At 45.6% G+C, this 227299-nt stretch overlaps 5 protein-coding genes and 1 pseudogene across 8 annotated transcripts; 3 read left to right on the forward strand and 3 right to left on the reverse strand.

Annotated features, from left to right (window-relative positions):
* Positions 1-780: 780 nt before the first annotated feature.
* On the reverse strand, positions 781-9958 carry Polr1D (RNA polymerases I and III subunit AC2 l(2)37Cg). 2 transcript variants are annotated; one of them, XM_065454342.1, is made up of 5 exons: positions 9865-9958; positions 3367-3464; positions 3224-3300; positions 960-1039; positions 781-873 (listed from the first exon to the last, which is right to left on the reverse strand). In XM_065454342.1, exons 1-5 carry the CDS (start codon positions 9883-9885, stop codon positions 817-819), a joined length of 333 nt encoding a protein of 110 aa, XP_065310414.1. In that variant the 5' UTR covers positions 9886-9958; the 3' UTR covers positions 781-816. The 2 variants fall into 2 exon arrangements, with proteins under 2 accessions (XP_065310414.1, XP_065310415.1); XM_065454343.1 differs by having other exon boundaries at positions 781-853; positions 9865-9955.
* A 72-nt stretch (positions 9959-10030) lies between these two features.
* Positions 10031-92255, forward strand: ArgRS (arginine--tRNA ligase-like protein). The gene is made up of 14 exons (XM_065454341.1): positions 10031-10192; positions 10472-10612; positions 23796-23984; positions 26854-27125; positions 40969-41152; positions 42190-42319; positions 45963-46067; positions 56598-56776; positions 62453-62562; positions 68507-68612; positions 76872-76985; positions 78260-78318; positions 91335-91576; positions 92082-92255. Exons 1-14 carry the CDS (start codon positions 10145-10147, stop codon positions 92189-92191), a joined length of 1989 nt encoding a protein of 662 aa, XP_065310413.1. The 5' UTR covers positions 10031-10144; the 3' UTR covers positions 92192-92255.
* A 5836-nt stretch (positions 92256-98091) lies between these two features.
* On the reverse strand, positions 98092-131803 carry LOC135920180 (vacuolar protein sorting-associated protein 37A-like). 2 transcript variants are annotated; one of them, XM_065454328.1, is made up of 11 exons: positions 131555-131803; positions 131114-131188; positions 130912-131026; positions 128595-128683; positions 127518-127599; positions 117071-117138; positions 112816-112943; positions 108992-109050; positions 104664-104826; positions 102804-102853; positions 98092-98533 (listed from the first exon to the last, which is right to left on the reverse strand). In XM_065454328.1, exons 1-11 carry the CDS (start codon positions 131659-131661, stop codon positions 98459-98461), a joined length of 1011 nt encoding a protein of 336 aa, XP_065310400.1. In that variant the 5' UTR covers positions 131662-131803; the 3' UTR covers positions 98092-98458. The 2 variants fall into 2 exon arrangements, with proteins under 2 accessions (XP_065310400.1, XP_065310401.1); XM_065454329.1 differs by lacking the exon at positions 131114-131188.
* Positions 131804-131845: 42 nt separating this feature from the next.
* On the forward strand, positions 131846-196832 carry LOC135920181 (CCR4-NOT transcription complex subunit 7-like). 2 transcript variants are annotated; one of them, XM_065454330.1, is made up of 7 exons: positions 131846-131995; positions 136937-137166; positions 149630-149823; positions 159805-159966; positions 160044-160221; positions 166213-166290; positions 194542-196832. In XM_065454330.1, exons 2-7 carry the CDS (start codon positions 136990-136992, stop codon positions 194725-194727), a joined length of 975 nt encoding a protein of 324 aa, XP_065310402.1. In that variant the 5' UTR covers positions 131846-131995; positions 136937-136989; the 3' UTR covers positions 194728-196832. The 2 variants fall into 2 exon arrangements, with proteins under 2 accessions (XP_065310402.1, XP_065310403.1); XM_065454331.1 differs by lacking the exon at positions 131846-131995 and adding an exon at positions 132091-132218.
* On the forward strand, positions 156407-159101 carry LOC139057067 (uncharacterized; annotated as a pseudogene).
* Positions 196833-203714: 6882 nt separating the features above from the next.
* On the reverse strand, positions 203715-219777 carry LOC135920170 (coiled-coil domain-containing protein 134-like). The gene is made up of 6 exons (XM_065454317.2): positions 219436-219777; positions 219153-219274; positions 218937-219021; positions 217854-218032; positions 216741-216812; positions 203715-203962 (listed from the first exon to the last, which is right to left on the reverse strand). Exons 1-6 carry the CDS (start codon positions 219539-219541, stop codon positions 203864-203866), a joined length of 663 nt encoding a protein of 220 aa, XP_065310389.1. The 5' UTR covers positions 219542-219777; the 3' UTR covers positions 203715-203863.
* Between the last annotated feature and the right edge of the window lie 7522 nt (positions 219778-227299).

Raw genomic sequence — 227299 nt, forward strand, 5'->3', positions numbered from 1 at the left:
CGATATTATTCATTACTGATACGGAAGAAACTGTTTCAATGCACGTAATGTACTCACGAGAAGAAAAATAATCGCGTTTGACTTGCTCCGCCGGCTGCCATTTTTGTTTTGGTGTCCCGCACTGACAGTGGCAGCCGCCTGCTTGTCATCCCGCAGCAAATGCTGGATGAAAAAAGAAAATGTTTCTTTTTGTGGGAAATTTAACCCACGTATGATCGTACCCACGAATTTGTGCCAATTTTTTTTGACAAGAAGTGCAATCGTTATGTGAGTAAATACAGTACATATCTAACTTGAGTCACTACACTTATGTCCTCGGGGATATGATGCCTACCTTTGTGGTCATTCCATCGTCTTCACACAGACATGGTAATACCATTGTAATCATGTTCTCATAACGCTGTCTACCATCCTCATTTCAAGAACATCACCAAATTGTCGTATCGCCTTCGCAGTTTTGGCGACGTCATTCCATCATAATGTTTTCATCACTCAATCGTGATTTTGCCGCCATTGTCATGCCATCGTCGTCACTGTGTCGTCAACACACGGTGGTTATCTTGCATTTGTTGTCATACTGTTGTCATAATGGCGACGTGGTCATTCCATTGTTATCATCCAATTCTCGTCATACAGTCGTCGTCCCGCCATTTTGATCATTTAATGACGAAATTAGCGACAAGTTCTTAAAGAGGTTCCTTGGCACGAGGTGAACGTTGTTGGGGTTACCTGAGGCCACAATGACTGGAAACCTCTCGAAATGAAATGGCCACACAGAAAGAACAGGCTTAACAAATAAAGTATATCATTCAACATTCATTGTGTTCTTTGCTTTGTGCTTCTCCACCATTTTCTGTAACAGAAAATTAACACCTTTAGAAAAACAATGAAAACTACTGAACTATACTAGCAACAACACACTATGTTAGAGTAGCTAACAGCAAGCTTTGAATACACACCTCAAACTCCTTCAGGATGTGCTCACTCATCTCATGCAGGTCTTGCAAGCCCTTTTTCAGTGCCTCAACTGCAGTTGTGCCTAATATATCAAGGAACAACACAAATCCACTATAAATGACAACCAAGACATTGCATACATTACTGAGCTTTGCAAAAGGGATTTACAGCGAATCAGCCAGCCTTGTAACTTGTGAAGCAGCGTGTGAGGTGTGTTACAGCTAAGCTATACAAACTTTTCTGTGACACAATGAATAGTTGGCAGCTTGCAGCTGGGGCTTAAATAACTGGATGTGAATTGCCAGTTCCTTTCCAATAACATACACACAAAATTTATAAATTTGTTTACAAACCAATCAAGGCGTACTTCTATAGAAATTGCCGTGTATGGTTCTTCCAAGTTAGTTCACAACTTTATCTGTATAGTGTGCACTCAATATTGTCTGGTTTGCACTTAAGTGCTACAAGTCTTACAAAGAGAGTGCCAGAAAAGACAAAACTTCACAAGAAGATGGAAACTTGAAATGATGAGCAACAGTCGAACAAGGAATGTCACTGAAGCCAATGTTTTGACAAGGGCACTTGTCGAAGTCCAACCTAACAAAGACAAGTCCCTCTGTCAAAACGTTAGCTTCAGCTACATTCCTTGTTCGACTACTGCTCATCATCTGAAGTGAATACCAGACACAAGGCAGCCCACTATGTGCTCCAAGGGCATCAAGATCCAGTGGCACAGTCACTCCATTATTATTTCCGAGTACCTAGATGTGCTCTCCTGCCCCCCCCCCCCCAAGAATTAGTGAAGTGAAGCAACTTATCCTCCATCGCGCAGCTCGATGGGTTGGCACAAGTTGGCGCAGCACTTCTGTCCCTGACATACAGTGTTTCAGCTAACTAATGCCAATCTATAAAACATCTACGTGTGCATTATGAGAATGCAATCAACTTAGTATTGTTCGAAGTCTTCCTGAGCAACCTGGTGTGTTTTTTCACGAAGAGCTTAGGTCATTATTTACCAATAACTAATTAACTAGCTTTTAATGTATAACTTTAAGCACAAAAAATCTTCAATGGTGTAGAGGTAGAGCCCATGAACAAATATCAAAATTTTTTTTGTAATGATACCCTGTTGTCATTTTCATTTTTGTGAAATGCAATGAAAATGCTAATATTAAAAAAAGTACCACAAGACTAGGCACCTGCACGTGGCGACATTATTGCTCTTAAATATGCTACGAATGAATGATCGATACTACACACAGGCCGAAGGCATGAACAGGCCTTCAGCAACGAAGGTGCATTGAAAACAATAGTCCTGGCTTCCACTTTTGCCAAGATATTTTGAATGTTGAAGCAAATGGAGCCATGGAATATGTGATAAATAACGCATAGCAATTCTGGAAGCCCTGTCAGTGTTTTTGCTCTTGATAGACAGGGTAAAAAGGTCAAGGGGGTTTTGGCGAGGAATGACGATGGGTCGGAGACAATGGGTGTGGCTATCCCTTATTTTTGCTTGAGGCATATTCATGCGTTCAGTCTGCTTGCAGCATCGATCATTCAGTGGTAGCGAGTTTGAGGGCACTGACGTTATTGTGTGCAAGAGCTTAGTCACATGGTCATTTTTTAAACCTCGCACACTGCCGTTGGAGCCCTGAAAAATTAAAACCACAGCAGCTATTACCACGGAAAGAAATTATTTTGACACGTGCCAGTAGGCTCTACAACTTCCCTGAACATAATGTGTTTAAAGCAATACATTAAAAGTTGGTTAAATGTTATTTTTAATTATGTACCTAAGCTCGCAGTAAAAAAAGAAGGAATGCTCATGAAGACAGACACCAACACTAAGTTACTAATTTGGTTGCATACTTTTAATGCACATGTGGATTTTGCGAGGCTCAGCACAAGTTAGCTGAAACACCCTGTACACATAAAAACAATGCTACCAATTATGACTGTTATGAGAACGACATAAAACAATTTATATAGCTAAAACATGACAGCTTGGATCTGACAAAGTCACTAAATCAGGGTTTAATTTTACCACAATAACCGCTGCCACCTGAAACTGAAGTAACAAGGTGGGCTGGCATGAATGATGAGGGAATTCGTAGGGAGAAATAAAGGACTCAAGTGACCTAAGCCAAAAAAGAAAAGAAATGGCAGTAAAAAAAAATGTGACACAGAAAAAAATACACGAGCACACGCACACACAACGGTGACTTCTGCTGGTCCGTTAGGAGCTATAACCAGAAATACGACTTACCATAGGTTTCTATTCGAAGATGCACCTTCCTTTCAGAGGGGTGCGGTATTGCATAGCCACAGAACTTCACTTGTGGGCTGAAAAGGTAAATGTTAAGTTGGGGCCACTATAATGGAGAAACACTACTGGAGAAATAAACTTACTTCTTCATTATCATATACCGAAGAGCGTTTCCTAGCGTATGATCCTGGTCATCCAAAAGGAATGTCCGGCATTTTTCATTTTCTTCTGGCGACTTGATCTGGTAAAGAGAATCACAGGTTTGTTTATTCAATGGTCACATGTGTACATTGATATCTTTTCCTGTATACAGGGCATAAAAACTACCTTTTGCGAGAATGCAAAATACAACACCATCAAGCTGGACACACATTGTGAGCACCATGTGCTTAGCAGAAAAATAAACTACCTGTTATGGCATGCCTTCGGCTGCTTTATGGCTAGGACAACTGTGCGGAAAAAGCTACCTGCTCTAATGGCAGCTACATCGTGTATGGGGCCAAGCATGCAGGAATCCAGATAGACAATATTTCCACCCCTTTTAAGATGGGCCGAGAGTGCTGATATTCAGCTAGCATTGTTTGCATAACCATATTTAAAATGAAAAGCCCACCTGTGGTGTGCACCATGAATGGACGAATGAAGTACTGGAGTACATACAGCAGTACACAATGCCATGTGCTCACAGTACCATACGGAGTTCCATTCATTAAAATGGGACTAGGACACAGTCACCTCTGGTTGACTATAGAAATGACTATGTCGAAGCAATAAAACACACTCAAGCGCACTCTGGATTACATGTATAGCTGAGCAGATGCTGGCAGAAAGACTCGTTGTTCAAGTGACAAAGTACAGGCGTAGAGATTGCTCCGACCTCCTTACTTCTAATATTCACAAGGCCCAGAGGCATTATAGAGAGGAGCGGCCTGATAATACTCAGATGCTAGAAGGTGCTCTGGCTTTCATAAACGGTTACTCACCACAAATGCCAGGAGTGCACCTTGTATAATGATAATGTGTGAACAGGATGGCCACACTGTCTTCCTGTCAGATGGTTTACAGCACACTCAATTAGTACTTTCAATATCAAAGGCCAATTGCAAGAAAATTCTACTCAGGCTAAATGGGCTATGAACGCATAGCATATGCTATGAAAGTAGTATTGTCAGAGAATGCCGACGCGTTGCATTGTCGTCAGGTGCTTGAATACATGCTTGAACATGAGCGAGGGTTTTCCAGTACACAACATGGCACAAAGGAAGACGGAACACATCTTTCTTGTCCCAGCTTTCAGGGTGTAAGCGTGCACCGTGCCACAGCAGGCAAGTGTGATGCGGACTAGCCAATGCACACAATGGATGTAAACTGCAGATGAAGCCGCACAGGCTACATTTCGCGAGCACAGTCACCTGTGCACAGTCTGCTGGACAAGCGATGCCAGAATGCAATGCCACGAAAGCTAAACGGGCGAAACTTTAGATGCACTTTGTGCCAAGCCCCAGCTGCTTCCCATCCTTTACTACATATGGCGGTAGTTGTCCGCTCGCTCTAAGGTAACTAAGGTCCCTTAGCTTGGTCACCTCAATGCACTCCTCATCTCTGCTCGATGAACACAGAGAGCCGACAAGCCGGAAGAAAAGCAGACAACACGGGCGCTGGTTCTCTACAGTTGAGTCATACTTCACTTCCAGCACAGTGGTAATGGAGTTCTTGTCAGTTTCAGTATGAAAAACAGCTTTTTGCGAGCGTAAAATTTTACACAAAGGCCAGAGTTGGCATCTTTTCAAATCAGCTTAACTGGTCTTTTGCTCTCCATCAGAATTTCTGGCAATTATTCTGGCCATCAAAAAATTGGGTCCAGAGAAATCTAAAGTAATAATTGTTTACAGATGTGCTTTCGGTCAGTACGCATTGAACTTCTTATAAGCCGTCACACCTGTCAAGTATATTTTCGACTCTTTCCCCAGAAAATATGTCTGAAGACCGCTTTTTTTCGCTCCCTAGACATAGTGGAATCTTTTTAAATGAATCAGCTGACTCATCCCCATCGTTGTCACAAAATGGTCAGGTTTTAAATGTTCTTCCTCATTTCTCTTTTACAAGAGGAGCTAGATTTAAATGCCTTTTATTTGTAAATTATACTGAATCATCCCTACTTTCTGCTGATGATTTTTGACATCTAAAGCTTCTGGGGAACACAAGCAAATGCCTTTCACGATAGTGTGAGGTGACATTTTTAAGCTTTCGTTGCAGTGTCCCACACCTAAATTTTTACCTTCATAGATCTGGTTTATCCATGACTAACCTCTGCTCTTTCTGTGATGAACCAGGAATTATTGACCATTTATTTACTTCTTGCCACCGCTTCTCATCCCTCCCCAGAATGTTCCTCATATTTCTGACTGGTAACCTGGGCTTAGCACTTGCAACACCAAACATGTCCTTTGGTGCCTGTCAATTAGGCACAAGCCATGGGTTGATGAATACTGCTCTGCAAAAGTTCACTGAAGCGTCTGCAAGGTTACGCTGCTAGGTTACTGACTGTGGAGCAGTTTATTTTATTTATTCTCCAAAGATTATGTATAGGCACTCTTAAAGGGACCTTGAAATGATTTTGACGATTTTGTGCAAACGTACAGAGTCGTTAGAGTAGGTCCTTCCGATCATTAATAGACGCATCTAAGTGCTCCGCGTAAAGCGTGTAATTTATTATAAGGTTTTAAATATGTACATCGCTGCCGATCACAGAACATCACTCGGTTGAATTTTAAGCCGCCCCTGCCCATTTGATGTCATTTACCCCAATGACGTTAGTAGGGCAAGCTATACAATTGGCTGCCTAGGGCGCATCATCAATAATTTTTTCTACTTTATAGTGAACAAATGTTGTCCATAACAGTTGGACTGCTAGTTAATTTGTTTCTATAAAAAGAAAATAAGAGAAAGAGAATGCACAAGAACAATTTCTCACTACACTTAAGCACTTCCGGCACACAGCAACTGTCGTCTGCTTGTGTTACGATGTGCTCCATTTTGACGAGAGCTCCGCAGTCGGTGTCAGTTTGTCTTTTCGCGAGCACCATGATTCGACTTTGATGTGTGGTGCGTGGCAAACATAGCGACTGGCAATATACGTCAAGCTGCGACATCATGCCCCTCCGCAAGGCAGCAGACGAGCAGACTGGCTGCAGCGCATCGGAGTGCCGCTGTCCGATCGGCGAGAAGATTTGTGCCCCTGTGGCCATCACTTTACACCGGAGGATTACTACTGCAATAGCGTCTCACGAGTCTAGTGTTCCGGTAAATGCAAACACAAGGGGTCAGGGGCTGGGCGTTCGATCATGTTGTTTCACCGTATGAGCAGAAGCGCAAATGTGAATGGTCTGCACGGTGCAGCCACCTGGTGGCATACAGCCCAACCACACACGGTAGCAGTAATGAAATGTATTCTTCTTTGCTGTTGGTGCAAATTTTTCGCAGGGGTGTAATCATCAACACATTGTTTTTCTAAATGTTTAAAATGTTTTACATTTGGTCAGAGCAATATTAGTGCTTTGTTTGGCTGGTTAAGCTCTGCACCAACAGGCCGATCAGGCCACTCACGTACGTCTACGCTAAACTTCCTTCATCAGCTTGAGTTTCTGCATCCAGCCATCCGTCGAAACGCCCAGCTCGCCTGTGGTTACTGGAATATCAGGCACGTTCGGTGCTGCGACAGAATGCTCGCAATGCACGCTGCTTTGATAGCTCTCACTTGGAGTCGACTGGGAGCTGGCGGAGAGTTCAAAGAAGCTTCGTGTGCTCACTCCTAGAGAACCAGAAGTCGATGACATGACGTGCCATCATGACGCAGAGCCAGTGATGGTGGAGCATAGCCCTGATCATGCGGCGAACGAGTTGAAGAGAAAATGCAGGACTATGGAAGAGGGTAACTTGTAATCATCCGTAGCTCTCTTAATATGAGACGCTTCACACAAATTGTGGTGCGAATGATTAACTTTAGCTGTACCCTAAGTGTCTACAAAATCTGAGCCGTTTCAGGGGCCCTTTAAATTTGTGTTATCATTTAGTTACCTAATGCTTAGTTTAGAATGGTTTCCTTTACCCCTTTCAGTAATATCTCGATTGTACTTTTTAATTATTCCAGTGTGGCCAGTCCCCCTCATGGTTATGAGCCATGCTTTGAGGCAACAACAACAACAAAGCTTCGCTTATCAGATTCACATATTTTTGTGTGATCTGCCTATCTTAAAGTGGAAGCCTTAAGTGGCTTGTTGCAATGTCTCATACCCGAAAAAGACGGTGTCTAGTCGAGTGGTTCAAAAAATATCAAGTGGTTTAAAAAAAGTTGATGAGTGGTACAAAAAATATCTATCATCTGGAATGGCTCATACCCCCGTAAGCAAGAAAAGATGCGATGGCTCAATATGAAAGAAGAAACGAAAGAAAGAACGAAATACCCTTTAGTACATTAGGAAATCGTATGTGTCGTTGAGGAAACTGACCTACAGTGCAATATGTTTACTTCACACTGCCGCTCATTATGTCTTGCAGGCAGTCTGACACCTCGCATCAGACAACTTAATGCATTACCACGTGTGCAGCAGGCTTTTGCCTTCACATCTTACAGGAGTGTAACATGCTGCCTATTGTATAAACCCCATGCAAGCGATCTTGCACGCGACAGCGACAAGCGACGCGATGGAGATGGCTGTCGCGTTCGCTCGTCGCCTACAAGTTGCACCCCATGCGAGCGACGACTTCGAGCGACGTCTCCCCAGCGTTGCCGGTATGAGGGCAGCAATATAGGCGCCGAAACTAGCGTGACGCGTGCTTTATTAACTTAAGTTGATGTATTTTACTGTAAAAAGCAGCATAAAATATTTCTGAAAGTCTTGCAGTAGGTTCTTATCCTTGCACGTATAAAAATTCAATCGTTTGCTCGTTCCGTGCGACAATCAGAAGTACTGAAGTTATGTACATCCAGTTCCGGCTTTGCGCTATTGGCTAGTCGCTCATAGCACTTCCGGGCGACGAGCGACGAATTCTAGATTTGCAAAACCGAGCGATCGCGCGACAAGACCGAGCGATCTGTTCAAGCGACGGCCCGATCCGTCGCGCGAACCCGTCGCTCGTCGCTGTCGCGCACAAAATCGCGTCAATGGGGTTTAGCCTTAAAGCTAAAACGGACATACACTAATCACAGAAGCTAAATATACGTCGGAGCTTTCATTTCCCTAGCTCCGTGGCTCCTGCCTACTGATCATGTTTTTGCAGAAGGACGTTTTAACTCAAAGGGGATTGCTAAAGAATTGCTTATGAAAAGTTATGGAGAGCAGCATACGAAAAGCATGGCACGAGCGAAGCTACTGCTCCCTTGAGAAGATCAGTAATGTTATTTTGAAAGTACAGTGCCGTAAGGCGCGAGAAAGCCTGCATTCTTGACATCAGACGTACCTTTCAACACAGCGATTGGGCAAAGTTCCGGCTGGTGTTGCAGAAATTGTGGGGCGCGGTAGTGCTGAACTTAGCGTCACAAGTTGGCGGCTGGACGTAATTATACTTATTCAATCGTGTTATTTACTAGTTGTAACATGTCATTATTTCGCGTTATTGGCGGTGCCTCCAGGACACCAAAGCCGCAACAGGGACATCAAAGCTAGAACCTGGACTGGTCCGTGGGTTGGGGCTCGTCGAGGCCTGAGCTTGCCAGGGGCGAGTTAGATTGGCTGTCCGTGACAGCCAACTGTCGTGGACAACCAACACAAAGGCCGCCCTACTTCCACCTTTGATTCCCCCGTTACCCCATGGGTGCCACGAAGATCCTGCGCCGCCTCCTCAGGAGCTCTCCTGAGGCCTCCGTTTGCCAGTAACACGTGTCCTCCTGGAGCAGTACCAGTAAAAAATCCAATCTATCGTCGCAACGAAAAAAGCGGCCCGCGACTTTTACGACACCAGTCAGAACCTTGCCCAGCGATTGTTAACTTTATTGAAAGGCCCCGAACGAGGCGACACAGGTACCTAGCTGCCCACCGCAAATTGCCTGGAATTAGGCAAAAGATGCCTGAAGCAAGGTTTGGGTGCCGGCTAGTTGGTATTCCATTGTTTCAAACATAACTTACAGCGCGAACATACACAGGGACCAAAAGAACGACGATGACCACGCTTGTCTTGGTCGTTCTTTTGGTCCCTGTTTAGGTACGCGCTATAAGTGGTGTTCAAAAAGATGCCTAACATTAATAAAGCAATAGACGAAAACTCAGTTCACCATTGAGCTTTATGAAGTTTTAAAATGTGGCACAGTCGACGGATAACTTGAGGCTAAGGTAAAAAAAAGCATAATATGCTAAAACCCCGCAGCCGTATCTTGTAAAAATCTACCCTCATTTACTTTTTCCTTTATTATTACTTTTTTCAACATTACTCGTGTTACTTCAGACCACTGCGTCATTCTGTGCGATAGACAGCGAGTAATGAACGGATAGTGAAAGGCTACGATTTCTGCAGCCTTTTGCTATGCCGTACCACTTGGTGTAACGGCTAAAAAGCAATTTAGGACACATGCACCCAGATTGCCGGGCCACTATAGGATATAGCATAATTATCAGACACTTGAAATCTACGGCAGAAATACTCACCACCTTCAAACATCCAACCATGTTTGTTTAAGTTGGTTTATGAGCGCGGCCATGCCATGCAACACGGAGTCGGCTAGAACCAGGCTAGAACCTAACAATTAGCCAAGTTACACTCTAGCCAAAAGTTTCTTAGCCGACTAACTTTTACCAATATTAATAGTGTAAAAAATATCAGTATAATTTATTACTACTGTTTTATCTAAACCGATTTAAACTAGTTTGAGCGCTGTTCTCTTTAGAAGTCATACATAGCCGATTATGCGCTTCTTTTCTATCCAACATGGAGCCTGCCGAGTTAGAGAAATACATGAAGCATGTTGAAAAAGCCGTACGTTTCTGTTGACTCGAATTATTTTCCGCAGAAATTGCATTTTATACGTGCTCCTTAGTCTAAAAGTGCTTACGCTTATTTGGAGTGCTTATTTCTCTCGTTTACTGTTAAATTACGTTTATGTGCGCTTACCGGTGATCGCACGCTGTGATCCACTTCTTTATTAATCTCTCTTTCGACCGGTATTGCAACGATACTTTTTGGACGTTGATAATAATTCTACCATAAAGAAAGTCGACAACGTATTTTCTCATAGCCAATCTTTTTTGCCTGCAGGAAGTTGAGGCAGAGGCAATTGCCCTCGAAATAAAGGCGCTTGATAATGGCATCTGCGATGGCATCTCTGCGTCGCCCGAATTGGCTGCTCTTCGTGCTGAAAATGCCAAGCTCAAGTACAGGCTCCAGATACTCAAGAGGGTAAGTCTACGGTGTGTCGTGATACGGTGTTTGAAAGTCAGCGTCATGCAGGGATAAGCTCGTTGCCGTTAGAGTACCATTTTTTTCAGAATGTTCTGACACATGACGTGTGCGACCATCCGACATCGAAGGTGATCATGAATAAAGCGAACATTATGAAGCAAAAACAAAAATTAAAAATAAGACGCATAATTTTATGCGTTGCTGTCAGTTGCTACCTTGTTTAACATTGTGCGGTCATCGAGGTAGAAGGTGTGTTGACTTCGCCACCCTCAAAGTGAACAATATGTAACTGACGTAACAGTTATGCGTAAACCACCAAGGTGGAGATACGTAATTAAGAGAAAATTAGACATCCACCCAATCGTAGGAATTGCTACAGCCTGGTTAGCTCAGATGGTAGAGCGGTGGTCCCGGGTTCGAGTCCCGGACCAGGACGAATTTTTCTTCAACTGCGAGGCTTTTCTTTGGAGAAACCCGTATGGGTTTCCTTCGCAGCAATTGCTACGATTGGGTGGATGTCTCATTTTCCCTTAATACCGGCATGTAACTAGAGTGAGTATGTCACACTGCAAGATGTTCGAGGTGCGTGACGCAAGGTAAAAACACGAGAAAAAAAAAAAGAAACAAGCTGTTCCCGTTTTGCTTTTTAGTGGCACGAGCATCTAGTGACACTTTTTGTTTCTTGCGCAGTACTTCCGGTTCACCCCCAGAGAGACTGGGGAGGAAATTCAAAATAAATTGGAAAGAAAAAAAAATTGTACAGTACAAAATTCATAGGTTTCATTATAGATATTGTTACGCAAAGGACGAGTCAGTAAGACAAGCAACTATTTACAGGTTATACTTACAATAGCAGTTGCAGTGCTGACCGGTTAGATTCACAGCGTGAGCCCAGTTCGTTCTTCCTCCTTTTTTCTAGAGTCATGGGGCCCACGCGCCTCGTTCGAACAATCCAATACCACACACGTGTAGCATAATCCCCCGGCGGCAAAAGCAACATCCCGGAGCATCTAAATGTCACCATTGAAAGGGTGATACTGCTTCAGTCGTGTAACGTGCATGATATCACTGGACTAGGAAGCAGATGAGGCATCGGGCAATTTCGTAGGTGATGGGAGTCACGGCACAAAGCACTCCGTATGGGCCTGTGTAACGAGACAGCAGTTTTTCTGACAGGCCGACTTGACGTGACGGAGACCATAGAAGCACCAAAGAACCAGGCGAGAAGTGCACATCTCGGTGTCGCCAGTCGTACAAAGGCCTTTGACTCCTTGGGATTTCAGAAGGCGGTCACGGGCAATTTTCCTTGCGTGGGCACAGTGAGTGATGGCGTCAAGCGCATATTCACTGGTCGGTGCCGCATGAACAGGGAGGGTTGTGTTGAGGGGCAGTGCTAGTTCACGGCCGAACAGAAGGAAAAATGGGTAATAACCAGCTGTGTCGTAGAGCGAGGTTATGGTGGCTAGAGGGGGAGGTGTCAGCATCGGCTGGGCTGCGCCGCGTACGGCGGTGCGGCATTTTTTCATGACAGCGACAGGTGGCGCTCGCGTCGTCTCCGAGATGCCTAGCGCGAGGTTGTGTTTGAGCGGAGGCATTGGTTTGAGCAATCTTTCCGGAGTGCGCCTCGTGTAGTTAACTTTGTGTGCCCCGCTTTTGTTTGCTAGTGCATGACGGATCCTGACGGCTCACCTGCGAGTTTGTTGTTTCCTTGTGCCGACTCAATGTGATGGCAAAACAACAGAGACATTGCTTTGCTCCTGGATGTACCACTGGATACGTCTCAGCCAGAAAAAAAGGAAAGAAGGCCTCTCTCTTCGCCATCCCCGCCGATGATGAACGCCGCCAGGCTTGGGAACGTTCCATTCCGCGAGCTGACAAGCCACTGGACAAGAACTGCGTTGTGTGTGAAGTTCACTTCGACGAGAGGTTTGTAGTTCGCAGCTACACACATGTAATCAACGGTGAAACAGTGGAAATTCCCCGTGATCGCCCTTCTCTAACACCCGATGCGGTTCCAACTTTGTTCCCCAACGTCCCTGCGTACCTTTCCAAGAAGCTACCATCGAAAAGAAAGACAGCTACTTCGACTGGATGTGTGCCGCACAAGCGAAAGAAGGTCGACCATTCAGATGAGCGTGATGACAGTGTAGTCAGCGACGTCCCATCAACTTCGCATTCTGACAGCAGCAACGGAGGCTTGGATAGTGTTATAGAAGTGAGCCTCCCAAGTGAGTTCTGGGCAAGGCACCTGATTTCAAGCGCTCCAAAAGTTGTGGCATTTTCTGTGTGTGCGTCGAGCGGCGAAACATTGTGTTTTCAGAAGTTACTTTTGTGCACTAGTACTGATGTAGATTTCCACTGCACTGCATATGTGCAGGGATCATTGGTGAAAAGCGTCAATGTTAGCAATGTTATTGATGTGAAGGAGTTGCTGTTTCAGATAGATGCTATGAGTCCTTGTGAAGGGTTAGAGATTCTCAGAATTGATAATACAAAAACAAAACACAAAGTTTATGGAGGGAAGCATTACAGCCTCAGATGTTGCGGAATATCCCAAAATGAGACGAGGTGCTTGCAGTGCAAGTACCTTCGGAAGTTGCTGCTGAATCAAGCCTCCTACAAACGCACACGAGGAAGACAGGCTAACTTGTCACGCAAGCTAGTAAGAAAAAATGAGCAACTTCGTTGACAGAGGCTGAGCATTGGCAAACTGAGTGACACGGTCAAAAAAATGAAACGGGACAACGAAGCTACGTCTACTGCTCATTTTGAAACAAAGTTGGCAAGCCTGTCAAGAAAGCAGCAAATCCAAGTCAGAACATGCTTCGAAGCTTCAACTAGGAAAGGCACAAATGGTATGAAGTATGAGCAAGAGTGGATCTTGGAATGCATTGTTATGCATATGAAGAGCCCAAGACTTTATGACCACATACGGAAGCACAAAGTAATGGTTGTCCCGAGTCCTTCATGCCTGCAGTCTTACATCCGCAGGTACAAAAGCGGGTTTGGAATAAATGAAAAGGTGCTCGCGGCAGTAGCCGAGAAGGCAAAGGGCATTGACGTTAGACACAGACATGGAGGCATCCTTATTGACGAGATAAAGCTCTCAGAAAACTTGAGGGTCAACAGAAATGGACTGATCGACGGATTCGTTGACCTCGGCAGCTACACCTCTGGAGAACAAGCAGGGGTCCATTGTGACCATGGGCTGGTGATTTTGTTTCAGCCATTCACCGGCAAATGGCAACAAATTCTCGGGGTTTTCGGCTCGCGAGGTAATGTGAAAGCAGATCTACTGTCCAGAATAATTGTTGATACTGTGATCTGCTCTGAGAAATCTGGACTCTTTGTTGATTTCGTCACATGCGATGGCGCTTCATGGAATAGAAGCATGTGGAAAATTTTTGGCATTAGCGGAAATCTAAAAAATACGGTGTCTAAAGTACAGCACCCAGTGGATACAAGTAGATACCTACATTTCATTTCGGACTTCCCTCACCTTGTTAAATGTGTGCGTAATTCCATAGCATCGAAAGGGCTCTTGACACCTAATGGAAGAGTGGGCAACGAGTACGTGAAGGAAGCTTGGAAGTTTGACACGGCGAGTACAGTACGGCTGAGAGCAATGCCACATGTATCCATGGCTGTTTGCCAGCCAAATGGATTTGAAAAGATGCGAGTGAACCTGGCGTTTAGGTTCTTCAGCGACGAGGTATTGAGGGGCCTTTATATATACAAGAGTGAAGTGGAGACCCGCTATGGTCCTGGCAGTACAACGGCAACCTCGGTGTTTGTATCTACGATGAGGGACCTAATTGATGCGATGACATCTAGGTACAGCCGGAAGGGTTTGAGACGAGGCAGTGAACAAGCCAAACACATAAAAAAGTTCTTGGATTTTCTTGATGTGTGGGAGCAAGCAGTCGGAAAGCAGGGTGGGTTCCTGAGCCAAGGAACAGCTGAAGGCCTCCGTGTAACCCTCTCCAGCACACTCTCCCTGTTGACTTACGTCACAGAGACATTAGGCTTCAATTATTTGATGACCTCACGTTTGTGCCAGGACGCCCTTGAAAACCTGTTTGGTATATTAAGGCAAATGTCAGGTTCCAATGACCATCCCACCCCAGCGCAATTCTTGATTTCTCTTAACTGCCTGAGTTTCTATAGCTTGGCCCGGTCACCTACCAGCGGCAATACGTCGCAAGGAGTTCTCAGTAGCCTGCTTGACCCACGCCACTGCAAAAATTTGGTCGACATGCAAAGTAAGCTCGATGATCTCCTGGATGTGGGCCACCTAAATGAAGTTCACGAGATGGTAAAGGCATGTGATGCGATGCCAGATCATCGTGAAATGGTAGGCTCAAATAGCGACTCTCGCATAACCTACTACGTTAGTGGGTATGTGGCCAGAAAAATGCTAATGAGAACAAAGTGTGAAGAGTGTTCTCAGCTGTTGCTTCAAGCAAAAGACTCTCACTTGCTTCCGGAAGAGTCGTGCCTAACCAACCACATGGATAGAGGTGGCCTACTCTACCCATCTCACGCACTAAAAGACTTGGTTGCTGCGATGGAAGATACCTTCACGTATTGTTTCAGCTTCAACAAGTTGAAGGCTGACAGCATTATGGACCTGATTTCCTGCCTTTCCATAAATAAGCTGCATATGGTTGGCTGTGCACGACATCGCGTAGAATTCACCAACCAAGTGATACGGTTTTTTGTTATCACGAGATTGCACTTCCTTGTCGCAGGAGAGAACGCTTCAAAGCAAGGGAAACGAGAAAAAATGAAGTACCTCAAGCTGAGGCGCACAACATAACCACAAAGTTTACATCAGTTAGACCAAGACAAAGCATCTGTATCTGTTTTGTGTATTTTGTTTTGACTTTACCCATCGCCAATTCCACGTCTTCATAAAAGCTTTCGACTTCCTGGTCATCATGACTGCATGTAGGGGCATAGACTTGTACCACCTTCAATTTGTACCTCTTATTAGGTTTCACAACAAGACCTCTACCTCCATTATATATTGAATTTGCGCTCCATTTCGTGTCATATTGTTTGTTTGAGTACTAGCAACCATGTATATACAGTCGATCGTGTGCATTATTTTATTAACAATAAATATTCTTTTTCTTTTCTAAGACATTCTTGGCATTTTCCTAGTGGTGCCACATACATGGACTTAGTTCTTTGCAGGTTTCAAATATTCGAAACCAAATTTCCCTTTGCGCTCTCATTATGCTCAGTTTTGACCATCTACAGTTCTACCTTTCATTGGAAAATGAAATAAACTTGAAATAATCCTGGTTCACTCGAGCGGCCCGGCCCATTTCAAGTGCCGAGGCGCGCACCATCCAGTAGACGATTAGGACAAGCGCCTACAGCTCATGGCACTAATAAAGTCACGCCAGGCAGAACAGCATACGGCACCCTATAATAGTCCCTTAAAATGAAAATGCTGCACTGGCAAACCGCAAACGACCGCCTACTGCGGAAGCTTTCTCTGTTCGGTGGAATTATGAGTTTCACAAGTGTTGCACAGAGCGCGAAGCTAAAGCACGGCGATAAAACGACCAAAATTTAATAGTACGTCAGGCCAGCTGCAGTGATAAAGTCGCCTAGCCTTTAAAATGATTTTCCGATACGCGTATTGCACCCCAACAAGCCGCGGAGTGAGAAAACACTTCACAGTGGAACCAAACAACCGCAGCGGACGACGTTAGCCAGCGTACGGGACGCATCTCGGAGCCGACAGCAGCGCCGCCGCATCGTCCTGAAAAAATGCTGCCTCTCGGGCGCTCCGATGCTGACACCTCCCCCTCTAGCCACCATAGCGAGGTCCCAGTCGGCGTGGTCTGAAGAAACATATTTCGCGAGCATGTCTGTGAGAGTGCGATTGAGACGCTCCGTGAGGCCATTTCTTCGCAGATGGTATGACGTGGATAGCTTGTGCCTCGTGGCACAGGACTGCAGGATGTCCACAATAACTTTTGATAGGAATGTCTGGCCACGGTCTGTGAGAAGTTGTTGCGAAGCTCCATGTAATAAAATCACGTTGCATAGAAAAAACTCGGCGACATTTGTGGTGCAGCTTGTAGGAAGCACTCGGGTGATGGTGTGGCACGTGGCGTAATCCGGGGCCACAGTGATCCACCTGTCCCCAAAGGTAGAAAGAGGAAAAGGGCCAAGTAAGTCCAAACCAACCCGAAAGAATGGTTCCGCGGGAATGTCGAGGGGTTGAAGGTACCCAGCAGGGAGCGTTGATGGTGTCTTGGGTCGCTGGCATTTCTCACACACAGCTACGTATCTTTGAACGGAGCGAGCAAGCTCTGGCCAAAAGAAGCATCGGCGGATTCGGTCGTAGGTACGTGATACGTGATACACCCAGGGGACCGGCAGTGGGGAGATCGTGAAATTCGTGGAGAACAGTCGAGTGAAGGTGTTTATGGATCACAAAGATTAATGCAGGGCCGTCGGGGTGAACGTTGTGGTGGTAGAGTACGCCATCTTAACCCTTTACTGCACAATTTTTTGTTTCCTCAAAATATTATTCATGGCGTTGTAGGGAAGCATAATAGTACCTGTACTCCCATGAAAACTTACTTTAGCGCATGTCTGTGGTTTCAATTAGCAGAAAAAGGGTATGTTGCATATTTGCAACAATGTGCCAATAAAGAAGAAGTTGAAAGTAAAAGATAGATTTAGTGCGATTCATACTCAGATGCTCATTTGCACAAGACAATCATTGGTGCACCTATGATTTAGTGTGGAACAAAAAGAAGCACTTGTATATGTTTGTGCAGCACAGGTGGTTCCCACACTTCGTGCAGTACGTCATGCAGATTCCCGTCCAGCCAGGAAACAATGCAGTGTTTTCGGGTTATTGACAAAATGTAGAACATCGAAGCACAGACGTAAAGCTGTGCCCGTGACGACGTGACACGGCAACGTGCGGAGGCACAGCGTACTTTTGAAAAGAAAAAAGGAAATTCGATCAGAGAACATCTTGTCCACATATTGAATCGAAACGGACTTACACTCGTGGCTGTCGCGACTAATTGAATAGTTGGTGCCTTCACTATCAGGAGGAATTTCTAGGCCATACCAGCGTTTCGAAGCCATTTCATTATTCCGAAGAAAATAAACCATGTACACGTTGTTGCATTTGTGCAACATAGCAACGTTCTGTCGCCAGGAACAAACTATTCCGAAATTACAATATTTTTTTGAACCTACAGAGCCAGAAGGATGTGGAGCATAGCATAACAATTTTTTTGCGCTTTGTCTTATGGAGAAATACATTTACAATTGGTAAAACTTACCTATATCACTGCTCCTGGGTGCGCGCAGCCTCCGCCACGTTTGTTTTGGTAGAAGATGCAAAGAATTAGCACAGATTGCAGCACAAGGTGCCGCGTTTTACAGACCAATGTTGCAGATATGCAACAACATGTACAGGAAGCTCGAAACTGACTTTGCTTTGGTTTTTAACGCCGTTCGTCAGAATGTTGCATAAATGCAACATTCTGATGAACGAATTCTGATGATGTGAATAAGCGAAGGGAACTGTCGGCAAGTGACGATTCCATGTGGTCAATGATGATACACGAGGAGGGGTCATGGCACTGCTCGTCGGTGACATGGAGTGGTGGAAAAACAGAGAGAACACAGGCGTCCGTGTCAGTATGAGACGTAGAGGTCGCGTCTTCGACTGGGTAGCGAGAGGCAATCTGCGTCCTGGTGTTGGCGTCCGAACTTGTAAGTCGCTGTGTAGGAATATTCTTGTAGTTGGAGGGCCCAACAACCGAGCCAGCCATTAGGATCCTTGAGCAACGAAAGCCAACAGAGCGCATGATGGTCTGTGATTACTGAGAAGGGCTTGCCATATAAGTTGTGGGGGTTCCACTCTGCGTGTGGGGAGGGTTGAAGGCGAGCTCCGGATCTAGCCCTACGCAGTCGCTTCGTGGTACTCCCAACCCGTAGCGCGGGAATCGCAGCTACACCGGGTTCGGACGAATAAGGCAACCAGCGGTGTCAACGATAGCAACGTTTATTGCTATAAGCAATATCGAACACTCGCAGAGGGACGTCCTCTCAGTAAAAGTAGTAAAAGGCTTGCCTCGTTGTCTGAGCAGGTCAGACAAACGAGGTCACTCACGGGATGCGGCAGGTACTGTCCAGGCGGTCCAAGGTGTCGGCGTCCCAAGAGAGCGAGTCTCCCCCGGTAGCGCGCTTTTATGCCTTTTTACCGTTTTGCGAGGGGAAGTCCTCCTCGCCCGCCGGATACGTTTCCCTTTCCCGTGAGCCGCGTAGGAGAAGAGGAGTACGCGCCTCATCAAAGCGACGAAGAAAGGGAGGGCGCGTAGTGCCTCTCTCCCCTGTCTACGCCGGCATGACCCGTCGCCACGTGCGACGTAGTGCATCTCTGCCCTGTCTACGCCGGCACGACCCGTCGCCACGTGCGAACGGGTCGCCACGGGTACGCGGGAGGGAATGGAGGCGGGTGCTCCCCACAAAATATAGGCGGAACTTTGAAACAGCCCAGACAAGAGCAAGACATTAGCGTTCGGTAATCGAATAGTTGCACTCTGCAGTTGTCAGGAGCCGGCTAGCGTAGGCTATAACGCGGTCGTGTCCGTGTTGGCGTTGCGATAAGGCGGCGCCGATCCCATAACCACTGGCATCGGTTTGGACCTCTGTAGGTGCGGACAGGTCAAAGTGAACCAAGACCGGTGGATTAGTGAGAATCGTGATAAGGCGTGACAGTGCAGCAGCCTGAGGGGAACCCCCACGTAAAAGGCACGTCTTTCATCAGAAGCTCAGTGAGTGCTTGAGCGATTGCTGCGAAATCTTTCATGAACCGTCTGAAATAAGAACAGCCCCACAAAACTCCGGATGAATTTGACAGACTGAGGTACAGGAAAAGCCGTTACTGCTCGAACCTTCTCCGGGTTGGGTTGTACTCCGGAAGCATCGACGAGATGGCCTAGCACTGTAATCTGTTGGCACCCGAAGTGGCACTTCGATAAGTGCAATTGAAGCCCAGCCTTGCAGAAGACGCGCTCAAGGTGCATCTCAAATGTAGGAGAAAACACAAGGACGTCGTCGAGGTAACAAAGGCACGTTGACCATTTGAAACCTTGAAGCAGAGAGTCGATCATCCGTTTGAACGTGGCGAGTGCATTGCATAAACCGAACAGCATAACCTTTAATTGGTAGAGGCCATCTGGAGTGACGAAAGCGGCCTTTACTAGTCTTGCTCATCGACGAAAATCTGCCAATAACCAGATCGAAGGTCGATGGACGGAAAGTATTTCGCACTGTGAAGACAATCAAGAGCGTCGTCGATTCATGGTAAAGGTTAATGTCCTTTTTAGTAATTCGCTTTAGGTGGCGGTAATCAACGCAGAAAAGCCACGTGCCATCTTTCTTTTTGACGAGCATGACCAGCGACGCCCGAGAACTCAACGATGGCTCAACAGTGCCTCTGGCGAGCATCTTGTTTACTTCCTGCTGAATAACTTGCCACTCTGCCGTGGACCCGCAATACGGTCGGCGGTGAATGGGAACAGCATCACCAGTGTTTATCTGATGCTTAACAAGAGACATCTGACCAAGTGGCCGATTGTCAGTGTCAAATATGTCGCGGTAAGAAAGCAAAAGGCGATATAGGGTGGCTGCTTGGTCAAGTGCGAGGTCCAGAGCGACCATGGGACATTATGGGCAGTTGAGGTTCAAGGCATCCTGCGGGTAATCGGGAGCATCTGGAGACTCGTCGGCTTCAAAAGCAATGACGTGGTCGTCTGTCACTGGCCGGAGTGGGACCACCGCTATGACATCAAGTAACACTTGCTTCGTTAAGCCAAAATTAATAAGATTTTTCATTTCATTTATTCAACCTTAAGGGCACAAAGGAATTACATAAGGGGGGGGGGGGGTTGTGCATCAACGGGGAAACGCATCCGATTAGCGGCAAGGGTTACAACGGAGCATGGCACAGAGATGTCACGCGCCAGGAGGACATCACGAATAGGTGCGACAACATAGTCGCCATGAGGCACGGTTGCCATTGAGGCCATTTCGACGAAGGTTAGAGATTTTGGAGGTAAGCGAACAAACGCTATTAGCGGCGAGAATACGTAGTGGCGCCCTCTCGCAAGTGACGTCACGGCCAGGACGCTGCTCGCTCCGGCTCGCTCGGCTGCCGTGCGTGCTCGTTTTTTTGGTGCATGCTTTCGGCTTGAGGCATACTTACAGAAGGTTATTTCGGATTATTTCTGTTGCCATGCGTGGACTGCAGTTTCTTCTTTCAAACCGCGTGAGTGATGAAAATTTGCGACTTGGATATCACAAGCTATGTAGTGCTGAAGGGCTCTACTGGTCGTGCAATGCATATATGCACCCTGTCTGTTCATAAATTTTGCTTAAAAATAATGTCTGCAAGCTCAACATGCGAAGTTATTTGTACGTTCCTTTCCGTGTGCTGCAAACAGCGGTAAACCTCAATCAGCTTTGCTTCAAGTTACTGCCACTTAAATTTAACTGGTGTTGATCGGCTTGATTTTGAGAACTAGTTAAAAACACAAGTGGTTCTGGCCGAATCTAAACTGCAGTGGTAGTTAAGTCCTCGTGTTACTGCCGAGGGTTTCTGTGAAGAAATAGAAAAATTCGATATCATACTGTTGACTATTCGTCGTGAGCAAACATGCTTTAGCGGGCTAAAATCAAGATAAATGTTGTAGAAGTCATATATAGTCAACGTTTAATTGTGATGCGCATATTGCACCATGGTGGGTATGGAATCTTAACTAGATTCTTATGTGCTGTGCTTTTGCGTCTATGCTTTTATTATTCACGTGAGCTACCACTGGAAAGTGTAGATCCGCGCATGAAAAACCCGTAATGGGCTGGTCTGAGCTCCCTCGAGTGGCACTATAGCGTTGCCTTCCAGAAATGTATTGTCGTCTAGGAAATAAGCTCCTTGATTACATTTTCGCGAACGAAGACATCGTAAAATACATATTTGAGAGGCCCGTCATAGGTATACAAGCATTGGGAACAAGTGCGAACAAGTGGAAACACTGCAGAAGGTGTCCGGACACCACCCGAACTGCAGCAGACAACAGGCACAAATCCGTGCCCTGACGTCATGCGAGCGGCGCTCGCAGCGCCCCTCTAGGTCGTTCTCGGGGCTAACAGTGCAGAGGGTGTTCGGTTGCTTGGGGCGAATGTCTGAAAGAAGAGAAAGCTCGAGGCACAGCGTACCGGTGGAACAGTCGATGAGGGCAGAATGCGTCATCAGAAAGTCGAGCCCGAAGATTAGGTCATGAGGGCAACTGGTCAGCACGGTGAACATGACTGGAACTTGGTGGCCAGCAATTCCTATGCGAGCAGTGCACATACCTCTGACAGCAACAGTGGCGCCATTGGCGACGCGTACAGCTCGCGTGATGGCAGGCGTAAGAACTTTTTTGAGGCGACAACATAAGTTAGCGCTCATTATGGATACTTGGGCTCCGGTATCAATTAATGCCATCAATGGAACACCATCGATGTCTACTTCAATTAGGTCCGCGTTGGTGAAGAGCGTCAACAGAGGATTTGGACAGGACGAACGTGATGCAGCACTACCTCCAAGAGCAGCATGGCCTAGTTTCCCATCCGTTGTTGGCGAGGAAAAGCGGTGAGGTTGGAGTGACGGGGAGCGACGGCAATCGCACGGAGGAGCGGCTGTCAGGGGCATCAGAAGTAGGGTACAGACAGCGAGGTGAATAACGGCGAGCCTCGGTGTATGGGCGAGGAGCAAGGAATGAGCTCCAGCACGGCGGCATCCAGGTGGTGTGGCAGTGGCGGGATACATGACCAACGTGGTGGCAGCGGAAGCAGATCGGTTTGTCGTCTGGGGTTCGCCATTCAGCTGGATTGCGTTGTCTGGGAGCGAAATGCTGGTCGTTACAGGTTGTGGACATGGGAATCGGTGCCGAATCAGGTCGGGAGACAGAGCAGGCAGTAGGGATGCCGAGGTTTGCATTTCCTTGCAGCACAACTGCTTGAATAATAGAAATAGGGGGGGTCGCTTGGTCAAACGTACCGTCAGGGGGTCGTGGATGAAGCAAATTGAAGGCGTCATCCACGATGCCTTTTAGGATATGGCCCACCTTGTCAACCTCGGTCATGTGCTCGTCGACTTTCCGGCAAAGCACGACCACTTCCTGTATGTAGGAGACATACGATTCGGTCGACGACAGTACACAAGTGGCAAGCTCTTTTCGCACAGCCTGTTGGCGACCTGACGGGTGGCCAAATAGGTCGTGAAGCCGCTCTTTGAAAATGTCCCAGCTGGAGAGCTCGATCTCATGGGTGCGAAACCAGACACGTGGTGTTATGTCCAGATAAAAGATCACATTGGCAAGCTACATAGTAGGGTCCCAGTGGTGGCTTTGGCTAACACACTCATACATGCTGAGCCAGTCGTTGACGTCAACGTCATTTTGGGCCGAGAATATCCCAGGATCATGGAGACTAGGAACCGTAACGTATGTTGTGGTTGGCGCCGCAGTGTAGGTGGCGACGGGGTGGTTCCATTGGAAGTCATGGCTGAGAAGACAACAGTGCAGCCGCTTTGGAGCTCCGTGGCGAGGACGGGGAACATTCCACCTCCACCACAATGTTAGTGAAGGACAAATCAGTAAGACGAGCAACTATAGAGCATAAGTTTAGCTACAAGTTGAGTTACTGAAGTGTATGGAATAATTAAAATTAATTAGAAATCACTGATTACCCCCCACCAAATCACAGGATCAGACTTTAGAGACCCGCCACGTGAGCACGACTTTGTTGAAATTCCTGGAAACCTGGAAGTAGAGAGTGAAAGTAATGACATCACTAATGACGTCACACACAAGAAAGTGGCGTGATATTTAATTAGCTAATTAATGGAAAACAGTTGCCTCCAAGTTTGTGTGTTGGGTTCGCCTAAAGTTAACCTAAAGAACACCAACGTCGAGGTGCAAGGGCCACTAAGAGACACCTAAGTCAAAGATTATGGTCGCTTAGCATTTTTTTTGTGTGTATTTTTACCTTGGACCTCCTGCCTTTTGTAGATATGCACCAACTACCCTAACATAGTACGCTTGCAAACCACTGTAAGATGCCTAACCCTGGTTTTCCTCTGCAGAGTGTTGAAGAGGAGGAGGCCAAAGGACGAAATTTCATGGAATGCCCCCGTGATTCCCTGCTGAAACTGTTTGTTCATGCTGTCCAAACTGCCTTTCCGGATGTCCAAGAACCGCTGGTGCCGGTGCTGCCAAGCACCAATGAAAAATTTGGTGACTACCAGTGCAATGCTGCAATGCCATTGTCACAGGTGAATATTTGGCTGTCTTCTAGACGAATGAGCATCATACTTGTAATAGAAAATAAGTGTGGTTGTGGCATAATGTGCAAAAAGTATATGGTGCACTTCATGTAAGTTCTATTCATTTCATTGCATATTTATCCTTCATGTTTGCTTGTGAAGTCTTGACATTAATATTTGTGAAACCTCATACACAACCACTTACTTGCTTACAAAGGTGACGTCTTTTGCATTACCATCTGTATGAGCCTCTGTTAAAATACTGTGTCAGTGTGGCCTTGTAGACAGCTGTGCAGGTGCTGCATAACGGTGTGTCGGAAGCTGAGGCACTGTCCACTAGTGCTCACAGAATAACCTTTTGAGTCGCAGCATTTAGGTGCTAACTAGTTGGTAAGTACAGGAGCGTTTGTGCATTTTGGCATCACAGAGGCAGGGGCAAAATGAAAAAAACGCTTGTGTACTCGTAGCAGGCATTCTGCAGCTGGCGCGTGCAGTGGGCAAAGAGTACTAAGTCACACAGTGACTTGAATTTAGGCCAAGTTTCCTTGTAAAGGTACAAGTTTGACAGTCATAATTTTATACGACTTGTTCTGGGGCTGACATTAAGGAAACAGACACTGCGACCAAACATCTGACTGTCACTAATTCATTAGCATTCGCTCAAGCAGTGTGTGTCACTGATTGTCAGCACTGGTGGACAGCAATCAATTGACGGTGCTGCATAACGCTCTAACGACGCTGCTAGGTTCTCGGTTGTTTTATAACACTGCTGACAACAATCGTTCGTGCTGAGCTGGCAGCAATGAATCTTTGCGCTGAAGGTTGCTTTGACAAATATTTTCTGTTGAGACACTCGTAATATTGTCTCAGCTGCATGAGCATTTCTTATTTCTCCTGAGAATGGTTTTGCTCCATCACTTGACCTCGTCCGACAAAAAACACAGCGACTAAGTACACGAACACACCCAACGCTAACAGTGGGCATCAGACTTTGGCAAACTTTCCTTGTCATAATTTTGGAGCAAAACAAAATGGCATGGAAAAAGCACGCAAGATGTTTGTTTGTAGCGCTGTGTCGCTGCAGGATCCTGTTTTCAGAAGAAGCATAGCACACCGTCAGCAATGCTCGTGGCAATGTTTTGTCGCTGGATCATGGCTCGGAATAAACGCACGTGGGACAAATGGTGCATCGCAATTTTCTTTGTTCTCACTAAAGTTGCTTGAGGAACCCTTCTGAGCTCTTCTTTGTTGTCCTTTCAGTCATGGAACTTGAAGTGTGAAATTTTTACTGTTAAATTTGTGGGGTCTCTAGCATGGTTTTGGGATATAGGAATGACAACACAGTGGTAGTAACGAGCAAAAGGGCATTTATTGCACCACTATAAAGTAAGCTAGTGAGCCGAATTACAAAGAATGGAACGTGCCGATGGGTGCTGGTGAATCAAGGAGGTCTTACTTGCCGCGCGAGGATAGTCAATATGTTTGCCCCTTCCAAAATACCAATGGCAAAATTGTTCGTGGGTGCAATCACATGAACAGAATTGCGTTTGAACAGTCACTCTCGCCCATCCCCATGTCCCACTCTGAAGCCTTTCGCAGGGTGGTCCAGTGGCGACATTCACCCTAATTTAGAAAAAGTGGGAACCTTGTTCCTCATGAGTTGAGTATCCATACCATCAGGTGGTGTTAGCAGCAGAACACTCGCACCATCTCTCACACTACAGCGCAAATACGCCAACTTCTGCTGCAACATGTGCTATGCAGAGAAGTTAAATTCCAGGAGATGCAAGAGGCATGCAGAGAAAACAACATCAAGGAAAACGAGAGAGCCAGGTGTCCCCAAATGTTTTGGGCAGTGTTATCAAGAACAAAAGATTGCTGCTTATAATCAGCATTCTGTGTGAAGACAAGTGAATGCTTTTTCTCGTGAGGGTGCAGCACTATATGCAAAAGCAACTGTGCTTTAAAGTGACTACATTCAGTCTGTGTTCTTAGATGGGCTTTTCTGCATCATCACTGCAAATTGATGTTTCTTCCATTATTGAATTGTCTGTGGCTGTTCACTTAACAAGACACCACACTTAGATAGAGGCTACTGTATTTTCCAGTGTATAAGACGCAGATTTTTTCCCAATTTTTTTCATCAGTGCACCTTATACAATGGTGTGACATATATATAGAATTTACTGAAGGTGGCAGGTTTTACATGGCAGCACTCTGAGCACATGTGCTTGCTGACGGTGCGAAAGAGGTCATACGTGTCAAAACACGGCACGATTTTGGCCCTACCTCCATTATTCTGGCGATAGTGCGAGATCACGTGAGCATCTTGCTTTCCAGATGTTTGTGCTTGGCTCCCACGTCACTGAGTAGGCGATGTTCAATTGGCGCTTCTGCCTTGCTCCTGCCCACCACAAGAAGTAACGATCGGTGCAAGTGAATGTTTGGAGAGCGAGATGCTCGCACAATATCACTTCTAGCTTACCTTGGATATTGGCTGCCTAATGTCCTGGGTAGCCAAAATCTCCGGTACCTCAGCGATGTGTAGTAGCTGAGCACGTCAGAATAGGGTAAGCATGGCATTTTGCGACAAGCATACGTGCGTGCGAACCCACAATATGTGAAGGAGAATTAAAGCTTAGGTGGGGGCTTTGCTCATAAAGATGCACCAAAACTATCATAATATTATTTTTTGAAGTTGACTTTCTTTTATAAGGATCATGCGTTTTTGTGAAGAAATCTCAAAGCATGGCATTTTTGAAAACAGCAAAGTGTATTTTGTAATAAAGAACTTATCCAAACTGAAACAACTACTTGCACATTTGTTCAAGTTGGTATAAGTGCCAAGCCAAACAGCACCACCGTGTTCTGCTTGCAGGCACTGAAAAAGGCTGGGAAGCCAATGCCTCCTATGGAAGTGGCCAAGCGTATCCTCGCAGAACTTCCCATGAGTGACATGATTGGCGAGACATCATTGGCTCCACCTGGCTTCATCAATGTAAAACTGAACCCAGTTTACATTGCATCATGTGTGCGTTGCATCCTGACTGCAGGAGTGCTGCCACCGCGCCGAACGGAGCCCAAGAAGCGGGTGATCATCGACTTCTCATCCCCGAACATTGCAAAACAAATGCATGTCGGGCACCTCAGGTAGCTTTCCCATATTAGGCAGCAGAAATGAACATTTAGCATGTTTCATTTGTGCTGCTTCCTTACTTTGGAAGTGCATCAAGTTATTTTTTTTTTCTGCTGTAAAGGAGTGCTGACAGTTACTTTTGACTTAATTTTTTTTTTAGTGAAGGTTCTAGAGCTCGAAACCCTAGAAAAGATAGTGACAAGCCTCTGAGCACCGTAGATAATTTAATCAGCAGCCAGCTTTGTTCTTGTTTTTCAGGAGGCTACTACCGTGTACCCTCGGTGCATGTGCGGTCGCCTCATCTTCTGCTATTCCTTGTGAGGGCCGATGTAGCAGCATAGTAGACAACCAAGCGAGCCAAAGCAGGTGTCACAATGCAGTACAAACGAAACTGAAACTGGCTGTAGAAAAGCCATTGTATTGAATTATCTATGGCAGTGAGGCTTGGCAGTATATTTCCTGGGGCACTGGACCTTCATCTAAAGAAAAGGAAATGAGACTTGGTAGTATAGTGTCTGTATTCCTTTGAAAACAGAAGCGTATTTAGTTATTCTGTAGACTCTATTTTACAAACAGTTCAATCTTGATATAACAAACAGATGTATAATGAAGAAAATGTCAAATGTTTGTGGCCGTAACTGGAATGTAATGGATATATGATTATAACAAATATAAAATATTTTTGTGGGAAGGGGTGACTGTTATATTGAGGTTTGACTATATAATAAAGAATACTGGGCTCTGATATTCGCGACATCATTGCTCATTATTTTATTGCAGCAATAAGGACTGCTGGTTTAGGTTTGTCTGGAATGTGTCGATTTTTGCTTGAACTTTAACCTTAGCCAACTGGCAACCGACCCAACACACGTCAGTAATGAAGCTTCAAACATTTTAGACCTGGTACTTAAATATAACCCTGGAAGCTTAAAATATATCAGATACATAAAATCAGTGATCACAAAGTAATTCATATTACATTTAATTTTCTCCCCAAAACATGCCAAATCTTCAGCAAAACAATTCATTTGTACAATAAGGCCAATTGCGATGCAATTAATAACTAACTACAACACTTCCTGCTTGCGTTTGAATCCAGTCTCGATTCCCGAAGTCTTAATGACAACTGGCCAATCCTTAAGGGCAAAATAATTGAGCTTACTAATAAATTCATCCCCAAGATTAACTTCCTTGCCAATAAAAACAAACCATACCCGCCGTGGTTGCTCAGTGGCTATGGTGTTAGGCTGCTGAGCACGAGGTCGCGGGATCGAATCCCGGCCACGGCGGCCGCATTTCGATGGGGGCGAAATGCGAAAACACCCGTGTACTTAGATTTAGGTGCACGTTAAAGAACCCCAGGTGGTCAAAATTTCCGGAGTCCCCCACTACGGCGTGCCTCATAATCAGAAAGTGGTTTTGGCACGTAAAACCCCATATATTATTATTATTAAAAACAAACCATGGTTCTCAGAAAGCTTAAAAACGCAAGAAAATAAGAAAAGTCCCTTTCGTACTGCAAAACTTAATGGAAGTATGTGCTCATGGGATAGGTACTGTGCTGCAGAAGACTCGTATCATACTGCAATTTGAAATGCTAAAGAGACATTTATCACAGTGAGAGAGAGAGAGAGAAACATAAAATGGAATTCTCGCGGATCGAGGTCATCTCTTCGTCACGCTGTCTTCTCTTCGAAGGGAAGCCTCTTCAGCACGGGTGGTCCCTCAGTCCAGGGCTCCACTGAGTTTGGCCGCGTCCCTAGCGTGCTCCACCATCCTTCTTTGGACGGCGAGCTCGCAGCTGACGAGCCGGCTCTCCCAATGCTCCGCACTCAGGGGTTTATGATCGCGGAATGCGTCGTTTCGTTCACACTCCCAAGTTATGTGATGGAGTGTGGGCGTAGTCCCGCACCAGGGGCAGGTGTCCCTATACTGCGTTGGGAACATCTTGTTTAATATGAAAAGGTTGGGGAAGGTGTTTGTCTGGAGCCTACGCCAGCCCGTTGCTTCCTCCTTCGTCAGTGCTTTATGGGGCGGTGGGTACTTGAATCTAGTCCCCCTGTAGTGTTGCAGTAATTCCGAATAACTGTCACTGAGGATCCCGGCGTAACTAGCGCGGTACTCCTGCTGCTGCCCAGCTCGGAATCTATTAGCTCGAGCTAGACCGTCCGCCGCCTCGTTACCCCTTATGCCCTCGTGCCCAGGTATCCAGATCAGATTGTGTTTGATTTCCGCCTCCTCCGAGGGGTTACTCCCTCTGAGGATCCTAAGGGCAGTTTTGCATATTCTGCCCCTCATATAGTTGCGACAGGTCTCTTTCGAGTCTGTGAGAATATTTAGAGATTTATTCCCCCTATAGCCTTGCATTGCCGCCAGCGCCACGGCGATTTCCTCGGCTTCAGCTACGCTCCATATCTCGGCCGAGACGCACGAGACAAGCTTTTCCTCCTTGTTCATTACTACCGCGATGGCCTTTGCCTCGCTTCCTATTACAGTTATGCTCGCGTCCGTGAAGAGAGTGTTCTCTTCTCTAGCCACTGTCTTTTCTATGTATTCGGCCCTAGCTTTCCTTCTGCCTTCGTGGAGCCTGGGATCCATGTTCTTGAACTTTAACTATATGCAAAAGCAACTGTGCTTTAAAGTGACTACATTCAGTCTGTGTTACCTAAAATTTTAACAGGTAACCCTAGAAAATTCTGGGAAGTCGTAAACTCGCAACTGACACACGACGTTGCACTTCTAAACGATAATGGTGAAGAGTTGAGTGACGCCTATTGTGCTGAAATGTTTAACATCATGTTCTCATCGGTGTTTACTAAAGAAGCTGATTTACAATTTCCTACAATACCTACTACTACATTACCAATGATGGCTCCAGTGACATTCTCTGTTGCTGGTATTTTGTCCCTCATCGGCAAAATTAAACTTTCATCATCAGCCGGCATAAACGAAATTAACTCCAAACTGTTAAAAAATACTAAAATTATTGTAGTGTATTTCTCAATGCTGTACTCACTGTCACTTGAAACAAGAATCTTGCCAGACAACTGGAAAGTGGGAAAGGTCATTCCGATCCACAAATCAGGGAACAAACAATCCCCTTTAAACTACCGCCCCATTTCACTATAGTCGGATACAACTTAAGAAAAAAGGGGAGGCCCCGCCCAGACGACCGAAGCGCGACAGCCGATTGCCTCCGCGACTAAAATAGTCCCGCTAAAGAAATCGTGCTTCTGAAACGCGCAATGCTCGGTATAAACAAAGACTTTAGTATTTTGATGACTGGTTTAGTAGAGCTCTCATGTGCTACAGCACATGCCGGATCACGACAAAAAAATAACCCCGTGCCTTCCACAATGCTTCCTGTCGTCTGCTCTTTCGCTTCATTGCAAGTGACAAAAGTAGAAAGAACAGCTCTGCATGGATTTTGCGTTTGTTTACATGTACACGGCACATTTACTACTCTTTTTCCTAGCTTAAAGTGAATCAGTTGCTATTGGACAAGTACTTATATAAAACAATGCATTTATCGCAACCATTACAAACCTGGGGCGTGAATACTCGAGGCAGGAAAGGTACGAAAATGCTTCATTTATCGTAATAAATAAACACTAATGGTGTTAAATAGCATAAAATTTATATTTTTTTGTTTTTGTGTTTCACAAATTTTTTACCTTGTTTTTTTTTTCTCTTTTTTTTTGCGAGCCTGAAATCTCGCCAGTTCGCGCAAGGCATTCCGTGCGAACTTTCCGACATGGAGCCCAACGAGGTGACATCGGAATGCGATTCTTTGTTGCCAAACGAGCCTTGTGTAGCCTCGATGTCCACACCACCAAAGAACCTCGACAAGAACAAGAGTGGCCACATTCTGAACAGCGATTCACGCAATATGATCCTCCATTGCTACACGTATTGGCGTAACAGGGAGCCTGAAGACAGCGTGGAGGCCACGACCAAGTTTGTCGCCGAGATGCTCGGTGTCAGCGAAAGCACCGTGTACAAGGTGAGGAGGGAGGACAAAGCATCGCATATTTCGGGTGGCAAACTGTCGACGCCCTCGCGAAAGCGCCCACGAAATGCGGAGCAAAGAAGACGCAGCACGAAGTACGACAGCTTCACGTTGTGCGCGCTGAGGTCATGTGTGCACGATTTCTTTCGCCGCAACGAGATACCGACAGTCGAGAAGATAAAGAACGAGTTCGCGAAGCGTATGAATCTCTCATCACTGAAGTGGTGTACTGTGCGTCGTCTGCTTGTCGAGATCGGATTCAAGCACGAGAAGAGGAGCCGCAATTCGCTGCTTATCGACCGCGATGACATAGCTGAATGGCGGAATCGCTACCTTCGTGACGTGGAACGCTACCGGGCGGAAGGCCGAAAGATCTTTTTCCTGGACGAGACATGGGTGACGGCGGGACACACTCGGTCGATCGTGTGGACAGACACCGTGGTGCAGAAGCGCGGACGCCTATATGCGCGAGCAAATGGTCTGTCGACGGGTTTGAAACAACCTTCTGGGAAAGGCCAGCGCCTGATTGTGACGCACATCGGCAGCGAGGATGGCTTTGTCGACGGGTGCTTAAATATATTCCGAGGCCAAAAAACGGGCGACTACCACGAAGAAATGGACGGCAATCGCTTCGAGGGATGGTTCAACAACGTTCTGCAGAAGTTGCCTGCTGGTAGCGTCATTGTTTTGGACAATGCACCTTATCATTCCCGGCGAGAAGAGAAATTACCGACGACAGCTTGGAAGAAGGAAAAAATACAGGAGTGGCTCAAAAGCAAAAACATCACCTACAGCGAAAGGATGGTTAAAAAGCAGCTGCTTGAGTTGGTAGCATCTGTAAAGCCACGCTTTCTGAGCTACATCGTAGACAATGCAGCTGCAAAGGCCGGTTGCATTGTACTCAGGCTCCCACCATACCACTGCGAATTTAATCCCATTGAGCTTGTGTGGGCAAAGGTGAAAAATGGCATCGCTGCGGACAACAGAGATTTCAAGCTGTCTACGGTCGAAGACGTCTTGAGGGAAAAAATAAAGCGTGTAACGGCGGAAGACTGGAAGAAGAACATTCACCACGTGATGGATCTGGAGGCAAAGTTCAGGCTTGATACATCTGGGAGTGACCATATTCAACCCATCATCATCCAGCTGGGTGAAGATGACAGTGAAGAAAGCGACTCCGACTGCGAGCTGTCCGGCATTGAGCCACTCAGTGAAGAATAACAGCTTCTTATTAATGAAAGAACAGCCCTTATTAGGGCTACCCAAATTTCGCCGGTGGGTTCGCAGCAGCCAAGCGTTCTCCCGTAACCTCTCAAATAAATAAGCAGTTCATTTGGTGACACATTCCTTTTAACAGAAGCTCAATTCTGAAAAAGCAATGTGCTGCACAGATCGTGCTGAAATGCTGGAAAATCTGAATGCAAATACAATTATTAACCCTGAATAAATATGTGGGGCCCAAAATGCTCGTTCGGGCAGCCATTATCCAGCTTCACAGGAAAAAGCAGTAGTCATCGTGAAATTGACAGCCACTCTTAGCAGCCTGCACTCGAAAGCACATTCATGTGTTTGCATTGTTTATTTTAGTTATCTGGCCCAGGCAAGTAATGCGAAGACAACAATTATCAAGCATCATTAGCTTAGTGCGGCCCCAAATACTCATTCAGGTAGACATTCATAGTAGTACACTCTAAGAAAAGTTTACACCCTTCGGAGTGCCCCTTCTGCCACACAATGATAATTGTTATCTGCCTTGATGCGTTTCCTTTCTTGAAAATGCCGCGCCCGCTACTTTCCTGTCAGGAATGCTATCATGCTGATAACGCGCATGCCGTTCGTTACTGGAAAGTACCGGGCTCGCAGCGTTAAAGAAAGGAAACGCATTAAAGCAGATGACGATTATTGTTGTGTGGCAGAAGGGGCACTCCAAAGGGTGTAAGCTTTTCTTAGAGTGTAGTCGAGGGCACACTTGAAACGCACCATTAGCAGTCTGCACGTCAAAGCGCAGTCATGCTGTCACCACTGTTGGTGAAGCGGCAGCAATCAACGCGAAAATGACAGCCACTGTTGGCAGCTTGCATGAAAAAGCACGTTCATGTGGTGGCATTGTTTAACCTGGTTATCTGACCCAGGCAAGTAATGCGAATAAGACAACAATTACCAAGCATCATTAGCTTAGTGAGGCCCAACATGCTCATTCGGGTAACTATTAATAGCAGTAGTCGAGGGCACACTTGGAAGGCACCATTAGCAGTCTGCACGTCAAAGCGCAGTCATGTCGTCGCCACTGTTGGTGAAGTGGCAGCAATCGATACGAAAATGACAGCCACTGTTGGTAGCTTGCATGAAAAAGCACGTTCATGTGGTGGCATTGTTTAACCTGGTTATCTGACCCAGGCAAGTAATGCGAATAAGACAACAATTACCAAGCATCATTAGCTTAGTGAGGCCCAACATACTCATTCGGGTAACTATTAATAGCAGTAGTCGAGGGCACACTTGGAAGGCACCATTAGCAGTCTGCACGTCAAAGCGCAGTCATGTCGTCGCCACTGTTGGTGAAGTGGCAGCAATCGATACGAAAATGACAGCCACTGTTGGTAGCTTGCATGAAAAAGCACGTTCATGTGGTGGCATTGTTTAACCTGGTTATCTGACCCAGGCAAGTAATGCGAATAAGACAACAATTACCAAGCATCATTAGCTTAGTGAGGCCCAACATACTCATTCGGGTAACTATTAATAGCAGTAGTCGAGGGCACACTTGGAAGGCACCATTAGCAGTCTGCACGTCAAAGCGCAGTCATGTCGTCGCCACTGTTGGTGAAGTGGCAGCAATCGATACGAAAATGACAGCCACTGTTGGTAGCTTGCATGAAAAAGCACGTTCATGTGGTGGCATTGTTTAACCTGGTTATCTGACCCAGGCAAGTAATGCGAATAAGACAACAATTACCAAGCATCATTAGCTTAGTGAGGCCCAACATACTCATTCGGGTAACTATTAATAGCAGTAGTCGAGGGCACACTTGGAAGGCACCATTAGCAGTCTGCACGTCAAAGCGCAGTCATGTCGTCGCCACTGTTGGTGAAGTGGCAGCAATCGATACGAAAATGACAGCCACTGTTGGTAGCTTGCATGAAAAAGCACGTTCATGTGGTGGCATTGTTTAACCTGGTTATCTGACCCAGGCAAGTAATGCGAATAAGACAACAATTACCAAGCATCATTAGCTTAGTGAGGCCCAACATACTCATTCGGGTAACTATTAATAGCAGTAGTCGAGGGCACACTTGGAAGGCACCATTAGCAGTCTGCACGTCAAAGCGCAGTCATGTCGTCGCCACTGTTGGTGAAGTGGCAGCAATCAATACGAAAATGACAGCCACTGTTGGCAGCTTGCATGAAAAAGCCCGTTCATGTGGTGGCATTGTTTAACCTGGTTATCTGACCCAGGCAAGTAATGCGAATAAGACAACAATTACCAAGCATCATTAGCTTAGTGAGGCCCAACATACTCATTCGGGTAACTATTAATAGCAGTAGTCGAGGGCACACTTGAATGGCACTGTTTGCAGTCTGCACATCAAATCACAGTCATGCCACAGCCATTGTTGTATTTGTTTATCTGACCGGGCAAGTAACACCAATGTAAGCACAATTATTCACCCTGAATAGCTCTGCTAGCATTGTTAGTACTGAAATATGCTGAGTGAAGTTGAATGTGTTTTATTGAGGCAATTATTTAATTCACAAGCCATCGGCATACTGATGGACAGCCAGGTTCAGACAATGACATTTGTGAAGTAATGAATGGTGATAGTTGCAAAAGCTCTCAGTGCACTGCTTCGCTGGGCTCCATTCACAGAAAAATGCCTTTGCAACGACGAAAGCGTCACACAGGAAATGATTCCCCACTGCACAATGTTATTCGTGGTGAAAACTTTTACCATCATATGTGATGGGCAGCGAAACCGTCTGTTTACTAAGACTGAATGCATGAAAATGCAACAGCATAGAACGATGTTGCTTTGCAATATGCAGCCTTTCATGTGCACTTCTGGCGAGCTGCCACATGTACTGATGCATAAACATGAACAAAGGTAAGAGGCAAAGTTGCTGTGCAACCCACATGACGCTTTTACGAAAATGTATCTCTAAAGCTTTCTGTTTTCATAGGCGATCAAAATTTGTTTTGAGCAAGTTGGTTAATTACATTGAAGCAACAACACAAGAAGGAAGGACAGAAAACACAGCAAGTAGGCTGATTGAGAAGACGAGGTAGACCAGTGAGAAAGGTTTTAATGAGATGGAAGAGGCCAGCCCTGCAGTGTACAGGAGTTAGTGCTTTGAATGAGATTCGTTAATGAAAATGTGTAAAGACGTTGCTGAAAGAAAACTAGCAAAAACAAATGCTAATATAAAATAAAAGGACAGAAATAAGAGTATGCGCAAACATGCATGGAATCAGGCACACAAACGCGAAAACTAAGAAAAACTCAAATATAAAGAAATGTGCGAAATAAAAAAAAATCACAAACGCAAGAAAACATACACACATTTACAAACAGACCTGGGTAGAGGTATTATAGGAGCGGGTTCACAAGCTGCTGTGCCTACCTTCTCGTATGTTTTTTTTTTTTTCAACCGTTCTCTTAACACTGTCTTGGGAATTTTTAATTGCAACATAACACAATAATTGAAAAACAGCGCGAAGCTATGTTGTGGGAAACCATGTCGAGCGCTGGCAACACAACTTATGCATGACTGTGCCACACCACGCATTCTGCAGCTTGCGCGCACGGTGAGCACTGGTGGAAAGCAATCAATCGACGGTGCCACACAACGCACGAGCACGGCCATTAGATGCTCGGCCATCTCACTACTGAAAACGATCGTTCACGCTAAGTTGACGGCGACAAATATTTGCGTTGGAGGCTTCTTTTGCAAATATTTTCTGTTGAGACGCTCGTAGGTTTGTTTCATGCGCGCACGCTTTTCTCATTTCTCCTGAGCATGGTTTTGCTCCATCACTTCACCCCGTCCGACGAGAAACGCAGCGGCACAGTACAGGAACACACCCACCGCTGACAGTAGGCACCAGACTTTGGCAAACTTTTCTCGTCGTAACTTCTCTCGGGAGCGGAAAAAAAAAAACAGACATGGAACAAACAAGCAGGATATGTGTTTGCAGCGGTCGCCGTGGGATCCTGTTTTCAGGCAAGGCGTAGTGCAGCGTCAGCGATGCTCGCTTCAATGTTTCTTCGCCGGATCATGGCTTGGAATAAACGCACGCGGCACAAATGAGGCGTCGTAAACTCGCAGTAATATTTCCGGCATGATAGACAATCACAAACAGTTTGGGAATTCACTGTGACGAGGCGTCGACGCGCACAGCTGACGCGACTTCGCCCAGTTCGAAGCCCGGGCGGCCATCTTCTCCGACGGCGGGGTCACCGGCCGTCTGGCGCATGACGTCAGTCCAGAGTGCGCGCCCATTGGTGGCTGTTCGTGTACATCCGCGTCGGAGGAGTAAACGCCCCCTTTTTTCTAAAGTTGTATCCGACTATAACAAGCGTCCCATGCAAAATCATGGAACATGCCAACTTCCTGGACATGAACAATTTCTTTCATTGTTTTCAGCATGGCTTTTGTAAATCATTATCCTGTAAAATATTTGTTCATGACTTACATTCCAATCTTGTCTGTAACCTTCAGACTGATGTAATATTTCTAGACTTCGCTAAAGCATTCAACAAAGTTCCACACAAACGCCTGTTACTAAAGCTTTCCCAGTTTAACCTGAACCCTCACATTCTCGAATGGATTTCAGAATTTCTTACTAACCATTCTCAGTTCGTCTCCATTAGAAATAACCGTTCTAGCTCCCTTTGAGTAACATTAGGTGTCCCCGAAGGGTCTGTCCTCCCACCCCTTCTGTTCCTAATATATATTAACGACCGACCCAACCATATCCATATGTTTGCTGACAATTGCGTCATCTATCACTCAGTTACTAACCTTTCTGATCAAAATGCGCTCCAAAATGACCTTAACCATTTACAGGAGTGGTGCGATCTTTGGCTAATGAAGCTTAATCTCACTAAATGCAAACTCGTCGCATTTCAACGCCAGTTTAATCCCTTGCTTTTTTCGTATGCTATCTCTAACTCCACTGTTGAACAAGTCCAATCCTATAAGCACCTTGGCATCACCTTATCCTGCAATCTTTCCTGGTGTGCACATATCACCAAGGTCATATCATCAGCAAACAGATCTCTTGGTTTTTTAAAGTGTCATTTGCGTCACGCTCCACAGGACATAAAACTTCTCACGTATACTCTATTTACTCAATTCTGACACTCCCTCGATCGTAACGCGCATCCGTTTTCCGTGACCAAAAAAAAAAAGAGAGTACAATATCGCGTACCTTGTGCTTTCATATAGAAGTACTATTTTCTCTCGTTTGGAAAAAACAGATATATTCCCAATACACTAAAGTTGCAATGAATAAAAATACAAATGGAAGTGGCGTACCTTGCCGCCAAGATTTTCACTGCACCGGTACGAGTCGCGTGGGGCAGTAGATATCACTCGTCGTCGCTATCAACAGACCAAAGCATTTCATCCTCGGTGCCATCCATGGCATTAGAAATCTTGCCCTTCTTAAAGGCCTTCTTGTCCATGGCAGACGGGGTCCTGCATCATGCATCTTTCACCCATCCAGCAAAGTCCTGCAGTGAGGCACACTTCATTTTATTGGCGGGCGGGAATTCGTGGCAGTCACTGACAAGCCATTCGGTGCAGAGTGCCCGAATTTTATCCTTCACTGGCTTTTTCAAACAAACATTGAGCGGCTGGAGCTGCGATGTCATGCTGCCGGGTATCACAAGGTCGGTGTTGCATGTAGCCAGTCCTTATATATGTCAAGGTGACATATATGGACAGATGTCAAGGTGGAACCTGAACGCGTTGAGCACAAGCACCCCGCGCACACCTAGACTGCCGCCGGGTCTCTTCCGCCAAACGTTATCAATCCAGTCAGCGACCAAGTCCGTGGTCATCCAACCTTTCTCATTTGCACGCACAATCACGTCACTTGGAAACACGATTCCTTTCGGGGGCGTCTTCCGTTTGAAGATAAGATACAAGGGCAGCTTGTGCCCATCCGCAGTGCAGCGAAGCATTGTGGTGACTCTAGTTTTTTCGTGGCCAGAAGGCAAAATGCGCGCTTGCTACACCCCCTTCTTTTCAATGGTTGTGGTGGCAGGCGTGTCAAAGTAGAGTGGCGTCTTAACGCTTCTCTTCATATTTTTCGGGCAATTTTTGGCGTATCTCTGTCCGCCTTTGAAGAGAAAAGTCTTTTCTTTTCATAAAATTTGATAGCCAGCACCTGCTCGCTTTGAAGTCACTCCGCATTAGCTCTTTCTGTAGGGCTAACTGCATTGCCCATACTTTGAGCAGATCGGTCGTCACAGGCCGCTGTGCCGCTCGCTGCTCTTGCATGTATTCCGCGAGCAGCTCTTCTATTTTGGTGAAGTGGCCCTGCTTCGGTCCTCTGAAACCCTTCCTTGTTGCTTTGCTGGCAAAAATATTCTCCTTCTGTTTGCGCCAGTCCCACACGCAAGTTTCGGGAACTCCGAACACCCGTGATGCGGCTCGGATTTCTGTCCGTCTCCGCATACGATAACTTTCCTTTTAAATGCGGCATCACGGTGGACTCGATGTGTCTTCGCAGTCGGCGCTTCCATGTTGATTGAATAAACGCAGAAAACTGGAAGACAGAAGGTAGACTAGGTTACACCAGCGCCTGGTTACATGTACAACATGGAGGTATGCACATGGAGGAAGCTACGGCAGCTAGGCTAGAAGTGCGTACGAGGTGGCCATGTTTCGAATGCCGCTGGTGATATGGTAATGCGAATTTACGGTCGTACTTGATTCTAACGCACATGCAATTTTTGGACCCGTTTTATCGGAAAAAAGGTGCATGTTAGATTCGAGTAAATATGGTAAATCTCTAATCAGATCTAAACTAGAATATCCGGTGCCCATCTGGGGTCCGCACCAGGTGTACTTAATCAACAAATTAGAATCCGGGCAAAATTGTGCCACTAGGTTCGTTCATGCTCATATGACATAAGCATATCATCCCTCAAATGAGAAACTGGTCTACGAAATCTTTCTGTGCGTCACCACATCGCCAGCCTCTGTCTGCTTCACAATTTTTTCCACAGCTTCCTCAATCATGTGCCCTACATTATCCCACCGCACTATCCATCTGTATCAAATTGCACGCTCATGTGCTCGCACTACCACCTTTGCTGCATCATTTTTTTCTTCGTACAGCAGTGGACTGGAATGGCGTTTCTCGAGACATTGCAGCCATCACGTGTCTATCAACTTTTGCAGAAATCGGGACAGGACACTGTTCTGCACAAAGGCTGTTATTTATAACCTTCATTTGTTAGCCTACCCCTCATGTAATACCCCAGAAATGGTGGTCTTTAAGGTAATAAGGGGATCGTGGTAAGGCTGTACTGCCTAGCTGCTGAGAAGGCTAATTTTCTTTATTGAATAAAGAAAGAAAAATGGCACACAGTTTCCTCTAATGGTGCAAAGCTGCACACTTTATTTTTCTTGTTCGCGTGAGCTGCGTTACAGTGAGTTTCCTTTCGTGTGGTCTCCTTATTTTTCTATCCATGTTCCTAAGGATGTTTGGCATGGCATGACAGCATTCTGACTACTTCTGGCATTAGTGTGGACTTGAATGAAATAAGTTTTTAGACAGACCAGCATTCTGGGCTTTACAGAATGGTGTTGTTCCTCAGCAATATTTTGATCTTCGGCTCAAAGTTTGATTACCCACCATGGTTGCTCAGTGGCGTAGGCATTGTGCTGCAAAGCACGAGGTCGTGGGAACAGATCCTGTTCACGGCAGCCGCTATACAATGGGGGCATGTCCCTGTATTGGGTGCACATTAAGGAAACCCAGGTGGTCATAATTAATCCGCAGTCCCCGACTACGGTGTGCCTCATAATCAGATGGGGGTTTTGACACGTAGAACTCCATAATTTAATTTTCGAAGATTAATAATCCATCTTGAAATACCACAAGGTGGGAAATTTAGATGGCATCCATATTCAAAAAACAAGTGCAAAAAACTTGTTCTTCAAAAGCACTTTCATTCCCATTCTCTGCACTGCACAATCCATGCCAACAAGCAGGTTGTGCCGCTCGAACAAACAGAATGATTCGTTGTAGCCAGGTGCCAGTGAGCTTGTTATCTAGCTTGAGACAGAGTGAGCGATTGACCACAGGTGAATGAGAATAACTCAACTTGCCATTAAACATACAAGCACTACGTAAAACAACTCATGTCTTGCAAGTTCCCAAGTGGCCAACTACGTGATGCCAAGTGCCTGCATAAACTTTGGAAGCAGTGGATCCATCCTTTGTGTCAGTGTACCTCTACTAATATTATACACAAGTGTCTGCATAAAAGTTGTGAGCTTGCCTTGTTGGGCTTTCCTTGTAGCTTCAGCAGTTTGCGGAGCTGCTTACAGCGTGACCATCCTCCTTGGCATTCCCCAAGAGTCCAGACAAGGCTCCTATAAGTTCCTTGAATGTCAAGACATTTCTGTCTATACTTGTGCTTTCCTATGATTTTACTTGCCTACAGACAGACTAGCATCCATAGATGTGTAGCTTATTTTTGGACTCCAGAAGCTGTCTGTTCAAGTAAGAATACTCTCTCCTCTGCAATTTCACCTTGTAATACTGGTTCCTGTGTGTGAAACCTGCGCCTTCAGTTTGTGTGACACCTTCGGGAAATGGTCTCCACAGGTCAACCATAATTGGGGAGAGCCTAAGCCGGTTGCTGGAATTCGCGGGTCATGATGTGTTGCGGCTGAACCATGTGGGAGACTGGGGCACCCAGTTTGGCATGCTCATTGCACATCTGCAGGACCGCTTCCCTGACTACCTGGTGCACTCACCACCCATTGGAGACCTGCAGGCTTTCTACAAGGTTTGTGGCTCTCTCCCGGTTGGGTGTCGAGCCCAACTGGTCAAAACGAGTCCTTTGCTTTGGTGTCCATATGTGGCGTACGTATGCAATATGTATTATACGTGTGCCCAGGGGGAAAGCGTGACAAAAGAAACTGCGGGGCACTGGGTACGAATTACATGGTGACGCTGATGCTTAGTCAATGAGTTTACCTCTAACAGTCATTGGGGGTGCCAAGAGGCCTTCATGCACCGTGTCTGTACCACACTGTTCAAGAGGAGAAGCCTCCCTCAGAGGCATGCTCAGTCGTCGCACCACCCATGAGGCTGTGTGATGAAAAAGAAGCATTTACTGGTATTGCACAAAATGTGAATGCTGCAGTCAATAACATGTGCATGCTTTCTGGGCAGCACAGGAGCAAGGAAAGCTTAGTGCACAGAAAGTGCAGAAAGCTCTGGTGAAGGGTATGTGTGATGCTTATGTGCTCAGCATGGCATGCAGAGTCTACAGAAAGTGGTGCAGGTGAAAAGCACAATGAGACACACTGCGAGGCATCAGGAAACAAGTTCTGTGATTGCACTAACACTTAAAGTTCGCAAGCTTCCCACCAGCAGACTATCAACTGTGGCGACAACTGAAGAGGATGTGTTCGTATGCACTGCATTAATACCATGTCGAGGTAGCACAGTGCACGTTGCTTTGCAGCTGCTGCTGATGAGTAACATGCTTGGGGAAGGCGAGCGCGACATGGATAATTCCTAAATATTTTTTTCTGAAATATTTAGGGCCATCTTTTGGCTATTTCACTGCAGTGAAACTTTGATGTAACAAAGCAAGGTGTCAGTTTTATGACTTGGTCATATCGAGGTTTGACTGTGCTCTAGAGTTACTGCCAAAATTTGCCACTTCTTCATGTTCCATGCTCTAAAAACATTTATGGTTGCTGTACATTTGGTCCCATTTAAAAGCTGATAATGCTTTACTCTAACTGTGTTGCAAGGTGATGCCAAGTCAGTTATCCTCTGCTGTTCTCAGCACTTTTGTCTCGGCACTTGCAGGAGTCGAAGGTGCGTTTTGACTCGGATGAAGAATTCAAGAAGCGGGCTTATGCATGTGTTGTTAAGCTGCAATCGCATGACAAGGACATGATGTCTGCGTGGAAGCTGATCTGTGATGTCTCAAGGCAAGGTATATATAGGCTGAGCAATAGCCGTTATTCCTGCTTCTTGTACCTAGAGGTACGTTATTGTATCTAGAGGTCTCTGTTGTGCAATCCTTATTCCCTACAAATTCGTGTCCATAAAGTGAAAGCATGTGTGCGTACCTGTCAACTGTCCCATGATTTTCTTTAAGTTTGCGGATTCATGCTCGTTCTAGGATATTACGAATGCTTTGTCAAGTTTTGTAAAAAATTGCATCACGGAAAACTTTGGTCTTTGGTCTTATACTTTTGGAAGTCTTCTGATTATGAAATGATGCCATAGGGTATCTGCTTTGAGCAGGTTTATTCAGGCAAGTCTCGACTGAAAAAGTTGCTGTGATCTAAAAGCACTCTATTGCTTGTCTGTGCTGTTTCGAGTTTGCTTGCATTCTGTGTCTAAAAGTAAAATGAGAATACTGAGTATCTTACGGAATAGGTGTTTCTCATTGCATGCTGTCACCCCACCTTCCCCTTTTCAGTGTTGTGTATGCAGGATTATTATGAATTTTAAAGTTGGCAGATTGCAGGTACGTGTGTAGCCAAAACATGTGCTGTGAGGCTTGAAAATGACACCAGTGAGTGTGTAGGATGGCAGCACAGTAGGACAAATGCAATGCAACTTGGTAGTTGATCTGTTTTTCCTGCTGTCATCTCTATCTGCTGGTGCCATTCACAAGCTACACCAGATAAACTAGCCCAAAAACAGTGTGTGTTGACATGCAGGCTTTGTAAGTTTTAGCATTAAAAGCACGGCCACCTTAACGTGTCCCTGAAACGGTTTGGACAAATTTTGTAGATGCATAGGGTACAGCTTCAGTAAAACGCTAGCGCCCTAATTTAAGTGAAGCTTCTCATATTAATAGAGCTATGGACGATTACAAGTTACCCTCCTCCTTAGTGATGCTTTTTCTCCTCGACTCATTCGCCGAGTGCTCGAGGCTAAGCTCTGCCTTCACTGGCTCTGCGTCATGATGTGATATCATGACGTGCACTTGCCTTGGAGCCAGTTCGCAAAGCCTCTCCAACCTCTCTGCTAGCCGCCTTTCCTTCGATCCCCAGCGAGATCCAAGCAGCAGTCATTGTGAGCGTTCTGTAGTAGCACTGAGCGTGTTCTGTATTCCGGTAACTGCAGGCGCTGGAGTTTTGATGTAAAGGCGGAGGCGTGAACTAATGTCCTTCATACAGTGGAATCTCGATGATACGAATCTCACGGGGTCACGAAAAATATTCGTATCAGCCGAAATTCGTATCATCGAAACAATTAAAACTAGCTAAATCAAAGAGTCAGTGGTGAACTCACTCAGACACACGTACGTAAAAAGGATTTATTTCTTGTAGAAAATTCTCTAATGTCCTCTGCCTCTTATTCTTTGTCAGGTCAATTAGCAGGCTTTGTTCAAATCCATAAAAACGCGCGCACGTGTCGTCGCTGATTTCGTTCGCGCACGCCTCAGAACTTAGCGCGCATGCAGCGTTTCAGCCGCCGGTGCTGGGTCCTTCGCCGTCGCCCACGTCTAACACAAAGAACGCGGCCCGAAGCACAGCAGCCACTCCGTCCAATGGCACGCGGAAAATGAAGAAAAGGACAAAAGCAACACAAGTGCCACCGCTTCAAACTCTTCGCGCCCAGTCGCGGCCTCCGCGCTGTCCGGCGCCGCATCCGCGCCTCCGCACCAAAAGAGAGAGGGACAAATCGCGTAACTGCGCGCTGTTCTTTTTCACTGCCATCGGTGGGGCTCATGCTCGCGGTCGCGTCCATCCGTGTGCTGGAATCGTGCCAACTGTGGTCTCTCCTCCGCGCAGCGGCGCAACCTCCTCCCCTCTTTAGCAACCGGCGCGCCGGTCAGGGGCGCAGCTGCGCATAGCAACCGTGACGTCACACAGTAGCGGTAGAACAGGCGCGCGTGCGTCGGCGGTGGCACCGCCGCTCCTTCGCCAGCCGTTTCGTTGCAGTCGAGTGAGAGGCCCGTGTCGCGCGCCATGCGGTTCGGGGAAGCGCCAGCGGACGCCGGATTCCCCCAACACCAAACGCCAGAAGAACAAGGAGCGAATGCGCATGCCACGAATGAACATGTCACCAGATGCGAAAGCAAGGGAGGCAGAAAAGAAACGCCAACAGCGACTGATTAGATCGCTGGGTACCAAAGGCAGGGAAGCAGAACGAAAGCGGCAGCAGTGACAGGCGATATCACCGAACACCAAAGCGAATGAATTGGAGCGCAGACGGCAGCAGCGTCTGGCTTTCGCCAAGCACACTTTCAAATTTCCAATGTCTTCGGTAATTTTCGTATCAACCGACGCGGGTCGAAAATTGATTCGTAACAACCATTCTCTAACACGTTGCGAAGTAATGGGGCTCGGCCGGGACCACAGAAAAATTCGTATCATCCAGAAATTCGTATCAGCCGTGATCGTATCATCGAGATTCCACTGTACTATTACTGCTGTAATGAAGGGGGTTTAGCGTAAACGTGAGCGACCCGCACGATGCAGCCACCTGGTGGCGCAGAGCTTAACCAGACTAACACGGAGCTATTATTGCTGTAACCAAGTGTAAAACATTTGAAACATTTAAAAAGGACTGTGTTCACGATTACGCTCCTGCAGAAAACTTACACCTGCAGCAAAGCACTCGGTTACTGCTATATTAGCTCTTTGTTTGTCTGGTTGAGCTCTGTGTCACTAGGTGGTTGGCACCATGCAGGCTGTTCACATTTGCACCTCCAATTACCTGGTACAACACCTAGTCCGCTTGCACTTACCAGAATACCGGACGAGCTAAAGCTCCCTATTGTGGTAGTAATTCTCCAACGGGAAGGATTACGATGGCTGCAAATGTGCAGATGTGTTGCTACTACATGCAGCAGTTTTTCACAACAAATTGATAGGCTCGAGAAGGCTAGTAATCCTGTCCATTTATTATCACTAACCTGCGAAAAGCTTTTAAAATGGGTAAAAAGCCCTGCTGAGAAACAAGAAAAACAGAAAAAGGAAAAAAGGTTTACTGAGGTGCCCTATGTACATAGATTATCCCATGGTTTATGGAACATGGCCGATAGATATGACGTCAGTACAGTTTTCTCGGCTCCTCCATCAAGTTGTCTGTCATGTGCCCTATGATAAATAGGTAACTTGAACAGGGTGGCAAAAAAAGAAAAGATGATTGCGGTGTTAGACATGTGTCCCCTTTTGTGCCTTGTAACACTGGTATATTTTATCAGATTTCACTCAAGTGCGAGAAAACTTACATTGGACAGAGCAACAGGAGCATTAAAATTAGACTAAATGAACACAAACATTCACTTAACAACCCTAATGCTTCACATCTAGCGTCACATTGTTTCAATTGCGGTTGCAAACCTTTGTTTGAAGGCACAAAAATTCTTTCAAGACGCAAATGCCAAACCACACGGGAAATAATTGAGGCATTCCAAATCAAGATTAGGAAATACTTGCGTTTAGCCATGCATCTTTGTCTCTGTTAGAATGCGAATTTCAGTATCTTCACAACACGTGTGCTAATCAGAAGTAGTGTCGTTTGTTGTTTCCTTTTTTTTGACTTCCCTACCTCCTGATATGTTTAACTGATGTCTTTATAAATAAACAAAGGCTTTCTGTCTCTTTATTTAGAGTTCCAAACCATTTACGAACGTTTGGATGCAACACTAATAGAGAGAGGGGAGTCCTTCTACCAAGACATGATGGGAGAAGTTGTCAAGGACCTTGAAGAGCGAGGTAAGGACCACTAGAAGCTTCCTTGCCAAAAGCAAATTTTATGTTCATCTGCTATATTCACCCTTTTTGATGGTTGCTACCTACAGGCAATTCGCCATACAAATGTTCTTTTTCTTGAGTTTTTGTATTGACTGCAAAGTTTCTTACTAAATGTCTACAGCCAACACTGAATGACAGGCAGCAAGTGTCATTTGTTGTTTAGAGCAAGCACACAGGATGACGAAGAAGTTTGGCAAGCAACTCCCTTTCTTGTGAAAGCATGGTCAGAGGAGATGGACCAATGCTAGATCTCCGGCTGCAGTGATGTCGCACACGTCATGTAAAGCAAACGAAATGTACTATCGCACTCAGTATGAACTACAATGCACAACTGCTTTGCCAGATGCTTTTGCATTGCAGCTCATACTGAGCGCGATAGTGCTCCAGTGGTTCACCAGTGGTGATATTGGAATATGATGCCACCAGAGTGAAACATGACGCTGACTTTGCGCCGCCTGCAGCAGTGAACGGTGGCGCATTCGGGTTATGGTCTATTAAATGTGTGCAGTATACTACTTCCAACGGCACTATTACACATGCACTGTGAAACAGATAGCTAAAGATGCTTATCACAAAGAGTTACTAGTGGTATATGTGAATGCGATGTTCGACAACCTGCAAGGAGATTTGGTTGTACTAGAAGGGGAAACTGAGTGCATACCAACATTTTAAGATAACATGGGTAGGCGAATAGTATGGGGAAGGTGCCGTGACGGGTGCCTACTGCTCTCAATCAATTTCTTTAATGCAAAGCTTTCTTTACAAACCACCAAGTGCCTCTCGCTGACCGTTTCTGCCAGCTGCTGCTACAGTCTCTCCGAACTGCTCACACTCATCTGCAGGATGATGCCCCATAACCTGCAGCAGTGGAAGCTAGAGGGGAGAAGCCAGCCTGCACGTACAAGTTGTTGGCTGCTAGTGGAGAGGGTGAGGGGGTCGTGACATGGAGAGCCGTGATAAGACAGGGAAGAGGGCACCAGAGGATATGGCCTCATGTAGCACATGCATTGCACTGTCTAGTAACCGCATCGACAGTCGCATCTGTGCCTACAGGGAGAGGTCGGGTACCCCATACAAATGGCACAGAAAGTCAGCTTGCCTTTTTCAACCTCTGTAATGCTGGGTGCATTCAAAGGTGCATTGCAATGCAGAGCTCCTTGTACGGGGCATCCTTGAGCCAGATGAGAAGGCGTGCATGACCACTGCCTCGTCAGCTTCTCTGCATAAAGATTCCAACAGGGCATGTTGGATCTTCTTCATTTTTTAAACCGAAGCTTTCCTTGCCTCTTCCTTTGACTTTTCCATTACTACTGCTGTTGCTGTCTTGCACGCCGTGTCAGGAGGTAATTCAAAACATACGTGTGCATGGCAGGGGCATGGCACAGAAGACAGGCAACGTAAGAAACTCGTTTCAACCTTTCCATCGCGTCACATGTGCACAATGCCCTCTGGAGCTCCCTGGGCATTTACATTGAAGCGGTATGAGCCTTCGAATAGAAGATGAAGAAGCGCGGGAACCGGGGGGACAGAAGAAGAGAAGAGAGAAGTGAGAAATAAATGTAGACGAGATGGACGCCAGTTCCACAGCAATGCTTTAAGTCTACTGTGTCCTTTAACTAGGAACGCTACAATATTTTGGCGCAGCCGACAACTGACTCCAACATGTGGGTGACATTTTTCCTCGAGGAGACCTCCGCAGAGAAGATCATCTTTTCGAGATACCAAGCTCAAGACGAACCAGCGGTGGAACTACCTCGCGAACTCAACTCGGCAGACCTCGTGAACCTGGTTTTAGAGAAGGCTTCCATAGACATTGCTGAACTACGTCGGAAGGGTGCGGTGAAAGTGAACTTGCGTCTGGCGATCTTCGACGAATTAGTTCTTGAACCCATGCGTCGAAAGGACACTGCATCACGGTCTTCGACAGAAGAGGTGAGCCTCGTTTTGAAAGCTCTTCAGCTACAACAAGAAAAGATGGCGCAACAAAACCAACTGGTGACGTCACTTATAAGCTCTCTAAACGCTGAGAAGCCGGCGACTAAATTTGTCGAACCCGATACTTTCGACGGCAAGTCTTCAAGCCCAGAAAGTTGGCTTGAATTCTATGAATATGCCGCTGGGAAGAACAAATGGCACTCTAATGAGGACAAAATTACCAACATGCGTAGTTATTTAAGAGGTGTTGCACGTAAGTGGTACGATCTGCACATTATTGAAGATGTTGGCAACTCTTGGCACCAGTGGAAGGAAAAATTCTTGAAGACATTCCGAAGCAACCCAGTGCAAAGATGGGTCGCCGCACTCAATTTCAAATTCACGCAGGGCTCCCCCGTCGAGTATTTCTTTGAAAAACGCCGCCTTTTAAAGCTGGCCGAGCCTATGCTTCCTCCTTCTGCCATAGTAGCTCTAATAATGCACGGATTGCCCGCGGAAGTCCTGAAGATAGCGCAAGCACGATCACCTAAAACTATAGACGGGCTCTTGGAGTGCCTTCACGACATACCATCTACTTCAGACGAAAATATAACCGCTGGCTCAAGCAGTCGCTTCAGACGGACCGGCGCGGATTGGTCAAGCCGTAATCCGCGAGAACCGAGCCGCCTTGCAGGCAGTACAGAGAGCTTGGGTTGGCGTGCTCCCAGAGGTCGAGTGAATAACGTCGACAACGACCCTGTCCCCATACTTTCAGACGCTCAAGAGTCTCCGACAACAAAAAAACTAATAAACAAGGGTGATCAGTCCGACCCGATGACCACAACTGAGACTGTTTATTTAACTTGCTCTAGCTTACTTCACATTCCTGTCAAAGTGGGAAATAGACATATGATGGCTTTGGTTGACAGCGGTGCTTCTGTGTCTATAATAAATGCCAAGCTGGTAGATTCAAGTCACCTGCATAGTGGAAGAGTACTACGGGTGCAAGGGTACGATGGAAAAGTGACAATGCATAATCAGTGGGCCTCAGTAAACATCGAGTTCCAAGGTCATGAAATAGAGAGTGACGTACTGGTGATAACGGGGGTGACGTACGACTTTCTGCTATCCAGACCAGACATAAAGAAACTAAAAATCAACGTATATTGGGACGATGCAGTTTTAGTGGAAGGACTATCAAGGGAAGAGACACAGCAAGATAGAAAAGATAACCTGCGAATTGTCAAGTGCGCGGAAGATATTGCAACGACCTACCCTGAACTGGTATGCGTAGGAAGCTATCCACAAGAGATGAAGTCGCACAAGGTGCCTTTCGAACTAACTGACAAGACCGTCATCCGAAAATCACCTTATAACATGTCACGAGAACGTAAGATATGGTTGAAGAAAGAATTGCAGGAGATGCTAGACGCCGATATAATCCGGCCTTCGGTGTCACCCTTCGCTTCTCCCATAACTATTGCGCCGAAGGAAGATGGAACTTTCCGACTGTGCACAGATTACAGGGTTCTCAATTGCCAAACAGACCTTATACCATTTCCCATGCCGAAGATAGACACGATTATAGATGAGACAGGTGGTTGCAGGATTTTTTCACGCATTGACTTGTGCAAAGGTTTCTGGCAGATCCCGCTAACCGAAGAAACAAAAATGTACACTGCTTTTATCACGCCCTTTGATCTGTACGAGTATAACCGGCTTCCTTTCGGCTGGAAAAACTCGCCAGCATGGTTCCAGAAGATTATGAACGAAGTCCTGAAGCCTTTTCTGGGTGTCTTTTGTAACGTGTACATAGACGATATTATCGTCTTCTCCAAAACAGAGGCTGAACATCAGGAACACCTTTCTCAGGTATTAAATGCCTTGAGCTTGGCACAACTCAAGGTTAATTTTAAGAAAAGTGCATTCTTTCAAAGAAAAGTTGTGTTTCTTGGAAGAGTATTTGATGGGACTACCAAAAGCACGGAACAAGAGTCCGTCGAGAGAATATCCCAACTGGTTAAACCGTATGACGTCCACTCATTGCGTGTATTTTTGGGATTAGCAGGACATTTCAGACCTTTCATAAAAGACTTTGCTATAAAAACAAGATGCCTCACGCGCCTAACGCAGAAAGAAGTTCCATTTGAGTGGGATGAGGAATGTGAGAGAGTCTACCGTGATCTGGTGCACAGAATCTCTGCTGACCCTATTCTACGCATACCAGATTTCACTTTACCCTTTGAACTGAATACCGACGCCTCACATTATGGAACAGGTGCAGTCTTGTACCAGAAATGTCCAGAAGCATCCGGCCGAGAAAAGCGACATGTAGTAGGCTACTACAGCTACACCCTCAAGCCACCTGAAGTCAACTACACCACTACTGAAAAGGAAGCTCTTGCTGTCCTTAAAGCAATTCAGTACTTCCGTACGTACCTAGAAGGTGCGAAGTTTACTTTGTTCACGGATCACCAGGCACTCACTCATCTCTTGAATATGACCCAACCTAAGGGACGTATCGCCAGATGGGTGAACTACTTGCAGCAGTTTGATTTCACCATCTCCCACAGACCTGGACCCCTTTTGACTGATGCAGATGCATTGTCTCGACTGATGATACAGGCCAATAAAGAACAATCGGAAGAAATCAATGAAGTAAAATTGTGGGAAGGCACTGAACAATTAATTTTTATGGCAGGTCGCTATCAAGTCCCGCCAACGCTGGTTCCCAAGGTGCTTTATTTATACCACGATAGCCCAGAATCTGGAGGACACGACGGATTTTGGCGCACATACAACAAGCTAGTCAAGAGATTTGACGTGGCCTCACATGAAAGAAGACGTCAATCAATACGTTCGTTCATGCCACATTTGTCAAGTCAACAAAGTGAAATACAAGCAGCCTACAGACGCCATGATAATACCTTGCCACTCGAACGTGCCTTTTGAAGTTATACACCTGGATTTTGCTGAGCTAAATAAGAAACGAGAAGGAGTCCGAAAAACGCAAGCTTTTCTTCTGGCCATAGATGAGTGCACCAGGATGGTCGCGGCACGGGCAGGACAAGAAGATGCGAATAGTGTCATCGCCCTCCTCAAACGGGATATGTTTAGGACAACCAGAAAGATCGTATGTGACAACGGACCAGCGTTCAAGAGTGAAAAATTAGCAAGATGGGCTCGAGACCACAATATATCAATCAAATTCTGTGCACCATACCATCCAGCGGCGAATGGGCTTGCAGAGCGTGCTATACGAGATGTGAAGCAATACATCAGGATGTACGATAGTTTCCCTGGTGGATGGAAATGCTCTTTAGAAGCAGCTGTAAGACATCACAATCGCTCCTACACCAGTGGCTTGGGATGCAGCCCGCAGTTCGCTTCTTCAGGAGAGACCCCTATTCTTCAAGCAGACCTTGAACTGGGGCTGTTAGACAATCTCAAGATCGTCGAGGAAAGGAAACAAAAATCACAGGAGGAGAGGTACCGTAAACGAATGAAAAAAAATTTTGACAAGAGACATTGCTCAGCTATCCCAGACATTCAAGTCACCGACCTCATCCTAGTTAGGAAAGGAGTAAGAGAATGCAGTGCCAAATTTTATGGTCCTTACTCTGTGACAAAGACAGCCACTCAGAAAGGAATATTGAAGACTGTGTGGTACATTGGTGAACGGGGCTCAGTTGAATGTGCTTCGATTGGAAACGTTTTCAAGTATTACCCCAGGAGGGGTTAGCAAAAGAAACCTGGAAGGGTGAAGCGGTATGAGCCTTCGAATAGAAGATGAAGAAGCGCGGGAACCGGGGGGACAGAAGAAGAGAAGAGAGAAGTGAGAAATAAATGTAGACGAGATGGACGCCAGTTCCACAGCAATGCTTTAAGTCTACTGTGTCCTTTAACTAGGAACGCTACATACATAATACCCTCTTGACAGCTGTAATTATCCGTGACTCCCTGCAAGAGCATTGCAGAAACTGTAGTGCTTACCTGCAGTGAATAGAGGCAGAGAATGGGTAGAGTCTATGCAGTCAGGAAACGAGTAAATGACAGCCTTGCCACCCATCGTTTGCAGTTTCCATACATAGGCGAAGTGTGGGAGAGCGAAGAGATGGCGTGAGAAAGTGAGGAAATGCTACTACTAGACATGGTACTGTATGTTTCTGCTATTTCTGAAAAATAAACACCATGCAAAGTTGCATTAAAGGACCTTAGCATCTAGGCAATACTGTGGAAGCAGTCACACTTCAAATAAACACTTCTGTGCCCACCATGGTTGCGGGTTTGATGCCAATTGTGGCAGCCTCATTCCGGTGGGCATGAAATACAAAAACACTTGTGTACTTAGATTTAGGTGCATGTCAAAGAACCCCAGAGGGCCCAAATTAATACTTAGTACGCCACTGCAGCATGCCTAATGATACGATTGTGGTTTTGGCACTTAGAGCCCCATAACTAAAGTTAAGTTAAGCACTTCTGCCACGATGCAATGTGCTAAGTGAGGCAATACCAATGCTAACCTTCTCGAAGGTTATGAACAGGGGGGCACAGCAGCACCTCAAACGAACATATCTCGCTGTGTGTTCTGTGTACTACGCAGACAAACAGCAGTGGTGCACACAAAGTAACATTTAAAATCAACTAAGGACTCTCGTTTTGGATCGAACGCTGAATAATTTAAACATTTGGCATCAACATCACCATTAAGTGTCGTCAATCAAAGTGAAAAGCACAGAAAGCTCTGCTTACATCGATTCTCACAGCGCGTGGGATCTACATAATCTTTTTGACACAAGATCTAGTGGCCAGAAAACATACCATACGGTTGCAGTTTAGCTATCTACTGAACAAGAAAGATTGCTTTTTCTGGGAGTGCATTAACCGTTAAGAAAGAAGCATAACTGTATTGTCATTTTTTGTGTTCTCAATTGCGAAGTTGACACCGGGGAGTCGTATGAAATGGAATCGTATCAACGAGGCTCTAGTGTTGGGGCTGGGCAGTATTGAAGGTACATGTATCTCAGATACTGCCTTTCTCCTGTAGTCGCCACGTGTGTCAGCAGACTGTGACGAATCCTGGGGCCCCCGCACCACAAAGCACCCTATTGGGAGGGGGGAGGGGGGAGGGGGGGGGAACTCTTGCTGCCGTAGTCCACAGTTCTCTGAAGTAAGTTCATGGTTCGTTAGCGCTGTCCTCGCTGGTCCTCTGAAGGGTGCTCCCACCGTAGGTAGATCGAAAAACGTGCAGCGGGCTGAAATAGCTTTGCAGAGCAGTACCCCTGCAGGCCAATCCTAACAGTACCTTCTATCTGTACCTCAAATACTTATTGCCTCAGTATCATGTATCTGTATCATAATGTAATTTAAAGAACCTTTGCCCAGCCATGTGTAGTGTATAGTCTAAGTATTTACTGTGCATTACTTCAGTGAGAAAATTATTGCTAGCAGAAAAGGGGAAGAACAGAGGGTTTTTCTTTTTGATGTTATTCTCATGAGGACGATTTTGTCACAGCTAATTGAGCATTTGCCATTGTTCACACCAAGCAACCATTTTTGTGAAGTCTTCATTTGGTATAGTCTGATCGTTAGTGGAATTTTTGTTTTTGTATATAACACAGTCATCAGCACAATGTGTGATTTTTGTGGAGAGATTTCTATGTGTTATGATTTAGAAGCAACAGAAACAAGAGAGGACCAAGGACAGATCCCTGGGTACTACCGGAATCAACAGGAACATTGTGGAGAGGCTTGTTAATCAAAACAAATTGGCATCGATTATGGTTATAAAGATAGGCCTTCATCTATTTTATTAGCTGGCGAATCAACAGGGACAATGTGGAAAGAAGCTTTCTAATCAAAATGAATTGACATCGGTTATAAAGATAAGTGTAGCGTAATGGTGTCGGTACGATGCCAGCCGAGGGAAGGCCGACGAAGCGGCATAACGGCCAGGGCACGGAGTGCCACAGAAGAAAGGACAACTGCCCTTAACAAGGACCAAGCAAAGACTGATGTTATTTTCAGTAGAGGGGAAGAGACCATGGTGCAGCACACAATGTTTGCTGTTCTGTGGCGCTAGTGGTCAACACGTTTCAAAAACAAAATGCAAGATGCAACAATAGGCTTTCATCTATTTTAATAACTGGTCATTGTTAATTAAATAAAAATACTAATCTATGATTAGCTTGTTATGGGAAACCTTGTCGAAAGCTTTGCTGAAATTCGTAAACGTAGTACCGGTTTGTTTTTTCTTATGATTGTTTTGGCAAAGTTGTGTACTGTTTGAACCAACTGAGTAGTGGTTGAAAAGCCAGGCCCGAATGCAGGCTGAGCTTTTGTCAACACCTTATGTTCATCAAGAAAACTAAGTATATGTTGATTAATTATGTGTTTTAATAATTTACATGCTGTTGAAATAAGGGAACTAGAGCAGTAATAGACAGTTTTAGTTACATGTACGCTGAGGCTTCACACACGCAAACATGAAAGCTCTACGTACCATACGCGCATTGCACCTGAAACGCTTTTAGCTACACGTATGCGACGCACGCTAAAAGCGACCATGTATCGCCATCTATCGCCAGGTATAAACACTGCTGTAGCCATTGACATCCAAGACAAATCAAAGCCAAGCCAGTCAAGTTGGATTGGCATGCAAAACACGTAAAAGTGTGCTCTTGTGCCTATCGAAGCTTCGCAATGCCTAGAAGTGCTATACCACATGTTGTCCTCGAATGCGTTGCACTCCCTTACGTCTCGCAACAAATCCAAGTCGTTTTTAGAAAAACGAAGGCAAGGCTGCCTTTTCTCACGTACGTCCCTGAGACTCATGCAAACCTTTTGCTTTCTGCACAGGCGCACTGCTCACACGTGAGAGCTCTACGTACGCAAAACCTTTACATGCGTGGAACTAAAACTGTCTAATATTGAATACGTGTCTTATTTCCTGATTTATGAAAGGTTTTATTCTGGCCGTTCTTCACTCTGCTAGCACGCCATTCTCAAGCACTTTTCTAAATAAGACACACATGTACTTTGAAATCCATTGTCCATCACATTTTCAAGAGGCATTTAGAATATCATCAAGACTTGGCGACTTCCTATCACCAATTTTTAGCAACAAGTTCAACATACTGTGTTTGGAAACAACATTGGGACTTGAAGGCAAGTCCAGTTAAAAGTGAGGCAAGCAATCATTTTTTTCCTTTGAGTACACCTTTGAAGTGATCATTGAAGGCAAATGAAATTGTGTATTCATCTTGTATACAGTTATCACCAGTAATAAACGTGTCAGGGAAAGAAGATGGAGTCATCACCCTAAATAATCTCTTGGGAGACATTTTAAGAAAAATAGGAAGGCTTGAAATTTTGCAGGAAGATTGACTGTTTGCAATTTTTGTAGCACCGTCTATGAACTTAAACACAACTAGATTCATGAACGTGCTGAGCTGGTTTTTGGTATCAGAAATTGACGAGCTGAGCTTGTCTTCAGTAATCGAAATGAGTACTGAGTGGACGAGCTCTGTTTGTCTATGATAAGTGAAGGGTTAATGCTCTGCCTATGAGAGTTGTACACTTGATATATTCATAAACACAGTTTAAAGATCTGACGACTTGTGTTAGCCTGGCAAGTGCTATCATTTTTGGTGTTGCAGTGTGCTTTGTCTTCTTAGCAGATACTATGTACATGTTTAACTATAGTGCAGATTGTATGTAAAATGCTATAGAAGCCATGAATAACATGTGGTCTTACACTGCTAAGAAATCTCAACCATGTTTACCATGTTTTGCAGCGTCTAACATTTGAGTAAAAAATTTAAAAATAACTTGGTTTAGCAAGCACGCAGTAGCAACGGCACAAGAAAATGTATGGATTGCATAGTGCCAATGTCAGGATGGTAAAGGTACAGTGTTATGGTTCACTCTGTGTGGTGATAAAGGAATCGGATGCCAAGCTCCTGAGACACAATGTGCCTAATCGTCATGCTCGTCAGCATGAAAAGACTTGCCTGTTGAGTGTGCACGACGGAATTATGCACCAGTGCAAATTCTACTATCCACTGTCCTCCGTTCAACCCCTCTACACCAGTGAGTGGCTTTTCTCCGAATTCCTCTGTGTGCGCTGAACATTGTGTGGACATGACCCTTTACCAAGGAGCAAGAGAGAATACGGTTGCCCGGATGGTGTAGCATATAAGAAGGCCGGTGAGGTGCCACAGACAGGTCTTCTCTGCCCTTGCGTGCAGGAGTGCACACGCCGAACGTTTCTGTACCTTTTGTCTTGGAACATGGCTCACCCGTAACGAAGTATTAAACTTCTGTTATTTGTTTTTACATCATCTCATGCTCCCTGCCAGACCCTCTCCGTTGGTCAATCTGGTTTGAGCTCCAAGCAGACGCCGTTGAAGGTCGCTGAAACCCCGTCCCCGTAACAATTGGTGGCACGTTATGAGTTCAAACTAAGGGTAAAACGTACACATGCAGATGCGAGTTATTGCATAAATACGTCATTGCACTGAACCTTCCTCCAAGTGAAGAAAGTGTTTTCTTTACTGTACTATGTTTCTTGTACAGGGTTTCTGGAAGAAGACGATGGCCGCAAGGTGATGTTTGCAGAAAACATGCCAGTTCCATTGACAATCGTAAAAAGTGATGGTGGCTACACATATGACACATCTGACATGGCTGCGCTCAGGCATCGGGTCCAGCAGGAGAAAGCTGACTGGATCATCTACGTTGTGGATGCTGGCCAAGTGAGTCCTTTGACAGGCAGCTATGGTGAATCATTTTAAAATAGTGTGTTCTTGATTGGTAGTCATCGTGTTGAAGTCCAACACCTCCCTCATCATGGAACAACAATGCATTTTTTTCAAAACCCAGTTAGGAAGCGAGTATGCCTCATTGCGTTATGCCGCATTAAAGTAATCTGTGAAACCTCAGAAAATTTTGATCGCAGATGTGCACAGGAGAACTCACGAGCAGTGCTTCAGTGCTTTTCTACTCTTCCATTCACGATAAGCACTCCTTTGGTACTATCCACCTCAGGCATGAGTGTCAATGGCAGGAGTGTCAATGGGAATGTAAGAAAAAACAGGGGTTGTTTTGACAAAAGAAGTGGACTATGAGAGCTTTTGCCTGACCTTCTGACATGCTCTGAGAGACATGATGAGAAGACAAGACAAACATAATTTTTGTAATGACTCTTGGGACCCAGCCACACAGTCGAGTCCTTACGTGCTGGGGCAAATTGCACTTCAGTACCACGTAGGACATGCCAACTGCCTAAAGAGCGACAGCTGTGCAGTGAAGTGGTCGTATATGAATTATGCCGAGCACATGACAGAGGTCAACATCAAAGATTCATATCCCACTTAAACCAAAAATCAAAACAAAATAATGACAGTTCACCACCAAAAAACCGGTCTATCTAATGCACTTTGTGTCACATTTTTACTTTAGCTCCTTCCCTACCGTGGGGAAAATAGGTGTTTTTTGTTGGTTATGCCAGATTTTTTTTCTTAAGGAACTACTGCATTCAATATTTTTGGTAATACGTAAACAAAAAGCAGAATAAATGCATTTTTCACACATAAAAGTTTTATTAACGAGATATATATAATAAAAAAAAGATAAATTGCCTGAATCAAGATTGTGGGATAAAATTGAACAAAGTTTCTAAACACACGTCTGTATGAGGGGAAGTCAATAAGCAAAGGGACTTTTGCAATTTCTCGCGTTAGGGTTTGGTAACAATGCTAGTATCCAGCGCTGAATTACTGCCATCTGCAGCACTTCTTAGTGTCGTCTGCAACACTTCTATGAAACGTGTAACTCTTATTCCTGCATTAGCCGGTAGAGTGTAGCAAATCATTAAACATGGCAGCTTCATTGTCGATCTGCACCAAGGAGGAAATGAAGACAGTGATTCGCTTTTTGTTTGCAGAAAGTGTTAAACCTGCGGAAATTATTCGTTGAATGCAAGTGCAGTACGGTGACAGTTGTTTATCGCGAAGCAAGATCTACGAATGGATAGAGCACTCCAAACACGCAAGAACTTCTTTATGTGATGAGGAAAGATTGGGCAAGCCATTGACGTCAACGACTAAGGACAATTTGAATGTCGCTGACGGTATGGTGATGGAAAACAAACGAATCACAGTGAACGAAATCACTGATACTTCACCTATCAGTCATGGTTCAGCTAAATTTTCGGAGAGTGTGTGCAAGGTGGGTCCTGAAAGAATTGTCAGCGGAGCATAAGGCACAAAGGTTGGACGTCTCTTTTTAACATTTGGCCTGTTATCGTCACGAGGGAGATGAATTTTTACAGCAAATTTTTACTGCTGATGAAACTTGGGTACATCATCACAAACCGTAAAGTAAGGCTGCGAGCATGGTTTGGAAACACTCATCATCACCAGAAGTTAAGAAATTGAAATGTCGGCCGTCAGCTGGTAAAATGATGCTAGCACTGTTCTGGGACATGGAAAATGTGGTAGCCGTTCATTTCACCCCAAGAGGCAAACCTGTGAACAGTGAGAACTATTGTGATGGGTTGCTAACTAAACTGAAACATGCAATGAAATCCAAACATCGTGGAAAACTGTGAAAAGGTGTCATCGTGCAGCAAGGTAATGCTCGGCCACATTCTGCCAAACGGACGGTTGAAACAATAAAGGAGTTGGGATTTGAATTGCTGGAACACCCGCCATACAGTCCAGACCTGGCTCCAAGTGATTTTCATATGTTTGGACCATTGCAGGAAGTGCTCAGGGAAAGAAGATTTGCGACCGATGCAGAAGTCATTGATGCGGTGCAAAATTGGTTACAGGTGCAATTCAAAAACTTTTTTTCTGACGGAATAAAAAAACTTGTGAAACATTGGGCAAAGTGCGTTGAAATGCAGAGAGGTTATGAAAAAAAAAATTTATGTTTCAGTTTTCTATTATTAGAAGAAATGTACCTTTTCTGAAACGTCCCTTTACTTTTTGGCTTCCCTTCATATCTACTAAGAAAAAAAAATGTAACAAAACTGATGAGATATGCAAAAGATATTGCCGTCTAATAGGCACTATCTCCGAAAAAACTGAATTTTTTATTAAACGGGTCTTCCACGACAAAAATTGAACTGCAAGCACTACGTTTAGCCGTGCCATGCAAAAAGCAGTTCCTCAATGTAAAACATAGCAGCTCTTGCTTTCTGCTCGGTTTTTCTGTCGTAGCATTTCTTGCAGTTTCTAGAAGTCTTCATCTTGCCAGGCTCTCAAGAACTCCAAACGACAATGAAGACGGCCGAAAGCAAAACTAACCGCTCTGCGGCCACCATTGTTCCAGGCTGGTTTGCATAGTTGTTGCTCTCAGAGTCAAAGTCAGACAAAGAGGCAGCATCGTCAGGCTCACTGCTGCTAGATTCACCAATAAAATCAGCCACAGACTCTGTGGAATCACGCAATCTTTCAAAGCGCGTGCTTCTTCCGGAGGCTCCCATTTTTACTTTCTACTTTGACGATCGTGAGACATTGGAGCGTGTTCAAAAATCAGCGCCAAGTGGGAAAAAAAGCTAATTGCATAGGAAACAAAAATATAGTTCCCCTTCGTCACCTCCGATGATGCAATGCGTTCGTAAGCGGTGCAGAAGGTCTCAAAAGCGGCATTTCAAACCATCAATAACGGGCTAATGATGCCCAATGGGCATGGCAGGGAAAAGGTTAAACACTTCTGTGTACAAATTAGGGCTGAAAGTGGACTAAAACCAATATTTTGACATGTTTGCCATGCTTTCGTGATTTACAGTTCAAGAAGACCGAGACGAGGAAGAAAGTATGGACGACACAAGTCCTGTCTTTCATCTGAACGTTTATGGAAAACATATGCCAATATTAAACATTCAGTCGAAAGACGCTGCTCGTGTCATCCATACTTTTTCCTTGTCTCATGTCTTGCACTGTATCAGGAATTTGTTCCAGCTCTCCCACTACTTCATTCTCTTGTGGTGTTTTGGCAGATAATACCTACAGTGTATTGGGGCAAGAAAATTTTTATTGTTGACCACAGCTGTAGGACAGCCAAGTGAAATCATTCTACAGTCAAACCCACCTATAACAATATGCAAGTGCTAAGAAAACCTCATTGTTATAACCGATAATTGTCATAACCTGGTTGCACACAAAAAGCAGAGGGACAAACATTCAAACATTTTATTTAGACAAAAAGAAGCACAGTTGAACCCACTTATAGCAATATCGCTTTGAACGATGCAGTCGAACCTCCATTATGTTGCCCCTTCAACCAAGTTGAAGGGGAAACCAAAATTACTTTGTTATATCCATTATAACCGTTCATTGCAGTATATGCCCAATGGGTGCACATTTGTAAGCATGGAATAAGAAGACTGCTTTGTAGCCCATGGTATTGCTACATGGCCACGCATGTGATGAAATTTGAATGAAAGAACAAAAGAATCTACGGCGTGTGCAACACACGACTTAGCACGTGATGCAACAGCCTTTAGATAGCTGCCTTCTGTTTCCTTGCGATGGTCTTTCGCACTCGCTTTCCACTTAGCTCGTCATGGTCAAGCAGCACGTGGCACGTGCTGCTTGCCACCTCAATCACTGTTCGCTTGCCACCTCAATCACTGGTGTGATTGAGGTGGCAAGCGAACTTTGCCACGCCAGCTTGGCTTGGCCGGCTCGTGGGGTTCGAGATGCACTGATGCCAGTACGAACTCTAAGGCTGTGCCCAGCTGATAGACCACACAGCGCATCACAGGGAGAGGGAGAAAAGAATAGGGCTATTTTCTTTTACCTACGCTTCATGCAAGCTCGTGTAGATGAGTGTAGTGCCAGGCAGAGACTGTGACACCGCGTTCTACACTTGGCTCGCTGGGCTGTAGCCAATCAGACCAGACGACGCGTTGTCTTCTGCATCTGACATCCAGGCTGGCAGTATGTAATAAATAAAATAATAAATGTGCAGCGCGTGAAGACAGCTTCTCAATGCGTATAATGCAGTGTGTAGTCTGAAACAGCCTGCACCATCTGAGAGTATAATAATTTTATCTTCTTGGAAGATTCGCTCACCTTCCTCTGTGACACATAGTCGTACCAGCACTTTGTTACCGTCCTTGCAGTGAATATTCACTATCGTCGCTATATTAGTGCCAGTAGTCACAGGCAAAATGGTGCCACTCCTTTGCAATGCCAGTCTGGTCGTTGGGCGTCTGCTGCCTACAGTCAACAAAACCACAGTGTAGAAAGTGTAGTTTTCATGCTAAACTACAGCTATAAAAAATCGTTTTGTGTAGGTAGGTGGAGCTACACTTTTGTACACCAAGTAAACAAAAAATGTCGACTTCCTACGCTAGCTACACTCGTGTAGCCTGTGTAGGTAAAAAAATTACCCTAATGCATGACCTGAGCGTGACCCCCAGATTGCACCCGGAGGTCTCTGAGGCCAGGTCTAGCATGCATGGCGCTCTGTAGAGAAAGAGAGAAGTGAATGCACTTTTTCGCACTGCTGCACAATACTGGGCAGCATGGTGCATCTTGCACGTAACCCTCGAGATTGCGATGGGGAGATCTTGGAAGCCATACCCCGCTGCACCTGCCTGCGCGGCGTCCAGAAGCGCATGCACTAATCTTTCGCACCGCCACGCATAGCTGCGCAGCATGGCACGGTTTACGCAGCAAGGCATGTGCAAGGGAGAGAGGTCAGTGGAAAAGTGTGATAGTGAAGAGAGGCTTATGCGCAGATGTGCTGCTATGCGCGGCGGTGAAAAAGACTTATGTTGCTCGACGACATATTCGACGTGGAGAAGAGGTAGTTCTAAACTGCCGCGGCCAACGAGACGAGCGATCGGAGACGAATCTAGATCGTTTCAGATTGGCAGGACGACAAGTTCATTTTGTTAAAATGTGGCTTTAAATACACGGATTCTGTGAGGATTTCAAGGGGAATTTTATTAGTTTCGTTATTTTCATTATTTCGTTATATCCCATTTTATTATAATGAGGTTCGAGTGTACTCAAACGTAACAATGAGCAGCTGCCCTACCCTGAACTTTTGTGTGTTCTGTGTTAAAATAAACCACTTACTACAATGTTCCCATGCTCCATTATTGGCTTTAACAATTAAATCTGGCTACCCAGTGTCTGCACGAATAAAAAAATGAATAAGAATATGATTATTAGGTCCATAATAAATCATACAAACACCTTTCAGCCCATAATCACTTGCAAGTGTGAGCCAGCTATAAAATATGCACTGGCATCAGAACTTGGCATCCAAATTTGAGTCGCACTGTTGCATGCACTTGAATATGTGTATACATAAGGCAAAAGGCACATCCCAGTTTTTGTCTCATCAATCTTTTCATTTCTGTTGCTGTTGCATGCCTCACTCAAGAGCTCACCACTGTATTTTTTCAGGCACAGCACTTCAACACTGTGTTTGCCTGTGGACAAAGGGCCGGTTATGTAGACACTTCTAAGGTGCGACTGGACCATTGCTGCTTTGGCGTTGTACTGGGCGAGGACAAGTGAGTTGACTGCTAGAGCTGTGTGCTTGGCTTACAGAAAATGAGCTTTTTTAAAATGTTGCATTCGCATGCATGCAGAGCCCACAGGCTTTGCACGCATGTGGTGCACACATGTGTGCACTGAGTGAACACACTCAGTTTCTAATTTGGTACCAGGAGATCTTCTCTGGGGTCATTGCACGCAACATTCACAGCTATCACTGCCAATCCTATTGTGATAAGCATCTTTGCCTATCTGTTTCATAACGCACGGTGCTGTCAGAAGTGTAGCACATGCTTTTAATAGGCGATAATTGAAACGCGTTGCCGCTCCCTGCTGCAGACTGCGGTCGTACATGTTTTCCGGCCGTTAGATCCCATGTGAAGAAGAAAAGGCGTGAGGCGCGTGCGATCAAGAACATTATACTGCCACCCGTCTCACATGAAAACGACAGCGTGCACAGTTCCTTATTCCGATACCAGCAAATCTCCACCCAGGCCATCGCACGCCGCATTCACAGCTATCACTGTGTGGTGCATAGTGCCATTGGTAGCACGCTTTTAGTAGGTGTAGGTGATAATCCAAACGTGCTATTGACCAGGATGAGGGCAGACTCCACCAGATTTAGAGAAATTCTATATTACTATAAAGATAGTCATCGCCGATATCCTATGCCTGCTAAGGGGCTCGGCAGGGCGAATGAACACATGCTCCTGAGACTTTTCACTAACACTGTGTTATGTCCAGCTATCTGAAACAATTTGACCCTATGGTCACCGGAAGGTGCCAGCACTGTGGCAAGGTAGCAGACACCTACCACATGGTATTGGCCTGCCAGCGAAATTCAGCCTTAACCCCCAACCCCAACCCTACATGAGAGGACTGGGAGGCAGCCCTGCTATACTCAGGCCTTCAGGCCCAAAGGGCCTTCGTCCAGAGAGCTAGGACGGTGGCTTTGACCAATGGGGTCCCGGACTAGGGACACCAACCAGTATGTGGGTTCCCCCTAGGGGGTCCACACCTCCTTTTATTATGCAATAAAAGCTTTTCACCACGACCATCACCACCATCACTGTTCCCTGCTGCAGGTGGCACGAATTGGCCATCACGTTTCGCTTCGGCAGTATCCGGCGCTGCCCTCTTAAAATACCACGCAATAGGAAAACAACAAAATGCGTCTTGAGCTACCGGAGCATTAGCAGTTAACGATTGTTGGCGTCTCATACCACAACGATCTGCACGACGCTTCGCATTACGGAGATGTCAACTATGGTTGAGTGCATCAGATTTTTTAGTTATTTCAGATCATACATTTTCCCGGTTAGTATGTTTTTTCTTGCGTTTTTTTCCAACATGTATGAACGAGATTCTGCTGTACATGCCTCTGAAAGCTCACACTTGGCATTCTTTCCTACTTCTGTTTAAAATTTTTATTCCCTGAAACTATCTTACTAGAGTTGTGGAGTGGCAACTCGGGAGTTGGAATGATTCTGTGGATTGATTCCAGTATCATTTCACATTTTTAAACAACTGGAATGGAATGTGAATGGAATGGTGGCGCCAGTCCAGCAGATGGATTGGAAATGGAAAGGGAGCCAGAGATTCTGGAATGGAGTTAGAATGTATTGGGCACATAGCCAGGAGCGCTATATCGATGTTAAGCAAGACTACAAAACCGGTAAATAAACTAATTGGAGTAATCTCTTTGTCAAATCATTATGTTTCTCAATGTTTACTCAAAACAGCTTTTTCAGTATCTACCTACAGGCGACTACCTCTGCTACAGTAACCGTAAATAACCCAATTTTTCTACACATTCTACACTTCTGATGATCCAGAAAGCTTTCATCATGACAATGTCGGAGTGTATTTAAGGACAGCGACTTATAGGTAGAGTTGACTCCTTAGTTTTAGTGAACTCCTTAACATTTATTTATGGAGTTAAGTTGCCAAGAATTATTAAGTTTAGCAAGAGCATGCTTGACCTATGACTAAGAGATGCAAACAAAGAACAGCCATGCCACAAACTGTTGCACTCTACACGAGTCCACGATTAATTGTAAAGTGCAACATGTTTACTCACAAACTGTCGAGCATCCAGATGTCGCAATAGCAGGTGGTCATAAAGGTGTGCTGTAAAAAATGGTGCTCATTAATATGTAGTAAATCTGAAAAAAAAAAAGGCAGCAGACTTCAGTGATTCTTTAGGCTTGAAACCCATTGGTTGCAACAGCAACATTCTCCAACCGTGAAGACTGCAATCTTAATCTTGCTTGCCTGGTTTTTGCTCGTGTAATTGGGCTTACATACTACGGCATGCAAGCTGTAGAGCCGTAGGCTCCGCTGCTCAGCTTTGTATATGACAATCTCACGTGAGGAAGAGAGTTGGCAGGTTTGATTCTTGATGGTTTTCTGAAGACAAATTATGCGCCAGCTTGTTTGTCCCACGTTAGACCTTCCACAGGAAAGTGGGGTTGACAAAGTGATTGTAATCTTTTACTACAAGCAAGTTGTTTTTGTTCTCCTCATCTGCCTTTGTTCATCTTACCTTTTATGTTTTGTAGCGCTATCTCAACAGCAACGATAACAGTGTAGAAAAACAGAACAAAGCCGTAAAATTTCATAACGTCGATTGCCTATTCTGTGCGGGCACATATGTTTTTTGTGAGCAATAAATGATATAGGGCATAGGTTTTCAGCTGCACTTCTCACTATTTTCAGGTGCGCTTAGCCCAGTGGCAATAAATTCTCTGCTTGAAGGCAGAATCAACCTAACACACATGATCAGGGAATTTATGAACCTGATATTTAGGAGCTTGTGGTACGAGTTTTAAGAATGAATTCTTCCCCTGTCTGTTATAAACGTCTAAAACGTAATTTATCATGATCTGGTATGTTCTCATAATAGCTATAACTTCAGTTTTAAAAAGTGAACCATGAACTTGCATGCAGTTTTTTTTTCTGTGTCTCTCTTTCTGTGTGTATGTGTGGGGATCTCATGTGCAGATTACATTCACACTTAGAAGTGCAGAATTGCTAAAAGATGAAAAAATAAATAAATAAAAGAAGGCAGACGTGTGCAATTTCGCCAAATCACTACACAGTGAAGATAGCCTGAGACACAGAAGCTGCTGCACTCAGTGTCCACTTTGTTATAGCCTCAGATCACTGTTCTTTGGCAAAGAGCTGCATCCAGTTCCTGGATGCTGACATTGTTTGTAGAAACAGAATGGAGCTGCATCCAGGAACTGGATGCAGCTCCATCCTGTTTTCCATTCTCCAATGGTGCCAGTGTAAGAGTTATGGCTTGACATTGTAACTAGCCATAACTGTTATACTGGCAGCATTGAATGTGTGACTGCTTGCAACTAACAATTGTAAAATAACTAGGCTTATGTGAATATAAATCTGGGTTTTAAATGAATAGCGATAAGTATGTAACAGTTTCAAAGTGAATGTAGTTTGAATGGCAGGATTTACATAAAACCTTGACACAAGTGCCACATGTTGGCAAACTCAAAGAAAAATGTTGATTTACTTCCAAAGAATGCAGCAATTTCATCCCTAGAATAAGTGTGCTTACCAAGTACTGTTATTCAAATATTTTCATGCAAAAATGCAAGTTCAACACTTTTTTAACAACTCAACAGCACAGAAAACTTCACAGGCTTTTGCTTAATGTCTACTACTTGAAGCTTCACGATAGTTGAAGCCGCAGGAGCATTTCATGTTTGCTTGTTGCAATGTAGGTGCTAACGCGAAGTGCGACCTTGACTGCATGACGCCCGCAGTTCAGGCTGTGCTGAGAAAACTGCCAGGCTTACAAAGCAACACAGAGAAAGTACAGTGGAATGCAAAGAGCCTACAATGGAAATTGGGGAGATAGGGTTTTTGTGTATGCAAAGCCGCTTAGGCTTAAGTACTCTATTTCTAAAACTTCCTATTAGGGCCTTTCTCGAGATTTCGTTTGAGTTGGTACAAGATGCATTGAAGTAATTGTCGGCACCATTCCTGGCACTTTGTGTTGATAGCCAGCTTGGCAAAGCAGCAGAGACGCTGTTGGCTGTATACGCTGACGTATCCAGTGCCTAGTCGCGCGGAATCCTGTGGAGGTGTTAGTATCTCCAAAAATGATCACCCGAGAATACTGCTACAGCTCGCTGTGCTCTCTGCCTATCTGTGAGATCAACAGTGACAGTAGAACCTCATTCCATTTTTCGAGCTATGGTCTAAAGTGCCAGTCACGTTCTAGTTTTGATCGAGTAATGTGCATTAGCTTCTCGTGTGTTATGTCTCCCATTCCAGGATGCTAAGTTCGTAAACTTCGACGAAGCATTGCGAATGCTGTGGCATCCAATGTTGACCGCTGCATGTCTGCACTGAAGACATGCCAAGCAAATGCAAGATATCAACAAAGTCGATGTATCTGCCAAAGAAGTGCAGGAAGAGTGAACATTTAGTTTGAGAAAAGCACGGCCAGAGATGCTTGGTCTCTCTGGCCTGCTACTCTACATAACGGAAAAAGAGGAGGAAAGAGAGAATGCAGATGATAGTGTACAGTGAACTATGTAGGTGTGCAATATGCAGACATGTTCTGCATACAGCGAGTAGCATGGCCTGCACGACAGAGGCACCTGTCGTGCAGGCCTACTGGTGAAGCCATACACTGTTAAAAATGGCAAGAGTGCTTTTGTTGTAGCAGTGCGCTTTGAGCAAAATTAATCTGGAGTCCCCCACTATGACGTGCCTTATAATCAAATCGTGGTTTTGGCATGTAAAACCCGAGAATTCAATTCAGTGCACTTTGAGTGTTGTTCTGTGGACCCAGAATGTTCCACTCCAAAAGAGGTCTGTCGTTTAAACAGGCAATGGGGGTATAAAGTGATGGATGTTTTTTGCAGTAATCACAGCAATTGCAGAAGGCCTCTGGAGTATCACATGCCTGACAGGTGGTTTTAAGGATGCTGTGGCACGAATGGGCACTAATTTCAGCTATCATAAATATGTGCACTGCGATGATGGCATTAGTACATTAAAAGCACTGATTGTCTGAAGTATTGTTGCCAATTTCAACATGGCCCGTAACATTGTAAGCAAGGAAGAGGTACATGAAAGTATAAGTGGTCATTTCACACGTCTGTTTGTAGACACTGTCGTGACCTTTGATGCTGTGCCTGTTACACGGCTGCATGGCGACTTAAAAAGGGCTGAGAGTGCTCAAAAGAATGCTGCTACTATAATTGAACATTCGACTCAAGTGCCAGATTGAAATTGAAAGCTTCGTTTCGTGTGATTGACGGCTATGACCGCTACAGAGAGGAGTGTTTAACTTTCATTATAATCATCAGGTAGTCAGCATTATTAAGGGGGTTTTAAAAAGCTTGTTAGCTTTTCATTTATCTTCAAATGAAGCTTTATGTGGAAGTAATTTTTTGTCTGATCTGTAGTGCTGCTGCCTGCATTATCAGAAGTTATAATTTGCCAGACCATGTATTTTCTTTTCTGTGATCCTCTAAAAACACATCAGTAATATCCTACTGTATTTAGTTGTCTCGTAGTCTGAATAGCCTTGATGAGCCTTCTGATCTCGGTGCTCAATGTGCTGGTTATTCTATAGCGTCATTTCCTTGTAACCGTTGGATTGAGAATCATTTTGAATCATTGAGAATCATTGCTCAAAACATTTTGAGCTATGATCCCCATTGCAGCCATTTATAAAATATGGTAATCTTGGTATATACATAATCAGCATGCGACACACAGGGTAGTGGCTGACCATTTTTCTTTTAATTTTTGCATTCTTCAGAAAGACTGCTGATAGCAGAGCTACCAACAGCAGTGTAGATCTATGAGCAATACTACTTTTAAAGTGAGACTTGCCTTTAAAGTTAAATATTTGCTTCATAGGAGGACACGCCTTGTGTTTTAATGTGCACCGCTATTTAACATTGTGGTTGTGTGCAGGAAGAAGTTCAAGACACGCTCTGGTGACACAGTCAAACTGGCAGACCTTCTTGATGAGGGACTGCAACGTTCAATGCAAAAGCTGCTTGAAAAAGAGAGAGAAAAGGTAAGCAAGCTTTCTGTCAGAGGATTCTGCATGGGTGTTGTTGAGATGAATGGCAACATGGGGATTGCATTTTTAAAAACAGGGAGTTCTCATTTCGTTTTTCTTCCTGTGGTTTGCTTTTTAATGCCCAATTTGACATGACAAAAAACAAGTCGAGCCACGTTAAAGGGCCCCTTATTAGGAAAAACAAATCAATCCGAATTGGTGAATTGCACTTTTGCAGCACTTCGCAAGCCAGAAAGGCACAAAAACAAAATATGAGACTTGTATGTTCCCACACTATCTCCCCGTGACATCACAGATTTTGATATCTGCTCAGGAGTACAGTCCCCTGAACCATCTCTGACATTTTTTAATCCATTTTATGTAAACACGCGCTGTAGGGACGCCACAGATAAAAACAACAATCCAATGCTTGCCTTGCAAGTGCCCCCTTCATGCATATTGATGTCAACAGGGTGCTCCAGGTGATGTCACCTGGGTAAACGCTGTCTATTAGTCGATCTCTGAGAACCTACGACTTCTGGTTCGCCCATGCAGTTGACGTAGCCACACGTCTGCTCTTCTTCATGTCGCTTGCTTGTCGTGTGCACATAAGTTGCGTGTTCTGGTTTATTATTCGCAGCGACAAATCGCTTGCATTTCAAGTACACATTTACAAAAGTCAAAATGCAACAGAATAAACAAAATCCAAGTCTTTCTCTGCACCGACGCGATGCTTCAGCTTTTGTTTATCTTGGAGGCGCTAGTGATCGATAATCTGCAAGTGCCAATTGCACGTCTCTCCAAAACATGGTGATATGGTATCATGCTGCAGGCCTGGCGGAGCGGCGGCAGGCAGCAGAGCTTCCTTCATTCGTTCGCTTGCTCTTTCTCTTTGTGTGGTGGTTCTTGGATCTCTAATAGCATATTGTAAACAGAATGGGCAGTGGTCGCATATCATTCATAACACAGGGTCCATCACGGAACAGCTTTGCAGGAGCAACAGTGGGTAGCCAAAAGCCATGGAGTTGTAACTGGAAGGGGACAGTGTCTTGAATCAAGAAGAAAGCACGGATTTGACATCAGTAATGACATACTATAGTAGGATATAACTTAAAAAAAGAGCAGTTGGCAACTAAGGCACACAAACTGCACGGGGTTGTTACTCCACCAGCCAACCACAGAAGCAAACAAAATTGTCGCCATGCGACCATTTCAAAATGGCGTCGTACTTGATACCTCTGGAGCGTCTGCTGTTCTTGAAGAGCCTTTCCATCGGCTGAAGCAATGAGGCATGCAACAGACCAGCAAAGTGTATGGAGTCTGAGCATTTCGCTCTTCAAAAGTCCTCAGTACAGTTAATTTCACTGCTGACCCCGTTTAACTCATGAAACTTCACTGCCAACTGAAGTGAAACTTGACTATAAATAGTTGCAGCGTAGCAAGCGTTTTATTTCAGTTCAATAAAGAATTGGGCTTTTACCGTTACACTAAATAGACGAGTGAAAAAATACATAATTATGCACTTATAATTTTATTTTTGTGGTTACCGCCTTATTTAGGTAACAGGGAAAATTTGAATTACAAACTATTTGCAGCCTCGCGGAGGAACAGTGGCTGGCAGTTATAAGGGCATGGGCAGGGCTTTACTGCAGACTTGAGTTGTATCCGACTATAGTGTCCATGTACCATTTATTTATTTATTTATTTATTTATTTACTTACTTACTTATTTATTTATCTATTTCCAATACCTTCAAGGCCCAAAGACATTGCAGAAGGGCACATGGAACAATACAGACAGTGAACAGAACAAAACAGCAAAATCATGAGCCATTCCACTCAATGAAGGTGGATGACCAGTGAAGCTGTACAGCACACAACAAAGAGGTGACACAGAATTTTGGACAGTATGAACACATGTACAGTCGAAGCCACTTATAACAATATTCAAGTGCCCCAAAAATTACATTGTTATAACCGATAATTGTTATAACCGGGTTGCATGAAAAAATCAAATAGGGGCATGGCAGAGCTGATGTGAGAAAACTATAATGGCGAGGAGGCCAGTGCCCCTCCCCACCACCTTCCTCCATCCGGCTGCCGATTGTGTTCACTCGTTTAACTGCTTCCTAGGCACTCCTATCGCATGTAACAAGCCTTAGCTGTCGGCATTAAAGAATGGCACTGCTGCAAAAAGGGGTCACGGATGGCAAGCAATATGCGAGCACCGCCAAGGCATTATTTGGTGGCCCCAAAAGGGGCCTTTTAAAAATTGCGAGAAGGCTGCCACGGCAGTCATGTCAGCTTGAGAAATCCAGAACAAACACTGAGGCGAGATCGCCACAAGCATCTTGCCTCATACTTCTCGCTGGCTTGCCTACGTCCTTCAGCCTTGCATACTTTGCACAAAGCTTGTCGACATCCTTCTCCAAGGCATCCAGGTACTCCATGTAGTGCAGCGGAAGGTTGCTCGTGAAAATGAAGCCCCGCTATCTAATGCAAGCATGTTCGTGACAATTGCCTCATTGGCTAGAAGCACTTAATTTCCAAATCTATAGCCCTGTGCTTTCTTTTCACTGGCAACGTCATGCATTGCCGATGATCAGCGGGCACATCAGCCATCTTCTGTGCAGCAGCGAGTCAAACGAACTGTTGGCCAAACAAGGCTGAGAAACCGCGTGGCCGGGAACGATTTCGACGCAGCTAACAAAGACGAACGGGAGTGATTAAGTTGTTTGCAGATTTGGGCTAAATGAGGAGCCAGCCAGCAACATGCAAGCAATCTGCAAGTAGTGCAGTTGACGCGGTCGATTCATGTTTTGAAGGGTGGGGCGTCTTATAGCTATGGGCGCAGCCCGTTCGTGCTCGGAGGGGTGGAAGGGCGATTGTAGAGAGGCACGCGGAGATAGCTGGCAAATCAGTGAGTGGCGGCTGTTGAAGCAGTGGTCCATCATGCAGTGGCTTGAATTTCTCATTTTCTTTTTTTCTTTTCAAGGGTTTCGCATTTCGTTACCTTTCGGCTCGGGCACCCAGCAGCCAGGCTTCGTCGTTATAACCGATAATGTGGCATTGGGGCATTGTAGTAAGCAGGATATTTCTCCATGGAAAACATACAGAAGATGATGGTGCAGCAGCTTCTCATTATTATAACTGATACATTGTTCAAACCGGTATCGTTATAAGTGGGTGCGATAGTATTTATTAACGCAAGAGCGTTAAGGAGCCCGTGTTGCAAAAAATCTGGTATTGGCGTTCCGCGTCTGCATCGTTTCAGCAAAAAAAGATTTTCAAACCACGCACATCCAGGCCTTCCTCGTGATGCAAAGCATTGACTGAACTAATTGAATTTGTAAAGCTAAAATATGTAGAAAAATAGTGAACTACGACTTACACACAACCTACAGACATGATAGCTCTCATATTGTAATTTGAATATACGAAAAAACATAATTCTGTCATGCGAAAACTCAAATAAACACCTTTTCCAGCATTTCTACAATGCATAGACTGGAGACGGCATCTGCCGTTTGCGCATGCCGGCGTGTAAATATCTCTGAGTTCATGAAGTGGCATGCCCACTTCCTTGAAACACTTCCAGATGGCGCTCGCCTCCGCCGTATCGCGGCCCATGCAAGAGGCTGCAATTCTATGAGAAAGCCCGCCTTCGTGCATAGCGTTCACTGCGAGCGTTTCCTGGTAAACATTACTGCTACATACGCTGCAGTTGCCAGAAAGCATGAGAAGCAGCCAGGGATCTTTGAATACTGTCGCGTTACACTCTTAAAGACGAAGCTGAAGCATCCTCCAAATTTTTTTTGTACATCTGCATTCATTCGTGTTATACATTCATTATACAGTTTACGCTCGTTACAATGTAGCCGCGTACAGCAGACTTTCGGATATAGCTAACCACATTTCAACCTTAGTTTACTCTATTTTATTAATGCGACGAAGTTTGCTTTTAATGGACCGCGCTACAGCAGTCTATTGGCTAAAGCAGACGAAAATAGCGGCATTTTTTGTCAAAATTGGTCATATAAGACGGACTTTTACCGTGTTGACACAGGCTTGGGAGGGTAAGCCAACGATCGTGGCTCAATATCGTGCACGTGAGGGAGGAAGGTGGGGCGCCAGCGCACTGTCTTTTTTCGTACGCGAGGCACGAGGGGGGGGGGGGGTTGTAGAGGCGAAGGGGGTTCTACTCTGGCGGCTGCTGCTTGTGGCATTGCTGCCGTGTCTTGAAAGCGATCTGCGATGTGGACAAAGTGCATGTGCCTAGTGCTGGTACCTTCGTATGCACTGTGATTTCGACATTGCCACAAAAAGTACTTCAATGCATTCAGCAGAAGTGGAATTATTTGCAATCAAACACGGCCTTTGCTGTGCTCCCGTTCCTTCTTCAATGCCTTGCACTGCGAAGGCAATGGCGTAGTGGGGCATGCCCACAGTGCTTCGCCTTCTAAGTGTCACCGGAGTGCGGGGTTCAAATTTCATTTTGGATGTTAACTTAAACGCCACGACTTCTGCCTTTGGTGGCTACGATGTGCTAAACATAAGCCAAATGCGGTTATCCTCAGAGAGCCGCAGTGCGCTTAGCCAGTGTACCCGTGGTGGCACCTCGCGGCGTTTACATGGGGATGCCATGTAGCCGACTGCAGCTTGATGTCAGCTATCGGCCAATAGTAGCCGTCTGAGGGAATGACGAAATAAAGCATCCAATGATGAAATAAAGCGTCCAGGAGAGAGTGAGAACAGGGTCTTCTGTTGAAAAGAGAGCATCTGAGAGAAAGGTGACTTCGCAATCCACTTGCAAGCCCCACGCACTGCGTACAACAGCAAAACTTGTCTGAGCAGCATATTGTTGCGTAGGAGTGACAGTGAATAACACAGCAGCAAATCTGTGAATTGTGGAACTAACTTTTATTGGGCGAGCTTGTGCCCACAAAAGTAAGTTGCACTCAAAGCACAGTGATAGTGACGAACATGGTTGGCAATCATCGAAAATTTGATCAGCGGGTCAAGCGCAACAGCTTTTATACATGAGTCATCAATGGTCCCAGAGAAATCGCTGGTGCCCGCGTGTTTTCCAGAAAGCACTACACAATTTGCAACGCGCGTACATGCGATCAGATTAGACAAAGTTCGCTGACAACAGACAGCGGATAGACCCATCGCTAATATTCGAGAAACTTCTGATACGTGTCAGAATGCTACCTGTGGGCTATGTTATTTCACCAAGCCTGAGGGGTGGTTCGGGCCCCTTTAATACATTACGCAATAGAAAAACGACAAAGTGTGTATCGGCTCATTTGGCCTTCACACGCATTGGCATCTCATGCTCCAATGCGATTCTCACCACATGGGCACGTAAAAACTTCCCACCTAAATGCTCCGCCCGAAGAAACTGCTGACCCAGACTGAATTTAAGGAGTGCAAATGTAAGCTTGCCGAGGCAGCAGAATGGTCGGGGCGCTTGAGCATGCATCTGTGCATCTGTGTTTGCAACGATTCACAGAAGGCTTTGCATTACGTCGATGTAAACTACAATTTAGTCTGCCAAAATTTTTAGTGACTTTGGGTCATACGTTTTCCTGATTAGTATGTTTTTCTCAGAACGTATGAATGAGGTTCTACTATATTTCAGTGCTATTGCAAGTTGGTGACACGCATCATGCACTGACTAAAACAATTGAAAAAATATGAATGGAATTACCTCATCCCAAGTTGCAAATCATAGTAAATCGCCCCTGTTAGGCAGATACCATCACTCAGGGGGAACTGCACTTCCCAGGCACATGTTTTCCCTGGATGAGCAAGTAACAGGAGCTTGCTGTGGCTACCAGCACGAGAGGAAAGCGGTAATGAAGCATTGGCGGGAGGATCAAGCGAGGCATCAGATCGCCCTGAGCAAAGACCTAGAGAAGATATGCTGTATTTTAAAATAAACTCAGTTTTGAAACAGTCCTCTCACCCTAACATGGCGAAGAGGACATCTTAAACAAACCTGTGCAGACAGGCCACGAAATCACAGAAACATCCAGTGATTCCGTAATGAAATCAACGTACGAGCAATGAAAATGCAGTCATCAGTGAATTCAGGATTACCGACTGAATAAGGCCTATGATTGGGAAACAAGAGTGAGCGTTGACTCATATATATAAAAAAATTAATTCTGTTATTGCTCATGGCAATACCATGCTGCATACAGATACTATACCATCTTCCAGAGACCTAAATCATCTGGACTGGGACACGAGTGCGTGGCAGGGAACAAAGTGGCCAACGCGACAGCCCAAGAACATCTTTCAATCTGGGCTCTCCTGCCAGAGGGGACCTGAAAGGTGACGAGACAGGAAGCCATCTCGAAGAAATAAACCAGTATTCTACAGCACCATAGACTCAGATGAAGAATGTACCCACTACCTCACCTGAATCTCAACAGAGAAGACACAGTTATTTAGAGGACTGCAAACTAACTTCTATGTTAACGGTATCCCATTGCATAGGATATCTACAATGCAATTTGTGTGCCTCTGCAAGTTTTGCGGAATCCTAGGTACCCCGTGCTACTTGGTAATAGGGTGCTTGGGGCCCACAGGACCTCTGCAAAAACCAAATGGGGCAGATAAAAAAGAAGTAAAGCCAGTTCCACGCTGTGAAAGCTGTCAAAACAGCGAAACTGGTGGTCATTTTCTCAAGTGTGAACTCATGTTTCGAAGGATTTTCATGAAAGTCTTTTGTCTCGTCATCGTTTCGCTAGATTCTATCTTTGATTCCAGATTGCACACTCTTCAGTTGCGTGGGGTTGTGGTCAAACCACAGTCTATGACCCATCTTGCAGCTGTGGCCGCACTCGCGGCCAAGACATTCACTCTACCGTCCATCGGCATCCTCCGTGGAAGGAATCTCTCTGTGTCGACGTCTCTGCTCAGCCTCCTACTCTCGATGTTGTGGATTAGCTTGCCTCTGCTGGCGCTTGGCTTGGGTTGTCTTCTCTTGAAAGTGGGGGTTGGCTTGCCTCCACAGGCGCTTGGCTTGTGCTTCTCATTCTCAATCCTCGGCGGTAGCGGCTTCCCTCTGCTGGTACTGTCGCTCTCATGCGAGCTTCTGCTGCTGCTCGCACCGAGCGGAATCCATGGGGCGGAAGGGCGTGCACCGGCAAAACGCCTGTTCCTATACCCGTCTCCTCCCCCTCCCCTTGCATTTGCTCTTATTGGTCCGCTCCTCCCTTTCCACCCCCACCCCCGCGGCATGCCCTCTGGCGGTGAGTTTTGGAACCTACCCCCTTGCATGACACCGCATGCTGGACGGCGAATGCTCGACTCCACTGTTAAAAAACCCCCGAATGAGAGAAAACAGAAGAGGGCAAGGAAGAACTGTGAGAGGTCATGCTGTCTTGCAGAGGGCTGGATGACCAGTGAAAGTTGGTGGACTGGGCCAGGGTGGCAGCGAGAGCCCATGGATTCCTGGAATGAGAAAATCACCCACCCGAGGGAAAGAGAAATCTTTCTCTATCGCTAGTTCAGAATTAAACATTTATTTTTTTCTCTCTCTTGCCGAGTTTTGGAATTCAGTACGAAGTTTCTGGCGAAATGTCCAGCCAATAGGCAGCAAGCATCACTTGTTAATTTAGCATTCTATAGGTCGAACAAGTTAGCACATGACTTGCTTTCTTTTGAAAGCATGGTAAGAGGAGACAGATGGATGCAAGATTTCTGGTTGCAGTGGTGTCACACATGTGATACAAAGCAAATAAAATGTACACCTATGGTTCACATATGACAAGAGCTGTCTGTACAAATTCCAAATGAAGCCCTAGGTGGTTTGGAGTGAAGCACACTTCTAGTTTTGTGCCTGGGGTTTTCCCTTTACAGCTGAAAAAGTTTCTGCAGTATATTCTTTTTCTTTTCATTGATTATGCTTATTCTTGAGGTGTTTTGCACATTTAGATTAAAAATAATCAATTTTTGGGGGGTATTTATATGTGCCGTCAAAAGTTTAACAGAGGTTTTGTTGTGCTTGCTTTCAATGCATGTTTTAAATTTGTAGGTGCAGCAGGCCTTTTGTTTGTGTGTCTTTCCTGGCTTACCAAGATTCTTTTCACAGTAAGAGTGGTGTTTTTCGTATTGTATAAGAGTAATTTACTAACACAGGTGTAATCGATTTTCTCTTTAGGGTCCCTTTAAGGTATTTTCCTGTTATACCCCATGAGTGAGCCTGATGTCTGGTGCTGGCGCAAAGTGCAATGCAGCATGGCATGTGCCCTTTTCGCAGGTGCTGACACCACAAGAACTGAAATGTGCACAAGAGGCTGTAGCCTATGGGTGCATCAAGTATGCAGATCTCTGCCATAATCGTGTCCATGAGTATGTGTTCTCGTTTGACCGGGTGAGCCAAGCCTTTGATTATTTAATAGATAAGACTGCGGTGGAGAATTAAGAAATTATGTGTGTCAGTTCTAAATATAATGCCCTTAAAAAGCCTTTCACCAGGCCCAGCCAGAAATTTTGATTAGGCATTATAAGTTTTAAAAAGATGGTTTATTACTAGTGGCTCAAATAGAAGCAGTGAAATATTGTAAATTAACGGTGTGAGGAGGCCAACTGCTGATCCCACAGCAGCAGAGGCTGTCACCAGTCGGGTGTCCATCATCAACATTCTCCCACACCGAGGGCTGCCTTACTTCTCTTCTTGCTGCTACTGGCCATTTGTGCACGGCACTGTGTGAAGACACCTTGCTGGCAGACTGAGTAGCTCTTTTGAAGAGAAGCATGCCCAGGCTTTTGTTTGAATATTGAGCTGTTTTCGTAACATACACCAGTGTGATACTCCGCAGACAGATGCATTACAGTGATCTACACACCGTGCTTTGTTTGGTATACACAGACCTGGTGATGGGCCCTTAAGGAACAAAACCGAACTTTTATGAAAGGTCACTTTACCTCTTTTTTAGAACGCAGCTCTTAGGTGCCCATTTCTGCATCGAGCGTCGGTGTGCCTTATCTTCGCTCAGCGTAACCGAGCGACTGTGGAGTGCAGTGGGGAATGAAAGAAGGTGATGGCAAAGAGAGCGTGAGGAGGAAAGTGGAGGTGCAGAGTATGGCAAAAGTGTAAAGAGGAAAGCAGACGCTTGCAATAACAAAGAGAGCGCAAGGTGGGAAGTGGAGGAAGCCACCTTGAAGCACCACCAGGTGGCACTCACGTCTGCACATCAGCGGCAGCGTTGGCTGTCCAAGGGAAAGAAAAAGAAATCGAAAAGCTCACCTTCACACACAGCGTTTGCCGCAAGCATTTCCCCGTAAAGATTATGGTTTCATAAGCTGCACTGGCCGGTGAAGTGGCAACTGTGTGGCCAGTCTATATGTAGCGCCGCGGCTGTGCCAGTCGGTACGATGATAGGTGTGATGCCTCAATATACCGTGAAATGAAAACAGGTATAGAGCTGCGCTCAAATTTCGCATTGGGAGTATTGTAACCATCAGTTAATTTTTATTTATCTCTGAAATCATCAGACTATTGCTTTGATCTTGCAGTAAGCATCGGTGACACTGGCTCTGCTAAAATTTTGGAACCTGGCTTGTAAGTGAGTGTAGGTATGATAACATTACAATGAGCATTTATTTGACCTTGCCTGTACATTTTTTTTTATTTCTTTCTAATAGATGCTTGACGACCGAGGCAACACTGCTGCCTATCTCCTTTATGCTCTCACACGGATCAGGTATACAGTATTCACATTGCTCAACATTTGACAATACCACCATTGATATAGTGCGTATTGAATCTCTGCTGGATACTCACTCACTTGTTTGTTCATGAAATGTACAGATTGCTGTGACAAGAGAGTTGGTTGCACAGTTATGCTAATCAATAACTGAACAAAGCTGTTGTCCTGTAAAGAGCTGTTACACCACACACGTTTGATCTAGGATATATTGATCTAGGGGATCGCGAAATAGTTCAATATGTCAATAATATTAAATATAAAATATGTTTATCCGAAGCTTGTCTGAGATTGCTACAGGTCTCGGACAGTTTCCTGGAATCATGAAAAGTGTGAACTTGACAATTTGATTATCCAAGGTTGTGCAGAATGCACAAAAGTTAGTTTATTTTTTGCTCACAAACGTTGCAAGTCTCTTTCCTTGCGGAATGGTCTTTAGTATAGTTCTCGCTACACCAACCTTAAATGCCCGCGCGCATGGAAACGATTTTAGTGCGTTTTTATTCAAGATAAGATAGAAATGGGCACACTGGGCAAGCAAACTAGCCTGTATGGGTATGCGCCATGCCGCCATCAGTGTACTTGTACTGCGAACATGCCTGGCCGTGTGACCGTTACAATACAAACAATAAGTACACCGTATCATAATATGTCGACAACAAGCCAGACAGGCTGTTGTGTCGGGTTTCGGAAGCAGCTTCCTGTTGGAACAAGTCGTCCTTGCTTCTTGATTGCGCTAAAAAAGTCAGCACAACTCTTGGTGCTCGGACGCCTCGCGGCTAGTACGATGTCCCTTCGTACTCCGCCCTTCCCCTCCAGCAACTGCCCTCACTATGCACATGCTGTTTGTTTCGAAAGTGGCTTCCAGCTTGCAGAACATCCGGGTCCATTCTTTTTAAACAGCACCAAAAAACGCACTGACAAGAAAGACAAGCCAGTGTTAGTCCTGTTCTCTTCCTTGTCCGTGTTTTTTGGGCGCTGTTTAAAATAAATGACCCATACCAACTAGTAGCTCGCACCCCAACCCTTCCGAGTCCATTCCCATTCATGTGTAACTGTGCGAACATGAACGAAAAACGAAACGCGTTCAGCGATTCGCGGGTTTTGCGCGCCGCTGCCACAATGAGAGTCTTTCCGCGAAGTGCGGATGCGGCGGATTTGTTAAATACAAACTGCAATGTAAAGGTCCGTGCAATAAGTAGAAGTTGGGGTTGGATTCATTTTGGCCGATCGCGGTATCCTAGAATGCCATTCACAGAAAGCCTTTGTCTACAAGAAGACAAACACTGTGCTCGCGCAGCATTTTCCAGTTCCGCATCCTATGCTGGTGCCACTCAGTGAAGAGATGGAGCCCATTCCAAGCTTTCTTGTAGAATGTGTGTCGGACCAGGAGGCCTTTCACGTTCTTGAAGCAGACCAGTGCTCTTGCCAATATCTGGCGGTAAGTGGGGTACCGTACAGGCTGAACACTGCGCATGCGCGCACTTTACTGTACGGAAAGACTTTCCGTACAGCATACTAGATGTATGGTCCCTAGAATAGGCCCTAGGGGACTTACTGGACGGTAAGGTCCGTGTTTTGTGAGCCCAGCTGCACCAAGCCAAAACATAGCGAGAAACTGGCGTTGGCCACAATGTTCACGCCCTGCATGTCCGCGTCTCGTGTGTGTTTTTTATCATGGTAGGGCCAAGGCACGAGTTAACTTTAAAGCGAGAGACACCCGGTCCGATTCGGTATCCGATCCGGCCGATGCGTCGGAACGGCAGCCGGAATCAAAATGTTTTGCCATGCTGAAGTGCCGGATCAGATGCCCAGTGTGTGACAAACCAGGCAGGTTTTCATCGTCTGACGCTTCTGACAACCACACCGTTGTTTGGCCGCAGCCAATGACAGCGTGGCTGGCATATGATGTTCTCTGACGTTCCCACCACAGAGGCAGTGCCGGTGGGCCGGTTCCTCACCATCCTTTTGTTTTTTTTCTTGCCGTCTGCACTTTGTTTCCGACACGAAATAGTTACCAGTTAAGTAAAATTATCTTGAACATGTGCCTGTTCTGCAAAGCAGTGCCTAGTACACTAGTACTAAGCTACTGGTGAGATCGGGAGCCACGATGCGAGGGCATTTCACAAGAAACAGCCGATCTCAATAAGCACAAGATAAACAGCCAATCTCAATAAGTACAACAAAACATACCTAACGATTTGACCTCAGCTTGACATGAGACTTAGCGATGATGGATTTTGCCACTTGTTTCTTGCTGACAGGGTGGAGACACAGTAAGAAACGCAAATTCGGATCGAAGCGGGTGGTCGGTGCTGTATGGCTGCTGCCGTGTTGTCACTGTTAGGGTGGCTTCTCAGCAGCAGTTCGGAGTTCCACGTTATTGCGCTTGGCGAATGGTGACGCAGCAGAACGCGGAAAACAGAAGCTCAAATCTGACTCCCTGTGGGAGCCATACACAGGAACTCTAGCATGCCGGAGCATGCAGCGCCGCATGTTGGATCACACACCGAATCGTACCATGTGTCTCCTGCCATTGCCTGCTTTACTAGATGCCTGTGGAATGGCTCGCGCTTCCAGCGGAACAGGCGTGCCCTCAGTTGTGAACATGCGTCGTGAGGTGGTGCTCATGACCGACTCTATCGAGAAAGGAAAAGTGGGCAGAGATTGAGGAGCAGTTAAATAGAGAACAAATAGGGCATATGGGATTACAGAAATGCACCTTAAAGATTCAAAAGAGCCGCCAGTGATTCATTATGTTTGGTAAGGGTGTGGCAGAACTAAGTCGGAAAGAAAGGGAGGGGTAGTCGGAATGCGCATCCATCAGGGAGCCAAATGGAAAAGAGTAAATTCAAGATGTCAAGAGCACCTTTGGTTATCAGGTACAATGAGTGGGAAAAAACTTGCTTGGGTGTTACGTATTTGTGGACCGGAAATAATTGCACAGAGAAGAATAAAGGGTTAGTGGAATGCATAAGTGCTGATATTAAGGGTTTCGGGAATGATGCTGAATTTATCCGATTAGGTGACATGAATGCCCACATACAGGATTTAGATGGCTATACCGACAACAATGAGAAATCAATGCTAGGTCTTTGTGTTCAACATAACCTAGTTATCGTGAATACAGAGCCTAAGTGTGAAGGACAGATCACATGGGAAGTGGGAAACCGGCAACCGACCATTGATTACTGTCTGATGACTGAGGGAATTCATGATAAGTTGAGAGAAATGGTCATTGACGAGGAAGGGCACAGCAGCATAGGGAGTGACCATAAAAGCATCATTTTGAAAATGGGATATGTAGTTGGGAAAGAGAGCAAGGAATGCAAAATGGCCAGTCCAAACTTGAACGCTGAACAAATAACAAATATTGTCACAAGAGTTGAGGAAGAACTTGGAAAATGGCCAAGAGTGGGAATATAGCTAGCTTTTAAGTGTAATAATGACAGAAATACGGAAAGAGAAACAACATGTTCATTTGAAAAGAAAAAAGAAACCGAAAAGCTGATGGAACAGGGAGATAAGAGAAGTGATCGCCGAACGACAGAAAGCATCCTGAGAGCACAGGCAGGCAAAGAAGGCACAGGATGAAGTAGCCAGAAAATGGGAAATATACTGGGAGAAAAAATCTATGGTTCAAATACTGGTTGTAGCAAAGATAAACGTTGAAAGTGAACGTTGGTTGTCTGAAATACATGAGAAAAAGAAGGCCGCACTTATATATTTTGGAACCACATAAAATTATTAGGCAGGAAGTCAACAACAATACAACAACATATCCTAGACGAAGATGGAAACCAACAAAGGGGAAGCAGCATTAAATTACATCCGAAAAAAAAACAGCTGAATCTTTCCGAGGCAATGACGAGGCTGTATTTGAAGAAAAAAGAGAGCATGAAAGAGAACCAGATGGAAAAGGAGCCCCATCCCATACCCCTGTACACCCTGAGGCATTTACCCTCACATTAAAAAAGAAAACTGGTGCTGACAAATTTCATCTGAAAGAAAGCCGAAGAGAAAATTCCTAAGTGCATAGCCACAGGGCTAGACGAGGTTCCTGTTAGGCTGATTAATGAACTAGTACCAAAAAGTAAGGAAACCCTGGTTAAAGCAGTGGAAAAAACTTTAAAACTGTGGGGATGCGCGACCTTCGCGCCTCCCCTGATGTTTTTCCCGCATAGCGCGTCTCCTGTGGTCCCGCTTCGCCGCGCGGCCTGCGTGACGTCAGCGCGGTCGATGTGGTTGAAGCGCACTCCGAGAGATGGCGCGGGTGTTGCGTTGCTAACGCCGCGAGGTTACTTGGGCGCCGAAAGGAAGGCGCTTGCTCTCTTTGGGTTCGGGAAGCGAGCGGGACGGACATGCCGTGCCGCGCACCGACCGATGCTTCGGCGAGACCGTCTCGCGTGGCTTCCTTCGAACGCGCCGCGATTCGCGTGACTATACACGCGAACGACCAGGCGTTGGGATCCAGCATGGAGCGAACATATTCGCTCGCGAGGACGCGGTGAGTCGGGCTTCTAGATTTGTCGCGCGCCCATCGGCATGTTTTGTGGATAGCAACTCGGCTAGCAGGCATTGATGTATGAAAGGTGCAATAAATGCCCTTGTGATTGTTTGCACTACTGTGTGTTGTCGTTCCTTTGTCCCAAGAGAACGGTGTGAGAATCCCACATCAGACCCCACAAAACATAGACGAATACCAGGCAGTTGGGGACAAAGTAGTATGAATTTAATTTTCAAAGGTAAGGAGGAGAAAGATAGAATTCACTCGTATAGGCCATTGACCATTACATTGGTAATATACAGGTTAGCAATGCAGGCAATCAAATTAAAGCTGCAAGCATGGGCAGAGAATAATGCCATTTTGAGAGAACTTCAGCATGGCTTCAGAATAGGTAGGCATTTGGATGACAACTTATTTGTTCTTACTCAGCGTATTGAAATATCAAGAGTAGAAAGCAGACTGTTATATGTGGCCTTTTCAGACATTACAGGAGCATATGACAATGTAGACTGTAACAATTTGTGGGATATTCTGGAAGGGGAAGGCTTAGGTAACGATAGTCTACAGCTTTTGAGAGAGATTTACCTAGAAAATATCATTTGCGTTGAATGGGAAGGGATGAGGAGCGAGGAGAAAGTCGATATCAACAAGGGACTGAAGCAGGGATGCCCTTTATCCCCGCTGCTGTTTATGATGTATATGGTGAGGATAAAGAGGGTGCTAGAAGGAAGTAATATCGGGTTTAATCTCTCATACAGACAGGCGGGTACAGTAGTAGAGCAGCAGCTTCCAGGTTTATTTTATGCAGACGACATTGTGTTGCTAGCTAAAAAGAAAAGTGATTTGCAACGTCTGGCTAATATCTGTGGACAGGAAGATGAGAATTTAAGTTTGAAATTTATAGTTGAAAAATCAGGTGTTGGGGTATTCAATGAAAACAGTGAACAGACAGTGGCAATACAAGGCCAGGAAATACCTCGGGTAAAAGAATATAAGTACCTTGGTAAACGAAGGCAATAGATCTATGGAAACACAGCAAAAAACAATAGCAGTAAAGGGGAAGAGAAATGCAGCCATAATGCACAGAGCGCTATGGGCATACAATAGGTACGAGGTGCTCTGGGGTATGTGGAAAGGTGTAATGGTTCCAGGACTTACTTTTGGAAATGCAGTTGTTTGCTTGAAATCAGGGGTACAATCAGGACTCAATGGCAACCAAAAGCGAGTGGGATGCCTCGCATTGGGTGCCCACGGGAAGACTACAAATGAAGCTGTGCAGAGTGATATGGGCTGGACAAGTTTTCAAGTGAGGGGAGCTCATGGTAAAATTTATTATGAAGAATGACTGAGGAATATAGGAGAAAGTAAAGGAGCTGGGAGAGTGTTCAGGTATCTGTACAGGAAAAACATTGATTCACAGTGAAAGAAAAGAACTAGGAAGCTTACCAGCAAGTATGCGGCCTCTAGGGTGAGCAACACAGCAACAAAGAAGGTCAAGCGGAAAGTCAGAGAGGCTGAAATAATCTCATGGGTGGCGGCAATGGAAAAGAAACCTGCCATGAGTAACTACTTAAGAGGAAATAACGAAATCAGGAAAGATGCCATTTGTGATAACTCAAAGGGAAGCTCATTACTTTTCAAAGCGAGATCGGGATGCCTTAGAACACGCACCTATAAAGCGAGATACAAGACGGAAGAAGAAGCATGTGCTTGCTGCGGTAAAGCTAGGGAAACTATGGAGCATGTTTTATTAGAACGTGAAGACGTCTACCCAACGGTCGATTTAGGCACCACTGGCCTCCTTGAAGCCCTTGGGTTCAGCGAGAGCAGTGGAAAAGTAAACATGTCGGCAATAGGCATTAGTAAGAGGCGATTGGAGGATTGGTGGCTAGTGGAGAGGAGAAATGGGAGAGGGTCTGGCAACAGGTTTTATGCTCATGCGGCAGGCATCTAGTAAAGGAGCCAATGCTCCTGCTTAATTCACCTTCTAGAAGAGCTGTCACTGTTAGAAGAGCTGTCATACTTGCTGCCACAGCAAAGTGGCAGCAAGTATGACAGCTCTTCTAACTGGAATGTAACTTGAGCTGAACTAACTTGTGGCCATGCCCTTCGTAACAGACGAGTGATATACTCAAGCCAAATCAGAAAAAAAAAATATAAAGAAAGGCTAAAATCACCAAAAAGAAGAATGCGAAACATGGCAAGAAAAGAAGAATATTTCGGGTTGGCGTAGCCATCTAGTTACTCAGAGATTTTATTGCAATAGCTGACTATATTCTACTTATCTGCTAGTATAAAGTGTCAGAAGTGGTGCAATTTACAAGTGGTCCTTCCTTTATATATTGATTAGACAAAGACCAATGTAACAAAAAAACAAAAAAAAAGGGTTTCACGTGTTGTAGGACAAAGTGTCACAAGATGTTGCTACTGACCGTGTGACTGGCATCTACGTTTGCCGGAATCCGACATTTCTGTAAAGAATAATGTGTGTATGGACAATCTAAAGCTTTCTAGTGTTTGCCAAAGTGAGTATTTCAGGCTCAGCACATTCTTAAGCATAGGATACGTTCAATTTGCTTGCACCACTTGAACCAGTTCACAAGGTGTTGCATCCTCCCATTTGTTTCAGCAGTGCAGCAGTGGTGCCCGCTGAACCACGTCGTTCATTTCAAAAGGTGCAGGGCTGGTCCTTGATTTTTCTGCGTCCACTACAATTTCAGTGCTGACTTGGTGCAGGCGCACAGGTGTGAAGCAGCGGCGCAGCGGACACAGCACACGGGAGCAAGCACCATTCAAATTTCGCTCACGCACGTCTGATGTAGCTACACAACTGTGCTGTGTATTTATGCCTCAGAAGCCGATCATACTTGCAGTTCAGGACCTCACAAACTTACACATTCTGTGCACATTAATCTGACAACATACCACCTGCACTGTGTCTGCACCTTTGCATTCGTTTCGAGTGTCTCGCTGGGCCTGCAGCTCGGGAATCTAGCTGCACAATTTCTTAATTTCTCGTGAAACGCCGTGAGTTGGTTCACAACGGTACAGGTGAATCGAACAGACCCACAGTATTCCGTAAGGCCTGAATGTGACAATGTTGGACGTCCTTTTGCACCAGCCTGGACCCAAGGAAACTCTTATCCACGACATGGCATGTTGTACGAGCCCTACCATCTACTCCACAACTATGTCCCTTCCGAGCTTTGGCCATTATCCACACGAGCAGTGAGAAGGAAATCGCAGAAGATTTCTGCATGTACCTCTCCAGATCTACAACAGCGGTAGCTTCACTACTCAGGTGCGCTCCTACAACAGTGGACGATTGTCTTCCCATTCACGCTGCAAGAGCTACGTGCAGTGATTGCCTCTTCAAGACACTCAAGTGTGCCTGGGCCAGATGGCATTACCTATTCTACCTTGTGTCATCTAGGCCCTCAAGCGACTGAAGAGCTTCTGGCTTTATACAATCTCTTTTGATCCTCAGGAACTGTGCCTGCACTTGGAAGACAAGCAAGATCGTGGCATTATTGAAACCAGGCAAGACACCCCATGCTATGCTTTCCTACATACCTGCGGCTCTTGCCAGTTGCATAGGAAAAGCCATGGAACGCATGGTCTTGACGCACCTGGAGTGGTTTTTGGAGAAGCATAATATATATCCAGACGCAATGGCAGGTTTCCGAAAGGGTAGGTCGTCAATCGACAGCTTTATTGACTTAGTAACAACTACTGAACATCAAAAACATAGCCGTCGATTGATGGCTGCTGTCTTGATATCAAGGGTGCTTTTGACAATGTTCTACATGATGCAATTTTAAATACCCTTGAAGAACATGGCATCGGTGGTCGTATGCATCAGTGGATAGCCAGCTATCTTCAAGAGAGAACAATATTCATGATAACTCTAGACGCCGAAACAAGGAAGCATGGCGTCTATCGTGGGGTGCCTCAAGGAGGTGTACTGAGCCCAACTTTATTTAATAGAGAGTTTTAGTTTAGGGGACGCAAGCGGCTTGCATACGCAAGAAGTAGGGGCAATGATACTGCAGATGCGCAGACCGCTACGTCTACTTGCGTCCTTGGGTTGTTGGGGTTTGGGTGGCCGAAAACATCGCTGCCCCTAAGAGGTCGTGTTGCCCACGTGACTCTCGTGGTGTACGAGAACTTACGAGAAGTGAGACCAGCTGATACAAGCCGCCCGTCCCACCACACAGATGGAGAACATGGCTGCACCAGCGAGGACGTGTACGGTGTGCATTTCACGGCCGATGTGTTAAAAAAGCTGGTCGCAGAGCACACAGGCACACTGTTGACGCAATGGCGGCATGTCAAAATTTGCAGGAGGCTCTAAACAAACAGAACACAGGCTACAACAGATTATGCTGTACAAGACGCCTAACTGCAGTTTACCAAACGTATGTTTGGATTGCTTCGGCTCGGCCTCAATCATAACGTAGGTGTGTTGATAATCTTATAAATCTTTTGCCTAGTGTCGACAGACATTGTTTTTATATATATTAACTCCTTTTAATAAAAATAGTTTATTGTACTTTACTTCATGTGCTTGATTTCATACTTTAAAAAAATGATAATGCAGCAATGGTCAGACGCTGATGGCACTGCGAGCACATGCAACCTCAGTGCGGCTTGCGTTTGGGGCCGCTAACATATAATGTGTTTCTGCTTGTGTACTCAAACACAAATGCACCCAAGTGCTAGGGGCGCCAACACCTTGCGTCCCCTAATCTAAAACTCTTTAATGTTGTTCTCGTTGGACTCGTCAAAGAACTCGCAGGCACAGTCTCGGTCTCTGTGTACGCAGATGACATCTGTATATGGACCATGAGCTTAATGCGCTTGCAAGTGCAAATGAAGCTGCAGAGTGCGGTGTCAATAACGTCGACATACCTAAACAATCAAGGACTGCAGCTCTCACCGAGAAAAAGTGTAACCATGGCATTTACACGGAAGTCAATGGCCTGCTACCCCGTTATGATTGATGGGAAGATTATACCTTCGGTAACTCACTATAAGTTTCTCGTAATAGTCATCAACCGTGACATATCTTGGTCGAAGCACATCTCTGCATTAAGAAAAAAAGCTGGACAGCTTTACTCAAATCATTCGACACATGTTGGAAAATCGTGGGGGCCATCCAAATCATCTCTTCTGCAGCTCTACCAGGCACTTTTTGTTGGCTACCTCCGCTACAGTGTGCCTGTACTTTCTCGGGTTAGTACAACTGCTGTAAGCACACATGAAAGTGCTCAGGCTCGCGCACTGAGAATTCGCTTAGGGCTACCACGATGTGCGTCTACTTGGGGCACTATTGCAGAGGCATGCACGTGCCCAGCTCGAGTTTATCTGCAACATGAGCTATTGCGAATGCATCTAAGGCTACTGACTAGACACAGGAATCATCCACTCACAAACGTCACAAGCATACGGCCTGTGTCCGCCTACGCAGAAGCCGTCTTGTCGCAGCAAGACTTATTGCCGTCGGACTTCGAAACACATGACATACCAGAAGTTCCACTCTGGACGATGGCACATCCAACTGTGAGACCCTCAATCCCTGGAATAACGAAGAAGTTGAGAATGCCTTCTGCAGGGCTCAAGCATTTTACGTTATCCTACACTGCTTACATGCATGGATATACTGAACATGTTTTTGCAGATGGTTTTGTGACACAGACCTCTTCCACTGTGGCTTACATGGTACCTGGAATAGGCATCGCACAACGGTTCAAGATAGTACACAGAACGTTGTCTACAGCAGCTGAGTTGACCGGAGTTCGAGAAGCAATTCGCTGCATACTGCAACAAAGCCTCGAGAAGTGGACAGTGTTCTGTGACTCAAAACCAACACTGCAACTCGTCAGCAATTATATGAATCACAGAACCGCATGTAGTCCTCTGGTTTATGATATCTGCTTGCTGAGGCGTCTCAATCCGGGCATACCATCGTGCTGCAGTGGATTCCTAGCCATTGTGGAATAGCTGAAAATGAACAGGCTGATGCGGAAGCAAGAAAGGTGCACACTGACGGAAACATTATAGAAATTCATTTTTCCCGGTATGACATCAATGCTTTGCTCCATAACGCCATCAAAACCTCTATGGTGCGACAATTGGACAACCCCAAACATCAGCAAGAGGACCTCTATAGACTTGACGCTAGTTTACGATTCCGACTTCCATTTTGGTTGTGGAGAGGCCAGGAAACACTCATCCATCGATTATGGCTGGGTGTAGCGTACACTAACTGATACTTTCACAAGATTGGACAAGCACGAGACTCTGACTGTAGCCTCTGTCACACTCCCGAATCAATAGCTCATGTACTTTGCATGTGCCCTCAATATGCAGCTGAATGAAGAACACTTAAGTTTAGTGTTGACTGCTTGGACTCCTGCCCCTTTTCAGAAGAAAAGATTTTAGGCACGTGGAGAAGAGTTGACCACGCCAAACGTGCCATGAAGTCACTCTTGTACTTTCTATGTGAGACTGGTTTAGACAATCGCCTCTAGAACCTGTGAGACGTGCAGACAGTGCGAAATGTCTTTATGCAGTACCTTTTTTTGCCTGTATTGTGTCTACAGTGTGTATCGGCGTATTGGACAATGTTTATATAGTAGCTCATCGTACCATAATATAATCACCTGCCACCTATCTTTCCCTATATTCCTACATCCCCTTTCCCCAGTGAGGAGTAGCAGGCTAGAGACTTGCTCTCCAGACCTACCTCTCCTCCTTTCTCTTCATAAAAATCTCCTCCTTCTCCTGAATGTTAGCCACTAACATCATTATCACGTTACCGTACACATCGAGCCGCAGGCGTAACGAAAACATCTTAGGTCATCATGGTAGGTTAATACAGAATGATAATAGTGTACCATATATCACACTTAGCATACAATGATATGACACTGCTAAAACTCTCTAATAAACATTTCCGACGACACGATCGAAGTGATTGCACAGTCGGTAGGAGAAGCGCACTTTCAGGGATGCGGTGCATTCTATATAGTGAATTTGGTGGTAAACAAGAGTTCAATGTGTGCGTAGTACACCACTTTTGCATGGGATTTTCATAGGGATCTTGAACTGTTCAATATAGACAATAATACAGTATATCGAATTTAGTACATCCAGGATCGATTATGTCATCCAATGCCTGTTGTTTTAGTACAGTGGTTCCCTGTGGAAAGATTGCAGAGTAAAATAGTGCAATGTTGTGGTAGTCTTAATACTCTGTAGAATGCATCATCATATGGTCCACAAATAGGATCCTCAGTTTTTAGTGTACTAATATGCTACAATATCCAAGGTAGGGAGGGGATATGCTTGCCATTCCAAGACTATGTGCTACTGCAGGTAAATGTCTATTTCGTTCATAGTTTTAGTGTAGGTCAACAGAATTATGATGTGGGTTCACTCACATCTCCTTCTCTCCATGATGGCTGTCATACCCCCGAAGTGACGCTGTTCACTACATCAGAACTGATAAACTGAGCTGCTTGCACTTACCATGTGGCTTTGTGCTTTTGCTCATTAGTAGCACTGGCCACTATTATGCTCATCTTTTATGGGAGAGACCTACTGCTGTGAGATGAATTAACTCTACCCCTTCCCAACCCATGCCACACATGAACAGCACCATTTCTTTTTCTCTTGTTCATGTGAGATTATACTACTCGGTAATTTGAAATCTCGTAGGCAAGCCTGGTTACAATGAACACCTTCATTGCACAGAATCTGTTTGCTGTAGACTTCCTATCAGAGGTTTGTTATATAATTGAACATTCCTTCAAAACCACTATAAAGAACTGAACAAGGTGCACACAAGACACTTTATTTCCAAAAATGATGCGCACTGCACTTACTGGCAGAAATCAGTGACTTAAGTATGTGCAAGATGTGTAAACCAGATTAATCGGATACTCAAACTTGAAGCTGTTGGCATGGTTGTAGGTGAAGCCCTTAGCCATTGGTGGACAGGGTTGTGGGTTTGCTCGTTACTTTGTCAGCCTTGCCACTGGAGGCCTATTCTCCTGAAGTTGTTGCACCTCTACAACAATACTTTGCTTCATCAGTAGTGTTCTCCAAGACATCTACACCATTGTCAGGCATCCCATGTTTTGCATCAAGTCAACAAGGCCTGTACCAATGGCTTATGTCCACAAGGCTGAGCCAATGTCTCACTGTTTCATTTTCATAATTTGCTTCAGTGACGCAGCGCTAATATTAACGTATCTTGCATTGCTGAAACATGGAAGCTGCTGCCATCATGGTAGAGGCTGATCAGCCAGATTTGGCTTATTTTCTCCAACCCTTCACGGCACCAGCTACATTGTGTGCAACACAGTAACATCCTTGTGATTTATTTTTTATTCCTCCCTACTACTGAAATACTTGTAACACAACTGTACTTTTTGAGTGTAAAATTAATGTAAGCACAAAAGGTTCCAAATTGCCTCATGCATGTCGCATCACTCTGCAGGTCAATAGCACGCAATGTTGGTTTGTCCTTGGATGCGCTGAGGAATGAAGATGTGACTGTGCCTGTTGAACACCCCAAAGAGCGCAAACTGGCAAAGGCACTGCTACGCTTTCCCGAAGTGTTGGCCACGATGCTTGAAGAGCTGTACCTGCACCCACTGTGCGACTACCTGTTTGATCTGTCACAGACATTCTCGGAGTTCTATGACAACTGCTACTGCATTGAGAAGGATCGTGTGACAGGCAAGTGTCAGTGTACAGTGCCGTGGATTTCTTTCACTGAAGCATAAAAGTTGCACCTGACTGCTTATTCTGGCTATTAGTGACTATTGTGCAGGTGCGACAGAAAAAATGAAAAAGTTCTGTATGCGGTGGGTTGTCATCACACTGTTCCAGTCTCCCAGCAGCTTGCCACATTGAATTGTGCAACTCTGTGGTAGTTCATTAATGTGGTACAACAGACAGTTGAAAACATGAGCATGCTGTGAAATGTTGCCCTAGCACAAGGCTTTCCTTTGTCTATTGAAAGGTGTGCTGGTGTCACGTGTAGTGTTGAACACCACCCAAGATGCCAGGATATGATGCCATTCTGTGTTCTGTTCTACTGCATGCTGGAAACTAGTTCAAATAGTGCTAGTGAACTTGTGAACCAAGAAAATGGCGACTATGTATTTTGTTCTGTGCAGCGAGTCCTGACATGACGCTGAAGCATTTCCTTTTCTTATATTTGAGTACATTCTCTATGCAGGGAAGGTTGTCAACATTAACAAGGGACGCCTGCTACTCTGCGAGGCAACAGCAGCCATTATGACCAAGGGTTTCTTTATCCTTGGTATCAGGACTGTGGAGAAGATGTGAGGACAAGTGCGTTTTGTTATTTTTTTTTATGAAGTTCAATAAAGGCGATACACTGGCATTGAAATCTGGACTTCTGGCAGCTCGTAGCAAGCTGCATCCTTTCCCAACTGGCACTTTCATGTGGCTTATACTTGTTGCTGTTGAACTACATCAAAATAAGCAAGTATACAGCAAAAAATTGATAAACATAATTTTTCAACCAATCAGTTCGTGTAAATAGTAACACTAATGCCCATTTCTGAGCTACTGATGACATTTGTGGCTCCTTCTTGGTGCTTAAAATGGTAAGGCATACATAAGGTTAATGTAGGGACCACAATGGCCACACTGCAAGCACATAGTTTGAGGTATGATGAGCAGCATGGATAAAGTTGAAACCCTCATGCAGGTTAGGGGTTGCGAAGCAAGCAATATTGTAAAGAGATGTGTGACATTCGTGTGTGTGTTGTGTTCGCTGCAATATTTGTTGCTATTGGGTGTTGACACGCTAGGTGATAGTGGCTGCTGTGGATGTGCACGTTAGGAAGGCCAAGGAATGCATGTAGAACTTTTTCTTGTATACGTTGGGGTGTGCAAAGGTTCATTCTATTGGTGTTGCACAACACAGGCAGGCTGTACCTTCAGAAGTCCATGAATAGTGCCAGATTTGCTACCACTTTTTTGCCTATACTCCATTTCAGTAGTTCCTCACAGCACTCCGGAAGCTACAAATTTCTTTGTTAAATCAGGAGAGCAAGCGCATTCTTAAATGCATCCCCCTGCCCCTTGTCTGCTCACTTGGGAAGCCCACGAGTTTTCAGGAAGGCAATAAACACTTGTGTCTGCTGGCGCTAAGAAAAATGCCATAGCAAAAGTCATGCATTTTCAGAACGAAGCTTTATTTGCCTCTTCCTTCGACTTTTACACTGTTGCTGTCTGGCACGGCACATCGGGCTGTGGCTTACAGCATTGTAAGAATTCGGGTCGGGCATGTCAAAAGGGGTAACTGGCCCATGCCGTCATCCGACTTGTCCACGCTAAGGATGTTGTAGCGAGAAACGTGTCGTGTTCTCATCGAGAACGAGGAGTACTGGGTTTGTTTACAATATCTACATGAAGAGTAAGAACGTTACATCTCATCAGTCTAGCATGACTGAAGTGAAGCACACCGAGGAGGCAAAAAAGTTTGCTTAAACCCCCTCTGTTGTCCCTAGATCCCTAGACCAGGGAAAACTGCTGCCCCCCTTCATCCAATCGGAGCGTCCAAAATTGTCGAAGGACTCGCGTTGAGGGGGAGGGTTCACACAATCACTCCCGCACCTTTTTTCACTGAACACTCGGAAAGGAGAGGAGCTTTGTAGACTGGGATTGCCATGCTTGACTCAAGCTGGCACGTATGTCGAATGACCATGGCGGTTGCCGGAGTCTGTGAGGGAATGCCTTGATACCCTTTTCCAGGAGTTTTCTTTCTCCCATTGGTCCATGAAGGCGGCAGTGAACGAACGAACAATACTTGGTCCGTCAAACGTGTCTCGCCTTGCTGGTGCCGCAGGCCTGTCCGAGGCGGATGCATTGCCAGGTTCCCAAAGCAATTCGTCAGTGGGGCGAGAGAGTCTAGAAGGTCACTACCCCCACTGGCCTATTGTAACAGCATGCATATATACATGGCAGAAGTGCGGTAGAGAGTGAAGGCGACGCAAGAAACTCATTTAAGCCTTTTCATTACGTCACCACAATGCCATCTGGAGCTACCCCCCCCCCCCCCCCGAGTGTTGCCACAATACTCTCTCAACTGCTATGGTTGTGTCAGCACCCCAAAAAAAGCATTGCAGAAGCTGCAGTGCTTATCTTTGTACCAACATGCTATAGTCCAGAGAGGAGGTAAAGAGAGAAAATCTGATGCAAGAAAGCAAGGAAATGCTACTAGACAGAGCAGCAGTTGCAGGCAAATTGGATTAATTCAAATTCAAGGTACGATACGTTTCTGATATTTCAAAAAGATAAGCCATTCAAGTTTGTAAAGCTGACATTGACGCAGGGTGTGTAGATGCAAGGCCGCGTAAAGCACCACAGCGTCTGGATGACACTACGGAAGCTGGCCGCCCATGAAATGAATACTTCTGTACCTGCCGCAGTAGCTTTGTGGCTATGGCATTACTTGAGGTCGTGGGTTCAATCATGATCCGGCAGCTGCATTTCAATGGGCGAAGTGCAAAACCACTTGTGTACTTAGATTTATATACACGTTGAATAGTCCCGCGTGGCCAAAATTAATATGGCCACGTGGGACTACCCTTTATTATGTCTCTCATAATCAGATTTTCGATTTGGCATGTAAGGGATCATCGTGGAAGAAGTTTAGCACTTCTGCCAAGATGCAAGGCGCCATGTGAGGCAGTTACAGTGCTAACCTTCTTGCAGGCTATGAAAAATGGTGCACTACAATGCCTCAAGCAAACAGGTCTCGCTGCGTGTTCTGTGTACTACGTAGACAAACGCAAGTGGTGCACGCAAGGTAATGTTTAGCATCAATTCGCGGTTCTTGTATTGCACTGAACGCTGAAGAACTTAAATGTTAGCCATCCACCTCACTGCCAATTATTGTCAATGCAAATAGCACAGAAAGCTTCGCTTATATAGATTTCCACGGTGCGTGGGATATCTGCATAATTTTTTCTTCCTATTTTCTCATGTCCATTGCGTCTACGAACATTGGGCAACTGTGCCATGAGATCAGATGCAGCGATAGGAGTGGTGTAAATTTCACTTTCCGAACCAGCAGTTTGTGATGGCAACATATTTGTGCGGTAACATATGTACTCATGGTACACACCAGAAGCATGCACTTCACAGTGGTGGACAAATGGACAGTCCAATGATAGCTTTCTACATAAGCATTGCTGACAGTCATCGGCCTAGCACTACGTGAAAACCGAACGCTGGGCATCTCTGTTTACACATTCCAGTGGTGGAACAGCCATTTGACCTTTTGCAGGTCCTGGCGCAGGCAAAAAGCCGATTTAGTGCAGCAGCAAGCACTTAATTTTGATGCAGGGTCCAACGCACGTGTCCTTACCATATACCATGCAAATATTAACTAATATAGTCGATATCTTGTGGAGACTGGTTTGTGCGAGGCTTACCCTGCAAGTGCGGTCAGAAAAGGAGGTAACGCTCCTCCACACCACGACGCACAAAGGGCGCAACGGCCAGGTTCGTCGACACGGCACAGATAAAGCACCACAGAGAGATAGTCAACAAACGCATGTTTATTAACCCAGGATGCAACACAGTGTGACAGTAATGGCTTGTGGGCAAAGGCTCACCGCAACACCTATTGATTGCACACGCCTGCAAAGAACACGACATCATGCAATGTACTCATGTCATGCCATGCACACCTGCGGCCACAAAATATTACGGACCATGAAGCCTAAGAAAAGGCTGAATATCTCCACAATCTTGCAACGTAGCCTGGTAATAACATTTTGGTCCTCGACTAGAATATGCTATCAACATTGCCGAATACAATTTTACTGGCTACTACTACAGGTGCTGCTCGGGAATTGAACGTTTCCCGATATCTCGTTGTTCATAAACTTTTGTGGCCGGGTGTACATTAGGAAATTTTCAAATAGGGGCCACAGAGGTTTTGTGGCCGCAAATAGCGTCAGCGCCACTGCACATGCACGACCCGCAAATATGGTTTTGCGTTTGTGTCGGCGACTGCAGCGACACAAACTCAATGTAGCGGCTCTTCTACAAAGCCTCACTATCACCCATAGACATCAAAATAGTTTACCTTTAATCCTAGAATGCGACGCCCTCCTTTGGCAAACTCCGCACTACCACGCGGGTTCAGTGAACATCAAAAGAATGTGCCAGCAAGACGGTACAGTGGCACTACATTATATGTCCGTCAAAGAAAAATGCTCGAATGACGAACCGGACAACTCGGATGGGCCCATAGAGTTCCAGAGTCCTACGAACGGGCCTTTGCTTCTTTCTATGATGATGATGATGATAGCGTGCTGTCTGTTTTGATTACAGCATTTTTTAGCAGGGTAAAGTTGTAGGCCAGTTGGCGAGACATTGTGAATAAGACCGCCTCAGACAGGACGTAGGGAGATGACACAGTTGCAATTTTGCTTGCTGCGTAGCATCGACAGAAGATGGGTTTGGCGTCTATGCATGCTTTGGCACAGGCTCGGCCCAATTTTCTGCTAAAATGCAGTTTTGGCATAGGATGGTGCAAAGGGTCGCTCTCGGCGCAGTTTGGCACAATTGGCGCAGCTATTCCCCCACTGACTTTCCTTGTGAACGTGTGTAGCTGTGCATGCACGAAGTGTAAATGCCAAACTTTACGTGATGAGGGACCGCTGGACGACTCTGTTTGCACTTCGCTTGTGAACGTGCGCAGCTGCTGCAGGGGATCTGGGCTTGCTCCTCACTAGTGAACCTAAGCACTTGCCGTCACCGAGAAGGATGGTTATGGAGACAAAGGAAGCAAAGGATTCGGAAGGAGTGCTCGGCCAGCGTGTAACACATGGCATGGTGGCACCATCCCCCGATCCCTCTCGTAACATCCACTTGTACAGGTGTGCGGTCACTGGCATTCGTAAGTGCAGCTGCTCTTTAATTACAGAGTTTGTGCTTCTACCCTTACCGTACTCCTTCCACATTGTTCAAAGCAAGTTCTTACCAACTGCTTTGTTCCTTTCGTGTAAAAGAGCAGCTTGGAACAATACAGCATAGGAGAGTCTCTGGGTGCCATTTTCGCAAAAGATGAAGCACTACCCGGGAGGGAGCCCTCCGCGATGCTGTGGCTGTGTTGACTACACATTAATTGATCCAGTGGCAAAGCAATTAACTGTTTGTACTTTTAAATGCACATTAATGTTTACACAGCAGTGTTGCACAGATTTTTTTTTGTTCTTTGTACATTATCACTTGAACAAGTGGAGCACTGCATTTCCAGTATCATAGAACCTCAATAAATATTTTATTAAAAAAGGTACCAAAATCATGCAAAAAGCTGCAGCTGCGACTCGTAAATAAGATTCTAAGTACATAAACACCTGTTGATGGGACCGCTTGTCAAGGCAATTTAGTGAAGTAAAGAGTTCCGAACTACAGCACATCTTGCTGTGCAAGAATCTGTGCTCACAGGGCCTTGCTGCTTTGGTTCTGCTGCAAGGGATTACTGAACTGGAGTATAGATGTCAGCACCACCATCTACAGTACAACTTGCCGAGACCTACAGCAAACAAAGCATCCACAGCTGCCAGGCAGTTTTTACTGTTTGTGGCCAAGTATAAATTGGCAATGAAAAATAGCTGTTCCAATAAACTGCCTCCCTCACGAGCATTTATAACAGCACACTAACAGTCACATGCACGCAAGTAAAGCAGACAACCAAATAGCACAGTGTGCTCCAATGTGTGTGATATGTGCACCCCTGTTGCACCAATCAGCCTTTTCCATGACTTAAGAGTGCTTACCTGAAGTGACCAGCATGGAAAACTATTCCACTGAAATGTGATGCATGCGCTTGGGGCAACGAAAGATGTGACCCAGGGTGGTGTCCTCGCACACCATCATTACATTTTCCACAATTCTTAGAGCCATGAAACTAGGACATCCATTACCGAATACTTGTAGTGTGGGAAACGTTAGATTTCATGCTATACTTCAACTTTACAAATTATTAGAAATGGAGCAATGGTAAAAACAAAAAAGTTCCATAAGTTGGAATGGAATTCCTGCCTCTACAGAACCAGAAAGTCTCAATATTTACTGACATGTCCCTATAGCTCATAACGCTGGAAACACAGTACGTATTAGGCATTGTGACTTACCTGTTAGCATACAATAAGTAGAACAACAAATTCCCTTATCACTAATGGTACTTCCAACCAAACTGCAAAACAGCATTTGTTTTATTGTTTGCCAGAGAGTTGTAAAAAAAAAAAGAAGAAAGAGCTGTATGGTTCACTTCTCTAGGTAAAACACCTGGGGCACTTCCTCTTCATATTTCACAGCATCGTCTTCTGTCATTAGCCGCTGCTTTGCATTTATAAATAAGTATTATTTGTCTAAGTATATGTACACGAGTTAATTTGCTTGATATAAAAAAAGGCCGCTCTTCTCGTCCACTGAGTGCAAAAAGGGACAGGCTCCCAGGAGCCTACATATATGTACACTGATGAGTGTCACATGTGCAGCATGATAACAGTGCACATCCAGGTCAGCTGACGAGGCATGTGGACATCTTTGTTCGCATCTTCATCAGAAACCGTGCCTATGCAGCTCTTGGAGCTGGGCGTGCAGCTTCTCTTCCTTCACTCGCCGAACGTGACCCAACTGGAAAGAAAAATGCAGGCGCATACACTTCACACATAGTCTCACTCTAATAAGCATCTCATATACCACGGCAAAATACAGTAAACCCTCGTTGCAACATAATCATGTTACGCAAATTAATGCTTCACTATGTATAAAGTTTCACTCTCGGTCCCTGACTAAATATGCATGCATTTGGTCTGGAATCACAACCCACTGCAAAACAAAGGCCCAAAGATCTCCATTTACCCATGTCTTGTGTGTTGTCAGAACCCTACCTAGGTCATTGGTTCGGCTCACACTGGTGCCAAATTGTTTTATGCGAAGCATATTACGAGGGCTCAACCCAGCTCCTCAGGCGCGGCGGTGACCATGAAATCACGTGACACCGTGACGTCACGACAGAGGAGAAGTGGCTTTGGCTCAACTCTTGCAAGACGGGCTGGGTGGGAATCGAACCAGGGTCTCCGGAGTGTGGGACGGAGACGCTACCACTGAGCCACGAGTACAACACTTCAAAGCGGTACAAAAGCGCCTCTAGTGAATGCGGTGTTGCCTTAGAAACGCGCTGTTTCTAAGGCGTGCGTCTCTTGCTCAGGCGCACATTTCGTTGCCGCGCCGAACGCTGCTTTGCTCGACGCTCACCGCGTCCAATGCAGGGCGCGTAGTCGCTGCCCTGTAGCCCATTGTCTTACACCCCTTGGCGGGTCGACGGGAACGCTGTCGCGTTCCACTCTTGAAGGCGAAGAAGTAATGCATGAGTTGTTTCTTCGTCTAGCCGAACCAAATATAGCCAAGCAACAGCAGTTCACCAGGCTAAACAGTGGTTCAACAACTAAAATAAAGGCTAGTATGCTTCGCATCCTGGGCTTAACCTTACCTAAGCCACAGCCATTTTTTAGTCTTTTCATCCACTTTCATTTCCCTTTATCAGTTATAAATTTAAATTAAGAGCAGCAAGTAATTTTTCCTATGCTTTCCTTGGCGCTTTGTTATCTCTTAGGTTCATAGTGTTGAGACTAACAAAAATCGAGCCTCAGTTCCCCCCCTTCTCGTTCCTGTCTATAATGGTAATGCGACCTGATCCTGTGCCATTTTGACTGAGTTTCCCTCTCGGCACTCATTCTGTTGCCCTGGCATAAACTAGTACAGTCTGCTCTATGCATTACATAACCTGCTCAACTCCACTTCTGCCTCATAATGTTCAATAAGAATATACGCTACACCAGCTTGCTCTCTAATCCATGCTGCCATATTGCTTACCTTACACCCGCCATTTTCTAATTCATTGCTCGTTCTTAGTTTTTCCTCAAATTTCCTTGTAAGCACTAAACAGCAAAGCACTAAAAAATTTCCTGTAAGCACTAAACAAGGATACAACACGTTTTACCCTAACAATGACAGACAGCAACAATACTCCATTGCAGTGAAATCCACTTTTTGTCTGGTTTCTCTGTAGATGGCATCCCTTCCGATTTATTCTAGATTAAACAAGTAATGCAACCAAACATGGTAATAAAATGCATGCACTGTGACGTGTCACCTTTCTTAGTGCAAAAAAAGGCAAAAGAATCATGTACAGTCAAACCTCAGCATAAATAACTAGTAAATATTACAACATATAACTTGTAATTACTCTACACATTCACATGTATTTAAAACCTCATTTTAACAGACCAGATGGTTCCTGTATATGAATATAAAGAAAATTTTTAGTTCATGATAATTTAGTGACAATTTTGTGCTAATTAGGTTGAAATCTAGTGCTGCGTGCTGCTGCTAGCAACTGGTCTTTCAGCAGTTCAAAACTCCTGCGAGCTGTTGCCTACTAGGCAACATGCCAAACTAGCATGCACTCTCCTGGACATAATGCACACAGCACACCATGCTTTAGTCAACAGTCATGTACTATTGGTTACACCAAAATGAAATACATGCAGCAGAGCGTATAACTTGCTTGCGTTAGCTTCAATACATGCTATGCCATCTACTAACCGCAGTTACAATAAACTGATATGGTGTTGGGCTGCTGAGCACGAGGTCGCAGGATCGAATCCCGGCCACGGCGGCCGCATTTCGACGACGGCGAAATGCAAAAACACCCGTGTACTTAGATTTAGGTGCACGTTAAAGAACCCCAGGTAGTCGAAATTTGCGGAGTCCTCCACTACGGCGTGCCTCATAATCAGAAAGTGGTTTTGGCACGTGAAATCCCATAATTTAATTTTTTTTTTTTCAACAAACTGCTTGCTCTACATGTGCAGTCAAGCATTTTTCTGCCATTCTGGGACCATATTTTATAACGATTCATATCTGCTTTCATTCTTTTTCTCCCTTCGCCACTGGCTCAAGCAAAGCTGTGGCGATTAATGACGAAAATAAAAGAAAATGGAATGAATTGTTACATAATAAGAACTCAGTGGTCGATCAACTTATCAGCATCTCAGATTTCGTACAATGGTCGTTCTGTGCAATGGCCGCTGCTGGATGCCAGGATACAAAAAAGGTATTTCTTCTAGTTTCTTTGTTGCTGTTGTTTAAAAGCACCTGCTTTTGTACAGTGATAATCTTTTTATGAAATCAAAGGCTTGCAGCGCTTCACCGGCACAATCACAAAATGCTGTGAGGCCTGCTATGCTACTATACATCTGTGTGCGCAATGATGGTGAAGATGGATTAGTGTAGACATTGGATTAGTGTAGTGTGAAGATGGATTAGCGTAGATAGTGGTCTGCATTAAAGCAAGTATAGTTACTTATGATGTGATAGAAGACACTCTTTCGTATTCTGCACACAGACTGAAAAGCCAAAGAGTGACAATGCACAGACGTTCTATGAAGACCACGCGTAGCTGACAAGCGGCTGGAGCAAAGGGCTTCTCCATCACATAGGCAACACCTGCGCGCCTGCCGAGCCAGTATGCTGCTGCCACATTTAAAAAAATTTTTTCCTCCATTTCTTGTTTGTTTGATCGCTCCACGTTTCCTCCTCCGCATCGCCCTCATCACTCTCCCCTCCAATGCACCTCATCGAGAAGTGTGCTCGCTGCCTTGCCTGTCTGCGAGATTTTCCAACAGTATTGTAACCGGTACTTCATCTCGCGCGGCTGCACTATAAGCGGTATGCATATAAATTGAGTTCTATGGTAAGATCGCTGGGGCAATGGAGTGCACATATACACAGTTTATTGTTGTTCCCATGGCATGAATTGGCACAGCAAGCTGTCAAGGGTCATCAAAGTTGGAGGCATCCTGCTTGCATTACTTTCGAATTGACCTGATCGCAATTTTTCTCTTACCAGCATCTGCGGTATGCTCATAAAAAACGGAGCATATAGAAATGGTATTTTTGTCCAATGTGACTTAATTATAACGAGGTTCAACAGTAAATATATAAATGGCCTGCATATTTCAGTGTTCGGACTTTTTGTTTAAAGAAATCTGTAACAAGCATGTGACACCCCCTCGGACATAATCTTTGTTGGCCTGCCAGGCTCGGTGGCCTTCCATGCTTGGTAGGCACCCTTGGACACCACACCCAATAAACACCGACGAGCACAGCAGCTCGGCGTACAGTCATTGTTCATCACCACCACGCTGCGAAGCATCTGTCTAACAGAGGGTGCCTCGAGTCCTCCCTCGTTCACGAACCCGGGTGGATCGTGACAAAATCGAGAGCTAAATGGCCATGCAGACAGAGATTCAAAACATGCCACACTGGATAATTTTTTTGGTAAAGAATATTGTTGTAAAATGAGGTAATAAGGATGCATTACAACCTAATATTTCTTAATAATGAAAAAAAAAAGAATCATTATGTTGCATTGCGAATAGTTAGATAAACCATGCTCAGTGTCAAGGTACACTGTAATTTGATAATACAGCTCTTGACAGCTGTGAGGATGTTACCTCTTCTCCTGGATTCCGCCCCCCCCCCCCTTCAGAGTGCTAAGTCCAAAATTTCATTTGAAAGTTCAAAACCTGTAGCACATCCTATTTTATTTAGTGAAATTGAAGGCATTGATCATTGCTGCTTATCAACTGTATCCGAAGATGACCGCCAGATAGTTTAGATTATAATTCTTTAGCATGGCAAACTGGGTTGAGTACGTAACATTCTAACATTAGCAATGCACAAGAAACCAGACTCTACAGGAACCCTTCTCAAGCAGCCATAGTGTGGGGTATGCGGGTTTAAAGAAACAAACCTTGCTGGTTACTTTTCTTTACCAGTGTAGGCTAAAGTTAGCTCAAGAAAATGAATGGCTGTCATAAGACACAAAGCTACTCACCATTCTTACTTCCATGAACTTCGAAAGGAACAGATCTGTGCTTAGTTTTCCTGGAAAAGAATAGACAAGTGTGTTCTACAAGTCTGTATACACACACATGACAGTCAAAGCATTGCTGGCACTCTAATGGATGAATAAAGCAGCAGCAGACACTTGCAGTTAAATGACAGTTGCTGTGAACAGCTTTCCAGCTACATACTGCCAATGTGAAGATATCATCAACACAGCATGAAACAGTATTTTTCATCGCTGACTGTCAAATTCAACAACTTAGATTTTTTTTTCTCATTCAAATTTGCATTCAAATTTGCGATAATGCAGAATAGAGTAGAACCTCGTTGATACGTTGCCGTTACGTATGTTTTCTCAGCACAATTGAGAAAAAAAAAAAAATTACCCAATAGAGTTAGGCTAATTTTTTACTGATTCATATGTTCTCGGAAAACAGAGTTTTTCGGCACCAACATTCAGTACGTCGCCAAATTGTGATCATATGTTACGTTTTCACGCCGCTAGATCCCATGTAAACAAGAAAATGCGTGACGCATACATGATTGAGAACGGTGTATAGCTGCCCACCACAGCAGCTACACCACAATACTCGCACACCCATCTCATGTGAAAACGCGGCGTGCACTCAGTTTCTCATTTCGGTACCAGCAAATCTTCTTCGAGGTCGTCGCATGCGGCATTCACAGCTACCACCACCAATCCTATTGCGATAAGCACCTTCGCCTATTTGTTTCATAGCGCATGGTGCCGTTGGAAGCGAAGCGCACGCCTTTAATAGGGGATGACCAAAATGCGCCATGGTTCCCTGCTGCAGACTGCGTTCGAATACGTTTTCCGGCCGCAGATCCCATGCGAACAAGAATAGGCGCGAGGTGTACGCAATCGAGAACAGTATATAGCTGCCCGTCTCATGTGAAAACGATGGCGGGCACAATTTCTTATTCCGGTACCAGCATATCCCTGCCCGGGTACGTCGCACACCGCATTCACAGCTATCGCCGCCCAACCTACTGCAATAAGCACCGTCACTGATCTATTTTACAGCGCGTCGTGCATAGTACCATTGATATCATACTGCACACATTTAGCAGGCAATAACCCAAATGCGCCGCTGTTCCCTGCTGCAGGCAGCACGATGTGGCCATCACGTTTCACTTCGGCGGTATCCGGCAACGCCCACCAGCTAGTTTCACTTCGGTTTCCCGCCGCTCTCTTAAAATACCACGCAGGAAAACAACAAAAGGCATCTCGGGCTGTCGGAGCACCACCAGCTTGACGCGCGTCGGCGTCTTGTGCCGCAGTGATCCCCGCGACACTTCGTATTATGTAGATGTCACAATAGTTGAGTCTGTCGATTCTTTTTTTTAGCTACTTCGGATCATACGTTTTCTCGATTAGTTCTTTCCAAAACGTATGAACAAGTTTCTACTGTGTTTTGCAGCCCCTTTCTTGTAAGCAAAATTCATCAGTTGCTGTACTTATTTGCATAAAAGATCGCATTTCAATATAATGAAGTTTCGCTATAACAAAGCAAAGTGCTGATTTTATTGACTTCATTATACGTATCAAGGTTTAACTGCACTTACTGTATCTTCTGATAACATACCTGTATGTATTAACATAGCAAAACACTATATTACATGCTGATCTAGCATAACTAGAACCGTATGCAAGTGCCAGATGCATCTTCAAGGTGTCTTGGCTTTCCTAAAAAATATGCCAACACAGGGCCCCATGCCTACCATGCCGCCACTTAAGTTAAATGCAAGAATGGCTACCAAGCTACTGACATCTCGTGCAATTGACAGGAGGCAGAGAAGCACTACAGCAACAATGCAAGTGGCTAACCGTCGAGAAACTGCTGGGCGATGGTGTCGGCCTCCTCCTCTGCAGCCTGTGTGGCCATACGCAGGTTGTCCTGCAGTGTGGACGGGTGGAAGGCCTGCATCTGGGCCTCCAGGACCTGGCTGTTCTGCTCAAACTCTTCCTTCAGCACATTCACCTCATCTACCTGCACACATTTTGAGGGGTGTCACAACCAGTACACCAGCACCTCTTCACAACTCCATGTGCACACTCGTTTCTCCTTGAATTTAGTGCATGTTCTACATGGCAAACAGAGCAGACAGGGCAAGATATATTATACGAATTGGACAGATATGCTATCAAAAAAATTTTATTTGGTGCCATATAACATATGGCACCAAATGGCATGTAGTAGACACAGTATGATAAGAACACAATGGTAACTGTAACTTACTTGGCCAGCTTGCAAGAAAATGTAGGAAAAACTAACATAATGAAAGGAAAGGCAGCATATGACACGGAAATTAAGAGGCAACCTGTTTAAAGCTCAAGAAAGTAGCGAAGAAAATTATGAAGAAAGGTTTGCAAATGCATGACAATAACCCAGGACACAGCCACAAAACAGCATAAGAAGTAAAGTTCGATAAAACTTGCCAGCCAGGTGTGCCATGTGAAAACTAACAGTAAAGTCTTGTGTAATGCAGCTTCTGCGAGTGTCGGGCCCGAATCACCCGTGCTGTCGCTTTCTGTGTCGTCCTCATCACTGTCGCTAGTCGACACTTCGGCAACAGCAGAGCCAAAGAAGGTGAAAAGTTGAACCTCGTAGCCGACATCTCTTCAGTGTCGCAGCAGCACTGCCAAGCAACTTCTTCGCATTCCAAATGCCACACACCGTAGTCAATAGCAGATCCCTGTCGCATGCCAGCGCCAACTTCTTCGTGTCACGTTCATAGCACGAACAATGTCTCATTTTTCTTCTATGCTGAGCACCCGGCGTCTTTTTTATCCGAGCTTCGACACGACGCAAGTCCTGGATTGCACGATGCCACAAAACTCTCTGGCACGGCGCCGAAAGGATGTTGATGTTGATGTGGCTTCACACGCAAATGCACACAGCGCTTGGAGGCTGTTGTTTCGGTCTCTGGGGCTTGTTGTTATGCCGGGCCACCTGATGGGGATGACGCACCGCCGTGTTTGCGCGACGAAAAGTGGAAACACTACATTTTAACCGATATGTGCGCAATAAGCTGGTACAATTTATGCGGATACAAAACACATTATGTTCAATGGCCGCTGAGTCAGGGATTTCACTTTACTACTTTTAAAATGAAACTACTGTTTAAGTGGGCACGGTTTAATGAGGTTTTACTGTACTGTGACAGGACACGGCGGGTGCACGCGTGCATCATTAAGCCATACATACTGTGTCCCGTGACAATCCACTTTTTTTGTTCCTGCGCTACCCTCTGACGCACGCCGCTGGAAAAATTCTTGAAGGGTGCCGGGGATATTGCCGGTTGATTTGTGTACCTGTGTCCATGTTGAGTATGCATTGATTGTGCGTTTTGTGGATCGAGATGAATTATTAATGGTTTCTTCGCGGCAGCATGTCGTTCACTCATTGACTACTGAGTAAACAGGTCTGAGTGTGCTGTTGTACTAACAGTGCGGCCGATAAAGGCATGCCGAGTTCCATCTGCCAACGCGGCTATCTTGGAATTTGTTGTCGCTGATGTCTGCGCTTGTAGATTGCTTTTTGTATTCCTTTTACACATTCAATAAACATTTCGATATTCAAGAAGCCTTCGAGCGCAGCCTTCCACGTTAGATTTGTCAAAGCGGTGCATTTGTTTAACATGTACAGCTTCAGATCGCTGTTAGATTTGGATACTGTGGAAACGGCACACTGCTGATATGAAATAATCTCAAAATGTAGCAACACATACATATCTGTGCATATGAGCTGCGTTGTTCCACCCTGAGATGAGTCAATTTGAGTGGCCAAGCCACTTAAACAACTGCAACTGTGATCCAGACATATATATTGCGGGCCGTTAATTCTGTTTGTAACTTTTGTTTAACTTTGTCACACTTACAGTTTGTGCATGCCATAAAGTATTATTAAAGAAAACTGTGCTTGGCATAAGCGCTCGCTTATAGGCCATGTAGTTCTCTAGTGAAAACGCAGATGCCATCGCTGACACCATTAGTAACTGAGTGAGCTTATGCTGCTGTACCAAATGCACTGTCTCTTCTTTCCCATTTGACACAGAGGTAAACAGTGCTTTTCGGGAATTAAGAAGTGTGTCAGCATAACAACACGTACAGACCTACTATCTACGTAGTGAATGCGACTGGCAGTGTTTGTGAACGGTGATCAAAGAACAAGATGTTGGCACAGCACTGTGTCATCACTTGCTGCTTATTGTGTACGTGCCATGCAAAGTGAAGAGTAGTTGATATCAAATCGCTATAGGATCACAACTCAACTATAAAAGCAGTTTCCTTCATCCTGACTGCTTATTTTTTAAGTTCAGGTCCATCGGTAGTGCGTGCACGAGCTCGACTGGGTGAGGCCTAGCCCAACCTTCACTAAACAGGATCAACATTGGCTCAAACTTCATGTGCATGGCTTGAGAAGACTGAAGCTTGTGCATCTCAACTTTGAAGCTATGTTGGTGCATTTTGAGTGTGAATAATTATATGTACAAGTTAATGAGCTGCAGCTATTGCCCTGTCGGTTCAACGGCCGATCGCGAGGGGTTCGGTCGATCGATCATGGTTGGCACACTGGTTTTGTTGGTGGTGTCGACAAGAAAGCCCGTCGCGCTATGAGAACTCATGCCCGTTGGTTGCGTCGTTGTTGGTCTATTATGATCAAATGGTCTCAGCGACACAGTGCTGAATACTCAGTCAATCATTAGTGTCAGCACCTCTTCGGTCTCGTATCGACCCAGTGTTACTGCACCTTAAGCGAATATGTGACGTCAGGCACGAGCTGCCACTAGCAGCAAGAGAGGGTCGACGCTGCAAGAAGACTGCGTCAGCAACATGATGTTTTTGAAGTGTCGCCCAAGTGTAATGCAAGGGCTAATCGATAAATTTGATAGCCGTCAATGCAAGGTGGCAACTACATGGTTCACGGTGCAGTCCGGACGAAGCCCTGGCCCCTTTCTGTTTTAAAGTGGAGTTGTAGTCTTACGCTACGCACGTTTTCGACACCGCACTGATGTAGCGCTATAGACCAGTGGGGTACTAACGTGGTACATGGCACAAGTGTTCGCTGCAGTGAGCGTCCGAGTGCTTTTTTTTTTTTCTTTTCGGGGTGCTCTTCCCCAACATCTGGCCACGCGGTCGCGCGCGCATTCTTTCCAAAACGTTTCGCGACTAATCCGATTGGGCAGGGCGCATGCGCCGCCGCGCCGTGAAAAAGACGAAATGCACCTTCCCACACTTTGTTAAGCTTCACTGCGTAGCATTTCTGTATTGAGGTGAAGCTGGCTTTCGGGACCCAGCATTATGCAATGCACCGTGCTTTCCAAGCTTCAAGGCCAATCACAAAGATTACAAAGGCGCAGTCAGTGCCATTGCTCACAGCGTCGAATTCTTTCAATTAAAAACACTGCACCGAACGGCAAGAAGCTTAATAGCAAACGTCGAAGCAGCTAGGCCTAGCGTTGCCGCGATGGTAGCTATCGTAGATTAACAAACAGAGATGGACTTGTAGTTGGTTGCTGGAACATGGTTATAACGGCGCGTTTTGAGGACAGGACACAGAAAGAATGTGCACAGGAAAGATGCCGAATGCACACAGGATCAATGTCTGTCCTGTGTGCATTCTTTCTGTGTCCTGTCCTCAAAAACGCGCTGTTATAACCATGTTCCACCATGTTACCATGGAGTTTCATACAATATTTACTAGAGGGAACCCTGACGCTAGTGTCTACGAGAGCTGCAATGGGAGTACTTGACCCAGCATGGGAATTATGGGAAGTACATGGATTTGCCTAAGCTTCGTCCTTCTGGCTTCAAAGAGCTTTGTGACTTTGTAAACTTGTCATTTTCAACAGTGTACTGCGTAATAAATAATAGACATTATTAAAATTGCCCAATGGCAGAATTCGAACACAGGACCTCTAGTAGAGAAGCCTGATGTTGAAGCCATTAGGCCACAAACGCATGTATTGACAAGTCCTTTGGATGTAACCTTTGATGGCGACTGCAGAGTTGGTCCACCTCTCGGCACTGCTTGGATACACTCATAACGAATCGGTGCCATAAAGGTGCATTATTCTCACAGTGACCATATTCAAGAAAGCACACATGAATTCACTTGCTTGAGAGGCATTAATGTGACTTTCTTAGCTCACCTTTTGTAAGAGAAGATGTTTGCGTTGCTCCATGGCAGGCTTGAGTTCCAGCGTCTGTCCTGAGTAGGGAAAAGGTAAAAAACATGTCGCATGAAAACCTGTCTACAAATACAGTAGCATGTGGCGCACTTTAGAAATATCCCAGCTGTAAAAAAAGGCATCACATTTTCATGTTCAAGCTTATTAGGGGCCACTAGGTGGTTTTATGGACTGGCTTGGAGTTGAAGTACTGTAGTGAATCCAAAGCATTTCTGAAAATTTTAACAATGACCTATATTCTCTAGAGAGCCAATTCCACTGCATTTTTTGGGTCAGGGCATCAGTAATAAACGTGGCAAAAAAAACTATTAAACTTGTTGTACGAGTAGTTTTGAAGTAGACAATGTTTAGTATAAAAATATATATATGCAAAATGCCTCATGCCCAGGCAAAAATGTTTTATTGGTATGTTCCAAATAAATATGCAGAACTGAGCATGTTTTGTAGGTAGTACAAATTAGGAAGGTTCAGTATTCCAGAAATGTTAATCAGAGTACTTTTTATTTTAGAGAAGAAAAACATTTTCATAAGAGCATCCCCCGTGACTCAAGGTGTCAGACTGCAAGTCTGCTTCACTGCACGGTCTGCTCCTCTAGGAATGCTGCCGCCTTCTGTTGTAGCCACATGTGCAGCTATGTAGGGCAAAGAGTATACAGTGTTGAGTTCCCATGCTTTATGCAGCCTCAAAACAGCGTGGTGGTCAAACACGAGAGTTCAGAAAGGCTGCTGACCACAGCCGCCAAAGCTACCTTGCAGCCTCTCTAATTTGCAGGATGCTGCCTTCAGCATAGCCACAACTTGTTGCTGCTGTCAAGCTACTCGAGGAAACTAAAATCAGCAGTGGTAGATTAAAACTGATGGGTGCACGTACACATAAACCATAACTGTGCATGGAAACGAATTGGTGGAGGATGCTGCTTCAACAAAAACCTCCACAGGCTGAGACAAAACAATTGTTCTAGCGTAAAAAGACAAGGATCAACAAAAAGAGGGCAACAGAACACATGCTCTCTTCACCTGTATTTGTTATTTCCACAAGAACAATGTTTCATCTCAACCAGAACCTAGTAGAACCAGAACTCTTCTTACTTCATGGGCAGCTAGCGATTGGGTGGCTCTAGAGGGACGCTGAAGGCAAATATTCAGTCAATATAAGGCGATATAGATTAACGCTCAAGAATCTCTAAGGCATCAATATTATTGTGAACAGAGCCTTAGTAATTGAGAAATTGAGGTAAATGTAGAACATGATTAGAGACTCCCCCGGGACTTTCAAGTACTTGCCTGATGACGAAGGCATTCCTCATTTAAATTCTGTCACTAGTACTCAACCACTTGTTATAAATAACATCACTGTATTGATTACAACACGAAAGAAAATGCTGCTTGTCCAGTTCTATTTCATTTTTAGAAAAAAAGAACTGCCCTTGACAATAATGCGGGAGGTCGAAAGGTTTCATTGTCGCTTGACTCTGCACCGCCTGCACTTTTGCATTTCAGTAGTTTCGTTGTCGTGTAGTGCAAAGGCGAAAAGCTTTAATTTTTTTTTTTTTTGGGGGGGGGGTGCACCGCTTTCTGAACCCCATATATATAGTGCACTTGAACAAACTTTGTGCGACCTTGAAGAATTGTTCGCTGAAGTGGCTGCCTTCTAAGAGAATTTACAAGACCTCATAGTAGGAGACAGTTCAATTTCACAGCTTGAGTCCTCAGCAGATTAACACACGGGCATTGTCAGTCATACAAGAAATATCTGGGCAGTCACTCCCATTGTGAGCGCAGGTTGAAGCGAGGTGATAAGCCTCCTCATTTCCAGCAATACCCACATGTAAAGGTATCCACAGGCAGTGAGGCACACTTCATGAGAAGTAATTTTGTTGGCGGACTCTATTATGCTGCGGAGATTTGGTCTATTGGCATCCTTTCTCAACAGCCTGCTAAGGGCAGCACAGGAGTCTGTAAGGATGACGACCTTTCATGTGCTCATTTCTTCCTGTACGTACTTCAGAGCAATATCAATAGCTGCCAGCTCTGCAGTTGTTGATGAGAACGGATGAGGTATTCAAAACACCCTCCTTATGTCAGTTGAAGGGCAGGAGAAAGCTGCTGCAGCACTCTGAGCAATGCTGCTTACCGATGCGTCCATAAATACGTTAAGATGGTCTCCATATTTTCCAAATAAGTGCAGTTGGGCCAACTGGAATAGTGCCAAAACAGGCTAGTCAGACTTTTTGTGTATCTCAGGAATCGAAAGATGAATAGGGAAAGGGCATTTGTTGTATTCCTTTGGATTCATCGGTGACGTAGTATCATCTGAACTGCCAGCAATGGCAACGAACAATGCTTCCATTTTCCCCATGCAAGAGAACAGTCGCTGAATCAGCCAGTTAATAAGTGCTTGTCCATCTGATGCTTGATGCAGATGCTCGACGTGATCTAACGCTCTCTGGTCTGCTTGCAGCCTCAGGGTCAAAAAAAGGACGCAAAGCATTTTGAAGCGAGGGGAACATACAGCAATATATTTATTCTCTAGGCATAAGCTATCCATACTTTTAGAAATAATTATTAATTGGCTATCTCCTTCACGTTAAAAATATAATAAACTTTGTCGTGTGTATATATTTAAATATATTGTATATGTGCATGCTATTTACAGTGGAAATTTAAAACAAAGTTGAAGTGAAAGAATACGGATGAGGCAGCGGCCGCTGGTACTTCTAATGCACTTGTCCTTCTATTGTCAGGATTCGCAGAAATAAAGCAAAATATGAATTAAAATCCATGCAGGTCAGCGCCAACAATGATGCAGTAAGCTATTAGCCACAATAAAATTTTAAGTGAGAAGGTTGAGGCAAGTCAAAAGAAACGTCAAATGATGTGGGTGACAAAACTCTGGCAATGACACGCTAGGTGGCAAGGGGGGGGGGGGGTTGCGTAGGTTTCGGAATGGCTGGAAGGGGGGCACAGCTCCCCACCCCCGCCCCCGGAAAATTCCGGAGGCGCCTCGGGCCCCGGAGCCCCCCTATAGTTGGTGACTATGGCGTAGAGCTACGTTGGTTTTGTTGGCTCACAAAACTTGCACAAACTGCAAGTAGCAGAGAATTCCATTTTCATGTGGTGCCGCAGGATGCTCGTATGATCCACGCCACTTAACCAAAAGCAGCTGCAATGGTGAATCCACCTTGGCTCAGTTTTGCCATGGCCACACAATTGCGTTTTGTACGAAAAACCGCACCACCATCTATCGGGTGCTGTTTTACTCACCGACGACAGCAAAGGGCTGTGATGGCATATGCAACGTCACGAATCCCCGTTTTGGTGGCGGGAGACTTGAAGTGCAGTAAAGGTATTTGGACCCTTCAGATGCAATTTTTTTGTAACCTAAGTCTATTTTTTGTTTCTTTTTTGCACGAAACAAGCGTCGCAAGGTTTCTGGAATTGCATTTAAACAGTCCACATCGACTGAGTATTTGCCTTTAGTGTCCCTTTAAAAGTAAGACTGTTACAGTGATTTCAACCAAACAAACAGCAGCACCTTTAGAGCATCGGAAAATGCTGCCTTTCACCTTGTGGAATTCACTGCTAGTAGTAGCTTTCCTGCACTTTAATTATGAATATATATTGCGAGCTGCACTGCACACAGCAAGAATCCACATGAAAAATATTGAACAAGAGCACTCAAGACTACTGCCACCAAGCCTAGTTATTGCTTAGCACCCAATGTTGTGAACACTGTCCAGATGGAAGCCAAAATAAAATAAAATAAATAAGAATAAATAACTTACGTGCCAACTGTTCATTTTGCGTCACCATGAGCTGTCTGATTTCCTCGGAGCGCAACACCTCAGGTAGCTGCTCAACAAACTCTTGTAGCTTGCTGCCTTCTTTTAGAAGCTCTTCTAGTTGGGAGTTGCTGCAGAGGAAGAGATCGAATTACTTTTTCATATCGCACGTTCCATGCAGGACAGTCCGGTGGTAGCAAAAACCCAGACAGTCATGGTGATGACTGAACTGTATTAGTAGCATATCCCTATGAGGTAGCTGCGGCACTACTACAGTGTACCAGAAGGCTTTGTACTGGGCTCACTGGTCTATCCTTCCAATGCTCTCCACTGACGTGGCCACTGTCACCTGCCAGTGTGCCAGCTAGAGGCACTGCAGTAGCTTCCTCCTGAACTCGCCAGTCCGCTCGCCAGTTTGACTCGCGTGCGTATAGTTCTTTGTGCTATGCTGCAGTGGCGGTCAGATGTCTGCGACTTAGTTGCTTGCTGTCGGCTTCTTTTCCGTGTAGTGCCTGTCTCTGCGTGTTCCCACGTTACAGACGTGTCCCAGGTAGACGAAAATGCCTAAGCGTCATTGCAACTATTGTTCCATGCCCAGGTGCCGTACAGGGTACAGCCGCGTGAAAGGCGCCCTGAAACTGTCCTTGTTCAATGTACCGCGAGATGAAGACCGAAGAAAGCAGTGGGTCGTTTGGGATGCTGCTTGGCTTCTGCAAGCTATTCTGCTATGTTCTTGCAAGATGCACCTGACCAATGTGTTGCACTTATTACTGTAAATAAAGTGTTTATACATGCTCCGAAAAATGCTCCTTTCTTTCGGCAAAATTTGCATATCTATAATTACTGAATAAATTGGTCTCCAAGCCTATACGCATGCATGGCAAGCTTACTTTCCTGCAGCCGCGTAATGTACCATGGCAGTTTAACAATAAAACCCGATGCGTTATATCAAATGGCATGACCTTTGACCCTTTGCGTATGATGACACAGGCAAATTAAACTTCCCACAAAAGCGTAATGATTGCAAGAACGAACGGCGCAGACATTTAACATCATCGTGGGAACGACGTGCAATCTTTTTCATCTGCAGTGGTCCGGAGAATTGCACATTCTTATTCCTAACAAAGTGTCAGGGTACCCTACAAATAATTGCACACTCGGCAGCGCAGAAACCGGCAGTCTACTTTGAAGTGAAATAACGCCGCCCGCTAGGCAGCCGCCATGTCCCGGAGCTACTGAAGCGAAGCTTCAGAAGGAACCTCTTGCAGCGCCCCCTCTCGGCGGCAACATGCAACACATTAGGCCACTCCCTCCTCTGAGCACACTACAAAGCCTTCTAGTACACTGTAACACTACAGTGAACGCCCTTCGGTCTGGGACAGGATGATCTAGTGAGGCACCTCCTGCCTCCAAGTATAGTACCAGCATGAGTGAGCACTTGCTCATATTCCTAGACAATGGGTTGGCCACCTTTTATTCCCAACCAGCAAAGCTGCACTTGTTCCCTACTGGCTGTACATATACACCCCTTTCTCTGGGATTTGTGGTGCCGTGGCAACAATGGAATAAAGACAGAATCACAACAACGGAGGCACCTCAGACAGATTTAAAACTTATACCTCCACCACTGAAGTTTGATGCACCTAACTATACCACCAGCACACCAGTGAAGTACCAAGAACAGCAGTTCCTCATGATCCAGCTGAGACAAAGCAACAAGGCTGCTTAACCAAAGGCTGCGCCGCATCAAACACCACCTTCCTTGTGACACTGCTGTGTCAGTGTCTCCCAGCATGCATCGGCCTGAACTGGTGTTTGCATTTCGGCTGTGGGGAGAACACGCGCCCATCTTCTTCTGCGTCGTTGCGGTCGCGTCAAGAGCTGGAGAGGCGTGTTGGAGAGGCGCACTACGCCCTCTCTCGCTTCTCCCTCACTCTCGCTACGCGGGCACACTCTTCCTCTCCCACTTCCGGGAAGGCTGCTGACGGGCGAGGAGGTCATTCCGCTCGCCAAGGTAAAAATGTACAAAACAGCACCACCGGGGGAGATTCTCTCTCTCTCTGACGCCGGACCCCTAACCCCTCATTTGCCTGACTATCCCGGGCAATGAGGACAGCCTATTATTACTTATTACAGAGAGGACACCCCTTTGCCAATGTTCTTTATTGCTGGTAGATATAAATGTTGTTATAGTTGATGCCGCTGATTGCCTTATTCGTTTGAACCGGACGTAACCGCGATTCCCGTGCTATGGGTTGGGGAGTACCACAGAGCGACTGTGTGGGGCTGGATCCGGAGCTCGCCTTCAGCCCTAGCCGCACGCAGAGTGGAACCCCCACACGACATAGCTTGTGAATGGCATTGCCTATAAATGTTTTACTAGCTTAAAGTTGCGACCTATGCAGTGTCAAAACAAACATTCGAGAGTTCAACAGAATACCATCTGGTCACATAAATCACTGTTAGGAAATAAGCCCATCTTTTTTAAATGTTTCTACTTTTGTGGTCCCAAAGCACCCAAGAGGCTATTAGAGATGCTGTGGTGGATAGCTCTGGATTAATTTTGGCCAGTTGGCGTTCTTTCCTTACCCTGACCACTGAACATTGGTCATGGGTGAGCCATCAGCACTATGCCCAATTTTAAGGCTCAGTGCCCTTAGGGATTTGCTGCAGCCTGCACAACAAAGCCTAAGGAGCAGACTTTCCTTTTCTTGGTAATCTATTATTATGTCATGCAGAGGCAATTTTTAACGAGATCGCAGAAGTGCACACCGATAATAGCGAAGACCACAGGCACTATGATAGCTGAGCACTCAGTTCTCATGAAAACTATGTTGGTCTTGGAGTTCTGCTGCATCCTCAGACGATTGTACAAATGCTACTGTAGTAGCAGTGTGTCTAAGGATGATGTCAGATCATGAGATTTTTAACTTGAATGATGCAGACCTGCAAAACCAGCCAAGACAGTCAGCTGTTCAGCAGCGAGTTTTGTTTTCTTTCTTTTGATGGCTGACTGCCGTATTTACACAAATCTAATGCGCACCTAATTAAAAAAAAAATCGAGTTCATGAATTGCCTGCATATTACAATTGTAGATGAAACTAAATCGACATCCAGACGTTGACAACAGCCTACCAACCGTCTGAGCCATGAGACACAGTTTCGCCTCACTTGACCATAGGATTCTCTGGCAGTGGCAATATAACTGGCATTTTGTCTTGTACGGCTGCATTATAAGTGGTAAACACATACATGGAGCTCTATGGGAGGGTAAACGGGAGCTAGAAAAGACCGCATTATAGCCAGTCCTGCACTATAAGCGGTTACATTATAAGTTTCCAGAGCTGTACTGCTGAGGATGGGCAAAAGGTTAGCTTGTTTAGTTTGAACGCAAAAGTACAATGCTTTGGCTAATTTGACCACCACCAACGCCCCCTCATTGACGAAGTGGGTAGTAAAAACTTGGAACTACAAGAAATTCAGCAGACAGTGCTGCTGCTTCACTAGGCGATGGTGATGATGGCAGCAACCTGTCCTGCAGTTATCACGACGACTTGCACTGTGCCCTAAATGACGAGTCCTTGAGAGCATTTTGTCAGCGTTGATGACACTGTTGGGGTTTTTGTGCCACTGGCTAACAAGGTCACTGCAGCACCTGAGTATGTCCTTTTTCATGTGTGCGTGATCCTGTCTACTTCAAGTGCGCTGCTTCATCAATATCATGGCTCACCAACTAGCCCTTTATTAATTTAGTTGTTTCATTTTGCCGCCATTTGTTATTTGATCATTCGGATAATTCGACTAAATGTTGCGGTCCAGCAAGGTTCAAATTATTACTGGCAGGAGTCGGCTGTAGAGAGCGCTTTTAGAGCCACATGAGAGAGAGCAATCTTATTATGCAAGATTGTGGGCATCCCGGTGCATGCAGTGGAGTAATGTTTGGCTTGCATATTCATGGCAGCATTGTCAACAGATTGTGAACATGTTTTTTTACCATGTTCAAGAAGTGTCGCAGTACCCTTTTAAAAGAAAAGTGAAGGTGTATCCAATAATTTTTCCTAAGAATTGTTAACTAGAAATTACTACTTGAAAAGCTGTTTAACAAAGTGAAGCACATTGCAGCTCTCACATTTCTTTTTTTTTTATAGCTACATATGCAAAACACGTTTACGAAATATTTTTCTACTATACTTTTTTTTTGTCACTCTGCCTTTAGCATGCAAATCTGTGGTCTTTGTGTCACTCCCAATGGTCTTACCTTAGCTTGTGGAGCTGCGGAAACTGACAAGGTGACATAGAACTCTTGAAAGGACTTGAGCAGGAACCCTGTCCCAAAAAGCAAAACACTTATGAGCATATGTGAGGCCAGCTACAAACACAGTTCATAAAGGTCTAGCAGTGTGAATAGTGCATGGTAAAATGACTCCCTCAAAATGTAATGCAAACAAAACGAGAGACAGTTTAATGATAGAAAGATAGAAATTTCAGCCTGAAGGACTCAGTACCTTACACCGTCGGAAGGGTAAAATGGGAAAGAAAGAAGAGATGGGTGACAGTTCAGATGATAACAAAACAAATGCATGATGTCACACACATGCAATAACAATGCTTTGGACTAATGAAGAGTAGGTAGCCAGCATCGTCTACACAACCTGCATTACTTGTAATGCTGTTTTAAGTGCAGTTGCATTCAAACCAGCGTGATTAACATCCAATGACGCACAAGGTAAGTTGCACCCTGTGTCCGCGCTTGTGTCCTGTCCCTTACTTTGTGGTTGCATGTGTTTGCGCTGTAAACGTTTTTATGTCAAGTAAGTTGCACTGTCTTCAGTCAAACCTCATAACTAGGTAAACACCTTCACTATATATCTGATATTCATTATAAGCATACACACCATCAATGGGGGAAAAAAACATCACACAATGTGCAAATCCCCATGTTTTGATGAGCTGACAAGAGAAAACAGTGCACCACAATAAAAACTTTTGCAGCGGATTTTGCCGATGAACGTATCCCATAACCTGTACATAATGGTCATCAGTAGCAGTGACGTACTTCGCTGAGAAAAAGTAAGTTTTGTTCAGGGATGATATCCTAAAAAACAAATAACCAAATTCTGGCGTTTTACGTGCAAAAACCACAATATGATTATGAGGCATGCTGCAGTGTGAGATTCCGGACTAATTTTGACCACCTGGGGTTCTTTAACGTGCACCCACAGCATGGTACACAAGCATTTTTGCATTTCGCCCCCATTGAAATGCAGCCGCCGTGGCTGGGATTTGATCCGGTGCCTTCTGGCTTAGAACCACAATGCCAAAGCCACTATGCCACTGTGGCAGGTGGCGACGTTCTCGAACTATCCCTCCCAGTGACACTATCATGTTTGTGAGATTTTATCTCTGCACCAAACGTCCGTTAAGTAGATGGCCGAAAACGTTCCTAGCACTGTGTAAAGATAGTGAGCTTGGCACAGCACTAGAAACTCTGCCAGCTGTAACCGTGTGGCGCATTCATCGCGACCGAAAACTCGACACAGTGGAAAATGCCTGTGCCCCTACCAAAGCGAGAGCATCTGCATGACAGGCAAGGCATGTCCATTCCATGGCAACACTTCCATGGCAACACAATCGGTGGGTTCCACGATGCGCAGAGGAAAAAAAAAATTAAGGGGTTTTACGTGACGAAACTAAAGTCTGATTATGAGGTACGCTGCAGTGGGGGACTCCAAGAATTTGAACCATCTTGGGTTCTTTAACATGCATCTAAATTTAAGTGCACGGGTGTTTTTGCATTTCACTCCGATCAATAAGCAGCCGCTGTGCCCAGGATTTGATCCCGCAATCTCGTGCTTAGCAGCCCAACATCACAGTCACTAACCAACCACGGCAGGTAGCGCAGAGGGCAATGCTAGCTGTCAGTGCTGCAGCGAATTGAGCTCTGCATCACATGACTGAACTCTACTTTTATTAGTGAAAGCACACGTGGCAGTGCGACCCCGAAGTGCTTTTGTGGCTAGAGTGGCTACGGCTTCTACTCGCAGAGATAACCTACGACGACCACAACCACCATGAGAAAGACAACATGTCAAATCGCAGAGTGGTTCGCAAAGAAAGCTTTGCTTTAAACATTACACATGCAGATCATGTCCAGAAACTCGAGCAGTGCACCACGCGGCATCTGAAATTTCAGTTGTTATAATAAATTAGCTTGAAGGGGTAAGTGGCAGTGCCATGGGAATGTATGAATAACCAAGCAGGTCTGAAAAATTAGCCGACGACTGTATTTTGCATTTCTACTATCAGAACAGCACCTACAGACAGCCACAAGCAAACAAATTTTGCATCACCATAGCCACTGCCGTCCTGGATCACACATTTTCGGATTTGCTGTACAGCTGAACCCCACAATAACAAAATAAGCAGGGAAACCAAAGAAATTTACTTTCGCAATAATTTTCTTGTTGCACAATGAGACAGGACAGACAAGAAATGAGCTAAAAAGTTAAAGTTTACTGTCAAAATTACATTTGCCTACTTTGGCAAGCCTTGCTCGAGGCTATTCACAACTACATTGCCGAATTGCTGACAGCACGAAGTGTGCTGAATGTGTTGGTCAACAATGGCGGTGTTGGCACGAAACGGTATTCTTGGCAACTTTCACGAAAGTTTGCGAGACTCAGCACCGGATGTGTAGGCATCTGCGAGCAACAGTATTCTTGTACTAGTTGTGGCACAGCAGTTCTGCGGAAGCCCTCAAAATGGGAGAACATTTCATGAAGGGGAAAAAAATTATCATCCACCCGTCTTGTAGCACAAAGCTACAAAGGAAAGCCATAGTGGTTCCTCAAAAATAAAGCTTCACAGTTTTAAAGCTTCAGAGTGGGCATGTTGGAGCAGCAGGGATGCAGACGGCCGTAAACCTGTTCCTTTTCTTCGTGCAGTTCGCTGCACTTGCATCGGGATGGCCCAGCTGCCCAACGGTGACCAGCCGACTTGCTGTGACGCTTTCAGCTTTGTACTGCGCAACTGCGTCGCCGGACCAACTTCACGAAACCAGAATGGCATTATCCATATCTGATGCATTGTCAGACACCCAATGTCCTGCTTTGACGTCTAATACTCGATGTGCGATACCGGAAATGTTAATCTACGCACGAGTTCTGCTTCGTCATATTGCTGCTTGACTATCGTCAGTGCCATCACACCTACCCGACTATTTAAAACGCCAGCTGCTAGCTGAACCTTCCAGTGGGCATGTTGGAGCAGCAGGGATGCAACCGGCCATAAACCTGTTCTTTTTCTTGGAGCAGGTTGGAGAAGCTTTTTCTTGTTATTTTAAAAAATCAAACAATGTGTTTCTGCTGCTCCTACCATGCCCCAGTGTTTTTTACACCATTACTTCTGATTGTTTCAATGTTATCAAACTGCTAATACTGTGTGGGGACATAGAAGAAAACCCTGGACCTGATGACCTGAATTTACCACCGAAGCTAGCAGTTGTTGTTAAAACTATTGTTGCACATGTTGACTCACGTCATGATGAACTAAGGATAATGCTTGACGACGTCAAAAAAAGTCAAATCGCCCTACAACAAACTGTGTCTGGCATTAACGCTAGACTTGCCATCGTAGAGGACCGTGTAAACAATTTAAATGAGTGCCAAACTAATGGCCTGCAACAAGTAGTTGAGGACACAGTTCGCGAAGAAGGTACCAAACTTCGGAGCAAGCTAGATGATCTTGAAGACCGCGCATGTAGGGGGAACCTAATTTTTTACGGTCTTGCTGACTTGTCAAGTGAATCCTAGGCTGAATCGGAAGAAAAAGTTAACGCTCTTGTATGCAGTACCTTAGGTATGCAGTTATCATCTGACAGTATATCTCGAGCCCATATATTAGGAGCACATGTAGCTGCTAAATGTAGACCAATAATTGTAAAATTTACAAGCTTTAAAACAAAAGATGCCATATTTTCTAATAAGGGCAAACTTAACGGATCAGGTGCAAGCATTTCTGCACACTTCTGCAAGGCAACCCGTAATTGCCGAAAGAAACTTACCGAGTATGGCAAGGCAAGCGGACAGCCCTTTTTCTTGCGACATAATAGGACGTTCATCAACAAAAGATGCCTTCATGTACTCCACGCAAACCAATACTGTGTACGAAATTCCCCAGATTGCAGATCGTTCTCTGCTTTTGTCAATCGCTTCTACGTCATGGCAGGATAACCCACCAAAGTGATAGCACAAGTATTCTAAGAGGGGCGTGCCTACTTTGAGAAACATTTTTGTCTTTACAAACATTAGAAGTGTCATTCACAAACGAGATGATTTGTCTTCTATCATTGATGACTGTGCTGCAGATGTGGTTGTACTGACAGAAACTTGGCTTTCAAGTAAAATCGCTGACAATAAAATTTTACACTGTCAAAATGATTATAAATTCTTTAGATCTGATCGAAGTGAAAGAAAAGGCGGTGGTGTGCTTATTGCAGTATCAAAGCATAATTTCTGTCAAGATATTCCAGTCGTATCTCCACTAGAAATTGTGGGCACATGCGTTCGTTTTGGATGTCACAAAGTAATTATTTGTGCCTGTTACCATGCACCTCAATCTTTTTCGACGTTCTGTGATTCTTTACATGACGCTTTGAATAACATTCATGTACGAAACCCAAATTCTCCCCTTCTAGTTTTAGGTGATTTTAATTTTCCAGATATTTCGTGGGATAGCAGCCATGGCTTTATTTGGACGCATACTAATGAAAGCTCAGATTTTGTTAATTTCTGTCATGATTTCAATTTAACCCAATTAGTAAAAAAACTGACACAAGTTACTACTACCTCATCAAACGTGCTAGATTTAGTCCTTACTTCAATTCCAGATGTGTTTTCAGCATTTACATATTTGCCTGGGCTAAGCGACCATTGTATCCTTCACTTTCTTTGCAACTTTCCTTTCGAGCGAGCGCCACAGCACAGCAAAATCATAAGAAATTATGCTAGAGTGAATAGCGTCGCTATTGACGTCGAAATGCAATCTTTTTGCGAAATGTTCCTGCGCTTCTACACGTATAATAGTGTAGAAGAGAACTGGGCAATATATAAAACAAGAATGCTTTCCCTTATCGAGATATATGTGCCTTGGTGTAAAATTCATTCCAAATTTGGCTCTCCTTGGTTCACTCTACTGCTCAGCCGTCTACAAAACAAGAAAAAAAGAATTTACAGAAAAGCAGTACCAAGTGATAAAGCTGAGCACTGGGCAGCTTATCAAAATTGCGTCTCCGATGACAAGCACGAACTTGAAGTGGCCAAGCGCAATTTCTTTTCAAGCACACTTCCTTCTCTGCTTCGAAATAAACCGCATAAATTTTGGAAAGTGGTTAGCGGTAAACCGAAACAAGATATCTAACTATCTGATGAAATGGGGAACGTCATACCATCTGATATGTGCTGCATTGCTCTGCACAACATATTTAAAGGGGCCCTGAACCACGTTTTATAAAAGTGGAGAAATACATTTGAAGTGAAGATAGGCTATTTTAGAACCACTTTGCTGCAGAAATACTTCAATGCGTTCAGCAGAAGCGGAGTTATCAGCAATCACACACGGCCTCAGCTGTGCTCCCCTTCCTTCTCCAATGCCTTGCACTGCGAAGGCTACGGCGGAGAAGTCGCCGTGGCGTGCAGTTCAAATCTCCGATTTTGTGCCTATGCCGCAATAAACGTAAGCCAAACGCGGCTGTCATCAAAGAGCTGCGGTGCGCTTAGCCACTGGACTCGTGGCGGCACCTCGCGGCGGCCGCGGTGTAGCCGAGAACAGTGACCAATAGCAGCCGCGTATTGGAGTGCGTTTTATTACGAAATAAAGTACACAGAAGAGAGCGAGGATCATGGGGTTTTTGAAACGAGAGCGTTTGGGAGAAAGGTGACTTCGCACTCCGCTTGCGAGCTCCACGGACCGCCTACGACAGCGAAACTTGGCTGAGATGTTCACAACGGCGTATGCTGCTTGCAGACTATGTTATTTCACCAAGCCCGAGGGGTGGTTCAGGGCCCCTTTAAATGTTCATTTTCCGATGATCAGTCTTTTTCATCACCCGTATTTAATAGCCCCTTGTTTCCCATGATGGATCCCATAATCATTGACTGGGTTGGAATAACAAAACCCATAAAGAATCTAAAGGTATCTGCACCTGGCCCTGATAAAATAACTGCTCAGTTTTTGAAATGCACTGTAACCCACTCATCTATTATTTTATCTAAACTTTTCAAGCAGTCTTTAGAATGCAGTGTGCTGCCAAACGACTGGAAGGCAGGGAAAGCGGTGCCTATTCCAAAACAAGGTAATCCTTCATGTGCTATCAACTACAGACCCATCTCGCTAACCAGCATTCCCGGGAAACTTCTGGAACACATCATTTTCTCTAATCTCGTGCTTTTCCTTGAATCTAAACTTTTTTTAGTACATATCAGCATGGTTTCTGAAAGAATTTTTCATGTGAGACACAACTAGTCATGTTTACTAATGACCCGTTCTCATCTCTAGACCGAGGTTCTTCCATTTATTGTATCTTTTTAGACTTTGAAAAAGCTTTTGACAGAGTATGCCATCGCCTCCTTCTTTGTAAATTAAGCAGACTTAACATTGACCCTTATTTACTTAAGTGGATTGAACGCTTTCTTGACAAACGAACCTCAGCTCGTATCCGCTAACAATTCCGTTTCACCAACCTGTTTCGTAACTTCCGGTGTAACACAAGGCTCAGTCCTTGGGCCTCTCTTATTTCTTATTTACATTAACGATCTGCCGGAGAAATTGACGTCTAACATCCGTCTTTATGCTGATGACTGTGTTATTTATCATGAAATAACTAACCCAGATGATTCCTTTTTACTTCAATCTGACCTTAACACCGTTTCTTCGTGGTGTAACCAGTGGTTAATGAAATTGAATGTTAACAAATGTAAATAATTAAATGTCAACAAATGTAGAATGATCAAATTTTCTTGCGGTAGTGCTGTTTCTACATCCTCATACAACATTAACAACTGTACTCTGTCCTCTGTCACTTCCTATAAATATTTAGGTGTTCACGTAACTAACAATCTGTCATGGCAATTCTTTTAATGAAAAACACGACACACAATGGGAAGAATCTTAATAGCGAACATCAAAGCAGCTAGTCCTAGCATTCTGGCGTTAGTGACTATGGCTGCCAGCGGATCTATGTGAGAGAGCGCCGGTTCGAGGCGGCAAGGTAATCAAAATGGCGGCGGCAGTGGCTTTGGGTAATGCCAGTCACAACAAAATGTTCTGAAAAATGGATGGCAAAGGGTTCTTGCATCCGAAATTTTCAGAGTTTTCTATACGTTGGATCTAGGGGGTACGTGGTGGTGCCGCGAAACTATCTGAAATATCGGGCATACTGAAAGTCGGTCGTTGACTGTACACTGGCAACTCCTCCAGCCGACGACACGGCATCAAAGACGATTCATTACTATTTTTCTGTGCGACTCAAGCCAGCATTACTGTGACCTTCATTCTCTTTCAATGAAATTACAGCTAATTTTACCTGATAGAAGCACAAAAGTTTTACTGTACATGGGAGTTATCGAAGTGCCGCGACTGCACTTATACTGGCGAATAACAGGATTGTTCAGTGACCTTCTCCTGCGAAGTATTATGCCAAGGGACCATTTTCTCGCGTTGCTGTCGTTACTAAGTGTAGAGGATCCAGAAGACTGCGGCTGCAGCATCTGTTGGCAAGACCTGGAGGGTATCCTGGCTTCTGAATCACATTAATCAAGAATCTGCAAATTTGTTTCAACCATAGCGTGGTAAACGCATGGTAAAATCTAAGGCTCGATCAGGTGTAAGACAATACATCCGAGACAAGGTGACGAAAGTCAGATATAAACTCTGGGTGCTGGCAGATTCAAGAACTGGATACACACTTCAACTTTCTGTGTACATTGGCAAGCATGAGGCACCAGGACCACATGGCTTGGCCTTTGACGTCATGAACAAGCTTTGCACAAAGTACCTTGATCAAGGCCACAAAGTTTGCATCAATAACATCTACACTTCAAAAACCTTTTTGAGCACCACATTAAGCACAAGACTCTTGCATGTGGAACAACTTTCAAAGACTGTTGCTGCTTTCCACCTGAGTTGAAAGACTCATCATAGGAGAAAAGGGCGCACGCAGCATGGAGATGTTTGATGGATTCACGATGGTAACATCCTTTACGTGCAATGGAAAGACCGGTATGCTGTAAACTTGATGAGTGTGATGCATAGAGCAAATGAGCATGTTCCTGCCAAGAGAAAAGGGGGTGCCAATGGGCTCTGAGAGTTATCCAAAAGCCACCCCTTGTCCATAAGTACAATGCTGGAACGTTAGGCGCAAACAAATCAGACCAAATAATTGCCACATACAACGTCCTTTGAAAGTGCTTACGTTGGTGAAAGACTGCTTTTTCATTGTGTGGACATCGCGTGCGTGAACAGTTTCATACTAGGGTAGCAATATGGGCTTGTTGGTCGGTCATCATTGAAAGGTGATAGCGCAACAAAACAAGGACACAAGAAGAAACAAAGCGCTTTTCTTTGTTTCTTCTTGAGTTTCATACTGTTCCAGCAGCACCAAAAAGACCACCCAACAGTTCCAGAACTTTCTCGAAGCACCTAATTTGACCAGCTTGCATTGAGGGAAGAACTGATCGAGTAGATACTTGACTATGATGAGGTCGCACAAGCTCGTGCTCCCTTCTCACCCTTCGACCCCTTTCGACACCAAACGAAAAATAAGGGGAAGAGGAGAAATGGCAAAATCTGCTATGAAAAAACAAAAGCACAGCATAGAACAAAAGTCTTCTGCTCCCCTTGCAAAGTATACCTTTGCTTCCTGCCATCACGGGACTGCTTTGCCGAGCACAGCCATAAAGGCTGCTGGAATGATGGGCCCCGAAAAATGCAATATGTGGTATACAGGATTGATATATATTGGAAGCATAGCTAAGGGGCCTAGTAACAGTTTATATATTTCAGAATTCCGAAAATAATTTTCTGGCTAAGCACAGTCACTGATTTCTCTTTGTTTATACATTCATGTGTACTTATTTTTGTTTATTTGACAAATAAAATGTGAATAATTCTAACTCTCACAGCACAGCCCTTTTTTATATGAGAAGCCACACCAATAAGCTACGATTTCATGAATATCAATGTTAAATGTGTTTCATTGTTCAAGAGAAAAAAAAAGATGTTTTCTGGAAGCACTGTAAGTTAGCCACTTTTCTGCTGTAATGAAAGAGTTAAAATAAAGTAGGCCCAAACAAATTTTAATTTTATACTTCATTACATCTGTGTCTGCTATATTGAGGTTCGACTGAGCACTACAGTACTTTCCCAAATACATAATGGCTATGTTTTCTCCCAGACAACAAATATAAGACTGGCAGAGACAAATGTTCTAGAATTCCATAAGAAACTGAAAACTTGCAACCAATGTGCAATGCACTCTAACTGGTATATTTGGAGTAAAACTTGAAGCAGCGTGAAGAAGACTAACACAACAATCGAAAACGCACACAACAGGATGAGCGCTGTACTGCCAACTGGAAAATTTATTGAACGATCACTTAGCTTTTATCACGTCAAGAAAACACCAACAATATCTAAAAGGCTGAAACACCTGTGTACTGCCTACAAGTAGATGTGCTTATCTAAAAATTTTATTTCATGTTTTGTTAGGCTGAGCGATGCTGTACTAATGCATTTATCTTCTGCTCTGGTAATGTAGTGAGCTTCTACAATTTCTCTTTTTTTGTTGCTCTCTGCATGCTTAAGAAACCTGGTGTCATGGAACATTGGGGTACATGAGCATTTGTTGCAATGCGCAGCTAAATGACTACCGTACCTTTTTTTACATTGTGTGTGTTTTCTATTGTTGTCTTCATCTTCTTCGCGCTGCTTCAAGTTTTACTCAAGATGAACGAACTCGCCTAAATCAAGTTATTGGTGTATTTAGTTAGACAATTCAAAGGAATTTGTTTACCAGTGGACTGTCAGTACTTATATCTTGTAAAGAGATGACATTTTGCAATCAATTTGGTGTACTAATACATTCAGCAATAATACTTATCTGTGTTATCTAGCAGAAACTAAAAACTACTGCTCTCTGTAAACCAACTAATTGAAGTTGTCAATACGAGTCAAGTAGAAACTAGTAGCACCACCATCTTTCAAGAAGAGCAGCTTATGGTTCCCTAGCAGGCTGAAATGGCTCTTGCAAGCAGCTGGTCGGCAGTTACCCGCCATGGTTGCTCAGTGGCTATGGTGTTAGGCTGCTCAGCCCGAGGGAGCGGGATTGAATCCCGGCCACGGCGGCTGCATTTCGATGGGGGCGAAATGCAAAAACACCCGTGTACTTATATTTAGGTGCACGTTAAAGAACCCCAGGTGGTCGACATTTCCGGAGTCCTCCACTACGGCATGCCTCGTAATCAGAAAGCGGTTTTAGCACGTAAAACCCCATAATTCTAGAACAGTAGTTTTTATTTCTAGTGCTTGAACCACTGCGAAATTCATCACGAAATGATCCAAGCTGCAAAATGTAGTGTTTATGAGCGCTCCAAGTGTGAGCAAGCCAGCAGCAAATGCACAGGACCCGATAGGGGAACATCCCATCTCACCAAAGTTGCAGAAGGGATCTTTGGCTCTCCAAAACCTGAGGGTCCGGTTAGCAGTGGTGGCAATGAAAATGTGGCATTGGTCCTGAAAACACAAGAACTTGGGCTCAGGTTTCAGCCACTGCTGTCACATCAGGATGAAAATCTTAGGACAATGGATTGGCAATGGAAAGCAGGATCCTAATGGTTGGCTCTACTTTAGATGGCCAAAAGCCCCAGTATTTGAAACTTTTAGATTCCAATTTCAGCACCATTAGATACTCAAAATGAAACCTGGACTACTTTAATCACATTCTTCTGCGCTCTGCTGAATGGCCAATTATGGAGGGAATGCACAGACAGCACCACTCATATTATCAATGAAGCATAAAATGAATCTGGAATATATAAACATAATCACAGTGTCGTTCCAGTCCATATTTTAGGATTATGATCTGCTAGAAATGTTTCCAGGACGTAACATCCACACAATTTTTTTCAAAATTGAGGAATTTCACTAAAGCTTAACTAGTGATAGATTTCTCCGTTTTTATTTTAATGCTTTAAGTAAACACTTGTCATGCTGCCAGTCATTAGAGTGTGCCACTACACCAATGACCCAATTTTTTTTGAGCAAGGCATTCTTACAGCGCCAGGTGCCCCACAACAAACATTTTTTTAGTCACGTCGTCTACTGCACATGGGGCACGAGGGCATACAGCAAACCTGACTACTAGCTTAAAGCAATTGATTCCGACAGTGATTGATGGGTATCAATGTCACAAAGCAACATCTGCACTATGAGATAAGCCTTAGGAGAGGGCTCCATATCAGTTCTGAGCACCTGGGTTTACTGTGCACTACATAAAGTGCCAAAGCACCTCCACATTCCATCCCCAACTACCGCTTCCAAGGTTGTGCAGTACAATAAAGTCTAGCAAAGTGAAACTGACAACACGATAATGTATTAATATAACAATGTTATAGTGCACAAAGCGAAAAGCGTTGTGTTGACCTTGAAAGTCACAGGGGCAAAGAGGAATTCTCAGCATAATATAAGCAACAGATGGACACAGTAAATCCCCGAGGAAAGGCAATCACCTAGCAGTAGTACTGAGTTTAGGTGGGTGGTTCTGGAACTCCATCAGAATCCCTTGTATTATTCTTCCAAGGTCTGTATGCATGGAAAACTGCAAAAGAGAAAATGCCAGCATATTGGCAGATTTTCTACCATGAGTTATGGCTTGTTTAGCGACAAAAATGTGTTTTTAGGAGACAGCAAATTGCACATGAATGTTTTTTTTTATAGAAATACACTTGGCCGATTCCCGAGAATAATCAACAATTTCTAGCAATGTGTTTTAGCAGAATTGTCCACTTAGCAGAACATTATCGGAGTTGGAGCATGTGGCCTACATAATATGGAAAGCCCAGCTGCAATAAAACAACAGCTCACATGGAAAACTGCCAAACACATAAAGTAAAGGCAGTAAGACCCACAGAAACTGCATTTCAGCCTGTATAAAAGACAAAGCTTGCAATACTTTTCTGTTGCAGCACGAACAAGAAAGCCTAATGTGCTGTCACAGAATTTGAACTTCTATTATTTTACAGGGCCCCTCACCAGGCCTCATTGCAATTTTAAGTGATACATTAGAAGTTCTAAAATGCTGTCTCGGGATCATTTTACCGAAATAATTTTTCAGATCAATCTCTTGTTGGAGAACATAGAAGAAATTGAATGCTTTAATACCATAAATGCTAAGAGGTGAGCACGGCTGCCACAAGAGATACTCTCTCTCTTCGCTTCAAGTAGCATCTGCAAGTGACATTCCTTCCCCACCTTCTCGCATACTGGAACCAAGGGACCGTGTCAGGTTCACGTGATGAGCCCTGCCTCCCTTTTTTCTTCTCTTCAATTTTTTCTGCACTGCAAATTTCCAATACCAACACTGCACACTCCACACTGGCTGATTTACTAATGTGCCATGGTGAGCGATGTAACTAGGACTGCATTTTATGTTGCAGCATTTGTACGCGCTATCTCGACACCTTTGGCTGGGATCAAAGCTTCCTCAAGGAGGAGGACTTTTGGTGCGTGGTTTTAAATTTCAGCTGTTTCCGCGGCATGTGGCACTCAACACTTTGCAAACACCATCATCAGCACATTAAGCATGCACTGTGCTCGACTGTTTAAAATGGCCAAGCCTGGGGAGGGGCCTCTTAAAGGGGTGATGCAGGTCACAAGATTGCATTTTTCTCCTACAAATTTTTGTTGCTAAGTTTTTAGCCCATATCACTAAATAACTCAGTAAAAGACTTATCTATTGTAGTCCCAGTAGCTAAAACAAGTGCCACAGTGGTGCACACATTGGGCACATTGGGACACCTGCATTGATCAGTGCAAGCGCCCTTAATCACTCCTTTGTTTTGGGGAGGCAGACAAGCTTTACTATCGCAATAGTGCCATTGAGTAGTGTATTTAACAGAAGAGTAAGAAGTAAAATAACACAAGGCACTCTTTTCAAGCATTCCTGCTGAATCATTCAGTTGTCTCTTTTTTCTCTGCGGTTTCAGACTATTGTATATTCAAGGCCAAAAATGTGCTGCACTTAACATAATAAATGTCAACTTATTTTTGCATGCACATGCATCGGGATGCATTTGGTGTAACTATCCAAAGTTTGTTGTAATTGGTAGGCTCTATAAATGTGGGAGCTTCTTTATAAAGCATTCAGCACTAAAATTTTCGTTTCCAAGTATCAAGGTATGATATAACTATGTTTAATCACAATGTGAGACCTCCAAAAAAATTTTGAAAAATTTTTGAAGTTGATGCATGTTGCTATTGCTGTGCAATCAATAGTCATATATTATTTTTTTAATTATCCGACAGTTCAAAATGGACACAAAGTGCAGCGCAGCTTCATGAGCAACATAGCAGCAACCCCTGCGCATGCCAGTCGACCATCTCGTACAGCGGCAAATTGTTCTTTCCAATTTGCACTCCTTGACACTTCATTGCTTTCAGCATCGAATTCCATGTGATCAGCTACATGAATGAAATTACAATGAGCTTCAGCATTGTCTTTGAAATATTTAGCGGGCATTTTTCACTGTTCCGCACAGGAGTGTTCACTCTATCTAACAGTACAAATCCTTTAGCTGCTATGATCGAGCCACACATTTCTTTGGCTTCAGTGCTGCACTCAAATCTTGAAAAACAGAAAGCTCACTGTGCAGTTCCAACTGTGGAAAGGCGCTGAAATGAGAACGCGCACTTTGAGCACATAATTTGCTGCACCTTCAGCACAGAAAACTGATGACGAAACCGCAGAGGACGGAAACAATATCTCATATTATACAGGGCCCTAGCCATCTCTTCCTCCAAGGGCAGCTAGAGAGAGACGACGCGTACCGCAGTGAGCGCTGGCACGCCCGTAACGTGGTACTGATCATCCAGCATTGGATGAATAGCTGCCGGCGTCACTTTCAGAACTGGGCATTCGTGAGGAAAGGAACTCGGCAGGTGTCTGAAACAGAACCACAGTGATCACGACCGGCACAAGCACGTATAGTAGCCCCACAATGAAATATTATATGGTGACATTTTTACTCACATTTCCAAATTGAAGGAATTTCCTTCAGCAACAAACGGAATCCTAAACTCCTTGTCCGCTTCAACAACCACAATACTGCATAAAACAATGACAGGTGCGTTTACAAAAGTGCCTGTTTGGCAAGAAGAAAAGCTCTTTCGAACTCTTCTAATTACCGGGTCAACAAAAGATTTATATGCCCTAACGGGAATGACGAAAAGAGAGTAAATGAGCATCATTTTAAATAAAACCAAAAAAGTTGCATTCTGTCCATCGTTATTCTACAATGCATACTCGATGACAGTCGCTTGGGAACCAGTGGGTACACACACTGTGCAGGGTCGCCAGGCAAGCAATGCACACTCCTCGCCAATGAAATCGTAGATCATGCGTTTCAGTGCATCACAAAGAAAACAGTGACCCGCTATTATTGAGCAAAATGGCAATAAAGCTACAGCTCACTTGGGACAACAGGACCTGATGGAGGCGATCTGACGCTGCCTTTGTAGTTGTATTGGTGATGGCTGGCTCACATCATTAGTCCGGCGACCGAAGATCGCTTGAAACATTACTACTGCAACACGCAGATTCAACACAACTACGGCAATTTTTTTTCTAGCTTCCGCAGAACAAACGGCACTGGCAAGTCGGCAAGTGATCCTAGCTGATTGTGCCGTGGTGACATCATCACATGTCGTACCCGTGACGTAGCTCTTTCTTGCGCATAATAACCGGTGACGCCCTTTTTTTCTTCTTTTTTACCTTTTTTACCCAGCATGCACACATGAAAGCCTCGAGCGGCACCGAGAACAAGCAGAAGCGCTGGGTACTCGAAAGTGTTGTGAATACATCAGCGTGGCTTTACTCATCAAGTGATGCACTGCAGTGGATATTGTACTTGAAGTAAGGATTATTACTATTACTAAAGACTGCATAGGCGCATCCTTCTTTATTTTGTTTGCGTTAAGACCGAAAAGTGCTGGAAATGCTATGCGCCCGCATTTCAAGTTAGGCCTAGTATAGCTGGCAGAAGTGCTTAGAATTCGAACCTCGTTTTTTGCCCCTAGTGTATGTTGTCCAGTGTGTTTGCGCAAGAGAGCATCATCTTCCGGGCTCAACTGTTCAGGTAAAAATTACCTGTTCGTGGCCCTGGCGATCGCTCCGGATATTAGCCGGGCACAGTTGAAACGTCACGGTGCTCGCGCGACGAGCCTTGTGCTGGGATTTGGTGTTTCGTTTGGTCGCGTCTGCTCGATTCTACCGGGGCTTTTGTGGCGTCCTACGTGCGTCGGTGACGTCCCGTTGTAGATGCATGGGATACCTCGGAAGGCTTGCGAGATCGGCTCAAGTCAGTGTTCTTTGTTCTCGGGAGGCCTCCTCTCCTGGGTGGTATCTGCGCGTTTGTGCCGTTCCTTCCTTGTTAGCAGTTGTAACTTGTGTTTTAGTGAGCAAAGTACTGGATTTGTGTGTGCTAAGCTTCTCTCTGACTGTATACTATCGATTTTTTTTTAGTGAGACTCATTACTTGACACCTTTCTGCGAACATCGTATCCGCAGCTGTCATGTGGTGTAAATTACTACCGAAACAGAGAAACAAAAGCACTGGTTCATTTTACGCTACAGCTAACTAGTGTCTTCGTCATAACATTCCGTACTAGCCTTTCGCGTTCATCAACTCGGAGCTCAATTTTGTTTGAAATGCTCATTTAGTAACTTTCAGCTCATGGACCCTACCTGTGCACGTTGGATAACTGACAGCTTGGCTTGCATGCTGGATATTTAATGTTAAAATAAAATGCATTCGTAGAGCATATAAGATATTCATTTTAGAATTTTGCCTGTTGATGCTGTTTGCTACTGCATCACCAGCTGTAAGTCGTTCCGAAAGAGTTCGCGTTTCTCTCTGTGTGTGCACCTCTAACACGTCTCGCGAGAATTTGAGCGTTGCTTCATGACATCTTTCTTCACGTTGACTTGCTGCTACTTGTCCAAAGTTTTCGCTGTTCTGCTATCGTACCTACGCATGAAATTTTGTTTTAGCCAAACAAGCATTGTCATAAAAAATTACTTGCTTTCATCACTGGAGTAATGAATGCGAGTCATCATATTTTTAACGTTTTGTTGCATTTTTTCCTTGAGTGTTGCTGATGATAAAGCTCAAAGCAAGCTGAACTTTCTCTTGAAAATTTGGCGTTTATTAAAAAGCAGCAAGAAACTACAAAAAGAAACCAAAACGGTCTCCCAAGAGAGACTATTGTTATGACACTTTTGTGCAGATCACATCCTTTCGAGGTACTTCCACATTGCACATTTGCACACCATTCATTTGGCGAACTTTGGTTTTTGCAAGTGGGTGCTGCAAATTGTAACAAATATATCTGCGCAGTTGTGAGAAGTTTGAAACGTAAGCTCACCCTTCTCCAATCTTTTATATTGTATTTGCATGAAAATTTCCAGCCACAGAACATGCCTCGTGTTGTATTCTGATTTGTGACTCGCATCCTCGTGTATATTTTTATTTTGTAGTTGTGGAAGGCCTCCCTTGCATGTTTGTGGTCACACTACATGCAAGTGCAGTAATTGGAGAATGGTACAGAATATAAGCTCACTGAAACACTAGTAGCATTCTTTTAGTTTGCAAGTTCCGATCAAAGGTTCAGCAAGGTGCAATCCCTCTACTGTGCAAGTGTACTGTGTTGAAATCCAAGTTAATGTAGTTTGTTGCAATGTCCTGAAATAGTTAGTGCTTTTAGATTTACGAAAATGACTGTGTAATCCTGTTCTTGAAGCCAAAGACTGACAAGTAACATCTGACTTCTTTTCTTTATGGCTAATATCTGCCGCAAGTAGTCTACCGTACTTTATGTGAAAGTAGGGGTGCTGGCTTCAAGGGCACTAGTAGCCCTAAAGATCAGTGGTAAATGCAGTGTAATATTCTTATGCTAGTAAATGTAATATGTCCTGTTTAGTACCATTTCAGCACAAGTTTACACAAAAGGAACTAGTGACTGCGTTGTGTGACCATCAAAGCAGACTAGAAGCAAAGAGCAAGGGACGAGCCTCTGTTACCACCAACTTTTTGACAAAAAGGCCTAAACCAAGGCATATCCTCTATTTAAACCGTTGGTGCCTGACTTCTGTTGTTCTGTACACATATCATAGCAACCCTGTGCAGGGTAATTAAGCCAATTAAGAGATCTGCCTGCATGTTCCCAAGAAGGGAGGACTTGCCAATTGCCGCCAAATCCATTGAGACAGTGGCGCATAGGGAAATTGCAATCGCTTCTGGTCTGTGGTCAGTTGACGCCGCCGTTGCTTTTTCTGAAAATACACAATTAATGGATATAGGGCACTGCACCTGCCATTGTTCATTCTGTCCATTTAATCCGCCTGCCCCATTGTGAACCAGTTCACAGTGGTTCATGAGAAGTTAAATTGTGCAGCTTGATTCTGTGGGGCAGGCACAGCACGACACTTGAAAATGAATGCCAAGGTACAGGCACGGTGCAGGTATTATGTGTTGTCCGACTAATATGCACATACTAATGTAAGCTTGAGACGTCCTGAACTGCTGAAGGGGGGGGGGGTATTCTGTAAGAGCCCACCTAGTAGATTGTCCATATCGGCCGCTGCTGATTGGCTAGGGCCACTCGTCTCCTCACTCGTACAGCTGCATCCAATCAGCAGCAGCCAAAATAGACAGTCCACTAGGCAGACTCTTAAAGAATCACCCCCCCCCTCCCCTTGTGTGATGAAATTCTGAGGCATAAATACACCCCGCACTCGCTTAGATACCGCAGACGTGTGTAAGGGGTGTTTTAACGGTGCTTGCACCCATGTGCTGCACAGTCTGCAGCACTGCTGTTCTGCATCTGTAAGCCTGAACCAAGTTGGCACCGACAGTAGAGAGGGTGCAGCAAAATCGTGAACCAGCCCTGCACCTTTTGAAACGAATGGCATGGTTCAGAGGGCACCATTGCCGCACTGCTGAAGCAACTGGCGAGATTTGTTTGTTGCTTGAAGGGAACCATTGCTGGGGCATGGATGTGGACACCACCTACTGTGACTGTCCAAAGGCACATAAAATGTGGGAGCTGATGCTTGCAGCTAGGAAATAGGGCGTAAGGCTTCCAGTAAAGCTGACATATTTGTACTGAGCGAGTTAGTTAGAATAAATTAACTTCAAATTGTATTGGTTATGCAGCTGTTCTGGAACAGCTATATTTTGTCCATTTGACTCATTTTGCCTTGTCAAAACTGTCCCTATGAGTTGCGTGCATTACATGTCATTCTGCTCTGTGACATGGGGGTGTGTGCAGTGTACTCTCTAATGACATCATTAAAGGGACAGACAACCATCCAAACATGAATTGAGATAGCCCCACTGATGAAAAGACTGTCTCGTATTGACTGAAATGAGAGCCGTCTTCCTCATTGAGAATTAAAATTTGTTGCTTGTTCGCAACAAATCGCAACAAAAGTTCGGCAAAGTGTTACATGCTTGTAACACAAGAAGACGAAAGCCTGCTGCACATTTGGAAATACATGAAGTTATTCATCAGGGTTGTCGTCACTCGGCTTCTCCCACTCGTCGTACCCGTCATCGTTTCGCTTCTCTGGTTTTGCAGTACGGGATCCCCCCCGTCTTTGGCATTGTGCTCGTGCAGACGCAGTGGCGTGCCTGCGCGGCCGTCCTCTCGAGTTGCAAGATTGCGCACTCCTCCATCGCTCGCCACCGACAACCACCGCCTCTCCGACTGATGTTAATGCGCAGAGTGCGCATGCCCTCTCTTCTGCACAATAACACCTGGGGCGGCAGCAATTATGAAACATTAAAATTGGGCACACTTACCCGTGGGAATGCGAAAGCATTATATCGTTTGTAGACCTCAGAACGTCATGCACAGCCATTTTATACTCGTGACACAGCGCCACCTCCTCCGCACCGTCACATGCGCTGCCTAGTGACGCATGCACTAGGCACACCTTTAGTAAGCCAGAACTGTGGAAACGAAAATCTGGTCCCACTTGGAGCAAAATGTACCAAATTTTCTTCTCGAAGGCACTAATTTGCTTTGTTTACAGTAACCTCCCAGAGAAATACGACATCAATTTGAGCGCATTATGTTTTTTTTTACTCTTTGCGGCGTAGGCCATTTTTCAACACGGCGCAGTTTCACTGAGGTCAATTGCCAACATAAACACCTAATGCTTTCGCCTTAAACATGTCTTTTGGTGCACTCACGTGGGAAAGCATGGAAAGATAGGATGCCCCATCACGTGACCTTTGATTCATGTATGTGGCTTCTCAATCTTTTTTAAGTATTAAAGTGCATTTTTCTTTTCTAGGATAAGCTGTTTTTGGAACTTGCAATGCACAGCTAAATGATGGAATTTTATGAGTAAAAGAATAGTGCCATGGCCATAGTGGCACTGCAAAAACTTGCACCCACAGCCGTAAGAGGGCACCACCACCACAGCACTAGAATTTTCAGTTGCTGCAGATGCAGCAACTCATGAGCAGCATTTTGTTTTCTATTAAAAAGTCAAAGTGCGTATGGTTAATGAAAATTTGCCAACTCCTGTGTAAGCCACCCTTGCGAGGTGAACCACAGGCATCGCACTCACTTCTCACTGTTGCTGGCGTCGGGACTCCTATTTCTTTAGATTGCTCCTGTTGAAATTCTGCTTGTGAAATGTTCATGCACTTTTGTAAATAATCAATGCAGGCATAAAAACATTTGAGGATGAGTGCTTCGTTGCGGCATAGAAAACTTGGTCCTTGAAACTCTGTTGTCAGTCCCTTTGAATCGCCTTTTATTCTTTCTTGTTGCAAAATTGCAGGGTGGCATCCCCATGAGAGCATGTAATGGTGAGGCCCCGCATGTTTGGTGAGCATGCCTGCCCCCAGCACCGCGGGCAGCAGCCCCAGCGCCAACAGCGCTGGCGGCAACACCAATGGCCTGGTGGTTTGCAACGAGGCCTGTGGAATCCGCGATGTCTGGGCCTCCAACCTCGAGGACGAGTTTCGCGCCATCATACGTGTGGTCCAGAAGTACAACTACGTCGCCATGGTCAGTTGCACCAATTTGCTGCTAGAAAATGTGTTCTGTTTGAGTAAGTGCTTCCATAATTGAGAATTGCAGTCCTACTTGAACTGTGAAGCAGTGACAGCTAGAGTTGGCACAGTATCAGTTGGAAAAGACTCAGCAGGGGAGACACTATCCAGTGAGTGATGCAGTGTGGCTTACACTTTGCTAAAGGGCCAGACTGGGTTCGTGTTTTTACATCAGCCTACATGTGGGCTCAGACTAGCCGCAAAAGTTCTGTTACGCTAGTTTTAGCAGAAAATAAATGCATTAGCAGCCTGCAGTTTTGCCATCATCATTCATGCATCATATGTTGCCAATCCAAAAATTGGAGGACGCTTAAGCTTCGCCTTCAAGAGTGGAACGCAACAGCGTTATCGCACCCCGTTCGCACCGCCTACTCAAACGCGCTACGCCAGCCAAACGGCGCGATCAGCACAGGTAGCCGGGCCCCGACGCGCCATGAAGGCGGACGCGATCATGGGGCGAGTGGCGCGCCACGTGTCGGGGCAGCGTCGTACATTGCGAGGAGGGGGTCTTCTGTGTTTGCCGCAAGATGGCTCTGCGTGTGCGCAGAACAAATGTAGCGGAAACGTACTTCGCTACTCGTGAAACTGCGACTTCTGTAAGTTATATGGTCATAATTACTGATATACACCGCAGTATAACTTTCTACGGCACCTTTCTAAGGCAACACCGTATTCAGTAGATGCCATTTTGTCCCGTTTTGAAGGAACAAAGTCGTGGCCAAGTGGTAACGTCTCCGTCTCACACTCCGGAGACCCTGGTTCGATTCCCACCAGCCCATCTTGCAAGATGTTTTTTGTTTATGAAGTGCCTTCTGGGATTTATCGCTCACGGCCAACGCCGCTGACGCCGACGACACCGGCTTTTCTGCGACACGAGCTCCTTAACGCTGTCGCGTTAATACAGTTGCGGAGATGCAGCAATGGAAAGGTGTGTGTGTGCTTGGTAGTGGAAAGCAACAGACAGGCATGGGCTGCCTAAGCACAGCCCTTCTTGAAGCAGAAAAGAGAGCTTTAGAGACCAAAGTGCAACCAGCAAGGCATTGCTCACTAGTGCTGAGGAGATTATCAACTTGCGGGGCAAAGAAAAAGGCATGAACGAGGTAAAAATTGGCCATGTGCCCTTAACGAAAGGAAATCCAAGCCTTGAGCAGACACTTAAAGAACTTTGGGAACTCGAAAAGGATAGGTTGAAAAATGTGAAGCATTATGTCATGTTAATGACTTCTGCATTAGTCTAGTGTAAGCTGATATTTAGGTTACCGTATTTACACGATTGTAAGTCGACCTATTTTTTTTATTTATTTGAAAATCTGAAGTGGGTCGAAACCATGTTTTGGTTTCGACTTACAGTTGAAACCAAAACATGGCATCGGCAAAAATAAGCGAGACCAATGAGATATCGGGGGAGCTACAACGTAGTTAATATTTTATGTTTGCTCTATAGCCCTACCCGTAGTTTTTGCTATCCTGTGAATTTGTGTTGTTTGCTTTTGGAAGGGTTTTTCAGCATCTTTTAGGGTTTTACAGCACACGCGACACTCATGGGGGTGTAGATAGTCAATGTAAGTGCCGCTGTTCCATTTGGGCGGCACCCCAGAATGGCAGTGCTTGCAGGGACTATCAATTGTTCATGGAAGAGCAGATGCCGCTCACGTGTTTCTATTTCCCTGTAGCTTATATAAGTGTTCTATGGTAGCTTTTAGTTTGACGCGTTAAACTCGACTGCCGGCTACGTGCTACTTTCATGCTTCCTCAGTCGTCATGAGTGCTCCAGGCCCACTAAACATGCGGCCCTCGTTCACAGCAGCGTTCAAGAGGGCTGCCATCCTTTGCGCCGAAGAAACAAATTGCTGCGCAGCGGGCCGCAAGTTCGATGTTTCCGAACGGTTGGTGCGACAATGGCCACTGCAGCGAAGCAAAATTGTCACCTGCGACTGCAAGCGAAGAATTTCCTACGGGCCAAAGTCGGGATGCTTTCCGGAGCTATAGGTGAAGCTTGCGAGGTACGTCGATGTAGGCAAAGCTTGTAGGGTTAGTCGCTGAAGTGCGTGATCAGTCCCTACCAGTGAAGTGCAACATGGTCATGAAACAAGCCCGGATCTCTGCCTTTGAGGACCTGCTCTGCCTTGAGTACGAGTGGCTGGCGGCAGAAGACCGCTAACTTACGCCAACCTGACCTGTCAAAAGAGCCTCCCTGAGGGCTGCGTGTGGTTGGGTGCATTCGGCGTGGGCTGCTGTTCCACAAGATGTAGTGCGGTCGTTTGCCAAATGTGGAATTTCGCTGGACAACGATGCGCTGTGGGACCGTAGCAGCGATGACAATGGCAGCACCAGTGAAGACGAGTAGTCCAGTGACCATGCCAGCTGCTAATAAATTTTTGTTATGGAATGCGCCCTCGGGTATGCTCTCATTCTTTTTTTTTTTTTCCTGTCTAGAGAGAGGGGGGTCGACTAACAATCGTGTAAATACGGTAGTCATGTGTAAGAGCAGTTTAGTCTTGCCTTATACAGCAAGACCCTGCTAATCCTGACTTTGAGGGAAGGGAAAACATGTAAGAATTAACCGATTGTCGAATTATTGAGTGTTCCATGAGAGCAAAAAACAAATGCTTAATACTTCAACATATTTTATTTACTGATTGACTGGGAAAATCCCATTTCTTTTTTGCGCAAGAGCAGTGCAAAATCTGCAGCTCTTGTCATCTTGTTAATGATATAGCACTTGTAGTGGCTGTGGCCTCGCAACTTCCTTTCCAGTGCAGCCACGATGCAGGACTCACATCTTCTTCCGAGACATGTGCTTACCCTCGTCATGCACGTATTCCGATAACTTTTTCTTCACTGAGCTGGTCAGCAACAGGTCATCCGTCTCAACATTGAGATCTTTCTTTCAGTTTTCAAACTTCCTCGGTGGCGGTCGTCGATACGTGGCCTCTTTTTGTTTTTGCTCACCGGGTGCTGTGGTGGTCATGGTTAGCCTTGTTCTGTGAACCACTAGTGGTTTGTAAGGTTTGCCTAGCAAATGGCATTCTTTGACTTGAAATTTCTGCAAAATACAATGCTCATCACCAATTTATGTGCAGCTTATTACAGACCTATGCCGAAGTTGAAAGGCTATGACTGAGCGAACGGAACAGCGAAAAGCACTAGCAATGAAGCTGTGCCTAACTATCTTTCACCGCCGGTGAGTGCGTGTATTAGGAACTGAAAAAGAATTATCATCGTCAGCCTGTTTTATGTCCACTGCAGAATGAAGGCCTCTTCCTGCGATCTCCAGTTACCCCTGTCTTAGCACCTTCTGCTGCATTACAGGTCTGGCCGCTGCCTTGGTCAGGTGCTCCACAGCTGCTGGAGACTGAGGGCCATGGGTTAATTGTAGGAATCATTTGGGAGGTAGTGGGCGAATACTGCACCAGGAAGAAGGGAATTGCGCTAAAAAAAAACACGGACGAGTAAGGACATGGACGGGCGCAAAGAGTCGCGAGTTTGCGCCCGTCCATGTCCTTACTCGTCCGTGTCTTTTTTAGCGCAATTCCCTTCTTTAAGTATGTACGACCGACTCTCCCAACAACGTGCTCTCCTGCACCAGGAAGGCCAATTCCTGTTCTAGTGAGGGAGTGTCTTCGTTGAAGCTTAGTGAGCCTTCCCAATTCGGTTTTACCTGGATTAGTATAGCCCCACTTGCTCTCGGCATCATTTGCTGGTGTCAGGTGCCGCTCCAAGCCTGCAGATGTAGTGCTGAAAAAGAATAAGCAAAGAAAAAAAAATATCCTCTCTCAATGAGGTAAACAACCTTTTATAGTACGGCACAAGAGCCGCACGCATCATGTTCTCATGTCGAAAGCGTCTTCACTAAAGATGAGCTTTTCTGTTGTCGATTGCGACTTTCCCGCGGGTTTCTAGGTGGCGGTTTACATCCCTCGCATAGAAATGCATCTGTGTGACAATGAAAGTTCAATATTTGGCACATGAGCGTGGACTCGTGCTCATCACAACTCAGCTGCGCAAGATTGCACTTATCCAGCTCATCCAGGACCTTCCAAAACGGTATCCCAAAGGGACCTCCCTCATCAAGGGAAAGAGGCATTAGCAACTCTTATGAACTGTAGCATCTTGGTGAGATGCTTCAGGCTCCCCTCCTTGAAGCTCCTATATGTGGTAAGGTACAGTGGAATCTCGATGATACGAATCTCACGGGGTCACGAAAAATATTCGTATTAGCCGAAATTCGTATCATCGCAACAATTAAAACTAGCTAAATTAAAGAGTCAGAGGTGAACTCACTCCGGCATGAGTACGTAAAAAGCATTTATTTCTTGAAAAAAAGTCTCGAATGTCCTTCTGCTTCTTTTTCTTTGTCAGGTCACTTAACAGACTTTGTCCAAATCCATAAAAACGCGTGCACGTGTTGTCGCTGATTTCATCCGCGGCCATAGCACGTCTCATAACCTAGAGCGCGTGCAGCGTGTCAGCCGTCGGTGATGGTCCTTCGCTGTCGCCCAGGTCTAACAAAGAACGCGGCCCAAAGCACAGCAACTACTCTGTCTGATGGCACGCCGAAAAGGAGGAAAAGCAACAAAAGCACCACCGCTTCAAACTCTTCGCGCCCATTCGTGGCCTCCGCGCCTCCGCACTAAAAGAGAAAGGGAGAAATCGCGTGACTGCGCGCTGTTCTTTTGCGGCCGTCAGTGGTGCTCATGCTCGCGATCGCGTCTGTCCGTGGGCTGGAATCGTGCCAACTGTGGCCTCTCCTCCGCGCAGCAGCGCAACCTCCTCCCTTCCTTAGCAACCGGCGCGCCGGTGGGGGGTGCAGCTGTGCATAGCAACTGTGACGTCGCACAGTAGCGGTAGAACTAAAGCCCCTCAATCTCCCAAAGTAGCGCCATTCGCTTCCCTCCTCCTCCGCTCGGCGAGGCCTCGACCGTGGCGCCGCCGGTGGTGGGCCTGCCGTAGCAGACGACGGCTAACACGCTACGGGAGGAAATCCGCAGAAAAGTTTGTTCGAGCCCTGCGGAGCAGTTTTTTCAATCGAGATCTTTTTTCGTCAGTCGGTAACTGGCCTTTAGATTTTCGTGTTGGAATTGCGGAAGAAAAAAAGAAAATGACCATTATTCAAGGCATATTTAAGGCGTAAAGCACGCGACGTTGAGAGTTCGTGTTGCTGAAACACGACGCAAGCACGCGGTGTACTCAAAAACGCGCGTAATTACCAAAGTTTCAGGTGTTGACAGCGTGAAAATATGTGTACGTGGTTTCGTAGGTTCATTCGCGTACCTGCAGGACACTTTTGTTCGGTCGGCGCGTGAGAGAATCTGGCTGTGTGTGGTGAGCAACGCCTGGCAACAGGGCCGTTTCTTTTTTTCATTGCGGGGTGCTTTGGCGATCTATTGGTGTTGTTCTTGTTTTTTTTTTTTTTTACAAGTATTGCTTCAGGAGGGCACATGTAATGGCTAACGGAGGCCTCTGAAGAGCACGTAACATTACACTAATGCAGGCGTCGCAGGGAGTGTTCGTATACAAAATTGGCTGTCCGCGATCTTATACCCCCTTGGCATGCACAGGCTTCGGCGAGCCCCATCCCGCCCTGGTTCTAGCTTTGGTGTTCCCGTTGTCGCTTTGGTGCGCTGGAGGCGCCATCAATAATATGAAATAATGACAAGTTGTTACAACTAGTAAATAAAATTGAATACAATCGCGCCGAGGCGCCAACTTCTGAAGCAGCGCTAGCATGCGAGTATTATGAAATGCCAACGAGGAATTTACCGGCCCACGTACGACTCTACGATCAAAGTGCACGTTAAACATCCCCAGGGGAGCTAGATAAAGTTATCCGGAGCCATCCACTATGACCTCCATCCTAGCTTTAGTCGCTTCGGAACGTTAAAAACGTTAATCACCACAAACTAAATCAATACATGCGGACGTACATTCGAAGCTAAAAGACTGCATCGTAAGTCATAGTGAGCCTTGCAAAAACGTCGAGAATGTGCTAACTTCTGGTGGAGCTCAAAACACACACTGAATAAAGTCGCTTTTATGTCACAGGCCAGCTGCAGATGCGTGCATTTCACCGCAAGACGAAACTACTTGAAACCAAGAGAGCACGTTCGAAAAAAAAAAAAAAGTCAGACAACGCGCTAAGAACCATGCAGAGCATGAACACACACTTTTTCGAAGCGGAAGGCGTGAACCAGGCTCAAAATAAGAGGTTGTGAGTGGCAGTGGCCCTTACTTCACTAAGCCGTGCGTTCTTTGCCACTTCCTCGAAGTCAGCCCGCCCGATCCTGCGAATCCACACTTCTTTTTTAGTTGCGCCCGCCGGACCGCAAAGCAAAAAGCTTTTTGCCCTCGCTGTGTCTGTTGCGGCAACCAAAGGCGCAGCAGCATGGCATCGCAATTAAGTTCTCGGCCTTGCACATTCTATTACGCTAACGCACTCCGTCAATCCGCCTGCCGTACTTTCGTCGCGCAGGCCCAACAATAGAGGTCGGCGCCCGCTGGAAAGAAAAAATATATACAAAAGTGCGGCGCCTGCTTCCACGTGACACACATTGGCCAATGGGGGAGCGGAGGAGGCTGGGGCAACAGGAGGCGTGGAGGAGGACGCGCCAGGGTGGCGAAAGATCGAAGAATGGCGCTACTTTTGAAAGATTGAGGGGCTTTAGGTAGAACGAGCGCGCGTCGGCGGTGACAGCTGCACCGCTGCACTGCCACTCCTTCGCCAGACGTCTCGTTGCAGTCGAGTGGGTGTGACGCATGGCTCCGAAGCGGCCCAGTGATTGCGCGCCAAGCGGTTCGGGGGAGCGGTAGCGGACGCCGGATTCAACAAAGAGCGAATGCGCATGCGACGACTGAACATGTCACCAGATGCGAAAGCAAGGGAGGCAGAACGGAAACGCCAACAGCGACTGATTAGATCTCCGGGTATGAAAAGCAGAGACGCAGAACGAAAGCGGCAGCAGTGACAGGCGATATCGCTGAACACCAAAGCGAGGGAAGCGGAGCGCAGACGGCAGCAGCGTCTGGCTTTCGCCAAGCACACTTTAGAATTTCCAAAGTGTCTTCGGTAATTTTCGTATCAACCGACGCGGGTCGAAAATTGATTCGTAACAACCGTTCTCTAGCATGTTGCAAAGTAATGGGGCTCGGCCGGGACCACGGAAAAATTCGTATCATCCAGAAATTGGTATTAGCCGTGATCGTATCATCGAGATTCCACTGTATGCGTCGACAACTGGAAATGCCGTGCTAATAGCCTGCAGGCACAACTGACATTCTGTATGCTTGCTGATTTTGTGTACAACACACTCGGATAAGAAGTACACCACACTGTCGTCTATATCATCTCTGAAGTAGCTGTGCTCATTGTTAATTTGCTCAGGAAAATTAGAAGAACCCAATTTTCCATGAGCCTAGCCTTCATCTCATTTCGCAGTCTGGCTCTGTTTGAGCAATAGACCTTTCAAGCAGTCTTTAATGCATCTTCCACACTGAGAGGGTAGAAATTTGACAGTAGGGTGTGACTCGTCTGCAGATGATTGTGCAAGACCAAGGTGCCACTGAAAGAGAAATTGCACGCATTAGAGCAGAATTACAAAATCTCCTTATATTATAAATTAGAGGGAAGCAAGGCTCTGAGGGTTCCTTGTTGAGCTTGGCGGTCAACACGTAAAATGCTCCTTTATCGAACAGATCATTGATAATGTTTAGCGCCGACAACAACATTGTGAGGCAAGTAGTTTTGTACCTTTCTCGAGAGCATTTTGCTCAGTCATATTCAGGACTTCGAGGGACTTCTTGATAATCTGGAAAGAAATGTTTTTGAAGGATTAATGGTACTACTACAAGGCCAGGTGCCAGTGTAAGTAATAGCAAGATCAGGCTCCAACAATAGAAATTTACCATATTACTAGGTTCTCGCACCCCCTTGGTTGTAACGTGCACTTGTTTGCCATGACCTAAAGAAAGTAGAGTCCTTTCATGCACCTCATTATTTCATATAGAAATACAACTTTATCTAATTTGGAAAAACAAAGATCTACTCCCATTGCACTAAAGTTGCGATAAATAAAAAAAGTCGCAGTTTTGCCCGAAAGGTGACGCATCAATTGCGATAGCAAATTAGTAGACAGCTACAGTCGCCGACCGATTTTCCAGACTCCAAAAATTCAAACATGCCCAATTATTCGGTCAGCTTCGCGGCACCGCCATTCTCCCCATAGACCATAATGTATAACAAATGCCGAAAGTTCGGACACCTTGCAACCTCTCGTCTCATTTTTCGGACACTCCTTGAGCCAACTCGGTCGAGAGCACCATGCACCGACTCTAACCGGTGCATGGTTCGACTTGCTGAACGCCATTTTTGTTTTGAACGGAGCTTCCTTGCTGCCCCACGAAGTGGCGCTACTGGAAATCCCTGCTCATCATCATATCATCATCGTTTCTGCCTAGTTCGATGGAGTGGCTCTGCAGTAGTTCCCGTTTCAGCTCAGTAAGCCATGTCAAGACAATCCAGCAGCTGATTTGTTTCTTCATGCACGACGCTGCGAGCCGGCCGCGTTTTTTCGTTTGTGTGACTGGTGTTGGCATGGTGGTGTTTGCTTTGTGTGCTGTGTCGAGGTTTCGGTGATCCAACGCGGCATACGGAAACATCGCGTCAAGTCTCTAATGGCGCTGACAGTGCCCGCGCAGACTGCGCTGCGGAATGCCGGCAAGCGTGTGCCGGGAGGCCTAAGATTTGTCGCCTTGCGATGTACTCCCTACCGACGCGGAAAATGTTCTGCCGAGACTTGCGCAGTGGCTGCATTGCGATTCCGGACACCGTCTCATTGACAGTTTCAAAGGTGCTGACACCGCTGTACTGACATGCGCAGAACTCGACGACGGCGAGATCATTCGTCGGGTTTCTGCTGCACCGCCGGACGATGACAGAGTCCGAAGTTGACGCACCATGTGCTACGCTGCCGTCGCAGGCGCCTATAGTGACCGTACGACCCTCTCCGAGATTCAGGCTTATCTGATTGCGCGTAAACTGAACAGCATGCAACGGCGCATTCACGATTTCTTCAAGCCTACTGCCGAGCCCGAATAAGTGCGTGGAAATAAAGGATTTCATTTTTTTTTTTCTTAATCTGCTTTTTCGGACACCTGTTTATTCGGACATTTCCGCAGTCCCCGTGAGGTCCGAATAAACGGTCGGCGACTGTATTTGCGGCTGAGGCCCATGCACTATTGTCGGCTTTGAAACATATCAGAAAATCAAATATTCAAAAAACAATTTTATTTACACTCCTTAAGCATCGTAAAAGCCTTGAAGTCGCACTGTAAACACAGAAACCCCGTAATTACTGAGCTCTATTCCATTCTCTGTAGAGCGTATATGTCTAACCAGCATGTCATTATATGCTGGGTGCCTGGACATAGGGGCATCGAGGGTAACGTTCTAGCAGACCAGATGGCCACATCAATTCCATTGCATACAGTTAATCCTACTGCTTCGGTCCCTGTCACAGACCTGAAGCCTTTTTTAAGAAGGAAACTGCGAAACCACTGGCAACGTAAGTGGGACGCAGAAGTAAATAACAAACTGCACGTGATAAAGCCACAGTTAGGTTCTTGGCCCTCCATAACAAAATCACGGCGAACAGATGTCCTATTCTGTCGCTTCAGAATAGGACACACATTTGGCACACATAACTTCTTACTCACTGAAAATGATCCTCCACGTCCTCCTGGAGTGTCGGGCAACCGAATCTGAGAGAAAGAAACATTTTCCTCTAGCATACCGGCAGCAGATCCCCCTTCATCCGGCAAAGTTACTCGGCCCAGAACCGCTATTTGACGCCAACGCAGTCCTAAGTTTTCTGAAAGATGTTGTGTTGCATGTTGTTAGCCCCACATGTCCGTAGCGTCTCCTCTCTTCAGAGGATGCCACTGTGATAGCTCTTTCGTACAGCACATGCCTCTAGGCCCTTGTGTTTCAAGGGCTCTGGCGAGGCAGCAGTGCTCCAAGTAATTTTACCATCTTATATATTTTCTATTTTGCATCATTCTTCTACGATGGATTTTAATGTCCATAGTATTCGTCATTAGTCATCGCCATAATTTCATAGCACGTAGATTTTAAGCACTTTACAGCGACTATTTTTAGGCCACTTTACAGCCAAGTCGCATCTTCCATGATACGTCGTCAACATTACCACTCGCTCTTTGGCCAAACCTGGCCCTTGCGCCATAAAACACCACACATCATCATCATCCACATAAATCTGTTGTTGCCAGCCCTATCACTGATCAGTCATCACTGATGCATTGTTCTTGTGCAGTTCTAGGATAGCACTAATTACCAATTCTGCAAGACATTTTCCAGGAGCTGCTCCTTTTGTCGCAAAACTTCCAACTGCCTGCACCAAGTGTTCAGTGGTACTGTGAAACCTCGTTAAACAATAGTTGGCCGGAGCTAGGAAAAAAGTACATAATAAACGGTAGTACTATTTAAGCGAAATAGCATGAGATCGCCCACTTACCTGTCGAAAACGGAACTCGGAAAGAGTGCGATGAAAGGGGGAAAAAACATGCAGTATTTATTCCCTTTGACCGGACGACAGCGACGACAAACTTACTGAAGCTGCATGCCAGCTTTTCAGCCAGCCCCCTCTTCTCGGCAAACACTCGCATGGCAGATTCCTCGTTGGCGTTACGTATTCTCCGTGCACGCGCACAGTAGTGCTGCAGAAGTCCCGGGGCGCCTTTTTCATTGCCGGGTGCCGGAGTTTAGAATACTTTTCGTTTGGAATATATTTACGTTATCGTGCTCCTGTTCTCGTCGCGACGATTGCATTCATGAGGCTGACGTATCGCGCAGCTTCTGCCACTGTCGGGGCTGAATCGCCCAAGCTGTCGCTTTCCGTGTCGTCCTCATCACTGTCGCTAGTCAACACTTTGGCAAAAACAGAGGCAACGATGGCGAAAAGTCGAACCTCGTAGCCGACATCTCTTCGTAGTCACCGCAGCGCTGCCGAGCAACTTTTTCGCATTCCAAATGCCACACACCGTAGTCAACAGCAGATCCCTGTTGCGTGCCAGCGCCGACTTCGTGTCACGTTCGATAGCACGGACAATGTCTTTAATTTTTCTTCTATGCTGAGCACCCGGCGTCTTTTTTTTCTCCGAGCTTCGGCATGACGCGAGTCCTCGCTAGCACGACATCACAACGCTCTCTAGTACGGCGACGAAATGACGTTGATATTGATGTGGCTTCACGCGCAAACGCACAGGGCGCTTGGAGGCCGTTCTTTCGATCTCTGAGGCTTGTTGTTCTGCCGGGCCGCCCGATGGAGACGACGCACCGCCAAATTTGCGCGATGAAAAGGGGAAATGCTACGTTTTAACCGATGCGTACGCAGTAAACTGGTATTGTTTATGCGGATACAAAACACATTATGTTCAATGGCTGCTGAGTCGGGGATTTGACTTTACTACTTTTAAAATGAAACTACTGTTTAAGCAGGTATTATTTAATGAGGTTTTACTGTACGAGCATTAGTATGAACGTGTGGTCAGCAAGCTGATATGCATTTGCTGCCATCATTACGCCATAGGTCACAAGTGCCCATCATTTTACATGAGGCTTTATGGAACCCTGCTTTAACTTTACCTCATTGAGGAGCAATACACCTAGGCATTTGAGGTCGCTTTTGTCGCATAAATGACTAGATGCTGTTGAGTGCAACTTGGTTGAAGGGCCTCTGACCAGGCCACATAGAAAATTTTGAGGCCATGCCGATACCAATGGGTGGCACAGTAACACGCGAAAGATTGTGGGCATGAGTAGACATGAGCATGGTGCACTACTACTACTACTACAAATGGCAAGAGAGGTGAATGTTGTCATGGCTCTTGTAGCATTTGATTGTTGGATATTTCTCTTCATGCAAGGCACATTTTAAGAACTTGCTGTTCGAAAAGGTTTGTGAGGGAGATGGCCTATACCAAACACCGTTCATACATTTTGTAGGAACACGTGTCGCCCCTACATTTATTAGGGAAGGCAAAGTGGCAAGCAGAGCAACGGCTGTGGCAACTTGCCCAACCGAGAGAGAGTGCATTCTTTTGGCTTGTCTGCTTCGTCCTCCAGAGGCACTGTTGTTGGAGGCGGCACCGCTTCACCTATCAAGGGAGTTGTTGCAGGGTTGTTTTGCATTGGCCTCATTTTGCAAACCACTTGAGAATGTGGTGATTACTTCTTTCATTTTCAGCGCACTAACCTCTCTGCAGATTACTTCATTCTTGTATAATATATCTAAGTCATGCGAGAGACTGGGGAGTGAAAAGATGGCAGTTCTTTTGTGCAGTGTGAGGCTGTTCTCACTTTCTCAGTCATTAGCAGCATTGCCTATAGCACTTGCACATTGCAGGACACCGAGTTTCCGGGAGTGGTGGCACGGCCCATTGGGGAGTTTCGCAGCACAGCAGACTATCAGTACCAGCTGCTACGCTGCAATGTGGACCTTCTCAAGATCATCCAGTTGGGCCTCACCTTTCTCGACGAACATGGCAACACCCCCCCAAATTACTCCACCTGGCAGTTCAACTTCAAGTTCAGTCTCACGTGAGTGGACATCACAAGTGACCGAAGTCTCATTGACTGCTCGTACTACTGCTGCTATATGCAATCAATGGTACACAGTGCCAAGGCTTGAAGTCTCTGCCATCTTGCACAAAAATATAGCGTTTTAGTGGGAGAAAGAATTACAATAAATACCTTTTAGTTTAACTGAGGTTTGACCAGAATTGTTTGTGCGCTATTGCTGCTGTCAACATTGCTGTGATTTGCATAAGTTATGGGTGCCTTGGGGCAGCGGAGTTTGAAAGGTTTCCTGCCCTACAAGGCTTGTTCTGTGCACAAATATTGCGTGTCCCTTCTAAATACTTTAAATTGCAACTGGAGTCATAAAATACTAATACAGAAAGTAGAGCACTGCACAGGCTGAATTTTACGGGTTGGGCCTGCCATACGAAGCCCGTGACTTGGACCCTTTTCATGGTGCAGTTTGCTCTGAAGGAACGAGATGTTGCTTTTGGTGGCGTATCACACATTGGCTCAGCAAAAGCACTAATACAGTGAGGCCTCTTTAAACCGTAGTTGGCCGGAGTTTGGAAACAGTATGTACTGTATAATGCGGAATATAGGTCGACCCCCTAACATTGAAGCAAAGAAGTCAACATAAAAATTATAAGGCACAAAACTTCGTTTTATTTAGTGGTGCCGCCAGACTCTTCACCTGCTCATTCATTTGAGCTGTCTGAACTCTCGTCGGAAGACGACTGCTTTTCACTGGCTGCGTCCCACAACATGTCATCCTTGGTGCCGTCCAAGGAGTTGCTAATGCAACACTTCTTGAATGCCCGCACCACCATATCGTCGGGCAGCGAGCGCCAAGCTTGCGACACCCATGTGGCCACAGTGGCGAGAGGCGGTCTGCGCAGCCGGCCGGTTGGGGTCGTCGGGTTGTCGCCGGCCATCCACTGATTATATTGTTCCTGGACACGGTCATTAAAGGGCTTGTTGAGCACGACGTCCAGTGGCTGAAGTGTTGACGTCATGCCTCCCGGAATGACGGCGAGTTCCGCCCTCCCGTCGCGGAGTGCCTGCTTCACACCTGCAGTCAAGTGCCCGCGAAAGGCATCCAAGACGAGCATGCTCGAACACCGCAGGAGTGCGCTGGGTCGCCGATTCCAGACTGTCCTAATACAATTGAGCATGAGGGCCTCATCCATAGAGCCCTTTTCATTCACGCTAACAACATCCCGCGGGAAAGCCTCTTTCGGCAGCGTCTTCCTCTTGAATATTATGTATGGGGGCAGCTTTCTGCCGTCTGCAGTACACGCGAGCATCACCGTGAAGTGCGAATGCTCGTTCCCCGTAGAAAGAAGCTTGACTTCTTTTGCGCCACATTCGCACACTGGTGGGCGACGGCATGTCGAACCACACCGGCGTTTCATCCGCGTTACCGATCTGTCCCAACGTGTAACCATGCGGCTGCTGGATACGGGTAACAAAGTGCTGGAATTCGACCAGCTTGTCCTCGTATGCCTCTGGCAGCTTCTGGCAGATTGATGTGCGCCGTCAAAGTGCGAATCTCTTGCGTCGCATGAAGCGACGAACCCAATAAATGGAGCCCTTGAATTGTTCCTTGGGCAGTCCGGATTCTCTGGCGATCTCAATAGCTTTGATGCGGATGGGTTCTGCTGTCACTGGCAAAGATCTGGCATGATGCTTGCGGACGAAATCCGTCACCCTGTCTTTGAGCTCCAGGTGCACTGCGCCATAGAATAAAGAACTACGCGGCGCCCGCGAGTTGGGCTGCGTCGGTCACGGAGGGGGCGATAACGATGCGGATGCCGAAAGGTCTGCGCCCCTACATGTGGCCAGACGACTATTCATGTTGTGCCAAGGGCCGGTATATAAGTCGAGGGGTGAACTTTTAGTAATATGTTTTGGAAAAACCTCGACCTATATTCCGCACTATACAGTACCGTATTCACTCACATAATGATTGCACCCCTGAATTTTGTCAAAATTTGATTTTTAAAGATTTCCCGTGTAATGATCGCACCCCAAACTTGACACAGCGATATGTCGTGTGCCAAGTCTAGCTAATATTAATCGCGCTTACCATCTGTCGAATGCTACGTGAACGACTTGACAAACCACGCACCAAACATTCTTAAGTAGATGCCTCATTTCATTACTTTCCGCACTTCCATGACTAAAAAAAAGCTGCAACCAAACTTGTCTTTATTATATGTAAGCTTTATAATGGTTGTGGTCAACAACAACAAAAAAAGCGCCTTTCGGTTCTTCTCATCTGCACTCGTGGGCACGCAACAAATCGCGAGTGGCAACGATAGTAGCCACTTTTACACTGATACATTAGAAGTGCACCCTATTCTTACGCCGACGCTTGTAACACAACTAAGATATTCGCCCACCCTTAGCGGAAGCGTGCCATATTAGGATAGTAGTGAAGACAGATGCCGCAGTTTCCGCAGCATGCCGACCATGTGTTTCTATGTCACTGGCAGCTAAGCGCGCCCATCTGCTTCTGTCCCCTCAAAGTGGACATGGCTACGTTATTGCCGCAAACTTTCCGATATTGACGCTTTTGACGATTTTCTACAAACGTACTGAGTCGTTAGAGTAGGTCCTTCTGATAATTAATTGACACATCTAAGTGCTCTGCGTAAAGTGTGTAATTTATTATAAGGTTTTAAAAATGCACATCGCTGCCGATCGCAGCGCACTGCTCGGCGGAATTTTAAGCCGCCCCTACCCATATGACGGAAATCACCCATATGACATCAGTGGGGCGAGCTATCCGATTGGCTGACCAGGGCACGTGATCGATAATTTTTCCAACTTTATGGTAAACAAATGATCTTCGTAATAGTTGGAATGTTAGTTAATTTGTTTTTATAAAAAGAAAGTAGCATAAAGAGAATGCACAAGAACAATTTTTCAGTACACTTAAGCACTTCCGGCACACAGCAAGTGTCGTCTGCTTGTGCTACAACGTACTCCATTTGAACGAGAGCTCCGCGGCCAGAGTTGGTCTCAGTCTTTTCGCGAGCACTATGATTCGACTTTGTTGCCTTGTGGACTGCAAACGTAGCGACTGGCAATATGTCAAGCTGCGACATCATGTCCCTCTGCAAGGCAGCGTACGAGCGAACTGGCTGCTGCGCATCGGGCTGCCGCTATCCGATCGGCGCCAGGATTTGCGCGTTTGTGGCCGTCACTTTACACCGGAAGATTACTAACGCAATAGCGTCTCGCGAGTCCCGTATTAAGGCAAACGTAAGCGCAAGGGGACAGGGTCTGGCCGCTTGACTGTGCCGTAACAGGACGAGCCGAGATGAGCAGAAGGGCAAATGTGAATGGTCTGCACGGTGCAGCCACCTGGGGGCATAGAGCTCAACCATACACAGTAGCAGCAACGAAGCGTATTCTTCTTTGCTGCTGGTGCGTATTTTTCGCAGGAGTGTAATCATCAACATGTTGTTTTTATAAATGTTTAAAATGTTTTACACTTGGTTAGAGCAATATTAGCGCTTTGTTTGGCTGGTTAAGCGCTGCGCCAACAAGTGTCTGGACCGTGCAGACCGATCAGGCCGCTCACGTACGTCTACGTCAAAGTTCCTTCATCAGCTTGAGTTTATGCCTCCAGTCATTTGCCAAAATGACCAGATTGCCTGTGGTTAACGGAATACCAGACATGTTCGGCGCTACGACAGAATGCTCGCAACGCACGCTGCTTCGATAGCTCTCGCTTGGGGTCGACAGCCAAGCGGCTAGCGGAGAGATTTCGCGCGGGCAGGGGCGGGCTCCAAAACCACCGGAAGTGGACGATGTGACGTCGCATCGTGACGCAGGACCAGTGAAGGCGGAGCTTAGCCCCGCTCGCTCGGCGAACGAGTTGAGGAGCAAAAGCATGGCTGGGGAGGAGGGTAACTTCTAATCGCTTGTAGCTCCGTTAATACGTAACGCTTCACTTAAATTGTGGTGCGAATGTTCTACTTAAGGGGGGACGCGGCCCTTGAAAACCGAAAAATCGCGAAAAAGTCGTTTTTTGAAAAACCATATTTTTGGGTTGTATGTCTCACAAACAACCCGTTCCGTAATTATCAGCACCTAATTCAACCGTAAAGTACCAAAAATAACGCTACTTTTGAGGCCACCGCGGCCCAAAAAACGCGCAAATGCCGAAATGAAGTCAAACTTCGCGCGCGCGCCATTCTCGGCCCATGCGGCCATCCCGCGCCATCTTGGTGTCGTTTTGACCGTGGATTCTTTCTCTATTTCTCAAATATTTTTGAAAAAAAATATTTTTGGGTTGTATGTCTCAAATTACCTCTTCTGTAATTATCAGCACCTAATTAAACCGCACAAGTAAAAAAAAAGCTACCTTTAAGGCCACCGCGGCCCACAAGACGCGCAAATGCCGAAATGAAATCAAACTTTGCGCACACGCCATTCCCGGCCTATGCGGCCTGCCAGCACCATCTTGGTGTCATTTTGACCGTGAATTGTCTGTTTTGCTGCCTTGCAAAATGGCATCGTCGGCGCGGTTGAGGCGCTATTGGCGTTTTCCCGCGATGTGATGCGGAGCGCTGATTGGCCGGAGCAGCGCGTTCAAATCTCGCGGGCTAAAGCGCGCCTTCCATTGGTTGCTGCGCGGGCGGCGGCGGCTGCTCAAATCCCGCGGGCTAAAGCGCGCCTGCCATTGGCTGCTGCGCGGGCGGCGGCGGCTGCACCCTTTGATGCCGCGCTCGCGTCGTTGCTGCCCCTTGCTCCGTCCGCCTCAACATGAGCTTGCGCGCTGCTCAGCGCTTTGCGCTATCTTTTAGATTATTTGCTCAGCTTTTTTTTTTTTTTTTCGCTAGTTCTTCGCTGCACGCGATGCCGGCAAAGCCCAAGACAGTGCAGATGTTGGGTGCACGGGAGCGTGATATGCGTGTTGTACGAGCATCGAACTTCCGATCTCCCGCAGCGAGTGCCGACTGCGTAGACGCTTTTCAGCGGCGGAACTGTTTTCGGCTATCGCCTGTCGAAAATCCGACACACTGAGTGTGCCTGGAGCCGCAAGAGCTAATTAGAAGCTCCGCAGGAGCTTTCTAATAAAAAAACACGTGTGTTCAACTTTAAGGCCTATTTTCTCGGAATGGATTTTTTCGCTAGTAGGGGTGCTGGGGAAGGCGATATCTCAAGAACCGCTCATCAGATTTGTATGCCGTTTTTTTTATTCTGTTCCTGAATGACTCTGCCAGGGGGTAACAGGCTTCTTTTTTTGAAAGCTGGTGCAGTTAATTTATAATAAGCAATTAAGTTTTGATGAATGTGGTCATTACTGGCTACATCAAATTCAAAGTTGTCTTAAAATTTTTTGGAGAGGAAATTAAAAAAAAAAGGGCTCTTCAGCCCCCTGGGATATCTATCAAGGGATCATCACAGTGAATTTCAGTTTCCTACGATGTCCTGGCATTTCTCCAGGCTCTTCCTCAGGCATATACGTGAATCACCTAGTTAGACCTCAATAACTCTGTAACTAATAAACATATCTTCATGAAACTTTGCAGTTCCTCATAGTTCGGTGGTGTGAACTTACCCTGAAAGTTTCATCTGGATATCCTAAAAAATAAGAAAGTTCGGTCTCCAGGGTAGCCTCCCCCCTTAAGCTGTACCCTACGCGTCTACAAAATTTGTCCGAACCGTTTCAGGGGCCCTTTAAAGATATTATTCATTACTGATACAGGAGAAACTGTTTCAACGCACGCAATGTACTTGCGAGAAGAAAAAATCCAGTTCGGCGCGTTCGGCTTGCTTCGCCGGCCGCCATTTAGGCAATTGCATATTTCCTTCGTTGCTTCTGTGATGCAGCTCATTCACATGCATTGTTGTACTGCACTGAGTCACCCTTGGAGGCTATGTAGCTAAAGGAATATTGCCCTGGTAGCACAGTCGTTGGGAGCCATCCTCCCATATAGTGGTGTGTTACATCATTTTCTATAGAAGAATAAACATTTGGGTGAGTTCAGGGTTCGCACAGCCCCTTGAAACCCTTGAATATCCTTGATATTGACAGTATAAGTTCAAGGGCCCTTGAAACTACTTGAATACCCGTGAGCTCCTTGTAATCCTTGAAAATCCCGTGGGATTTGTTCCGATAGAGAAAATTAACGACGTACCTCCGCAAGTCAAGCTCATTTTAAAGGCCCTTTCGCTTACGAATGCCCATGAAAACAAGCTGTGTTGACTAAAGGGCAACATCAAGAAGTCTCGGTTTTAAATCCCGCAGCCCCTGCGTCGTCTGGCAACTAATATGGATCGGAAATCAAATCCAATGCAATGCGAGGCATTTCGCTCGGTCGGTTATAGTGCCTAGAATATACTCTAGTGTACCGTTCACCGAGCATCTGCAACGGGCGACGTTGGCACGGGCAGTGATGCCTGCCGCCGTGGGCCACCGGACGGCGATGCCTGTCGGCACCATGCTAAACCGTGGGGAGTTCGGCTCGCGTTCGTTTGCGATGCGTTGATTGCAATGCGTAGTTCAGTTCGCGCCTTGCTGCCGCTTTCGTTGCAGTCTTTTCTTCTTGTGAGTGGGTGTGTTGCGTCTATGTGTGCGCTCGTCTGTCTAAAGAAACCTTAAACAGGCCGCGAAACTGCGATTTCCCAGACAGAGACGTGGAATGAAACGGCTCCTCTCATTACCCAGCGCGTCCGCAGACCCCGAATGTATCGCGGATGGAGACAAGAACATAACAGAGGCAGATCGCCGGGCAAATGGGGAGGCTCGCGTCGTGTCTCGCCTGAAGTCCGCCCATGCCTCAGCATGTCCGGCACAGTCTCGTAGTGCAGCGCACCAAGCGGCTGGCGGCGGAAGGCATCACTCTCGGTGCTACCGCGACACCCGCGCTCGCTGCACTAGTGAGTGCTCTTTTATGCACTATAGTTAGACCGTCTCTCGGCCTCGTGCGCGCCATTTCAGTGAAGTTTGCGTTGGCGTTGTGTGTTTGCTTTGACAAGATGCCAGGCGGGAAGTGCAAGTTTCAGCCTGCGTAGCTGCAACATACGGACTACGGTCACTGGGTGAGACCGGAACCAAGCGATCCTTATCGAGCAAAGTGCGCAATATGTCAGAAGACGGTCGACATTGCAACGATGGGGAAATCTGCCTTGAAGAGCCACCAGAAAGGCGCGAAGCACCGATCCAAAACTACAGCAGGTGAGGGCTGCTCATCCGTCGCAAGTTTCGTGCAAGCGGGAAATCTGACGTCCGCGGCTCCATGTAAGCGTGAAACCACGGCAACTTCATCTCGGGCTGCGACGAATACTGCAGAAAGCATGATTCCGTGATCGAAGCCGAGATTTTGTGGACGATAAAAGTTGTGTCGTCACACTACTTCTACAGCTCCAGTGGATCCATTTCCCAGATATTCCAAAAGATGTTTCCGGATAGCGAGGTCGCGAGAAGCTTCACTTGCTCTGAGAAAAAATGCGCGTACGTCGCGTGCCACGGTCTGCGCCCATTTTTCACTTCGCAGGTACAACAAATGATGGAGAAGTCTGACAATTTTGTTGTGCTTTTTGACGAAACCTTGAATGAATACCTGCAAAGAAAACAACTTGATGTTCACGTCAGATTGTGGAACAACTGTGAGGTGACAACCAGATACCTTACTTCGACATTCATGGGTCACAGCACAGTGGACGACCTTATGCAGAAGTTGGCGGAAACACTCGCGTCCTTGCCCCTGAGCAGGATTGTGCAGCTCTCGATGGACGGTCCGAATGTCAACTGGAGTCTTTTCAACAAGTTACAGCAGCACATGAAGAATGACTTTCAAGTTCAGTGCTTGGATATTGGCTCATGTCGCTTGCACACAGTGCATAATGCTTACAAAGCAGGAATGCATGTGACGAGCTGGCCAGTTCACACCTTTCTGTCGAGCTTATTCTCACTTTTCCATGATGCACCGGCTGTTGAAGAAACAAGGAGCAAGCTCTTTCCACTTCCTTTCGTACCCCACCGTTGGTTCGAGAACGTGCCAGTACTGGAGAGAGCCCTGGCTATATGGGAGCATTTGAGGCACTACACCGAAGCAGTGAGCGACCATAGGCTACCCTTGCCGAAATGTAGAGCGTATGAGAACGTCAGTGATTTTCTAAAGGACCAGCTTGCACTTGCGAAACTGAACGTTTCCCTAAACGTTGCAATGGTTGTGCAGCCTTTCTTGACTGTTTTTCAGAGTGATTCTCCAAAGACATTTTTTTTTTTTTGGCGAAAGAGCTTGAAACTCTCTTGAGGAGCCTCCTTGCAAGGTTCATGAAGCGCTCGGTGTTGACAGAGGCCACGAGCATCACGAAACTGCTGCGAATTGATGTTCATGATACTGCCAATTACACGTCACTTGAGAAGGTGGACGTTGGACGAGTGGCTGAGAAGACCTTAAAAACCGGAAAAGCGAGTACCAAGTGTGTTCTTGAATTTAGGGGTGAGTGTCGGAAGTTCATTGTGTGACATGATCCTGAAAATCATAGAGAGAAGTCCTATTAGGTACCCTCTGGTTCGAGGGTTGTCATGTTTTGACCCCAGAGCGATGTCAAAGACAGAAATGTGCCTTGGAAAGCTGAAAGTTGTTCTTAACTGTTTAATTGACAGCAAGCTTCTTTCTGAGCACAAGAGCGATATTGTGTGTGCGCAGTACATTCAGTTCTGCCAAGAAAAATGGCATGAACTGCAAAACTATGAAAGAGACCAGGAACGCCTTGACGTTCTCTTCGTGCGCCTTTTGAAGCATGACCCGGCGTTCTCGATGTTATGGGAAGTACTGAAGGTCCTTCTCTTGCTTAGCCATGGGCAGGCGTCAGCAGAAAGAGGTTTCAGTGTAAACAAGCAGATCGCGGTCGAAAATATGGCAGAGCTCTCGTATATCTCACAACGAGTCATCTGCGAGGCCGTGAAAACCCACGGTGGGCTGCTTAACGTTCCGCTGTCGAAAGAACTGAAGTCATCAGTGCGCCAAGCCAGGCATAGGTATGCGTTATACATGGACGAACAGAAGAAGCAAGCTGTAGCACAGCAGGTAACCTTGAAGAGAAAAGAACTCGAGCTAGAGCTGCAGAGCATGCAAGAGAAGAAGACAAAGCTCAAAAAAACTCTTTAAGTGCTTGCAGGAGTCAGCGGATCGCTTTTCGGAAGACGCCGAAGCAAAATATGACCTGACTTGTCTTGTCAAGGCCAACAGTTTCCGCCGAACAGCCAAGAAGCGGAGATAACAGCTCTTGAAAGAGAAATTAATGCGAAAATAGGGCTCCTTTCCTAAGTCATGTGAGGAAATAAAATTACGCTAACACTCCTTGAATTCTGCCTTTTTGCATCCTTGAAATCCTTGAAATGTCCTTGAATTTTCAGCCAAATATTGTGTACGAACCCTGGGTGAGTTAGTACTGGTTGAACATGTTGCGCTGCCCCTTCAAGATGTTCGGTGTTTACTAATACTGTTGTCACCTCTGAATTAAGGTAGCTTCGGCTTGCGCGCACCGTGCGGATAGGGCGTAACAGTTCGTCAATGCCAGCATAGCCATCTATTAAACCCCTGCCTTCTACTCTGGGCCTTCTTGCAGCGCTCAGTCTTGCTCCCAGTGTAGACCGAACGAGTGTCTGCTTTAGACACATGAAACGCACCAGGCTGAGCTGGTTGACCGTTGTCAACTCAGATCCTTAGACTTGAGGGCCGGTCTATACAACCTCCAGGGGAACACCATGTAATAGAGTGCGAAGACATGTAGTGCACTGGCTGCAGATCATCTGAAACATTAATTCTGGTTTGTTAGAAACTGAACATAAAAAAGTTTGTCCAAGGCTGGTGCCTTTGTTTGCTCAGCAAGCGCCATTTGAAGTTTTGCTTCATGTCACAGGTATTTTCAAGTTAGGCATGTGTCCCCAGAACAAATCTTGCTGCAAGAGAGTGAATGTGCGGCTCATTGTCATTCTATGAAAGCTTTTGTTCACTCCCTTTGCTGCAGGGAGGACATGTATGCCCAGGATTCCATCGACCTGCTTACCAACTCTGGCATTCAGTTCAAGAAACACGACGAAGAGGGCATCGATCCATACGAGTTTGCTCAGCTGCTCATGACATCGGGAGTGGTCCTCTCCGACAACGTGAAGTGGCTCTCCTTTCATAGGTGAGAGTGGCGCTGCCATGGTGCAGCACTGTCCTCGGGGGTGGGCAACGCTGATGCACACTTCACCTTGTGCGCAGCGGATACGACTTTGGCTACATGCTGAAGTTGCTGACGGACCAGAACCTGCCTTCAGAGGAGTCTGAGTTCTTCGAGTTGCTGCGAATCTACTTTCCGGCCATCTACGATGTTAAGTACCTCATGAAAAGTTGTAAAAATCTGAAAGGAGGTCTGCAGGAGGTGGCTGAGCAGCTGGAGGTGAGTACCTTTCCTTAATTTGCTTGGTTTACTTAGAGGGGAGGGGGCTTTCGCATTGCAAAAAATGGTTAAGGGGGCACGGGTCTTGAAAAAAAAAAATAGAGATTTTGGAAGTGTTATTTTCGAAATCTACTGCTAGTTTTCTACCTACCTGCCAAGCTTCTCGTTTCTTGAATCAATATTTTTGGCGAAATAATAATTTGCACAATGTGTTCCAACTGAATTCAAGCCAAAATGAACCCCAAAACTGCCCTTTCTTCCCATCGTGCAGCTGCCGTTTCACGCTGCCTATCGCGCTGCCATCTCAGTCTTGTTTGAAAGAGCTGCAATTCCTGCTTAAGTTTCCCGCCACCGGCACTCAGTTTCGCCCATTTGATGGTGCAAAATAGATCAGTAAAGAAAAGCACATTATTTGTTCTCTATTGGCTGAATGAACCCACGTGAGAAGACCGCGCCCACTCGATTGGCGGAGCTGGCTGGTGTCTGCTAAGCGAGCTGGCCCGCGCGCCGCCGTCGCCTCTGAGATGCCATTTTGAAAAACTGCGTGCAGCGACTGAAAAACGCAACAATGCCCAGGTCAGCGAGAAAGTTCCATACACTGAACAAATTCGGCAAAAAGCGAAAGAAATCAATGGTTGCTAACTTTAAAGGTTGTCACACTTCCCCAAGATGCGGCGAAAGGCGATGTAGAGGTTACATCGAGTGGACAAGGCATCGAAGTTGGCAACAACGGCGTGGGTCCACCGTGTGCGCCAGCTTGCGAAGCTGACAGCGGCCGTGTCCGCCAGGACACGGTGATGCTGCAGCCTTCCGATGTCGAGCAGAACAGGATTCGAACTGAGGAAAAACTCTAGGAACTCGCGTCAATGGCAGCGACGAATGTGAAATCGGATTGTTTTAACCGAGACAGCGGCGTGGTCGACAGTGCGCTTGATGAGACGGCATTCACGATCATCAATTTGGATCTGCAAAGCCAGCTTTTGAGGTTTGCAAAGTGCACAGCGTGGGATAGCGGCAACATTGCGTTTAAGAAAGGTGAGCGAGAATACGGTTTCGCTGTGAAACTTATGCTCTCATGTTCCAACTGCGGAGACATCGCGTCCGCGTGGAGCTCGCCGCGCGTAAGTGGTAAGTGGCGATCAGACGGTGAACCCATTCATTGTAAATATGTTGACAGCGCATGCTATACAGTGCACTGGGAACGAGCAGACAGTACTTCATGATACTTTTTCGGTGATGAACATTTTCAACCATAGTCTCCACAACAAGATGTGGCAGAACTACGTGAAAAAAAATTGACCCCTGCAGCAATTCGTGCAGCTGAAGAAGTGATGACTGGAAGTGCACAGTCGGTTCAGCAAACTGTACAGTACTGAACTTGGGGGAATGCTAACATCGCCATATCTTTTGATGGTTCGTGGATGACACGTGGACACTCATCCCATATAGGGGTAGGTGCAGTTGTCGAAATTTTCTCTGGGCTCGTGCTGGACTATGTTGTTTTAAGCAATTTTTGTGCTGGCTGTGAGCGAGGACCAAAGAAGAATGACCCAATGTAGGCAGCTTGTAGGGCTAGCCATTTATGCCAAAAGAACACAGACAAGAAGGCTGGAGAAATGGGGGTGCAAGCTGTCCTTCTACTTTTCGAGAAATCCCTCATGAAAAATGGCCTTCGCTACACGACAGTGTTACTTGATGGCGACAGCCGCACTTTTCTTGCTTTACAAGAGGCTCTTTACGGTTACATTAAAATTGAAAAAGAAGGTTATGCTAGCCACGTGCAAAAGCGACAGGAGGACATCGACAGGAATCCTGAACGACCTCAGCCTGAATCCCAGCCCAATGAGCAACAGACGGATGGCTGAGAAGGACAAACGCAGAGAAAAAGAATGTGCTCGGAGTCATTCCTTGGCCGACAGTGTTCAAGGGGCACTGAAAAGACATTTAAACAGCAGCAGGCAATTAGACTGCATTCCTGGTGGTTATTAGTAATGTACGTGTGTAAATATGTAAAGCACACCAGACCAGAGGCCACATGTACAAGCCCCACATCACAAAACACCCCAAATACTACAAATTTTGTGCCTTTTAGAGAACTGAAGAGGAGGTGAAACTTTGAGAGCCGTTTATCTCAAAACTGTTTTTGTCTTTCTGCTCAGTTTCTGGACCTGACTTCTTTGTTACTGTTTAACATATTTTGACTCCGTTTTCTTTTTTGTCACGTTCCTTGGACTACAGTGCAGGTCGTGACATTCTCGCTTTCTTATGTTGACCCTTCGTAAGTTTACGATATGGCTGTTTGTTTAGCCCAAAAGTGTGCTTGATGCGAACGTAACATAAAAGATGGCATTCCAAAAAATCTGTGTTGTAAAAAAAAAAAAGCAAGAATGTCACGACCTTCAGCACACATTTAGCTATGCAGTCAGTCCTTAACAAGCCTTCTGTCACGTTTTTTAAGTTCCCCAGGCTCTCCAGAAAGTATGAGGGAAAACAATTCTGCTCAATTAAGTTCAATAAAATGTTCTCAAGATATCGCTCTGAAACTTTTATGGAAGCATCAGGGAGATATTCTAAATATTTCTGCCAATTTTCATCAAATTCCATGAACAAATAAGGAAGTTGATTTTCAAAGCCACGTCCCCCCTTAATGAAGCAGCACAAAAATTATTTTTTCATAGCCGGACTAGTCTGTGGCACTTGTGTGGGCATTATGCACTGATCTACATTGCAAATTCTATAACATTTCTTATTTATACTTGCACCTGAAGATTACCATCTCTGGCACAACTTGGCTCTTCATTAAAAATTTCACCGAATTAAAAAAGGAGGGAGTGCATGCACCTGGCCACTGATTGGTTAGGAAAGCAGACATTGCCAGCACCTCAGTGCTTGGTTGAAAAGCATGTGCAACTTGCTGCTCTTGGCCCCCTTGGTATGGCGTTGAACAGTCGAACCCACATATAACGATACCGGTATTAACAATGTATCGATTATAACAATGAAAAGCTGCTGCACTGTCAATGTTTGTATGCTTTCTATGGGGAAATAACCTTCTTACTAAAATGTCTCCATGCCGCATTATCGGTTGTAATGATGAAGTCTGATTGGTGTGTGTCCGTGCTGAAAGGTAATGGAAAGTGAAATGTGAGCTGCTGCACGATCGCCCAACACCCTAACTGCTGCCGCATGCTTCTCTCCATGAGAAGTGCAAGCCAGCCTCATGTGCATGTCCCCCGTTGCCCTTCCACCCCCCAAACACGAATGGGCTGAGCCCACAGCTCTGCACCACACCAGCCTGCGAAACATGAACAGACCGCGCCAACTGCACTGACAACGCTGCCGGCACTGCTCTCTGATTGCTCGCACTTCCCTCACAGTTGGTTCTTTATTCTATGGCCCTCATTCTGCGCTACAGTCGAACCCACTTATAACAATATTCAAGTGCCACGAAAAATTACTTGTTATAACGGATAATTGTTATAACTTAGTTGTATGAAAAAATGACAATGGGGTATGGCAAAGCTGATGTGAGAAAACTGTAATGGTGGTCATACAACTTCGAATTAAAACCATGATGCAGTTTTTTACCGCCAATTGCAATGCCTAAAGTATACTCGAGGCACTACAGGGCAGCTTGGGCTGCCATGAAAAGGAAAAGTCAAACGCCTTTTGCCTCACCATGTCTTGATCCTGCATTGTTTAACAATACAAATTAAGAACTATTCGGTTCGTGAGTGCATGAAAGAAAACCTTGTATACCCGCGTCATAAAGAAGACAGAACAAGCTTCACATGAATTCACTTGACCTCCTTGGTTGACCTCCACTGGGGAATAATACATCTTCAATATGTCTCATACTACAAAGGAATGAGGATTCGGTTTCTTGCTGGCTGCAGTCATATGGTCCAAAAGGCACCTTTCACTCAAAAACTTTGCCAGAACAGCCGGTGTCAGTTCGCCATGCAGATTAAAAGCAACAAGCACCAGTATATTTCTCAAGTGAGCTGCACGTGCAGCGTGGAAAAGGGAATATATATTGATACATTCCTTTCCCTGTACTGCAAACTGCTGCAAGACTCAATCAGCTTTACTTCAATTTACTGGCATTAAAATTAACCGGTGAAGAATGGGGTAAATATATATTGATAAGCAGTTAAAGAAGCAAGTTGTGCTGGCAGAATCTGAACTGCAGTGTTAAATCCTTATGTTAGTGCTGAGCATATCCGTTACTAAATGCAAAAATTGGATATTATACCATGGACTACTCGTCATGAGCAAACATGTTTGAGTAGGTTAAAATCACGGTAGATGTTATAGAAGTAATACATAGCCAGCGTGTTTGTGACATGCTTCTTACACCGCATCAGGTATGATATCCTAACTATGTGCTATGTTTTTGCTTTTGTGATTTTATTCACGTGACCTACTGCTGCAAAGGGTACATTTGCACATGAAAAACCCACAATGAGCTGGTCTGCGTTCCTTGGTCTGGCACTGTAGCGTTGCCTATGAGAATCGTATTGTGGTCTAAGAAATGAGCTCTTTAAATAAATTTTCGCAAACGAAGACGTTGCAAAAATATATTTGAGACGACCGCCATAAGTATACAAGCACGAGGAACGAGAGCGAACAAACGGAAACACTGCAAAAGGTGCCCGAGCATTGCCCGAACTGCAGCAGATGACAGGCGGGAGTCCTTCTCCTAATGTCTCGGGGCTAATAGGTGGGATCCAAACATGTTTCGTAGCAATGCTTTCCTTTGAGTAACAGTCATGAATCTCAAAGGCTATGGTTTTTGTCACTGCGAGCGCCAATGACATCACGGCCGCCATGTTTTAGACATTACCTGGTGCTGCTGCTTGGCAGAACACCTCGTAGAGAAAGAGCATAACCTCTAAGATGCAACTTGGGGGAAAAGAAAGGGGAAAAAAATGCAGCGCCGTGTCCGCGTTCTTATCTTGAATATCTTGAGAGAACAGACCTGCAAAAGAGGCGGGCGCCATGCCTGGCTAGGCGCAAACTCGTATCTCTCCAGTCAGGCCTAAACAAAGGACCGTGGGCATCGCCAATGTGCTCCCGCACACTGGCACTCTTCCCATCCATGATGGTGTGGAGTTCAAATTTCAATGTGAATTAGTGGGGTGCATTACATATTGCTTTCAATACATTGTTGGAAGGACTCTGGTGGCTACCTTGAATTCTCTGAAATTTCTAATTAACAAGTTTTTACTGTGTAAGCACACTTCGTTATATTGAGGTTTAAATATGTAGTGCTTTATGGACAAGTGAAAAAAAAAGATTACTTCGTTATATTGAGAATTTCGTTATTAGTAAAACAAAGCAGTTTCCTTTGGAGGAAGGTTACAGTCTAGCTTAGTTTGTAATACTGAGGTGTTGTTTAACATCGCAGGGAAACTGAATAACAATCATTATTCTCAAATGTTTGGTATTCTGAGGTTCATAGTACTGAAATATTTTTACGTTGAAACAATAAGCAGTTAGCAGGGGATTTCTGAAAAGTTCGTTAATGTGGTGTTCTTAGCGATATTTCACTACATCTGCCACATGTGCAAAGATTGGGTGTGCCGAGTCGGCGTGGCATCATGTGAGCTGTCTTCCCGCACGTTTAGTATTGAAGGTTGCATAATCTCAAGTTTCAGTGACCCATTGGAGCGAGAAGCAGGCAAAGCATTCACTCCCTGCTGCCAGCACTTTCCATGATAGCAGCATCCCATTGCGGGCGACGCGATCAGCCACGGGGGGCAGAGTGCACGCAAAAGTGTGGCTGGCTTCTCGTATTTTGTACCGCCTATGTGAAGATATTGTCGACGTGGCATGAAGCCATATCATTCGTCACAGACTCAAATTCATCTAAATGATGTTCAAATACAGGCCCCATTAGTATACATGTTTGTTTCATGGGGTTGTGGATTGCAAGTGCAATTGTAAACGTGTTTCGTCATACTGAACTGCATTTGTTTTTCATTGCAGCTTGAACGGATTGGGCCACAACACCAGGCGGGTAGTGACAGCTTGCTCACCGGTGCAGCCTTCTTCAAGATGCGAGAAGTAAGTGCTCCATGGATCCAGACTAGAATTCGCGATCACCTTTGCTTCTTGCGTCATTGGCTGGGTCGAGATCAGTAGTTTTGACAGGGCTGAGGTGCTGCACCCCCTGGCAAACACCCAACTGTGATGTAGTCTGCTGCGACCACTTTCTTATGGCTTTTATTATTTAGTGCAGATGAGAAAATGTACTGACGCAGTGCGTCATGAACTTGTTTTTCTGGAAGCTCTCCAAAGGTGAGAGTATTATTTTGCAATAAAACGCCGAGTGCAAAAAAAAGGTTGATTTTCTGATTCTGTCTGGATGCTTTGAGTGTATGCTTAACAGATGTTTAGATTACGCTGCATTCTCCCTAGAAGCATTTTATTGGCATAAGTTTAAAATAAACACTAATATTTACATCTGCATTAGAAACTGTATTACTGTTGTGCATGTCTTAATTTTTATTGGGTTTGATGTTCTAAATAGAGAGTGATGTCTGGATGCTTTGACTATAATGGCTTGCTTGTGATCTTCCAATGTTGGTGTAAATTGCAGTTTAACGAAATAGGTAGCACAGCCTTAGTTTGACCAGCCTGGTGCAGAAAAGTTTTGCTTTCTGGATTGATCCACAAGCTGCCTGATGCTGCATGTCAATTTGCATAGTGCCAGGATGTGTAGGGTAGAATTCAATTTGTATAGTACAATCGTGACAGAGGGTTAACAACCAGTGGAATTTGTCTTACAGCAGTGTAAGAAATTGACATGCCAAGTGTGCGGGTATCAAGGTCTACCTATAACAGAAAAACAAAGACAGTTCATTCGACTATTGAATTACAAGCAGCAGAATGAAACAGTGAAACATCTCCAATTGTGTAAAATGTAGGAAGGATGGTTGTTCTGACCACAAGATGCAGGTGGAGTGGATGAAATAGGGAATTGATTTTACAAGTCATAATGCAGTACAAGCTCATTAATTAGAATTCTGCGGGGATGCTACAAAATTTGAACTAATGAAAGGCAGGGAAAAAATAGCTAGGTTAAGGCGTGTATATAGTCCAACATAGCGTGAGCGCACTCTACATCACGTTGGCGAGAACAACTGGCACAGCCAATGTAACTGGATGCAGCCGACACGGTCCGACGTCGAGGTGGTTCTTGCTCCATCCGCACGTTAGTCACGCCGACTGTGCCTACCCACAATGCATGGCACAAAGAAAAATGGTCCCCGCGCCACTTCGCCGACGGTCGCAGACAGCTGTTCAAAGTGCTACTTCCCAATCCACGGTACGTGGATTGGGGATCGTTCTCCTCATGATCCGAAGAGAGCAGCCGACGACGCTCGCTACAGGAACAAGATCTGCGCACTAAAATGCACTTGCGAAACACACCACAACCTGCTGCGATGTTGGTCTCCATTGTACTTTCATAGCTGCACCGGCTGCATGCTGCCGAGTTCCACTGTATGTATAGGTGGCATCCAAACACGTATCCCAGCGACGCTTTCTTCCAAGTAATAGCTGCGAATCCCAAAGGCTATGCTTTTTGCTTAAGCAAGCGCTGATAAACGTCACGACCACCATGTATCAAATATTACCTGGTGCCACTTCTTGGCAGAACACCTTGTAGAGAAAGAGCATAGCCTGAAAAAAAGAGAGAGAGAGAAAGACATGCAGAGCTGCGTCTGCATTCCTATCTTAAAGGAGGGAGAGAACCAACCTGCAGTAAAAGCGTTTGCCATGCCCTTCTCCTTGTGGGCACCACGCTCCAAGCTGGGGGATGACGTACACGTGTTAGTGCACTTACGTACACGTGTTTGCACTGTGATGTCGCTTATAGTGACATGCGACTTCGAAAATTATTCAAGGCAACGTCTGTTATCTGTGTGATCTGTTGCTTTATTACTGTTATCTGTTACTTTGCACCGCAGCAAGAGAGATGTACTTCCGTTTCATCTGCTTGTTCCACGTCACGCAGTCGCAAGTTCTGACACCGAAACTATGCCATTTTCTACCGTGTTCCAGCACGGACGGGGTCATGCTCTGTGATCCGCTTGTTTTCCTCAGTATTGGTGCAGCACGGACTTATGCCTCTAGTCAGGTGTCCTTGTGCACAGCGGGCAAAACGAGACAATTTCAACCACCGACGCGCAGCGCCATCAACGGAAGCGTGTCGCGCCACAAAAAAGCAAGAACAACAAAATGAAGGTGGGGCCAGTGACCATACCAGCCTCAAGGTCTGGTATGGGAGAATGCGGGGAAGGAATTTTGCTTGCAGAGGCTAGATGAGGCAAGTGGTGTTTTGCTTGGCAGTGGAGCTTGCCTCCTGAAATCATCAGTTTGCGGCACTGAAATATTTCTATCTCGGCTGTTAATGAGCCAAGTTGAAAAATGTTTGCGGCAGAGCAGTCCCTAGAGGATACTACAACATTCAGCATATAACCGAAGTTTGCTGTGTGGCCTGGTGAGGGGCCCTTTAAGAGGGGGGAGGCTACCCTGAAGACCAAACTTTTTTATTTTTCAAGATATCCGGATGAAACTTTCAGGGTACGTTCACACCACCGAACAATCTGGAACTGTAAAGTTTTACGCATATGTGTTTATTAGTTAGTTATTGAGGCCTAACCAGGTGGTTGATGCACCGTATTTACACGATTGTAAGTCGACCACTTTTTTAAAATTTGGAAGTCTAAATTTGGGGGGTCGACTTACGAAACCAAAATATGGCCCCGCCAAAAAAGCGAGGCCAACGGGAGCTACAACAGTTACAATTTTATGTTTGCTCTATGGCCCTACCTGTATCTTTTCGCTATCCCGCGTGTTTGTTCGCTTTTCGGAAGGGTTTTTCCAACATTTTTGCAAATTTTACAGTGCATGCAACACTCATTGGGGGGGAGGTGTCGATAGTTGATGGAAGCGCCGCTGTTCCCATTTGTGGCGGCACCCTCAGAACAGCGGCGCTTGCGGGGAGTATCGGTAGTTCATAGAAGAGCAAACACCACTCGCGGGTTTCTCTTTCTCTGTTGAAAGGCATTGGCATTGGTTTGACGCGTTCCACTTGACTGCCGACTACGTGCTACTTCTATGCTTCGCCAGTCGTCATGAGTGCTCTAGGCCCACTAATCGTTTGGCACTCGTTCACAGCGCAGCGTTCAAGAGGGCTGCCATCCTTTACGCCGTAGAAACAAATCACTGCGCAGCAGGCCATAATTTCGATGTTTCTGAACGGGTGGTGCGAGAGTGGCGAATGTAGTGAAGTGAAATTTTCACCCGTGACGGCAAGTGAGAAATTTCCCACATGCCGAAGTCTGGACGCTTTCCGGAGGTGTAGGCTAAGCTTGCAGCGTACGTCGTTGAAATGCGTGATCGGTCCCTGCCAGTGAAGTGCGACATGGTCATGAAACAAGCCCGGACCTTCGCCTTAATTTTAAGGCCCTGCTCCGCCTTGAGTACAACGAGTGGCTGGCAGCAGAAGACCGCGAAATTACACCAACTGGACCTGTCAAAAGAGCCTCCCTGACGGCTGCGTGTGGTTGGGCGCATTCGGCGTGGGCTGCCGTTCCACAAGATGTCGTGGTGCGGTCGTTTGCCTAATGTGAAATTTCGCTGGACCACGACGTGCTGTGGGACCGCAGCAACGATGACGATGGCAGCACTTGTGAAGACCAGTAGTCCAGTGACCATGTCAGCTACTAATAAATTTTCGTTATCGAATGCGCCCTCGTGCATGCTCTCTCTCTTTTTTCCCTGTCACGCGATATGGAGGGGTCGACTTGCAATCATGTAAATACGGTATATGCCAGAGGAAGAGCCTGGAGAAATGCCAGAACATCGTAGGAAGCTGAATTTCACTGTGGTGACCCCTTGATAGATATCCCAGGGGGCTACAAAGCCCTTTTCTTTAATTTCCCCTCCAAAAAATTTTAACACAACTTTGAATTTGATGTAGCCAGCAATGACCACATTCATCACAAATTAATTACTTATTGTAAATTAACTGCACCAGATTTCAAAAAAAGAAGCTTGTTACCCCCTGGTAAAATCATTCAGGAACAGAATAAAAAAAGCTGCACACAAATCTGAAGAGCGGTTCTTGAGATATCTTCCCCAGCACCACTACTAGCGAAAAAATTCATTCTGTGAAAACGGGCCTTCAAGTTGAATACATCTGTTTTACATTGGAATGCTCTTGTGGAGCTTTTAATTAGCTCTTGCGGCTCCAGGCACACTCAATGTCCAATTTTCGACTGGCGACAGCCAACAGCACAGTTCCGCCGCTGAAAGCATCTACGCAGTCGGCACTCGCTGCAAAAAATGGGAAGTTCGATGCTCATACAAGTTTGATATCGGCTTCCGCAAACCGAACATCTGCACTGTCTTGGGCTTCATTGCAGGCATTGCGTGCAGCAAAGAACTAGGGGGGAAAAAAAAAAGCTGAGACAATAATCTAAAAGTTAGCGCAAGGCGATGAGCAGCTTGCAAGCAGGCGTTTGTTGACGTGGACGGAGCAAGGGGCAACTATGACACGAGCGCGGCGGGCGCGGCATCAGTGCACCTGCCCGCGCTACAGCCAAGGGCAGGCGCACTTTAGCCCACGGGATATGAACGTGCTGCTCCGGCCAATCAGCGCTCCGCATCACATTGCATAAAGATGCCAATAGCGCCTCAATCGTGCCGACAATGCCATTTTGCAAGGCAGCAAAACAGACAATTCACGGTCAAAACGACACCAAGATGGTGCTGGCAGGCCGCATAGGCCGGGAATGGCGTGTGTGCAAAGTTTGATTTCATTTCGGCATTTGCGCGTTTTGTGGGCCGCGGTGGCCTTAAAGGTAGCTTTTTTTTTACTTGTGCGGTTTAATTAGGTGCTGATAATTACAGAAGAGGTAGTTTGAGACATACAACCCAAAAATATTTTTTTTTCAAAAATCAACTTTTTCGCGAGCTCTCGGTTTTCAAGGGCTGCGTCCACCCTTGAGGAACACATATCTATAGCTGCTGCATTTACATGGATACGGTAGAAGTGTATCGTATTATTTACCATAAAAGAGAAGGAAGGGGGTTAACCGATGGGCCCGATTTTTAATGAGTCGTATCATATGAAGCGAGTATTATTTACCGTATCACATTTAAGCATACGTCACTGTTTACATGAATTTCATTTTACTGTACAGCAGGCTCGCGCCACCTTGTCTCACATTTGAAGGTTGGCGCTTCCACTTCCAAAGGCCTGCTTTCACTTCGCATAGTGAAATGCACCGAAAGTGTCTGCAGAGTGTCGGTCACATTCCGTCTACTTTTTCTTCACCCTGAAATAATTTTGACGATTTTCTACAAACGTACCGAGTCGTTAGAGTAGGTCCTTCTCATCATTAATTGACACATCTAAGTGCTCCACGTAAAGCATATAATTAATTATAAGGTTTTAAAAATGTACATCGCTGCTGATCGCAGTACACTGCTCGGCTGAATTTTCAGCCGCCCCTACCCATTTGACGTCATCTACCCAATTGTAGGGCAAGCTATCAGTAGGGCGAGCTATCCGATTGGCTGCCCAGGGGATGTCATCGATAATTTTTCAAACTTTATGGTGAACAAATGTTGTTTGTAATAGTTTGAATGCGAGTTAATTTGTTTCTATAAAAAGAAAGTAATAGAAAGAGAATGCACAAGAATTTCTTAGTACACTTAAGCACTTCCGGCACACAGCAAGTGTCATTTGGTTGCGTTACAATGTGCTTTGTTTTGACGAGAGCTCCACGGTCAGTGTCCATCTGTCTCAACACAACATTCGCCTTTGTTGCGTTGTGGGTTGCAAACATAGCAACTGGCAATATGTCAAGCTGCGACATCATGTCCCTCTGCAAGGCAGCAGACGAGTGGAGTGGCTCCAGCACATTGGACTGTTGCTATCTGATTGGCGCCTGAATTTGCGTGTTTGCGGTCGTCACTTTAACTGGAGAATTACTCCCACAATAGCGTTTCGCGAGTCCAGTATTCTGGTAAATGCAAGCACAAGGGACATTTGACCGTGCTGTTTCACGGGATGAGCAGAAGCGCAAATGTGAATGGTCTGCACTGTGCAGCCATCTGGTGGCACAGTGCTCAACCAAGCACAGTAGCAGCAACGAAGTGTATTCTTTGCTGCTGGTGTAAATATTTTGCAGGATCTCAATCGATAACACATTGTTTTTGAAAATGTTTAAAATGTTTCACACTTGGTTAGAGCAATATTAGCTCTTTGTTTGGCTGGTTAAGCTCTGCGCCACCAGGTGGCTGGACCATGTTGATCGACCAGGCCACTCACATACGTCTGCACGAGAGTTCCTTCATCAGTTTGAGTTCGTCTCCACTGTTCCGAAATGCCTAGCTCGCCTGTGGTTACCGGAATACCGGACACGTGCAGCGCTGCGACGAAATGCTCACAACACACGCTGCTTTGATAGCTCTAGCTTGGGGTCAACTGCCAAGCAGCTGGCCGAGAGGTTGGAGAAGCTTTGCTCGCTTGCTCCTAGAGAACCGGAAGTAGACAACACGACGTGCTGTCATGACGCAGAGCCAGTGAAAATGGAGCTTAGCCTCTATCATTCGGCAAATGAGTTGAGGAAAGAATGCCTGGCTGTGGAGGAGGGTAACTTGTAATCGTCCATTACTCTCTTTATATGAGATGCTTTACACAAATTGTGGTGCGAATGATTAACTTTAGCTGTACCCTACGCGTCTACAAAATTTGACCGAACCGTTTCAGGGGCCCTTTCATTTGTCTGCGTTGACAAATTTATGCTACAATAATTTTAAAGTAACTAAATTCTGGGATTTTACGTGCCAAAACCACGATATGATCACGAGGCAAGCCATGGTGGGGGACGATGGGGACTCGCCCCCATCAAAATGCAGCCGCTGTGGCTAGGATGTTATCTTGTGACCTCGAGATGTTTATTTTGCAGAAATGCGCGCTATTGAATCAGGATATTAGAATTTTCTAGCATGTCTGCAGCATTGTCTTGCCCTGTGGTAGCTAAGTACTTCCATCTCGGCTTCTGTCTCCTCAAAGTGGACCCGGCTACATTAACCCCACCAAACAAGTAGTTTACTGATGTTAATTCCACTCATTTACAAGAAAGGTTGTTTGCATTCGTGTTCTGTACTCGTCGAGTGAAATATGACAGGTATTATAGAGACACTAAAGAGGATTACTGAGTTCCGTTGTATTACACAGTTACACCTCTGGAATGGCTGGCCACTCGTACTATGACGAAAACCAGAAAGACACAAAATTAAAAACGGGTCGTGGTGACATCCCACAGTTCATGTAGTAGTGCCATTGACTTTGACGGTACCTACTCTGGTCTAGTTCATTGGTTGTCAATAAGCATTTAGAATAAACCAAGGACTTCACGTGGCAGGTTTTCAGAACTTTTCTTCCACCAGAACGACCTGAATACAGTAAAGTCGACTTTCTTTACAATGAGTCCTGATAATCCTATAAAAAACGTCCGTTTTATCTGAAGTCCGTAATATCCTAAACGCCTCACTTCCGAAACATTCGTGACGATGTCTAACAACTGTATTGCAAAGAGTGAGTGACGAACGTCCAAAGTAAAAAAAAAAAAGCAAAAAGTTGTTTCGCCCGAAATGCGAAGCATCAATTGCGATAGTAAATTATGCAAGTTAAGCGCGGCATGTTAGAGTTGTAGGACGATCTCACCGCTGGGATCCAGTTGTAAGGGTTGTAATCGGGCATAAACTATGTGGTAGCTGGCCCATGCCGTCGTCCAACTCGCCCATGCTTGGGATGCGGTTGTAGGGACGAACTTGCTCTCATCGAGAACTAGGAGTACAGGGTTTATTTACATATTTACTTTAAAACAGCAGATACATTTTAACAGCCTCGCGTGACTGCAAAAAGGAGCATTATGCTCCCATCGCGAAGCGCACAGCACACGTGCACAAAGCTCCAAGCACACTCCTAGCAGCCGACAAACTGCTGCTTAAAAAGCCTCTGGCCTCCCTAGATCCCTAAGGGAGGGAAAACTGCTGTCCGACCTTCATCCAATCGGACCGTCCACAGTCGTTGGGGCGTAGTCAACCAACCCGCCTTTGAGGGGGAGGGCTCACACACTCGCACACGCACCTTGGATTCCCAAAACCCGAGTTCAGCGGGTCCTTGTAGCCAGGCTGTCACGCTTGACCCCAGCCGGCGCCTCTTAATTCCAGAGCTGACTTCTCCGGTAGCCGCCACGAGTGTCATCAGACTGTGACGCATCCTGAGGCCTGAGGAAACTCACCGCAAAACACCCTTTTCAGAGAAGCTCTCTTGCTGCAAATAGACCATGAAGGCGACGGCGAATCAACCAACAATACTCGGTCCGCCAAACGGCTAGCCCGGCCGACGCCGCTGGGCTGTACGAGGAGGCGCATGGTTAATTAACTTTGCCGTGGTCTCCAGTTCTCCGAAGGAAGTGCATGGTCGGTTAGCGTTGTCGGCGTCGCCGGTTCTCTGAAGGACACCACCCCCACAGGTCGATTGAAATGACTGCAGCTGGCTAACATAGGTTTCCAGAGCAGTACCCTTGCAGGCCGTTCGTAACAGGCAGCAGCAGCGAGCGAATTGACCTTCAGTGCAACTAAACGTCGAAACCACAGCACATATGAAGTTGCCAGCACTGGACGCACTTTATCCACATTGCAGATCGCTTTGAAGTGAAGAGGCCCAAGCGGGTGCGCACTTTGTGCACATCGCAGATCGGTTTCAAGATAAAACACCCGTTAACAGCAGCCTCGCAGTAGAACTTACCCTTCTTTCCCTCGCCTCCTCCCATGCCTTGCGCATGGAAGACTTGTGTGCTTCCGCCCCGCTTTCCTTCCTCCCTCGTGCAAAAGATATTGAGCCGCGATCGTCGACTGACCCTTGCAAGTCGGTTGCCAGCCTGTGTCGACACGGCAAAAGTCTTTTATTCGCCTAGTGTACAGTGCAGTCCACTTATAACGATATTGAGAAAGACGAAAAATATGATCGTTATAACCGATGATCGCTATATCTGGACTGCAGTTATTAAAAAAAAAATTTTTATGAAAAACGCGGAACACACCTTTGCAGCTCTGAACTCGAATTCACTACTTGCTCTAAAGAATAGATGATGTAGAAAGTAGGCTGTGAAAAACAAACTTTGTTTCTAGCGCCAATGACCGTGTCACGGGTTAGGCACGCTGAAATAGTCCGAAATCTGCACTTGCTTTTGCGGCAGCTTCAGCTTCACAACCGCAGTGTGCATGATTCCAGCGGCTGCGCGAACACTGGCGGCAATCCTTTAGCATGCACAAAATCAATTAAGGAGTCGATCAATGACAGTGCACTTTGCGTGGACATCGAGGTCGGGGTCAAGGAGCCACTGTCAATCTCGTTGTCACTGTAGCACAACTTTGCCGTCTCTCGAAACAGCAGATCTTCGGCGATCGCCTCGTCGGTGACCTCACCGCAGAACGAGGCAGCACTGTCTGCAGTCAAAAACTCCTCCTTCGACGCACCACCTGTGTCACCAGTAGGAACGAGCTCCCAGAGCTCGGTTATGTCAGTGGCTTCCTCCGTGTTGGTCTCAGTGGGTTGGGGAAGTTCGTCCTTACGCACAAAGCCCGCCTTTTTAAAGCAATTAGTGATGACCCACTGGTAAAGCGCCTCTTCAACATCGGCGTACAAGGGGTCTCTAACCCTTTTCTGCTGATCGGCACGGCCGCTGATAGCTCCTGCCTTCACAATCGCGGTTTTCCCGGTTTTCAAGATGGTTGATATCGTTACCTGGGCGAGCTCATACTTCTTCACAAGGGCACTCGCCTTGAAGCCGCATCGAGAGTCCTGCAAAATATCCATCTTCGTGTCAAGCTACACAGCTTTGCGCTTTGTCGGCGCCATCTTCGAACTGGGTTGAACCGCTGGTTGCACGCTGCTTCGGTGGCGTCAGCCTGCTATCGCAAGAAAAAGAAGCGGGGGGCGGGCGCCACCACGCTGCTTTGCTTGTCACTTTTTTTTTTTTCTCTCACTTTCGGAGCAACTGTGGCCGACACGCATGAAGCAGCTAGCGCCATCTTGTGGCGCGCTGCGCCTACTCAGGTACTCTCCGGTGCACGGTTGGGGCGGGACGTGCTGCTCGGTAATGGCGGCAGATACGAACTTATGGAGATAAACATCGCCTCGTCTCGACATCGTTTGTTTCAGGGAACTAAGCAATGTAAATGTTACACTTATTTGGCACGGAAAACGCCGTCCTGATGGCAAAATTTTGATCGTTATATCCTATGCGCGGTGAATAACCTATTGCTATAAATGTTTTTTTCCCCATAGACCTAATGCATAAAATGACACTCTCATGTCGACCCATCGTTATAACTGATATATCGTTATAAGTGGACTGCACTGTACTGCCTATAGAGGCGCCACTGATAGCCACCTAGCGGCCTCCTGCAACAGTACGCACAGGAGCAATAGCAGCCATCATGTGCAGCAAGGATGGCTGTAGTTCGTGGCTGCGATTTCTCCTTCGTTCGTGTGCCAGATTGCTGCTATGAACACGATGTTACGGGTGTGTGGGACAACCTGGTCCACATCCGTGCCAGGTGCGTCCCGCAGACAAATGCAATGAACCGCATTTACATGAAGTGGAGCTCATGTTAACTAGCTGCTAAATTTTGTTGGGTAATGAGATGTCTCGATTTTTTTATTTATTTATTTTTACTCTTGCCGTAATGTTGCTTCTGTACCTCAATAATAAGCACCCGTCGTTAGTGCAAACTTGCATCAAACTAATCCGTATGTCTGCACATGCCGTTCTGATCTTTCTGCCGGTGAATACATGTGACATCGCCGAATAGGTGCAAAGTCTCCTCAAGAAGAGTAATTGCGAATTTATCGATGGAAACGCGTACACTAGTAAATGAAGTCATCAAACACACGGTTTAATAAAAGTGCATGTTAGCGCTGTACCTCCGATGCAATTCTTCTGCATATGCCAATGAACTCCTGTACCCGCTGCAGTTTTTGCAATTTTATATTCCTTAGGTGAGCTGCTTGTAAACATACAAAGCTAAAATTTGACCAACTTTTTAGTAGTTTTCTTTAAGTTTATGACAGAAAGAGGCCACATGATATACAGTGGAACCCCGTTCATACGTTTTTCACCGGACCAGGGGAAAAAAACGTAACAACCGGGAAAACGCAACCGTGAGGAAAGCTCTGCAAATCAATGAAAAAAGTGCAGCCTCAACTATAGACAATTTATTTCCACAGAGTGCGCTTAGAACTAAAAAAAAGTCTAGAATGGTGGCCTGCTGTTTCTTTCGCTCGCTAGAAATCGCCACACGTTTCTCAATAGCCTGGAAGGCCGCATTGCTGTCAGCGTCGCTGTGAGGTGCGACGTACCTGCGGAGGAGGCCCAGAGCCGCGGCGGCTTCTCCAAACTAGGATTTGGCAACTCCCCGGCATCATGCGGCTCATGCTCCTCGTCGTCACCACGCCACGGCAATAGCAACGGACGAAGGAATATCCGCGGAAAATTTTGCCCTCTTTGGCGTAATCATGCTAATGTGCTAACGATTGTTTAGTATTGCTGCGGAGCGCGCGCGTCCAAGCAGCCCGGTTGCGCGCAGCGCGGCGTGGTTTCGCGAAAAATGTAAACAAGACAGGAGAGCTGGCCCGATAGGCGGAGCAACGCCAACTTCCGGCTTCACTTTAGCTTCACAAAGAGTGACGTCAGGGCCTCTCCCGAGTTTCCTTCCTCCGTGAGTCGACCCGTCCACAAACCATGCGGTGACAGTAATCACAGTGATGATAGTGAGAGCATTTTCCACGAGTGGCCACTTAGTGGCGGCTTCTTGAACTGGCGTGCGGCTTCTTGCAGCCAGTTCCATAGCCAAGCCCGGCCAAAACTCGTCAAAAGCCAAAATGACAGTTGCAGCGCATTGCCTACTTTAGCCCAGGCGGGTTCGGGGTGCTACGTTGCGACGTATCATGCGGGAACGTTTTCACAGCTACTACGTAACAGCGGTGTTCCTTATACATTGGATCCTATGGAAGCTATGCTGGGACTGGATGAAAATGACGTAGCAGCCGGGAAAACGCAGCAGTGAGGAACGTAACAGCGGGGTTCTACTGTATTTAAAAGCAGAGCAGCGCCAGTCAAAGTAGATGAGCGCTGGCGGCAAGGCCAGGTTTAGTTTTCTGCGGCGTAAGCATAATAAGAAAAAATTCTGTTGAGTACAAAATTCACGTGCAAAAAAGGGACTACGTTGTGAAACAAACGAATCGCTGCATGTTAATTCTGTTTGGACAACATTGAGGTTTGATGACTTCCCAAATGTGACGTAAACATTTCAGCAAAAATGGAACAAAAATACCATAAGCAACAATTATTAGCAATTCTCGCCGTGAACTACCTATTTTCTAAACACATTTCCTAAAAAACCACAACATCTAAGATGCCCTGGGGTGAAAAGAATAAAGCTGTTACAGAAACACTTGCTTGGTATCATTCTGAAAGGCACAGCATGATTTCAACCCTTTGCAAATGAGGCAGGGTGAAAACCTCGCCCCTAAAAAAATTTGAGTTATGCATGAAGTAACTAGCAACAGTTCAACATGCATGAAGCCACGCATAAAATAAATGCAAAAACATGAAGTGCGCGACAGCTTATGCGAGGATTTACCGGGCCGTATAAAACCAACAATTTCAGTTGTTGCAAGCTTTAGTAGCTTCAACATACAATACAATCCGCTCGTGCAGTCGTGCTGCCTAGCTAGCATAACGAGGTAAAGAAGCGGCAAACAGCATTCAGAACTTTAGCGAAATGCCTTTAAACTGCATGCTGCACTGCAGACGAACTTCGGCTCTTACCTGTCTAAATATGATGGAGTGGTAAAAACAACGCGACAAAAGAACAAGAAATTTCCCGCCGAATGGTGGCATTCCATTGCTACCATTGCTCTCGCTCATGAAGCTTTGCAGGGAATGATTAGAACCATATCGTCGGCACCTTTTTGCCAGTATTTGAGCTCCCCACCGTGCAACAATTCTTCAACATTCCTTGAAGCTTTCGCTACCCCGCACATTCAAAGGGTGTTGCTTATTTTGCTCTGAAAACGTGAATAAGACCGAGAAGCACGATAAACGACGCAGCAAACTACGGCGCGCAGCTGGCTCCTTTCCCGAGTGTTCTGCGCAAGGCTGCCTCCAGTGGCATGTCCATCGGCGAGCACTACGCGAATACGCCCGATTTTTGGTGAAATTGCCACCAGTTTTGTCAACACCCATTAACAGCTTTCCATTAAAACCGAACTTCATTGCATTAATAAAATAGGTAGAACTAAGGCTGAAATATTGTCCGTTATATCCGAAAGTCTGTTTTGTACGGGTTTGTTGCAACAAGCGTAGACTGTACTTCAAAATTTTGTAAGAAGCTGTATTCCCCAGCAAAGTACGGCATTTATTTTCCCCTATAATAGTCATCCTTTTCCTTCCAAATTAAGGAAAGTACCGTATTTACTCGCATAATGATCGCGCTCGTGCAATGATCGTACCCTTGAATTTTTGTTTTTCTTATGTAATGATCGCACCCTGAACTTGTTGCAGCTATATGTCGTGTGCAAAGTCTAGCTAATGATTACACTTACCATCTGTCGAATGCTATGCGAACGACTCTTGAAGACATACCAAGTGGTCTGCACGCACACAACATTCTTAAGCAGATGCCCCATTTCATTCCTTTCATCACTTTCCGCACTTCCATGGAAGAAAAGGAATGCTACAACCAAACTTGCCTTTATTATGCGTATGCTTCATAATGGTTTTGGTCAACAATACAACATAAAGGGTGCCTTTCAATTCTTCTCGTCTGCACTCGTGGGCAGGCAACAAATTGCGAGTGGCAACGATAGCGGCCATGTTTACACTGATACGTTAGAAGTGTACCTTAATCATTTGCCAATGCTTGTAATGCAGCTAAGATATAGCCCACACTTAGCGGAAACGTGCCGTATTAGGATAGCAGTGAAGACAAATGTTGCACTTTCCGCAGCATGCACGCTGTGTGTTTCTGTCACTGGCAGCTAAGCGCACCCATCTCTGTTTCTGTCCCCTCAAAGTGGACATGGCTACGTTATTGTCGCAAGCTTGCCGATATTAACAATATTATTCATTACTGATACGGAAGAAAAATAATCGCGCTCGGCTTGCTCCGCTGGCCACCATTGTTTTGGTGTTCAGCACTGAACGGCAGCTGACGTCATCCCGCAGCAAATGCGGGATGAAAAAAGAAAATGTTCCTTTTCGTTGGAAATTAACCTGCGTAATGATCGCATCCCTCAATTTGCGCCAATTTTTTTCACAAGAAAGTGTGATCATTATGCGAGTAAATGGGTAGTTTTGAGAAAATGTTCTACCAGTGTCAAATGATATAGTGTTGCACATTAGTGTCCCTTTAACTCTTTCCATATCGTGCCCACTTGGCATCATTAGCCCACTAACGATGGTTTGAAATGCTGTTTTCGAGACCGTTCACATGGCTCACTGACGTAACTTCGCTGTCAGACGTGAAGGAGGAGAAACCTATTTTTGTTTTCTAAGCAGTGGGCTTTTCTCCCCAGGTGGTGATTTTTGAATGTGATTCAGTTTTTATGGCTGCCCGCTATTGACGGTTTGAAACGCCGCTTTCGAGACTTTCCGCGCTGTTCACAGACAGTCTGCATCGTACGGTGAGAAGAACTATATTTTTGCTTTTTATGCAGTTTGCTTTTTTTCCCACCAGGTGTTAATTTCCTAGCGCACTTCGAAGTTTCGCGATTGTCAAAGTAGTAAGCAAAATGGCCGCCTCCAGGAGCTGCGCTCACGCTTCGAAAGATTGCAGATCTCGTGATTCCGTTGCATACGCGGCTGATTTTACCAATCTGAGGATTCTGCCTTTTCGTCAGACTTAGACTCTGAGAGTGATGACGACACAAGCCAGCCCGGAACATTGGCGGCCGCAGGCCAGCATGCTAAACTGTGCTTGCACCTAAATTTTTGTAGTGAAATACTCGTTCATTAAAGAATGTGTGTGTGTGTGTGTGTGTTTGAGATGGTGTCTATTAGACAGCAATACATTTTATATATCTCATCACTTCTGTTAAATTTTTTCGTGGTAGATAGAAGCGTGTCTTTGTAAACTTTGTTCAGTTTTGTCCCACAATCTTGATTCTGGCAATTTATATTTTTTGTATGACATTCACCTCGTTAATAAAACATTTATGCATGAAAAGTGCATTCATGCTTCTTTTTGTTTATTACATAGAATATTGAGTGGAGTAGTTCCTTAAGTCAAAAAAATCTGGCATAACCTACTAAAAACACCTATTTTCCCCATGTTAGGGAGAGTTAATGTGCTGACTGGCTTCATTGGCACTGTTACAACACGAGTACTCTGTCGGTATTGAAAGGTAGGATGCCACCAAGAGTTCAAGAATTGGGATGGGGAAATGAGAGTCCAGAGGTGTGAGCACTCGGGAGAGGCTGAGGCCTTGGGACATTGCCAGTGTTGCCACTTTAGTGGCTATCTGGTAGGCACGGGTAGAGGCGCTGAACCATTTGTGCCATTCTGCTCCACTGCACTAATATTAAACTGGTCACTGAATTTAGCAGAATGCATACGTTCGGTACCAGCCACATTGTCACTGCCGTGTGGTCACGTTCAGTCACCAGGGGGTAAGCAGATGCATAAGTCTGCAGTGCACTCGAGAAGGACTGCGGAATACTTTTTCTGTGCCTTCTTCAGCTACAGTCAATGTACGAAAAAACAAATGCTGCAGAAAACGCAAAATGTTATAGGTACTTCTCTGACGGAGGAGGCCAAGGACAGAGTAGCAGACCACAACTCTGCCAATGCATCATTGGCGCAGTTGCACGATAATGGTCAAGCTCATTGCCAGCATTGGCGGATTGTGAAAATTATATCTTGGTAGAAATCGCAACACCAGTAGCATGCTGGTTGTCCGTCTCAATGTCCATGCAAGGGGACTTATTGCGCGTGCTGTCAGTATTTTTGCATGAGATGACTGTCTCGGTACTGAGTGTGAAGTCCACACGGTGAAAACAGTTGCGAAGCCCCTCTTGTCACCCCACGCCGCAAGGCTGAAAACATGGCAGTGGCAGACCCAAGATGAACATTGTAAATCCTGAACTCCTTGCTAACATTGGCTTTTGACTGGCTGCTCTCGTCTTGCTTGATAAAAATGGTCATCGGTTTACCTTAGTGCATTCTGCACTTCGAAGCCGTCGCCGAGGGTGATGAAAATGGAGTTGACACCATTACCATCTGCAAATCCTTTCTGTTAAAAATACAGTACTGAAGAGAAACAAGCTTGCTAGGGAAGGTTCATGCAGCTAGGCCTGGCATTGCAGAGCGCACAACAGCACAAAACAAGCACACACCAAATACCATGTGACCAAGCGCAAATGACCACATGGCTGCCAGCAGATCGGCATGCGAGAGTGCCAATTCAAGGTTGTGTAGGAGTTGAGGAGGATGTCAGGATGAAAAACTTGGGAGGTTTATTTACATTATTTATAGTGAGAGTCAATTAACAGTCTTAGAGTCATTATGGGCCGGCAGCAACTCGGACGCTGCGGCCCGTCACAAGAAGTTCGAAAGAGATGAATCAATTAATGCTCTGTGAATGCTCTTGGTCTGTGTCACAACACCTGCTGCTAGCACGGTGTTGTGCGAAATCGGCGCATTGACGGCACTGGTGACAGGTTCAGCATGCCCCACTTGCTGTGAACGGAAACTCGCCGTCCGAGAAGCAGCTGAGAAGCGCAAAGGACTTTCGTCGTACCTAGAGCTACGCTACGAAAATCCTGACTGCCCTGAATCTGTGCTTTCATTCACGCACACGTCGAAGCGGATCATCTTGGCCGTTGCGTGCGGTGACCCCGGGGCGAACACTCGCTACGACAGCGGGAGCTCGCGCGGCGGCTTTGCCATAAACGTGAAGGCTGTTTTGGCAGCGCGCGCTATAGGTGCTGGATATGACCGGCTTTTGTGATTTTGTGCGATCATCGGCCTTCCAAAACCACTGCATCACAAGACATTCCATGTTATTTCTAAGTGTGACCAAGATTCATGCAAAAACAATTGGATTTTGAAGAATAGAAGGTTTTGAAACTTTCAAACCTGTTTTTTTCATTTTCAAATTATTTGATATTTTCGTGTCTTCTGGGAAGCCTTTTGTACACTTTGAATTGGTGTATACTAACGAAATTTGGCATACATACTCTTGAAGGTATGTAGAATGCCGATATCTACTTGAAATTTCAATGACAGTCGTCAATAATTACAATAGTACGAAGTTATGTCTCGGGGAACTGAAAGAAACAATGGTTGAAGTGTCAAAATTTTTTTGTCCCACTTCCAATTACTGAACACGTTTTTTTTACTAGATATCGGCACTCTGTGATCTATGAAGAGCTAAATGAGCTATAGCACAATACTTTTTGTGAAAGTTTAGTTCATAAAAAAGTGCCCGTAAAGATCGCTATAATTTGTCATTCAGTATAGTATAACTCGAGAACTATAGCAGCTACACAAAAACTAATTGCACATTTGAAATCTGCATAAAAAACTCTCTAATTGGCTTAATTTTGAAGTCTCTGGTACAAATAATAGAAAAAAATGTTTCGAGGAGCCTCTCCCCTTAAGCCCTTCGGTGTCTCGAAGACACGTCACGTTCGGCCATTGGGCGAGCCTGCTCGGGTGACGCCATTTTCGGCCAATCGGCGAGCCCGCTCAGGTGTCGTCATTTTCGGCCAATGGTAGGCACCCGTGCGATTGTGTCACACCTGGCGAAGAGAGTTGCTGCTTGGTCCCGAATTGTCCGAGGGCTTATTTCTCCCTGCGGTCTTGCCTTGCTGACTTGCAATGCACCGTCACAATAGGCGGATTGGGGCGACGCTGCCAGGGTTTCACGGTGCATTACACCCTTCTTGCCTCTTGGACCCAAGTTACCTGGAACAGTACCAGGCTCTCGCTTCACTTTCGGGAAGAGTCAAGCAGTGAATAGCTCCACCTGCGGCACACGAGGTGGGGGCCGCCAACTTGTTTGCACGTGCCGCGCCTCGGGAATGTGGTATCCGTGCTTCTATGCTTCTTAATTAGCTGTGGCGCGATTCGATGTGGTCTGGTGAACTCGAAGTAGGCTCAGGAAACGGTCCCATATCTAACAGTTGTAACTTAATCAAAATGATGGCAGTGTAGTTTTGATTGATGCCATTTTGGACCTGTGGTCACAGCAGTAAGGCAGAAAAATTGGACTGCAAAGGTATCAGCATCTGATATTTTGAACGTCTTTATACATTAGCTTTATGAGGTACATGGCAGTGCCGTGAAGGTGTCCTAATTGTCGGACACGTCCAAAAATTCAGGTCATTGACTGTAGTTCACTGTTTCTTTCTAATGCAACTGTCAGTGCTAAGCCATCTTTCACCTTGTGCATATTGCATTTGCAGTGGAACAATTCTTGCTTCATTTGAGTGTGCCAGCACAGTTGTGCATCTGATTTCTTCATTATTAAGGAAAAAATGAGACATCCACCCAAACGTAGCTAATTGCTACAAAGGAAACCCATACGGGTTGCTCGAAAGAAAAGCTTTGCAGTTGAAAAAAAATTCGTCCTGGTCAGGGACTCTAACCTGGGACCAGCGCCTTTCTGGAGCAGCCGGTCTACCATATGAGCTAACCAGGCGGCTAGCAGATAGCAGGGCAATGTTGAATTTATCGACAACTCGAAGCAAAGGCAAGAGTTTGCCTTTGCTTCGAGAATAGTTCTGCGGAAACCTGCAAGGTGGAGAGAAGTGTCCCTTTAAAATTACTACTCTCCACCTCTCAAGTTTCCACAGAACTATTAGATCATACACTTTTCATTGTACTCTAGCAGGCACTTTTAGGCAAAAGAAAGAAAAAAAAGAAAAAGCATTTTGCACTAGTGTCCAGCGACAAGCATTCAAATCAGACTTGCAGCCCTTTGCCAGCACATTCACAAAATGCAGATAAGCCAAATGATTGCCAAAAATATGAGTGCAGGTGTTGTATTTTGGAACAGTCTATTTCATTTTCCTTCCTATTTGTTGCAACGAGCGCTGATCCCGGCGAAAATGGTCGCGCAGCTTCATTCAAACCTTTTGGAAACAGAATGGCGTGTTATAGAATACAGTCCAGGGAAGCGGAAAAAAAAAAAAATGCCTTGAGTGTGCACCTGCAGCACTTTGTCACAGCTGTAGTTAGACTGCAGCGCATGAACCTAAGCACCTTCCTCCACAGAGCGCATGCTTCATGTATAATAGCAGGCACACGACCCTTAGTGACCTTAACTAACGCAAGGTGTGGCATGAGCACAGCATGCATGAGAGTGCGGTGGCAAGACAACGGCGGCAAGACAACGGCGGCAAGACAACGGCGGCATCGGCAAAGTGTGGTGGTAAGGTGGAGTGCTGGCATGGCCAAATCAGCACAGTTTGGCACATTGTCAGACCAACTGATCATGGCACTTGTGAATCACCATTGCAGGTAATTTTTGAATAAAACCATATTTTCAATATGATTCTTAAGAAAACTCAACAGTCTTAAGTACAAGTAAACACTTCCAGTTCAATCCCGCTACAAAATTTACGGGGTGCGCGACAAATTTAGTTGTAGCGGGAATTCGTTGCGATATCATACATAAGTGACATGCGACTCACTGACACAAAAAGCAAGCTTTAATTCCAAAAATCTATCGGCTTAGCTCGTTTGCGCTTCTTGTCAAGCGATGGCACAACTGGACTGTAGCATGCTGCCAGCAAAGTCATTGCCTCATCGTCATCCTGGGACCCAATGCAACGCCTGGTTGTACCGAATGCATCCATGACCTGCGATGTAGTCTGTGGTCCGAGCTCACGTTGCGCAGCTATTTCATCTTCATCCGATGACTCGCAGTCTTCCCGGACACTCTTCAGGATTTCTTGGTCTGTCAATTCTTTGCGCACCACCATGAATGAGTCGGCTTGGATGTACTTGCTGGGACGTACATCAGCGAGCACATCTCCACTTTCCTGCAGGACTGCCCTACAGCTTCAACTTCACCCGTCTCCATCGCTACCTTCATTCTCAAAGTCCCAAGTCTCGGCAGCCTGCGCAGTGAACCCAGCATGGTGGAAGCAGTTGCAGATTACAGCACTTCTCGTTGTGCACTACAGAGTGGCAATAATTTGGAGCACCATAAAGAGGTCTACTTTTGTTTCGCAGCCCAACTGCGTGTTCAGAAGCAGCCTTTAAATACGACTCTCACAGTAGGCCCGCTTGATGCTCTGGATGACCCCTTGGTCGAGGGATTAAATGATAGAAGTGCAGTTCGGTGCAGAAAACTTGAACTGCATATTTTCCAGCTCGGCATCCTCTATCAAGTGGTTGGAGCAATTGTCTAAAAGTAGACAAACCTTTCGGCCTTGCCTGCCCATGTCCTGGTCAAAGGCTTTGACCCGCTCCGAAAATAGCCCGGGCCATCCACGCCTGAGTATTAGCCACATACTTCATGGGAAGGCTCCAATTTCCTTCGAAGAAGCGTGGTTTGGTGCTTTTTTTGATGACCAAAAGTGGCCGATTATCCAAACCGTCCATATTAGCACATAGGAGCACGGTTATTCTTGTCTTGCTGTGCTTGCCTCCGTGACTGCACAGCCCCTTAAAATCCAGGGTCCTGGTTGGCAGCATCTCGTGGAAGAGCCTGATCTCATCGGCATTATGAATATCCAATCGTGCGTAGTCTTTCGGGATGCCTACAAGGCTGGCTAACACCCACGCTGTAGCGCTGTTGCTATCCACCGAAGCGCCTTCACTGCATGAAACTTTGCTGATGATGCTGTGGCATGACTTGAATCTGTTCAGCCAACCTATGCTGACCCCAAAGTCATCTATTCCTTAACATGTTTGCACAGCACAAAAGACGAGGACTGAAAAAAGAACACAACACAGACGCCGACTTCAGCTGACCTTTATTTGCGAAATTGCCAGGACTATGTACATGATATACCATGATATACATGATTTACGAAACCTAACATTGTTCTTCCTTCAGTCTTAGTCTTTTGCGCTGTGCAGACATGTTGATATTGAATCACCAGCTCGTCCAAGCTTCCACCTTCATCATCTATTCCTAGACAGCAGGCATAAACCAGCGCTTTTTGCCACACAATATCACCACTAAGGGCAATTTTCTTAGCCCACTTCACCACGAACCAGGTGTAAACTGTCTTGTCCAAGGCCTCGTGCACCGACTGAGTCACTTTCTTGTGCTTCGCTGACATCCCTGAAGCTAGCACTTTGGCTATAGCATCTTTGCTCTTCAACATTGTCAAAAGAGAGCTCACCGGAATTCCAAATTCCTACGCGACGATAAATTTTTTTCCTTTCCAGCTTTAGCCTGAGCGATAACTCGAGCCTTCTCATCTAACGACGAAAACTTGCGTTTCTTTGTCAGCTGGACATGCTTCAGCTGACAATCCAACTGCTTCGAGAGACAATGACCAAATGGCGAGCAATCGTTCGTTGTCAAGCGTGCGTTGCCCGAATGCTTCGTCACACCCTACCGGGATTTGACCTCGCAACCGCTACTTTATATAGTAATTGCTGTTGTACAGCAGAGCCATTTTCACGAAACTTTGGAAAGTGAATAACTAGAAATACTATAAAAATAAAATTACTGTGTGTATGTTATTTGTACGCACTCCATTTACGTGACCAATATGGCCCAAAACGTTTCCTCAGAGCTCGGATACTCCTCCATAAGAGTGCGTTGCATCGCCATCGCCAACATGGCCTGGCAGTTTTGTTTTGCTTACGTTGCGTCATGGCCCGAGCAGCTCCAGTTTGTGTGTTTTATGCTATCAAGGTCAAACGGTTGTCGAGGCATGAAAAATGTTTTAGGGGTTTTGATGAGCTACAGTTTAAATAATTTGCTCACATCCGCTCCGTAAAAACTGTTGAAGTGAAAATGTGTCTGTGAAGTAGTTGCGTTTTGGAGGGAATTTCGATGCATTATGTTCTATGGGACATTGACAGGGAATGAAAAATGTTTGTTGAGGCCAAAATTTCGTTGAAGCGGACTTTGTTGTGGCAGAATTCGACTGTATAGCCATAGGTTTTTTATGACTATGTTGGAGCATACATGAATGATAGGTTAAAACAACTCTGGCAAACATCCACCTACCATTTGCACAGGCTACAGAATTTTTAATGGGATAGCGTTAAGGGCCCCATGTGGCAAAAAATCTGGCATCGTTGGCGACAATGTCCGTACAAGAAAAATCATCCCAAACCAAGCATCCATGCAGGCTCTCCTCGTGGTGCATAGACGTTACTGAACTAATTGAATTTCTCAGAGTAAAATGCATCGAAACATTCGTAAAGCATTACTCGCACACAACCTACAGATGTGGTAGCATTGGATTGTAATGTTATTATACGAGAAAACACCGTTCTGTTACGAGAAAACTCAAACACAAACCCCTTTTCCAGCTGCCTTTGGAGGTCTGTCTCAGTAGGAGTGGCGCACCCCGCTCGGTTCCTTGCAACACCATGCAGATTGTGTTGCAATGATGTTACGAGGAAAAAGAAAAAGAACCAGAAAGCTGGCCTTCGTGCACAGTGTTTGCTGCCAGTGTTTCCAAGAAAACGTGGTTACATAAGGTGCAGTTGCCAGAAAGCATTCGGTGAACTTTGAATGCTATCGCTTTCCACTCTTACTGGTAAAGCTTAAGTGTCCTACAAATTTTTTTTATATCAGACATACTGGTTAAAATTATTTTAATTTGCAGGTTGCCTAACATAGTTCTGCAATGTAGATTAGTTTATATTTTCACTGTATTTGACTCTCATTGAGTTTGACGTACTGCCCCCAAGGCTGCTCAAGCTCGTTCTCCAAAAACATGTGCAGCTGCTCACATTCCACACACTGTATGATGGTGTATGTTGCACAGTTTCTCGTAATTTTCGCGCTTATAACACTGGACTTTTCAGTGCTTAAGCGAAGTGGCCGACATGCGTATGGCTGCTCCCGGCTGTCGTCGTTGGTGTCAGAATGGCCAGGGCGGTAGCTGGGTTTAGAGTACTATAATACGGTTGAGTGGGCCGAGCGGCGCAGCACCTCCTAGCTGAAGCACCAAACGAACAGTGGGATGAGGGCGCTGTGAACAAACTACTATGTATTAGGGAGGCGCACACTGCAGCGAGTTCAATGGGCGGGCGTCTCTGTCCCCAGAGCCAGCATAATGTAAAACTGTGCCAATCTGTTTTGGTGCCCTCGTGGGTGAGACTTGAGCTATTTTGACCAATCATGGAAGGCTAATGGCGGATTAGAAATGAAAAATTGAGGAGACATTCCACTCTGTGAAGGTAGATGACCAGCGAAGCTGAGCACATCACACAGGGTTAGACAATGGTACACGTACTTGTTTTCATTTGGTAACGGTAGTGACGATAGCTTTTTGATTACTGCAGTGTACACTGATTGGTTTGGTTACAACCTTATTGCGTTTCTTGGCCAAAGTTAAATCTATACACAATCCTTGTTGAGTAGTTAAGTGACTAGGATTAGTGCGGCACTTCAAGCCAAACTCTTCTAGCACAAACTGAACAAGCCATTTCTTGTGCAGTTTTCAAATGTCCCCATTAAAGTCTCCAACAATGATCACAGGGCTAACGCACGCAATGTGCATGGTCATAAACTTCTCATAAAAGATATATACACAGTGGATATCACAATTCTGTCTTTCGTTTGTACGGCACAGAGATTCCCACAGTCGGTGGCATTGCCCTCTTGCGAGTCGAGTGCATGGTTGTACATCCATTTTGTCCTTTGGGTACATAACAACACCTCCTGCTTGCGAGTCCATGTGCTGTTGGCAAACAATTCCAGTATACACATTGACTTGAAACAATGCATCTTGAATTATTATTATTATTATTATTATTATTATTATTATTATTATTATTATTATTATTATCATCATCATCATCATTATTATTATTAGAAGTGAAGTGCTTGAAGCTTGTTTCACCTCTGCTGTGGGTCAGCCCGGTATTGCACAATCTCTGGGATTGGCCCACGCTCACTTTTTTATTGGTGCAAAAAAGGAAAATGCATGGAACACTAGCCATACACAGCTTTGCTGTAAAAATAGATTGGAATAGTTTTATGTTATGCCAGCCTAGGGTCGATTGTGGCTCTCTGGGTCTGTGGTGACATATATGGTGACCCAGAAACTGTTACCAAGTCGGTTGGACATCATAATTAGAGAACATATATTCTGCTATCATCATGAGCATTGGCACAGGAATATATAGTTCGATTGCAGTGCAACCAATGTTTTCGGCTTTGCAGGAAAGTATGCGCCATGCCACCACTCAACCCACTCTTCTATATTCTAGCATGCTATAGCTACAAAGCACGCTTCTACTACCCCACGTTCTAATTAGCTTGTGGCAAGGCAAATCTATTTCGATTATGTAGAAATTGTTTTCAGTAAACCACAGTAGTTCATAGCTCTGGCTTCTCCGTACAGTCTGTTGGTGAAATGCATTTCCAGGCTCTTCACCCGCACTGTCGAGACTTTAAAGAAAAATGTATTTATAAAAAATGTCTTGCGCTACTTTTTGAAATTTCGGACTCACTATTGCAGAATGCTTTTCTTTTTGTCATTGCTACCACCAATTAAAAATCTACAAGCACTATTACCGAAATTTGCATTCACTATACGGTTTCACTATCAAGGTATTCTGTTTCAGAATTCAGCTTAAGATGTTGCTCAAGACAGTTGCAGTACAGCGCTCGTGTTGGCTTATTCTGTGTGCCGTCATGGTTTTGAACTGTGCTGCTGCGTTCCATAGTCTATTATTCCACCAAAATTCAGATTGGCCTGCTCCAAACTGCTCAAAATGAAATTTCATGTGCCCTAAATTGGTCCAAAATGCTATTTTTTCTGCTCCAAAAATTGATTCAAAATGACTTTGGGCAGTCCCACCCCCGTATGTATAGTGCATCATCACCCTTCCAGCAAGCCATAACATTCTACTGTCTATCTTACTCTGAACCCCGACACACGTGCAAGTTTGGCACATTCTATAAATAAGGCAGGCAGCTGAGATTATTGAAGCCACTTAGTTGAATGTTGATAGCTTTTATTCGGACGAAAATCTGCTGACTTGGAGCACTATGAAACTTGGCTTCTTTATGCATGCAAACCAAATCACCACTTATATAAGAGAAGGCTCCAACCAAAGCTGCCCGCTGCCACTTGCATAGTAACAATACTTTATTTGTACCAGGTCCCAAGATTTGCCACATTCCTGATACGTAATTGCTAGCTAGATATTGATGCAAATATGACCAGTACATATCTAATGGCAACATAACAATACATGCCCAGACTTCAGTTGTTAATCAAATAAAGTGAGCCCAGTTGTCTTTCTTTTTCTCAAATAAGTTTCGGGTTGCTCGACAGTTTTGCAGACAAAATGTGGGTGTCTAGAGCAGATGTAAATGAAATTCCTTTGGTAACGAAATGTTATATCTGTGCTGCGTGCAATGATGGAAGTAGACTTCCATCATTGAGTGAAGGCTGAAGACGTTGAAGTCGAAACTCCACTATGTTATAAGATCAATAATGTGGGTCAAATAAAAGAACTACTTTCATGTTTCCTTCTTTCTTGTTTGACATCTGGCCACAAAAATAAGTGCCCTTCAATAAAACTCACTAGGACAAATGCAGTAGACATTGGGCAGTTTTCACATTTAAAATCTTTTTCTGTTTAGTTGTCACAGTTACCAGCTGAAGTGCTCCTGATTTGCATTCGACATTCAGCTACAAGTTACAGGACTCTCTTTAAGGACATTCAGGTAGCGTCAATGAAAAAAAAATGGAAATTTCTCTCTCCACCCTTTACTTTGGGAAGAATGTGACACATTGCTAATAGCCATGTAATTTGTCTACTCTGCCTTTACCAAGGGCAGGTCAGCATTGAAGACAGACAAGGACCCATTTCCTGTTTCCCCTAGCCACTTGCGGCTCTAGCAGCTGTAGCACGTCTTTGCTGTATATGTCCAGATGGCCAGAAGAGAATGTCCGTTTCTGGTCTTCCTTTCATGACCTTCGTAACTACATCCAGGCTATCAGTGTTGTTGACCGCGCCCTTTAAACAAAATGTAAATGGGAGAGTGAATATGAGATTACAATGACAAAACCATGCAGTGCAGTTGAGGTGGAGTGACTCACATTGTGCTGTTCCAGTCTCCCAAAGAGCACAAGGCAGTGCAAAATTGCTTGTCACTTGGAACTGTCATTGATTATACTTATGTTGAGTGGCAGAAAATACTCGAATAATGCATATTGTGTGGACTTTTTTTTTTTTCTTTCCCATCAGCACATCCAATCCACACTGTTGGTTGGCATCAGAGTGGTAATCAATAAACTGCCAGTTATTTTCGTGGTCAAAAAAGCACTTTTTCGTTGACCCACACTTCTCCGTGACGAAGCAGCCACAGATTACAATAGACGCCATTTGTATGGTGGCGCTTTGGTGGGTTTCTTCAACTTCTTACATCAAATGGTGTTTAAAATATTCTGTCCCACTCCACTCAGCTCTACCCTGTATATCTGAATAATTCTGTTTCATTAAAATAGAGTCTGAATAAAAAAAAGAAGTGCTACAGCAAGGTTAAGTGCTGGGGAGTTGGTAAGTGGTCAGCTAAGATGAATACCAATGAAAAAGTATTCTACAGCAATCGTCTGGTGTACTCCTTGTTTCTTCTGTATGCGTTTGTCGCTGGTTTTCATCTTAGTTTTAAAAAAAACATTAATTCCAGAACTGCTGTTTCCCCTTCGGGAAGGTGATGTAGGAATGCTATGCTTCATCAGAGATCTAAAGATGCAGCCCGCTCCAAGTTGCGCAGCCACACAAATAGGATGCCACACTCCTTATATAGTGCTGACAGGTAGCATTAGTAGGTTCCGTCAAAAAATAAAATTGGCCAGTCTGCATTTTTTTTTGCATTTCATAAGTACAATTAGCTTTTTTATTATCAGTGGTTTGACTTCTCAATTGTACATTGCTGGTGCAAATGGGAAATCGACCACTGAGCTGGGGAGCTGGTACTGTATTTTCACAGTAAGCCCATTCTGTTCAATGTTTGTCATTTCATGCTTAGAAAAAATTTGTCTAAAAGATGCTTTGGACATTTTTGAAGTACTATCACTTGAGAGTAAGTTTGTTTGCCTCTGGTGCCTTTTAAAAGCTGATGATATTGAGGCTGCAAATTTGCAAGCCAGAAACAATGTTTCAAGAAAAATATAGTTTATGTTTATTGATAAAGAATTTTGCTGTGGCCAAATACTTGTGTTAAGTGGCTGCTAATGATGCAAGTCAGGCATTTGTTCAACCCTATGGGGCATGAAGAATGACTGCAATTACCCATAGCCAAAATAATTTACTAGCATTAGTTAATGGAAATGCCTCATGATAGTGCTGAGCACTTTAGCAGGATGCAAGCGTCATGACATGGCCACGATTAGTACACGACCGGGGTAGTTGGAGAAGTATGGGAGAGGCCTTTGCCCTGCAGTGGGCGTAACCAGGCTGATGATGATGAAGCGTCACACAGGAGATGTTGGATCACCGATTTATAGGTAGTAAACTTCAATCAACGTTGTCTTTGTATGTGAAGAATCATTTTGTCAACAAGCACAGCTTTATTGTCAAAACAATTCCTGCTAGTCCACAGAATGTCATTACCTTAAACTAGCAGTCTCAATGTTTTGAAAGTTTGAGTGATGGACAATTTTGGCTACTAGCTATTCCATGTTTGTGAAATGAGATTTGCTGTGTGCAGTAAAACTCTAGTTCTACAGTTTGTAAAACCTGGGATGTTGGGAAGTGACTATTGGTGATGGTAGCGAATTGGTTAAACTTGACAGAGAAGACGGAGATACCACTCCTGCAAGAAAAGGTGAATGACACAGTTGTGTGAAGTTGTGTACATGGTTCATGGATGCTGCCATGCCTTGCATTTGGGTTGTAGTACTGGCTTAGTGCCATAAACATATGGTTGCCATTTCAGTGCTTGTGGTCTTTGAGCACTTTGCGGTGTACTCGCATCAGCAAAAAGTGCTTGGAAGGCATCCGCAGGGGTGTGTGTCTGTGGTTATATAGGGCCCACGTCTACCCTTGCAGATGTTCTTTGAGGACAACATAGACGACGCCAAGTACTGTGGGCACCTGTACGGTCTCGGTACCTCGTATGTCATGAATGGCAACTCGTACCATGATGAGGCCACTCCCAACAACGTGGCTCTGGCACTGCCTGCGGCCACGAGTGCCGCCCAGCCTACGCCCACTTCCACCAACTCTGCATCTTGACATGCCTGCCGCCACTGCAGTGCCCACTCTCCAAAAGCCCAGCTGTGCTGTGCACACTCTGAATGCACTGCGTGTGTTGCTCCCTCTTGTTGCCATTGGTTTCACTGCACCTTTTCCACAGTCTCCTTACCACATGCCTGCCACGTTGGTCGAGCAAAAAGTACCACCCACAGTGTTCCTTGCTTAACAAGAAAAGCTCCAATCGGGCAAGGTGGCAGAGAGCTGGCTGGCGGATAGTCCCTTAGAGGAAGCGAGAACTCATTTTTATTCTTGTGAACGGCTGGCAGGGCAAAAATTTTTTTCATCTTGCTGTGTTCCCACTTCAATGGGGCTGCATGTACAAGTGTGGGTGCATTGTGGGGAGAAGTGTGCCAGAGAAAATGTTCCCCTGGTATTGGTATGTGGCTACATAGGACATTTTATATTTTCACCAGAATGGTTGTTCTACACGTGGATTATGTTAAGTTTTTCTTTAGGTGGCTGTGGGACTAGTAGACAAATTTACCCAGCAAGTCACTCGTTTGAGGCAAGTGATGCATCTTCCCTTTGTGCATGCATGCTGTTCACTGTTCAGTCCTATTGAATTCCTGCCTCAGTTGTGAAATATGTGCCACCTAATGTTGCTCCCAGCGCCTATAAATTGGAGGATTAATACCAGATGAGCTGTACCAGATTGGGGCAGCCCAGTCTGGCGCTGTGCACCATGCTGTACAAGAGCTGCATATGCATAGAACATGTTTCAACCTGCTTCCATGTGGGCCATAGCACTTCTGGGTGCTATAAATCTTGTGTGAAAACTGTCTTATTGCTTTAGAAGAACTGCTTCATTAGGTGGTGTTCACTGGCTGCACACACACATGCATTTTTGTTGCGCTGTTAAGGAAGAAAAAGTATCTTGGCCTTGTGCTGGCCTGCAGTGTGCTGTATCGCCCATTGATGGCCACTTATACATCAGGTAGTATTCATCATCTGCTCACACAAGATTTAGGAATACATAAACTAAGTGCACTGTGCCCTTAATTTGCAGGGTGCTAAGTATTGCTGGCAACAGGCAAATACCCTACCAACACCCCTCTGCCTTCTCTTGTTAGGCCAATTACAAACTGCATTGTTGCAAGTTTTTTTTTTCTTTTTTTTCACAGAGAAAATTTAAAAGGTGCAGAGCAGTGAAAACAAAGCGCTTCTCAGTGCTTTTTTTTTTAATATGCTTTTATTTGCAAAATGAAAGCCTTGTATGAATGTCTCTGCCTTTGTCGACACACTTGGTATTGGTAACATGGTGAACTCCTCTTGAGATCTTGTTTCTCGTTAAAATTTTTTGCTTTTGGAACAGGATTCGGTCGCTACCAATGCATTATCTTACTGCTTTACAGATTTTAGCGAAATCTCAAGCTTTTAGAGACATCATGCAGGATTTTTTTTTTTTTCTAGACACATGATATTTTGCAGAGGTGTTGGATACTGTGTGCGTTGTATTGCACTGCGGCACCTTGCCGACGGTGGCAGTTTATCCTTCATTTCAGTTCTCTTGTGTATAATGACCAACGCTGTGTAGATATCCAAGCTGGAACTGCCTGTTGTTTTGAAGTTTTTAAGGATGTGATTTTACCATGCTGTGTAAGATAGCCAGATGCACATACGGCCATTGCTGCCCTAAACCTGCATGTCCTCAACGATACACTGGTTGTAACAGCGCAAGATGTTAATATGCTGCATTGCATATTGGTCCAGGCCTCCACTTCTTTTGCCTATATGTGTACAAGCTACTGTGTGCTCATATCTGGCTGGTCCAGAGTATGCAGATTTTTTTTCTCATTATTTTCTGCGACACAAAAAGGCTTTCTGGAAGTACAACTTTTGGTGCTTACATACAAGGTGTACAAAGCCTTGATGAATATTCTGAGTGTCTTGTCTACCAGCTGCATTCTCTCTGCCCCTTTGTGCAGTTTTCTGTGGGAGCCCCTGTGCACACACACTGTGACATTATTTTGGAGTCTAAACGGCAATGGCAGCATTTGGAGAGAGGGTGCCACTGTGGTGCAATGTCGTTTTTAGTGAATATGATGTATGTTGTAAATAAATGAAAAAAAAAATTGTGCATTAAAGGCTGTGTGTCTGAAATTTTTTACATTGCTAGCACATAACATCCACATAAGTAAGTTGTGCAAACTGTACCTTACAAGTGCCTTGTAATACTTGCTTTGAAGGCAACGCTCCATAAACGAGGGTTACACACAGATTTTGATCACGTGTGCGTGAACATATTGCACCTTTGTCAAAGGTGGTGCTGCAGAAAGTTTGGAATGGTGAAAATGTAGGGTTTGTGCACCTCCTTGAATATCTTGAAAACTACTGAATTTGGGAAAGCTGATTTAAGAGCCCTGAAAAGGTGAACGCTAATGCGCTCCTCGAATTCCCTGAAAATTGGGGTTGGGGACAGCTTTTGAAAACTGTTGAAAAGTAACAAACTCTGCATAGGGGCTTTGCCACAAACGCCAAGAAACAGTTTTAGGTATTTTCTTCTGGAAGTGTTGCTAAATGATTGCAATGTAACGTATCCACAAGCACCAACGACATGCTTGTTTAAATTGCCGTTGCCACTGTGGAGATAATCTAAGTAATCAAGCCATACCACCATGCAGCCGTCGTTGCTTTATTTTCGAGCCATGGACTTTAGAAATTGCTGGCAGAAAGTCAGTTTCAGGCATTTGGCTTTAACGCAAGTATGTTAATTTGGTTGAATCCTGGCAGGGCTAACCATTGTGCTAGAAAGTGACCTCACTACAATGGGAAAAGCAACCTGAAGCTGCTTAGCTGGGAGAAATTGCAGCTAAGGAAGAGATTTCGGTATTTTTTGAGTGTGTGTGAATAAGGTTTGTTTTCCCTCCTTGAATTTTGAGTCGAACGTGCTGCGTGAACCCCGAGTTCTTGTGCTCAAAGCAAGAAGCCACAGCCACCGCATATAACAAAAGAATTATTCTTGATGCGGGTCCGTGTGTGTGGCATAAGACGTTCGCGTCATCGAAAGTTCGAATTGAAACCAAATGCAAAAAAATGGCAGTGGCTTAGCTAAGGTTAAGCCCAGGATGCGAAGCATACTAGCCTTTTAACGCGACAGCGTTAAGGAGCTCGTGTCGCAGAAAAGCCGGTGTCGTCGGCTCAGGCGCACATTTCGTTCTCGCGCCGAACGCTGCGTTGCTCGACGCTCACCGCGTCCGATGCGGGGCGCGTAGTCGCTGCGGCGTAGCAAAGCCACCTAGAAACATCTCTGTAGCACGCCGCAACCTTCGCTTCTCATTCCAACGAGCAGCTCTGTCTCCAGGAGGCATCTCGCCTCGTGAGTGTCTAGCAGAGGCAAGCGCAGCTGCTTATATACCGCCGCGACGGCGCGAGTTGGAGCCCCGTTTCTCCTCTGTCGTGACATCACGGTGTCACGTGGTCAGCCTTGAAGGCGACGGCGCGAGTTGGAGCCCCGTTTCTCCTCTGTCGTGACGTCACGGTGTCACGTGGTATTGAAGGCGACACCGCCGCGCCTGAGGAGCTGGGTTGAGCTCTAGTAATATGCTTCGCATAAAAACAACTGTTCTCCCCAAAAGTGAAAATGTTTGCCTACTCGAGTGCTACATGACACTACCAATAAGCCCACATGGGTTTCTTGGAAGGAAAGCTTCGCAACTTGAGTGGTAGTACACGTATTAGGTGTGGGGGCGAATGTAGTACCGCCGAATCGAATAGTGAACTGAACGTTCGAATAATTCGATTCGCGAATCGGATATCCGATTATTCAATTTTCTACCGCTCGGTGTAGAGACCCACGCAGTGCCGCGTGCGATGCCCAAGCGAGCGTTTTTCCGGCACACCCGGAGCGCGCCCCGATGTTGGCCCTATGCACAAAACGGAGCCGGGTCGTCGGGACCGACCGAAATGTAATGCGTTGCGAACAGAGCGCAAAAGCAGCGCGCATTCGCGAAGATCGGGCCGATTAGGCACGCAGGTCATGGATACGCGGCGACTAAGTTCACGCTGAAGTTCAACAGTCGTCAATCTAACCCGCACACGTGATCTCGGAGACTATTGTTGATTAGCCACTCGTACGAACATACTAGCAGCGAGCATTCCGTGACTTGCTTGCGGCCAACGGTGAATTACCGTCACGGCCTAGGCCTAATCGGCGTTGCTTGAACAGGCGTCGGCGACCAAAGTTACGGTTTGGTGCCGCAGTGGTGCATATCTATTCGCAGCAGCCACGGAAAGGTAACAACATGTCTGCACACCTGTCTCATTTTGTAGCTTTGAGCAACCGGTCACGAGACAATCTTTGGATTTACACGGCGGGCGCGTCCGGTTGCGTGCATTTGCGCGGATGGACGATAGGGGAGCGAGCGTCGCGCGAACGTGCCGTGACCCATCAGATGTCAGAATCTTTGGCATTGGCAGGCAGCAAATCGCGCGCAACCTGACGACAAAACAGCGTGGGCGACGCCCGCTCTTTACCGCCGGCGCTGGCTACGCGCGGTACCGTGATCGAGTCACTTGATGTGCGATCTTTCCGTCTGTCGCGCAGTTTGGCCTTGCGATAACCCGCCTACCGTAAAGTTGGGATAGCCTATCTGTATTTGGAGAAAAACTGGAAGAAAAACTTTTTGTGCAATAAGTAAAAAATTGCCGCCAAAAGACACGGGTCCACTACTGAGAACCTCATTGGCATTCAGTATAACATGTCACTAATTCATTAGTTTCAAGGGAAATAAAGCACTTCATTCTATTGAACAGAAGTTCTATTATAAAAAAATATTTTGCAGACTTTTATGCACTAAAACTGCTGTAATCAGAGCTGGCACACTAATTTGATGTTCCCTTGAATAAGAGCATACCGTACTGTATATCTTGTTTCCTGTGTACCTAAGTTACTGATATTGTGGAATGCTAGGGGACTCCCGAGGCGTGTGCAGCACCATGATATCTTGCCCAAAATTTGTAGGCATTAAGTATATGTGAAAAATTTTTGGACATTTGATTCACTATCCGTTTTCTTTTGTGATTCAATGTCCTATTTGAAATCTACTATTCGTCATTCACACACCCCTAATATATATATAGTACATATATGCCAGTTTAGTAGCTTGATGCTAATCTTCGGTGGGTGGCTAGTTTTCTTTTTGCAAGATTTCGACTACATCACTTCTTGTTCACAGTTGGTGTTTTGATGTTTAGCTTTCATGCTGCATTACCATTGGTGCAACATCACTGCACTTTTGATGCCTTTTCTCATAATATGTGGCCCATGCACAGCCAGAGGGGGGTGCGCGCTCACCTGCACCCACCCCAGACGCTGTGGAATGCAATCCTGCCACAGCGAAACTCTATGCACAATACACGTTCCAAGATCACATGTCTGCACTGCTAACAATAAACGTGCTTGGCTGGTTCTCCTCCGTTGCACTGTGCCAACATATGCACAAATAAAGATTTACTGTATGGAATATTTTAAAAATTCGTATGAGTAGATTAAGTATGACCAAACAAAAAGCTATTTGTTTTTGCATTGCTTATTGAGAAGCTTGGAACCTTTAGGGGGCACTAGATGTGCTCCAGGTAGGATGAGGGGAGTGGGAAACACAGAAGAGATACAGAAAACCAGCTTGACTCTGAGAAGAATGCTCAACATAAAAAAGTGCCCACTTTCACATTTCATATGCCCAGAAGCACCATAAGCTGCTACCAATTAATAGCAGCAGTTTAATGAATGTGTAGCTCATGTCACGGTGGCCTTATTATCAAAGCTGGTGTCCGCGCTTTTTGGAGGAAAATACCATAGCTACCAATTGTGGGTGAGATGGGCAAGCATCAAGCCCCCAACTTTAGCTTCATGATGAAGAAGGGAGTTGGGGGGTGGGGGGGAGGGGGCATCTGCCAGAAAACAGAGATCAGTTGCACTGCCTTTAGTTCAAAGATGTAGCAAAAAAAAAAAGTGTGTTTCGGGGGATGTCGAGAGGGGGGGGCATGCAATACCCCCAGTCACTAGTTGCTGTACATTGCTCCCATACCAGTCACTGCTCCAGTGAAAAATTTTTTAGATTTATGAAGAAGTATTATTAGTTAGGTGTTTAAGGACCCCTGAAATAGCAACGATAAAAAACATGCTCAAGCTGCCTTTGAGAGTCCCTTTAACCTTTTGAAAAAGACTGTTTTGCACCTGCTCTGGTGCTCTTGGCAGTGTTCATATTTGCGACACACTCTAGACTGGTCATGTTGTGTACACAGGAATCTGAAGTCTGACTGGTGGTTCTCTTTGCAACTAATAGGCGATAGCATTTAGCATTTACACTGAGTTTGTCTGAGCTAGCTCTACTTTAATTCTCCATGACCAACATTGTGGGCTTGTTAGTGAAATGCCTATGTTTAAGCAACGCTACAATTCAGGAAGTTCAAAATGCTGAGTTAGTCTAAGCAAGAATGACTACACGTTTCATCAGCAATGGGAATAAGGAGCTCTTATTTATAGAAATGTTCGGGGGCAACAGCCAGATTGAAAAAAAGCACTACGGTTAGCCAATTATTCTCAAATAAATGAATGCTGGTAATGCTAAATATAACAACACTGGTAATTCTGGTGTTACTCAATATGCACATGAAAATAATGCCCGACATAGAATGGGTGTAAAAGAAGGTTCTCGTATGCATACGAAGCCAAGTTGGAAGATGTATGGCAGATGGCAAAAGCGTACGTAGCTACTGAGAACCTGTATTGCTACTTGTTGGTGGGCTAATGGTTTATACTTGCTATGGTATACAAAAACTTGAAACGAAATTATGCTTCTTCAGGTCGATACTGTATCATTTTGCATCATTCATACCATAACAAGAGAACCTACAGTCTGTGAAAACCTAAGTATGCAGTGGCAAACATGTATATACACCACCATCCAACTCAAGAGAACTAGAACAAATGCTGCAGTCAATTATGGTTACTCATTTGTACAACTGGGAGAGCGCAGCAAGCACAAAGCCATGCCCCACGAGACAATGTCCTGCTTATGCCACCTGGCAGAATGCTGCAGCTCTGTGCTCTCGCTGTCGCAGTGCTCTGGCTGCCAGCTGCTGGTTGATGTAAATAAAATCGCCTCGAGGGGCATGGCTTTGTGCTTGCTCCACTCTCCCAGTTTTCGTTTCACGCACTCTGACAGCCAAAATTCGTCATGCCAGAGTACCGCGGGTAATCACAACTTTCTAGATCCAGAAGTTGACGTGGCTTGTACGGTCAGTTTACTTCAATTTCCCAATTACGATGACTCTGCTGAAGCTGTAAGCTAAAAATTTAATTGGTATTTGTTAATTACCAATTATCACATAGCGCTTGTCACCCCATGCTCACCACCACTAACAGCATGTCTCCGAAGGAAATGTCCTTTTATTTCAGAACGGCTATTTTTAAATATTGCTTAATGTCTCCATGGAAACACCCGGTGTATATTGTGCGAGGTGAAGTAGCACATCAGTAATGGATGAAGAAGCTGACACACATGCATGCATAAGCTTGGCCTTGGAGCAGCAGCTTCTGGACATCAAAGCATGATAGTCTCTCTCTCTCTCTCTTGCATTAGCGTGCACTGTTACAAATCATGTGGAATGTGCTTATGTATGTTGAACATGAACACTGATGCCATGTTGCACAGCGTGAATACAGGCTACCATGCAAATGTTGGAACCTTTTTAGATCCATACTACTGTATATTGACTGGTGAATTATGCCTGACTATGCATACGGCAACTTCTTCCAGAATTTAACTGCCTATGCCATGATCACTATATGAACAGAGACTTGTTTGAGGCCAGCTCTGTTGCCAGCCTGTTTGACATTCTTCCATCCACAGGCTTCTAATGTGTAATCAGTGACTGCAGTCATATGGCAGAAAAATAATGTCTCACTAGCCTATTCGGTTATGAAACCAGATGATTTTTCAATAATATTTTGCATCCACTGAAAGAAATACTATAACATTACTATCATTATTATTGTGATAGTAAATATATGGAAGCTCCAGGTGCATTTATGCCGTCGCTTTCGTATAAAGTCAAAGGGCAATAAAATCGTTGTCGGAAGCTGTATGCTGTATGTGCAAGTGAAAGCGTGCGAGGATGAGCTGGCAATCACGGCTCAGTCTCGTGCACGCAAGCGAGGAAAGCGGGGACAAAGCATGCCGCCTTCAGTCGTGCGTAAAGCTTTGGGGGAGGGTAGGGTTCTACTTCGGGCCACTTTACCTTGCAAGCCATTTGTGACAGGGACAGTCTGCCACGTGCTGTGTTTTCACAGCTTAGTTCGTGTTGATGGGAGATGCACCACAATGGTCAATTCACTCACTGCTGCTGCCGCGCTTCCTCACTCCATCATTTTGACAGCGAGTTTCCGCGGTAATCGAGTGAGATGTGCTCATGCTTGCTTATGCATGCATGACGCCGTGCTTGTTAATTTAGTTGGTATGTCTACGTTTACAAGTTTATACGGTTGATAAAACTACTATCTTTACTTTGTATAGCTAGCTGCCCACTAATCTGCTGTTGCAATCTATGCTTCGGGCCAAATTGTGACTTTTTTATTAAAAAAATAATGGTTTGCACATATATGGCATAGCACTTGCACTAACACTAACACTTGCACTAACCGGCACATGCAGAAAACATATTACAACTTTGCTCGGTGGATGGCTTGTGTGCTTGTATTTCCCTCCATTCTTTGGCTGGATTGATGATGTAAATATGCCCCAAGAAGCTATGCAGTGGACTCCGTAGAAGTACACTAGTGGTGCCAAATTACACCTGGCAGGGGCCACAAAGCAATAAGCACTGTTAGCAGATGTCCAAGCGAGAGCCTTCTTGCACTGCTCCAAAACAAGACACAGAGCGACGATTCTGAAAAGGCTCCGAAGTTTTGCACTGCTATAGTAGGGCAACACAGTTGTGTTGTACTGGGCGAACAAGAGGCAATCTGCACTTGCAAAAAAGTCGGTTTTATCACTGAGCAATGAATGAAGAGATGGGTGGCAGTCAATGTAACAAAATATCACAAACACGAAGAGACGATGCACAGGACTAGCGATGCTCAGGCAGGCTGCTCACCACACTGGGCAAGCATGAATCACAGTTCTGCTCGGCTTAGCCTTGGGCCACGCTGGATCTTCTTCTTCTTCTTCTTGGGCTTCGGCACTGGCTCGACTGCTGGCACTGGTGATGCAGCCTAATTAAAGACATTGTACAACTCTTGAAATTCAGTGTTAAAGCAGCCACATAGCAAAAAAAATATCATATTTACTCGATTGTAACGCACACCCATTTTCTGTGACCAAAACGAAAAGAAAAAAAAAAGCCACCCTCAATTTTATTGAACACCTGCTTGCCGCGACCTAAAGAAAGAAAAGTCCTTTACAGTACTGCACACCTAATTCTTTCATACAGGAATACAACTTTCTCTCATTTGAAAAAACAAAGATTTACTCCCAATACACTAAAGTTGCGATAAATAAAAAAAGTCTCAGTTTCGCCAGAGAGGTGAAGCATCGATTACGACAGAAAATTAGTTGACGGCTCTACGAAAAGTAAGGATAGTAGTTTTATCGGCCGTGCAAACATCTAAACATTCGCTTGCTAACTAAATTAACAAGCATGTTGTCAGGTGTGCACAAGCAAGCATGAACACGTCTCACGCAATTAACGTGGAAACGCTTTATCAAAACACTGGAGTGGGGAAGTGTAGTAGCAGGAGCGAGCGAATGACCTTTGTGCGGACTCTCGCTTCAACGCCCACTAAGCGACGAGAACACAGCCTGGTGTGGTGCACCTAGATGCGTAGACTCTTGTCTCCATCGCAGATCGCTTTCAAGATAGGGGCCGCGCAGTCGCGCCAAATGTAGCAGCCGCCAGAGTAGAAAGCTTCTCCTGTTTGCGCCAGTCCCACAAGCAAGTTTGAGGAACTCCGGACGCCCGTGATGCAGCTCGATTTTTGTCCGTCTCCGGACACGCGATCACTTTACTTTTAATTGCGGCATCGTGATGAACTTGGCATGTCTTTGCAGTCGGCACTTCCATGCTGATAAAGCAAATGCAGAAAACAGGAAGACGGACGGTGCACTAACCTAAGCACACATACTACAGCACATGGAGAAAGCTACGGCAGCTAGGCTCAAAGCATGTGCGTGGATTGTGAAATGCCGATGCCGATATGGTAACGCAGATTTAGGGTCGTACTCGATTCTAACGTCCTGGCTATTTTTGGACCCATTTTATCAGAAAAAATGTGCGCGTTAGATTCTAGTAAATATGGTAACACATGAGGATGAACCGCAGCAAATTTCATTATTGCAAAATTTAGATATGTAGACATGATTATATTTTTGGCTCATGAGTGCCACCATCTTAAACTAAGATACGAACAACTGCCCTACTTAGCGTGCAGCGGCATCAAGTCGGCATGGTGGTCAAACATTAAATATGTATGCAGAACCATTATAATGCATAAAAATTTAATGCAGTATCTGTTGTTAAAGTTAGAAGTTTGCGCTAACAGCCGATGATAACAGCACTCCAATGCTTCCTTAAAGAGCCTACTGACCGAAATACAAAGTGGACAAAAATACAACATACAAGGTGAAAGTAAACTTCTCACAGTATACGCCACCAACAGCACAACCTTTTACTTTACTATATGGCGAGCCGTCACAGACTGAGCAAAATGAAGCAGCGCTTACACATGCTCGAGCCAGGTAGCACGTGAGGAGAACACCCGGCTACTTTGGCATCAGCGCACTGACTCGTGGTTGCCCAAGTTTGATCGACTATTCAAATAGAGAAATTACTGTAGGAAAGTATCTCAGTAACTTCTCTATTTGAATAGTCGATCGAAGTCAGTGTGCTGATGCCAAAGTACCCGGGTGTTCTCCTCACGTGCTACCTGGCTCGAGCATGTGTAAGCGCAGCTTCATTTTGCTCAGTCTGTGACGGCTTTTTGTCAAGCAGCTTGCCCTCTTGGAGGCCCTTCTTGTGTAGAAATTGCAGCAGTGGCTTAGCAAATTTATTGTCCATGAGCCAATGCCTGTAACTCTGTCTTCTTTTTTTTATATCTTTTCGTAGCTTGGCAACTGCTCTCTCGAAAAGCCCTCGTTCTTTGTTTTCTCATTGGCAGGATTGACTTGGGACATATTCTGGAAAAACGGCTGCTCCATAGTTTACCTCATTTCTGTGACGTGAACTCAAGTTGCTGCTCTCATAAATCAAATGATTTTCGTATTATATTCAAAATGTAGTACATAGCATGATAGTCAGCGCTACAGAACGCTGTAGTGTGTACCAGGTGAGCACCTGTTGTGGCTCAGTGACTGCGCATTGTGGACAGCAGATTAATTCCAGCTCAATTTGTGACCTGGCAGACACATTCCACTGGGGAGCGAGATGTAAAAATGTGCTCACATTTTGGTGCACATTAAAGGCACTGATAACCGCCCAGAAAGTGCCATGAGATTTTGTAGACCTTTTTGTAGAAAAGACCATAATTTATAGTGATATAATAGGGCATGCTGCCCATGGTTCAAGTACAACCTTAAATTTGCACAGAAAGCGGAAAACAGCATGTTGCGACACTTTGTGGTGAAACTTTGCTATAAGGCATGAATTCCCTTGGTGTGACCGCAGACGTGCGTCGGCTGTTATGATGTGCATCATATCTATTGCTTAAAATCACATTAGGTGCTTGTGCTTGAGTCTAGGCATATAACGATTTAAGAAAACTCCTTGCTTACAAGTGCCACTGTCTCATCATCATCAGTCTATTCTTTTATGTCCACTGCAGGACAAAGGCCCCTTCCTGTGATCTCCAATTACCCAGGTCCTGCGCCAACTTATTCTGACTTGCGCCTACAAATTTACTAACTTCATCACCACACCTAGTTTTCTGCTGTCCTTGACTGCACTTCCCTTCTCTTGGCACCCATTCTGTAACTCTAACGGTCCACCAGTTATCCATCCTACGCATTACATGGCCTGCCCAGCTCCATTTTTTTTCTCTTAATGTCAATTAGAATATTGACTATCCCCGTTTGCTCTGATCCGCACTGCTGCGTTCCTGTCTCTTAACGTTACACCTAACCCTTGTCATTCAATCACTCTTTGTACGGTCCTTAACTTGTTCTCGAGCTTTTTTGTCAACCTCCAAGTTTCTGCCCCATATGTTAGCACCAGTAGACTGCAGTGATTATACACCTTTCATTACAGTGATAATGGTAAGTTTCCAGTAAGGATCTGAGTATGTCTGCTGTATTCGCTCCAACCTAACCTTATTGAATTTCCTTCCCATGATCAGAGTCCCCTGTGAGTAATTGACCTAGGTAAACATACTCCTTCACAGACTCTAGAGGCTGACTGGCAATCCTGAACTCTTGTTCCCTTGCCCGGCTATCGGTCATTATCTTTGTCTTCTGCATATTAATCTTCAACCCCACTCTTACATTTTTTCTGTTATGGTCCTCAATAATTTGTTGCAATTCGTCCCCAGTGTTGCTTAGATATTCACTGTTGATCCTCGTACCTAACCCTTCCCAGTTTAATAGCTTGAATACTTCTTCCAAGCATGCAGTGAATAGCATTGCAGAGATTGTGTCTCCTTGTCTGACCCCTTTCTTTATAGATATCTTTCTACTTTTCTTGTGGAAAATTAAGGTAGCTGTGGAATCTCTGTACATATATATTTTCCAAGATATTTATGTAAGTCTCCTGCACTCCTTAATTGCGTGATGCCTCTATGACTAGTGATATCTCAACTGAATCAGATGCCTTTTCATAACCTGTGAAAGCTATTTAGAGAGGCTGATTGTACTCTGCAGATTTCCCTATTACCTGATCAATGATACGGATGTGATCTATTGTAGAGTACCCCTTCCTGAAGCCAGCCTGTTTTCTTGGTTGACTGAATTGTTGCTATTCTATTGGAAATTATCTTGGTGAATATTTTATACAATATTGAAAGCAAGCTAATGGGGCTATAATTTTTTTATTCTTTAAAGTCTCCCTTCTTGTGGATTAGTATAATATAGGCATTCTTCTAGTTCTCTGGTACATTTCGATGTCGTGAGGCACTGCCAATAAAGTGCCACTAGCTTTTCAAGCATGATTTCTCCTCCATTTTTGATTAAACTGACTGTTATTCCAACCACTTTTTCCTCAGTCATGTCTTACAAGGTCCTTCTAACTTCATCACTAGTTGTAGAAGGAGCCTCTGCATCCTGTTCATTACTACTTCGATCGAAGGTAGCGTGGCTGCTCCGGGCACTGTACAGGTCAATATAGAATTCTTCCACTGCTTTTACTATATCTCCAATTGCTGATGATATTACCCCGCTTATTTTTCAGTGCATACATCTTGCCTTGTCCTATGCCAAGTTTTCATCTCACTGATTTCATGCTGCGTCCATTAATTACTGCTTCCTCAGTCTTTCTCATGTTATAATTTCGGATATCCCTTTTTCCTTGTTCATCAATTTTGACACTTTGGCAAAGTCTATCTGGTTTCTTAAGTTGGACACTTTCATGCTTTGCCGTTTCTTCATTAGGTCCATTGTTACTTGCAAAAGCTTACCTACTGATTGCCTTGGTGCCTGTGATGTGTGAAGTGCACGAAGCAGTGCCGTGGTGGAAGAAGAGAACGAAGAGGACAACAGATTGCTTGTGTGCAGGTGAATTCAGTGCTGAACGGAAGGCAGCGACGTCGAGGAGCGTCAAACACACAAACGCACGGTGCAAGAAGATAAAACAAAAAGGAAAATGACCCAATTGGGAACGAGCACGGATTTCCCAGGGGCCAATCAGGAAAAGACAAATTGACCAGAGTGGCAGAAAACCAAGTTGTGCTGGCGGACGGGTGAGAGAGTTTGAAAAAGTGATGCAAGGGTGAAGATCGGCCACCAAACTGGGAGCTGAAGATGGGCCGTTGGGTTCCGGTCCCGAGCCTCCAGGACTTCAACTAACCGGGGCTCCTACTCCTGCCATCCTGTTCCCAGGCATTGCTACTCCTCCCCAGCACGGACTGCTAGCCGAGGCCAGCAAACTTCCGCGCCCGCATGCAGAGTGCAAGCAGTTGGGCTACGGACTGTAGGGGTTGAGGGACGGACTTCGGGATGAAAAACCACAAACTTGTGAGTATTTATTCTACATTATGTACAAGGAGGTGAGACTCAAGTAACATTCGTACAGTCATTACGGGCCGGCAGCAACTCGGACGCTGCGGCCCGCGGCAAGAAGTTCGAGAGAGGTGAATCAGGGAATCAGGGCATCTCCCAGAATGCTCAGGTCTCTCTGGAAGGCTTCTTATACACCCTTCGTGCACTGTAAGTCACGTCATGTTTGACCAATGGGAGAGTCCGCTCCGATGACGCCACTTTCAGCCAATGGTAGGCGCCCGTGTCGCGGTGTCACACCTGGCGGCTCTCTGCGGTCTTGCCTCGCAGACTGGCAATGCACTTCTAACGAAGAGAAGGGGAGGGCTGCTCATGCTCCATTGTCCGAGGCCCACCTGCTAATCCCGGCGGCGCACGAACTTGTTGGCACGTGAACTTGTTGCCTTAAACTTGTTTGCTCGGCCGCTCCTCTGGAATGTGCTTTCCTGCTTCGGCATTCCTCAATTAGCTGTGCTGCGACTCGAAGTGGTTTGGGGAACTCGAAGTAATCGCAGGAAACAGCTCCATATCTAACAGCTCGTCCTCGCCCCGGTTGTTCTGAATGGCCGGTGAACTCAATTCGCTGGCCATGAGGAACGCTGATAGAAGCTGCAGGGTACTGGGGTCGAGCCACGTTTGACGAACTTCGGGATCCTTGGCCCTGGAGAACAGACGTCAAACAAACAAAACAACACAGCGCTGCCCCACGTGTAAGCGCAGGCTCTTCACCCCTGACTCGCCAGGCTATTACTGAGTCAAAATGAACCCTGATCTTTTATTTCACCAATTTTGACAAAGCAGTTCCAACCACCCCTCCAAACAGCCATCCATTTCTCCTTGAATGCCGACAAGACCAGAGTACTATTGTTGTTGCAAAACAAAAGGGTCGTTGACGATGCAAACAACAAATGAAAACAGCCGAACATAACTTAAGTGGCCTAACCACACGAACAGCATGTTTCTAATCTATCGCAGTGGCGTACTTATCGCACGTAATGGTGCCACTGAACAATCTGGTCAACCTCACAAGTACGTAATCACAAGCGCACTAGCCTTGTGGTCACTAAACAAAACGCGTACTTGCATTGTAGGCAAACTTTGCATTCACGCTTACTCACGTTTCTTCCCTGAAAGTCCTACAGGACACGTGACGTAAACGAACAATTAAACTCGCGGGACTTACACACTCCGCAGAACTCTTAAAATGATGCGTCTTCTACTAACTCTTTCCACGCACGTTCACTAAAGAAGTCAGAATACGGCTGCCCTCAACACACACTAGCAACCCAGTCATAAATCTGCTTCCTTCCGTCCACACAGGACATGCGCTAATGGAACTAAGAACGCTTCTCAGTGCAAATCATGCACTCACTGAAAATTTACGCGCTTAACCTTAAAAAATTCAAAACTTAAAAAGAAAGAAGGTTAAATAACACACGCGCTTTACCATAGGCCTTTCGACGATAACCTTGACCTTCAGGTTACTCACACACACACAAAAAAAGCCTATTTACTTATTAATGAGCATTTCGCGAGACTACAGGTTTACTTAAAACACACCTTTCAAATCTCGAGCTTCTCGAACGAAAACATAAATAAAGCTCAAACCTTACACATTGAAAGAAATCCCAGTCTCAATTCGCGAAAACTTTCCGATGCTCAAAATAAAAAACAAAACAACATGCTTTACTTCTACAGGAGCTCTCCTGGCATCCCGTTCCAAGCATTTTCAACTGACTCATACTTTGAGTCTAACTCGAGGTGGGCGTGGTCTGAAAGCTACTCTGGCTGCCGAGAGACAACAAAAGGGCTCATTCACTATCAGCTCCCCCAAGACGTTACGGTCTCCTGCCAATTTGCGTCCTCCCGCCCCACTTTCAACAGGACCTCGACTGACCGCGTCGCTACTCGCCACCTGGTCTCGTCCTGCCACCTTGCGTTTCTTCGAACTGCACGCTGAGCTGTGAAAAGAACTACGGAACGACGAGGAGCTTAACTGCCTCGTGCCCTTTGTCCGCGTCCGTGCAGAACATTCTTCGCGGTCCCCTTTTGACCTGTGGCTCGAACGTTCTGGGTGCGTCAACATCGTCAATGACGACCGCACCTTTCTTCTCCTCGCGCCCTGCCCATTTGGGTTTCTCGCCATCTTTGGCGGCGCTACATAAGTTACCGACTTTCGGTCTTTACCGCGCTTCTTTTTACGGCGCTTTCTCTTTGCACTCGCCTTCATGTCGCCTTCTCGTGCCTCGTGCTGGCCGGTACACATTTCGTCGGCCCGGATCGGTCTCTTACCCGCACAGTCTGAGTGATTCTCACTTAAATCAACACTCTCTCTGCCTCGACTGGCGGACAGCTCAACCGACTCTGGAACAATGCAGCAGGCTTTACTCGAGTTAGACAACTCGCACTCTTGCGAACTGCCCTCTGCTACATTGCCCAGCGCACGCTGTGCATCGGCACACAGCCCGTCGGTATCGATCGCTGTCTCACGCGCACAGTCCGAATGATTATTAACTGAACCATCCCTCTCTAGGCTATCTAGACTGGCGGAGAGCCGCACCGATCCCTGAACAATGCAGTTGTTCTCTCGTGAGCTACGGAGCTCGCCACCCCGAGAACTATTTTCAACTGCATCGTCCAGCTCGCACTTCACTTCTGCACGCACCTCTGGCCTGACATGGGTGCTCGCTTCTGTCGGGTCAGAAGTACCCTTTTCTTCGCTAGCAACCTCGCTAACCTTACCTGCGACGCACACACGCGGTAACTGTGCCAATTTGTTCGCAGCTGGCCTAGCTGTCTCCACAGTCATCTGTTGGTACAGCACCTCGTCGCTCTCCTTGCGGCCTTTAACGGCCTCTGTTGCCACTAAGGCATCGTTAGCAGCTAGCCTTTTCCCTTCACTTATTAATCTGCAGCCAATCTCACAGGCACTACTCTTTTCGTCGGCTTCTGGCGAAAATCTGCTAGATGCTGCCTCATTCTTTCGCTCTGTATTACCTACAGAATTCTCAGACAGCCGTTGTCTCTGTGCCAATAACTGATCACAATACTGTATCTCTTTGATCAGTGCTGCCTTCTCTCTCTCATACTTTTGCTCACGCTCAAGCTTTCGTTCCTGATACCCACGTTCGCGTTCCTTCTCACGTTCGTGACGCTGACACCTAAGAGTAAATTCTTGAAGCTCCTGCTTCCGTTGATTCTCGCGTTCTTCACGCGTACGCTCACTCCTAAGTTCACGAAGCTCCCGCAAACGTACACGACGCTCACGCTCCCGTGGTTCCTGTATCACCTCCCAAGCAAGCTCAATGCTTTTGCCATCATTGCCACTATCTTCAATCGCCTTTATGATAGCTGGCGTTTTCATCCGTTCGTCCGCCTCAACTCCCAAATCGTCGCACACCAACAACAAGTCTAACCTCGTCAACCTTCTAAGATCCATGGCAGCTGCCCCGACAGGTGGTTAAAACTGTTTTCCTTAATTAATTTGTGCAAACACACAATGCAACAAACTCCCGATTCCCAGAACTATCAAAATGAACACACAACATTTGAGTCTGGCGAATCATAAGGAAAAAAACCACGCGCTCACTTACGGTTGCAGCACCCTGCCATCCGGTTCATTCGTCCGCTGTTCCCGGTTCCTCTGGACTCCCTGGGTCGAAAGCTCGCTCCTTCTTCGCTACTCCCAGTTTCTTCGGACCTCTTTCGACGAAGGCTCTCTCTTCTTCGCTCTTCCCGGTTCCTTACGATCTCTCTCGACGAAGGTTGATCCGTAGCGCTGCCACCAGCTGATGCATTCGGAGGCGATCCCACCGCTGCCACCAGATGTAGGGGTTGAGGGACGGACTTCGGGATGAAAAACCACAAACTTGTGAGTATTTATTCTACATTATGTACAAGGAGGTGAGACTCAAGTAACATTCGTACAGTCATTACGGGCCGGCAGCAACTCGGACGCTGCGGCCCGCGGCAAGAAGTTCGAGAGAGGTGAATCAGGGAATCAGGGCATCTCCCAGAATGCTCAGGTCTCTCTGGAAGGCTTCTTATACACCCTTCGTGCACTGTAAGTCACGTCATGTTTGACCAATGGGAGAGTCCGCTCCGATGACGCCACTTTCAGCCAATGGTAGGCGCCCGTGTCGCGGTGTCACACCTGGCGGCTCTCTGCGGTCTTGCCTCGCAGACTGGCAATGCACTTCTAACGAAGAGAAGGGGAGGGCTGCTCATGCTCCATTGTCCGAGGCCCACCTGCTAATCCCGGCGGCGCACGAACTTGTTGGCACGTGAACTTGTTGCCTTAAACTTGTTTGCTCGGCCGCTCCTCTGGAATGTGCTTTCCTGCTTCGGCATTCCTCAATTAGCTGTGCTGCGACTCGAAGTGGTTTGGGGAACTCGAAGTAATCGCAGGAAACAGCTCCATATCTAACAGGACCAGAGTTTGCACCCAGCTGCCTAGCTGAGACGTCGCCACCCTCTGCCTATGCCACCAAGCCGCCTGCTTCCCTTCTCCAAGCACGAGCTGTCACACTCTGGTCATTGGCTCATCTGTGAACTACATCAACACTGTGGCGAGACCAATGCCACTTCTTTCACTGCCTAGTCTCCACCCCTCCACATCAAACTGTTCCGTGCACGCTTACACACATAATCTGCCCCTAACTCGAGTGCTGTGGCTACTGTTGTAGCTCTTACTGTAGTTTGTTTCTGGTTGTAAGCTTTCAGTGAGTGGTTATTTTACATGTTTCTATTTCCGTTTGTTACACAAAGTGTTGTGTGTGTTTTAGAAGAAGTGGCTTTGTCCTCAATTGTTCTCAGAGGCTTCGCCTCGGGGAGCCATCTGCGACGATTAAACAAGAGAACCTGCATCACAGTGCCCTAACTTCCACTTCAATTGCTGCTTTTGAAATCTGCTCAGTTACGGTTTTATTCATTACCTCTATGTCATCTTCATCTCCCTATTCTAAAGGTGCATATCTGTTTGCAAGCACCAGCTTGAATTGGTCAGCTTTTGCCCTTACTGCATCTAGGTTGGCAGCTTGTTTTTTCTTTACTAGTTTTACTCTTTCTCTCTTCATATTGAGGGAAATCCTAGCCCTCACTAACCTACGATCACTGCACTTTACCCTACCTATCACTTCTACATCCTACTCTATGCTGGGATCGGCAGAAAGTATGAAATCAATTTCATTTCTTGTTTCACCATTAGGGCTTTTCGAGGTCCACTTTCTGTTGCTACGCTTCCTGAAAAAGGTGTTCATTATTTGAAGCTTATTCCTTTCTGCGAATTCTACCAGCAGCTCTCCTCTAGCGTTTCTAGAATTGACGCCGTAGTTGCCACTTGCCTGTTCACCCGCCTGCTTTTTCCCCACTTTTGCATTGAAGTCACCCATTACCTACCGCTGTATACAGAGTTTGCAGTTTTTTGATAGCTAATTCAACATCTTCATAAAACTGATCTATTTCTGCATCATCGTGACTGGACGTTGGAGCATAGGCTTGTACTACCTTTATTCTATACTTCCTATTCAGCTTTATTATGACTACTGCTACCCTCTCATTAATGCTGCAGAATTCATCAATGTTGCCCGCTGTGTCTTTATGGATTAGAACGCCTACCCCATATTGTCTCTTATTTGGAAGTCCTCTGTAGCAGAGGACATGGCCATTAGTCAGCACTGCATAAGTCTCACCAGTTCTTCCAACATCACTAAGGCCAATAATATCCTATGCAAGACCTCATAATTCCTCAAAAAGACCTGCTAAGCTAGCTTCACTTGAGGGGGTTCCGGTGTTGAACGTTGCCAGGTTAAGTTTCCAGTGGCAGTCTGTCCGGATCCAGAGATTCTTAGCACCCTCCACCACGTTGAAGGTCTGACTGCTGCCTTAGTCAGTTGCTCCACAGCCACTGGGGACTGAGGCCCATGGGTTAATTGTAGGGATCATGAGGGAGGTTGTGGTCGAATACTGCACCAGGGAAGCCAATTCCCGTTATGTTGAGGGAGTATCTTTGTTGAAGCTTAGTGGGCCTTCCTAATTTGGTCGCACCTGGACTAGCATAGCCCCACTGGCTCTCTGCTTTTTTTTTTTTTTTTGCCGGTGTCAGGTGCCACTTCAAGCCTGAAAATGTCTATGCGGTGGCAAATGGAAAGGCAGAACTGTGCTGTCCCCACACTGTATAGCGGTGCACATTACATTGTTTAACACATTAGTCCTCATGCATGTAACCTCTGCTCACACATTCAAGCTAAATTTATTTGCTTCAGCTAGCTCAGGTTATTTAAGAGACGACGTGCTTCCGAACAGCAAAACACTGAACTGCGCATCACATAAAATTCACTGTAGTAGTAGCATCGTTTTCATTTCGACAACTTGGCTTCACTTGGCTAAGTAGAACTTGGCTTGAAGTGTAAAACGAAACGACCTGATTGCTCTCTACATGAACACTACGAATAAGTAGTGCCAGTCTCTAAGCCATGCATGACTTGCAATAAGCGGAACCTGAAATTGGGCTGCCCACAGTTACAGCTGAGTCACTTGTGTGGCATACAAAGCCTTAGCAGTCAATGTTAAATTCATACCTGCAGCAGAAAATAGTGATAGATGATACGGTGTCACACCAATACTGAAGAGGTTGTCTAAAGTAATAGTTTTAACCCTTTGTGGACATATGTTGTGCCCATGCTGCCATGCGAAAATATCGGCTCTGATCACATGTGAGGAAGCACCTGACACGCACACTTGCTCGCATTCTCCGGTTATTTTTAGGTTATTTGAGTTGGTTGCGCCATATCTTGGCAGCGTTTTTCAACTACGAAGTGCAGTTTTTGTCATCTCCAGATAAGGGCAGCATTTTTTCTAATGCATTTGAAGGAACCTTTGCACACAAATTGTGGTGTGTACTGTTGACCGGTTGGCGACGTTTTCTGCTCGGGCATTTTATGGACGGAACCTGCGTAAGTTTAGTGAGTCTGATGATGGTTTCAGCACCGAGGAGGACTATGTGCCAACTTCGGATGGTTGTAAACACCTACCTTTTGATGAAAATTTCAGTTGGCTACTACAGGAATCAAGAAACTGAGACACCTCTCCTACCGGCAAAAACTTATTGAACAGCTTGTTGGTGACAAGCGGTCAAAACCGAAGAGGTGCCTGTCTGCAAATTCCCAAGGGGATGAGCACTCGGATGGCAAGCCACACTTTACATATAATAATGCGAATGGCAACAGCAAGAACTGCACTATGTGCAATGATAGAAGAAAGGCGGAAGGAAGGAGACTGTTTTCTACTGCGAGACAGGCAGTGCAAATCGTGGCCTCCACCCTGGTAACTGCTTCGAGTGTTACCATACTGTCTGAAGTGCCGCTGACTGCCATGGGTATAGAGAAATATTTCTCAAATAAATGCCCTAACATGTCTCAGAAGGGTTTGGGTGCGAGCTAGTTGGTACGGATTATTCATATTTAAAACAGCGCCAAAACACATGGACAAGGGAGGACACAGGACAGCGCTCGTCCTGTGTCCTCCTTTGTCCATGTTTTTTGGCGCTGTTTTAAATATGAATGGCTCTAACATGTGTTTGTGTATCTAAGCACTTTTTGTGCATGACACCCAAAATGCGCAGAATGGCTTCTGACTGGAACGACCACAATTTGGGTAAAGGTCTATGACTGCAACGGGTCAATGACATTCAACTACATGCATATATGATGCAAGACTTAAAAAGAAGATATATTGGTTGTGTCTTGCCTACAATTGGGAATGGTTAGCACAAGCTTGCAATGTGTAATGGATGCCATCCAATGACATTATACTCACTTTTGCTTGCTTTACTGCATATGGGTTGTGATAATTGGGGTCTTTCTCAACCAAGCCCAGTTCCTGAGCAACCTGCGTCAACAATGGAACTGTAAAAACCTTGCTACAATACAGGGTGCAGCAGCTGTTAAGAACAAACACCTGGGTGAAGCAAAAAGTTACTCCTGTTTCAGAAAAACGAATGTACTTGAACCATATTTGATACAAAGCTCATGAGCTCCCTTATACTGAATTTCATCCATGAATCTACCGCTAACTTCAATCATGACCTTAATTCTGCTCCAAAAGCATCTACAGGTCTAAATAAGGTGCTCATTTTAAATGTTGGGCATCACGTTTATAATGACTGCCTTCAAAGGAGTCTTTGTGTTGTGATGCTGCATGCTGGACTCCCCCCCCCCCTTCAACAGTGCCCAATACATAGCAGTCCATAAGGTTCAGGTTTAAGAGTTAGGGGCCACATGTTTAAAGTGATGCTCGCCGCTAACAATCCTCTAGACCGTGGCAGACGATGGAAACCTGGTATGCATGATAGTGGGAAGATCTGCAGGGCTGCTGCAAAGCCACTTGTTATATTTAGAAATGAAACACTGAAATCGCTGTGGTCCGCAACAAGTGCGGCAAGCACAGCATGCCATTTTATTTTGTGTAAGGCTAGAGGCTGCCTTCTTGATGAAAATGCTAGACAGATGACGTACAAGCACCACTGAAGTGAGTCCAAAAATTATGGCATGACGGATGTAGAGGGTGCAGTAGGCAGATATGGCATGATGACTGTTCTCAAATACGTGCTGTTCCCTGTATATTCCACTGAACAACAAAGAGCTGGAAATGTTAACTCAAAACACTTAAAAAGACATGCATGATTGCAAACCACATGTAAAATATGATGAGCACATTTTTCATAGCAAACCACACATGCAAATACATAAACAGAAAGGAAGTAAATCCCCCCCCCCCATTCTTCTTTACCGCAAAAAAGAACAGCCATGTTTGGTCTATTTCATGAAGTGCTTCGTACGGGTGCAATATTACGGATCTGATCTTATTCTAAATATAAGTGATGTGCCTGATGTAACAGACTGAACAGTATACCCTCTGCAGAAAGCTTACCAGGTTGATCAGTTTGGTTGTGGTTTCATCATATAGTTCAGTGGAATTCGCGAATCCAATGGCCCAGTTGAGTACCATGGCGCCGGCCTTGTTCATGTTCAACACAGCATGAGCAATGTTTGGGAGCCGCAGGATTATTTCTCCAAAGAAAGCGGTGTTTTCCAAAACTTGCGACAACGCTGAAATATTACCAATAATATCGTAATAATATTAACACGAAACAAATGCAAAGTGTCTTGAATGTTACACTTTACACACACAAACGAGAGCGGAAATATGAATCAAACCGAGGAACTTGGGTTTCTACTGAAGCAAAAGCCAAGCCCATCGAGTTATTGAAAGCATAGGGGCACCTAACTACACTGTACATATACCGTATTTACTCGATTCTAAGCACCCCCCCCTTTTTTTTCACGATCTCGATACCCAAAGTGAGGGGGGGGGGGGTGCTTAGATTCGAAAAATCTAGAATGACCCCCCCCCCCCCTCTTCTCGCTGCGACATCACGACGATACGGGTGCGAGAAATATTTTATTTTGCAAACGTTCAAAAGAAAAATCGGTGCAGACAGTGAACCCACCGCTTGTGTCGGATGCTCAGTTACTATCACTGCCACTCGAGTTCGTCGCACCGCTTGAACCGCCGCTCTCGGTATACCATAGCAGGTCGTCTTCCGTTCCGTCGAATTGGTTTTGGATCGAGCACTTCTTAAGATTTGACTATAACGTGCACTTGGACCCGCTTCCACGCGTCCGAAATTCACTTTGCCATGGTTGATGGGGATGCTTTCTGCAGCTTTCGCCGTACAGCCGTACAGTCCGGCTGTACGGCGTATTCGAGCCGCGGACGCCTTGCCACCTCGGGACTCCGACCGCTCTGGCTCGATGACAGAGTGAGCAAGCGCGCTTGGCGGCCTTGGCTACACGCTCTGCCTAACAAATAGGGGGGTGCTTAGATTCGCATGCAAACTTTTTTCCCAGTTTTCTCGCGAAAATAGAGGGGGGTGCTTAGAATCGGGGGGTGCTTATAATCGCAAAAATACGGTAATAGCGTATGCGCGCGCACACCATCCGAAAAACCCACCGTCTCTTGTACTTTCGTCCTCCGGGAAGGCGCCGCCAGGAATGTAGTCCGAACTCTCAAGTTTCAGCTTCGATGTCGTAAGTACCTGACAAAACAGCGGTACATGAAGCACTTGTACGCACGCCCAGACACCTGCGCTGCTTTACAGTAAGCACAGTGATTTGTCACAGCGACAGTGAAACGAAATAAAATATTGAGAGGAGAACGAAAAGTTACCTCATTAATTTTGTCTAATACAATGTTGACTAGTTTGGCTTGCTTTTCAAAATTGTCTAGCTTCAATATACTCTTCACGGCTTCAAGGCGCTCGGCGCGACGCATCTTGAACATCTTCCGATCTGAAACCCGGTTAAGGAACAACCAAGCGCGCCCATCGCGTAAGTGCCCCTACCACTGAAGCGCAATGAACTACGAGCAGTCACAGAACAAAAAAAGCACAGAAATATTAACTGTGGAGGGATGATGACGTGTATCTGTCAGAGACGAACGCCAAGGATACATTGCTGCACATGTGGAGGTAGTACATTTTCTCTTGTGTCTTGGGCAAAGCAAACTCCGAGCAAAGTAGCTGCCAGCAGCAATCTGAAGACTCGGTCAGCGCTCATGGTGATCACCTAAATACTTATATGTGCAATGAATAGTCCAGCTCAACGTAAAAACTCAGCGACGTTCGATAAGCGCACATCACACCAGCCTGCACCAGCCACAGCGATGCAACCACGTGTTTTGTTGACAAACGCACTCCTAGCATAGAATGGCGAAGTTTTCCCCACAACTTCCGCCATGTTTGTGTACAAAGAGGAAAAAAAAACATTTATGTCGCGAATCATAATTATTTTGTTCACTATTACTTATTGCAAATCAATTGAATAGCTCAAAAATAGCTTGCGAATCAAATAAGGTCCAGAGCAAACGCGGAACAACAACACACCGTGGCAACTTGAGTTTCAGTTTCGTATCGTTAATTCCTATTTTCTTTCTTTCCAGAAAAAAAAAAGATTCACGTTTCTGGCGGTTATTTTTTAAAAGCTGGTAAAGTTTCATTTGTCGTTCACTAGTAAGACAGTTTTTATGTTCGGCTAATGGTGTGTTCCAATTCTGGCCAGCAAAGATTTGTGCTCACCGCTGCACTGTTCTTGCTAAAATTTTGCAGAACGATCGCATTTTTGGCGTCGACTACGCTTAGTACAACACTTGGCACAGTTAATTGGCCGGTTTTTAAGAAAAAAGTGCAAATTTGCCTGCGCTTATGGGGACGCGAGCCACTGCCGCGATAACGCAAGCATAAACTTGTGTAAAATAAAAACAGAAACAGCGGAACACAGGACCAGCGAATGAAGAGCACAGGACAGAGCGCTGACTTTACTCGCTCGCATAGAGTTTCCTACAAGAAAACTCTATGCTCGCTCGTCCTGAGTTGCGCTGTTCCTGTTTTTATTCTAAAGATATTCTAAACTTGTGGCGTCACCTGCCGTCATCTGCAGAAAGCAGCGTTTCAGTATAGTGTTTAGAATGTACGTACTGGCTAGTGTACCGTCCGCGTCTTCCCAGGTGGCACCGGATGCGATGAATGCCGGCGGCTGCCGCTAGGAGCGCTGCAGTGCAGGTGTGCAGGTGTGTGAACCCGCCTTGTTTCCACTGCATCGACAAGCGGGCTGCTGCGCTTTTTATTTTTATTAAGCCGCAGCAGCACAGTTCAAATGCGGGCAGCTAATTACTGATTAGGGTTTGTTTTGTTTACAACAGGTTTCTTTAGCGCTTGTCGCTTGCGTGAAAAGCTTGTGCTAGCTCAGCTCGCTTTCGAGCGGGGAACCTCATGTGTTTCTATGCTGGCGATGAGAAAACGTCATTTTTAAGGCCTTAGATCTGCATGTTTCAAGGTCGTGTTGTGAGGTACAGAACACATCACACGATCCAAGGAAGGCCAGACGCGAACCAAAGCATGTCCAGCCGTGTATAAGTGATGATTAGCAAATTTAATTATTGATAATGATTGGATTAAGGTGAATTGGGGGGAGTAAGGTGGATTAGAGCGGATGAAGGAGAATTAGGGTGGATTACAGAAGGCTTTACAAGGCGTTCGCCTTCGTGTCTCTTAGGCGATAGGTAAGGACACTTGTTTTTTATTCTAGCAATGATGGCAGCGTAATTTTTTTAAGGGTAAGCTTTAGATTGCATTTTTTTATTCTAATGAAGTAAAATAATTTTAAGGTTATGTTACTGTACTATTAATGCTATATTATTGCATAACCATTCAAGGCCATTGTAACCGATCATCTTTTGAAATGACTCGAATTTCGCTGTTCTTTATCTTTTTATTTTATTTGCTGCTGTTTCTGCCTATTTGTCTTACTGTTGTCCTTATGGTTTGAATGTTTTTGGTTGTTTGTAAACCAAGTACCCATCCCCTCATAATGCCCATTGGGCCCCGAGGGTATGATAATGAGTAAATGAAATGAGTAAATGAACTGTGGTGTCCTTTGTACTATACATTTTTGTATGCTAGGTAAATACGTGCAGGTTTCTTTTTATTTCTGATATACGGGAACAAAAAATAATGAACATTTTTTTTTATTTGAGCGTAACAAAGATTTTATTCAAGCGTAACAACAGACAACGCAGGCACAAGGCAGCACTAGATATGAGATAATGTACTGTACACATACATGAAGAAGGTAGATCTAGTGGCAGTGACGCAGTTTAAGGAGCTTCTGCCGTTGCCTTTGCGCTTCCCTCCCTTTGTTGATGCCTTTTACAAAAAAACGAAACCTCAAGAAAACATATAGAATTTTACAACTGCTGTCAAAGCTGATTTTTCATGCTCTGGGCCCTCTGGGCGCCCTAGTCGTGGAAGGGCCAGTGTCTGGAGCTGACCTGAAAAAATCAGCTAGACTCGCTACATGTAACTTGTTTTTGCTAAAGAACACAGTAAAAACATATCTTCCATGGCCTTCACAGCGGTTGACAAGGTCTGACTAAGATAGACAAGGCCTCCATTTTCAAAGTGGATAGTGCAAAATGAAGCAGCGTCAGCACTAGCTTCAGCTTAATTACGCAAAGGAATTAAGCCTGCACACTGTCGTCAATAATTTTTGGCAGCGATCTTTCGTTCAACATAACCTCCAGTATAGTACTACTGCTCCATCTTTCTTGTTTTTCTTTTTCCTGGCACTCACAAGGTGCATGCGTAGGATACTCGGGAAATATCGTTGGTATGGCGTAGAGTTTCAGGCGTGTTTTATTGCGGGGAATCTCGTGGACAAAGTCGTTCACGGTGATAGAGAGCGCACGCTGGAATAAACTGTTTTCTAAATGTTTTTCACAAACCACAGCAGTTGGTACCAGCCTTCTGTCCGTTCTCCTGGTCATTCTTGCCCATTCTGCTACCCCTTCGTATCAGATGGTGGAGTGAACAAGGATACACGCCCTTTGTTCGAGCGGTAACCGCTTCTACACAACGGCACAAAGCAGGTCCTCTCCTTGCACTCAAGCTTCGGCATTTTTTCACCGCCGCCGCATAGTTCTCGTAATGACAAGCACACGAACACAGAAGCGACGCACTCACTTTTCGACAACACCAAGAACAAACACGCAACGCTGTAATGAGACAGAACACGCAAACATAGAAACCGACGCAACCGCTGCGAAACTGATGTGCGAAGCAGACGACACGCGCAGTCTGCACCCACTCGTATGACAGCGACTTCTGCCGGCCATCATGGACATTCATTGCAGGCGGCGCCACGCTCCTCCATTGAAAAAGTGGGTGCACGGCACACTAGCCAGTACATTCTAGGAAGGATGCCGCCATAGAATCACGACCTACTGAACTCCAGACCTGCACAGATCTCCCTGCTCCAGCACGCCTCGTCGAGTTCGCCCCTTTTGCCGCTAAGGACCGAACTTACGAGCAGAGTGGCGCTAGCTATAACCTGGACTCTGTCGTCTGCTTCGGCGATTTGTTCAGCGCTCGCGCTGCCATTTCGGCAGGCACGAAGCGCTTGTATTGGTGGTAAATGAATAAATTCAGAAATATAAAACGAAAACAAAAAAGTTGCGAGTGCTTTGCGTTTGAAGAGTGAAATTAGCTTTGGTGACCTGGAGTGGAGGCGCCGCCAATCCGTCCTTCTAATTTTCCTGTGCTTCCCTCTGCCGCACGCCGCTGAAAACATTTTGGAAGGCTCCTGGTGCTTTCGCCGGTTGATTTGTGCACCTGCGCCCACGTTGAGTGCGCGTCGGTTCTGCATTTCGTGGATCGCGAATCATTATTAATGGCTTTTTCTGGACAGCATGTCGTTCCTGGAAGCCATGTAGCACTGACCGACAACTGGGTGAGCAGACCTGAGCGCGCTATTCTGCAAACAGTGCGGCCGATAAAGGCACGCTGAGTTCCGTTAGGCGACACGGCTGCCTTAGAATTTGTCACTGATTTCTGCACTTGGACATCGATTTTTGCATTCTTTTTACTCATCATTTAGACATTTCGCACATTCAAGAAGTCTTCGAGCGCAGCCTTCTGCGTCGGATTTATCAAAGCGGTGCACGTGTTCGCATCGACATCTACAGTCGCAGGTCGTTGTTATCGTCAAATATTGGGGAAAAGGTGCATCAATGATATGAAATAGTGTCAAAATGTAGCAAAACATGCATATCTGCGCACATGTGCCATGTTGTTACACCCTGAGACGAGTCAATATGAGAGGCCGAACCACTTAAACAACGACAACTGTGATCCAGATACATATATTACTGGCTGTTAATTAACAAATTCTCGAGTTTCTTTTAACGCCATCATACTTAGTTTTAGCGCGCTATACAGCTTTATTAGAGAAAACTGTGCTCACGTAAGCGCTACCGAAGTCGTGGCGCAGTGGTTAGGGCGCCCGCCTTGGCTTCGGCAGGTGGCTGGTTCGAATCCCACCACCGGCGGAGACCCACCGCTCAAACGGGTACAAGTGTCTCCACTGCCCGGAGCATGGCTCCAATTCGTGGGATGTGCACTTGGGAGGCGCTGCTAACTCCGCTGCGTCATTCTTCGAACCAGCTTAAAGTGGCTAGGAGCAGGACGCTCTGTGGTTGCTGACATAACTCATTCGGTCGTAGACCTGAGTGGCATGTCTGGCAATTCACGCCTAAATTAAACATAATTAGGTGCTCATTTGTAGGCCATGTTGTTCTCTCACGAAGAACGCGCAGATGCCATCGCTCACACGTCATTGGTATAACTGAGCGAGGTGGTGTAGTGGCTGCACGTCTACCGATAACCGACACTTGCGCTACTGCGACACGCCCCTTTGATAAGGGCTTATATACCGCGGCGCCGAGCGTAGCCCGCGCACTTCTTATCAGAGACGGCGGCCCAGCTGTGCTGGCGCTCGCCAGTCACCTTGACCATGGAATAAAGAAATTCCTTTGCGTACTTTCCCTGCAACTGCCTGGTTCTTGCCTGCCTGGAAGAACACCACATAATGGCGACGAGGATGAACGCATCGACAGCGGGACCCTGCAGCTAAGTTGGCAGTCTCTTCACTTCGGAACCGACAATACTGCGAGATGGCCTCGCAGATGGAACCTTTCGTCCACTCGACCAGTGACTGGACGTCGTACGACAAGCGATTCTCATCGTACCTGAGGGCAAACAAGGTTCCAGCCGAACTTCAAGTCGACGTTTTCGTGAGTCTGATCGGTGCGAAAACCTACCAACTGTTAAAGTCTTTGACTGCTCCCGATACGCCTACTTCGAAGTCGTTAAGCGCGTTAAGGGAAGTTTTGAGCAAGCACCTGTCGCCAAAGCCATCCGTTATTGCCGAGAGAGCCAAGTTTTACCGCGCCGTGCAGGGCGAAATGCAGACGATAGCTCAGTTTGTAGAAGAGATACGCAAGCTGGCTCAAACCTGCGATTTCGGTTCTTTTTTCGACGATGAGCTTCGCGACAAGTTTGTGTGTGGCATGCGGCGAATAGACATCCAGAGACAGCTGTTCGTCGAGGACAATCACTTAACTTTCCAGAAGGCAGTTGACCGTGCTCTGGCGTCCGAGGCCGCAATGAACAATGCAGTGAGAACCCATGATTTATCAGATAACGATGGCCTAGTTCCCCGAATGCAGAGCAAGCCCCTCCAGCTGAAGCAGAAAAGGGGATAACTTCAATACCCGAATCCGAGCTAGGCCCGAGGGACAAAATAACAGTTGAGGAGAGCCTGCCAGCTGACCAGCTCAATGAGAGCGTAGCACTAGAGTGTCAAAGTTCTAGCCTGCAGGAAGAGCAAGCTGACGCACTCACAAGCGAGACAGGGTCGTTATTATCACCGGCCTCAAAGAACTTTGATCAGCTCTTACGTGGGATAGAGAGTCACTGGCAGCTGAGCAAAAGAATGATGAGAGCTTAGCTAAATTATATGACACAGCTAAAGAAGGCATTGCTAGGCGCAACGTGACGATACATGAGAGAGGAGGATTGTTGTATCGGCACTACAGAGATCGAAAGGGTAGGATTTTAGATGAGTTAGTCGTACCTACTAAGTATAGGGAGGACCTTTTGAGTCTTTGTCGTGGAAATGGGTGGTCCGGCCACCTAGGCATAAACAAATCAAAGGAAAGATTGCTTATGGAATACTACTGGCCTGGCTGTTTCAAAGACGTAGAAAACTTTGTAAGATCATGCGACGCCTGCCAGCGTTCTGGTAAACCAGGAGAGACATGGAAAGCTCCACTGAAGGTAGTGCCCTTAATAACAGAGCCTTTCAGACGACTTGTAATAGACACGGTAGGGCCTCTTCCAAAAACAAAATCGGGCTACAGGTACTTGTTTGCCATGCTGTGTCCGGCTACCAAGTTTCCAGAAGCAATCCCTTTGAAAGAGCTCAGCTCCACGGAAGTAGTAGATGCGCTTTTGACAGTGTTTGCACGAGTTGGGTTTCCAGCCGAAATTCAGGCAGATCAAGGGTCAGTATTCACGAGCGCACTGACTTCCACATTCTTGCAAAAGTGCGGGGTAAAGTTAATACACAGTTCTGTCTATCACTCTCAGTCAAACAGTGTAGAGAGGTTGCATTCGGTGCTTAAGCGAGTTTTGCGTGCGCTCTGTTACGAGCATAAGGAGGACTGGGAGAACTGTCTGCCGGCAACTTTGTTTGCTTTGCGAACGGTCCCACATGAAGCGACAGGGTTCTCACCAGCAGAACTACTGTATGGGAGGACACTCCGTTCTCCACTGAGAATGGTAAGAGAGATGTGGGAGGAAAGGGGGGAGAGTCCAACAGTGGTTGAATACGTGCTAAATTTGCTGGAACGGCTAAGCGCAACCCAAGAACTAGTCGGAAAGAACATGGGAATAGCTCAAGAAAACGCCAAATTGTATTACGGCAAGAATGCGAGGCTTCGTACATTTAACGCCGGAGACCAGGTAATGATCCTCAAACCTTCAAGAAAGAACAAGCTTGAAGTTCACTGGGACGGGCCCGTTAAAGTGTTGCACAAACTTTCAGATACTAACTATGCTCTGAAAATGCCCGGTCGCAGGAAGGAGGTGAGGATATATCACTGCAATTTGATGAAGCCGTATATAGAGAGGAGCGGAGTCGTTAACTATACCATCAAAGAGCAGGATGGCACTAGTACCAAGTTTAAAGAGTATAGGGCGACCTCCAACTCTGAAATCGGCCTAGAAGAAGTAGTAGAACACTCGGTAAGCTCGCACGCTCTAAGACCCGAGCAGCTAGATGAGCTAAAAGAGGTGTTAGGGGAATATCTCGACAGATTCAGTGATCGGCCGGGTAGAACCGAACTAATAACGCATGAAATAGAGCTGACATCAACCGAACCAGTAAGATCAAAGCCTTACAGGGTGTCTCCAAGACAGAGAGAGATTATGGAGGCAGAGATACAGCGCATGCTAGAGTTGGGAGTTATTGAGCCCGCTGAGAGTGACTACACGTCACCGCTAATACTGGTAGAAACCCCTAACAAGGACCCTCGTCCGTGTGTTGACTACAGGAAGTTAAATGCCATCACTAGGGATCAGCTGTACCCGATACCCAACATTGAGGATCGAATTGAAAGAGTTAGCGCTGCTAAATACATTTCAACTATAGATCTCGTGCGGGGGTACTGGCAAGTTCCCCTTTCAGAAAGTGCCAGCCGCTATGCCGCATTCATCTCACCTGTAGGCACTTTTCGCCCTCTCGCACTCAGCTTCGGGCTGGAGAACGCGCCGTTTAGCTTCTCTAAGTTAGTGGATATTGTCCTAAAAGACTTGCAGGAGTTCGCCTTGCCCTATCTTGATGATGTAGCAATTTTTCCGGACAGCTGGGAAAAACACGTATCGCACCTCAAACAGGTGTTCTCACGGTTGAGGGAAGCCG

This window comes from Dermacentor albipictus, chromosome 3 (genome assembly GCF_038994185.2).
Source record: "Dermacentor albipictus isolate Rhodes 1998 colony chromosome 3, USDA_Dalb.pri_finalv2, whole genome shotgun sequence".
In the NCBI taxonomy this organism is placed as follows: Eukaryota; Metazoa; Arthropoda; class Arachnida; order Ixodida; family Ixodidae; genus Dermacentor; species Dermacentor albipictus.

What these genes read in the sequence shown, in the direction of transcription:
- Polr1D (XM_065454342.1), bottom strand. Translation starts at nt 9,885, where the DNA reads ATGGTTGGATGTTTGAAGGTG. An exon ending in TGGTTGGATGTTTGAAGGTG is followed by an intron (nt 3,465 to 9,864) that starts GTGAGTATTTCT and finishes TCTCTTTACCAG; the next exon opens with ATCAAGTCGCCAGAAGAAAA. An exon ending in CGGTATATGATAATGAAGAA is followed by an intron (nt 3,301 to 3,366) that starts GTAAGTTTATTT and finishes TTACCTTTTCAG; the next exon opens with CCCACAAGTGAAGTTCTGTG.
- ArgRS (XM_065454341.1), top strand. Translation starts at nt 10,145, where the DNA reads ATGGAGCCTGCCGAGTTAGAGAAATACATGAAGCATGTTGAAAAAGCC. An exon ending in ATGTGTTCTCGTTTGACCGG is followed by an intron (nt 76,986 to 78,259) that starts GTGAGCCAAGCC and finishes TCTTTCTAATAG; the next exon opens with ATGCTTGACGACCGAGGCAA. An exon ending in TGAGAAGGATCGTGTGACAG is followed by an intron (nt 91,577 to 92,081) that starts GCAAGTGTCAGT and finishes TTCTCTATGCAG; the next exon opens with GGAAGGTTGTCAACATTAAC.
- LOC135920180 (XM_065454328.1), bottom strand. Translation starts at nt 131,661, where the DNA reads ATGTTTCAAGCGATCTTCGGTCGCCGGACTAATGATGTGAGCCAGCCA. An exon ending in AAACTCAGTACTACTGCTAG is followed by an intron (nt 127,600 to 128,594) that starts GTGATTGCCTTT and finishes TTGTGTTTTCAG; the next exon opens with GACCAATGCCACATTTTCAT. An exon ending in AGTTCATGGAAGTAAGAATG is followed by an intron (nt 98,534 to 102,803) that starts GTGAGTAGCTTT and finishes TTTTCTTTCCAG; the next exon opens with TTGGGTCACGTTCGGCGAGT.
- LOC135920181 (XM_065454330.1), top strand. Translation starts at nt 136,990, where the DNA reads ATGCCTGCCCCCAGCACCGCGGGCAGCAGCCCCAGCGCCAACAGCGCT. An exon ending in AACTTCAAGTTCAGTCTCAC is followed by an intron (nt 149,824 to 159,804) that starts GTGAGTGGACAT and finishes CCTTTGCTGCAG; the next exon opens with GGAGGACATGTATGCCCAGG. An exon ending in AGGTGGCTGAGCAGCTGGAG is followed by an intron (nt 160,222 to 166,212) that starts GTGAGTACCTTT and finishes TTTTCATTGCAG; the next exon opens with CTTGAACGGATTGGGCCACA.
- LOC135920170 (XM_065454317.2), bottom strand. Translation starts at nt 219,541, where the DNA reads ATGAGCGCTGACCGAGTCTTCAGATTGCTGCTGGCAGCTACTTTGCTC. An exon ending in ACCTCCACATGTGCAGCAAT is followed by an intron (nt 219,275 to 219,435) that starts GTATCCTTGGCG and finishes ACCGGGTTTCAG; the next exon opens with ATCGGAAGATGTTCAAGATG. An exon ending in GGACGAAAGTACAAGAGACG is followed by an intron (nt 218,033 to 218,936) that starts GTGGGTTTTTCG and finishes GTAATATTTCAG; the next exon opens with CGTTGTCGCAAGTTTTGGAA.